Source organism: Orcinus orca, chromosome 1 (assembly GCF_937001465.1).
Source record: "Orcinus orca chromosome 1, mOrcOrc1.1, whole genome shotgun sequence".
Taxonomy (NCBI): Eukaryota; Metazoa; Chordata; class Mammalia; order Artiodactyla; family Delphinidae; genus Orcinus; species Orcinus orca.
This window is the reverse complement of record NC_064559.1, coordinates 194,473,639-194,761,019: the sequence shown is the minus strand read 5'-3', so window position 1 is coordinate 194,761,019 and position 287,381 is coordinate 194,473,639. Positions and strand designations below refer to the sequence as shown.

Here is a 287,381-nt window from a genome sequence, read left to right as displayed (position 1 = left end):
GATCCTTTTTGACCCACCTCCTAGAGAAATGGAAATAAAAACAAAAATAAACAAATGGGACCTAATGAAACTTAAAAGCTTTTGCACAGCAAAGGAAAACATAAACAAGACCAAAAGACAACCCTCAGAATGGGAGAAAATATTTTGCAAATGAAGCAACTGACAAAGGATTAATCTCCAAAATTTACAAGAAGCTCATGCAGCTCAATATCAAAAATCAAACAACCTAATCCAGAAATAGGCAGAAGACCTAAATAGACATTTCTCCAAAGAAGATATACAGATTGCCAACAAACACATGAAAGGATGCTCAACATCACTAATTATTAGAGAAATGCAAATCAAAACTACAATGAGGTATCACCTCACACCAGTCAGAATGGCCAGCATCAAAAAATCTACAAACAATAAATGCTGGAGAGGTTGTGGAGAAAAGGGAACCCTCTTGCACTGTTGGTGGGAATGTAAACTGATACAACCACTATGGAGAAGAGTATGGAGATTCCTTAAAAAACTACAAATAGAACTACCATATGACCCAGCAATCCCACTACTGGGCATATACCCTGAGAAAACCATAATTCAAAAAGAGTCATGTACCACAATGTTCATTGCAGCTCTATTTACGATAGCCAGGACATGGAAGCAACCTAAGTGTCCATCAACAGATGAATGGACAAAGAAGATGTGACATATATACAATGGAATATTACTCGGCCATAAAAGGAAATGGAATTGAGTTATTTGTAGTGAGGTGGATGGACTTAGAGTCTGTCATACAGAGTGAAGTAAGTCAGAAAGAGAAAAACAAATACTGTATGCTAACACATATATATGGAATCTAAAAAAAAAAAAAAATGGTTCTGAAGAACCTAGGGTCAGGACAGGAACAAAGATGCAGACATAGAGAATGGACCTGAGGACACAGGGAGGGGGAAGGGTAAGCTGGGACAAAGTGAGAGAGTGGCATGGACATATACACACTACCAAATGTAAATAGCTAGCTAGTGGGAAGCAGCCACATAGCACAGGGAGATCAGCTTGGTGCTTTGTGACCACCTAGAGGGGTGGGATAGGGAGGGTGGGAGGGAGATGCAAGAGGGAGGAGATATGGGGATACATATATATGTATAGTTGATTCACTTTGTTATAAAGCAGAAACTAACACACCACTGTAATACTCTAATAAAGATGTTAAAAAGAAATAGTCCTAAGAAGTAAATAGGAAGAAGACAAAGAACTCACTAGAAAAATGGGCTAAGGACATGGACAATCATAGAAATTGACTGCAAATAGCCAAAATGCTTATGAAAAGATGCTCATCCCCTCAGAGAAGTCAGGGAAATGTACATTATGAATCAGGAGATGCTATTTTCTCTCATCAGATTGGCAAAAATGTAAACAACTAATAAAATATGGAGAAATGTTTGTGAGCTCACAAATTGCTACAAACTTTGGGAAAATAATCTGGCACTATTTACTAAAATTTAAAGCCTGCATACTTTTTGACCCAGCAATTCCACTTCTAGGAATCTGTCAGGTAGAAATAAAAGCATGACCACATAGGGATAGGCATACAGGAGATTCACTGAAGCACTCTGCGTAATGGCAAAAAGCAAGAAACGGGAAGCAACCTAAAGGTCCATCAGTGGAATTAGTCTACCTACCTCCCATGGAATGTTATTAACTACCAAAAAGAATGAAATGTTGCATATGGATATGACCGACTTCTAGACATGGTATTAATTAAGAAAGGCAAGGTGCAGAACAGAATACATTATATGTACAATATATATTGATATGTAAACTGGGAGGCACAATGTACGTAAACATTTGCTTGTCCATGCTTAACAGATCTGGAAGGATACACAAGAAAGGTCATGCTCATTGCTTCTAGGGAGCTAGCCAGGCGCCTGAAGGGGAGGGGTGGGGGGAAGCTCATCTTTGAATACTGTTGTATACCTTTGGAATTTTGAACCACGTGAATGTATTACTTATTAAAATTTTAGATTAATTAAAAGAATACACAGATCTAAAAATATTGGAAAGATGTCCACAGTATATTGTTAAATGAAAAATGTATGTCCTAGGACAATAAAAAATGATTTTGTTGCTGGTAGAAAAGTAAAGCAAAAGAAATAAACAAGAAGCCCTAACACTATACACCCAGACACACACATATATTTGTTTAGGCATTAAAAAAAAGAAATTTTTTCTTTACACATGAGCATGCATAACATTTCTACTTAAAAAAAAAAACTGCCATTGCTTTGATTTGTTCTTCTTTTTTTTTTTTTTGTCACGATGCTTAATTAATTTTGAGCAGAGGACTCTGGTCTGGAAGATCTTCATGCAAACCTTTGGCACCTCAGAAGTGGTGCAAAGAGCTTCTCTTGGTTTCCTGAGCCTATTCTGGCAGGATGTTTGTTGCTTTCCTTGTCCTCAGAAGTTTCAGGTTCTGGGTTTTTAACCCAACAGCCTTGGCCCTCCAAGTACCTCCTTTGCTCCGCACAAGAGAAACATGCAGACTCTCCAGTATGTTAGTGGCATTTGAGGGGCACATTTCAGGAACAGAACAGGGAGACACAAGCAGAGTGAGGAGCAGAGGCTCCTGGGACCCAGTGCCAGCCTCTGCCCTCAAGGAGGCTGAATGGGCTGGTCTCTTCCAGCTGCCCAGGGCTGCCCGGGTGTATGGTCCCTAGAGAGCTGCTTGGACTTCTAAGAGTTGCACTTTTATTATTTTTGGAAGGAGATAGTTGGTTGCTTTGTTCCCCAGTGACACCCCTGAGATGCTTTGCTCAAATGGTCAGTCCCTGTGAGATTTCCATCCAGCCTGGTTTCCACTGACCTGCTGGCTCTCCCAGATTAATTTACTGGTTAAGAGCTCCAGGGTCCAACAGATCTGATCTTCCAATCCACCTCTGCCATATACTACCCATGGGATTCTGGGTGGGTGACTTACCCTCTCTAAGCCTCAGTTTCCCCAACTGGAAAATGGAGGTGGGGGTGATAATAAAACTCCTCTCCAGGAAGATGTCTTAAGAGGAAATGATGCTGCTAGTGAGCCTGGCACATGGGAGATGTGACATCTAAGCCACTGGCCTTTAGCACAGCAGGGTTACAGCATACCTCTGGCTCTCACTGTACTGTGACCCTCGGTGTGACCTCAGGGGTGTGGCTGGTGGGGACAGTGCACAAGTGCTTGTGTGTGGAGCTGCGTGGGCCTGAGTATGAGGAAGGCGTGTCTAGAGTTGTCTCCGGGTGGGGGGGGTTGGCCAGAACATCTGCCATCTTGAAGCAGCCGAACAGGGAGGGAGGGGCTGTCTCAGCAAAGGCTCTGAGGTCCAATTTATAAAAATAACCCTCCAAGTCCCTGGTGGGGCAGAAGCAGCAACCCCCCCCCTTTGCCTGCTCCTGACACCCGAAGTGAGATTAGACAAGCACATTCATTAATTATTTCAGAAATAACCGAGGCAGCACTTGCTACCCCAAAAGCTGAGGCTGCAAATGTCCAGTGGGTTTTAATTATTTATCAGGAAAATGGTTGTATCCATCAGTCACAGACCCATTCCACTGAGTGCTCAGTGGTGGGTTGGGCTGGGTGAAGGGCTCTACATCACTGGGCTCTCAGGGAGCTCTTGGCGTGGCCAGGAGGGGGAGGGAGAAGGTGGTGTGCGATGGGACTGATTTAGGGAAACCACCTGAAAGCAAACTTGTCCTCTGCTTCAGGGGGCTGACTCAGTGCGGCAACTGGGCCTTTGAGTGTGGGAAGGACTGTGACCGGTGGGGAGGAGAGCTGGGTCTGCATCCAGGCTCCCCACTTCTTAGCCTTCACCTTGAGTAAGGTCACACACCTTGCCTCTATTTCCTCACTCTAGGCTATCAGTCAGGAATTTGGAAACATTATACTGTGGAAGCAGTGGGAGTAGTGGGAAAAAGAAACCAAGGTGCAGGGAGGTATAATGGCTGCCCAAGGTCACCCAGCGGTCATTGGTGAGTGGGACCCTCCAGGTCCCGACCCAGGCTTGTCACCTCCATGCCTCCCAGGGCCTCCTGTGGTTCCCTCTTTTCCAGGCCCATTTCCGGGGGACACACGTGCTTGATGGCTGCTCTCTTCCGGCGATCCTAGGAACAGGCTTGGCGCATGCCCAGCTAACCCGGGTGTCCCGTGACCCTCTTTCCTCTCCAGCTTTTGTTAAATACTCTCTGCTTTTCAGCATTCTCAGAGCAGGACCAGGTGGTGCCTTGCCCGAAAAGTGAGGAGGAAGGAGCAGATGTGCTCCAACACTGGGGAACGGAAGGGAGTCTCTTTTTTACCCAGGAGCCCCTCTTAATCCTGGGGATTTCTGTCCTGACTTCTGGCTTTTCCCACCATTTCCACTGTATGACTTTTCCAAATTCCTGATTAATATCCTCTGTCCAAAATAGGTTCAAATAGCTGCTCACACAGTGTGATTAGCAGCAGACAGTGGCCAGGCAGCTAAGCCCTGGAAACCCAGTGCCTGGGTTCAAATTCCCACTCCACCACTTCCTAGTTGTGTGACCTTGAGCAAGTTGCTTCACCACCCTGTGACTCAGTTTCCCCACATGAAAAATAAGGATAATAATAGCACCGACATGATGACGTTGTTGTGAAGGCTAAATGAGATAACACACGTCAGCACTTAGCCTCATGCCAGGCCCATAACGAGGGCTCAAGGACTGTGTGCTAATAACAGAACTACAATAGGTCATTTCCACATATCTGTCTCCCCACATACAGTGCAAGCTCGTGGAGGGCAAGGATCACGTTTGTTTTATACCTTGTACATAATGGATACTAAAAAAAAAAAAAAAATTAAATTTGCTGAATTCAGAAAGCACATGAGTAGGATTCTAGTTCTTTTTTTACCTTTTTTTTTTTTTTTTTTTTTTTTTGCGGTACGCGGGCCTCTCACTGTTGTGGCCTCTCCCGTTGCAGAGCACAGGCTCCGGACGCGCAGGCTCAGCGGCCATGGCTCACGGGCCCAGCCGCTCCGCGGCATGTGGGATCCTCCTGGACCGGGGCATGAACCCGCGACCCCTGCATCGGCAGGTGGACTCCCAACCACTGCGCCACCAGGGAAGCCCAGGATTCTAGTTCTTGGCGTTCATGCTCGAGCGTTCTGGAGGTCACGTTCTGCGTGAGTGACGTTTTAGTACTTCATTTTAGGCTCACACTTCTCATATTCTGCTTGCACAAAACTGCACATCTTCAGACTTGCCCTGCAATTATAAGGCACTTCTGTAATTTTTCTTGAATTTTACCTCCCTTCCTAGGCTATAAAATCTACGAGGGAAGTGACCCTGCTTACTTTGATTACCTCCGAATGTACCCATAGGCCTAGCTCAGGGTCTGGCAAACATTAGACACTCGGTAAATATTTGTCAACTGGCCGATGACTCAGACGTTTAGCAGAAGGGGTGGTTAGTGAATAGAGAAAACTTGCTTTTTAAAAAGACCAATGAAACACTAGCAAACTGTTAATGTTCTATATAATAATATATTGTATTAAAATATATGCAATTAGAACAAGAATTAGATTGAAACAAGTAGCCAGGTATCACTGATTTTTTTTTTTTTCCCGCTAATTCTTAACTATTATTTATCACTGTTAGGTTTAACACGGACTTAGGGCTCTGGCTAGAACAGAAGTTATCTTTAATTTACTCTTCATCTCCTAACAGTCTAAAACTTCCTGTGATATATATCTAAATATCCCTGTGGGGCTTGAAAACACCTTAACTACAAAAGGCTGTACCTGTGGCTTTTCTTACTTGCCAGTGGTGTTCTCATAGCCGTAGAGACTACACACTTTTAGTTGGGAGTGCTATTTAACTTTACTGTTTTCCTTTCTTTCTCTATCCCTGTTTCTGCCCCTGTATCTCAATCCATAGACGGAAACACAAGAAAGCCAGCTCCATGCGGCCTCTGCCCTCATCAGAAGCATGAACCTTTTAACTACATTTTCCCTGAGCAGAAAAGGATTACTCTGTACCCATCAGCCTTTTCCTAGTTATTATTTCTCTTCTCTTTTGGAGGACATTGCTTCTAGCTCCTCCCCTCCTCTTCCATTCCCAACCAATGACTTAGATGGGCGTACTGTAAAATAAAGTTTACATTAAATCGTTTCCATGGCAACCTCACACATGGGCTCTCTGGTTCTAAAGCAATCATATCCCTTTTCTAGTTACAAATTCAAGCTTGCCAAAAAGTAACTTGTCTTTAAAATACACAGAACCTAACGAGGTTTGTAAAGAGATAAAATGGTTGCACAAGATAGGAGTCCCTTGATAGAAAGCATGAGATGAATTCCTGAAAAAATCCTCTGTAAATCATGGTTATTTACACTACGCTAAAGCCATTTTAAGTCTGCATAAGAAAGCTTGTTGAACTATAAATATTAGGAAGCGCTCTCATTTCTGGAGCACCACCCGCTACGTGCTAGACGTTGGACAAAGCACTCTGCATACATGAATTGTTTCGTTTAATTTTGAGGCTTGTTTAAATTTCAGGCTTCGTTTAATTTTTAGACTTTGCATCCTGCAGAATTTTTTTTTTTTCCCCTGCAGAGATTTTTGCCCATAGATTGTCATTAGAGCCAGTGGGCATCTGCTCCATGGAAAATGTTTCAGCCCCTGAAATTAACTAGTTGGAATTGAAGCAGTCATCCACATACCTCCTAATAAGAATAACAGCTGCTGTTTACTGTGCCAGGGTGGTGCCAGGAGGTTTGGCCACAGCCTCTTGGTTTTTCATTATTAGAACAGGCTGCAGGGTGTTAGCCCCTGTCATAGGTGGGGAAACAGAGGCTCAGGGAGGGAGAGCTACTTGCTCACACGGCTAGGAAGTTACCAAGTTGGGATTTGAACCAAGGTGGGTTTAGTCCCAAACATGTGCTCTTGTCACCCTACCTCCTAGAAATGTTTCCAGTCAGAGAGGTAAGGGAGAGACCAATATCGCTGCTCAGAAGACACAGGCTTCCAGGTGTGTATGAATATCCTGGGCAGATTCTGTACTGGGGTAGGTAGCTCTGGGGCATGGGAGGTGGAGAGGGAGGAAAAGGAAGCGTTCACCCTTCCCGTTCCTTGAAATTGCTGAGCTCTAGTTGGTTCCTACTAACTGAAATGCTGTCTTCCTCTCCCACCCCTCTCAACTTTTCCTCCTGGCCATCTCCTTCTCCCCCTCCAAGTCTCATTAAAAGCTGCCTCCTCTGGGGGCTTCCCTGGTGGCACAGTGGTTGAGAGTCCGCCTGCCGATGCAGGGGATACGGGTTCGTGCCCCGGTCCGGGAGGATCCCACATGCCGTGTGAGTGGCTGGGCCCAGCAAAAAAAAAAAAAAAAATGTTCCAGGGCACAGGGGCAGGTGTTATGGGCATGGGCAGGACCACTGCATTGGGGACCAACCCCTCCTCTCCAGGAAAGGTCCCTGCTCCTCCTCTTAGACTTTTCTGGTCAAGCACTGGTGATAATATTTATTGAAGCCTACCACGTGAGAGGCCTTGGACCAAGTGCAGTTTCTTTATGTAGTTCTCACAACAACTCTGTAAGTAATCTGTATTATGCCCACTTTATACAGAAGGAGTGGGATCAGAGAAGACAATGTCACTTGTCTAAGATCACATTATGGCAGAACTAGGACAGGAACGAGGTAGGCTGTCTGACTCCAAAGGCCATCTGCTCTGCTACCCTGCAAAATGCCTGCTTAGTCTCATCTTTTGTGCACTTGGATCCCCAGACTATTGCTATTCACCTCTGGACAGGTTCTAGTCTGTCCATGTTCCGCTGTGTGCCTCCCTTGTACAGGCCCTTGAGTCCTGGTGTTGGCTATATCACTAAATAGGCCCAATAGCAGAACGATTTCTGTGGTATCTCTGGAAGCTTTGGAAATTTTAGGGCCAAAGCAGGGGCCAGGCAGAGGCTGGATTTGGAGGGGCTGAGGCTGGGTCTCATGCATCTTTGCATCTCTCACTGAATAGCCCATGTTAAAGCACCATTTTCAAAAAAGGGTAAAATCATGATTTGCATTCAGGTATAAAATGAACACGTATTAAAGATTTCATTTAACACATCGTCAGTGAAGGAACTGGTAAGATGTTACAACCAGTTCAAAGGAGAATCCAAGGAACAGACACATTTATTGATCAGGAATATTGACATAAATGTCCAAATGGAAGAAAAACCAGCTTCTTCCACAGTGAAGGAGTAAAATCCATGGAACGTCTGCCAGACAGAATGTGCATGTGGATAGACGAGAATTATTTTACTTTGCTATCAGTTCTCTACAATTCACAGAGTTATAAAGTAGTTCAAAGGCAATGAAAAGCTAGAATCAGATAACCTGGAAAAGTGTGTGCCAGACCAGGGTCAGTTTTTACTGTTAAGAGCCAGGTAGTAAATATTTTAGGCTTTGTGGGCCATATGGTCTTGTTCAAATATTCAACTCTGTCCCTTAGGTATGAAGGTAGCCATAGATAACACACAAGTGCACCTGGCCGAGTTCCACTACAACTTTACTTAGGGCAGTAAAATTTGAATTTTATATAATTTTCACATGTCGCAAAATATTATTCTTTTTTTTTTTTTTTTTTGCGGTACGTGGGCCTCTCACCATTGTGGCCTCTCCTGTTGCGGAGCACAGGCTCCGGACGCGCAGGCTCAGCGGCCATGGCTCACGGGCCCAGTCGCTCCGTGGCATGTGGGATCTTCCCCGACCGGGGCACGATCCCGTGTCCCCCGCATCGGCAGGCGGACTCTCAACCACTGCGCCACCAGGGAAGCCCGCAAAATATTGTTAATTTTTTTTCAACACTTTAAAAGGGTAAAATCCACTCAAGGGATATAAAAACAAGTGGCTATTGGATTTGCTCCATATACAGTAGTTTGCCAACTCCTGCTCTAAACAATGCAGTTCTCTGCTGAAGCATAAAATTTTCTCTATAGTCTCTCAGTTTGGCAGGCAGAATAATGCCCCCCATATATGTCCATGTCCTAATCCCTGGAACCTGTGAATAGATATGTTATGTAACATAGCAGAGGGGAATTAAGGTTGCTAATCAGATGATCTTGAGATGGGAAGATTACCCTGGATTATGTGGGTGAGCCCAGTGTAATCCCAAGGGTTTTTTTTTAAAAAAATCTATTTATTTATTTCTTTTGCCTGCGCTGGGTCTTAGCTGCAGCATGTGGGATCTTTGTTTTTTTAGTTGCGGCATGCGGACTCTTAGTTGTGGTATGCAAACTCTTAGTTGCAGCATGCATGCGGGATCTAGTCCCCCGACCAGGGATCGGATCCGGGCCCCTGCGTTGGGAGTGTGGAGTCTCACCCACTGGACCACCAGGGAAGCCCCCCAAGGGTTCCTTGGGAAGAGGTAAGCAAAAGAGTCAGAACAGAGAGCTGGCATCATGAGAAAGACTTGACAACCATTGCTGGCTTTGAAGTTGGAAGGGGGCCATGAACCAAGGAACGCAGGTAGCCTCTAGAAGCTGGAAAAGGCAAGGAAATGGCTTTTCCCCTAACATTTCCAGAAGAAACACAGCTCTATCGACAACTTGATTTTAGCCTAGTGAGAGACCCATTTTGGACTTCTGACCTCCAGAGCTGTAGGGTAATACATTTATATTGTTTTAAGCTACCAAGTTTGTGATAATTTGTTACAGCAGCAATAGGAAACTAATATATCCCCTTTTACCAAAAAATAATCTCAAAGAAAGATTATTCTTGATCACAGAATGAGATTGGTCTCATTTGGTTTGGCCTGACTATGTACATAGGTGCGGTGAGAATGTTAATCTACCAGACAGACCTTATGAATTTGTTGCAAATTTTCATAAGGAATCTCAGATTGGACTTTACGTTTAGGTAAATTCCTCTCCTCTTGAGTCCTCCAACTATCTAAGATTTTGGGGCTTACCAGGAAGTGACCTTCCTTATTCACCTGTAAGGCTGGGAACTCTGTTCACTGGGTGCCAGGTCAGTTTTCCTGGGAGGGCTGTGAAAGCCATTGGCTTCTATTTCCTTAAAAGTGTCAGTCATATCGAAAGTGGTAATTAAATAAGCATCACTTTCAAATATGACAAGGCAAGCCTTTGACTGCAAAATGAAATTTTCAAATTATAGAATGGCAAAAAGAAGGATATAGGGGACTTCCCTGGCAGTCCAGTGGTTAGGACTCCTCGCTTCCACTGCAGGGGGCACGGGTTCGATCTCTGGTCGGGCAACTAAGATCCCGAATGCCATGTGGCACAGCCAAAAAAAAGAGGATATATTCTTAACAAACCCATGCAAATAACTATACTGCCATGAAAAGTAGAAAGACTCAGTAAGAGTTTCTGGGGGAGGGGGGAATAGGGAAGAGCCAATGAGAATAAGATCCTTTTCTGAAGTTTCACCTCAGCTTGCAAAGGCAGAGTCTACTAAATTGTCATGGGTTACACATAGCTTATGAAGAAAGTAAAAGGCTTCCTTATATACAGAAAATAGAACATTAAAAAACACCTGTAGGGCTTCTCTGGTAGCGCAGTGGTTGAGAGTCCGCCTGCCGATGCAGGGGACACGGGTTCGTGCCCCGATCCGGGAAGACCCCACATGCCGCGGAGTGGCTAGGCCCGTGAGCCATGGCCGCTGAGCCTGCGCGTCCGGAGCCTGTGCTCCACAACGGGAGAGGCCACAACAGTGAGAGGCCCACGTACTGCAAAAAAAAGAAAAAGAAACACACATTCAGGGAGAGGGAAAGATAAAGCAAATGGGGCAAAATGTAAACAATTGATGAATCTAGATAGAGGCTATAGGGAGTTCCTTGTACTAACTTGCAACTCTTCTGTAAGTTTGAATTATATGAAAATAAATTACAATAAAAATAGTTGACCAGAAACCTTTTATTTCACTGCACAGTGCTAAAAATATTCCTAGAATTTAAGTCCACTTTCTTGGTAAACACCTCTAAGGAACAGAACTGAACCTCCATGAAATAATTCAGAGGTTCTTCAGGATCCTAAATCTTCAATAACCATTTATTCATCATTGATGAGAAAAAAATTAATTCTCCATATAATCAAAATTTATTCCTTTAAGTCATTCTTTCAGCAAATACGTGGGAGCCTTCTATGTGCCAGACACGTTCTAGGTGTTTGGTGGGCTAAAGAGACCAAGATCCCTGCCTTTATGGAGCTTACAGTCTAGCAGAGGGAGACATACAATAAATAATGTTCATAATTAGTAAGTAAATGATATGGGTTAAACGGTTATAAGTGCTATAGAAAGAGTACAGCAGGGTAAGGAGGAATCAGAAGTGCAAAGGCAGGGCAAGCCAGGCCAGGCTGCCATTTTAAATAGGGTAGTCAGGAAAAGCCTCACTGTGGAGAAGCACAGGCTTGAAAGAGGGCAGAGAATGAGCTTTGCAGGTATCTGTGGACAGAGCAATCCAGAAAGGAACAGCCAGTGTAAAGGCCCTAAAATAGAAGCTGCTCATTTTTTTTTTTTTCTTTTTGATTTTTTTTTCGGCTGTGCCGAGGGGCTTGAGGGATCATAGTTCCCCGACCAGGAATTGAATCCGGGCCCTCTCAGCAGTGAAAGCAAGGAGTCCTAGCCATTGGACGCCAGCGAATTCCCTTTTTTGTTGTTTTTTGATTTTTGTGGAAGCTGCTCATTTTCAAGGAATGGAAACCCCTGTGGCTGCAGTTGAGTGAGAAAGTCATATTTCTGCTCAAAATCCTCCACTGGTTTCCCATTTCTCTCAAAAATCCTTGCAGCAGCCTTTAAGATCCTATAGACCTCACCCTTTTCACCTTTCTGATTTCATCTCCTACTCTACCTTTAAGTTCATAAACAGTTTTGTTTACACCAGAACAAAAATATCTTCTAAAAAATGCATCGTTATCTTTTGAAATGCAAGCATCACGTTTGTTTTTGACTGTAGGTTAATAACTATACTATACTATGGCACTAGTCACAGGCTATCCTGAGTACTGCATGTAGATTAAAATATTAAGGTCTGTCAAAGTGTACCGTGTGAACGTGTGAGTCATATAAAAGAAAGGCACAGGGAAGTCCAGGATTGTGTGTACAGACATTCCCGCTCACTGTTGATTTCCACAGGTAGAGGGTTTTTTCCTAAAATGTGCAGGCATCATCTGTTTCAGAGAATCAAACAACTTCAGATTATCTCCAAGCTTCCTCTTAGCTCTAGACTGACACCCCATTTTCCAGAAGAGAAAATTGTAGCTCAGAAAGAATCAACGGGACTTCCCTGGTGGTCCAGTGGGTAAGATTCCGCACTCCCAATGCAGGGGGCCTGGGTTTGATCCCTGGTCAGGGAACTAGATCCCGCATGCTGCAAATAAAGATCCCACATGCCACAACTAAAGATCCCACGTGCTGCAATGAACATCCAGTGCAGCCAAATAAATAAATTTTTTTTTTAAAAAAGGAAGTATAAACGACTTACTTAAGGGACACATACCAGGGAAAACTAGCAGTCTATTCAAGCCACCTGAAGCCACCTTCTCTCAGCCCGCTGCTTTCTCACTCAGCAGCTCAACACTGTTCCCAGAAGCTCCCCAGAGGACAAAAGCACAGAAGTTCCCTCATCTAAGAATAAAACATTTTACCCTATTATTCTCCAGGGACAATTATGGAGTGTTTCAGGTTGTGTCACTGATTACTTGCTACCGTTTTGCAACTCCAAATAACTTTAGGTTCTCATAGCAACACACTCTGCTCTGGAAACTTATATTGTTCCCTAATCCATGTGGGAAGGAACAAGAGCTTCTCCTAGAAAACACAGCAGGTGGGAGAAGACATGTCATGGAGTGTGGCGGGTGGGGAATGGTTACTAAGGACTTTGTCCAGCCAAAGACAATGAACTAACACGGTCACCACTATGAATGATTAACCAATCCTTGACCATTCTCGATGGGGCCCAAGAAGAGATGTCTGCCAAGAAAGTGTCTTCATATTGCAAGATGTGTTATGATGCTTGCCAGGACCAAGGCAAGAAATTAAGAACCTAAGCTCCATCAAGTGAAAGGAACTTCCACTAAACTTCATTAAATGTACACGGTAGTGGGACTTCCCTGGTGGCGCAGTGGTTGAGAGTCCGCCTGCCGATGCAGGGGACATGGGTTTGTGCCCCGGTCCGGGAGGATCCCACATGCCGCGGAGCGGCTGGGCCCGTGAGCCATGGCCGCTGAGTCTGCGCGTCCGGAGCCTGTGCTCCGCAACGGGAGAGGCCACAACAGTGAGGCCCGCATACTGAAAAAAAAAAAAAATACACGGTGTTTTTCATAGAAAAGATGTTGCAAACCCAAAAGATTCATGTTGGCAGATAAACTGAAAGGCCTATCACATGCAGAATTATTTGGGAGGTTGTGTACTGATGTCTGCAACTTACTTTGAAATGGATCACAGAAATAAGACGAATTGATTGATGGAGGGATGGATAGACATGTACGAAAGCAAGCATAGTAAAATAATTGTAGAATCCTGGTGGTTGGTATAGGGGTAGTCAATGTGAATTCTTTCAGCTTTTCCCTAAGTTTGAAATATTCATAATAAAATGTTGGAATAAACTTAAATGCGTATCACATTATGAGAACAGGGAAGAAAAAATGAAAGTATGAGAGAAAAGATGGTTAGGAAAGGAGAAAAAGAGATAAAAGGGGAAAAGAGAGACAGAAGAGATTATCTTCAGTGTCCTTCCTAAGCTGATTCCCTTTCTTACCTCTGCCCTTGAGAACTGATTGAAGCAGATTTTGATTGAATTGGGTTGAAATTATTGAAATATATCATGGTGTCAAAAGGAACCCAAAGGAATTTTTGAAAAACACTGAATCACTAATGTCTCTTGATGTTTTGAATTGGCTATTGTTATCCTGAGATGTTTATGTAAAATCAAATAAGCATCTATAAAGGGTGGGGTAGAATTAAACAAGTGTTTTTTAGTCAGGAAGTCCAATATCCCAAAAACAGAAGCTAAAGCTGACAGCTTTTGAATGTTAGGGCTTATCACTCAAGTCCTGGGGCTAGTGGAATACACAGTTGGAAAACTTCTTCAAGGCTGATGTTCATTCCTTTACACACAAAGTTCAAAACAGTGAGTGTCAAGGTAAAAACCAAACTTAAAATCTTTGATATTTGGGCTTTCCTGGTGGCGCAGTGGTTGAGAGTCCGCCTGCCGATGCAGGGGACACGGGTTCGTGCCCCGGTCCGGGAAGGTCCCACATGCCCCGGAGCGGCTGGGCCCATGAGCCATGGCCGCTGCGCCTGCGCGTCCGGAGCCTGTGCTCCGTGACGGGAGAGGCCCCAATAGTGAGAGACCCGTGTACCGCAAAAAAAACTTTGATATTTAAAGAAAAATGTCTGTGAGCTACTGACAGTTTCATAAACACTCTGTACATAAATGGGAACGTAGCTCTAGTCTACAAAGCCAGTAAGAGCTGTTACATGTGAAAATAGTACCACCTAGTGGACAGAGTGGGAAATAGTCTAACAATGTCTTGCCTACCTACTCGTTTTCTTCTCCTTTAGAGGAAGATTGTCTACTAGGCCTTTATTTTTTCCACTGTTCTTACTTATTCAACAAACGTACATAAGGAACCTCTGGAATACTAGAAAGAGCACAGGACCTGGAGCTAGAATAACTTGTCACCATATTTCTACTTCTTTATTTTTTTCTTTTCTCTACTTCTTTATGTATCCTTTGTGTTCCCAGTATTAGTTTTGAACGTAATTTCTCACAAGGACTTGCTCATTAATTATCAAAAGGCCCACGGAATGGCATTTATAGGTTGGGATTGAGGTGTTAGCTAATGCCGTGGTGGTAAACATTTTGCAATACATAAGTGTATCAAATCAAGACTGTACACCTTAAACTTACACAATCTTGTGTGTTAATTATGTCTCAAAACAGCTAGTGGCCAGAGGGTGTGGGAGTGGGGAGAGGCCCAGAGACCAAACTGCCTTCCATATACATCTTCATATATTTAAGATGCCTGTAGTCACCTTGGTCATGTCATGGGAAATCTCACCTTTAAACAATTCCTTTCTTAGGGTGTGGAAAATTCTCCAGTTTTCTAATTAAATTAAGAATGCCCACAGGGGAATTCCCTGGCAGTCCAGTGGTTGGGACTCCTTGCTCTCACTGCCAAGGGCCAGGGTTCAACCCCTGGTCGGGGAACTAAGATCCCACAAGCCACTCTGTGTGGCCAAATAAATAAATAATGTCTATTCTTGAAAGAAAGAAAGGAAGGGAGGGAGGGAGGACGGAAGAAAAAAAACACCCCTGGGAAGAGTAACACCTCAAATGAAAAGGCCTGGTTTCTGATATCTGCTGTCAGTTTACTAATTGTGTGATTTGGGGAAATAACTCCCTTTGAGTCTGCTTTATTTAGATGTCATCTGCCTACACTACTTCGTAGATTTGTTATTGGATCTTAACTCTCCTTATGTCTTCTAGTAACACCCATCTCTGGGATCAGCAGACCAGGCTTAGCTTGACTCTCCTCCCTGCTTCCTGGAGCAGAGAGGACTCTGCATCAACTCCCTTGCAGATATAGCAGCAGCTGTAACAGCAGGGAATTAGGGCAGAAACAATACTGCAAGGATGTTATTTTGCTCAAGATCACAAAGTTTATAAGTTTAGATATAGATTGGGCTCCAAAACCCATACATTAAGAAACCATTTTTTTGGATTGTGAAACATGACACCAATACAGACAAGTGCATTATAAACATAGAGCTTAATGAGTAATTATAAAAAACACCCATGAAGTCACCATGCAAAGCAGAAATAGAACTCTACAAGTCTTCTTTCTTCCACATTCTTTTTTTAAAATAAATTTATTAATTTTTTTATTTTTGGCTGCGTTGGGTCTTCATTGCTGGGCGTGGACCCTCTCCAGCTGCGCTGAGCGGGGGCTACTCTGCTGCAGTGGGCGGGCTTCTCACTACGGTGGCCTCCCCTGTTGTAGAGCACAGGCTCTAGACACATGGGCTCAGTAGTTGTGGCTCGCGGGCTCTAGAATGTAGCTGTGGCACATGGGCTTAGTTGCACAGCATGTGGGATCTTCCCGGACCAGGGCTCGAACCCGTGTCCCCTGCATTGGCAGGCGGATTCTTAACCACTGCGCCACCAGGGAAGCCCCCACAACATTCTTGTATACATATCCTGGTGCATGTGTACGAGTTTCTCTAGGGTATAACTTTGAGGAGTGTCAATACTGTATCATGGGGTATATGTGTATTTATCTTCAAATTTACTAAGACAAACTGTTTAAGTGGTTGTTCTACTCTACTCTGCCACCAGCAGCGAATTAGAGTTCTCATTGCTCCATGTCCTAACACTTACCCTTGTCAGCCATTTCCCTGATTACTAATAAGGGTGAGCACTTATTTATATGTTATCACTGGAATATTCTTTTTAAGGTGTGCTGATTCATGATTCAAGTCTCTTGCCCGGTTTTCTATTGAGTTATCCCATGCTCTTTTTTCTACTCAATGCCTCATGCAGGGTTCTAGATATGTCCAAACAGCAAAGAGCAAAGGGAGGACAGGCACTAGGGCTTACTTTTTGTTTGTACTACCCATAGTGCTATACAGAGCTGGCCACAAAGTAGGGCTTAAGAAATACATGCTGATTTTTTAAAAAAATATTTATTTACTTATTTATTTTGGCTGAACTGGGTCTTAGTTGTGGCACGCGGACTCTTAGTTGCGGCACGCGTGTGGGATCTGGTTCCCCAACCAGGGATTGAACCTGGGCTCCCTGCATTGGGAGCATGGAGTCTTACCCACTGGACCACCAAGGAAGTCTCAATACATGCTGCTTGGTTAGTACAGGACCATAATCCTTACCAGTAATCCCAAAACACAAAGAGTTATGAAAACCAAAATAATTTTTCTAAGTTTGGTACAATATTTATTTGGAGGCAAAACCTGAACTGACACAAGGCTAATTATAGTTTTTACTTATCATGTTTCCTGCAGAAGTATTAATGGTTAACTATGGATGCTGCCCCAGACCGTGCTGCGAAATAACATAACATACAAGTACCTATGCCTCAGAATAGCTTCCTAAATCGGAAAATTTCTGAATTCTTGAACACATCTGGCCACAAAGATGTTGAATACAGGATTCTGGACCTGCCATTTATTGAATCCTTGCAATATTTCTAGCACCATGGTTAAGTAGGTGTCTTACATATATAATAGACCTGTTGCAAAGATTAAATAAGGCAGGCATTAGCCTACCTTATTTTACATAGGAGACACCAGAGGCTCAGACAGGTTAAGTAATTTGCCTAGTCACACAGCAGAGCTGAGGTTCATGTTTATTGAAATTAATATATCCTACAAAATCCATACATGGCATATTAAAGCATAACTGATACTACAGAGTCATTTAAAGATATCAATGAAACATATTTAACAATAGTTAAATCAGTGAGCCAAATTGAACGCCTGCAGCATATTCATTGGGAAATGTGATTTAGATGGATTAGTCACAGTAACACAAAGTGCACTTTTTTCAGAGATGAACTCTGAGGTCCAGAGAGGTTAAAGGGCATGTCCAGGGCCTCACAGCTAGTCAGTCTGAAGAGCTGAAGGTATTAATTTTAGTTTGCTGAACTTCTAACAGGGCTTCCTGACACAGATACCAACAATCAAAACTGTATTCCTCTTTTCATGGACTTTTAAGACACAGTGAGACTGTTATTTCTGAAAAAATCAATATTTAAAGCAAACACGTTTTAATAAGGTAGACTCTCAAACCTCCCCTTCTCACCTTGCAAACTTACATATTCTTCCCTCCAGTCTCAGAGGATGAGATTGTCTTTTTGTCCAAGGTCCACTGCTTCATCAGGGCCTTCCATTCCACTCACTCCCATCTTTTCTGGGGCCTTGGTTTCACAGTCATCATCCCCGCTCATATTTTTAACCTTCCTGCTTTCAGTTGGCTTTTCCAACTTTTAAAAATATAGCGCAAAAAAAAAAAAAAAAAAAATATATATATATATATATATATATATATATATATATATATGGCGTAGGGGGCTCCTTCCTCCATTCCCTCTAAACATCAGTGTTTTCCCCTTTCCTTTTCAGCAAGCTTAAGAGTAGTCTACACTACCCCATTTTCGCACCTCCCACTTATTCCTCAAAGCACTAGCAATTTGCCTCCCTGCCCCCTGCCCCAGTGTTCCTCTGGCGACAGAGTGCCAATTTCTGTGGACACATCTCAGTCACCCTTCTCATTCTGCTGTATTTGGTGCTGTTGACCTTTCCCCTCCTTGAAGCTCCTCTCCCTTGGGCTCAGTGTTGCTCCTGTTTCCCAATTCTCCTGGAGGTTTACCTACGGCCTTGATCTCTCACTTGAGCTTCAGACTACATTCAGGCAGACAGATTCCAAATTCAAGTTTCTGGCTTCTCCAGACACATCAGTCTAATTGTCTTCAAATCCTTTGTTGCTCCTCTTGAGCCCAGGCCTGCTCCTGCATTCCTTATCTCAGGAAATAGCTACTACCTACCAGATAATCTAACTAGAAACCTAGTGGTCACACATCACCCTTCTCCTGCCTCCACATCAATCCCTAGTTCCTGCCTTTACCTTATCAAATAAGCTTGAAGGAGAGAATCCTCACTCTTCTTGTCGGTTCAGTTAAGCAAATATTTGTTGAGCACGTTATACACACCTAAAACATATTAGAACCCACCTCAGTGTAGAAATTCAGTAGCCCACAAATCTTAGAAAATGCTAAACACCTACCAATTTATTTATATTTAGGACAAAATACTTTTGAAGCAATCACTGTAGATAACTAAAATGTATCAAGAATCATAAATAGGCATTTCTAAGTGCACATGTCAAGGGCCAGCTTTTATAAACTTGGTTTAATAGGACAACAAATAGCTCAAATTCATCCCAAGTTGTGGCAGCCAGCCCCCAAGAAGGCCCCCAATGTCTCACCTCCTGGTAGCCTTGCTCTTGTGTAGTTGTCTCCTCCCACTGAATGGGGTTGACCTGTGTGATCAATGGCATATTGTGGAAATGATGGGAGCTTGCTACATTATTCCCTGGGTGAGGGGGGGTAGCTAGCTGCATGCCAGGAGAACACAGTCAGTCCAATGAAGATGTCCACTTGACTAGAAACGGACTTTTCCTGCCAACAACCAGTACTAATTGCCAGGCATGTGAGCGAGCCACATCAGAAGCAAATCCTCCAACCTCAGTCAAGCCTCTAGATGACCACAACCTCCTGAGAGACCTGAGCCAGATCACTGAACTAAGTCACTCTTGAATTCTTGACCCAGTTTAACTGTATGAAGATAATGTTTGTTTTAAACAGCTACATTTTGGCACTCATGGAAGAAATGTGGAAAGCTCCGCAGCACAAGCGTTCACATTACTGACCAAATGATGATGAGATGCTCCGAATATAATGACTATGGGGAAGCTCTGAATGTTCTCTCAATTTATACAGATATGAAAATTCATTCTGGAGAGAAAGTCCTATTGAATGTTATCAGTATTGGAAAGTCTTCCATTTTTCCACATGCCTTAGAAAACTTGAGAACTCACACTTCAAAGAAATTTGTGAATATAAAGAATGAGGGAAAGCCTTTAATGATGTCTCTTACATTAGGAAATATATGAAAATCCTCCCCGGTGCAAAATCTGTAAGTGTATTAACTTTGGAAAATTTTTCAGTGACTCCTGTCTTCACTGACATGTGAGAACTCATATTGGAGGGGACCCTAGGAATAAAATCAATGTGTGGATGTCTCAGCCTCAGCTCTGCACTGAGTGGCCACAAAATAATTTATACTGAGAACAAAAAGTATAAATGTTATGAGAATGGGATTACCTTTATCAATATCCCATGCTTAGTTTGGGCCACTAGCTCATTCCTCTTTAGTCTTTTTGGTTTTATATAAACATTGATGGCTACATCATCAATGCTATCCCCTAAATTAAACCTTAAATTACATTCTTAAAAAAACAAAACACTACTAAGTTTTGGAGGTAATTTGTTATGCCACAATATATAATACATAGACTTCCCAAGACATGTGAAAATCTGTTCAATGTAATGCATGAAAAGTTTTGTCCTGCAATTTTATCTATTGGAATGGGGAAAACAATTAAAGACTCTTGGTTGTAAACAGCCAAGAAGAGGCTGAAAATATCTGTCCTTAAGAAGTTATTTTGAAGATTACTCCATAAATCAATCTTTGTAGGACAGTTGATGATTTCCAACTATGGGGGTAGAAGTTAAGCCCTAGAGTATATTAGATAATTCATTTTGTAGAAACTGAGGACCAGACCAAGTACCCTTAAGGCGTCAATTTATGATGAGTCATACAAGCACTAAAGAACTCAAAACTCAGACTCCTGCTGTCTCCCTATCTTTAGTGCTAGCCATGTGTTTATGTTTTTAGACTACTTCTGTCAAAACAACAGCCAACAAGGACATCTCAATTTATCTTTACATTCACATTTCCTACTCCTTTCACCTCAGGTACCACCAAGTCAAGCTGAACAGAACTACTGGCCAGTCCAGAGAATTACACCTTCCTGACACTACTTCTACACCTCTACCACACTCCTGCTCTTCACACAGATCACACTGTATTGCACTTAAAATCTCTTATTTGATTCCTGTTTATAAAAGCAGAGATCTTGTTTTGCTCCTTTTTGCATACCCAAGGCTTAGCACAGCACTTGGGCACATGGTAGCTGTTCAGTAAAGAACAGCTGGCATTTATGCTACCATTTATGACCTCAATATTTTAATGCCTTCTGCTCTATCATTTTAGAATATACCCTTCTCGTACACCTCTACGTCTAAAATCCTGGCTTTACTTCAAGTATCATCTCCTAGAAATCTTTTCTGATTCTTACCACCTCCTACCCCCAACTGTCAGCCGACCTCATACAGAATGGAAGTAATTGCTGTTTCACTGGAAACCTCACAGACCTTTCAGCTATACTTCATGTTCTGGCATTATACTCCCTTTTTGCCCACATAATCTTCCCCATTTTTCCCCATCAAACTTCCCCTTTTTGCCCACATAATCTTCCCAAGCCCAGAATCCGAATCTCCAATTAAGTCAAATCTTAGTTGAATGGGTGAAAGAATTGAGTTTAGGAGTTCCCGTCTCCTGGGAGTCTTCTTTGAACCTACCCACCTTTGGTCTATCCCAATGTTCACCAAAATGTATTAAATTGTTTACGTGTATACTTCCACCACTATACCCTTCATTCCCTGAACGCATCTAGAAAGGATCAAAACGTTTAACTCAACTGGAAGGAAATGTACACATCCTCTCATTCTGACGTTCATTCATTCATCTATTTTTCCCCAAATATTATCACCAGCATATACAGAGCCACCCAGAACTTTTGTATAACACTACCAAAGACCTTTATTAATATTCTGCCAATTATATAAGCATTCCCAACTTAGAGCTGCCTCTTCCAACTAAAAATGAATATTCTCTTCCCCTTTAGATGTATCAATCTACATTTGAAGAGTTTAAAGGCTAAATAAGCCCACATGCAGTAAGACTAATGTTAAAAGAAATGAGGCACCAAGGCCTTGTGAAAGGAAAACACCTTCTTTGCTTCTAGTCAGACACTGCAAGTTGAATTAAGTGAAAGTTCATGTTCCTAATTGTTTACTTTGTAGGTGCCCAAATGTAATCTACAGCCTGCTACTCATCATCACCTGGGAGCTTATATCACAAATGCAGACTCTCAAATGGTACAGCCACTTTAAAAACAGTTTAGCAGTTCCTCAAAATGTTAAAGTTAACATATGACTAAGATCTACTGCACAATGTTGCGCCCACAGTTAACAGTACTGTATTGTGTACTTGAAAATTTAAGAGGGTAGATATTAAGTGTTACAATTTTTAAAAAAGTTACCAAATGACCCAACAATTCCACCCCTAGATATATTAATAGAAATGAAAACACATGACCACAAAATCTCGCACACAAATGTTCACAGCAGCATTATTCATGATAGCCAAAAGGTATAAACAACTCAAATGTCCATCAACTGATGAGTATAAACAAAATGTGGCATGTCCATACAATGGAATGTTATTTGGCCATAAAGTACCTGGTACATGTTACAACATGGATGAACCCTGAAAACATGCTAAATGAAAGAAGCCAGTTACAGAAATCCACATAATGTATGAATCCATTTATATGAAATGTCCGGAATAGGTACATCCATAGAGACAGAAAGCAGAGTAGTGGTTGCCAGAGACTTGGGGTGGTGATGAATGGGGTTAACTGCTAATGGACATAGGGTTTCTTTTTGGAATGATGAAAACTGTCCTGAATGAAATTAAGACTGGTGACAGGTGCACAACTCTGCATGCTAATAAAACCCATTGAACCGTACACTTCTAAGGAGTGAATTTTACATGAATTGTGTTTCAACATGGTTTTTTAAAAAGAAATGCAGATTCTCAGGCTTACCCCAGACCTACTGAATCAAAATCTGCATTTTAACAAGATCACCAGGTGATTCCTATATGAATTCAAGTTTGAGAAGCACTGATGCTTAAGAAATACAGTCAAAATTGCTTCTCCAGTTAATTTCATTATTAACCATTATGGAACAGTTAATTTGATTTCACTAGGGCAGATTTTTCTTGTCACAATTGCCTGAGTCATACAATAAGCTACCGTTCACAATGATTCTATAACACCAGGTTTTTCCTTTAAAAATTTGCAAAGTTTTAGTACTGGGTGGCACCTGCATTGAGTTAAAAGCAAAGCCTTGGCATATATTTTTTTAAACCCTCAACAATACTAGGTATATAGTAGGTACTCTTACTTTAAGTAAACCACCAGTTTTGAAACGGTGGCAATAATATCAAGTGACCAAAAGAGATACACATCCAAATGAGACCAAAAAACCACTCACTTCAGAAAACAGTTTATTAAAGGTCAAATCAGATTTACAGAAATATAAAACAGGGGCTAGAGGTGCAGAGGCTTCAGAAACTATACATACAACAGGAAGTAAATTACCTACCTGGAGTTCTCACAGCAGTTTTTCTTTATTTTGTACAGAGCCTAATCTATTTTTAAAGAATCCTAGGGAAAGTCTCAGCAGTCTTATTTTCTCATCATTTAGCAGCTAAAGAAAATGTCCACATTCCAGAAAGAAAGAGGGGTGGACTAAGTGACAACAGGTAGTGAAGAGAAAATGTAAGGGTGATAAGCTCTGCTTCTCTGTGCCAGCACTTTAAATTTTGTGTGTGTGCATGCACACTGTTGGGGGGAGTGAGGGGAGGGGGAAGAGGGGAGATCATCACGCAAAATGACTGTCTTGGAGCCAAGAGTTGAAAAAAGGGAAATTCTGGTTCTCTAAAAAGTTGGACAACTGTTATCTATAGTAGTTCTATATTACTGAAACTTTCCTTTTTAAAACTAGGCAAATTTTATTAAGAATCTGGAAAGTCTGGTGGGTACTCCTAGCCAGGTACTGCATATAAATATCACACCCAAATTGAAGAGTACAGGCTCTGCAATCAGCCTGCCTGGGTTCAAATACTGGTCCTACATGACAGTTGTGCAAACTTGGGTAAGTTAACTTTTCTGCCTTAATGACTTAGAAAATGGGCTTTAAAAATAGCACCTATTGGGCTTCCCTGGTGGCACAGTGGTTGAGAGTCCGCCTGCCGATGCAGGGGACACGGGCTCGTGACCTGGTCTGGGAAGATCCCACATGCCGTGGAGCGGCTGGGCCCGTGAGCCATGGCTGCTGAGCCTGTGCGTCCGGAGCGTGTGCTCCGCAACGGGACAGGCCACAACAGTGAGAGACCCGCGTACTGTAAAAAAAAAAAACCAATAGCACCTAACTCATAGGATAGTTATAGGGATAGGGATTTTATATTTTTATATATATATATATATATATATATATATATATGGCCTAGAACAGTACCTAGAACATAGGAAGTATTTAGTAAATGTCTCTCACACACATGCAGTGCTGGATCTTTCAAATACAATTTGTCATATATCAGATTAACATGCTAGCTACAGTGGATTGTTGACTGGGAAATGGAATTAGCCTCGTTTTATTTGATTCTGATTCCCTAAACTAGAATTCAATCTGTATTGTATCAATAAAAATGAATTTCTTGAGGCCATGAACTGTGTGCTAGTCCATCTTTTTATTCCAGGGCCTGGCACAATACCTATTATATAGGGATTTAATAAATTTGGAACAATTTAATCCTAGTAATTTAAAAATTATCTATAAACCCATACAGGTGGATGTTAACAGAGATCTATACAACTCCATAATTTTACTCTTATTTGACTACATATAATACAAATGTAGTTCTGGTAGGAACTCTGAAGCATTTAAAAAGTTTTTCTAAACGGTAAGGGGTAAAATTAAAACTCAACTACAAATAATTTTTTAAGAGAGAATTTGAGCACAAAACAACAAAAACTGGCACTCTGTACACTTCAATGCAAGATCCAGCTTAACTGCTGAGAAGTAGAGGAAAAGCTTCGTGTTGGTTGGAACAACTCCACCTTCTCCACAATTACTGAGAACCATACCAAATGGGGACAAGACTTTTGAAGCTCAGAATAAAGAAGCTGTCCAGTTTTACTAATACAGAACTGGTTTTAAAATACCTAATAAAGTCTTTCTTCAAAACAGACATCTCACTTACCTTTTCAGTATATTTCCTAAAAACATTAAAGACAGATGTAAGGCTTAGTTGGTAATTTTCATGAACTCAGTTCTTTTCCTCTGACTGTAGTGGAGCTGACGTGACAAAGCAGGTTTGGGAATGCTAGAAATGAATTCCTACTTCCCCTTGCATTCTTCAGGTTCATTTTCCCCCAAATTTCTGCAATGGTTGGCTTCCATTTCAGCATCAGTCACGAAATCTTGAAGGTTAGACACAGTAAACAGGGAAGGACATAAAATTAAGTGATACGGGCGTAGCTTTGAGTCTCACAACTTTAATAGGGATGAGTCATACCTTAAAGTATGTGAAAATGAATTACATACTCTGTTCCTTTATGAAATTCAGCTCTTAGTCAAGCTAAAGTTATTAGTTTGGTATAGCCTAAAATTTTTGTTTGTTCCTTTAATAAATGTTGAGTGAAAAAAGATGTAATTCCCATGAAGACCAAGACAAACGTTGATCAATTTAAGTATGAGTCTGCACCATTGGTTTATTTTGCACTATAAATGTGTAAAGGAAAAACATGTCTAAGAAAGGGAATGAAAAATACTGGCAAACTGTTCTGATTTTCTAATTTGCCAGTCAAATTCGAAATGAGTATTTTACTTACGTATCACTTAAGTCAGAAAAAAAAAAGTGAACCATACCTGATTATCATTAGTACAAGCTTTAAATTAAGACTTATTCCATTCAATTGCTTTCATAGGAAATTAGCACTGAAATTAACTTAGTAAGAGAGAAAAAATATTGAATAATTCATGTGGAATTAACAACCAAGAAATGTCTTTATGCTTTGCAAAATCATAAACTGAAAACCAAAACATTCTACACTTCAAGTAGTTAGCAAACAAAACTATTTTTCTTTCCTTCCTATAAATCATTAAATGTTTGCTGTACTCACACATTGAAACCTCAATTCCCTTTGACAGCCAAAAGTGACAGAATTAGGTCACTACTTTGGGAATATAAATGAGAGTAGCTAGATTAGGGGAACTCAGGCTCACAAACTTGCTTTTTAGGGTAATGGAAGAGAAAGCCATCGGTATGCCATTAGTTTGAGCATTCCGACCATGTATCAGGCAGTTATCCTCGTTGAATGGCTCTGGATTCCAAATGACACATTCTTCCTCAGCGTACTCACTCCATCACTGGCTGAGCAGTCCACACTGGAGACCATTTAAAAACATGCTGTTTGTAATAACCATTATCTATCTTAGCAGCTAGAAAGGTAAAACAAAAGTTAGCATATAAAACTATCTTTAGGGACTAGGGCAGAATACTAATTCATGAATGATAAATATAATGACCAGAGTAATTTCTCAAAAAGTATAATGAACACATCTGGTACTAAGGAGTTGGCTTTGTTTTTAAGAAACAAAAAAATTTCAAAATGTCTTTTATTCAAAGTATGGTCCAAGTACCCTCTTTCCTCCCCGCAACTTCTATTTTTGAAGTGGCATTCCAGAAGTGTAAGAAATATAAAATATCATGATTAGGTGTTCGCTGAACAGGAAGGCGAGCCAGTGAATTTATTTATACTGCCCAATTAAATAATAAACACTGGAATCAATATGCCTTCCATCCCAGAAAAGTTCATGGATGAAAATCAGACACAGCAACAACTGCTTCTGATGCCAGATTCTAATTGCAAAGGGCAAGAGGGACTCATGTTACCTACTCTTAACTTTACAAAGAAAAAGCAAAATTCAGTTTAAAAAAGAAAAGGCTTTGATATAAAGCAGAAACACACCATTGTAAAGCAATTATACGCCAATAAAGATGTTAATAAAAAAAAGAAATGACCATTTAGAATGATCTGAAAAAAGCTGAGAAATTTTCATAAAACAGTTTGAGAACAAGCTGTGTGAATGCTAGGCTCAATGCTTCTTAGTTTGCAGTTAAACAGTATTCAAAGGGAAGACAAAATGTACATATAAGTTTCTTTTCAAAGTAGGACACTGCTCAAAGCTAAGCAATGGGGCAGAGCACTTGTGTTAAAGTGGTATCTGGAAATTAGGCAAAAATAAAATACGGTTTGTTGCAGGGTTGAGATGCATCCTGGATCAGATTTGTTAAACTAAGAGCCAGGAGTTGTCAAGAGCAGACCTCTGCTCTTAAAGACATCCTAGTTTGTAGTATTTTGTTCTTGTTAACAGTCAACAATTAAGTTTCAGGGTTTGTATTTTGAAGCTGGTTATTCTGACATCTATACTACAAAACACTTCTGTTTATATTTCAAGTCCTCTAATATAACCTAATATACTTAACCACAGCTTCACTGACATCACAACTGCTCCTACAGACTTAAGAGGGGAGGGGTGGGGGGGAAACTGAGAAATGTAATAATTATACCTGTTTCATTATACCAGTTGAAGAAAATAAAGCTCAAGATATGGAGAATTAATTATTTTTTATTTCTCTTTATGCCTGGTTTATAAGAAGTTGACCACTGGACCTAAGAAAAAGCAGAGGTCCTAGCACCAAGTTTTCATCACTCATTTGAAGTAAACACCTTTCTTTCACATAGAAAGGTGCTTATAATCTCTCACTTCAAAGTTAAATTACCTGGAGCTATGCATATTTGTGTTCTTCTGTAATAGTGTAAATAATCAAGAACCACATGAGTCACACCCTAGTGATAACAGCCATATTTTTTTGGCCTACAACAAATGCAACTACACTTTTAAGTGTTTACATGCTTCTTTAAAATACTAATTTCGAACATATAAAATGAGTAACAGTCTTGTTTCATTTAAACCCAATATTCAGTATCCCTGACTGAGGGGGGCTCAATAACTGGTCTTTCAGAAACAGTACACTTGATTCATATATATTTTAAGTATAGTTGCTAGCTTGGTCCCAACACTTCCACTTGGTTCTCTCAACTTGGTTCTCAACTCAAGGACAAAGCCAAAAGCAAAACTGAACCTGTAGACTAGGCCTTGTTAACGCTGAGCCAAGATGGCCACCAACTTTAAAGAGGCAATCTCTCCCAATTTGGGGATGCTCTGTACATAACTATAAACAAAGGGTCAAGTGTCAATTATGCCCACGAAATGGAGATTTCTGTAGCCTCAGCTCCTGAAAATTCATTTTAAAAGATAAAAAGGCGTTACGATTATTTTAGTTGTGAAATGTGAAATATCAAGAGAATAAGAAACCAGAAAAAGAAGTCTTGAGCATAATTTCAACTTTTTGTCTACATAAAATTTCCTGATAATCAAAAGCCATCAAAGTGCCTTTCAAGAAGCCTTATCCTATCCTGGCTGATGACAGGATCAGTTGGCTGATGATGGTGAAGGTGATCCCATTCATGGATATTTACAGATTTTTCCTTTGGAGATGCTGTTGCTCTTGGACTGAATGCCATCAGAGCCATTGCTACCTGGATACAGAGCATCTGCTGTAGATCTGTGTCTCCAGCCTGGCTTCCCATTTTTCCCAAAGTGCATACTTAAGGAATGAAACACTCATTTCATGTTAGTTATAAGTAAACCACATAGGAAGCAAATCAAATTACTTAATATTTATGTCATCTCCTCCCTTCCTAATGCTGACCCCACTACTCCATTTCCTGCAACCTCTTCTCTATTTTCATTTTTTTTTTTAAGAAAAACATTTTCCCCGTGTAATTCTATTCTCCCAACATATGTGGGCTTTGCCCAGCCCCCTTTCTTTGAAAAAGACATTGAGCTAAGCTCTTGGAAATTTCACGAAAAAAATCAGTGTTAAAACTAGAGGCAGAGTAAAGAGTAAATACTACTTTTCATGTAAATTATTAACAAGGGTCAAATTTAAAAGGTGGCAGTTAATCTGATTAGCACCCTCTCCCCTTTCTTCTTGCCTCTGGTTCCAAGAGTGAGCCTTAGAAATCATGGTGACTGACAGACTGTCAAGGACAAAGTGAATCTAAGTATGGAGACTCTGACTCCACCTTCCTCTTAGGCAGAGATGTGGAGGAGTGACGGGAGCTGCTGCAAGGTTCATGAGGCAAAGGTTATAAACTTCTAACTCAAACTACAAAGAATAAGAAATCCTAAATGTGTCACTATCTTTTAATCATTGGCCAATCAGTTATTACACTGTCCCCCTTTCATGAAAATACTAACATGGGCACTCTATTACCATCATACACAACTCCATTAATCAAGCCCTCATTTTCCTATCTAAATTAAACTTTCAGGTCACTTTTTAAAAAATGCTAAAGCAAAGAAGAAAACTAGAAAATCTGTATTTGAATGAACTTTGCCAGTGACTGTGATGTAACCTGGAGTGTCACTTTTAAAAATAAATGGACATAATATTTCTAAGTGTCAACAGCCACACTTGTATTAAGTTTCTCCTTGCTTTATGAAATAGGTCAATTTCTAAAAAATCCCATGAATAAACATAATATTTTGGGGAATTCCCTGGCAGTCCAGTGGTTAGGACTCCCCGCTTTCACTGCCAAGGGCCTGGGTTCAATCCCTGTTCGGGCGAACTAGGATCCCACAAGCCACGTGGCATGGCCAAAAATAAACAAACATAAAATTTTTATATACCAGATAAATTTCCCACTTACAACGAATTCCAAAGATGCTTTACAACATTTATTTCTGATTGCTATCAACCAGCACCTTCTCCTTCCATCATTTTTTTTCCCCAAGTAAATTCTCCAACAAACTAATGGTTCTACCCGATACCTTGGGTGAAATTCCCAATTTGATCTTGCTAAATTAGGTTACTATAAATAAGATGGAAAATGTGGAATTTTAAAAAATGTATTATTGGGAGTTCCCTGGTAGCCTAGTGGTTAGGATTCCGGGCTTTCACTGCCGTGGCCCATGTTCAGTCTCTGGTCGGGGAACTGAGATCCCTCAAGCCGTGCAGCCAAAAAAAAAAAAAGTATTCTTTTTCTATAGCTTTTTAAAAGACTGCCATCAGAGCCTTTTTCTCAGAGATTTGATTATCAAGACAAAGAAGAAAAAGAGAGAATGTGTATTATCCATACGTAGAAACTCATGTTCTCACTGACTTTGCGGAAGAACCTAGTCCTGTTCATTCACTGTGAAGTTCTACTTCAAGTAAATGGAGTTTAAGCAAACTTCAAGTAATTCCAAGTAAAAAAATAACTGCAGACATTTAGTTTTCAAAGAACACTTGTTTGACAGAAAAATGTGTTAAAATTTTTGGTGTCACTAAATGAAAAATTTTAAATGTGTAGCATACCTTGTTTCTAAATTAAAATAAAGGATGTTTTAAAACAACTTTATGAGTAGATAAATGAATATGACACTTCCAAGGTTTTTTGCTCTTCTACAACTTCTAGTCATAGAAAAGAACTTGCAGGGTTCACTTTGGCACACCTGGCTCAGATATGTGAGAGATATGATATGGGGTTTATATCCACTGAGGCTTCTGGGGAAGAAAGCATTTCGGACAGAGCAGCAGTAAGGCCTGATTCCGATAAATCTAAAATGTTAGTTTTAGATTAGTATTTGCTATTCACTTTACAATTAAGTAACTCAAGTACTGCATAAAATTTCACACAGAGGGGAAATAAATTTCTAAGTACTTCCTAATATAACATTAGACCACCTGTTTTGACCTGAAGGATTGAGAACTGATATATGTTTATAAAAATAAAAGAGAATCAAAATACCCGTAATCGTTTTGTCAGACCCTATACCACTTAAATTGTTATGTAAATATTTTTCAGATTGAACACAAGTATGCAACTAAAGGAAAAAGACTTCATAACCCTAATGTAGAAAATGTTCCATATTATACTTTTTACCTATGTCCTTCTTCAAGTCTGAGGGCTCCAATACATGCTAGTGAAAAAAAAGATCAAAATTAGCATTAGTGTAAGGATTTTCAGTCAATACTACAAACAGAATCACCAGGAGAAAAAAGTCAGAATAAAGAAAACTCAATTATGTGACTTAATGAGAAACTCTTGAGACATACAAAATCAAACTGTATTACTTACCAAACCTCTACACCATCTCCTGATAAATATCCAGGGAAAAAATGTGGGAGATCTAAAATGTATCATAAACATGCAGAGAAAACACTTTAATAGCTCTCCCCCTAAACAACATAGTTCAAAATGAAAAATTTCAAGACAAGACATAGGTCAATGAAGTATAATTATTTTGAAGTCTTTTATAAAATTTCTAAACTTATGAATAAACTTCCAGTTTACTGCTCCTGATGATGCTGAAATAGGTTGAAAAGGGAGGGAAAAACAAGTAAAACTTAAATGTGGGGGGGGGGGAATTTACACAGAACATGGGGGTAGAGTTAAGTGCAGGGAGGAAAGGAAGAGAGAAAACACCAAAATTAAAAATAAAATAAAAACCTTTCTCTACAACATGATGGAGCTCTATTTTCTTTTTTTCTTCTAGTTTACTGAGACACAGGGCTCTATTTCTGATCAGATCAGTTATTTAGTATTTGAACCATGGCTCTACTACAAACATTCCTGCCTCTCAATGTCCTCGTCTGTAAAAGTGAAGCTGTGAAGAGAACACCTGAAAAGCACTTTGAACAGTACGTGACACATAGTAAGCACTTAACAAATGCTAGCCATCAGCATTAAACAGCACAGATTCACCTAAATTTTATTTCCTTATCAACTATTATTTTTATTTTTCCAAGGGCAAAAGCAGGGATCTCCCCGATGGGCTCCCTTAATGGCTGGAATTTGAGTCCAGGTCTTGCCAATGTATCTCATGATACTTAACTTTCAGAACAGCTTCAGGCAAATTCTTTCAAACGTTCTTTACATAGAAATAGCTGATCCAAATATGAGGTAACACTCTTCTTGCCTGGCATCAATTATTATTATTGATAGTAGGAGATGGAAGGCAGTATGCCCTTATATATATATAGTGTTATATGTATGTTAAATGTGGTGAATTAAATGTTCAAGTTTGCTGTGAGGATAATCAAAGTGGTCAGACTCTACTTGCAAGTATAAAACCAACTTAACCTCTTTTATCCCTTTCCCCTACAAAACTAAAGCTTTTGTGTATATATATATATAAAGAAGCAAACATGTATCAATCACAAAATGTAGAAAAGAAAATATTCTATGAGGCTAAGAGCAGGGCAATAGAAGCATACAATAGCAAATTAAATTTTACAAATTTAAACCTTATATTCTAGAATAAACCTTCTGTTTTTAGCTTGTAATTCAAAACTCGCCACAATAAATCTAACCTAAGAAACTGCTTTGTCTCTAGCTCTAAAAAGCAAAATATATTTCCAGAGAAAGATAAAAGTGAAAGTTTTTAGTTCTAATACTTGCTTTATTACAAATTAGCTGTACAACCCTGGCGATGTCATTCAATCCCTCTGGGCCTGTTTTCCCACTGGAAATAGGGATACTAGTGCCTAACACGGGAGTTACTGTGAATACTATAGATAATATAAAGCGCCTAGCTGCATGTGACTGGCACACATTAGGAACTCAATGAATGGGAGCTATTGCTTGACTACTGTGAGAAGGGTTGGATATCAAGTCAAAAATATCAAGAAGCCTTTCTTTTTGTACTTTAATTTCCCCAGGAAGAGACAGCTAGAGCATCGAACATAGGAAGCAGGTCTAACAGGCTTCGTCTAAGGGAGTCTATCACCATGATTAAAGTACAGATTTAAACAGTCTCACTCACAGTATGGATGACTACCGCAATATGGACGTGTACTGCAATAATATAACAGAACCTTTGCTTTCAGAAAATACAACAGCATGTGAAATTCTATGTACCCACCTATGTAATTTTTAGGCCAGGAATGGCCAACTAGGCCTTTTTTCTGTTTGGTCTGTGTACTTTTTTTTTTTTTTTTGCGGTACGTGGGCCTCTCACTGTTGTGGCCTCTCCCATTGCGGAGAGCAGGCTCCGGATGCGCAGGCTCTGCGGCCATGGCTCACGGGCCTAGCCGCTCCGCGGCATGTGGGATCTTCCTGGACCGGGGCACAAACCCGTGTCCCCTGCATCGGCAGGCGGACTCTCAACCACTGCGCCACCAGAGAAACCCTGGTCTGTGTACTTTTAAGAAGTGGAATTCTGAAAACTGTAAAGCAAAAGATTGCTCTTTAACTGTCAAGAGAATTCTAAGTTCTCTGTGAGTCACTAGGTTCATCCTCAAAACCTGATGCAAACTCTCATATCCATATTGACTAAATCTAACCCTTCTGCATTTTCTACTTAGATTTTGTTACCCACTGCATCTAGATAAGTTTCAGTACAATTTTGTTGTCAAATTGCCACTTAAGTGATTCCAAGAGCTCCCGGAAGTGGGCCACTGGTTGGAGTCTAGAAATCATTTTGTATATAGCAATTTTCATAGTACAACCATATATTCCTGTTATTTCATGAATGATATCACATTCCAATCCATGTCTCTTTAGAAAACGGAATAATCGCCAAAGTAATTGCTAGGAAGTAATGAGTTAAAGCAAGGTGGACAAGGGCAGTCTAACTTCCCTAAGGTTAACAGTAAAGGTTTAACTAGAATGTCAGAATGGGAAAGGAATAAAAGGTTGGAAAGGAAAGATACCTGGGAAGTACATAAAAGGTCTCAAATTTCAAGAATTCAGATCTGACACCATGGTGTGATGGGAATATTGGTATTTGTGTGACAATTATTATGGCAACTGTATAGAACAAACAGAATAGTGAGAGACATCAGGTAGGAAAATAAGGAGAAGAGTTGTAATAATTTAGAAATTGACTTGTAAGACACACAGCAATGCCTCCTAACCTGTAAGTCTTAGATTTGGGGGTACATCAAGCCAACTTAATGTGAATTTTCTCCCTTAATAGAACATTAGCTCCATAATGGGAGAAGACTGCCTTATACCCACAGTGTTATTTTCAGACCCTAGTACATTATTTAGCATAAAAGTGGCTCTCTAAAAGTATAGTCTAAATCTGAATGTAAATGTTGTTGTAATTAATAAAATAATTCACTTAAAAAGTATTGCTGAATTCCTAGAATCTTTTAATACAAAATTTCCAATCAACAGAAGTAGTGAAGTACAACTGTTAGTTCTTTTTTCAGCCGCATCGTGTGGAGTGCGGCATGTGAGATCTTAGTTTCCCAACCAGGGATCCAACCCGCGCCCCCTGCACTGGAAGCGTGGAGTCTTAACCACTGGACAGCCAGGGAAGTCCCACAACTGTCAGTTCTTATGGTTGGTCTGATATTTTTTCCTACACTGGTTCCAAGTCATTTTCCTGCAAGGTTAAGAACTCCCACCCTAGGATAGTAGATTAACTAGAGAAAGTAAGGAAAAGACGTAGAAGAATCAGTATGACTTAGCAGAAAATCCAACAGGAGAATTATTAAGATTGCAACCCACAGGATCAAAATGTGCTCCCAAAACACGTAATTCTTTCATGGCTATGTCTGTGAGGTTTTGTTCCCTTTGCCACATGCTGCTCCTTGTATCCCCAGTGCCAGGAACACATGTACTCACTAAACGTTTGTTAAATGACTGGTAACTATTTTTCCGCATTATCAAGTCTCATGTGATCTGGAGGTACATATGAGATTAGAGACTGAAAAATTCAGTAGCCTTAATAGTGGCTGAAGTCCCTAAAGAGGGACAAAAGACACAGGAAGAGGGCATTACAAGGGACAAGGAAATACACATATTGTGGACCACAGCCAGCAAAAGCCAGAAAAGCTTTGAAGGTTTACTCAATTGTGTCAAAAATAACAAGACGATCAAGGATAATGACTGGGAAAAAGGGCAACTGAAATGGCCTGAAGATCACTGCTGTCATTAGCAATGCTGGCTTTAACTGAGCAGCAATTAAAATGATCTGTAATTATGAATCTCCTAGACAGGACACAGCTGGATGGAACCTCAGAGCAACCCAGGGCACCTTGGTTTGTCAGATACCTATTTGGAATTCTGAACCTGGTCTTGGTGCTAAGTATAACTAGAGCCAGCCTGACTTTGATTAATACCTTCCAGGTCACAAGTCCCAACTCTGATATTGCAAAACTGTTTATTCACCAGCCACATATACATATATGTGTATACATATACATATCAGTTACTGAGAACTGATTTTCCTTAACTTCACAGGCAATCAGGATGCCATTCAACTTTGCTTATGCATACTACATATAGGCTTCTTTCTCCAGGAATCAAAGTGAGTGGAAAACAATAAGGCAGTAAGTTCTGGTTCTGCTCTATCTTTAGTCTGTGACCCTAGCCTAGGCAAACCATGAGTTAAACAATAATGCCCTACTTCTAAAACACACACAAACAAACAGAAAGATAACAATTGCAGGTAATCAGAAAGATGTTAAAAAAAAAAAAGATAATCAACACTACACAAAGCCGGGTTATATATGCACCCATACTTCATGACCTTCCAGCAGCCACTTCAAAGACAAGAAAGAAAGCCAGGGAACATACAAAACAGGGCAGCTAAGAAGTGTTTACAAAAATAAAGTAGCTTTTACCTTCAAAGAGTAAGAACTCCAATCTGGAAAGAAAATTAAGATGATAAAATTGAATTCCATGTAAAATCATAGTGGTTGCAGATAAGATACCACAGTCTGGCTCCATTTTATTCAAAGTAATTTAAAACAAATCCTGAAACACTAACTAGGAAATGTTTTAAAATTGGTAAAAAGAAATCTCAAATCACAAGATGATTAGTAAACTTGTGACAAAAGCCACAAATACAAAAAAATTTTTAAAAAGAGAGTAGTTAACCATAAATAGGTTTAAGAAGGTTCAATTAATGAAGGCTACACTGATAGCAATATTTATTTACAAAACGGAAGCTTCTCAGCTATTCAGAGACTACCATTAGTCTTACCATCACAACACAAAATAATTCTTATGCTGTCATTTCTATGAAACTAGTCTTTGGCCCCACCTATAGTTCTGAGCTGGGGAAACTAATAGTCTAACCAACTAGTTAGTAATACCCCAGTTATTCAATATTTCAAAGAAGCCTAATGACATTTACCAGATAAGACTGCACACAGCAAGTAAAACCCAGAAGGCAGTACAGAGTGGTGGTTAAAATGTGAGCTCTGGTATCAGACCAACCAGGGTCAATTCAGGATTGGCCACTTCTAGTCAGGAAGACCTTGGACCAAAATGTCTCTGTCTCAGTTTTCACATTTACACTTACTTAAGACAATGACAGCCCATTGGAAGCATTCAGTATTAGTTCTTCTGCCAAGTTTGTTTTTGACTGAAATTATAACCACTTCAACGTGTTAACCTCAGTTCTCTCTTACTGACTAAAAGTTCCGGCTAGCAATTATAGGTCTTAGAACTTCTTAAAAGAGAAAATGTTCATAGGTGAAAAACAGAAATAACAGTGTGTATTATTAGACACTAACCAGTTTTGTTACGACATCATGGAGTTTGAAACAGCTTGACCTCATGAGGGGCCTTATGAATTACAGGGAATGGAGAAAAAAAATATTTTTAGTAAATCTACTCCATTTGAACAAAGCAACATCTGTATGTCTGTTTATCTTCAGGGAGGTAAGAAATATTTCAAAGAACTGCCCATTATTTCAACCCTGACCAGGGATTTCTCACTTAAAGGCTCAGTTTTCAGTAAGGGAAAAATAGATACAAATATAAGGAAACCTACCTTCACATTTGTTCTTTCAAATTCATATGGTCACTCCATCTTTACATTTTAAAATTTGAACTGTACAGTGAAAATTCCTAAAATCAAGTTACTTTGATCATATCCAGTGGACACTAAACAATTTTAGTTAAAAAATTCATGATATATACATTTTACAAGCTCTTCTCTCTAGGAGTAATCCAAATCATACACATTATTCATGTATTCCAATTATAAGCTGAATATTTTATTATGAGCACAGAACCCCTTTCAAATTTCCAATGGTGTTTTTTCTGGAAGATTTGGTTTGATGATCCCTACTATTTATAAATCTATTACTGCCTCCTGGAATCTTTTCTAAATTCTTTGAGGATAATGATGACTTACTATTTGTATTTCTAACTCCTGAAATGTAAAACTCAATGATTGTAAAATGAAGGACAACATATCAATTATCAACGTTAGGTACAGACTAGACTTATTAACCTTTTCAATAAATAACTGACTTTTAGTTGATTATCTAGATTTGGTTGATAATGTACAAGATGAATCTATTTGATTGTATCCCTTCCTACACATTAACAGGTTGATCAAGATGTTACTGTACTTTCTGAAAAGAAAAAGAAAAGTTAATTACTGTTATAATACTTCTCAAGGACAAAATCCAGTATGGGGAACTTTTGGTAGTTCTTACTGTCATACTGAAAGCCCACACTATGGAGAAAGCAGCTGTATATTTTGCAATCTTGTTAAGGTGAAAAACATGTTACATTAATAAAAATAAGAGTAAAGTTAATAATTTTCAATACCACATGTCATGATGAAGCCTCAATTTGACTTTGCTATTTATTACAACTATTTAAACATTTTTCCCAAATATTTATTGGTAAGCAAGATCACATAAATTATATGCTGAGAATTCATGTCAGTGTTCAGCTGCTGGAATACAGTTAGTCAAACTTCTTTCTTCAAGACTACTATACTATACATCTATAGACTTAAATATTCTGCCCCAGACAGAATCTTTGGGTAAATTTTAAGAAGCACTCATCATTGCTTTGACCTACTTTGCAGATTTAAATATAAAGCAACACTAAAGCTGATATAAAAATGTTACTTTTAAAACAGCAATGATAGTGACTTTTCAGAAAATATTGGCCAGATCCTTTATTAATGTAATATTTCAAATCATTAATAATCTCCTTCTGGGAAACATTTAGTCTACACCAAACAAAACTAATCATGTAAAAATTCCGTTAAGGAGAGAGCTAGTTTTCTTAGAGCCAGATCAACTGATCAGTTATAAACTCAAAGAAATGACTTAAGTTCAGGTATCATAAATAAAAAGTCTTCAGCTAATCCCTTATAGCATCACGTTACCATCATGGTGACTTAAATTCAGGACTGCTGAGTACTGGGAATCCCTGAATCTATTCTGAAATACTCAATTATTTTAAGCAATGGACCAAATTACATAGAATTCTAGAAGCAAGACATTACAGTTCTTAAGAATTAATAGGCTTTTAACAAAAATATTGATATCTGGTTACCTATATACCATTTTTATATAGCTCAGATTTTCATGAAATAGAACAGTAGAGAAAACCCTGAATAATCTAAAGCCATAATTTTTTTTATTAAAAAAATTTTTTTTACAAACCACCTTTCTTTCTGCATCAGGGAAGGAAAATAGGTTCTCTACATGACCAATTTTACGGCTGACTATACTGGCTCCTTTTATGTGTTAATTCTGTATCTTGTGCACGCGTGCACACACACACTGAGGTTTCATTTAAGTGAAGGCCTTTAACAAACTTTTCTACCATGTCCTTGAAAAATGTAGAAGAACTGAAACCAAATGTTAGATAGATGGGGATGGCTTAATACAACAACATTTTAAAAAATACTCAGGACTTCCCTCCTGGAGCAGTGGTTAAGAATCCGCCTGCCAATGCAGGGGACATGGGTTCAAGCCCTGGTCCGGGAAGATCCCACATGCCGCCGGAGCAACTACGCCCGTGTGCCACAACTACTGAGCCTGCGCTCCAGAGCCCACGAGCCACAACTACTGAGCCCCTGAGCCACAACTACTGAAGCCTGCGCCTAGAGACCGTGCTCTGCAACAAGAGAGCCACCACAATGAGAAGCCCACGCACCACAACAGAGAGTAGCCCCCGCTCGCCGCAACTAGAGAAAAAAAGCCCACATGCACAGCAATGAAGACCCAACACAGCCAAAAAATTTTTTTAAATTAAAAGAATTCAATTAAAAAAAACCCAATACTTTAAACGCTAGTATAGACCAAACTCAGGGATGAAGATTAATTTGGATTTTGTGAATAAAATAAGTGAAATTTTTAAATTTTAAGTAAAAAAGTATTTTTTTTAAAGTCAATCAGAAAGTGGCATTCCCTTTCCAAATCAACTGTAAGTTTGCTTAGTTAAAAATGGCTTTTCTGGAGACCAAAATCCAATATATTTTGGCCTAAACTTTTATAAATGAATAACGGAAGAAAAACAAAACAAATGGCAACTGAACTATCATCACCACACACACACACACACACACACACACACACACACACACACACGTTCCCTTTAGCAATCCATTTTAATCTAGGACTTTACAGTTGACCCTTGAACGACACAGGTTTGAACTGTATTGGTCCACTTACATGTGAATTTTTTTCAATAGTAAATACTATATAGTACTATATGATCTGTGGTTGGTTGAATCCGAGAATGTGGAATGGCATACACAGAGGAACCGTGCATAAGGAGGGCCAACTGTAAGCTACATGTGAATTTCCCGCTACAAGGAGGGCTGGTCCCTGTAAACCCTGTATTGTTCAAGGATCAAAGCTACTCTAAATTCAAATTAGTTTTACTTTATTTTAGGCATAAGTTAAGGTAAACATAAAATTAAACATTTAAGTCTAACCTGACTTATTAGGCCTATTCCTAACCTAGTAGTTATGAGTGTATACTCAGGCAGAATAGGGTTTGAATCCTGGCTTCGCCACTTTACAGAACCACTAGCTATGCAAAAAATATTACTTAAATCTCAATCTCTGAGTTCCTCATATTTAAAGTAGGGACAATACCACCTACCTTAAAGGGTTGTTGATTACATGATACACAAAATATAAAGTGATTCCTTTAGCACAGTGCCTGGTAACACAATACTCACACAATAGTTAGTATTATTAACCTACCATTAAAAAAATGCTTGGCATAAGGAAACAGCAGAATATTTCTTTTCCATACTTCATCTATAATATTTTTTTATTTTTCAAAATAAAGTTTTAGAGTTGAAAGTAAGATATTTTATCAGTTCCCAGGGACTACATCCTAGTCCTTCTTTATATAAAAATGGATACCGTTTTTGGTATGGATACCTGCCATTTCTATTCTTTACATTTCCCATCTGTTGACCTTAATCCATATAAATTATTTTTAAAGTCATCTTTAATGATTTTCTTCCTTAATCTGCTTTAATTTTTCACCACCAAAGGCTTACTTTGACCTGATTAATGAATGTTAACTTTTTTTTTTTAAGTCAGAGATTTCAAGAAAAATAATACCACATGGCTATTTTTTGTTACCTATTAGCCTTCCCTTTCTGAGCTGTCAGAAGTTATTTTTATTTTATCTTCCATGACTTTTTGTATCTGTTTTCTGATGTAATTCCTAAATAAACATGCCATGACACTTCCTCAGCCACCTAGTCTTTTTTGCTTTTTCCTTCTTATTTTCCATCAGTTCCCTAAAACTATTAATGCCTAATTTTCAAAACTCATTTCATTTTCTTGCAGATTATGCTCTTAACCTTTCCTTGGGATCTAAACACAATAAACATTTGTAGTGGCCATTACTGAAGTTTTTAATCTCCAACTAGATCCACCTAGACCAACCATCCTACAAACCACTGTAAACATCTGTTGTTGGTATCTTTTCTACTAAGGTCTACTCTCTAAAAACCCCCCAAATGTGATATAATCTATGACCATGCTATTTATTCAAAGTGTAATTAGGGACATTGACATTAGAAGTGAAGATTCTTGCTCCATCTCAAATTATTGAATCAGAATCTGCATTTTTAAAAAATCCCCAGGGATTCCCATCCACATTAAAGTTTGAGAAACACTGTTGAATGGTGAACTGTGACCTAAAGAGTTTAACTAAAAAGTTAAAATAATCACCAGAAGTTCTTGCAAAATTATTTTGATAAATGCAACAAACGGTCTCATTTATCTTTTTCCCACCTTTGAAAAGTCAAATAAAAATGACATTACAACTAACAAGCATACTTACATTACTCTTCAGGATTTAAAAAGACATTTCAATAACAGTATTTATTGTTGGTTATATTTAAATAGATCAAATTGTTTTCCACACCAACTCTACATAGATGATACTTAAATATTATTAATCTGATAAGGTTATACTTCTTAACAGGAAGCGTGGAAAGAAAGTTTCAATATGATAAGCCAATGCTAAACATGTACCATCTAACCAAAATATTTAGTTATACCTAACTTGCCAGAAGTATGCCCAAGTCGTTCTGACCAAAGCAATTGAGGTACTTGAACAATAACAAAATATATAAACACATACCATTATAATCAATGGGTTCAAATAAAAACAAGGTTTGTCTTGATGATATTTTTCACTTTTTTTCCCACAAAATTTCAAAATAGTGATTTAGCTGATAAACAGTAATGGCCTTTTAGAATATATTAACCTCTGCTTAATCTACTTAAAAACCTAGGCAACTGAAATTTGCAGATTTAAAGGATTCCTGGCGGAAGCTTGAAATTAACACCCCGAGAACCACCTGTATAGATGTCTCTGTCTCCAGATTCTATTAAAAAGTGCTCAATATAGTACATGAGATCTCTAATTATGCAATATTTTCATATTTAAGGAAATATCTTCCCCTTTACATGTTTGAAAACTGAGGCTGAGCTCCTTTTTCACCGATGTTACTATACTTAACAATATTGGTCCTCACCTTTAACCCTGTGGGAAAAAACTTTTAAGTGACCAAACCTCACATTATTTTAAAAGGCATGACTAAGTTGTACAATTTTATGACTAATTTAACCTCCTGTCCTCTTAGTAAATGGACAGCTAGGCCTAAAGTCACCCTTAGGGAATTTTAAGTAAATAGGTGAATAAAACACTACTCTTGCTTATTAGTTTTTTGAGGAAATGTCTATACATGATTGTGATTTCAGTCACAGATTTCAAGTCTAAATAAACAGAAATGTGATTTCTTTCATAGCAATAGGAAGATATTCCCCTATGTGAATAAAATATACTCCGTAGGGAAAATACTTAATAAAATCTTATTTCTAAAAATAAATAAATTTAGGGCTTTAGGTAGAGCCAAAAGACACCAATAGAGCCTAAGCCTAAAATGATCATCAAAAATCAACCTCCTTCTATTTTTGGAAAACATACACCATAAAGCAGTGAGCTGCACCACCCCTGCCCCAATCCGCCCCGATCCCCAGCTCTGCCAACTCCTAAAGGTGTCCAAGTTTAGATATTTTTGCTGTCAGACATTCCTTACTGTCTCAGTGAGTGACCTCTTGATTTGGGAGAAAAGGAAAATAAAAACAGTAAACTCTTTCTGGAAAATATTGACCAAAGAATTTTGTCTACTCTTTCTTGAACAATAGGGTACACTTTTTCTTCCCCATAGCTCATATTTTCTTAACAGTCTTCATTTAAAAGAGACAAGACAGAATGTATTACTACTCCTTCTGAATGGTTTCTTACTCGATTTATTTATAAATCATTAGGTCACTTTCCTCCTAAATCCTTATTGTTATTAATGGTACAGTATTCAGAGGAATGAGCACAGTACTTCCAGTAAATTTCCATTCTGAGTTGCAGAGCTTCTACCTTTTTGACTGGTAAGGAACTAAGTACACCTTCAAGGAAAAGAAGTCACAAGAAATACTACTAGATTACGGCTATCTTTAAGACAATGGGATCAGTATGAAACAGAGAGCCTTCTATATGGTATTTCTTACACACTGGAGATATTTCCCAGTGATGCACCTAAATCCTCCAACATAGCCTTTCTCAAATATTCCCTCACTTCTCTTTCACTTGCTGAAATGTCATGTCAAGGGGTAAAGGACACTGGGAGAATAAAATGCCTACTAAAAGCACTGTACAAGTGTTTCCCTTTGCCCAACTCTATGTTTTCTAGGATCATTTCCAATGTGGATATGCCACAATTTCACCAGAGAAGCTTTATAAGTAGCCTATTATGCCAAAGACAACAATCCCATCTGACACCTGTAGACCCAGTTCTAACCCCAGTAAAGCTACTTCCTGATACTCTAATAAACCCACTAGAGTTCATTCGGTACTTTTATTTTCACTATCCCACTCCTTCACTACCTTCACTTGAACAGGTGCCCAATATCTAGTACTAAATTTGAGGAACAGAACTCCATTTGACTACAAAAGTCTCAATTATAGTACTATTGAATCTTTTTTGCACAGTTGAACCCATCACACCCCACCCAAAATCACCAACACAACACTTTGAACATGTTAGATTTTATTAAAAATATTTAACATTGTACAAATATTCCAACACAGTTATGGTACCTGAACACTGTACCAAAAGCATTAATTTTTATTAAACTGCTGATTAAATGGTCTTGCAAATGTTCCTATTTTAATATTCTCATGTTACTGTATGCGTATCAGCAATGTAATGTTTGCAGGCGCTTTCAGCTCAATTATAGAAATAGCCTTATAACAGTACTAGACATCATAATAAGACTCATTAAAGTACAATTCTATCTGTGTTACTCAACAGGCTAGAGAAGTCCCCTTTGTCCAACCGTCATAAATGAGACATCAAGATACGCAATGTTCATGGGATCCTGACAAAGTTACTACAGAAAATGAAAGCCCTTTTTTATATTTGAGGAATTCAAGTTTTCCCCCATAATGCTTCCTTCTTTTTTGGTCCCATGAAATGTATTTTATTGTTAGTGTATAAAAGCCAGTAAGTTTGCACTGCATTTCCTTAAGTTATATGAACCCCTCAGCACTACCTGAGTGATCCTATTGCTAATTATAAAACTTCCCTAGGATAACACGGTATTAAGTGCAATCTAAAAGTTCGACACCCCAATCATTTCTATCACTGATACATGCATAAAACGTGTCAGAAGAGAAACAAGTACTTTAACACAATGATACAATCACTGCAGTTCTTAAAGTATAATTTCATTGTAGTAATATACAGCTACTCTATAGCAAGCTTACAGATAAAGGTTTACATTCATGACACTGACTAGCCCATTAATACCTAGGAGATTCTCCCTAGACTGATACGTCCAACCAACAAAGAAGGCATAAGAATATTGAGGAGGTTCTAGGCATGAAAATTCATAATTACTTTTAACCAGTGCTTATGTTATACTACAATTACTTTTTATGTGGTAAATAGTCAGAAATGCCTAATTATTACATTTAATTTCCTCAATTTATACTTTATCATCATAGAATCCCCTGAGTATGAGATTTTGCTCTTCAGTAATGACCTAAAAATCTACTCTAATTCTATCAATATCTACTAATCCCATCAGCTGTCATGGGTTTCAGACGAAACACAAGTTGATAGATTTGTGTTACTGCTATATTCAAGGTCCTAATATTTCAGTTATGTAATTTCCTCTTGACCTAAAGTCATCATATCAAACGTACTTTTAAACTGAGCCCACTCTTGTTTGTCAAATTGCTAAAACTTTTAAGTTTCATTTTATAACGTTAGTATCTCTTTTGGAGGACTTTAAAAAATAATTTATCCTAGTGTTTAAACCTTCCATTCTATTAACACCTTCCTATTTTATTTTTTATTTTTTTTTGCGGTATGCGGGCCTCTCACTATCGTGGCCTCTCCCGTTGCGGAGCACAGGCTCCGGACGTGCAGGCCCAGCGGCCATGGCTCACGGGCCCAGCCGCTCCGCGGCACGTGGGATCCTCCCAGACCGGGGCACGAACCCGCGTCCCCTGCATCGGCAGGCGGACTCTCAACCACTGCACCACCAGGGAAGCCCCACCTTCCTTTTTTTTTTTTTTTACTAACATTCGTGTGCAATAAATATTTTTAAAGATGCATTATAAGCTCATCTACCCCATAAAAATGTAAATATAAGGAAAATATTAGAGGGATTGAAATCACATAAAATAAAGTAAATTTACTGTTTCTCCAAGAGATTTAGAGTCTATCTTGACCACTTAAAATATACCCTGAATATTTCATTACTTCATACTTGCAGGCCTTTCCTGCTTATATACGAATTTGAGAATAAAGAGTATGAAGTACTTATTATATGTTCCTATTAAGAACCGTATTACCTAATATTAAAGTCTTATTTTTCTACAAGGCTGACATAAATGCCCACTTACAGAATATGGGCATTCTCCCAAACTTAATGACCCACTACTGACAAAAAAAAAAAAATAGGAAAAAAAAAAGTTCTTACCAATAATTCCACTGGTTATCGTCCCCAGCGAACCCCACCTAGCAAGTCGACATCATGACATGTCAGGTCAGGGCAGCCTCAACCTCGCTTCCCTGATAGTCAGGTGATAAAAGGAAGGAGTTAAAACAGGAAAAGTACACTTGCAGATTTCTGGATAACATCTGAAAATGATTAAAAAACAGAAACAAAACAAAAAACCCAGAGCTTCTGGTAACCTCTAAATAAAAAGTATATATGTATATATATTTAAAAGGAAAAAAAACTTTCCTAGAAAGATTAATAATGATCACTTCCAATTAAATATTTATATTAAATTACTGACCAATACATTAAATATGCAATATTTTTAAAGTTTAGTGTTTGCATTTCAAAAATAAAAACTAATCAACAAACTTCTAATGCAAAAGTAAACATGCCTTGTCAATGGATTTGTCATTCTGGATTCTCTAGTCAGTCACCCAATCCACTGTCTTAGAACAACTAAGTTAACAGAAGCTCCCATTCTCAGAGAAACATAAACACACTTATAAATCCAGTGCACTCTTTCTATAAGGCTTTTTCTTAGCTGCTCACTTAAGTGGCTTCACATAATAAAGAACAACAATAACAATTCTTCTATATACTTTGGTTGGTTTTAAGAATACTGGATAGTTCAATATATTAAACTTCTCTTTGGAAAAATCAAAATGGTAAATTTTAACATCTTCAGAAGTCTTTTTAATTGACAAGTGATAGCCTTATAGCAAGTATTTACTGGAAGGGTTTGGTTTTACAAATAATACACAATTAATAAAACGTAGGTATGATTATCCAAATGGGCAGGAGGCAAATGATGCAATGAGTTTCAAGAATATTATATGGCTTTATGCTAGGAATGGAATTTTACGTCCCTTCTCTTCTGGAATTTAATATATATAATTTATTTCGATGCATGCTGACCTTTTTAAAAAGAGGGTTCAACTCCTAAATCACATTTCAAAGTCAAATGAGAGAAAAATTATCTACTAACAGAAAGCATTGGGCTTTCTTATGCAGAATAACCCCAGTAACTAGAATAACTGAAAAACAATTATGCTGAACTCTTTTGTTTAAAAAAACTACCTACAGAACCATAGTAACTCAATTTCCACATCAATTGATCAAATAAACTTGGAATTATTAAAAATCTGGCTACTTATTAGAACTTTTTTGCTTTAAAAAAATTAAAACACCATCATATAAATACATACATTTAAGCAACTGCTATAAATGAGTGATCAAATAAAAATTAGTATTTCATTATGGGGAGGGGGCACATATATGTCAATCTCAGGAGGGTACCTACAAAGAAGAGGTCATCCTCAATATAAAGTAAAAATCTTTCCCAACACAAACGTTACTGTAGCAGGCTCAGAAATAAAACCAAATGAATTAGGTTGGGGAACAAAAAAGATGGCAGGAGAGTCAGAAATCAGATTTCCCAGAACTCCTAATTTGTGCCTATTTAAGAAAAAATCTCATGCAAATCTAGAATAAAAATCTCCTCAACTGACATTTTTCAGGTTTGTATATTATTTAGATTGTTAAATTTATTACTTCTGTGAAAATTTAAGCTCTGAAGCTATTTTCTCGGAATAGCTTATAATAAGACATCAACAAGGGAAAAGCTCTAGAGTGAGATTTAATGCTTATAAAGTTTTGTCTGCCTGTTAAAAAACCTATAAGGCAATATTAGAGGGACACCTCTATAGATATATTTTTAATTGGTGAGAGCGAAATATAATTTGTAATTAAAGAAAAGGATTTTGACATGGAACCTAGGTTTGATTCTTATGTTCTTACTAGGGTTTATATTTTAGGATGGGCGGGGAAAGCACATAAATTACTTTTTCAGAATCACTTCTATTCCCATTCCTAATTTTGTTCCTAAGAACTTTGTAGCTGGTAACATCTAAGTTGTAAGAAATACAAACAATTCAAATTTTATTTCTAGATCTTCTCTTCTTTCCAAGAAAAATCAAGGTTTTACTTAAGTCTAATTTAGATTTACAGTTATAGCTTCAAATTGTATTTTCAAAGTTTAAAGGCAGAATTTAAAGAATGTTTGGTGTCTTTACTTGCATACATGGGCATGAGAAAAACCACCAGATCTAAGCTTCATCAAATAGATACCCATGTTAACTTGACCCTATTATACACAGCAATTATATATATATATAATTCCTTTATTAGCTTCCAACATAAAAGGAATATTAACAAGGTCTGTTAACTTACTGTACTATGTAATAAGTGTACTTTTAAAGAGAAATCAGATATATTGACTTTCATCAGCAAATATTCATTTTCCTCCTCAAAGTCAAAAAAGCAGCCATGAAACCCAAAATATCTACCTGAGCTCACAAGGAATTAAGTGGCTTATAATTTTGAAATCTAATACTCCACTCCTGTCATAAAAGACACCAAACAAGAACAAAACACAAAATAAAGGTGTGCCCATTTTAATTATTCTCCAATGGCTTATTTTTATAATTTAAAAACATTTTAGATTCACCTAAGAATAGAAGGGAAAATTTTATTGGTAATTTGAAAATGATAGAGTTTTCTGCACTGTTAGGGTCAGATTCTTTTGTTCCTTTTATTCTCAAGCAAAAAAAAGTAGTTACAATAAATCAGAATTTCTCAAGGAAATGGAAATAGATGCTATGACTTGGCCAACAAAACTTTAGCCATTCGAGTAGTAAAAAAAATTAAAATAAGAGGTATTAACAGAAAGTCAGAAGTAGGACTACTGGATATTTTTAAGCCTCTCTTAATAAGGCATGAGTGCTTCTCAGAGTAAATTTACATAGCAATAGGAAATTATATTCCTAAACCAGTAACTGAAGTGGTAGTCACAATCATGTATACTAAAAGTTTACATGAAGTTTAGTCCGCAGAGCAATTGACGCCACAGTACTAACATTTTTTCCTGTTATGTACATTCACTCCAGCAAATAAGGTCTTCAGACAACAAATTATCCTTTATAGAAAGAATGTGGGTCAAAATAAATTGCAGTCTGCTTCCCCAACCCCATTTTATTTAACGCAAATTATCCAATGCCTGCAAGAATGTTCAAAAGCCTTTGAACCTGTTTTTAATAAAAATAAAGGATAAAATTGCCAAATTAGGAAAGACTATGAGAGAACATCAATCAGTGCAGTGCTATTTGGAATAAATACTAGAATTTAGTCTAATTCTCAGTCTGATATCCACGATACATACTGGAATAGACAAATTTTGCATGAATTTGATCACTCACATAGGCAGTTATAGTTGGAAAACAATATTCCTTGCAAGGATTACGAATAAAATAATGTTTTAGGACACAATTGAATTTGAAATAGGTAATGTTTTGAATAGATTTTTGAGTTTTATTGAAATCTTACATGAACAAGAAATTGGAAATACAATCACATCAAAGAACAAATTGTCACGGCTTTGACGTTTAAGCCAAACAAATTTTGTAGGGCAGATTTCAAAAAGGTGTGAAGTTATAACAATTTAAAAACACAGTTGACCTACTTCTAGGAATGCAAAACATACAATCATAGGTTATTTTCAATACAAGAAAACTTAAATTTGTTTGCTTTAATTTCTTAAAACTACTAAGACAAAGCACTAGCTTGTATTTTTATTTACAGCATACTCCATACTGCTAGGTAATCTATCCCAAATCCAAAAAATGAAGCTGTCCAAAACCAAAGGTTCTGCAAAATCATGATTTAACAGTGTGCTCAGCTTGTTTTGAAGCTAAAATGAAGCCTGAAAGGATAAAAGCATTGTAACTCCCAGAATAAGGGAACTCTGCAAGCCCAATAATGTCCAAGAGCATTTATGAAAAGAGGAAAAAATAAAAAGACTTGAGTATATACACAATAGTGATTTCTTCAGCCCAATACAAATGGCAGCAAATTGCTACTTAAAGATGAAACAGATAAGCCAATTTTTTTTTTGAAGGATGTAGGTCTAGAGCCAATCGTATCTTGCCAGTATCATTTTCAAGCCCTCACTTGTCTATTTCCACTGTTGCCCATAAGTATCCTGATAAAATTCCTGGTTGTCATTATTGTAACCATAGTTACCAGAATAGTCACCACCTTGCTGAAGCGGCTGTTGAGCGATGGGCTGGGAACCCCAGTTCTGTTGGTTGTTGGTCTGACGGCGCTTGGAATCAGGTTGGTTGTACCCATCTGCCTTTCTCTTGCCTCCTACATTGCCCCCACGGTTGCCCCGAGATCCACGGGAACCACGGCCTCTCTGCTGTTGTGCAGGACCCCCTCTGCCACCCCTAGAGCCTCTTGGTGGTCCCAAAGGTGCCCCCCTTTGTGAATAGCCAGCTCTACCTCTTGGAGGTGGTGCTCCCCGCCCCCTTGGTGGTGGTGGAGCACCTCGCCCTCCCCTTCCTCCTCCTCTTCCTCTTACTGCATAGCCATCATCATAGCCGTAGTAGGGATCTTCATAGCCTCCACGATAGTCATGATAATCATAACCATAGTAATCATCATAGTAATCTTCATAGCCATAGTAATCTGGAGGGTAGCCATATCCACCTCTCCCCCCACCACGACCCCGACCTCTAATTGGAGGTGGCATACGAGGAGGAGGGTGATAGTAATAATCTTCATACCTAGCAATGGAGGGAAGGGAGAAAAGAAAAAACAAATTAGTTTGCTTCAAGACTCTTCCTGACTTTTTAAATTACCTGATCTCTGTTACCAAGTTATTCTCTGTTCAAAGATGTATTTACTAAAATGTAGACTCACGCAGTGCTTCTGGAGGCCTGTCTAGCAGCTTGGCGCTCTTTCCTTTTCTTGTCTGGTGGCTTGGCTAAGACTATTTCAATTTCTTCCCCTTCTATTTCTTTGCCATTCATTTCATCCATGGCCTATACAAAATTAGGAAATAAATTTACTTTACACATAACAGTACTTTAAACATAACAAACATATCTGTGCCATTAACACACTTGATAAGCAATTTACTTCACAACTATTTTAATTTGCAAAATGAATATACCCACCAAGTTAAAAAAAATACACAAAGAAAGTACTTGTTCCCCTCAATCTTACTTTCTTATGTGTAAATTATGTTGAGAACAAAACTGATGTCCTACCATTATATTTAAAAAGATAGGGCTTCCCTGGTGGCACAGTGGTTGAGAGTCCACCTGCCGATGCAGGGGACACGGGTTCGTGCTCCGGTCTGGGAAGATCCCACATGCCGTGGAGCGGCTGGGCCCGTAAGCCATGGCCGCTGAGCCTGTGCGTCCGGAGCCTGCGCTCCGCAACAGGAGAGGCCACAACAGTAAGAGGCCCACATACCGCAAAAAAAAACCGATAAAAGATTGGGGATTCCCTGGTGGCACAGTGGTTAATAATCCGCCTGCCAATGCAGGGGACACGGGTTCGAGCCCTGGTCAGGGAAGATCCCACATGCCGCGGAGCAACTAAGCCCGGGCGCCACAACTACTGAGCCTGCACTCTAGAGCCCGCGGGCCACAACTACTGAAGCCTGTGTGCCACAACTACTGAAGCCCACGCGCCTAGAGCCTGTGCTCCGCAACAAGAGAAGCCACTGCAATGAGAAGCCTGTGCACCACAACGAAGAGTAGCCCCCACTCTCAGCAACCAGAGAAAACCCGCATGCAGTGAAGACCCAATGCAGCCAAAAATTAAATAAACGAATAAATAAATAAAAATAAATAAAAATAAAAAAAGATAAAAGATTGCCAGAGAGCTGCCTGTTGCTGCTACTTAAATCCAAAAACTTAATTCTAAATAACTTCCAAGCTTAGCCAAACCAAAGCAGCAAATTCACAACTGGAAAAACTGCCAGTAGTAACAAACTTTTCAGAATTCAAATTTTTAAACATGTGGCATTCAACATGTAAGTCTTAAACTGTTGATCTATAAAAATTTTAAGGATTTGAAACATAAATGAGGTTATCAGTGAAATTCAATAAGATACTGACCAAAAAAAGCCTAGGTCCCCCCCACAATGCTTAACATGGAACACACTTTGCCTGAATAAAAAGCACAAGCCTAGCAAAGGCCTGAACTAATGAAGATTCAAGTACTCACCTGGAAAGCAGTAATCAAAAGTATTCTAGGCTCTAGTTTTTTATTTATGTAGTTCCACCTAATAGGCTCTGCCATAGGGTTCAGGGTTCAGGTAACTCAGTAACAAAGTATCACCTCCTCACCACAGCTTTTCTGTTCCCTATACAACCTTTTCCTCTCTGGATATACATAATAAAATGCTTTATCCATAAAGAATATTTAGTGCTTTACAAGTATCTAGACAAAGATTAAATCAGTATCTTCCTCTAACTAGTTTTTCCCCTTCACCACCTTAGCTTTTGGCTGCTTCAACTAAAGCAACTAAATGAGTCTATAAAAGCTTCCTGGTATAAACAAAAGAATGGAGCATCTGTCTACTCTCCCCTCTGGCCATCCTGATTTCCAGTTACTGAGCTAGAAATCTTGTAATTTCAGAGACTTCTTTGGCAAACCACCCTTGAAAATTATTTTAAATTACGAACAACCAGTTATTTAATACCAACTGATTCAAAAGGAGTATTTAGAAGGTATACATGTATTAGTTATCTGTCCTTCGTACCACTGGCAATTCAGAAGCCACACATTAAATTCTGTATTAAGCTGTGAATTTTATAAGCAATATTGTCTCACTAATTAGCTTCCATCAAAAAGCAAACCAATAAATTCTAACTAGTCAAAGATTCTACAAGGCACATTTTAAAGCAGTACCCTGAGCAGGAAACAAAAACTGCTCATATTAGAGGTGGCATCACTTTAACCGACAGAACATGTAGAAAAAGAACCAGGCCTGAGTCATCAAGGATTTCGGATCTATCTCCCCAATTACATAAAAAAGCTTTTATTTTGTCTTGTCACCCCCCCTCCCCTCCACCCCTCCCCCGCCTTCCACCAAAAAGGAGAGAGGAACAAGAGGAAGAAGAAACCTGAAATTTCACCCACTAAGGATGGTACTGATCCATTATCATCAGAAAGCAGCAGAGTATTCGGGTTATATGTTCTAGACACCTTATGAAAAGACTTGTTTCACACTTTCCAATACTATCATCAACAAATAAATTAACTATTCCATGCAAGAAATATTTCTAACAACTACTGAAACTGGCAAAACACAGTCAATACTATGAGGATTCTAAAATGACTAAAGAAAGGCAAAACTATGAAGAACTAACCATTCCCTCAGAGCACAGCTACTGAATTAAATGTGTTGTACTAGGTATAAAGCCATGTACACTGCTCAGTTCCATTCACAGGTCCACAAACCAAGGTAAACAAAGTAGTTACGATACACTCATTACCATTTTAGTATTTATACCGGCTAATTACTATTCCTTGTAACATTTTCAAGGTATCATGCTATCAAACCTTAGGCTTATAAAAATAACAGAGAGATTAAAAATAACTTGCCTGAGATCACAAACCCAGTTAGTAATAATTAGGCTTTGAAATATGGAGTCTTACCTGTTATACTACTACCACTTCACAGAGATTATTAAAAGAAAGTTCCAGAGTTCGGTAAAAGCTGAAAACAATTTTATTTGCTTTTAAAGTACTTTATGTGTTTAGCAAGTTTCAACAAAATTCAAGTATCAAAAAACAAAATTAAAAATTTTCTACCTTAACAGCTGCTCCTCTGTCTTCGAAATGAACAAATGCATAATCTTTCAACTTCTTCACTCTTTCAAGTTTTCCGAATTCAGAAAACGACTTTTCCAGTATTTCTTCTGTCACTGTAGTAGCCAAGTTTCTCACAAATAAAACTTTCACCTAATATAACAAATATACAAATTGGCATTGGCTACTTAATTTTAGCTGAAGTCCTATATTAAAGTATTTCTTCTTATCTTCATGGCATAGGCTTTTCTTCTCTAAAACATTAAGTATTAAAAGTGCTGTGATCTGGTAACTGACTATACTGCTGAACTGAATAAATAAGCATTTTCAGAACTCTAATGGAAAACTGATGAATTCATAAAAGTGCTAACAAAAGATCAAGATAAAAAAATTAATTACATGGGACTGAGCAAACTGATGAGCAATGATTATAATTTCTGTGACTTTCTGTTTGAATAAAAAAAAAAAATCCCACAAGGACTCAGAGGCAGAAAATATACAAATCAATTTTCACTGCAAAGTAAAGGAGCTGTTACAGTGGAGGATTCCTGGACTGAATGTCAATATTATGACATAGTATGAGTGTGTTTCGTGTTTGGTGATTGCAATCATTGCTGCCTTTGTTGTGGTCATCCATTTACAATGCTTGGTGTCAGTTTATTTATCTCTTGTAAAAATAAAATACAGTGTGTGTGTGTAAAAAAAAAAAAAGTATATTGTAACTTGGATGCTAATGATACTGTGCTACTGTATTTCTGTACACTATTTTTAGTAAGATAAATGGTATACAGATTAATGCTAAAAAAAGTATACAAAACTGTTCAAAAATATGGTATTGTAAATCTACTAAAATGTTAAGATTATAAAGAAAATAAATGGCAATTTATGGAAGTGTTAAAAAAAAAAGTGCTGTGATACAGACGTGAAGAACAGACTTGTGGTTGCCAAGGGCTGGGGACGGGGGGGCAGGGCGGGGGGAGGGATGGACTGGGAGTTTGGGGTCGGTGGATGCAAACTATTATATTTAGAATGGATAAACAAGGTCCTACTGTATAGCACAGGGAACTATATTCAATATCCTGTGATAAACCATAATACAAAAGAATATTCAAAAAATTGTATATATGTGTATAACCGAGTCACTCTGCTGTACAGCAGACTGGCAAAACATTGTAAATCAACTATACTTCAATTAAAGAAAAAAGTGCTATGATAGAAAGTATGAAAAGTACCAAGAAAATGATTCTGTTAGTTACCAATTTATATAAATTATCAGTTCCTTCTCCTGCCATGTCGTTAAAAGTAACTAATACTGTGAACAGGACCTTCAAGGAACCAAAATATATTTATTACTACGTTAATTTACAAATTTAATATGGTCCCTAAGACCCCCTAAAACAACAAATTTTTGTTTTTACCCCCCAGAACTGGATGTGTTGATTCTAAAGTTCATATGAAAAAATAAACAAGCAGGAAGAGCCAGGAAAAAAATAAGAACAAAATTTAGAGACTAGCCCTACTAGACATGACAAACTCTATCAATTCAATGCTTAAATCATTTAATCAGTGTAGTGTTAATCTGAATAAAGATGAAAATTGGATCCATACCTCACACTATACACCAGGATAAAGTCCAAATAGATAAAAAATTTTAAAGGGGGGGGATGTTGAAAGCATTAGAAGAAAATAAAGGCAATTCCTTTATGTAACACTGACCTTGGAGAAGGCTTTGTGACTTAAAATCTATAAACTACGAAGGACTGAAAAATTCCACTACTGAAAAGAAATGACTTCTACACAGTAGAAAAATACCATAAGCAAAGTCAAAAAACAACTTATATCACAGAGTTAATCTCTTTCATATCAGATCTCCAGAAAATAAGAAAAAGATCAACAGAAAAACAAAATGAATGGAAAGATAGGCAAAATTCATGAATACATGGTTCATACAAAGAAACACAAATGGTCCTTAAATGTATAAAAAATGTAAACTCACGCATGCATAGTAAAGAGAAGCAAATCATAACAGCTTTGAGGTACCATTTGTTATGAGATTTGGCAAAACCCAGAAGTTTGGTCCTATCCTCTTTTGACAAGGATGAGGAACATCAGCCTGTTGTATTCTGCTGGTGGGGAGCAGAATACAAGTACACCTCCTACAGAGAATATGGTCAGTATCTTAATAATTACAGATGCATTTACCCTTTGGCCCACAATTCTACCCTCAAGAATCTATCCTACAGACATATTTGCACTTGAATTAACTGAAACAATATAAGCTTACTCACTGGAGTACTATAATAACAAAAGATTAGAAACATCCAATGCCCAGCTGGTTGAATATACTATGGTATATGGTACATCTACAAAATGGAAAATTGTGTAGTCAAAAAATTAAGAAGAGCTCTAAGAGCTACTTTGAAAAAAATGCGAGGATACACTGTTGCTAAGATTTTTTTCCCCATTTTTATACCTCCAAATACGGATCCAATTTACAGTCAATGTGACAGATAAGCACTTGTCATAGTTTAATTGGCAGCATTTTATAATTTCTTAGTGGTACATAAAATAACGGTATATTTCCTTAGAGCTGAAATATATGAGATGAGATGAAATATGACAGTGAATAAAGCAAACACAGATCATTAATACAGCTACCAGTAACCATTTGTGTAAAAAGTAGGGAAGGAAAGAATATATACTAATATTTGCCTGTGTTTGTCCAAGGAAGCACTAAAAGGACAAACCAGAGACCATTAACACTGGATGTCTACAAGGGACAAGGAGGACATGGTAGATGGGGCTAGAGGTGGAAGTAGGACTTCCTACTTAGGATTTAGGATGAATTTCTATGTATAATTTTGATTTGTGAACTAAGGAAATACATTACTCATTCAAAAAAAAAAAAAAAATTAACACACCTACCGAACAAAGTCGCCTCAGATAAACGGCTATCTGAGTAAAAAGGATTTTGGGAGAAGACACTAATTCAAGGGAGGAAAGTTTTCCACCTCTATCATTACACCCTTTGTCTTTCTCAATGTTGTCATACTGAAGTCTGATTTCTACATTAGACAGGCCTCCAATTGGTTTATTTACCTTTTTTTTTAAAACTTAACATGGACCTTTTATTCTTTTCTGAGATGAAACCAAAGCATCCTATATAAAAATTACTAGTTGAAACTGTGTTTAAAACATTCAGTAGGAAAAAGGTCCCTTTAAGAAAGATATATTTATGTACACCTGAAACTAACATAACACTGTAAATCAAACTATAATCCAATATTAAAATTAAAAAAAAAGAAAGATACATTTAGGCTCTTTGGTTCTGGTTGATTATAAAAATGACCCAACTTGGCAAAAAAATCTTCAATGAATGATAACACTGATACAGTGAATCAACAGCAGAAGCTTTACACTATTGGGTATACTCCCCCTTGCCCAACCCTGGAACAGAAAACAATAAAGGAGCATTATTCAATCAAGTTTATTCAAATCGGTATTGTTCAAGTTTATAGAGGCTTCCTTTTCATTCTGAAACTTGTTTTTGATCCAGGAAGAATAGTTACTAGAATAAAATCATGAGGTTTTTCTAATCTTATAAAAAGATTTAAGATGAATTTCAATCTGAAAGGTTACCAGAGGTATGTGAAAAGGGGTCGAATAAGCAAATTACTAGCTACACTTTAGATATTCTGGGGGATGTTATTCCCCTCTCAATCTGTAAGTTATTTTTAAAATGTTTTTATACGAAATGCAATACAGGCTACAGTTTCCACAAGGTAGATTCAAAGTTGTAAGAGATCTTGTAAAGAGATTTATCCAACTCCAATAAAATAGATAACATCCAAATTCAGTAAGTTTGCTCAAAGTCACAATTGTGACTTTGTGAAGAAACAAGTGGAATTAAAATCAAGCTAGTAATAAATAAAAATAAAAAATCAGGGCTCTTTAGATTCCCAGTTCCTTTCCTTGACACCTATCTACTCACAGAATATGAGAAAAAGAGTGAGTGACACATCTGAGTCTCTCCAGTTCATTCTCAATGAATCTTCCTTGCTTAATCCAAAAATGCTTTTGCTTACAAAAACTTTTACCATGCTAGTATAAACCAGGGCTCTCCTCCAAACTAATCAAGAGTGAGGACTGTCTCCTCAGAATCTGGAATAAAAAGCTTGAGGAAAAGACTTCTCAGTCCAGAATAATCCAACCACTCATTTATCACCATCCATAGAGTTGCTGCCTCCGAAAAGGAAAGAGACATACACCAAAATACTCGAAAACTCACTAAAAGCAGCAGAGATGCAACTTCAGATGTGTCCCTTCAACCCCAGGAGTCTCCCAGAGGAAAGTCTAAGAACCAGAACCCTTGGAACCATCCTTTACCAGGCAGAGATCCTGGCAACGCAAGTACAGGACTTAGGAGGAAAGTGAGGGCCCGCTACAGGACTTGTCATCCATATTTTGCCACTACGGTATAACAGCAAACGTGATAACCCTTTGCCCGTCTTCATGGAGACAATACTCTAAGGGAGCTTGATCATTAAAAAAGAAAAGCTTTAAAAAAAGAAAAACGGGGCTTCCCTGGTGGCGCAGTGTTTGAGAGTCCGCCTGCCGATGCAGGGGACACGGGTTCGTGCCCCGGTCCGGGAAGATCCCACATGCTGCGGAGCGGCTGGGCCCGTGAGCCATGGCCGCTGAGCCTGCGCGTCCGGAGGCTGTGCTCCGCAACGGGAGAGGCCACAACAACACAACAATGAGAGGCCCGCGTACCGCAAAAAAAAAAAAAGAAGAAAAAAGAGAAGAAAAGCTTTAAAAAAAGAAACATGGGGCTTCCCTGGTAGCGCAGTGGTTGAGAATCTGCCTGCTAATGCGAGGGACACGGGTTCGAGCCCTGGTCTGGGAGGATCCCACGTGCCGCAGAGCAACTAGGCCCGTGAGCCACAACTACTGAGCCTGTGCGTCTGGAGTCTGTGCTCCACAACAAGAGAGGCTGCGATAGTGAGAGACCCGTGCACCGCGATGAAGAGTGGCCCCCGCTTGCCACAACTGGAGAAAGCCCTCGCACAGAAATGAACACCTAACACAGCCATAAATAAATAAATAATAAATTAAAAAAATTAAAAATGAAGGCAGTTTAAAAAGAAAAAGGAAAGTAAACTATAAATCTCAATAAAATATAATTCATGGCCATGTAATAAAAGTCACAGTATGGTCAATGAAGATTATAACTCATAATCACCAGAACATTACTTCTCTCTTTATTCAGTAAGACCTTGTCTTTTTTCTTTTCTTAACTTTTTTACCTTTGTATCTCTCATAGTGCCTAGCACTAAACACTTAATTGAAGGGATTTCATTTCAGTTCCTTTTACACATTTAATCTGCAGAAAAAGGAATGGTTAATGGAAATTGCTGGATACCAAGACAGACTGTTAAATTTGGTGTCTAAATAGTTAAGATCAAGGGCTACAATTTGTATTTACTGTAAAATTTGAAATATTCGAGCATTATTCTGAGTACAAAATTTAAATGACAACCGCACCCCCAACCCAAGCAATTGCATTTACCTTAGCCATGACTTCTGGATCTGGTTCTTCCACAGGGTCAGCCCATTCAACCGTAACTACATTTCCCCATACTTTTACTTTTCCACTCATCAGCCGGCGTCTGGCTTGTGCTGCTGACTTGTGATCCTCATACTCAAGGAAGCAGAACCCCCGATTCTTCTTTTTGTCATCGGGTTGATGATAGAGAATAACGTCCACCAAACCCTCTGTTAAACCAACAGCCAGATATATAAGCCAAAAGCATCCACCACACATTTAGCGATTAGGCAGACCTAAATCCACTTGCCGAAGAGCAAAACATAACTGAAGAAGCCTCAAAATGATTTGCTAATTACCTAGTAGACAATTAAATCAGCGTTATTAGATATGGAGCTAGGGATAGTATTTTATGTTCCCTTTTAATTTTAGGGATCCTGAAGGTACAGCCATAAACAAGTCCAACTACTGTATTCTGACATACAAGAATGTTTTAGAGTGTTTGACATAACGTGAGCTTAAAATTTATGAAAATACTACCAAGGAACTTAAAAACAAAATTATAATATAAATCCAAGAGAACATTCAACAACTAATCATGACCAAAAATCATCCTTGAATCTAACTTTTTAAAAGTTACTATTTTTACCAAGAATAAAAGTAATTGCTTAAAACCAGTGTACCTCTGGTCTTAGTCCTGTACCCTCATCTTTCCATATATGTTCTTTCTAGGTGGTCCCTACTTTTAAATACCATCCATATCCTTAAGAGTGCTTAGATTTTACTCCCAGCAGCAAGATCCAGAATGTGATTTGGATGTGGGAGAGCTGAAGTGAAGGACCAGAGATGAGGCAGTCATAAAACTAGGAGGTTACAGCACTGGATGGTTCATCCACATAGATGTTAAAAGTACTAACAGTAAGTCAATTTCGGGCAGAAGAGAAAGACTGTGAACCAGAAAAAATCTTCAATTAATGCAAGACTGAAACCAGAAGAGCAACAGGTGACAGTTTGAAGGAGGGAGAAAGGATTGTTTATCTGTAGTATATGTCTGGATGACAAAAATGTTAAAGAAATAATGGTTTTTATATGGGATGGAGAAGTAATCGTCTAAAAGTGTTTTTTTAAATGCAGCTAGCATTAGTGGATCTCCATTAGCATTTAAAACAATGAAATGGAATAGGAAATGTAAGACTAAATCATATGCAGTAAGCGAAAATATAATTTTGTTAAATTTTGTTTCAGTTATATATAAGTGTATATAAATCTGTGATATAAAATGTTCTTTTCAATCACTTCCATGAATTTAAAATTGGAAATTTGGAAAAATCTGATCTAGACAACGTAAGAGGAAGAAGGAGGATTAAGAACTCTCATCCCCTTAGCCCTAAAGCACATTGAATGTCAAGGGGGAAAAAAGCCTTCCTTCACTTGAGCTATAGGGCAAAGACTGTGTCAAAAGCTAGGGTTCAATTAAGGCAAAGTAAAGAGGACATTCCAAGAAATTGAGGCTACGAGGGAAGCTGCTTAGTCCAAACCACTAAAAAGAAGGAGGCAATTTAGACACTGAATAGACATGTGAATTCTTAGATTAAGATACACCTCGTTTTTTTGCACCTATAAATAGTACCACAGATTTCCCAAAACTAATTTCTAAATACATTTTTGTTTTACCTGTGACTTTACTGAATTCTTCCAGAATGTTTTCTTTAGTCTTATTCTTCGGAATTGATCCAACAAAAAGCCTGTTGTTTGCCACAGAAATGCACACTCCAAGGTGTTTACCAGGGCGAATTTCATAGCTGTCACACTGAAAGGAAGAAAAGAACCAGACACCCCACAACCACCCCAAACTCAGAACAACTGATCTCAAGCTAAAAGACTGAACAATTTAAGGTCAAATACTCCCTGCCTCATGAACTCACGGAGTTCCCTCATGCTTGCCGTAACATAAAATGTGTATTTTTAAACCTGTTACAGCCTCTCGTTTTAGTTTTAACCTTCACTGCTATTCATTTTATCTTTAAAAAGATCTGATCTCATATTTCAGTATTATCTATCTGAAGATTTTCTCCCAGAGAATTTCAGAAAAAATACCTGAGACTGATCATTCATCTGCCCTTGGAGATGAAATCAGATATAGATAAGCCACAGGCAAAATAACAATATATAAAGAATACCAGCTATGTTTAATCAATGTAAAGAAATTTAGAAGAATTTCACATTTTACATAAAACATAGAATTCCAACATCTGAAACTACATGTCGAACACAACACTTATAAAATTATATGAAATGACAGGAATAAAAAATGTTTCATTTAAATGGCTATGGTGATGATTTCCTTGATAAACTTTAGCTTTTTAATGGCTTAACATTACTTACCTATTAGTTTACTAAAAGATATGTAATTTTTTAAAAAAATCATCCATATGTTGTCAGAAACAAGGAAATAAAGCTTTGAAACTTCTCGGTACTGAATAAACAAACTGGAAGGAAAAGTCCGTAATAAAAACGAAAATCTGGGTCAAGCTACAAGTAAAACTAATTTTGAGGCAACTAATAAAACCAAAAGCCTTGGTGAAAGAGGTTACTATTCTAGAAGAACTAGAACTAGACTAAGTGAGGCCTTTAGCTGTCTGGCAAAAGAATATGCCAAGGAACAACGATATTGCTATTTTGGGTTACTGAGAGGGTTGTATCTTAACAGAATAGGAGTAAAGATATACTTAATTGGCCTAACTGTTAATACTACTACTACTACTCCTCTGGAATAAGTACAAAGGGTAAAAGGCCCTACACAAAGGAAATTACTAGATTGGTTATAAAACAGTAGAAAAAGAGAGAAAGATTAAAGACAGAGAGAACTGGAGGGCTTGGAAACAAAGAGATAGGAAAGAACAAGAATATACTTAGAAAATAAACTGTATGATTAGGCTATGACAAAAACAAAAGAGATTCATAGCCATTTCCTGAATTGTGTCCTAAAAGTCACTGTTGCCCAGTTATGTTCCCGAGAACCCATCCCAGACTTCATCACACTTTAAGAATCCTACCCTAAAGTTTAACAGCAAGAACTGACATTTTTGTCTAAGATCAAAAGAGAGACCTGCAGAAGCCAAATATTCAATGAAACTTTAGATACTAATCACTCTAATAAATAACTTCTTAGAATTACGGGAGACTTTCTCTAACACCTTATTTCTTGGGTACTTTCATTTCTTTTTTACTTTTATAATCAGAAAAAAATAGCCAACGGTCACATACCAACTCAGTCAATATAAAAACTTTCAAAGCAAAAACTAAAGAAAGTGAAACAATGTTAACTGCAAATGTTTTTAATTGAGGTATTTCTCTCAAATGACTTGCTAGACAGTGGGCATTTGCTTATCACATACCAGTTTAACAGCTTCCTGTGCAGCTTCCTTTCCACAGAAGGTGATAAATGCATACCCTCTGTTCTGACCAGACAGTGGATCCATCATAAGACGTAGATCCCAAATGGGACCAGCCTTTTCAAAAAGGGGCACCAACTCATCCTCATATAAATCTCTTGGTATTTTACCTACAAAGACCTGAAATAAAACCTCTGTGTTAGAATCCCAATGTAAGCATTTGATTTTAGAGCCACAAAGCCCAGTTGCCTTTTTTTTAAGGGGTGGGGACAGAAAGATGGTTAAGGAAAAATGGGGACAATTTGAATCTTGCAAAGCTAACCTTAGTTTTTATTATAATGACTTTCAAGGCATCAACAAAGAACAATATTCTATATTGAAAAATGGAAAATGATTAATAAAAGTGTGCAAAATTTGTAGTAACTCTAAATTCTGAATTTTTATAATTTGTTTTTTTCTCACAAAAAACAGAAAGGCATGTATAAATCTTCATGGAAATACCTCTGCATTTTTATAAAAACAATAATTGAACAAAAAGATTGATGAGGTCTTCCTCATATTTTCTCCTCAACTCCAAATTCTTTACTACTTAGAACTCCAGTGCTGGTACTTCCCTGTTGGTCCAGTGGTTAAGACTCGGCCCTTCCAATGCAGGGGGCGCGGGTTCAATCCCTGGTCAGGGAACTAAGATCCCACATGCTGTGTGGCTTAAAAAAAAAAAAACTCCAGTGCTTCAATCTATCCCTTTCTCTATCAGGATATTACATTTTAAGTAAGTATGAAAAAAATTTTCAACACTTGAAGATTTTGTGTGCTTAGTTAGAATTAAATAGTAAGTAGGATTAAGTTATATAAGAATGATAAATTAGAATCAAACAATCAGAAACCCTCTCAGTATTTAATATCAGACTACAATTTTCTTCAAATTTCCACCATGTCAGCAACATTGAAAATAATCTTTTATGTTAAAACATTTGCAATCCACACACAAAGTCTTAAAGAGTATATTAGTGTTTGCATGAGACGAATTTTTTAGTGAAACTCATCTACATCAGCATTTCATATTCTGAAATGACCTGATTAATGAAGTAATAATAACAGCAATCCAAAAGATGCCAATATTATTACTGGAGATTAAGTTTCTGGTATTAAGCTCTACTACAGTTGTGCTATCTTAAGACAATCCTTTTCAAAATAATCAGATTCACCTTCACTGCTATCTGGTAAAACTTGAGGTCTTCTTCTAAATCTCTAGCACAATTCTCACACGACAGCTATTCTCATTTGTCTACTTCCTTAAAGTCTCCAATCCCCGTTCACTAAACCTCATTCTAAGGAGATCACCTGAAAAGCCATTGGTTTCCTAACATTCTTTCCTCTCAGTCTTAAAAACCTTTCTCAACATCTATTTTCACTTCTTTCCTTTATACCTCAGAAATTTACCTCCTTTCCAAAAAAAGGTTAGCTCCTTAACCCTAATAAATAAGCCCATTTCTTCTCACTACCTTCTTCTGGAAATAATCGCAAATCTTCATCTCTTCAACTGTCCTATTTTGCTCAGTGCATTCTCTCCTTCCCAGTGGTTCCTCCGTCTTCAAACATGCCAAATCTCCCATAACAAAACAAAATACAAACAAAAAAACCCTTTTTTAGCCTGTATCTTTCCTTTCACTTTTAAATGCTTTGAACACATGGCCCATATCTGTTTTATTTCACTCATGCAGTTATTCTTTTCAACACATCTACTGTATGCTTAGTACTGTGCAGCTACGAGAAGTATAAATAAGACATCAGGCATCATCTGAGTGACATCCCTACAGAACCATCTTTCTAATAAAAGCTCACTCTGAAAAGTACTTGCATCTACGCTCTCTTTAACTCTCTAAAAATTGGCTGCTTCTTCTATCACTAAACTGTATGCCCTAACGTCACTAATGGACTTCTAAGGACCAAATTCAGAAGTCTTTCCTTCCTCAGTCTCATCATCCTTGCCTTCTCAACAAGCATTAACACTGGTGATGTTATCTTCTGAAAATTCTCTTCCCTTAAGCTTTCAGAATCCTCCACTAACCTGGTCTTAATCTTTAACTACTCCTCTATCCTTTCCATGGTGATATGTCTATCCATCTAATAATAATCTGCATGTTTCCCAAAGTTATGGCCCTATTTCCCATAATTCACTGTATTTTCTTCACTCATAAGGATCATATCCATTCCCAAAGGCTACAACTCTACAGTCATCTCCCAATACATCCCATACATCCTGAGACCTAATTCTATATCTCCAACTACCTATTAAACATTTCCTCTGATAGTCCTGATTTTACCCCAAATCATCAGTAAGTTCAGCAACGCCAATTTCTGGTTTTCGATTATAAATGTATGTATAGATAAGAATGACTATGTATCAGAATATTAAAAGTTGTTATCAATGCATGAAAAAAAACTACTCTAATTTTATTCTCCTTATTATATTTTCTAAATATTTTACAATAAAGGTATAATATATTTATAACAAACGTTTCCTTTATCCGAAAATCAAAATGACTAAAACCCACCCTTGTCAGTTGGCTCCTCTGATTTTCCCCACATTTCTCTTGGGAGAACGTAATTTCTGCTCTCCCCCTCCACCCCAAGATGACTGAGGAAATAATACTCTCATAAAAACCTCAGATATTTTTAATCCCTCCCATCCCCATCCATATCCAATTTATTTTTTAAATATAAGCTGAAGTTGCTCCAATGTATAATGCTACCCTATACAGATAACTGGCTCCCTTCCTATTCAGAGAACTTGTCCAGACCTTTCACGAGACATGGACTCATAAGCCATGCATTTTTCTACATTCTAGAGATAAGAGTGAACACCAGACAGGTCTAGGCATTAATGAAGCTTATATTCTACTGACAAGAAAAATTTTTAAAGATAAACAATATGATTCCAGGAGATGTTAAAGGCTAAGTAAAATAAAAGCAAAGGGACTTCCCTGGTGGTGCAGTGGTTAAGAATCTGCCTGCCAATGCAGGGGACATGGGCTCGAGCCCTGGTCCGGGAAGATCCCACATGCCACAGAGCAACTAAGCCCGTGCACCACAACTACTGAGCCCGCATGCCACAACTATTGAAGCCCACGCGCCTTGGGCCCACGCTCCACTACAAGAGAAGCCACCGCAATGAGAAGCCTGCACACCGCAATGAAGAATAGCCCCCACCCGCCAAAACTAGAGAAAGCCCACACACAGCAATGAAGACCCAACGCAGCCAAAAATAAATAAAATAAATTTATTTTTAAAAAATTAAAAAAATAAAAGCAAAGAAAAGGGGGACTTCCCTGATGGCCCAGTGGCTAAGACTCCATATTCCCAATGCAGGGGGCCCGGGTTCAATCCCTGGTCAGGGAACTAGATCTCACATGCATGTAGCAACTAAGAGTTTGCATGCCACAACTAAAAGATCCCACGTGCCGCAACTAAAAAAAAAAAAAAAGTCCTGCGAGCCCCAACTAAGACCTGGCGCAGCCAAATAAACAAATAAATATTTTTTTAAAAAAGCAAAGAAAAGGGATAAAGGAAGAAGAGGCTGTATTTTAATAGAAGGGCCTCCCTGAAAAGGTGAATTTGAACTGAGACCTAAGAGAGAAAATTAAGTAAAAATCTGAGGAAAGAGCACTCCAAGGTGGTGGAACAAGTACAAAAAGATGGGGAGTACAACTGACATTATCTGAAGAACAACAAATAGGTCAGTGATTAAAATAAAAGATCTGGGACTTCCCTGGTGGCGCACTGGGTAAGACTCTGCGCTCCCAATGCAGGGGGTCCAGGTTTGACCCCTGGTCAGGGAACTAGATCCCACATGCATGCCACAACTAAGAGTTTGCATGCCACACCTAAGGAGCCCACCAGCTGCAACTAAGACCTGGTGCAACCAAATAAATATTTATTTTTAAAAATTAAAATAAAATGTCCACACAGGAGACAGTGATGGGCAAGAGAGAACAGGAGCCAGATTAAGTTAAACCATGGTTAGACGTTTGAGTTTTATTTCTTACGAAGACAGAGGATTTGAGCAGACAAATAACTAGGTATTACTTATGTTCTAAAAGGAATATTCTGGGGCCTCCCTGGTGGCGCAGTGGTTAAGAACTCGCCTGCTAATGCAGGGGACATGGGTTCGAGCCCTGGTCAGGGAAGATCCCACATGCCGAGGAGCAACAAAGCCTGTGCACCACAACTACTGAGCCTGCGCTCTAGAGCCCACGAGCCACAACTACTGAAGCCCGCACACCTAGAGCCCGTGCTCCACAGCAAGAGAAGCCACCGCAATGAGAAGCCCACGCACTGCAACGAAGAGTAGCCCCCGTTCGCCACAACCAGAGAAAAGCCCACGCACAGCAACCAAGACCCAACGCAGCCAAAAATAAAATTAATTAATTTTAAAAAAAGAAAAAGAAAGAAAAGGAATATTCTGGCAGCTGGATAGAAAGTGGACTGTATGGAAAAACAGGCTGACCAGTCAGCTTAATACGGCAAGGGATGATGGTGGCTTGGTGTAGTAGGGTGATAGCTTAAAGGTAGGGAGAATTTGAGAAACAGTGAGTTTTTAGTTATGTGGGATTCAAATCTACATTTTATTTACCTTGAGCAAGTTTCTCAATCAGCGAGTCTCAAGATCCTTATCTGGGAATAACATCAGCAAGAGGGTTCAATTTCCATGTGAGCAGAGAGCCCACATCTTGATCCTCATTTTATTCCCAGCACTGAACACTGCCAGGGACACAACAGCTGCTCATCTTTGAATGAATATACAAATGAACATCTACCTCATACTATAACTTACGCACTAGATTCCATCCTTTCTTTCTTACTCAAGGACACTTGGTCCGGCAACAATTTTATCATCAATTTCTCCCTTTATACATGGATCATTCCTATCAGCACATAGTATGTTATAATTTCTCCCTTAAAATTTAAATTAAAATAAAAAATAGGGGCTTCCCTGGTGGCGCAGTGGTTGAGAGTCCGCCTGCCGATGCAGGGGACACGGGTTCGTGCCCCGGTCCGGGAAGTTCCCACATGCCGCGGAGTGGCTGGGCCTGTGAGCCATGGCCGCTGAGCCTATGCGTCCGGAGCCTGTGCTCCGCAACAGGAGAGGCCACAACAGTGAGAGGCCCGTGTACCGCAAAAAAAATAAATAAATAAAAAATAAAGAATATACCTTGATCATAACACCTTCTAGCTATTGCCCCGTTTCTCTGCTACCCTTTGTAGCAAAATTGCTCAAAAGAGCCATATATACTTGCTGCCTCAAATTTCTCATCTCCTTAGTCTCTTGAATCTTCTGCAAATCTGGCTTTTACCACCATTCCAGTCAAAGTCATTAATGCCATCAATGCTGTCACAATCAAATGTCAATTCTTAGTCTTCATCTTACTTGGGAAGTTTGATATAATTAACCATTCTTCCTTCTGTGAAAACTTTCTTCACTTGACTTCTGGGACACCCCACTCCTGGTTTTTCTTACCTCATTGGCTCTTTCTTCTCAGTCCCCTTTGCTAGTTCCTCCTTGTCTCCCCAAACTCTAAATGTTGAAGGACTGCAGGAATCAGATCTCAGACCTTTTCTCTAGCTACACACACTTCCTTGGTGACACACCCAAACTCACGGTTTTAAAATACCATCTAGAGACTTCCCTGGTGGTCCAGTGGTTAAGAATCCGCCTTCCAATGCAGGGGATGCAGGCTCGATCCCTGGTCAGGGAACTAAGATTCCACATGCCGCAGGGCAACTAAGCCCATGCTGCAACTACTGAGCCCGCACGCTCTAGAGCCTGTGTGCCACAACTAGAGAGCCTGCGTGCCAGAATTACAGAGCCCACACAGTCTGGCGCCTGCACGCCACAACTAGAGAGAAGCCTGCACGCCACAACTAAGACCCAAGGCAGCCAAAAATAAATAAATAAATAAATAAATAAATATATATATATATATTTAAAAACCCATCTAGTTGCTTATGCCTCCCACATTTATAATCTCCAGCCAGAATTCTCCTATGAACTCCATGATATAAGCAACTGCTCACTCAACAGCTCCATCTGGATGTCTAAGAGACATCTAACTCATAACATGTCCAGAACTGAACTACTATCTTTCAATCCCGCTAATTTGCTCTTCTCTATAGCCTTCCGCATTTCAACAAATGGCAATTCCATCCTTCCAGCCGCTCAGGTCATGAGTCTTAAAGTCATCTTTGGTTCCTTTCTCTCATATCTCCATATCCAACTCATCAATAAATCCTGTTAGATATGCTTTCAAATTATCCAGAATCTGACCACTTCTCACTAGCTTCAGCCATATCACCCTACAACATTATCAACTCTATAAATCAGCATTAACAGGGCACAGCACTTTAAAAAAAAAAAAAAAGCTACTGATAAAAGGTATCCTGAAACAAAAAATACACAAGAGTAATTGGTATTAATTCTGAAATGTATTTTTTGGTGTGGCTAGGTTCTCTGGCCACACTAGGCCTAGCCTGGTTTGAATATTTTTAAATTTGAGAATATCTGTATTTGAGTATTTTAAAACTGTTCTGGGAAGAAAATTTTGCTTTATATTGTTTCTATTAACATAACGCAGTTGTGCCTCATTATTACATCATCCACCATCCATATTTTCTCCCTACCCATTACAAATACAGGCAAAAGCAAAGAAAGTACATGCAGTGGCACTATGAAAATACAGTTGAGGGGCTTCCCTGGTGGCGCAGTGCTTAAGAATCCACCTCCTGATGCAGGAGACATGGGTTCGAGCCCTGGTCCAGGAAGATCCCACGTGCCGCGGAGCAACTAAGCCAGTGCGCCACAACTACTGAGCCTGCGCTCTAGATCCCGTGAGCCACAACTACTGAAGCCCGCGTGCCTAGAGCCCACGCTCCGCAACAAGAGAAGCCACCGCAATGAGAAGCCCACGCACCGCAACAAAGATTAGCCCCCGCTCACCCCAACTAGGGAAAGCCTGTGGGCAGCAACAAAGACCCAACGCAGCCAAAAATAAATTAAAAAAAAAAAATAGTTGAACACACCTAAGTGAGGAAGCTAAGTGTCAGATTATTATACTTCTTTCATAACACGTCTATATTTTTAGAACCATTCAGGTTTGCTTCATTAAGCATATCTAAAATGAAAAAAATCTGTATTTTCAGGAAAAGCAATTTAATGATTACCTTACAGAAAGAATTCGTAACAGCAAGCTCCTCATACTCTAAATTATCATTTGAATGTTAGAAGTCCAACTTATAGCTTTTCCATAAGAATACTGCTCTATTTTAAAAGAAACATCAGGGAATCCCCTGGTGGTCCAGTGGTTAGGACTCCATGCTTTTACTGCAGGGGGCATGGGTTTGATCCCTGGTTGGGGAACTAAGATCCCACATGCCCCGTGGCACGGCCAAGACAAAACAAAAAATTAAAATTAAAAATATAAATAAATAAAAGAAACATCCACAAACCTATGGTTAACTAAGTGCCCAATATTATAATCACTGAGGTCCATGAAGAAACATGCCAAAAATACTGATTTGTTTGAGAAATAGGAGATGGTCTCATTTCAAGATCAATTTAACTTAGGACATTAAAAGAACTTAAAAAGGCTGAAGATAAATAGTATTCAAAAACTAAGATCCCTCTTTTTAAAGTTTTTAAGCTCAAGTTTTAATTAACTAAAATGTAACATAAATGTTTTCCTTTTATTAACTTGTTGAGCCATTCTGGCTCCATATGAGCTGTTCAGAGTAACCACTCAATCATGTGCAGGTTAATCCTCCCCCTCCAGGACCAACAGAATCTAGTGAATACCCTAACAACAGTTCTTCCTTTACTCACTAGGCATTAAGGCTTTGAAAGTTTTGGCTGTCTATTATCTATCCACTCATTACTTCAACAGTAATAGAGGAAGCCCTCTGAGACTCTGGAAGGAATCAACAGAAGTAACCAGACAGCTAAACAGTGTCTTTTTTTTTTTTTTTGGGGGGGGGGGAGCTGCGTAGGGTCCTAGTTGTAGCACGCGGGGAGTCTCCGTTGAGGGGTATGGGATCTTTCGTTGCGGCGCGGGCTCTTTGTTGTGGCACACAGGCTCCAGGGTACGTGGACTCTGTAGTCTGCGGCACTCGTGCTCTGTAGCTGAGGGGTGCGGGCTTAGCTGTCCCACTGCATGTGGGATCTTAGTTCTCCAAAAAGGGATCGAACCCGCGTCCCCTGCATTGGAAGGCGGATTCTTTATAACTGGACCACAAGAGAAGTCCCTCAACAGTGTCTTTTGATTATCTACTAGGGTTGTTCCCTTATCCAGCTCCTATTCACTATTTTGCAAACACAGCAGCTTTTCTTTATATGTAATTCAAGTCAGATGCTACAAAGTCATATACTTACAGGTCTGTTAAATACACTGGTTCTTTAACACTTCAACTAGCTAATACACCAAAGAGTTAGATCCCAATCTACCATTTCCTTTGAATTCCTCCACAGATCATCAGTGCTATGCTCTTTAAACAAGAGTTTATTACATAGACATGATCTCCACAGAGATTACATTTGTCAATGGAAACAAATTAAAACAGTTTTACAATACCAGCTGAAGAATACAAAGATACTGTGACACATGGTAACTAGACTTATCATGGTAACCATTTTGAAACTACAGAAATATCAAATTACTGTGTTGTGCACCTGGAACTAACATAGTGTTGAAAGTCAACTGTACTTCAAAAACAAACTCATAGAAAAAGAGATTAATCTGTGGCTACCAGAGGCAGGGTTGAGGAGAGGATGAACTAGATGAAGGTAGTCAAAAGGTACAAAAGTACTAGGGGTACAATGTACAACATAATATAATTAGCACGGCTGTATGTTATATAAGAAAGTTGCTAAGAGAGTAAATCCTAAGACTTCTCATCACAAGGAAAAATCATTATTTTTTTCTATTTCTTTAATTTTATGAAATGATGGACACCCACTAAACTTAGTGTGGTCATCATTTCATGATGTATGTAAGTGAAACCATTATGCTGTACACCTTAAGTTTATATAGTGCTGTATGTCAAGTATTTCTCAATAAAACTGGAAGAAAAAGGAAAAAAAAGATACAAAGATACTATAACCAGACTAAGTCTGAGAGCCAAGGGGCACACACACAAAAAAACGCATTTCAAAACTGATACTTATCAAAAAAAAAAATTGATACTTAACATTCTTGTGTATTTCTCATCTCAAGGTCAATGCTTAGCAACTATGTCCATTAATGAGTACTCACTTATAGGGTTAATTTACAGTAGATTTTTATTTATTTATTTATGGCTGCATTGGGTCTTCGTTGCTGTGCTTGGGCTTTCTTTAGTTGTGGTGAGCAGGGGCTACTCTTCATTGCGGTGTGCGGGCTTATTGTGGTGGCTTCTCTTGTTGCGGAACACGGGCTCTAGGCACGCGGGCTTCCGTAGTTGTGGCTCTTGGGGTCTAGAGTTGCTCCACGGCATGTGGAATCTTCCCGGACCAGGGCTTGAACCTGTGTCCCCTGCACTAGCAGGCAGATTCTTAACCAATGAACCACCAGGGAAGCCCTTTACAGTAGATTTTATCCAAAGATAAAACCTCGTAGTCTTCTCATAGCTTAATTTTAATAATGTCAGTCTCATGTACTGACCCTAATTTCAACTTCCTCAGTCAAGAGCTAATAATAATTTGGGGAGACTTCCCTGGTGGTCCGGTAGTTAAGAATCCACCTTCCAATGCAGGGGACGTGGGTTAGATACCTGGTCGGGAAACTAAGATCTCACATGCTGTGGAGCAACTAAGCCCGCACGCCTCAACTAGAGAGCCCAAGTGCCGCAAACTACAGAGTCCACACACTCTGGAGCCCGCTCACCACAACTAGAGACAGAAAACCCACATGCCACAACTAGAGAGAAGCCCGCACACTGCAACGAAGAGCCCGAGTGCCACAACGAAGACCCGACGCAGCCAAAAATGAAAATAAATTAATAAAATAAAACATTAAAAGAGCTAATAATAATTTTTAGTAACTGTAATGAACCATAAAAGAACAAAAACCCAAACCTTAGAGCATCAATATGACACCAATTAAAACCAATTATGTACCAAACCTATCATCAACCCAGTATGTTAAAAAATTTAATTTTCAAAACATATAGGCCAAATCTCATGAAATCTAAACTTAAGGGAGAAATCCAAACTTTTACACTGCACTCTTATTGCAACAAACTGCTTGACAAGAGTGGCTTAGGCTGGTGATCTCATATAGGGATTTTTGCTGCAACCATATCTGCTGTAGGTAATGATATCTAACATAGAGAAAAACGCACCTTTCTGCTAAAGAGAGAGTGCAATATAAGAGAATGTATACATATTTTACAATTAGCATACTATTTGTTTCTAATTGGATACTCAAAAGTTTACTCTATTAAATTGTTCAAATACTTCCAGTGAAATCTTAAAGTACTAGCAAACTCTTTCTTTATCTACATAAAGCAAAGATAAAACAAGTTTCCATTAAAGAGCTCATTAATGAAACCAATCTAATAAAAAAAGTTTATTTCTATAATTATGAGATAGATACAACCAACTAATTTTACACCAGGCTATATTCGACATTGTGAAGAACAGAACCATATGATACAATTTTTACTCCTAAGGATTTTATAATTAGTCAAAGAAACAAAACTAAGAAAATGTAGCACTAATTGATAAGGATATCACATGGTATACTACAGATAACTTTTTCAAAATGTATTCTCCTCTTGGAAGTGTTTCAAGCTGCCTCAAGAACAAGAAAAAGGGCAAAGCATCAATTCCATTTTTATTCATTTTGTATGAGGGCTTAGGGTAAGGGAAAAAAAAAATCCTGATGCCAGGAACAAAATTTAAAACCATTAGAAAAAAATACATATGGTGTAGGAGTCCCTGTAAGAAAGCTGAACTATATTTCCATACTGCTTAAAAATAAAATATAAATGTAGATTTTAAAGGGTCACAACATAAATAGAACATTAAAGATAAAGGATGGTGGAGGGGAATTCATGAGGACAAAAGTGAGTGAAAGGCTAAAGATATCATTCACTTGTATATTGTTTCAATGACACTTTCTTCTGTAAGGAATGTAGATGGTTTAGAGTCCCAATCCCAACTCTATCAATAATTATATAGCATTAAGTAATTTTTTGAGACTCAAAACAAACATATGTAGCTGATACAGGTATCACAAAAAACAAAAATGCTTAGAGCCCTTTTAATAATGTTAAATATTAAGAAACAGAACATTAATTGTAATAACGTATAAAAGAAGTTCAGGGAACAAAGACCAATAACTGTAAACATTTACATACAGAGAACATCCTACATACAGAGAACATAATTAGAATTAGCTCTGATATACATCTAAAGTGTTATGTTAAATGGTGATGTCTTTATTTATCGATTCACAAACCAGAAATAATAATCTTTGCTTCTGTCTACCTGAAAAGTTAAGTTTCAGCTTTTAGAAGGGTGCCATTGACAACGTTTAAGTAAAGTTTTAAGATTTCTTAGAATTCTAATATAAGTAGGAGATACATAACAATACCACCTAAATATTTTAACTGACATCGTCACCTAAGGAAGCTACTGCCATCACTTTGTTTTAAAGAAAATCCTGTAAGATTATCATTTAACCTAGTTTAAATTTTAAGTTACGAAGTCTGGATTACAGTACTCAAAGAAAAAAAGCATAACCAATTATTTGTCAAATACTGTGTGCCTACTATACTCCTGGCACTACGCTAGGCACCAAACAGAAAAGGTCCGTGCAGTAACAGGGCTTACCTTCTGGCACACAGTTTTTTCCCTTTAAAGGATTAGAATAGGCTATAGCACAAAGGTATATGAAGAGACCTTCATGAAAACACAGATGGAGGACGGATTCCTTCTTTGTTCAAGTATAGACCAATGTGCTCAACCTTTTATCTGATTCTACATCCCTTCCCTTGTGCAACCCACTCCCTTCAATAAATCTCTCTGTGAACACTGAGTATCTTCTATGTGATGAAGGGGAGGGTCAAGGAGGGAGGACAAGCACCATTCAAAATTCCTGACATAAAACAGAATAAAGCAACTGTTTCTCCTTAATAACCTCACCCCAAGGACCTAAAATGGTGTGTTGTTAGTTGCATAGTTTTAGTAGCCAGTTCCAAAAACTCTACATTCCTTTACAAAGTGTTTGGGTATCTAACAGTCACATGATTATCCCTACTTATGATGGCAGCAAAATACAGATGGATATCCAAAAAAATAATAATAGCTCTTTGAAAAAAATCAATTTTTCCCCCATCATACAATAGGTAGAATTATTTACAAACTGGAAAGATTTCAGCGAACAGCTGAAGAACACTTACTTCTGTTCCAATTCCAGGTTGCATGCCAGAGTACACACTGTCTGGTGGAGGACCACCATACTTCCTCTGTCCTGTGGTTACATCCAGGGTATAACCAGTCCTCTCAAGCAAGGCCTAAAGATAATTATACATAATTATTTATAGTTGAATATTAAATATCATACACACACAAATCAAAATATAAATCTTTTCCAAAAGGTACCCTAACATCTTAGGTTATGTATTTCAGTTAGGGGAAAAAAATCACGAAGTTCACGCTGGTTCCTCTCACACGTGTTGACCTTTACTTCTCCTTTCCATACATTTAATGGAAAGAGTTGCAGGCAAGTTAAGTCTCCAAGCACACATCACTTTTTTGTTATGAGAACAGAAAAAAGGGGAAAGGATTACTAAAACTTCAACATAAGCTGACCCCAGGCTACCTATTCATACTTATGTACCACAGTATTCCTCATTTTGCACCCCCTCTATGTCAACCAGATTTTTTCCTTATTTGCTCCCTTTACGTAGCATACTTACATCCAGTGACTCTTTTCAAATGAAATGTTCTCTATCCCCTTTCAAGAACATTGTGGAAAGGTTGTATTAATTCCAGTGAGGATGCTGGCATTAAAGGATATCAAAGTGATTTGAGAGTCCGTATCATACTGACAATAATAAATTCATAATACAACTAACAAAGTTCTCTATCCTTAAAAAAAGCAGAAGTCCTAGCTCTTTTATGCAACTTCTCTAATTTACTATTTCTCACATCATCCTACTCTTTCTACTGTACTCAAATAATTTAACCTTTATTTTGTTTAATCCTGTTGTTTTGTACTCCTACTATACCATAAGCTCCATAAAAACCAGACCATTTCTCATACAGCACAGACTCAAAACATCTGGCAATTACCAAATGAATATACTCTCAGGTTTCAAAAAACAAACTATGTTTCCTGATTTCCAACCTTCCTCACAACATTATATTAGGTATTAAGAGGAATCATAGAAAAGAAGATAATGTCCTTGCCCTTAAGGGTTTGTGTTCATATGAAAGGCCTACAGAACAAAGACACATGGAAAAAAAGAAATGCAATCTACCTAGAAAGGAGAATTTTACACTTCAGGTTTTTAAAATCACAGCATGTCAGAGCAGCAAGAGACTTCAGACATCACCAAGTTCAATAGTTTTCAAAAATATCTCTGGAGGAAGCCCGGGATTCCAGTTACCTTAGACTCTCCATTCTTCTACCTTTGACTATTTTAACCACAGAAATACATGTAATATAGAATACACACAAAACATATTACATATTATACATTACTTGTATAATATGTAATATACACATATTACATATATAATATGCACCTTCTCAAGAGCAAATAGCCAGCTTTAGGGAAATCATACAGATCTATCCAGTGAACAGCAATAAGTTTTTAAAAAACAACCATTACAGCAAATAGAGTTTTCATCTATTAGTTAAAAGATATAAGAATGGGATTGTGGGGCTTCCCTGGTGGCGCAGTGATTGAGAGTCCGCCTGCCGATGCAGGGGACACGGGTTGGTGCCCCAGTCCGGGAAGACCCCACATGCCGCGGAGCGGCTGGGCCCGTGAGCCATGGCTGCTGGGCCTGCGCATCCGGAGCCTGTGCTCCGCAACGGGAGAGGCCACAGCAGGGAGAGGCCACAGCAGTGAGAGGCCCGCGTACCGGTAAAAAAAAAAACCAAAAAACCACCTCTTCAGCAAGAGAAAAGACACAAAATACTTGGAAAGAAACTGAAGAGACATGATTGAATCAATCTAAAAAACTATTATTGGAAGTATCAATAAATATGTCATTCATAGCCAAAAGAACAAGGAATAAGGGAGAGTATGTTTAGGAATTTTCACCAAACATACAATTAAATGTCTGCCCCTAAAATTCTTCTTATGTAATTTTCCCTAAATCATCTCATTTCCAAACACTAGTTTTTCTTTTTCTTTTTTTTTTTTTACGTGCAGTAAAAACTGTTTCTAGGGCTTCCCTGGTGGCGCAGTGGTTGAGAGTCCGCCTGCCGATCCAGGGGACACGGGTTCGTGTCCCGGTCCGGGAAGATCCCACATGCCACGGAGCGGCTAAGCCTGTGAGCCATGGCCACTGAGCCTGCGCGTCCGGAGCCTGTGCTCCGCAAGGGGAGAGGCCACAACAGTGAGAGGCTCGCGTACCACAAAAGAAAAAAAACTGCTTCTAGGAAACATGAAAAGAAGCATTTGATCTCATAATTAAATTTAATTTCATTGCAACTATCCAAGTCAAGTTTTACCTTGATCTTTGCTTCATCGGGTCCCTTTGTAGACTCTTGCACCTTGCTCCCCTGTTTCTCCCTTTGCCTGTAGGTCTTCATAACTCCACATAAAAATGCACTTTTGTTCTAGAACAGCCAAGTAATTCAATGAAAAAGAATCACCAGGAATTGATGAAGGGTCAAATACATATTTAAATTTCAGAAGACCAGAATTTTAACAAAATATTTACTCATTTATTCACTCAACAAATATTTGCAGAGTGGTTGTTACATGCCAGACTGGAACAGACAGCAGTTATGACACACAAGACCTCCGGGGAGCTTACCTGCTACACTGGCAAAAGTCTTCCATTGGTTGATATTTAAATGTATCTGGGCTATTTTGCCAGGTGTCCTGAATTTATTCCTCCCACCAACATTATTTCCCTCCAAGATAATAAAACAGGACCACATAATCCAAAAATATTACAAAGGAGTGGGAGACTTTTACTTTATGCTTGTGTTTCTGAAAACTCTCTGCCATGTAGATCATTTTTTCTTTAAGCTTATTTTTTAAAAGAAGCAGAGGTAGTCAGAAACAAAAATACCACTCCTCCACAGGAAAAAAAGTCACAGTAAAATAATTTCAGATCATTAGTTGTTCAAAGACATTTCTGAATAATGACCTTACCTGAACATGTGATAAGTCACTTTCCTTGAACTGCTGTAGTACAGACAGAGCTCCTTCTTCATTAAATTCCCTGAGAGCATCAATGGCTCTTTCATCAAGATCGACATAAGCTACCAAGCCTAAAAATTAAATTGAAAAGGGGTAACATTATTGCAACAAAGGGGATAATCTAAACTGTGCTACCAGTGTTTAATCAAGAATTGTTATATTTAATACTATCACTAACTACATTTTCATTTAACTATATGCATACAGGCAGCTATACAAATACTATACAGAAAGGTCAAGAGTACAAATATGAAAACAGAAGATAAAATGTCAACACCTATAAACATAAATTTCAATCCCCATATCCCCACAAAAACCAAAAAAATCCTAACCCCATTTCCCACTCCCCAAAACGTTTAAGTTCCGGAAGTTAAATCTGATGTACACATTGTACTACAGATTAAGCATTAATATAACATGTTAGGGTGATAAGAACACACTGTATTTCCCAAGGAGCAACCTTCAAATTACATGCACTGTTGGAGTTATTGCTAACCACACAAGAAGTGGGGAAAAAAATAAGAGAACCTTTTTTACTAAATAATTCTTTCCACTCTCCGAAAAGTGTCACAGGCTTTCCCTCCTTAACACCTAAGATAAAATGAAATTCATCTATTTATCTGAACATCTACTTTGCTGCAGTCAGAATGTGGAAAGGCATAATTTTAAACTTTTCTATAAATGCCAGTGCAGCTTGATTAATCAATTCTGAAAGTCATATTTTAAGGCATTTTTTTGTTCTTCATAAGTGTCACAATGAGATTTTAAAAGATGCTGGGGCATTCACAACACTGTCAATGACAATTTTTGCAAATGGCATTAAAAGGACTTTACTGTGGACTTAACGAGCAAACTATACAGAAAATATATGCACTGCATTCTATATATATACAGTATATTTAACTGCACACAGAACATTTACTAAGTTTAATTTCTTAAGTCTGTTAAATTTTATATTTCTCAATATATTTCAGAATTGATCCAAAGTAAAATGGAAATATTTGGCAGATTAAAACCCCCAAATCCATATGAACTAACATCAAAAGTGACTCCATTTTGGTAAAGCCAAAAAGAACTTTACTCCATAATAAATACTGTCACTTGCGAGGTTACTTTTAAAAAACTGTTGCCATGATTTGTTTTAAGAGCTCAAAATGAGCATGCCTAAATAACTGGAGTTTCCTTACTTGAATATTCCATATCACCACCCAAAGACACAACTCAGGATACCCATCAGTCCGTTCTGTCAATCCAACCCTACACCCAAACCATCAGCCTCTTATCAGTAACAGAACACTCTACAAGAGAGTATCTCGAAGCAGATCACTGCCAATTCTCTATGGCAGAATGTCACAGAAAGTTCCTGAGGACTGATTTTCAAATGGGACCATCACCCAGGAGTCATTTTGAGAAGTCATTTTAATGTCTAAAATTATCTTGAGCTTCTCAGATTAAAAAAAAAAAAAATGTTTTAAGGACAAAAAACCCCCAGATATTTGTTACTACAGTACTTAAGACATGTTTGTGAGACAGTTCAATTCTCTCTCCCAGAATCTGGATAGGCACACAAAACACAGAGGAAGAAAGTTTCCATCTATGGCTCCAAAGGGGGAGGACACATTTATTTATGAACAACACTTCCTAAGGGGATACATTTCTCTCCCTCTTTAGAACTTCAAACCACTTACAACCACCATATTAAAATGTTCAAATTTCCTTAAGCACTTAACCATGGGACTCCTAGATTTAAAAAAAAACAAAGAAAGGAAAAAAAAGCAGCTGTTACAAACCAAACACTTCCAAATTACTGAGAGTTGTGGATTTCTGTCTGTTAGAAACTAGACAGGCCACAAACTCTCAAGGAGTCTGACATTTATTATCATTTCAGACAATACAGTCTAACTAGTCCTCTTATTATGCCACCTAATCAGACCTAAGCTGTTTTAACAATCACTTTAAGAAGCTAAAGTAGAAAAGTAAAAGCAAAATGATGACTGATTTAGATTAAGAAAAAATGTAAAATTTGATATGCTGAAACATATATATTAATTGATGGTAAATCTAAGACAAATTGATGTACTGTTCTGAAACAACTAAGACTGCATATTCAACACTAAGAAGGCTTTGAAATAATGAAATAAGAATATCAAAGTCAAACCCAATATGCCCTCAATGAAGGGAAAGTAACATTCAGCTCTATACAGATCAGAAACAATAATATTTAACCTTAAAAAAAGTCTATAAAATTCAAAGTGGTTTGCCCTCACTTTCATAACCAGTCAGAAACAAGAAATGTATATTATACCTGTCTGAAATATTTCATCAAGTCTTTCTGCCACCTTCTGTGGGAGGCCTGCCTCTATCAGTGTCTTGTAGTGTTCTGTGTGAGTTACACTGGAAGTATCCATTGGTTCTTCCTCTTCTTTTAACTGTACCGCATTACCATTCACCTGATTAGCCATTTTATTATGCTGCTGGAAAAAATTCAGGAGCTATATTACATTAAGCCAGAAATAACTAGTTTGTAGGACAATGCATGATTTATCTAAACTAATTTGTATACATGCTGCTAATAACTTCTATCAAAATATTATTTTATGATGCCTTTTCTGATGTATCTGACCTAAATTTGCATAATAAGTCTGTAAAACCATGGAAAATGTACATGGAAGTGTTATTTAAGGAACTTCATGTACACTAGGTTAAATAAAGGCTTGAATTTACTTAAGGTAGAATCACTGATTAACAAAAGCAGCTGTTGTGTCCTGACGAGCTTATCAACAAATCACCACAAAATCCTAAAAAGCCCCTCAAGCTCTCAATTCTTACACAGTTTTAAAAAGTTTCGTTTAAAAACAGAATGAACACCCACAGACAACTTAAGGTTCAAGGACTTTCAAATTTTCCTAGCTCTGCTTCAAATCCAAGATAGGTGTGAAATAAATGCCCTGTTGTCTCTAGTTCAACATTCTGGTGATTTGGGTTTTCTCCGCCTCACTTAAAACAAAACAAAAAACACAACTTGACATTAATTTTTGTTCTAAAATTAATTTGCTATTCCCATTCACAGATTTAAAAGAAAAAATGACCAGGTTTAAAAGCTAAATGATTGTTTTAAGTCCACATAAAATAAAAAGTGAGCTATAGTTAAGGTTGCTTCTCAAAAAAAAAAAATCATGAGTGTATACTGAATTTTTCGTATCAGTAAAATAAACCTAAAAAACATATTTTAGAACGGATAACTAATTTCTTCCAAATAGTTTCAACAAACATTACCTAATTAGGATAAACTTAGGTCAGATGTCTCAGATTAACCTACCCAAATCATTTTGGGTGTTCGACCTGTACGTAATGCTGAAGTGGATCAACTACCTGAAGAAAGAGATTAAATAATAAAACCATACAAGGCCAGTCTCTATACTACCTCCTCAAAAGACGGAATTAAAGTTAAAGTGCATTTGTCTGTGGTGAAATTATAATGTGATGAAGGTAATAAGCACCAGAATAAAGACATTGCAACGAATACTGAAATAAAGGACATGAAGATGGATTTCAAGGAAAAGCCTACTTTTCTTGATGAAACTCAAGATACCTAGTCAGCTATAAAGAAAATACAAGTTTCCTAAAAAGCACTAAAACCCATACATAAGATAACCACACCTCCAGACTGCTTATCAAAACACTGTGCAAATGCACCAGGTGCAGTTTTCCGACTTAAAACAACTTCATTTCAAAGTCCACCGATACTAAGTTGAAGTTAATGAAAACGGGAGGAAGACTGAGAAGGAGGTAATACAGGGTAGGAAGAGAGGAAAATGCAGAAAGGGTTACTTTGAAAATGGGATAAACAATATCATGACTTCTTATGATTACAAAACATTATTAAGACTTAGTAACCCTCTAATGTCTACACAGACGCAGACTCCATGGTTAATCGCTGGGTGGATAAATGTTTCTCAAGGCAAGCCTCAAATTCTGATGAACTGGCAAAAACAAAAACATTCAAAACTGGCACTTTTGATCAAGAAACTACTTACAGTTTAAGATGAATAGTTTACTGATTAATACACCTACTTCTATAAAGATGCATCCTAAATTCCAAAACATCTTTGTGAACATTGAGTTTTCCATGCTCCCCCACCCCCAAATACGACCATAAGATCATCAGAACTCAGAAGTTCTCCGTATCACAAGACCCTTGCAGTATTGCACCTTGGAATACTATTAGTTACGGAAAGAAAGCAAATTTTAACAGAAAAGTTCAACGAACATCTGTTAAGGTGGTATTTTTTAAGTATGTGTAAAGCAAAAAGACAAGTTGCATATCAAGCACAAGACAGAAATATTTATGACTACCATCCATTGCAAAGGCTCTCTACAAGTTGATTCTGAAATTGTTTGAAATTTACAAAAAAAGTCTGTAAACTTTAACAACAACAAAAACGTACAACTATTAGAGTCCAGAAAATAAAACCTTTCGGATCAAGGAAAAAGCTCTCTTCAAGCCAAATACAATGCGCTCATTTTAAAAAAGACTTTCATGTCATATGAGACCATTTAAAACTCTTGTGTGTATTCAATACGATGCCACACAGCCAAACCATATTTCTGGATGCAGCAAATACACTAATGTGACTTAAGTCATTTGATCTAAACTTTTTTGCGAAAAGTAGAAATTTAAATAAGGACTCCCGGGAGATTTGGGAAGTCTGGCACTAGCCCCTCCCTGATTTTTTCTGAATATCTCGTGAAAATTCTTCACATTTAAGAGACCGGCTTTAAAAGAACCAACGAAATGAAGACTAACGGTTATCTCATGGCTTAGGAAGTGTCAAGCCCTTAACCTACGACTGACTCATGAGACATAAATTCAGCCTCCGGAGGACAGCAAAAATCTGAAACAGGTAGTGTGAAAGGACTGAACCCTTCAAGAGCCCCGTGGCTTCAAGTTTTAAATTTTGGCAATTACGGTTTTTACCGCAGAAGAAAAAGAATTGCCTTTCCAATTTAGTGCGCCTACGACAGTCGTAGAATTAGGTATCTCAGGCGCCGCTCGAAGGCTAAGTTTCATGGCCTCTAGTAGTCATTTTTTCCTTCAAATCTCGACTCGAAGCATGCAGAATGGAGGAGGGGAGGGAGGCTTCCTACACAAACCAGCCTTTTGGCCTCTGCTTCACACAAAAGTTTTCTCCCGGCTCAGGTCACCCGGGGTTTGCATCCCGCCCTCTGCCCACCCGCTCCCCATGCCGGTCCGGATCACCAACACATCCCACTCGTGGCTAGGCCGGAAGAGACGGGAGCGAGACGGCTCCGGCGGGGAGAAGCAATGGGGCCGCGGGCGCCCCAGGCCGCCGGCCCGCCCCGGCCGCGTGGAGCAGCGGGCGGAGGCGGGAAAAGCGCGCCCGGCCCGGCACCCTGCGCGGAGGGCGCCGGGCCGGCCGGACCGCGAGCCGGGAGTTGGAGGGGCGGGGGGAGGATGAGCGAGGGCGAGGAGACGCCTCGGCTGGGTCAGGCCCTCAACTGAGCGGCCGGACGAGGCTGAAACCGCCACCAGCCCATCCCCACCCCCACCCCGGGGCCTCGGAGCGAAAACGAAACTGGGGACAAGGCGCCGTGCCCCGGCCGGGCCCAGTAGGGTCAGATCGGGGCTCCCGGCCCCTCCCCCCGCGGGCCGGCGCGAGACTCACCGGGGCAGAGCTGGGGCCGACGGCCGGGCCCGTGAGAATCAGCGCGAGGCGCTTTGAAAACGACTAGAAATGGCGCGCGCGCCACCCCCTCCCCCCCTCATGGACAGAGACGCGATCCCGGCAGCACGCGGGGTTTCCCGGAACTGCTTCCAGGGACTCCGAGAGGCCGGGCAATCACCGCGCGCGGCGGCCTGAGGAGCAGCTCAGAAGACCAATAGTAGCGAGAAGAGGCGCACCACGCCGGACGACTTGGGAGCCAATCGATGAAGCCGTCGGCTGAGCCAATGAGGGAACTCAGCGCCGCCGGCTGGGGAGCCTCCGGGGCGGGGGCAGGAACACAAAGGGGTCTGTGGCGAAGCCCCGGGTGGAGGCGAAGCCGCGGTGCTCCCGGCCCAGGGTGCCGAGGCTCCTCCCTCTTCGTCTGCAGCCGGCGCGAGGCCGAAAAAGTAGGCCGCCTCCGGAGCCCCGCCCCCTACCGTCCGCACCGGCTTGTTCGGCCGCGGCCCTCCCGCCCCTTGGCTGGCGCCACAGCGCCTGTAATCCCCCCCGGAGCCGCCGCCCCCGGCGTTCGCCCCAGACACGCCCACCGCCACGCGGTCCGGCCTCCCTCTTGGTCGTCTTTTGGGCGCTAGTTAGAACACGGTGTAAGGATTTGGCTCGTCTGTTTTGTTGGAGAATTTCTTCGTGTAGAAAATCATCCCATGGAACGCTCGGAAAGCTGACTCCCGGGCTCCCTTCCACACATCGTTGGGAGCAGCTCAGAATGTGAGGGAAATCGCTAAAGTGGGCGTTTCTCAAGAGCAATGTTACCTACAAATGACAGAGCAGAGACCTTTCTTCACGGGGTTTGGAGCTAATGAATATTCACAAGGTAGATAGGGCAGATGTATGCATCTACGAAACCAAAGGAATCGTGCAAGGAAAAGGGCTCATTCCCAAAGGAGACTAATCCCGTTATTCCTAAACATTTCTCACCTTCCACCCGCTACTGGTTTGTTCCCTGTCTTGCCTTAGTCCAAACCTATCTCATCCCACGGCCCTTCCTTCCCGACCCCATCTCCACTGCCCCATCCCTCTCGGGAAGTGGAGGAAGCCAAGCGGTGGTCTGCAAGATTTCCAGATAACTTCGAGGATCGTTTAAATTTCCCAGAAGCTATCAACCAAAAATTAATTATGGAAAACCTATGTGCCCGGTACTGGGCTAAACGTCACGGTGAATCCAACTTTTGTATTATGGGGTGTGAAACTTATACAAATGCTGGGATCCTTTAGAAAAATAATATAAAATGATGAGTGCAAATTTAGGAAGAGTCTTGGAAGGGCATGGTAAAGGGACTTTGAAGCTTAACCCTTATTAGCTTCACATAAATCTGCGTCTAGCTCGAGGGTTCTTAACCTATTTTGTGCCATTCGACAGTCTGGTAAAAGCTATGGATCTTTTAGGTTTTTAAATGCGTAAAATAAAGTAAAATACATAGCATTACAAATGTTGAAATACAATCAGGAAATACTTTTTTTTTTTTTTTTTTTTTTTGGTGGTACGCGGGCTTCTCACTGTTGTGGCCTCTCCCGTTGCGGAGCACAGGCTCCGGACGCGCAGGCTCAGCGGCCATGGCTCACAGGCCCAGCCGCTCCGCGGCATGGAGGGATCTTCCTGGACTGGGGCACGAACCCGTGTCCCCTGCCTCGTTAGGCGGACTCTCAACCACTGCGCCACCAGGAAAGCCCGGTAATACATTTTTAAAACTCTTGTGACATAGTAATCTTTTTCTTTAAATATTAAATATCAAGATCGTGAAGCAGGTCAAACAACTACTGAAATGTAAGCAATGAGGAGGTATTTCAAGAAATCCCACAACTATAATGTGTATGAAAATATCTGTGATTCCTATTGGTGACAGAGTGAAAAGTACTGCTAATTCTCTGGTTTGTTGCCTACATTCACAATGGGGAAAAATGCTTAATTTTGGCAGTATATTAGTGAGAATAAAGTTGTTATTTCATTCCCTTCCAAGTTGAAGGGCCAGTGAATTCCATTCAGAGATTCTTTTAAGTCCATTTAACACAGGATAAGAACCCCTGGACTGGATACTGTAATTAAAGTGATTCTATCATCCAATATTTTCTGAGATAATATTTCAAATATTCACCCATATGGTCCTCCTAAGTATTGTAAGGAACGGCACCAAGAAATAAATGGAGGAGAGCTTAAACAAGCTTTATTTGGGAACGCTCCCGGGCGAGGTTCACTGGTCCGAGTGAAAGGGGCCAGAGCAGTCGCGCCCGGGCGAGGGTTTGGGCAGAATTTATAGGGGAAGAAGGGAAAGGGGTGTGGTGAATCTGGGAGGGCGCAGGGTATTCCTTATTTGGTGGTCTTTTCGGGTATCGTGGCAATATCTGGTGCCGGTCGCATCAGTCTTGGGCCCGTTAGTCCCGCCCCTCGAAAGGCGGGAAGGCTGGGCCGGGTGGAAAGCCCCCAGGTCAGTTCCTGGAACTGGGTGGTCCGGAAAGTCTCCAGGTCAGTTTCTGGAACTGGGTGGTCCGGAAAGTTTCGGTCTGATGCAACCTGTGAGTCTAATTGCGTTCCCCTGCCTCGGGCCAGTTGGCCTTACAAGTATACTCCACCTTTTCAGACCATATATCTTGATTTTTTTGAATTGGAAAGTATGGTCATCTGAGCTTTGCATTTCAAAAACAACTGTGTGTGTGTGTGCATTCGTGAATGCAGTATTATACAGATATTTGTTGTACGCCCTCTACATATAAATCACTGTGCTGAAAGTAGGAAATATAAAATGAATAAAACAATCTGTCCTCTGAGAGCTTACATTCTAGCTGACAAGTCAGGACAAGTATACAAATAGATATAATAAAAATGAGTTGCTAGGGAGAGCTCCAGCTAACCTTTTTTTAACCTTTTAACCTTTTTCTTTTTAAAACTAGCTGTATTTTTTTAGTAGATGTTCTTTTATTTTATTTTATTTGTCTGTGCTGGGTCTTAGTTGCGACATGTGGGATCTAGTTCCCTGACCAGGGATTGAACCCAGGCCCCCTGCATTGGGAGCGCAGTCCTAGCCACTGGACCACCAGGGAAGTCCCAGTAGATGTTCTTTATTACTTTGAAGAAGTTCCGTTTTATTCCTAATTTGTTGAGAGTTTTTTAGAATGGATGTTGGATTTTCCCAAATGTTTTTTGTCTATTGATCATGTGGTTTTTGTCCTTTATTAGTACAGTCAATGATTTTGGATTTTAAACAAATCTTGTATCCAATTTGTTTTTGAGCTTCTCAGATGTGTAGATTAGTGTTTTCTATTAATTTGGGGATTTTTTTGGCCATTCTTTCTTTCCTTATTTCTTCTTTTTTTTTATACAGCAGGTTCTTATTAGTCATCAATTTTATACACATAAGTGTATACATGTCAATCCCAATTGCCCAATTCATCACACCCCCACCCCCACCCCCCCGCAGCTTTCCCCCCTTGGTGTCCATACGTTTGTTCTCTACATCTGTGTCTCAATTTCTGCCCTGCAAACCGGTTCATCTGTACCATTTTTCTAGGTTCCACATATATGCATTAATATACGATATTTGTTTTTCTCCTTCTGACTTACTTCACTCTGTATGACAGTCTCTAGATCCATCCACGTCTCAACAAATGACCCAATTTCACTCCTTTTTATGGCTGAGTAATATTCCATTGTATATATGTACCACATCTTCTGTATCCATTCGTCTGTCAATGGGCATTTAGGTTGCTTCCATGACCTGGCTATTGTAAATAGTGCTGCAGTGAACATTAGGGTGCATGTGTCTTTTTGAATTGTGGTTTTCTCTGGGTATATGCCCAGTAGTGGGACTGATGGATCATCTGGTAATTCTATTCTTAGTTTTTTAAGGAACCTCCATACTGTTCTCCATGGTGGCTGTATCAGTTTACATTCCCACCAACAGTGCAAGAGGGTTCCCTTTTCTCCACACCCTCTCCAGCATTTGTTGTTTGTAGATTTTCTGATGAAGCCCATTCTAACTGGTGTGAGGTGATACCTCATTGTAGTTTTGATTTGCAGTTCTCTAATAATTAGTGATGTTGAGTAGACTTTCATGTGCTTCTTGGCCATCTGTATGTCTTCTTTGGAGAAATGTCTATTTAGGTCTTCTGCCCATTTTTGGATTGGGTTGTTTGTTCTTTTAATATTGAGCTGCATGAGCTGTTTATATATTTTGGAGATTAATCCTTTGTCCGTTGATTTGTTTGCAAATATTTTCTCCCGTTCTGAGGGTTGTCTTTTCGTCTTGTTTATGGTTTCCTTTGCTGTGCAAAAGGTTTTAAGTTTCATTAGGTCCCATTTGTTTATTTTTGTTTTTATTTCCACTACTGTAGGAGGTGGATCAAAAAAGATCTTGCTGTGATTTATGTCAAAGAGCATTCTTCCTATGTTTTCCTCTAAGAGTTTTATAGTGTCCAGTCTTACATTTAGGTCTCTAATCCATTTTGAGTTCATTTTTGTGTATGGTGTTAGGGAGTGTTCTAATTTCATTCTTTTACATGTAGCTGTCCAGTTTTCCCAGCACCACTTATTGAACAGACTGTCTTTTCTCCATTGTATATCCTTGCCTCCTTTGTCATAGATTAGTTGACAATAGGTACGTGGGTTTACTTCTGGGCTTTCTATCTTGTTCCATTGATCTATGTTTCTGTTTTTGTGCCAGTACCATATTGTCTTGATTACTGTAGCTTTGTAGTATAGTCTGAAGTCAGGGAGTCTGATTCCTCCAGCTCCGTTTTTTTTCCCTCAAGACTGCTTTGGCTATTCAGGGTCTTTTGTGTCTCCATACAAATTTTAAGATTTTTTGTTCTAGATCCGTAAAAAGTGCCATTGGTAATTTGATAGGGATTGCATTGAATCTGTAGATTGCTTTCGGTAGTATAGTCATTTTCACAATATTGATTCTTCCAATCCAAGAACATGGTATATCTCTCCATCTGTTGGTATCATCTTTAATTTCTTTCATCAGTGTCTTATAGTTGTCATTGTCATTTGTCTCTAGGTATTTTTTGATTTCCTCTTGATTTCTTCAGTGATCTCTTGGTTATTTAGCAACGTAGTGTTTAGCCTCCATGTGTTTGTGTTTTTTACGTTTTTTCCCCTGTAATTCATTTCTAATTTCATAGTGTTGTGGTCAGAAAAGATGCTTGATATGATTTCACTTTTCTTAAATTTACTGAGGCTTGATTTGTGACCCAAGATGTGATCTATCCTGGAGAATGTTCCATGTTCACGTGAGAAGAAAGTGTAATCTGCTGTTTTTGGATGGAATGTCCTATAAATATCAATTAAATCTATCTGGTCTATTGTGTCATTTAAAGCTTCTGTTTCCTTATTTATTTTCATTTTGGATGATCTGTCCATTGGTGTAAGTGAGGTGTTAAAGTCCCCCACTATTATTGTGTTACTGTCGATTTCCACTTTTACAGCTGTTAGCGGTTGCCTTACGTATTGAGGTGCTCCTATGTTGGGTGCATGTATATTTATAATTGTTATATCTTCTTCTTGGATTGATCCCTTGATCATTATGTACTGTCCTTCCTTGTCTCTTGTAACATTCTTTATTTTAAAGTCTATTTTATCTGATATGAGTATTGCTACTCCAGCTTTCTTTTGATTTCCATTTGCATGGAATATCTTTTTCCATCCCCTCACTTTCAGTCTCTATGTGTCCCTAGGTCTGAAGTGGGTCTCTTGTAGACAGTATATATATGGGTTTTGTTTTTGTATCCATTCAGCAAGCCTGTGTCTTTTTGTTCGAGCATTTAATCCATTCACGTTTAAGGTAATTATCGATGTGTATGTTCCTATGACTATTTTCTTAATTGTTTTGGGTTTGTTGTTGTAGGTCCTTTTCTTCTCTTGTGTTTCCACTTAGAGAAGTTCCTTTAGCATTTGTTGTAGAGCTGGTTTGGTGGTGCTGAATTCTCTTAGCTTTTGCTTGTCTGTAAAGCTTCTGATTTCTCCATCGAATCTGAATGAGATCCTTGCCGGGTAGAGTAATCTTGGTTGTAGGTTCTTCCCTTTCATCACTTTAAATATGTCATGCCACTCCCTTCTGGTTTGTAGAGTTTCTGCTGAGAAATCAGCTGTTAACCTTATGGGAGTTCCCTTGTATGTTATTTGTCATTTTTCCCTTGCTGCTTTCAATAATTTTTCTTTGTCTTTAATTTTTGCCAACTTGATTACTATGTGTCTTGGTGTGTTTCTCCTTGGGTTTATCCTGTATGGGACTTGCTGCACTTCCTGGACTTGGGTGGCTATTTCCTTTCCCATGTTAGGGAAGTTGTCAACTATAATCTCTTCAAATATTTTCTCGGGTCCTTTCTCTCTCTCTTCTCCTTCTGGGACCCCTATAATGTGAATGTTGTTCTGTTTAATGCTATCCCAGAGATCTCTTAGGCTGTCTTCATTTCTTTTCATTTTTTTTCTTTATTCTGTTCTGCAGCAGTGAATTCCACCATTCTGTCTTCCAGGTCACTTATCCGTTCTTCTGCCTCAGTTATTCTGCTATTGATTCCTTCTAGTGTCGTTTTCATTTCAGTTATTGTATTGTTCATCTCTGTTCGTTTGTTCTTTAATTCTTCTAGGTCTTTGTTAAACATTTCTTGCATCTTCTAGATCTTTGCCTCCATTCTTTTTCTGAGGTCCTGGATCATCTTCACTATCATTATTCTGAATTCCTTTTCTGGAAGGTTGCCCATCTCCACTTCATTTAGTTGTTTTTCTGGGGTTTTATCTTGTTCCTTCATCTGGTACATAGCTCTCTGCCTTTTCATCTTGTCTATCTTTCTTTGAATGTGGTTTTTGTTCCACAGCCAGCAGGATTGTAGTTCTTCTTGCTTCTGCTGTCTGCCCTCTGGTGGATGAGGCTATCTAAGAGACTTGTGCAGGTTTCCTGATGGGAGGGACTGTTGGTGGGTAGCTATCTCTAACCTTTTAAGATGAGGTAACACAGCACGGCCGAGACGAGTCCACAGCCCTGCCCCGTGACAGACCAAATCTGTGGTCTGACTGGTATGTCAATGAACAACATGCTTTTGCTTCTTAAAACAATTACAGGGCACCAGAATATTCAAACTGAAGCTTTGACTTTTACCACTTACAACCTGAAATAACAAAGAATGTTTAAAATTACCAAACCTTTTTATTGGATCCTTAGATTAATCTTCATCTTGCTTGTCCCTTTCATGATTCTAAAAGAAACAGTCTGTTCCTCAGACTCCAAACAAGATTACATCAATTCAGCCTCTTCAAAATGCCTTCACTTGCTACTAACAAGGTTAAGCCATCCAAGACACAGTTTGAAGTCACACACAGGGGAAAGGAAAAAAGAGATAATATAGAGGGACTTACCTGGTGGTACAGTGGTAAAGGATCCGCCTTACAATGCAGGGGACTAAGATTCCACATGCTGTGGGCCAATTAAGCCCACATGCGACAACTACTGAGCTCACACGCCTCAACTAGAGCCCGCGTGAGGTAAACTACAGAGCCCACGTGCTCTGGAACCCATGCACCACAACTAGAGAAGAGGAAACCTGCACGCCACAAGTAGAAGCCCACGCTGCAAGGAAAGATCCTGCATGCCTCAGCGAAGATCCCACATGCTGCACCTAAGACCCAACGCAGCCAAAAATAAAATAAATAATAAATGTCTTTATTTACCATTTTCCAAAATGATAGTGCTCCAACCAAGACTGGCCAGAGCTGAACACTGTCTCTCATTTTTACCTCCTAGGATTATGCTTCTTTTAAAAAATAAATTGCCGTATGGGTGGCTTGCAATAGCTTGTAGTCAACTTACCCCAAGGCCTGCTTTATCATCATTTTTGTGTGCCTGCTTTATCATCATTTTTGCATTTGTTCTTTTGAAGATTATCCTAGCTGGCCCAATGAGTTCCCTTCTAATTCTCAAATTCATCAAGCTGTTTTAAAGTGGAAAGAGTGTTTCTTCATCTTAGTGACACAACGTTTTAAACAATAATCACTACCATTTATGGAGCTCTTACCATGTTCCAGTGTTTTACAAATGCTGTTCCTGATCCTCTCATGAAATCTTAAAGGCTAGTAATATTACCCCATTTTATTGAAGAAACAAGGCTCAGGGAGGTTAAAACATTTGCTCAAAGCCACACAGCTGAACAAAGACTCAAACCGAGTTGTTTTTTTTTTGTTTTGCATTACTAGGGCCTCTCACTGTTGTGGCCTCTCCTGTCGCGGAGCCCAGGCTCCGGACGCGCAGGCTCAGCGGCCATGGCTCACGGGCCCAGACGCTCCGTGGCATGTGGGATCTTCCCGGACCGGGACACTAACCCCTGTCCCCTGCATCGGCAGGCTGACTCTCAACCACTGCGCCACCAGGGAAGCCCTCAAACCGAGTTTTGAGCTACTTCATCAAGCTCCTTTTCAATTAAAGTCTTATTGTTGGCAGATTCTTCATTTGTAGAGGTAGACATTTTTATCAGTCAAAAACCCATCATTGTCAATCTGATGAATAAGTTAGAAAATACTATTTAGAGCCCAAAGCAAACTGTGATATAAGATAATGAGAACATTTTCCTTATGTGCTTTGCAAATTGGCTCTGCAATGCAGTTTGAACATGTTCTGAGAAATGACAGTATCTAAGAACAAAACTGTGGACTCACAACGTCTCAATATTGAGGAGCAACAACCGTTTGGGTAGCTTTGCTAGAAAAGAAAACATCCCATGGAGATTATACCTACATAGACTTCATGATACTAGTTAGCGTTTTAAAGCATTTGCCATGCTATCTCATTTAATTCTCACAATATATGAGGCAAGTACCAAAAGGTATCATCTCCCTTTTGCCGATGAAGAAACTAATTCCCAGGTCAGAGTTGAGACTCAGACTCTGATGTAACTCCAAATTCCAGTCTCATAATCATTACGGTACACAGCCAGAAGAGATGAATGAAACCCAATAAAGTTAAACCTTTGTCTTTTTAAGCCTTCATATTTCCAAACCTGAAGTTGGTAGTCTCTGATTTTGAAATTATTTTTGTCCTTCTTTTTTAAATGAATTCTCTGCTCTCCTTGGGTTCTGTTGAGGGAATAGAAAAAGTGGGGGAAAAAAGTGAAAAAGAAAGTTAGCAAAATGAGCTCTCCTTTCCAACCTTCCATTTCCTCAATCAAACTCAGGAAAACAAGAATTGGACTTCCCTGGTGGTGCAGTGGTTAAGAATCCGCCTGCCAATACAGGGGATAGGGGTTCGAGCCCTGGTACGGGAAGATCCCACATGCTGAGGAGCAACTAAGCCCGTGAGCCACAACTACTGAGCCTGCACTCTAGAGCCCATGTGCCACAACGACTGAAGCCTGCAAGCCTAGAGCCTATGCTTCACAATGAAAAGCCACCGATATGAGAAGCCCGCTCACTGCAACTAGAGAAAGCCCACGTGCAGCAACGGAGACCCAATGCAGCCAAAAATAAATAAATTTATTTTTTTAAAAAAAAGAAGAAAACAAAAATCAGGAATTCCCTGGTGGTCCAGTGATTAGGACTCTGCGCTTCCACTGCAGGGGGCACGGGTTTGATCCCTGGTTGGGGAACTAAGATCCCGCATACCACGTGGTGTGGCAAAAAAAAAAAAAAAAAGAATCAACTTTCAAGTTCAATTAGGTTTGTTAAGTCCAATTTAAGAGTGATGAACACTTGGTCTTTGGAAGAATTTAACACCACATTTTCCCGCTTAGCAACAGCAGGATTCCCTGGAGACTCACCATCAGCACCTTGGTGCATCTACCCGCTAACACTGAACTCTGCAGCCATTAAAGAGACTGGCACAGGTGGTGGCAGCAGCTGCCACCTAAATTCCAGAAATCAAATTCTAGGATACTGTTGAACATAATATTTGGTCCATTGAGTTTTAATTATTTTAAGGCTTCCCTATAGGCAGACAGAAGAGTTATGTGTGACAAACCTTAGGAAGTGTTACTGCAAGCTTTTAACCAAAATCCAGTAGAATTCTACGATTATTACCCATATACCAATATACGTTATACTGTTACACAAATCAGATTTAACAGGGATTGTGAGTCCTGCTCCCTCAGTATAACTTACTTACGTTTGTTTTGTTTTGAAAGTGCAATAAAATAGTAAGGATTGATTATAAATAGACTACATGTGTATAACTAAACTTTCATTAAGTTAAAATAACCATTAGAGGAAGGGGGAAGTGCTCTCTAATTATCATTAATACTAACAGTAATATAATACCTATGCTTGCATGGAGTTTTTCCATTTACAAAGAGTTTCAAATACAGTATCTCACTAGACATCTGCTACATTTGGACATCTTGAAATGTGTCACGTCCTTTGCCCTCTGACCCTCCTCTCCGGATTTTTCTCTGGGTTCTGTAATACTCCTCTCCTCTGCCCATCATTACCTATTGGTGCTCCCAGGATTCCATCCTCGATGCTGTTCTCACACTCAATCAGGGCCACCCCATTCACTTGCATGGTTTTCACTGCTCATTTCCATACTCACTATTCCCATTTCTTTATCTACAAGCCCATTTGGGCTCCTGAGCTCTGGACTCATATTTTCAACTACCTGCTGGGCATATGAACATGTGTTTGGATGTAACAGGTGCTTCAAACTCCTCAACAAGTCTCTAAAGATGGTTTTTATCTCCCACCATTTGCCCCCTTCCTCCCTGACTTCCACCCACCCCAGTCTGGTTCCTCCAGTATGCCAACCGCTGCCTAGCACCTTACATTTGCTCTTTGGTAAACTAAGTACTTAGAACACTTTCCTCCAGATATCCTGACAGCTCCTTCAGAACTCTGCTCTAATGTCACCCCTTTAGAGAGTCTTGACCATCCTGTCTAAAATAGCAGTCCCCCTTCACTCCCCTTCCCTTACTCTATTTTTCTTTATTGTACTTGTTACCACCTGATGTTATATATAACTTTGTTGATTGTCCATCTCCCCCACAGAATACAAGTTCAACAAGGGCAGAGTCTTTGCCTCATTCATTCCTATGCCAGGTACATTGTTGGTGCTCAACAAATTTTTGTTAAATGACTTAATTTCTATTCTTTATACCCACCCCAGATTCCTCCTCTTTGTGTGTTCTGGTTCCATCCATAGCATACTCGTCCATCCAACAAATTACTCACCTCAGGAATCTGGATATCATAGGTTCTGACTCCTTATAAGTCACTGGTAAAAACAGTTGATAGTATGCCTGGAGGCTAGGACGAGGAGTTGAACAAGAGTACAAATAAGGGACATCCCTGGTGGTACAGTGTTGAAGACTCCACGCTTCCAATGCAGGGGTGTAGGTTTGATCCCTGGTCTGGAAACTAACATCCCACATGCAGCATGGCCAAAAACAAAAGCAGATGAAAGCTTGCCCCCCTTCTTTTCCTGTTCTGGCTTTGTCCTATTCCAGGAGGGCCCTCAGGTCCACGTGTGGCTGCAGGTCCAATCTCTGTCCATCCTCCCAAACCAAGGGCTATGGGTACACACATGGAGATTGGTTTGCCCTCAAGAGAACAAACTTGGGGAAGAGGCTTGAAGTGGGCTGTCCGGGCAGAGAATTCCAAGGTCCTAGATAGTTGAGGTTTGTAATCTAGAAGGGGAGGGGGGAGAATGAGCTCTAGGTGGGCACATCCCCTTGGCCTAGTGGGGAAAGGTGCAACGTTAAAGTGCAGGGCTCAGGGAGATGGCCTTGTTGCTCTGGTATAATGGCAGTACTACCTGGGCTAAAATCCAAACTCCAATAGAGTGGACATAACCAAATGAGGGTGAAGTCTAGAAAGCATTCTTCTTCCCTCCCTTGCCTAAAAACCAAAGATTGAAGTCTTGTAACTCAAGAACTATCAGTATGGAGATTTAGAAAAGGAAATCTTGGGTAAAAATCCTATTAGAAAACAGGACTTCATCAAAATTTAAAACTTTGGTTCTTTGGGTTTTTCTTTTTTAATATAACTGTACTTATTTATTTATCTTTGGCTGTGTTGGGTCTTTGTTGCTGCGCATGGGCTTCCTCTAGTTGCGGGGAGTGGGGGCTACTCTTCGTTGTGGTGCGCAGGCTTCTCATTGCGGTGGCTTCTCTTGTTGCAGAGCATAGGCTCTAGGTGCACGGGCTTCAGTAGTTGTGGCACGTGGGCTCGGTAGTTGTGGCTCACAGGCTCTAGAGCTCAGGCTCCATAGTTGTGGCACATGGGCTTAGTTGCTCCGCAGCATGTGGGATCCTCCTGGATCAGGGCTCAAACCTGTGTCCCCTGCATTGGCAGGCAGATTCTGAACCACTGCGCCAAGAGGGAAGTCCCAAAACGTTGGTTCTTTGAAAGGCACTGTTAAGGGAATGGAAAGCCAAAGACTAGGAAAAATATTTGCAAATCATATCTGATAAAGGACTTCTAAGCAAAATAAATAAAGAACTCTCAAACAAAAGATCCAAAACTTTCATTAGATTCTCAAAGGAATCTGAATCCTCCTGAAAATATTAACAACTATTGGCTTATGTGCTCAGCTTGGAGAATTTCAGAGGTTGACCAACAGCCAAACCTGCAGCTGGGAACTTAGAATCCTGCCCAAGCTTCCTGTATTGAGAGCTTGCCTTGTAACATGTCACCAAAGTTGCCATGATGTCTAATCCTAGATAACACTCCAAAGATGACAATGAGTCAAGTACTGGAGCGTGAGGGGCCGGTGACTTTATCCCAGCTTTACCTTGGGAGGGGGTGTCTTAGTTGGGCCACATTGCCTTTAGGTGCCTTTTTTCTCTTGCGTTAGGCCTCACCAGATATGCAATGAGAGAATATCTACTGTTTCTACAGAATTTCTTTGACAAATAGCTTGTGCAGTGACAAATCAGAAATAAAGTCACCAGTCCTAATGAAGGGAATGAAGTTTATATATATTCTCCTCTCATTTATCCAAGAAATATTTGTTGCCTGCCTACTCTAAGTCAAATATTTTGCTAGGGGCTGAAGATACAATGATTAGCAAGACAGTGATTTCTTCAAGGATATCAAAGTCTAATGGAGGAGTTGAAAAAGTGAACAGGCAATTACAAAATGAATAAAGTGCTTTCAGTGGGATAATCCCAGGGAACACTGAACAGGAACACCTGATCCAGTCTCATGGGATCGGGAAAGGTTCCCTAGAACAAGTTAAGTATGAGACCTGAAGGATGAAGAGGAGTTGACCAGAAGAGTGGAGAGAAAGAGATGCAGCTTGAAGAGCGTTGCAAGTACAGGGAAAGTGCAGAGAACTGAAGCTGATGAGGGCAGCAGAGGCCAGATCTTGATGACCTACATCACACTGTATGCTGCTGGCAATGGAAAGCATGAAAAAGTTTTGCACAGAAGAGTGGCATGAAGGGATTTGCCCTTCAGAAAGATCATTCTAGCTGCAGCAAGGGAGAATAGATGGAAGGGGGTTGAAAATAGATGAGACTCATTAAGAGGTTGTTTCAGTAAGCAGGATGTGGCTTGGTGATGGTCTGAATAACTGCAGCTAATATTTTGAGCCCCATTATTTAATTTAATCTTTGCAACTCTGTGAGATGGATATAATTACCCCCATTTTACAGATGGGCAATCCAAGTAACAGAGAAGCTAAGTAACTTGCCCAAGGTCACAGGATAAGTAGTGGCAGTACATAGAGCAGGTAGACAGATTTGAGAACTACTTAGGAGGTGGTATGTCATAAGACTAATTATTGAAGACTAATTATTCAACTAATTTTCATTATTGATTTTGGGAAGATGGCTAAAGGAGAAGTTTTCAAGTATGATATGCAAGTTTCTAGCTTGGATGACTATGCCATGACTGAGTTAGGAAATAACATGAGAAGCAGATGAGGGGGGATGGTGATAGAACAAAGTGGTAAATTCAGTTTGGGGTCTGCCTGGGTAATTTCCAAGTGGAGACCTCTACAGGGCAGCCGCAGGGGCTGGTGTGAAATTCAAAGTGAGATTTTGATGTTATCAGCCTCAGTCTCTGCCAGAGGGAAAAAAAGCACCTTTGAAGAAGCTGAAAATGATACAAACTTCGAATGTGAAGCATTTAGGAAAACAGATAATACAATGGGATTCACCATGAAACCGTTTTAGGTCATTACAGGGTAATTTTCTTCTATTCATTTTACTCAACTGTTTTTTACTTTTTATTTTCTCCAGTCCTTTTCTCTCCACTAATTTTCTCCCCTTTGCCTATTCACATATCACAGTGTTCTCTGTCCTTAAATGAAAACCTTTTCCATTGCTTTATTTCCAGGACTTATTCCTTACTTCTTTTCATAAGTCTTATCTCTCATCTTCACAAAAAGTTTGAAATAATTTCAACTGGCTGCTTCTGATTCCTTATCTTCCATCTATTTCTTTTTACATCTTTATTGGAGTATAACTGCTTTACAATGTTTTATTTAAGATTTTTTTTTTGATGTGGACCATTTTTTAAAATCTTTATTGAATTTGTTACAATATTGCTCCTGTTTTATGTTTTGGTGTTTTGGCCGCGAGGCATGTAGGATCTTAGTTCCCCGACCAGGGCTCGGGCCCACACTCCCTGCATTGGAAGGCAAAGTCTTAACCACCTGACCACCAGGGAAGTCCCACACTAACAACTTTTTACCTTGAAGTCTCCTATAGATAAGCAGGTCCCAGTTGGCTACTCCATCACAGAGTTAGGTATCTAACCAATGCTTCAAAGAGGTGCATTTCTCCCAGGGCGTAGGAACTCCTTTTTCAGCATGAACACTAACCTTTGAAACACTAGGGAACCATTTAACAAATTATCATTTCAGTAGACTCAGCGGGGTCCTAATGGGCTGGAAGCACAGCCATAACAAAGGGCTAGCCTCCTAGAGAAAATTCAAAGAGGGAAATCTGCCCCTAGTATAATAATGGCGAAACATTAACAAGTTAAATGCCCTGATGGAGAGGTTCCAGGTGAATTTCTCCAGCATTTTCCTTAAACTTTCCTACCCAGAAATAAAAAATGCTGAACATGTTGAAAGGAGAAAAGGAGTTTTAAAAAATGTTTACAGGAGCTCCCTGGAGGTCCAGTGGTTAGGACTCCGCGCTTTCACTGCCAAGGGCACGGGCTCGATCCCTGGTCGGGGAACTAAGATCCCGCAAGCCATGCGGTGCAGCCAAAAAAAAAAAAAAAAAAAAAAAAAGGTTTGATAAAATCTCTTTCTTTTTCCAGTCTTGGCGATAGGGTTAATTAAAACTTTTCTTTCATATTTGTATTTTTCCCCGATTTAAAGCACTTCCACTCCCTACCTCTGCCTAGACTGGCCTTCCATTTAAAAAAATGTTTCGTAAGATAAAATTATGTGTAAGTAATTTGAAAATCGTAGCCACACCCTAGTAGAACATAACCACAACCTTAGGCAGACTGCACAATCATGTCATGAATATAGAGCCTTTGTTTCTAAGACGTATCTCTGTTCTAGGATCCTAATACTAATTTAACAGAAATTGTTTTACTATCCTTAACAGATACTCAAAAATATCTCCTTAAAGCAATATGGCCTCCTCTCATTTTTCCATTAGGATTTTTGTTTGTTTGTTTCTGTTTCCCTTCTCCAAAGCTAATGAGTTACCCATAACAAATATTTCCATGTTGCTTTGCCACCAGCCTAATCTTCATAGGGAACTGTCCAGGTTTTTGCACTTGCCAAATTTTGGCAATATCCAGAGGGCTCACCAATATGTGAAGACACGGTATTCCCAAATTCCCACAAGAACATCTGTACAAATGCATCAATATAGAAACAATTGTGCCCAGTTTTAATAAATCTGATGAAAAGCCGTTTTATGAATTGGTGCTGGATTACTAAAATAATTCTCAGCTTTTTGATTTTAAAAATTATACTTTTAATTACAGGATATTGTTAGAATAATACAGATATAGATAGACACAAGATAACTGTGACCAATACCATAAGGAAAACTGCTGTACATACTTACTTGTTCACTCACTCTCCACAACCATAGAAAACAGGCACAATGTGTTCAGGGTGTGTGCAGAAGCAGCCAGAGACTTGGGAGCAGAAGGCATGCAAAAAGCTTTAGCAAAGAGAGACTGAGGCATAACTTTACACAGGGTTCAACACAGCAAATGGGCAACAATTGGCAGGAAGAGAGGAGACAGAGCTGGTCCGGCCCTTGCCCTTTTAACTTCCCAACTGAAGTGTACATGTCTGGAGAGATGGCTGGGGCACTCAGAAGCCAAAAGCAGCAGAAAGAACAGCTTGGGGGTGGGGCAGGGGAGTAGGGAAGGAAAAGGGGGTGAAATAGGTCATGGAGATGCTGTCTTCTTCTGCAGCCACTCCGAAGCTGATGCCCCTAGTGGCTCACAGAAACAACAGGAGAACTTTGATATTCATTAAAACCACCAGCAACACTGATACGGGAAAAAGACATTTGAGTTTAGTCATCAAGAACATGTAAGTCATTCAACAATTAAAATATGAATATCCAAAGTCAGCTAAATTTTGTATAGAACAAAAAACATGCTCCCTGCCCAAGTTTGTATTCAAATAAGAGTGACAACATAAAGACACCTACTTGGTGGAGTGGTTTTTCATTGTTACTTTTGAGGTTGTGTCATTTGCAAGGGATGCAGACCCACGTGGTTGTGGGTCATAATAAATACATAATACACTACCCAAGGGAGACCACTGGCTCCTTTAACGCCAAGTCCCAAAGAGCTATGGCAAAAGATTTTCAAATGTTACAACACTCACAATACAGTAGAAAAAACGTGGGGCAGGCTCAAAAAATATATATTCCTCACTCTAGTCCCATCTCCTGGGCATCAGTTCCCTCCCACTCCCACCCCCAAATGCTTGGATAAGCATCAACATTTGGGATATTTCTTAGTTCCTATTTGGGCTGAGATAAGAACTGACAGTACTGGGCTTAAATTGGGTCAACTCTTACATTAACCACTTAAATCTGTAGGCTGGGAGAATGGAAATACATTCCTATCTAGTTTTATTAATTCCCTGTGACTAGGCCAAAGAGAAGATAATTCAGTCTGAGAACAGGACAATCAACCTATTTGTCTGGTAATAATCTCCAACTGACCGATACATATAAACAAGTGCTTCGTTCTGTACAAAGACAGATCTTACAGGAGAGTACACATTACAGCACTAGTGTTTCAATTTTCTTTCATAAAGAATGAAAAAAAGGACATTTCTCACATTGGAGTTATGTCTGTAGTTCTGTCACATGATCAATATCACCCAAGAACATGCTAATTCAGTGTGAATTCAGTTTCTATTGGAAAAACAATAAGAATACACATTTTACATGTACATACACATGCCCTTATGCAAGCTACGATAAACACTGGGATGTGGCCCTTATCAAATCCTAGAGTTAGCAGTACAGGGAGAATTGATTTTAAAGGGTAGAGGGGAAAGAACAGAGAAATGACCTGCATTCCTTGGGAAGGGACTCTGTGTTTCCTTCCCTGAAGTGATCAATTCCACTTGCTCCTTACACTTCACCATCACTTATGGTCCTATCTTTCCTTGAAGATATTTTCCCTACAATATTCCCTACAGTGATCCCCAAAGAAAATTAATAAATTCTGATTAATAGCAATAACAGTGGGCATCTCTTGCTAAAGTCACCACTGTTGATGAGTCCTTGGTCCCCAAACCTGCATCTCATTTTTCCTTTTAATCTGTATCTTCATGAAAGCTTTAAAAAAGTTAATTAGAAACAATGAGGCAAAAAGTTATGATCATTGCCTTCATCATGCAGAATCCTGCTCTTAGGAAGACAGAAAGATACAAATGCATGAGCAACTCAAGGAGAAAGCCCTTTGAAGGGAAGATGTGTGTGCCCAGCTACCATGGTGAGTGAATAGGTGTGGCAATTCAAGCAAAGTCTCTGGTTGTCTTTTACCAAAGTAGCTGTGACCACCCTATCACAGGTCAATATTTCCCCTAGCATAGTTCTTTGGGCCAAGGATGGGAGAAATTACTTTTAAAGATTTACTCCATTCCAGGCCTGAGCATTTATCAGCATTTAGCACCTGGTCTTCAGATTTCCAGTTACTTGTGGGGCTGATTTTGATGAAGTAATTCATTAATATTGGGTGAATAAAAATCACTATTTTGGAGGAAGGAATACCATTCCCAAAGCCATTGATCAGAATTTCAAGTGGCTTGTCTTCTTCGATGTTCTAAACTGTGGTCCACAACAAGGAAATTCAGTACAGTAAAAGCAGCTCAGTCTTGAGAGAGCTCTTTGATATCAAATAAAATTGTACCTTCAAATGAATCATTTCTCAGTCGTAATTACAGGACTTAGTCAGTGTGAACTCTCTTATGTTTAATGAGAGCTGAGCTCCGGCTGAAACTCTTCTCACATTCGGTACATTCATAAGGCTTCTCTCCCGTATGAACTCTTTGATGTGTGATGAGGTTGGAGCTCTGGGTGAAACCTTTTCCACACTGCACACACTCATAGGGTTTCTCTCCTGTGTGGGTTCTCTGGTGTTTAATTAGGTCTGACCTTTCACCAAAGCTTCTCCAACACTCGTTGCACTCATAGGGCTTCTCTCCAGTGTGAATTTTCTGGTGTGTGATAAGATGAGAGCTCCGGCTGAAGCTTTTCCCACAGGCATTACATTCATATGGCTTTTCCCCAGTATGGGTTCTCTGGTGCTGAACCAAGTGTGAGATGCGGCTGAAATTCTCCCCACATTCATTACAGTGGTACGGCTTTTCCCCTGTGTGGGCTCTGCGATGGCGCACAAGGTCGGAGTTCTGACTGAAATTCTTCCCACACTCATCACACTTGTAGGGCCTTTCCCCCGTGTGGACACGATAGTGTTTGATCAGATCAGATCTCTCACTGAAGCCTCTCCCACATTCGTTACATTCGTAAGGCTTCTCACCTGTGTGGGTCCTCTGGTGCTGAGCTAGGTGAGAGCTCCGGCTGAAGCTTTTCCCACACTCCTCACACTCATAGGGTTTTTCCCCACTGTGGGTCCTTTGGTGCTGGATTAGGTGAGAGAGCCGGCAGAAACTTTTTCCACACTCGTTACATTTGTGGGGCTTTTCTCCAGTGTGGATTGTCTGATGCTGAATGAGGTGAGAGCTTCTTCCAAAACTTTTCCCGCACTCATTACAGTCATAGGGCCTCTCTCCAGTGTGTGTTCTTTGATGCTGAATAAGGTGGGAACTCCGACTGAAGCCCTTTCCACATTCATAACACTTATAGGGTCTGTCACCGGTGTGGGTTTTCTGATGTCGATTAAGGTCTGAGATCTGACCAAAGGCCTTTCCACAATGAGAACATATATGATATCGGATGCTTGTATGGACTTCTTTGTGGACAAGCAGATCGGTGACTTGTTGGAGAGGATAGCTTACCCACTCTTCTGCTGTTAGATCTCCCCATTGTCTTTCTGATCTATCCCTGTTTTCAAAGGCCTCTTCACTTTCAGGACTGTCCTCAGTATTACCAACAGGTCTTTCAGATGCAGTCCCAAATTCCACATCTTCACTAATCTCTTGCTTTGGATTCACCTCGTTTTCACTTCTGATTTCAAAATCTGTAATAAAAGGTGAAGAATAATACTGGTAAACACACACAAAAATTATCTACTGTGTGCTGGGCACTGTGCTAAGTTCTTTTTTTTTTTTCTTTTTTATTAATTAGTTAATTTATTTTGGGCTGTGTTGGGTCTTCGTTTCTGTGCGAGGGCTTTCTCTAGTTGTGGCAAGCGGGGGCCACTCTTCATCGCGATGTGCGGGCCTCACTATCGCAGCCTCTCTTGTTGCAGAGCACAGGCTCCACACGCGCAGGCTCAGTAGTTGTGGCTCATGGGCCTAGTTGCTCCGCAGCATGTGGGATCTTCCCAGACCAGGGCACGAACCCGTGTCCCCTGCATTAGCAGGCAGATTCTCAACCACTGTGCCACCAGGGAAGCCCCATGTTTTAAGTTCTTTATGTGAATTACTTCAGCTGCCCTGAGAGCCAGGCATTATGATGATTTCTACTTTATGAATGAGAGATTCAAGGCCCACAGAAGTGACTCGCAAAAGGTCATACAGTAGTAAATGGTGAAACTAAGATTCAAATCCAGTTCTGTCTGATAAAAGTTCATGCTCTGTATCACTACAGTTAATAGTTCCTTATGAATATTGTATATGTTCCTGGTGTTTCAAAAGAAGAAAACCATAAACAGAAAATATAAAAGACTCTAAATTAGAATTTCTAAAAGCCAAGAGCCTAGATATTTTATATGTGAATGAATGTGTGTGTATGTGTATGTTCTTGTCAAGCCTTCTTCATTACCATTATATAATATTTACTAAGAACCTACTGGGTTAGCATGGAGAAAAACAAATTTTTATCAATCTATATCAAGTCTCGGTTGACAAGAAAAATGACTGCCAAATGTTACTTGCTACTTTTCAGTGGCTGTTTTTTTTTTTTGGCCGCGCTATGTGGCTTGCGGGGAACTCCACCAGGGATAAAACCCAGGCCCAGCGCAGTGAAAGTGCAGAGTCCTAACCACGGGACCGCCAGGGAATTCCCTCAGTGGCCTTTTAATGAAAATAGAGGTGGGAAGGTTGGAGAAGGCAAAAGAGATGCCTGGCTCAGAATATTCTTGGCATTGAGTAGGTAAAGACTTTAAATGAAAATCAAAATATACAAAGTCACTGTCTACAAGAAACTTTCTACCAGACACTGCTTTTTCGAAGTTGTGTTTCTTGGTACACTCTTCAGAAAGAGATTACTAGGTATGCTGGGAGAAAAGGGTCCAGGGATAAATTAGTTTGGTAAATGGTGCATACAACATCATCTTCTTAGAAATTAAAAATGCCTGATATCACATTAAAGGTTCTGAAGAGTCTTGAGGTAAAGAAGCCTTGTAAACATTATCTAACCCACTCCCAAACTTATATGGGCAAGAAATATATATATATATATATATTTTTGTGCTTCCATGCTTCCATCCTTCCAAAATGTGCTCCTTGGGCTGGACCACTGACACATAAATTCACATTTCTTTAAGATTCTCATTTCTTGCTTTTGTTGGATTGAGTGGAATATCTGGGTTACTGACTACAATAGATCTGGGTAGATAACTTCACTTCTGGCTGCATTTTGAAAGGAAGGATCCAAGAAAGTTGGGACATCAGAGAGAGCCCAATTTAAAAAGGAAACCCTCCACAGTTTGCCTTTTGTTTGTTAAAAGCTATAGGAATAAAGATTTCATAAAAAGGAATAATCCTAATGAATGGCAGATGACCTAGTCAACCATACATGATTGCTAACTTCTGTCAAGTCCTAACAGGAGACAAAGTGAGTCAAAAGACTTTCAGCTCAAGAATACACTGTTTATTCTAGTTACACCCAGACCAAAGGATATCTAAGAGAAAAGACAGGTTTGCAGACCACCAAAAAAATTAGCTTCCCTCTCTAATAGAATTTGTGATCTCATTTAGTTCAGGATTCTTCTGGAACAGCATCATCTGACACACTCAAAATCTATGATCAACTCTGAAATGTCTCTAGACAAGTACCTGCTCTGGATAAATAAAGGACCTGAGTCAAAGCTACAGCTCTGAAGCCAAAGCAAACACAAAAAGGTGGCTTTTGCCTTCCCATGAACCTGGGTCAGAACCCCTTTATCTTCTAGTAAAAGCACCATTTACAGGGGCATTTATATCCTGGCAAGCACCATTATGTCAGACCTGTTTGGTCAGTGATCTGTACAGACAGGCTGGAGAATGGCAAATGACTCAGGGCGCAAGAAATCTGAGTGTTTCTAAAATGTGCAGGAACGATCTTTCATTTTAGACCATATGACCTTGATATTCCCGCATTCAAAGATCTGCCTGAGGACTCAACTCAAGCCAAAATCCAATTAAGAGCTTTAAGAATCAACTAACTAGGTTGTGTTGACAGAGCTAAGGCATTTTTGACAGTCTCAAAAACGTGGGGTGGAGAAAGATAGAGAATACTTACCTAATGAGACAACATTTCCATAATTCTCCTGCATAACATCCCTGTAAAGGTCCCTTTGTGTAGGGTCCAGAGGTCTCCATTCTTCCCGGGTGAGATACATGGCCATATCTTCAAATGTCACAGGTGCCTGAAATCACATATCGCTTCCTCAATACTTGGTATCTAGGAGGTTAGTACCAGTTTTTCTTCTCGAAATTAGAGACATGGCTAGAATTGTTGAGGAGGCAAAAGGTATTAGGTCTGATATGTAGAGTCCAAAGGAGAAATAAACAAGCAACAAAGAGATGTGGTAAAGGAGAGAGCAATTTATGAGCTGATTGCTTTGGTCCCACGGCCAGATATCCCTGCCCCACTCCGAACCTTACCCTCTAGCAGTACTTTTCTCAGAATACAACTAGCACTTACATCATTCCATACCTTTACCCACAATGTTCCTATTTTCTTGGAATATCTTTCTCAGGGTAGTGAAATCCTACTGTTCCTTAAGGCCCTGTTCCAGCACCGACTGTTCTTCAATGCGCCCCATCTCGCTGCTCTGCTCCACTCCTCCCTCCCTCCCACACCTCAGACAGAATTAATACTCCCACTTCTTGGTCCCCACAGCATGTTGCTCCTACAGAAAATAGTGCTCTTATCATGTAGTTTCACGGTTAACCGGATGCATCTGTCTTCCTACTGATTGTGAGCAGGCAGGGAGGGCATGCCTCATGCATCTTTTGTCTCCCCAGTATTTAAAGGCAAACAGCAGGTGTTCACTAAATGCTTGTTTGTGGCTATACTGTTCTGATACTGGGTCTCTGGAGGCAGAATACCGAAGCAAGCGAATTACTAATCTCAGGGAATTTCCCACAGAGATTCGCGGAGCAAAGAAACGCAGGAACGAGGTGGGTAAGCACAGGTAGGGTCCGAGAAGCCACCCCCGGCTTACCTGGGACCCAGCCATGAGCAGGGTGGCTGCCATCTCGGGCTCAAGGATTCGCCTCCCAGGAGAGAGAGAGCAGGAAAAGCAGCTAGCAGACAGCGCTAAAGGAGGCGAAAAGCAGGGCGTGAGGCACAGAAACAGGCCCTGCCCACTCCCCGGGTCTGGAGTCCTGGCCGCCAGGCGACTGGGGAGGGCCCTGAATCCGGGCCGGGTCACTCTCCTCCCTGACCCTCGAGCGCGACCCGCCCTCCGTGTCTCCGCCACCAAGGGGTGGAGGCTCCCGGAATTACTAAGACAGCCCCCTGACTCGGTCCCTCCCGGGCCGGGGGTCAAGCCGAGGCTGTCTCAAGGAGGAGGCTCTCAGCCCAGCCCACAGAACGCCTCTGCTCTTCCATGTCGAGGCTGGGCCCTTTCCGGCAGCTGCCTCAGCCAATCAGCGAGCGAAGCGAATACGAGGCCCGCCTCTTGTAGCACGGCCGAGCACCTTTATCACGCCTGAGCCCGCCCCCGTGGCCTGTCGGGAGTTGGAGTTCCATTCGGGCGTACAAAGGCCAGTCAGAGGCCAAAAGCCACGGAGGGAAAAGAACAAAAGGGTGAAGAAAAAAGCGCGTCCTCCTAGCCAGGGCGGAGTATCTTCCGCTCTCCTCTCTTGGAGACCACAGCCGGCTTAAGCCAGGGAGGTTGCCTTGCTTCTCTTCACGTCCCTACAAGCTTATCTTGAGTCGGATCTTAACTGCGACGTCGAGCCTAATTTAGGCGCTGGCCTGTGTTGAGTTCAGCTGGGATTAGCTCTCACTTGACATCCTAGGCCTGAGAGGAAAGCAGCAGCCGCCCACTCCCCAGGGGAGACTCAGCGGCCGCGCTGGAACTTTGAGCTCCACCCACGCACTACATCACCCAGCAGCGACTGCGGCATTCTCACACTGCTACGCAGACTACAACTCCTAGGGGACAACGCGCCGCCCGTCTGCCAGCAAGTGTGGTCCGCGGCTGGGCCAGGCTTGTGTCCCGGCTCCATCGCTGTTAACCCTGTGGGGGCGTCCTTCTAAAGAGGGCGCTCCTTGAGGGGCAGGCTGAGTTGCGCCTAGCGGAGGGGACGCAAAAGCCGGAGGGAAATCAGAAGCGAGGGTGGGGTATAGGGGCGCGTAAGGTGGAGCGAGCCAGACCCCAGGGTTGGGAAGGACCGTCCTTATCATCCCTAAGGGCTTGCCTGCTATAAGGGTTCCTGGCGGCTTCCCGCATCGATGGGATCGTGGGCCTCTAATGGCCCACGCCCGGCGGACCCTTAGGTTGTTAGCAGTCCCTGACCAACTGAAGGTGGGAAGCCGAAAACCCGAACTGGGAACGAACAGACCTACCTCCTGGCCCGCAAAAGATCCGCTAGGTCGCCGGCTCCAAGATCCAAGAGGCCTCAAACAGATTTCAAATCCTCAGGCAGAGTTCTCTGAGACTACAGACGTTCGGAAAGATTCTGGGGGTCACTGGCAGATCCTGTCTATCTTCAGATCTGGAGGTAGATCTCGAATCCGTAGACGTGCAGGCAAAGCCCAGAGATCGTAGGCGGATCCCAAAGACTCACAGATTCCCGAGACCTCAGACTCTCAGACAGCTCAGAGAAACCACAGGCTCATAGGCAGATTCCTGAGACCACAGCAGCTAGCCAAGAAACACCACCAGCAGCTAAGCTACATTCAACTGGAGTTCTTCCGAACGGAAGGACTTGCAGCCTTCCCTTTCCCCAGCCAGGATGAGAAAATTAGACAATGGAAGCCGAGCACTAGGGAAAGCAGGCATTCTGCGTGGGGAAGAGCTCTGAGCTCGCTGTAGCCTTGGAGAGGGAAGTGATGGAAAAAGAATATAGCAGCTTATTAGGGACTCCCACCCTCTTCGAGTTATAAATATCCCCAGAACCTTGGCTACGTGCCCAGAAGCCTGTTGTCTCTAACTGTACAGGAGACTTCTCTGCCTGGGCTGGGAAAGGGGCTTTTCTTTTGTTTTGCAGATATGTCCACCCACTAAGTGACTTGAATTTTTTTCTTCAAACGTGACTCTAGGCTATGCTTTTATTAGTGAGTGTCCTGTTCCCAGTGCCCAGTTATTTATGGTTAAATTACTCAAGTGTCTAAAAAGAACTAAGACCCTACCCAGCCATGAGGCAGACTCTCCCACGCCCGCTCCTCTTCTCACTCCCAACTGTGAGGCAAGGGATTTTTTTAGATACCACAGAATTGTACCATCCTACCCCATCTAAAATTAATATGGGAACCACAAGAAGTAGAATCGCAGAGGGTCCCCAAGAGGCAGTGTCCTGAGTGGGAAGTGTGTGGGCACCAAGGTCAGACAGACCTGGGTTGGAATCCAGGCTGTGTATCCCTTGGAAAGACATTTAATCTCTCCAGGCCTATTTCCCTTTCTGTGAAATTGGGTAATCATACCTAAGGTGGTGGTGAGCAGTAAGTGAGATGACTTAAAGCATTCGACACAGAGTGAGCACTCAGATGATAGTTGGTATTATTATTAATCCTGCCTTTGGTAGCAGGAGAGACTTTCAGAAAGGCCTGTGGATATTTTCACCGGCTCAGAACATCTGGGCAGTCAGAGTTGCTGGATAGCTTTGAGGATCTGCTGATGACTGTATTATCCATAGTGTTTCTGCTGAAAATCCAGAGGGAACTGGAAGTTGAGCCAGTTAGTTGGGTTCAAGAGAACTGGCGTATTGAGCCGAGTAGAGCAGAGGTATTTGGGGCTGCCAAGAACCCAGCAAGGTGAGGCCTTGCACTCCCAGGGAAACCTCTGGGACAAGGAAGAGGGAGATCGGTTCAGACTTTGGCCAAGTAATTGCAGGTTTCTAACTGGGCCGAAGGTGAGGTGAGTGCCTGAGCCCCTCAGCTCAGTGGGGCTCCCTTTTCATCCCTTCTCTGACAGATTGCTTTGTAAACTTTCTTAGGCCTTTTCTTTCCCCTTGTTCCAGAGCTTTAAGTCCTTCTTTGTCCTCTCGCCGTTCCTTTTATTCCTCAGGCCTGCCTGGGGGCAGGACGACTCTCCAAACCCAGCTTGGCTGCTTGCCTCCTTCTGTGAGTAAGTGCTTTTCTCTTTCTTCACCTGGGACCCTCCAGAGGCTAGAGGAGAAGAGGGGCGGAGAGCGGATGGAAAGCATGAGTGCATTTGGTGCCCCTGGGTGGGGGTGGCCCCTGAGTGGGGAAGAGAGGGAGGAAAGACAGTGGGTGAGGGGTTTCCTGTTGCAGCCTTCAGCTGGACTCTGAGAGTTGGGGGTCACTGGAGGAGGAGGTGGCTTCCTGCCCCATTGTTCACGACTTCATTGTTTCCCAGGAATACTTATTGTGTGTGGGTTTTCAATAACCAACTTGGAAAGCTGTGTTTGTTACCATTATTCAGCAAACAATGCGCACCTACTGTGTGTAGAGGCAGCAGCACAGCCTACCACTGGGGAAAGGGGCCAGGAGTACCGTTTCATCAGGGTCTCCAATTTAGGCTTTTGACATTATCTCCGAATGGGGTTTTACGTTATGTCAGATCCACTGACCAATTTGATCAAAGAGCCTCCTTGTATATCCTGAAGCTTTTTTCTTATTAACAGACCACTGTGCCTGGGGAGCACTATAAATTATTATATTTTAATAAATCCTATAATTATCTTGTGAGCAGCACAGTTATAACTTTTTGTATTGGAAGCATTCATTTGCTAGACATTGAAAAATATGCCTCAATATTTGAGATCTTGTTTTGTTATCTCTTCATTTTCAAATATACCAGGAACACTGAAAAAGAAAAATCAGGGCTTCTCTTTACCCCTGCTCAGAGCAGAGATGAAGCCTCATCTCAGCACAAGGAGCTGGGGACGTGGGGGACACCCTGACTTAAAAACAGTTATTGCAGTCCTACTTCTAGAGCATTTGGAGGAGCTAGCTAGTGGGCTTCGAGGAGGGGCAGGCTCACAGCTGCGGGGGCGGGTAGGGGAGGAGTCTTCACAGAGGAGGTAACTTCGGAGCTCGCTTGCAAAGACTGTAGGAGTCTTGGAGGTGGAGAACGAGGCGAGGGAAAGCATTCCAGGCTTCGAGAACAGCATGTGCAAAGTCACGGAGGCGTGAAAGGACAGAGCGTGTTCCAGAATGGTCAGGATTGGGTATGGTTAGAGGGAAGAGTATGGGGGTGGAGAGGCAGGGGGAGGAAGCAGAGCAGGGACAGTCTCTTATGTCCCTTTGCCTGCCTGCCTGTTTGTCTCTGGCTGTGGATCAGCAATGCTGGTGATGAAGTGCAGATTGGGGGGTGGCCTGGGGTGAGAAGAGCAGATTGACTCTGCAGGAGGAGAGGGGAGTGGCCAGGATTGGGAAGCTCTTTATGACCTCATGCATTTCAGCTGGTTTTCTCCTTAGAGAGTCAACATTTTCAAATAATGTAAACAATTGCATTAAAAATGCAAAACAAACTTATTTAGTATTGTTTAACCTATTTAAAGGCATCAAATAGGCCTATATTCACTGAACATATTTACTGTCTCTGTCCTGTACCGGCACTGTGCTGGGAGTTAGGATACTGCCCCCTCACAGTGACTACAGGGCTGCTGTGAGGATTAAATGTGAGAATGGCTGCAAAACGTAAAATGCACGGGCACAGAGGAGGGCCTTGTCACACAGTGGCCATCATGGTTGTAGGAGAGGTAAAACGCATCACAGATGATTTTTCACCTCCCATCTGTAAGGTGAAATCATGTTTCAAAGTGCATGAACGGAGGCCCAGGTTCAAGTCCAGATTCTGTCTCATAGAAGCAAATTACTCTCTGAGCCTCCGTTGTTTTGGTTTGTAAAAAGAATATAATAATACAGTTCATAGAGACAGAAAGTAAAATAGTGCTTGCCAGGGGCGGGGGAAGGGGGAAATGGGGAATTGTTTAATAGGAATAGAAGTTCAGGGTTTTTTAAAAAATATTTATTTTATTTACTTATTTATTTGGTTACATTTTGTTTATTTATTTGGTTGTGCTGGGTCTTAGTTGCAGCAGGTGGGCTCCTTAGTTCTGGCTCGCCGGCTCCTTAGTTGTGGCATGGGAACTGTTAGTTGCGGCATGCACGTGGGACCTAGTTCCCTGACCAGGGATCGAACCTGGGCCCCCTGCATTGGGAACGTGGAGTGTTAACCATTGCTCCACCAGGGAAGCCCCAGAAGTTCAGTTTTGCGAAATGAAAAGAGCTCCTGGAGATTGGTTGCACAACAATGTGAATGTACTTAACACTACTGGACTTTATGTACACTTAAAAATGGTTAAGATGGTAAATTTTTTGTTATGTATATTTTCTCACAATTTAAAATTTTTATTTTATTTTTTTAAATAAATTTATTTTATTTATTTTTGGCTGTATTGGGTCTTCGTTGCTGCGTGCAGACTTTCTCTAGCTGCGGTGAGCGGGAGCTACTCTTCGTTGCAGTGCGTGGGCTTCTCATTGCGGTGGCTTTTCTTGTTGTGGAGCACGGGCTCTAGGCACATGGGCTTCAGTAGTTGCATCACATGGGCTCAGTAGTTGTGGCTCACGGGCTCTAGAGTGCAGGCTCAGTAGTTGTGGCGCACGGGCTTAGTTGCTCCGTGGCGTGTGGGATCTTCCCGGACCAGGGCTTGAACCCGTGTCCCCTGCATTGGCAGGCGGATTCTTAACCACTGCACCACCAGGGAAGCCCTCCCACAATTTTTTTTTGCACACAAGTTCATTTAATCTAAAACTCACCAGTTCTCAACCCACAAATTTTTTTAAAAAGAACCTAGTTCAGGGGGTCTGAGGATTAGTTGAGACAATATAAAGTACCCCTATACTCATAACAATAGCTAATGTTCACTAGTCAGGTACTTTGTGTCAGGTATGATTCTAATGAATCCTCACAACAGCCCTATGAGCTATGTGCTATTATTACCATCATTTTACAGATGAAAGACGAAGGCATGAATTTACATAATGTGCCCAAGATACCCAGCTAGTAAATGCTCAAAAATTAATAGATATTATTTTTTTAATTAATATTTTGGCTGTGCTGCGCCAGGTCTTCGTTGCAGCACGTGGGATCTTCACTGCAGCTTATGGGATCTTTAGTTGCGGCATGCGGACTCTTAGTTGCAACATCCATGTGGGATCTAGCTCCCCGACCAGGGATCGAACCCAGGCCCCCTGCATTGGGAGTGTGGAGTCTTACCCACTGGACCACCAGGGAAGTCCCCTTAATAGATATTATTGACACTGTCATAGAAAGGAATTATTATCATTATCATGGTAGAATGCACTGTAATTATTGGCGTTTCACAGTGCTGTGGGAGTTCTGAGGAACCATCTCTTGTGGCCAGGGTTATCAGAGAAGACTTCGTAGAAGACGTGTATCTGAGGTGAGCCTTGAAGAATGGGTAAGATTTGGACTTGGGTGGAGGAGGGGGAATCGGAATAGGCAGTCACAGTTGGTAAGGTCCATCAGGTTTTCAAGAACAGGACAAATACCTCCCTTAGGCTGGAGCATGAGGGGCAGCAGGGGTGGAAGATAAATCACTAAAGACAGGCAGATGGAAGGGAACTTTGAAAGTCAGACCAGGTATAGCTGGTGAAAATCCACTGAAAATGATTGGGGGAATGATGCTCAGAGCCGTGCATGGCTCATGCAGGTAAGGTAGGGACTGTTTTCTGTTTGCTTGTTTATTTGTTTTTGTTTTTTTGGCTGCACCACGTGGCATGTGGTTTCTTAGTTCCGAGACCAGGGATGGAACCTGCGCCCCCTGCATTGGAAGCGTGGAGTCTTAACCACTGGACTGCCAGGGAAGTCCCGGTAGGGAGTGTTTTGAGTTGGGAGACCAGTAGAAGGCCTTGGCATCAGTTGGAGAAAAAAGAAGACCTGAGAGAAAATGTTGATGGTGATGGCAATGGAGAGAAGGATTGGGTAAGGGAGAGACTATAAAATGATAAAATGAAGAGGGCAAGGGAAAAGGCTCAAAGATGGTTCTAAGTAATGAACTAGTTGACAAATAGAAAAGACAGAAGAGGGGATTTAAGAAAGAGAAGACGTGAATTCAGTTTGTGATTAATTGTATTGAGAGGGCCAGTGGGGTACTTGGAGTAGATATCCAGATAGGCACTTGGTGACTGAAGTCTCAAGCTCAAAAAAATAAAAAACCTCAGAGCTAAAGACAGAAATTTGGTAGTCTGGATGAGACTACTAAGAAAGACTTCTCTGTAGTATTTCAGGTTTCTGTAACATTTGAAATCCTCTTTTAAACTGGTCATAGGATCTTTTTTTTTTCTTTACATCTTTATTGGAGTATAATTGCTTTACAATGGTGTGTTAGTTTCTGCTTTATAACAAAGTGAATCAGTTATACATATACATGGTCATAGGATCTTGACTCTGGTTTTCAAGGTCATTTGGCCCTAACATTCCTGGTGAGACCTTCTTTCCTCCATCCCAACCACGTTGCTTCTCTGTTTCACCTAATGTCGTCTTTTTCCTCCTGTAAGGTAGCAGCAATCTCCCTCCCCCTAGGAAGCCTTTCAGGGAGGTAGAGTTAACACTAACTCCCTTGAAGCTCGCACCCTCTTCATCTTTTTTTTTTTTTTTCCTCTTCATCTTTGATATTAGGGAGGCGATGGGGTTAAACCATGTATTCTGGCCAACAGCATATGCAAAGCCTGTGTGACGAGGAGGAACACAGCACGGCCAGTGTGGCTGGAGCACAAAGTGTCGGGGAGAGGCAGAGGCCAGCCCTGCAGGGCCTTATAGGCCCTGCCAAGAGCAGCGGGAAAAAATGGAAGGTTGCAAATGGGGGTGGTGGAGTGGTGGGGCAGGGGCTGTAACATGGTCAGACTTGCAATTTTGAAAAGCCTATTCTGGTCAGCGCAGTGGAGAGCATGAACTGGAGGGGGTCCTGGGTGGACACAGGAAGACCAGTGGGGAGGGTATTGACGCCTGCTGATGAACACAGTCTGAGGCCTATTCATGCTTTTCTGTGTCCTTTTGCGAATGTAGATGTGTACTGTATAGATGTGCGAACTGGAGCCGACTTGTTCTTCTGCTGTTTAATCTGACTCATCTCCTTTGTAAACAGTAAGGTTATTGAGTTTTGTATTTTTTCCTATGCTGTAAATCCTTGTGACACCGGGAGCACAATGGACATTTAGACTGTGACTACTGAAGATCGCCCCAGGGTGGCATATTTAAAAAGCCCAAAAGTAACATTTATTGATATTATTATATTAATAGTGGTTGCTATTTTGTTCTGCTTTTGATTTCTAGACGTTTGGATGGAGGATTAGATAATGCAGAGAAAAATCTGGATGTCTCAGCCAGTACTCCTCAAGTGTGGTCTGTGGACCAGCCGCATTGGCATCACCTGGGAGCTCGTTAGAAAAGAAGAAAATCTCAGGCCCCACCCCAGACCCACTGAATCAGAATCTGCGTTTTAACATGATCCCCAGGGGATTCCCACCTATATTACAGTTTAAAAAGCACCTGGGTATCTAAGCAACACCCTTCTACACTTCTGTGGGTAATATTCATACCTCAGGCTTTATCACACCCCATCTGGTGTGGAAGTCTCTACCTGTGGCTTCTTCCCCTGCCAGGCTGGGAGCTCCTGGAAGGTAGGGGCCGAGCACTGTGTATGGCCCTGGATTTCTCATAGCATAAAGCACAATGACAGGAAGCAGGAGACCTGGGTTTCCATCCTGGATCTGCCATTTATGAGCTGTGTGTATTGTATCTTCTGTGAGAGGATTTTCAGTCCTTCCAAAGGACCCACCCCAAATCTGACCGCTGAAAACCTGGAGATGGTGGCAGGTTTCTGTACACAGTTTTATTTACAGGCTTCATCTACAGGAGGAGGCACTTGGGTAGAAGGAGGAAGGTGATAACCAATTCCGCCAGGGCACGTAAGAAACTTGGGCTGAAGTTACCCCAACAGCTACCCTAAGTGTGAACCAAGGCAGATGGAAACTCTATGAAGCAGGCACTAGTACCACTCCCATTTTTGATGGGTAAGGAAATGGCTCAGAGAGGTTAAGTGACTTGCCCAAGCTCCCAGGAGTTCACAAGCTCTTACGCGTTAGTTATTTTAGAAAACACGGTCCAGGAGCCTCAGCCTGGGGCTGCTGGAAGGCCAGGGACAGTCAGCGACTAAGACCCAGGACAGACCCACCAGACCTGCCCCCAAGGCTTTTCCAGAAGGTTCCAGATTTGCCTAAAATTCCTATCAGCTTAAAGCAAGCCAATTTCATCACGGGAGAAACACAACAAGGGCCCTTGTGCACTGCAGACTTCCTCTGTAGCTCGGGCCACAATAGAGCTGTGAGGAACGCATTGCCTGGGCCTGGATGGGTTCCAAGGCTCAGGACCTCCCAGGGGCCACCAAACTTGGGCACCACTGTACACTTCACTCAGAAACCCTCAGCTCAAGATGATGTGTCCCCTGCCTAGAGGGACCAGGTCTGGAGTCCTCAAAGGCCCCCAAACAAGCTAGGAACAGGGAATAGCAGAGAGTCTGGGAAGAGATGAGGAGTGGGGAAGAAATCTTTCTACACGATGTGGAAGTCATATCTGCCAAACCATGTGCCAACTGTTCTGCACGTGTGATTCATGGTGGGGTGGGTAAGATTTGAGTCGGTCTGGTAGTTTTCAACTCAGAAAAGGCCAAGAGGTTCAGATGTGAAGGAAGGGACTCAAAGCAAAGGTCTACCAGTCACTGTCAAAGATATGGCACCTCAGCTCTGAGGCTCTGAGTTTCTACAAGAGGTCTGTCAACACGGACTAAGCATTGTACCCCAATTAGCCTCCCCCTATTAGTCAATCACTATTAATAATTGATTATTAATTTGTAAAAGAATTCTCCCTCTGATCCCTAATGCCCCATTCAGAGTTAAGTACTTTTCTTCGTTTTAATTTTTATTTTTCTCCAGTTACGATGGCTTAGTGCTTTCTCTTTGTTCTTCCTCACCTTGTTCACTGAAATTCTGGCTGGTGGTTCTGTCAGCAGAACTACAAAACCAAAAAGGCAACAGTGTTTTAGAACTTTCTTTGCCGTGACTCAGGGAGGCTAGAGGCAGGTGGAGGGACATGAAAAGGAAGGTGGGGTCTGGAGCCACACAGACCAGAGTCCAGATCCCAGCTCTGCCATTATTAGCGGTGTGACCCCGAGCAAATCACTCATCTGCATAATGGGATCATAACGCCGATCAATGCAGAAAAGCATATCAAGTAATGAATGGAAATTCGATGGCGGACATGCAGTAGGCTCTCAGTTTATGGTCAGAAATAACACCGTGATTATTACTAATAGCTTGGTTAGACTTTAGGTCTCCCACATGGCAATGGACACTACCTGAAAATTTTGTCAGAAGCCATGTAGCTGCCACCTCTAGTGGGACCTGCCTCTCCAACTTCCAAATTCCAGTTTCTCTCCAGGAATCAGGAAGGAGGAGCTGGGTTTGGAGCTCTGCCCAATAGTAACACAATAGCTACAACTGATTGAGCACTTACTCTGGGCTAGGCGGCATTAACGTATATTAACTCATTTCATCCTCACAGCCACCCTGTGAGATAGGCACTGTCATAACTCTTCCATTTTCCCAGGTAAAGAAGCAATTCAGACAGGTTAAATGACTTGCTGAAGCTCCCATAATACTAATAGGTAAGAAACTCACAATAATAAGAATGGTGGTTTCTATGTACCAGGCACGTATGTGCTCAGGGCTTTTTTGTATGGCTGTACTGCTTGTTCACTGCACAAGAGAGCTTGGCCAAAGGGGCAGGTTGGGGCTGAAACTCAGCCCCTGCTCATTGCCAAGCTCTGTACCCTGGTGCAAGGCTGTGTCTACATGGAGGCAAGGACACTTCTTTCTAATTTGACAAAGATACCACATGAGCTATCAGAGGCCCTGTTAATTCTTTATGTGTATTACCTTCTCAATCCTCAAAACAGCTCTGTGGGCTAAGTATTCCTACCCTTATTTTATAGATGAGGAAATCCAAACCTAGAGAGTTCAGGTCACTTAGCAAAGTCACCTTGTAAGTCATAAAGCTAGGATTTGAGCATGATACCAAAGCCCATGCTCTAAACCAGCGGGCCATTATACTGGCCCCATCCCTAAGTGCACAATAAGTGAATAAAAGAAAAATACATAATTGTCTGACTTTTACCCTAAAATACATGGCAGTTCTTATGAGGCCCCATGGCTGTTGAGGCCCTACATAAAGTTGTAGAAAACTCAATCGACCAGGAATGTGGAGTACTGTCTTTCAGTGCTCAAAACTCTGTGACTTTATGCTTGTTAACCATGTCAGTAGCTCAATTTCCTCATCTGAAAATGAGAATAATACTATAAAGGAACATTTAGTTGTTGCAAAGGGTGTGTGCATATGTAATAATCGTCACATCAACCATGGGAGGAGAGTGACACGCTCAGGGTCACCCAGCAAGTAGGGCAGAGCAGAGACCTGAAACTAGGGCTCCTGACTCCCAGTCTCGTGCTCAGTCCTTGCTAAGTACCTTAGAATTTTAGGAGCACCTGCAGCCTGCCCAGTGGCCCAGACATTACACAGCACACATGCAAGTCAGATGGTACTGTAACCGTACATTAACCATGTGACCACACTCAGTTGTTTCAGAAGACGAGGCAGGAAGGAGCACTGTGAAGGGAGTCTTTGCTTGGCTCCCATGCCTGAAAACAAAACCGCTGCCTTTGCAGGGGCTGGGGCCCACCTGGGTTACAGCCTTGGGTAATGTAAGGCTTTTCCAGAGCTGCTTTAGGAGGGGAGGATGACCTGGGAGCATCTGGGGGCAACGCTGTCTCCTCATCCCTGGCTGTGACCAGGTTCAAAGGAAAGACCATCTGTGGAACCACTTTGCAGAGAGGCGTGGTCCAAACGCAGAGTGCTATTGTTTTTCCTCCCCTCTGTGGATCCCAGGAGGCTGATTCCATCTGTGTTCGAATGACAGACTTGCCCTTCCTGTGATAAAATGCGGGCTGCTGTCCCCACCCCAACTGGGTGCTTTCCAAAAAAAAACATGCACATACACATGTACAGTGTCCCCACCTCCCCAAAACAACCCACCACTATCTCCAGCTCTGCAGGCCTGCTCTGTGGAGGCTGGCAGGTTCCCCATGTATAAGGCCCCTTTTGGGCTGTGGGCATCCTACTCCTTATGTGGGCAGCATCTGTGGATGACAGGGAAGGAAGAAAGATACAGATACAGATAATACAGACCTTCCAGCGATTGCCACATTCATTGCATAAGACAAAGGTAGTCATGGGCTCATCAGCACTGCGTGTCTGCACCTGAGAGAAAAAGAGAACAGGGATCACTCATGAAGTCACTTTCCTGCTCTAGGACCTGCTATGGCTCCCACTGTCTGTAGAAGTAGATCCAAATCCCAGAGGCTGGCACCATTACTCCCACTCCACTTTGGCAATTCCCTTATCACTAAGAATTCCATTGTGTATTCATATGTTTTCCATCAGCGCACTTCCAGTATCTCCCTGGCTCAACCTGACGTTTGCACTCTCACTCTTTGTTGTTGATTCTTCCGAACTGATGTGTCTTCTCTTGCTTCAAGACTCATCTCCTACTGGAAAAATGAACACATCCTATTGGATGTACCTCTCTGATCAGAACTGAGTGAGCTGGAAGCAACCTTAGGGATCATCCAGTTTGTTGTTTATTTTACAGGTGGAAGAACTGAGACCCAGAGAGGAAAAGGGATTTGAAGATCATTGGGGATATTTAATATTGTTTTCTAGTTTCTCATCCCCTTAACCAGACCATTCAGGTGCAGAAACCAGGTTTCCCACAGCAAATCCCTGGTATTTCCAGATTTAACAATTGCTATTCTGATTTTCTGCAGCCAACCCTGGATGGCCATGACATGTAGCAAGTTGTTGCTTTGTGGACACTCAGCTATGAACATGTCAGCTGGAGTCTATGGAGTTGGGGGAAGTCCCCCTGCTAATGGGTGAGTCCAGCAGTGGGCCAGGAGGACACAGCCTAACACAGCCTTGTCACTGCAGAGCAATGACACCTGAGGAAGGATACCACTGGGGTCTCTCTGTGGAGAGAGAACTTTGCGAATGGGCATTTGACTTCTGGTGGGAGGCGATGCACAGGAGGCATGTCACTCCACAGGGAAACGTGCTTGGAAGGGAGCAGGAACTTGCACACACAGCTCTAGATTCCTGAACTAGAATTCTCCAAGAGACTCCTGAAGGGCAAAGCTCACTATTTCTGCTGTAGCCACAGATCCCCAAGGGCAAGGTGCTCTGATAAATCTTGCTTGAGAGCAGATGGGGGAATGAACAGAGTTCTAGAGTGACAAAGCACCCGTTAGAATCCAGGAATATTGGTGCCCCAAGGGCATAACACACACAACCCGGAAACAGCTTTTAAGTCTCGGAGAAGAGGCCTCCACAGCCTCCCACGGCTCCCCAGGCCAGGGCAGTGGTCTTCACCCTTACCTTACGACTCGGGGCTAGATCCCTTAGGCTTTACTACCAAGTTGGCTGTATTGCAGGCAGAAAGGTCTGGATCTGGGTTTATTAACATCTCTGCCACTGTCTTTGCCACTTTAGACAAAGCCGCAAAACTTGTCCCCGTCTGGACCTCGGCTTCCTTGTGTGTAAAGTGAGCGAGCAGAGTTTTATTGCTAAGTTCCCTTCCAACCAGTTGTGACTGTACAGTTGTTCTGTGCCCTGTGAGTCTGGTCCCTCTTATTCTTGCTTCAGGGCAGGCCAGAACACGCCGGCCAAGCGTCACAGACTCAGATCTGGGTGCTTCTGCATGCATCTTTTCTAGAAGCCACAGATGTATCATGTTGGTGTACCAAGACTTGCCCTTCTCTCTGCAGCCCAGGGTTTTAGCCCTTTCTCCCCGCTGGCTTGTCCCTAAGCTCCTCCTGGCCCCTGTCGCCTCCTCCCCCACTGGCCCCTGCCCCACCCCATACCTGGTTATAGGTGCAGTTTTTCTTCTTGCATTTGCTGCACTGGAAGAGGTCAGTGGTGGTGCCGCCTGTCTTGGCCATCTGGTGCTCACGGATGGCCTCTTGGGTCATGGCGTTCCTCAACTCCCTCAGCTCATCACTGGCCATTTCCTGGAGAGAAATGAGTCTGCCCTTCAGGGCCAGGGAGCCCCAGGAGCCCTGGCCCTGTCCCAGCTGGGAAAAGCCTTTATCAGAAGAGTCCCCATTCTGCCTTTGGGTGGAAGGTCAAACTCGGGTGCTCCAACTGGGCCAAGTACAGTAGGGCACATATAGGAGGGTACAAGGCAAACAGCTTCCCCCAGGATCAACACTCTTGTGTACATCTCCTCAGGTACTCTTGTGTACCTTCCTGCTTAATCTGACTTGATTACTGGCCACCTGATCTATGACGTTCCCCTTGTCCTTCCAGTCTGGACTTGACCCACTGCCTGTCTGAGCTGGGATCCCTGCCCGGCCAGGCCATTCTGCCTGGTGGGAACCTTGGTCTCGACTATTCATGACTTACTGCTGTTAACCCCACCCAAGCAGGACCTGAAGCTCCTGGGTTCACACAACTAACTGCTCACCTGTGATTGCATCATGGAATATCTTTTTCTATAAGTTCCTACAGAACAGAGCCTCCTGTCTCTCATCAGCTCACTGTAGGCACTTAGTGTCTGCATTATCCAGGTCCTCCCCTGGCCATTTGACTTGCCTTGAACGTCTTCCAGAAGAGAGCAGAGAGGGAGACACTCAAACTGGAGAGAGCTCTAGTTAGTGTTGGTTTGGGGGGAGGAAGATGGCTGAAGCTAATTTTTTTCCTTTTTAAGATTTTTTTGATGTGGACCATTTCTAAAGTCTTTAATGAATCTGTCACAACACTGCCTCCGCTTCTATGCTTTGGTTTTTCGGCCGAGAGGCATGGGGGATCCCAGCTCCCCAGCCAGGGATGGAACACACACCCCTTGCACTGGAAGGCAAAGTCCCAGCCACCGGACCGCTGGGGAAGTCCCGAAGCTAATGTTAAAAGAAGATTTGGGGAGTTCCCTGGTGGGCTACTGGTTAGGATTCAGTGCTTTCACTGCTGTGGCCTGGGTTCAATCCCCGGTCAGGGAACTAAGATCCCGCAAGCCATGAGGCACGGCCAAAAAAAAAAAAAAACAACGAAACTTTTTTTTTTTTTAAAGAGGATTTGGCACTGGCTAAACATTTTAATTATTGCCATCTAGCATGACCCCTTAAACTGTGGAGAACAGAGTTGGTACAAAGGTCAAACGCATTTAGTATGCTGACTGCTACATTATAACCACTTGGGTTTCTTGACAAAATGCAGATTCCTATGAATCCAAAACTCTAAGGGCAGGTCCAGGAATATGCATTTTCATTAGTGCCCCCAAGTTATCCTAGTACACACACGAATGTCCTACTGTGTCAAATTCAAGGACTAGGTCCTAACCAATGGCAGAGGTATATACAAAAACAAGTCAACCCCAGGCCATATAAGCAAAAAGTAGCTGACTTTAATGTTGGGGGACTTTCCAGAGCATAATACATTTATTCATTCAAAATGTATTGGATGTCAATTTCTTGAATGCCTTTCACTGCACTGGTGTGCTGGTAAACTGGCTTTGGCTGCAGTGGTGGCTAATTTGTAGCATTTACCGATTTCCATGGTGTAAACACTCCCACCATGGCCATTTTCAAGCTACTAATGTGATATAACTGAATGCAGAGTTGGGAAGAGCTACACATAATCATCTCTCTTGAGTTGGTAGGAGCTGGCTCCAGCCTACCACTGCCTCTAAGCCCTAAGGATTCAGACCTGATTTGGTTCCTGTCCCCAGGTAATGCTAATCTAGTAGAACAGCCAAACATTTAAGCAAGATTGCAAGATAGTGTAGGAGGTACTAAAGCAAAGGTATACAAAGTGTAGGGAAAGCCCATATGGGGGCAGGTAGGCTCATTAAAGAAGCTGACACCTTCACCAGTCTTGAAGATAAGCAGGACTTCCTGAGGGGGATGGCACAAGAGAATAATAGATGCCAGAGATCAGAGGACAAGAATAACATGTTTGGGGAAGGGTACTCAGTGTGGGTCAAGGTGAGGAGTGTGGGAGACATGGCTGTGGGTCAGACTGTGCCAGCTAAGAAATAAACAGGAAATCAACTATGCTTCAATTAAAAAAAAAAGAAAAGAAAAGAAATAGAGATCAGGAGAACTCTATCCACTTACCAATCCATTTACCTATCTCTTCCTGCCTCATTTAGGAGGCAGCATCAAAGACACACGGGGTCAGTACAGTAATATAGAAAATAAGATCGAAAATGAGGAAAATAAGTGTAGAGATGACACTGGATCTTCACGTCATGTACAATGTGAATTTGCTAAATGTTTGTTGAGTACTTATGACACACCAGGCACTGGCTTTGACTCTGGGAACAAAACCCCTCTCCTTGTGGGCTGCCAGTATGTCCACTCAACAGCTCTAACGGGTATCTCAGAATCTGCCCCATTCTTTGAATCATCTGGGTTTGAGAGAAAAAGAGAGGAGGAAGAATGAGGGAATCAGGTGGACCAGGAAAGAGACATAAAAAGGGAGTTAGGGAGACACAGGAGGCAGAGAGGGATGTCCACTCACTCACACAGGCATCAGCTGCCCCAGGCTTTGCCTGACAGGAGCCTCTGGCCTCTGAGCCACAGCACAGCAGGCAGCCCAACCCCAAGCTATTATTTTTCTTCTTTTTTTTTTTTTTTTTTGCGGTACGCGGGCCTTTCACTGTTGTGGCCTCTCCCGCTGCGGAGCACAGGCTCCGGACACGCAGGCTCAGTGGCCATGGCTCACGGGCCCAGCCGCTCCGCGGCACGTGGGATCCCCCCCAGACCGGGGCACGAACCCGTGCCCCCCGCATCGGCAGGCGGACTCCCAACCACTGTGCCACCAGGGAAGCCCCATCTTTTTAAAAATATTTATTTATTTGGCTGTGTCGGGTCTTTGTTGTGGTACACGGGATCTTCATTGCGGCACGTGAGATCATGCACTCGTTGTAGTGCATGGGCTTCTCTCTAGTTGTGGCGCATGGGCTTAGCTGCTCTGCAGCATGTGGAATCTTAGTTCCCTGACCAGGGATCGCACCTGCACCCCCTGCATTGGAAGGCGGATTCTTTACCACTGGACCACCAGGGAAGTCCCTGTTATTTTTCTTCCTGGAGCAAAAATGGTCCTATATTTCTTTCTTTCTTTTTTTTTTTTAAGAAATTTATTTATTTGGCTGCACCAAGTCTTAGCTGCGGCATGTGGGATCTTTTAGTTGCAGCACGCGGGATCTAGTTCCCTGACCAGGGATCGAACCTGGGCCCCCTGCATTGGGAGCACAGAGTCTTAACCACTGGACCACCAGGGAAGTCCGATCCTCTATTTCTTATAAAAGCTTCCTGCCTAGAGCAAAAGTTGACCCCAGGAAGGAGGGCTCCTGGGCCTCCGTTGCCTGGGTTGCGGGCAGGGGGCTCCTCAGCGGCTGGCATTGGCAGTCCCTGTGGAGGGCGTGATGCAGTCCTGGCTTGCTGCCTTTGGCCTGGTCAGCCTCTTCTTGGGCCTGTGTTGATCACCTGATTCTCTTGCCCTGTTCTAGTGAATAGTCCTTGGATGGGGCCAGACTTGGCCGGTTCCTTTGCTGAGACTTCTGGGGCCTGTCTTTGTCCTAATTCAGTCACCCAGCTCTGTTCTGGCCTCCAGCTTCTGGGAACTTGCTGGGTTTGGCTCACACCTGTGCCTACACCTTGCTCTTGGCTCTCCGGGGCCTGGTTTCCCAATGTTTCTCGAACTGCCTGTAAGACAGTCTCTTGATAGCATTCCCACGACACACACACAAAGAGAAGCAGAGGGACCCCAGAGCCACAGGGTGAGGGCCAGAGGGAAGGAAATGCAGGCTGGATTCCCATCAAAGTCACAGCTTCACCTCACAAGGAAGGATAATACTCTGTAAGCCAAGTTGCAATGTGTAACTCTGGGTATATGTTGTTATTTGCCTAAAAAGAGCATATATTTTCGATTAAGCCAGAAGATATCCCTGTCCACCTGTGCCAAGTTCCCCATTTTATCCTAAAGCCAGGGCTCTTTGTAAAATTTTGGGTATTTGAGGAAAGCAGCAAACCCTCTTCTCAGAAAAATGTACACGTACATATTACATAACACAGACACCACACACCTGCATACACCACACACTAACCACAGACACCACACACACATACGCTACATCACACAAACCACACATACACACACATCACGCACACCATAAACACACAGAGGCACACTCTTGACAATAGTTTCAGAGGGTTCCCAGACACCCCAAGGCACACCCGGACTCCAGGACGTCGGTGCATTTCCCCTCCCCTTCTCTGGGCCGCTTGGATTTAGTAGCGCTTTAGCAGTGCCATTGCCACGTGCTTGCGGGGAATCCCCTGAGTTAGCTCTGGCAGCGAAGAGCCACTCATACCTGAGGGTGTACAAAGGTCTTTCCAAGACAGAGACTCTGAAATAAACAGATCTGGGATCAAATCCTCATCATCACTTATGAGCTGAGGGTGGCCTCAGTTTTCTCATCCACAAAATGGGGATAATATTTCCTCTTTGATAGCACTGTGATGAAATGGCCAGTGAATGGGCCTAACATATACTAATTCCTGGGAGGGCTTTACTTGCCTTAACCTTCTAAACACTTCACATGTGTTAACTCATTCAATCCTTCATGGGATAGCTGTTATTACTTCCACTTTATGGATGAGAAAACTGAGACACAAAGGGGTTAACTGGCTGGTCTAAGATCACACAGCTAAGTGGCACAGGCAGAAGTCAAACCCGGGCAGTTCGGCCCAGGCCCCGAGCTTCTAACCACTGCACATACTTCCTCAAACAGGCTTGTTCCCTTTACCTTCCCTTACTGACCTCTTCAAACTGGGTCAATCCTTCCCTCCTGTAAGTTCCCGTGGTGGCTCTGTCATGGCAGCCACCACCTCTGTATCATATGTATTTGTATACATGTCTGTCCCTGCACCTTGGGCTGTGCTCCATGGAGTCAGGGACTCCGATTCTGGCTTTGGCCCAGAGCTGAGTAATGGGATATAGGACTGAACGAGGCAGAAGAGGGAGGCAGATCACAAGGCAGGGAGGAGAGGGTGCTCCGGGGCCAGACAGCTTGACTCCTGGCATCGACCTTTTCTAGCTGTGTGCACGGGCAGGTCACTTAAGTCCTCTGAGCCTCAGTATCCTCACCTATAAGATGGAGATGATAAACATTTCTGTCTCGGTTGGTGCGAAGCTAGAACTGGCCAACACACCGAAGCGATTAGCACAGCGCTGAAGACATGGTAGCTGTGTTCACTGTCCTGATGGTCCAGGGGCCCTGAGGGATGGGGAGTCTTAGATGGTCCGGCTAGGGAAGCCCCTGGTTCATCACTGAGTTACAAGCCACTGCCTCTCAGACTTGGGCAAGGCTGGAGGGGCCCGGCCCCTTGTCCCACCACACAGAGGTCCCGGCCCCGACTCACCTCTGCCGTCATCTTGGCAATGAGCCCAGAGGAGATGGCCCCGCTGAGCACGTTCCGCCTCAGGCCGGGGTTCCTGGGATCCTTGAGGTTGCTGATGCGGCTGCGCACGCGGTTCCGGTACTTCATATCTGTGCTCTTGAGCTCCTGGTAGATATGTGACACAGTCAAGGGCCGGCCAGCCACTTGCAGAGGAGCACAGAAGGACGGGGAGCCTGCCCTGAAGGCCGAGGAGCTGCAAGGCCACCTCTTCCTTTCCTTGGACTTTTACAAGTGGTCAGGCACCTTTGTGGCCTCTGACTCCCCAAGTAGGGGATCTCACTTGGGCATTTGGGGTCAGCTGCATATCAAGGAAAGGAAATAGCCTCCAAGGTGCTACATATTAGAGCATAGACCAACATATTAGAGCATAGACCCACCTGCCTGCCCCTCCTCCCTTTTCTCTGGGAATACCTATCGTGGAACCCACTTTGGGAATTGCTGGTCAGAGTTACTTTGCTCATTAATAGATGAAGAAGATGAGGCTTAGAAAGGGTGCAGGCCCTTGCTCAAGGTCACAGGGCACATTCCCAGCAGAGCCAAGGCTGGAAGCCAGACCCCCTCCTAACCGTAATGCTCTCTCCACTCACCCCGCAGGAAGTTGCCCCTGGCCACTGACCACAGTGAGTTATCTGTCCAGACACTGCATCCCAGACAGGCCTCCCCACCCCCTTCTCCATCCTCTGGAGGACCTCAGGGAACAAAGCCACATTTTCTTGGTCTCCTAAGCTAAGAAGAATCAGGAAGATGAAGACTTTGCTGGGAAAAACCATATACAAGAAAGAGAACGTGGGGAATGTGGGAAAATGGACACAGTTGGCTTTTTCGAAGTGGCGGGCGGGAAGGTGGTATTATTTATGTTTTCCTTGATTGTTGTTTGCACAATACAACTATGAAAAGCAAGAATATGCCCTAATGCATTTGAAAGCCAAAATATTTGTTTAAAAATCTGTGTTTGAGATTCTTGGAGGTGGGGATTTGCTTGATATGTGGGGACAGCAGGGCTGGCAATCCTTTCATCAGCCTCTTCCTGAGTCTGCCTCCATTTCCTGAGGTCACAGAGGGGGATGAGGTAGAGTGCAGACCTAGGGATCATAGGCCCCTACCCCCAAGACGAGCATATGTGAGCCCCACGGCTGCCATGTTAGTCCTGGGTCGCTCCAAAGGGGTCAGATCTTTTTTAGGACATAGAGCTTTCAAGCCCCCAAATTTATCCTTCCCCTGACTTCCCACCACTTAAGAACAAAGAGCTAAAGCGTTGGTGCAGCTTTGATTTCCTGTCCTTCAGAAGAGGGTCGTTCAGAGGAGGGAAGGCCAGCAGTGGAACTATGGACTGGATCATCCACCTTTGTCTCAACTGGGCTTGAAGGTGGAGGGACCTGCTTGGAGGGACAACTGTTTGGGAGAAAACAAAGATGAAGCTCCTGAGAGTTCTGACACCTCATGTTCTGTGTTACTGAATTAATTGGAAATTATGAAAATGTACTTGGAGAGGTGTTAGATTAGCTCAAGAAGTGCTGGTTAATAACTACATGATGGTGAAGGGAAACTCCCTGATATGTTGAAAGATAATAGGGTGGTTCTCAGGCAGGAGATGGAAGCAGGAAGTTTGTTTTCTGAGATGGCCCCTGTACCTTCCCAACCCCAGCTGAGCCCCTAGGTAGAGCCCAGAAGGCCAGAAAAGGGCCTTAATGGGACACTCAGACCCCTGTTCCCTGGGGATTCTGTTCCCACCCTCCATACCTTTTTGATATGCAAAGCTTTGTCTCCAGTAAAAGGAATTCCATGCATTCATTCAGTGGGGCACAGTGTGGAGGGATTCCCCCTCCAAGACAGAAATCTTGGGAATTCCCCGGTGGTCCAGTGGTTAGGACTCCACGCTACCACTGCAGGGGGCCCGGGTTTGATACCTGGTCAGGGGACTAAGATCCCTGAATCCTGTGTGGTGCGACCAAAAAAAAAAAAATCTTCCGGTGTAATCGGCCATATCACATGGTAGTCACCTCCTCTGTCTAGACAAGGCTGCTTTCAGATAGTGGAAGTATGGTGCATAAGGGAAGAACTCAGGACATGGAATCCAAAGACCAAGGTTTTCAGTTCAGCTTTGATACTCAGTAGCTCCTGAGCCTCAGTTTCCTCATCTGTAAAATGGGAACAACAGCCCCTGCCTCACAGAGATTATTGCAAGTATTAACAGAGGTAGGAAGTGTCAATTGCCCAGGACACAGTGGCTGGTACATATTAGGGGGTCAAACATGGGAGCTGTTATCTTCAGAGGAGGAAGAGAGGGAAGGGCTGAGCACAAGGAATGCTGTCCTCTCTCTCTGTCTCGACTCATTGACAATGTCACAACCCAGGCACGTCAAGACACAGCCTGAGGACTTCCCTGGAGGTCCAGTTGTTAAGATTTCGCCTTCCAATGTAGGGGATGCAGGATCGATCCCTGGTTGGGGAGTTAAGATCCCACATGTCTCGTGGCCAAAAACCAAAACATAAAACAGAAGTAATATTGTAACAAATTCAACAAAGACTTCAAAAAATGGTCCACATCAAAAAAAAAAAAAAAAAAATCTTAAAAAAAAAGACACAGCCTGTCTGAGCCCTCAGGTTCTACAGTCACATTTTCTGGGTTCAAATCATCCCAACTCTGCCACTACTATTAACTGTATGAGCTTGGGCATGTAACTTAGCTGCTCTTAGCCTCAGTTACCTCATCTGTAAAATGGGATTAATCCCACAGGGAACCTACCTTGTGGGATTGTTCTCAACGTGAAATGATGTACTGCTCGTAAACAGCTTATCAAAAGGCCAGCAGGTGCCAAACTTAATAGCTGTTAGCTAGAATTAAGAACTCAGGTTCAGGGGCAGAGCAGGGGCCTATGCCTGAGTCCTTCCATAGCCCACTCACTGTCCTGGATCCCTTGTACTTGGGAGACCTGCCGCTGGACAGTTCAGGCACCCACAGCCCTGGCACAGCTCAAGGATATGGTCTTCGATTTCTGATGCCATCTTGTCACAGTTGACCCCATAGTCCTTGTAATCGTCTAAAAGAGATTCGGGAAACACAGACATCAGCTGGAGATGACCTTGGCAGTGAGGCCTGCTTGGACAGGGGACTCTAACATCCTGTACCACTTTCAGGGTGCTGAGAAAGACCACCTCTCCCTGCCCTTGGGAAGCCCTCCCTCCCCCGTCCCTGGCCCAGGCCCTCTCACCGTCCGCCTTCAGGGCTGCAGAGAGCATCTCCACACACTTGTCCCGGACAGAGTCCCCCGTGAGATAGCAGGGCGCCAAGACGCAGACAGAGGGGGCAAAGGTGGGGCTCGAGGGGCTGCTGGGTGTTCTGGGAGTCTCTGCTTTCGATTTGCCACTGTTTGATCTGAGGATGAAAATCAGTAATAGACATTTTGACATTAAGTGAATAAAGCATTTACTGAGCACCATGCTAGATGTTTTTATGGGCGATCTCCTTTAATCCTCATAAAAACCATATGAGGAAAGTACTATTTTTTTTTTTTTTTTGGCTGCACAGCATGTGGGACCTTATTTCCCCGACCAGGGATCGAACCCGAGTCCCCTGAATTGGAAGCGTGCAGTCTTAACCACTGGATGGCCAGGGAAGTCCGGAAGGTACTGTTTTAGGCACTTGACAAGGACCATCTCATTTAATCCTCCTAACAACCCCATGAGGTCTGTACTATACGTAGCCCCATTTTAGAGTTATATTTTAAAGTGCATTTTAGAGAGGTGCATTTAAAGATGCATTTAAAATAATATGACAGGTGACATATCTGGAAACCAGTAGAACCAGAATTGAAACCCAAGAGGGTGAACTCTGGTACCCAGGCACTTAGCCAACCACTGTGCTCTACTGAGAGGTTACAGAAAGTGTAACGAAGCCAATAACTCTATCGGCCACCAGGCACCATGCTAGCTGCTCTATCTGCTCTCACAGAACCATCTACTCACTCATTCAATAAATATTAGGCACCTGTTTTCCAGGTACTGTGCTAAGAACAAGGGCTAAAGCAGACAAACCAGAGAAGTTCCCTCACTACAGTCCAGTGAATAATGAATTTGCCACCACTTAAGAGAATTGTCTTTAACCACGTGCCAGGAACTGTGCCAGGCACTTTAGAAGCATTTCCTAATTTGATCCTCACAGCAGTCCTTGGAAGTAGATACTGTAAATCATCCCCATTTGCAGACGAGGAAACAGAGTTACACTACTGAGATCTGCCTAAAGTTACAACGCTAAGATTTGAACCTAGATCTACCTGATGCCAATGTCTATGCTCTTGACTCCTATAATACACTGCCTAAGAATGATCCCATTTTGGTTTTGGCTTAAAAGACCACAAATATATATGAACTGGAAGGATAACCATGTGTCTTAGCTCGGGCTGCCATAACAAAATACTATAGACTGCATGACCTAACAGAAATTCATTTCTCACAATTCTGGAGACCGGGAAGTCCAAGATCAAGGTGTTGGTTTATTTGGTTTCTGGTGAGAGCTCTCTTCCTGGCTTGTAGACAGCCTCTTTCTTGCTAAGCCCTCATGTGGTGGAGAGAGAGCAAGTGAGCTCTCAAGGTGTCTCTTATAAAGATGCGAATCCCATTGGATCAGGGTTCCACCCTCATGACCTCATTTCACCTTAATTACCTCCATAAAGGCCCTATCTCCAAATACAGTCAGATTGGGGGTCGGGGCTTTAACATGAATTTTGAGGGATCACACATACTCAGACCATAACACCATGTCAATAGCAATTGTCTCTCTGAGATGGGATCATAGGAGATTTTCATTTTCTTCTTTTACTTACACATATTTTCTAAGTCTTCTATAAAGAATATGTCTATTGATACTTTTGTCATGAGAAACACTTTTTTTGTTTGTTAACATCTGACAATCGTGAATGGTCCCTCTGTGCTGACGGCTCAGACCAGAAGCTTCCTGTCTTCCTGTTCTCAAGAAGCCGCCAGCAAAAGGTGGAAGCAACCCAAGTGTCCATCAGTAGATGAATGTACGAATAAAATGTGGTATATAACACAATGGAATATTATTCAGCTATAAAAGGAATGGATTTCTGAAACATGCTACAGCTTTGAAGACATTATGATAAGTGAAGTAAGCCAGATACAAAAGGACAAATATTGTAAGCGGCCACTAATATGAAGTACCTAGAGGAGTCAGATTCATAGAGTAGAATGGGGCTGGGGGAGGGGAGAATGGGGAGTTATTATTTAAAGAGTATAGAGTTTCAGTTTCAGATGATGAAAAAGTTCTGGAGATGGATGGTGGTGACGGTTGTACAGCAATATGAGCGTACTTAATACTAGTGAAGATGATGCTGGGCTTCTGAAAAGTCAAGCCCAAGAAATTGTGTCTGGGAGTGAGGCTGGCTGAGTAGCTCAAGCTTCCCAGTGTTAAAAACCTGGGGTTGCAAGAGAATCCCATCTGACAACTTGCTGAACACTGATCAGTGTGAATTCTGCCGTCTGCCTCCTCGTCCCCCAACTTGTGCTGTTTGTCCTAACCTTGGATCCCCTCTGTCACCATAGATACCCTTGGACCACTGAGAGTTTTGTGTTCTCTGGAGCCTTGAGGCTCCTCAAAGGTGTCTCAGTGCTGCCACAGAAGTGGGGTGGTCTGAGGAGGGAAGGCTCTCCCCTTTTAAGGTTTATGGGTTTTTTTTCATAGTTCCCCAACCTGAGATTGAACCCAGACCCAGGGCAGTGAAAGCACCAAGTCCTAACCACTGGACCACCAGGGAACTCCCAAGGTTTACATTTTGAATTCCCAAAAATTTTGTCCAGAGGGATTCCCTAGCTTTTATTTTTTTTAATGCAGTTTGAACTTTACTCTTCTAGATTAATTTACCCTGGATTCTACCCAGCTCTGTCTGACAAGTGGGTTGCCTGGCAGCAGAGCACAGGGAGGGACAGGGAAGCTGAGATCCAACCAGCTCTCTCCTGTAGTCAGATTTCAGCGGGAGTAAAGGTGTGGGTGCGGGAAGGCTGGGAAGGGTATAAACTCTTAAGTCTAAGGGCTGCCTGCGACCAAAATGAATCCCCCTGCACCCAACCCTGGTCTCAGCCCCTGGGCTCTCACCTGCACAGCCACAATAGCCCCAAAGCTGGTCTCCTCTTGCCCTCCTTACAATCTATTTGCCACACAGCAGCCTGGAGGGTTGCTGATCCCATCGCTCCCCTGCTTCTGACCCTCTAAGCTTCCAATCATTTTCAGCATAAAGTCAAACTCCTCACCATGGCCTCCTACCCTCCCCTCTACATCTGGCCCCTGTCTCCCCTTCTGACCTAATCTCATGCCCCACTCCCCTCACAGTTCACTGAAGTCCCCCACTGCACTGCTGCTTTCTGTTTCTTAAATACACCTATCACCCCCACCACAGTGCCTCTGCACTGGCTGGTCCCTCCTCCTGGAAGTCTCTTCCTCCTCCAGCTTTTCCTACAACTGATGACTGGAGCTTTCCCACCAGGCAGGTCTCAGCTCAAATGTCACATCCTCAGGGAGGCCTTCCCTGACCACCTCAGCCAAGCCGACTGTCCTGCCCCGTAACTCTTTAGCACATGACCTGATTTCTTTCATTCACAGCACTTATCCAAGTCTAAAATTAGCTTGTTTATGTGTTTATAAACACTGTCTGCCTGCATCTCCCGATTACAGGCCCCAGAGTATGAGGACCCCATCAGCTGGTTCACCACTGTCTCCCAGCACCTGTGACAAGGCTCTAGGTAGACACATGATAAATCTCTGTCAAATGAATGAATAGATGAGGAATTGAGGGAGTTGGCCACAAAGAGATGAAAGGCACATCCAGGGCTCTAGACAGAGCTGAAATGGGCAGGGGCAGGTCCTGTTTGGAAAACCAGCTGCCCCACTTCTCTAGGCTTAAGAGACGGATCTCCCTCTGAGCCAGCATCTGTCAACTCCCACAACCTGGGCCAACCCATCTCCTACAGCTGGGATGGAGCCCCAGATTCTTCCTGGTGCTGCCCTTCACTGACCTGTGTGCCCATCACCACATCCTCAATGTCTAGCACTCACCAACGGGGAGCCACCAGGAGTCAGTAGCACACTGTTTGGAAGGAGGCATAATAGTAAGAAACATTAACAGCAGTTGTCATTTTGGGGACAGCCACACTGGGGTGGTATATTTATTAAGAACCCAGGCCCCAGAGTCAAACTCCCAGGTTCAGTGTCCGACAGCACCACCTAGTAGCTATTTGACCTTGGGTCAGTTCCTTAACCTCTAGGTGCCTCAGTCTTCTCACATGTAAATGGAGAAAACAATAGTACCCACATTCCAGAGTTGCTTAGAAGAATAAAGCACCTAAGGGAGTTCCAGACACAGACTGCTTACAGAGATTGCCACATGAAGTGTGAGTATTATCACTAAGCATTATGCATCTATTGAGTACTCATTTGGGTTAGGGATGGTGCTAAGCATTTCGTTATCTCATTTGATCCTCACAGTGACCTTGAGAGGTGGGGTCATAGTTATCCCCATCTTACAGTTCAATAGACTGAGGCTCAGAGAGTTGAACTGACTCTCTCAAGGTTACCCAACTTGCAAATGGCAGAGTCAGACCACACATCTAGCTCTGTCTGCCTTCCAAATTCTTTTCAACACATCTCACTGTGTCTCTAAAAAGCGCAGAGTTTTCCTGAGTCCCCTTACCTGGACTAGGCTGGGCTGCCTGCTGTATTTCCCCCCCCCCCCCGCCCCGCACCTTCCTGGCAAGGCACTCCCAGCCTTAGTCCCTCCTCTTGGCTAGGAGCTGGCTGGCTGGCTGGGATTCGTGTCTGGACGGCATATCAGGCAGCCACGCTCACTTTGCTTTCAATGCACATGATTAGGAACTGCGCCAAGTTGCAGAGAGGGCATCATCGGCGGGGGCGGGGGTGGGGGTGCTGGCTTTGTCAGCAGCTTCCTTCTGCTCCCCGGATGTGGCAGTGCCAGCACCAGCCTGTGGTCTGACATCACCAATTCCTTAAAAAATCCTCCTGCCCCAGGACTGAGCAGAGGCCCCCGGAGGCCCGTCTTGCTGCTCCTATGCGCCACCTCGAGGGCATTTTGGTTACTGCACCACCACCTTGCCGAAACCGCTCGGTGGGGGGAAAACAAAAGTCAACCGATTAAGACAAATGGTCCTAAGGGCAGCTGGCAAAGCGCAACCTTATTCTCTGTCACAGTGGTGGCCTTTGTGGTCTGTCCCCTGGTACTCCAGCTACAGTTCCCCGAGCACCATGCTCACTCATACCGCCACACCTCTGCATGTGCCATTCCCTCTGCCTGGGATGCCCTCCGTTGGCTTGTCTACCAGGCAATTCGTCTTTCACTTCTCAGCACAAATGCTCTCTCTTCCCTGAAGTCTCCTTTGACTTCTCCAGTCATGTTGAGATACTGTGTTCCCAGTATGCGTGATATCTTCGAAAAACAAGCATTTTGGTGTCTGCCTCCACACTAGTGATGAGCTGTGTGAAGGCAGAGATCATGAGTTTATACCTTTGCCTGGCCTTAGGGGCTACAAACTGGTGGGCTACAGATGTGTTTTGTTTGCCCTACTGTGTCTTAGAAAAATCTGAATATGCTGCCAATATATAAAATTGGGCGTTTCTTATGAAAATCGCATTGGCCAGCTTTCCTTAAAAAATTGGAAGGCATGGCACTCTGGGCCTGCATTTCCATAAAAGCATCAACCAGCTGGGGTTGGGTAGTGGGTATCCCCTTCAGACGGGCAGGTACTCTCCACTAGTCACCCCGTGTGTAAACATGCCCTTGACCCCTGCAGGATGTTGAGTTTGCAAGAAGGTGCTCAACAAATATGCTTGCTGAATGAATGAGAAAGATAAAATAGAGAGGTAGACAGTGCAGGAAACAGTCTGGGGAGTGGATAAAGTGAATTCACAAGACTTGCTTCTCTTCCTTTGGGTTGCCCACCCCCAATACTGAACCAGCAAGAAATGGCACAACTACTGGAAGGCCAAACATACTCTGCTTGACTGACCTTCAGAGAAAGAATGCATTATGGGAAGGGTGCCAAGAGACTTCCAGGCCACAAGGCAAAGTAAGGAGAGGAGCCTGAAGGTATAAATCCTTACACAAATGCCAAATGTGTTTATTATAACATCGAACCCAGAAATGGGTTAGTGCTCACTGCTTCATTTTCGGATAGGACAGTCCTTCTTTATGCAGGGCTGTCCTTCACATCCGGGACATTTAGCATCTCTGGCCCCTGCCTACTCAATTCTAGTAGTGCTCTTCTCCTCCCTCCCATTATTACATTATAGTATAGACCAGATGTTTGTGTCTCCCTCAAATTCATATGTTGAAGCCCTAACTGCCAGAGTGATAGTATAAGGAGGTGGGGCCTCTGAGAGATAATTAGGTTTAGATGAGGTCACGAGGGTGGGGCCCCATGATGCGATTAATGCCCTTATAAGAAGAAGAGAGGGCTTCCCTGGTGGCGCAGTGGTTGAGAGTCCGCCTGCCGATGCAGGGGACACGGGTTCGTGCCCCGGTCCGGGAGGATCCCACATGCCGCAGAGCGGCTGGGCCCCTGAGCCATGGCCGCTAAGCCTGCGCGTCCGGAGCCTGTGCTCCACAACGGGAGAGGCCACAACAGTGAGAGGCCCACGTACCGCAAAAAAAAAAAAAAAAAGAAGAGAGAACACAGACTGAAAGCTCCCTCTCTCCGTCATGTGCAGTCACAGCGAGAAGGTGGCTGTCTGCAAGCCAGGAAGAGGCTGCTTTAGACCAGGATGATGCTGGAGCCTCAATTCCTAGGCCTCGCCCATGGCAGACGTTGCTAACTGACTACAAAACTTCTTTCTTCTGATGTAGGATGCAGCCTCAGATTCGCTCTCCAAGCACTCCAGAGAGCCTCCACACAATGGCTGGAGCTGGCACTCGGCTGCCAGGGTGGGGTGATGCAACACAGCAGCCCCATCAACATCCCGGGCCTGTTTTATCTTCATGAAACCTTAAACGACCTAATATTTGCGCCTCTTCTTTTCTTTCCAATGTCAGTCTTACTGGTGCATTAGGCCTGACATACCTGGGCAGCTCCCACACACGCTCCACTAGAAGCCAACACCCTTACCACTCCCTCTGGTCATCCCAGCATCCAGTTCGGCCCCTGGACCTTAATCATTTGCCTTGATAGACCTCTAAGCCACTTCCTGGCCTGCCTTGCTCTCCCCTCGCCCTGCTTCTCCTGCTCTGACCTCTGACCTCCCTCCTGGATGACAGTTCATACTCCTCTCTCCATCCACAATCTCTCCTTGGTGATCTCATCCAGGTTTGTGGCTTCAAATGCTATCTACACATTAATGACTGAAATTTATATTTCCAGCCCAGGATTTCTTCCTGAATTCCAGCCTCGTTTAAACTATTGCCTATTCAACTTCTTCACCTGAATGATTTATACACCCCTAAATCCAACATATCCAAACCTGAACCCTTGATCTCCCACCTCAAGCCTGATGTACACACAGTCCTCCCCATACCAATCCATGGCGATGCCATCCTTGCAGACGCTCAAGTGAACAGTCCTGGAGTCATCCTGACACGTATTCTTCTCTCGTACCCCACATCCAGTCCCTCAGAAAATCCTGACCGCTCTCCCTTCAGAATATACCCGGGGTCCCCCACTTCTCCCCACTTCCACTGCTGCCACTCTGATCCAAGCCACCATCATATCTTGCCTGAATTATGGAAACAGTCTCCTGGCTGGTCTGTCTGCTTCTGCCCCTGGCCCTAACAATCTAGCACAGCAGCTAGAGGGATCCTGATAAATTCGGTCATAGAATTTCCACGCTCAGCAGCCTCCAGTGGCTCCTGTTTCACTCCATCTTCCAACTCCCCGCCTCGCTTATTCACTGCAGACCCACTGGCCACCTCACTGCTCCCTGACCCTGCCAGGCACACTCCCACTTCCGAGCACTTGGTTTGGAATGACCCCGATGTCTGCCAGGCTAATTCCTTTAATTTCTTTCACCTCCTCAACGAGGGCTCTCCTGACCACTGCAGTGACCATCCTTCCCCAATCCCCCTCACTCTGCCCTATTGTTTTCCATAGCATTTATCACCTTTTGAACCATCGTGTGCTTTACTTATCATATGTATTACCTGTCTCCCCCAGGAGAAAAATAGGCCTCATGCCTGTGGGGATTTTTGTTTCTTTTGTTCACTGCTATATCCTTGGCACCTAGAACAGTTCTTGGCACATAGCAGGCCCTCAATAAATATTTGATGAATGAGTGACTTGATGATTTAGGGTAGATACCCTAACCAGTTCTGCCCAAGCCCAGAGATCCCAGTCCAGGTACAGTCTCTCAAGACCCGTTCTCATTGGGTTCGACTTGACCTTGAGAATGTTCCCCAAACAGTGAAGGGGCAATAGTGATTGGTCAACCACCCCAGTGAAGGAGCCACACCTCTGATTCAGAGGCCCACCGAGTCTTACTGTGTGGTCTTAGAAATCAGAGGCAACATAAGATATGACGTTTCCTCCTCTCCCCTGCCTCGGGCTTCCTTCAGTAAAACAGAGAGAGACAAGCATGCTGAACAGGACTGCTGGGGTGGAGAAGTCCACGGTTTCCTTTACCTTTCCATCGATGGTCTTTTTGGAGAGGAGATGGCCGAAGACTTGGAGTCCACAGAGTCTCTCCTGAAAGAAAAGAAACTGGAGATGAGATACTCTCGTAGGCTAGCATGAGTACTGGTCTAGAGAGCTCAGAGGCCGGAGAGAAGGCATCCTGGAGCCAGGCCTGCTGCGCTGAGGATGACGAAGCCCACCTGGGCCACAGCTGCCTGGGAGTGAGAGCTCCAGGAGGTGCTGGCTGGTCACCCTCCCCTACCCTCCATCAAACGAAGTAATACGAGGGAAGGAAACCAAGATCTGCCAAGCACCTAATACGTGTCAGATATGTTACATGTGTTATGTCATGTGTTACTAATTATTAATAACTAATTCTCAGCAGGCCCTTCCTCCTTGCTGACAGGCAGGCCTTGGCTAGCTGGAATCGATGGATTGGAATTCCTGGGATTGTCAATTCTCATGAGGAGCTGGAGAAGATCAGCTTCAGACTCTCCTGTGGGCACCTTAAGAGGAGGAGAGAAGCACGTGGGCCTTGGAGCTAGAAGAGCTGGGTTTAAAACGGCAAGTGAAAAAGCAGGATACAGGACTTTGCTGGTGGTCTAGTGGTTAAGACTCTGTGCTTCCGCGGCAGCGGGGCACGGGTTTGATCCCAGGTTGGGGAAGTTTCGCATGCCACACCAGTGCGGCCAAAAAGAAAAAGAAAAAAGCAGGGCACAAATTTAGATGCATACTGTGTCTTAAGTCAGGCAAGAAAAGTAATGCTTAGGAGGGGAAAAGATGAAAAGAAAATACATCCAAATGCTAACCATGGTTATACCAGGGTGATGGGATTAGAAGGGAAAAGTTTCCCCCCATTTTCCAAAATACATGTAGCCAGTCTTTATACGGTAGAATGCATTTTCCCCTTTTTTTGGTTTTATCATTTTAATCTGCTTGTAAATTGTAACTCCCCATGTCACTTACCCAGCTCTCCTTTTTATTTATTTTTAAATATTTATTTATTTATTTATTTATGGCTGCATTGGGTCTTTGTTGCTGCACGTGGGCTTTCTCCAGTTGCAGTGAGCAGGGGCTACACTTCATTAGAGTGTGCAGGCTCCTCATTGCGGTGGCTTCTCTTGTTGCGGAGCACGGGCTCTAGGCACGCGAGCATCAGTAGCTGCGGCTCAGTAGTTGTGGCTCGCAGGCTCCAGAGCGCAGGCTCAGCAGTTGTGGCACATGGGCTCAGCTGCTCCACGGCATGTGGGATCTTCCCAGACCAGGGCTCGAACCCGTGTCCCCTGCATTGGCAGGCGGATTCCCAACCACTGCGCCACCAGGGAAGTCCCCCAGCTCTCCTTTTAATTCCAGCACAAAGTATCACTTTCTAACAGACTATTTGTTTACTTATTTTATGCATTGTCCGAGCACCTCTCATGTAAATTTCGAAAGAGCAGAATTTGGTGGGTTTTGTTCACTGTGGTGGACGCTGTCTCTGCTGAGCCCACATCATTCCTTGGGCACTCCTTCTCCCAAGTCCACTGGGGCCCAAGGTCTTCCTCCTGCAAAATCCCCTAGGCCTCTGCCCCAGGGAGTTCTCCATGCCAGCCAGCGCCAGCAGACCGGTAGGCAGGAAGTGCTGGGGAGTTAGCCCCAGGAGCAGCCCTCAACCAGACACATGGAAATAGGTGGGCAAATACCCCAGCTTCCTCGGCCCTCCAGAGGGTGAGTTGAGGTGTGTTCTCCACTGCTCTCCAGCGGGATGTAAGCCCTGGTGACCCAGGGCAGTTACCTGCCCACGAACGCACCCTGTGCCAGTTCCCTTCCCTTCCCTGTCTTACTTCCTCACTCCTCTGTCTGCATTTTCTGAAATCACTTCCCAAATAAGCCTCTTGCACTTGAATCCGTATCTCAGGGTCTGCTTCTGGGAGGCCCAATCTAATATATTCAACTGACTTCTCCCAAGTGAATAGAACAGTGCCTGGCACAGAGTAGGTGCTCTATAAATGTTTGTTGCTGAATGCTATGAAGTCGAACAGTAAAGAAATATTTTAAAAAGTGGAAAAAGAAACCTGCCCAGAGGTAACAACTGTTAGGTTTAATGTCCTTCCTTCCAAATCTTTTTCTACACGCATACAAACATATATGACATTTATCATTCTAAAAAGGGAGGCAACGACGACTTGACTTGTAATCCCAGCCCTGCCCCTGGGCAGGTCATGTTCTCTGAGCATCGGTTCCCTCATCTGTCAAATGGAGAGTAAAGGACCTATGTTTGGGGCTGGCTGGGAAGAAGAATTTAGATCATTAACATCCCTACAGCAGTTCCCACCACAAAGCTGTCCTCCATACTCCATAATCCTAGGTATCTGATTTCTGGTCTTCCAGATTATGCAAGGTTCCTGCATGGATTTCCAGCTCCCATCTCATCCTCCAGGTGGTCCGGGAGACAGTGGGTGAGGAAGGTTCAGGGGCCAGCTCTAATTATCCTGTGGACCAGACTCATCCAGCTCTGGACCTTTGCCCCAGCTTAAACACAGGGAGAGGCAGCAGAAAGGGAGAGGGGCAGAGACCCTCCTTCACACGCCCCTCCAGTCCCACACGGGGCCCTGGGAGTTCCTCTGCGGGGTTCCTCCCCGAGTGCCCCATGGGGATGGACAGGTGCAGGCAGAGCCGGAAGCTGAAATTCTTGCAGCGGGAGAAAGGAGGGAAGATGTGAGCCTCTCTCCACAACTCCCGAGACTCCCCATTTTCTGGCCCTTCCTCATTGCTTTTCCTTTCAGAACAAACCAGAAATATTCCGCAGTTTTTGCAAATGATTATGAAAACTATTCAGGAACATGAGAAAATGCCTAGAATACACTAGGAAGATAACTGAACAGGGATGTAATAGTTTGTAGACTCTGCCTACAGGAATTGGGAAATTATGTATGTAAGTAGATCAGGACAGGGAGGGAAGAGAAGAAAATGAAAGCTGTTTCATTTGTCAGAAGTGGCAAACTGTGAAGAAATATTTTAAGTTCTTACTTTACATTTTACTAATGTGGTTATACTGTTTATATAATAAATAATGATAATGAATTGTCATTAAGAAAACTAAAAAGAAAGGAAGTTCATCAACTGAGCTGAAATAGGAACCCTGCCCACTAGATTCTCCCAGCAAGGTGGGGGGACCACTGTCTGCTCAGCCGTGGTGACAGCTTCATCTCATAGCTCCAGCTGTGAAAAGTGAGCTGGCATTAACAATTCAATGCCCCAGGATGTTGTTATCTGTAAAATGCTGGTTACAACACAGTACATACAGTGAGGTCCCAATTTTATTAAGAAAATACAACTCTCTCTATGTTCTTAAAAAAGATGAGAAAGATATACATCAAAATGTTAACAGTGTTATTTTCTTCTTGTGTTTGACTTTCTAAACTTTTTATAAAAATGTGACTCACCGTTGAAATAAATAAATATATTATGTGAAAATGCTACAAAATAGAACGCAGAGTTTAATTCCATTTTATGAATACAATAAGTATTTCATGGGTAAATGCATAGGAAAAATTCTAGAAGGATATATATATATGTGTATGTATACACACACACACACACACACACGCACATACATTTTATATATAGTGAGATAATGACGCTTAGGCCATAATACTGAGTCTCAGAGTCTAAGGGTGTGTGTAAGTGATTAAGTTCAGCCCAGAATTTGGCTTTCTGCTTTCCAACCGTCTTCTTGCCATTACCTATTGTCCTTGTAGGCCTTTAAAAGAAATCCCTTTGCTGATCATTCAGTGGGATTTGGGGACAGAGCAAAAGGAAACACCTGTGTTCAGGCTGCCATCTGTTCCCAGACGTCTGCACTTGCTATTCCACAGGTTAGTCCCGTAGCCCATTTGGTCTCCTCAGCCTCTGTCTTTCAACTACATCTCACAAGATCCTGAGGCTTCATTTGCTAAGGTGCTCAGAACCAAACAGTGGCTCCAGACATGGCCAGACCAGCCAGAGCATGAATTTTCCACAGGGGACTGCAATGGTACAGCCGGGCCTAGCAGTATTCAATAAATGCTCACTCCATGCTGGGCACGGTGGCTCACAGGATCCCTGGCAGCCAACCTTCTAACCCGTTTGGGAAAACCAAACACACCATGTGAAAAGTTAAATGCCAATCAGTATTTCTCCAAGTGGGATATAATTGCAAAATTAGCAAAATGAAAGGAATAGAACATACAAAAGATTACACAATCATTTGACAAGTACTGCATTTTAAAAAGCAGACTATAAAATTGATGATGACTATAGAAAACAAAGAGAAAATAGAAAGAAAAAACATATACCAAAATATTAATAGTGATTGTTTTGGGGTGGTGGGGATGTGAGTGATTTTTTTTCCTACTTTTTATTATTTATTTATTAAAATTTATTTTATTTATTTATTTTTGGCTGCATTGGGTCTTCACTGCTGCATGTGGGCTTTCTCTAGCTGCTGCGAGCAGGGGTTATTCTTTGTTGTGGTGCGTGGGCTTCTCATTGCGGTGGCTTCTCTTGTTGCAGAGCATGGGGTCTAGGCACAGGGGCTTCAGTAGTTGTGGTGCGCGGGTTCAGTAGTTGTGGCTCGCAGGCTCAGTAGTTGTGGTGCACGGGCTTAGTTGCTCCGCAGCGTGTGGGATCTTCCCGGACCAGGGCTCAAACCTGTGTCCCCTGCATTGGCAGGTGGATTCTTAACCACTGCGCCACCAGGAAGGCCCTAAAAGTACTGTTGTTCTGATTTCAAAAGCAATACAGAATCATTGTGAAAAAAACAATACAGATGAAAAAATTTTATTGTAAAAACAGATGAAAAAATTTTATTGTAAAACATAGAATATGAAGCTCTTCTTAATTACAATCACACAGATACAATTTTGTTTTTTTAAAGATGGTTTCATTATTTTTTCTCATTTCAAAATTGGTACATATTTATTGGGAAAACATTAGGAATACAGAAATTTGCAAAAAAAAGAAGAGGGACTTCCCTGGTGGTCCAGTGGTAAAGAATCTGCCTTACAATGCAGGGGGCACGGGTTCAATCCCTGGTCAGGGAACTAAGATCCCACATGCCGCGGGGCAACTATGCCCGCGTGCCACAACTACTGAGCTCGCGCACCTCAACTAGAGCCCTCGTGCCGCAAACTACAGAGCCCACACACCCTGGAGCCTGAGCGCCACAACTAGAGAGAGAAAACCCGCACGTCATAACTAGAGAGAAGCCCGCGCACCGCAACGAAAGATCGTGCATGCCTCAACGAAGATCCCGCATACCGCAGCTAAGACCCGATGCAGCCAAAAATAAATAATAAATAAATAAAAATAAATCTTAAAAAAATTACATCTTAAAAAAAAAAAAGGAAGATGAAGAAAAAAACCTCTCAATCTTACCACCCAGAAATAATCACTATTACCATCCTGGTGTATATCCTTCATGTCTTTTTTCCTATGCATGTACATAAAATTCACTTAATTAATTTTTATAAAAATGGAATCAAACTATATAGTACACTATATAGTACACAGCTTCACTTAATACTTAGTGAATATTTTTCCACGTCATTAAATATTCTTCCATTCTCTCCATGGGGGCCCTATTGGCATTTTGAACATAATAAATGGTTCTTTGGTGTGTAGGACTATTCTGTGCATTGTGGGAAGAGTAGCACAGAGCATCTCCTCTGCCCCACAGTTATTTTTACAACTAAAAATAGGAGTAGTGTGGTGGAGGTATATCTTCCTCCTGGTCAAGAAACACTCCTCTTATAGCATCATTTCCTAAAAACACTTATTTCATAGAATTATAATAAACATTCATTTAAAAAGCATTCAGAGGAAAAAATGTTTCAGAAATGTCAGCTGAAAAATGTTACACACAGAACATAACATCTGTATGTTTAATCTGATTAATTCCTTAAAATGAATACCTTGTAGTGGATATACTTGGCAAAAAATGTATGTACATTAAAAATGTTGGTATATCACGATACTATCTGTATTATCTAGTACCATCAGGTACCATTCAGTGTTATCTAGTCTCACCCCCTTATCTATTAGATGACCCCCTCCCTAAGGAATTAAGTGATCTTTCTAGTCACACAGGGAATAGGTAGGACTTACTAATCCATCCGTGAAGGCTTTTATCTACTGTCATGGATAAGGCATTTGGGTCTATCAGAAAGTCATGCATTTTGGGGGACCCTGGCTGGGGTGGGCAAAGGGGAACGGGCACGGTGTTGAGACCTCAGCAGAGGTCTGGGGGCCTGACAGACAAAGATGGGAATCCCACTCTGTCACATAATGGCTGAGTGATATTGAGAAAGGCCCTGCTCCCCAACCTTCAGCTTCTGCGTTGCAAATTGGCAATTTGAATAAAGAGCCAACAAAACACTTTTCCTTCTCTGTGGACAAGTTCCTAGCCCCATTTACCTGGAACCCTGCCAAAGGTGGAACGTCAGCTGTACTACTAGGCAGTGTTGCTTCTAGTGCAAATGAGTACTGATTGGTAAACTGTGTCTAGACAGGAAGGGCTATGAAAGAACTATAAATGATTAGTGGAAAACCACGGCCTTTGGGCTACCTTGAGTGCAGTGGTCATTGCTCTTGTAACTGGTCATTGCCCTTGCTGGGATCCTGGAAACTTTGTCTATGGGACTGTTATAAGATTTAGGACGTGGGGCTTCTAAGTCAGGGGGTTCCTACCCATTGTGGTCTCATTCTCTGCACCTGAGAATGTCACCTGGGTGGGCCAGAGAATAGCTCTGGACGCTGCGTGGTCCCCTGTGAGAACTCTTGGTGATGAGAAACACCTGAGGCTACCCTGCTGGCACAGTGCATCTCCTGTCCCTGAATCCTTCTAGGCAAAGCCTATGTCAGGGATGGCCTGTTTGGGTCTTGTGAGTCTGTCTGGTTGAGCCAAGAAGACCCCCAGAGGGGCCACTGTAGGAGATAATAACAATAACCACCTCCTGGTGTGTGAGGATTCAATGAAGTTATATAAACAGAGGTGTTGCTATAGGATGTGACAAGTGTCAGCTCCCTTCTCTCCATCCCAGAAAAAATACCTGTCTTTGGGCTCTTCCACTCGTTTTTTCCTTGGTGGAGAAAGGCTTGTCTCTGGCTTCCAATCTGAACAGTCAAGCCCTTTTTCCTTCTTCTTTGCTTTTACTCTTTCCTCTCCTTTTTCTCCTTTAGGGGGTGCTGGGGAGTGTAAAAACAAAATGGTAACGTTGTTCCTTAACTCTCTGTCTCAGCCCAACCCAGGACCTGGGGAAGAAGGGGCAAAGGTCAGGGACTGAGATAGCCTCCACCTCCCCCAACAAATACCTGTTTAGAAACAAGCGCATATCCAATATGCACATGTGTGTGCAAACCGAAGCTCACACATGGGGACAGAAAGACCTTTGCACACACCTATGCACATATTCATATCAATGTGTATATACAGATATGTACAAACACACAAGAACACAGATGTATATACATAAGAACATGTACAGGAAAACCCACCCATCTACAAATCTCCCACTTGTTTAGACAAGCACTGGCAGTCCCACTAGAGGCCATCTGTCACTTATTAAGTCATTCAACAACCATACACTGAGTGCCTGTTATAAGCCGGGCACCGTCCATCCAGGTGCTGGGAGGAAAACTTGGCCCAAGCGACCCTGCCCCTCTCACCCAGCAGCTGCTTCCAGTTTCTGATGAGGACTTTGGCCAAGGACACCACCTCCTTGTCAGAGCAGTGCTTGCGGACCCCATTCACGGCAACTCCGATCCTGGTGGTCTGCAAAGCGACAGGGCTAGTGGCTGGCCTGGGAATTAGGACCCACTAGACTGGCTGCCCTAACCGGCAAGACCTGCCCCAGCTCAATCACCCCCTTCCCCTGGCGCAGCCTCTCCCGAGTCCCAGCCTGGACCTGTGGCTGAGGTAATAACCCTGACCTTATAACTGAGGCCCTGACCTGCTGTCCTGAGTGAGGTCAGTGCCCAAGGCCCAGCGCCCTGCAGGGATGGGTAACTGCGGCTCTGGTGAAAAGCTGGAGCAGTGGTAGTGGGTCTGGCTGATGACCAGGACTCCTCCCTATTCTCTGCCCCCTGGTGTCTTTGAGTTCAAATTTCAGCTTAAGACACAGCTCTGGCTACTACAGCTTGGGTATTGCTGATTTTTCAGGGCCAAGAGCTTCTGGTAAAGTTTGGGGGCTACATGGGTAACACATGGAGGATCTAAAAATGGGGGGCTTTTCCCTCTCCCTGAGTCACTGGCCTCTTGGATCCCACAGGCCCAGGGCCTTCGGAATTGGGGTACACAAGGAAAGCAAGTCAGTCTTTCCCCCAGACCCAGAGGGCCCCGAGGGCTTAGAAGCTACCCTGCCATCATCTAAAGGCCTGGGTTCCCACCCCCAGAGTACCTCAAGATCCCATCCTGCCGCCTTCCCTTCAGAAATTCCTCCCAGACCCCATCCTTGGAGGGTTCCCCCTAAAGGGTCTTTCCCTACCCCACAAAGTCACCCTCCACTCCAGGCACTGCCCATCCCCACCCACCTGGAGTAGCTGGATGGACATCTGCCAGCTGTTCAGCTTCTTCAGAAGGTCGAGGGCCCCTTCCTGTGGGAGGCCACAAGGTGAGGGCTGAGGCCCGTGGGGTCTGCCCCAGGCCCCTCTCTGACCGTTGTGTGGTCTCAGTGGGAAGGAGGGTGGCAGGAGGTAGGGAGGAGACTCTTCCAGTGACAGGATACAGGCAGCCAAGTGGTCGAAGAACAGAAGGAGAGAAGGAAAATCTTCTGCCCCAAACCAGCTCTCTAACTTCACCTCCCACCACCCAGCTGGGTTCAAGCCCCTCTGAGCAAGGGTCCAGCCCTACCCGCTCACCCTGACCCCCAGCCATTGGTTCTGCTGTTCCTTCCACTGGGCATTCTCTTCCCTTCCCCATCTCTTCCTCTAAAATTAATTGCTTCATGGCTTATTGCTTCTGCTTTTATGTCTGTATATGCCTCCCCTCACTTCCCAACTGGGAACGTCTGTAGGTTGAGGACTGTGGCTTTTTCTAAACAGCTTTATAGAGGTATAACTGACATACAATAAAATGCACATGTTGTAGGCTACAATGTGATGAGTTTTGACATACATATACTCCCCTGAAACCATCACCACAGTCAAGATAAGGACATAGTCAGCATCCCCGACATATCCCTTGTGCCCCTTTGTCACACATCCCTCGCTGCACCGCCAACCCCTCTAGACGAGCCTGCATTTTGAAGGATTTTATAGAAAGTGACTGTAATGGAATTTCGTATCTGGCTTCTTTCGCTCTGTAATCATTTTGAGATTCACGCACATTGTAGCACAGATCCACAGCTCCTTTTTTTTCTGAGTTGTTTGCCATGGCCTGTATATACCACAATTTGTTTATCCATTCACCTGTTAATAGCACTGTTAGGTAGTTTCCAGTTTGCAGCAATTACAAATAAAGCTGCTGGGAACGTTCATGTACAAGCGTTTGTGTGGACATGTACTTTCTTTTCTCTCCGGTGAAGAGGACTGTTTAATCTCTGAGACCTCCGGGTTCAGCATGCTGAACTCATCACTCAGGGAGCATCTCCCTGAGTGAGTGAATAAAGCAGAAAGCAGAAGGCAGGGGGGCAGAGTGGGAGGGGAAGAAAGGAGACTCGGATGTGAAAAGCTGTTGGCTGCCAGGCCCTGAACAACCCCTGACCCATTTCAGCCTTCTCTTTCTTTCCACCCACTTCCTAGAAGCCAGCCCCGGTCTCCGGTGCTGAGATGGGTTCCCTGGGGAGCAGCAGCTGACTGTGTTCTGTATGCCCGAGTCCTGGTCCCACTGTGCACTGCCAGCCACCAAGCCCCTCCCTATTAGTCTTCCTGGGCCACATCCCAAGAGCTGCCCTCTGTCAGTCCTCAGCCTCCCTTAGAACTTGGGTTCGTAGTCTGTTTTCCAAGGTGTGACCTGCGGATGTGTGTGCACGTGAACTTGTGGGCATATAAGCCTGCATGTATCACTAGTTAAAGGCTTATTATCTGCTGGACACGGTTCTAAGTATTTTACATGCATTATCTCTTCTAACTCTCTCAATGACCCCATGAGGTAGGTCCTATTACTATTCCCATTTTTACAGAATCATTATCCCATTTTCAGAGAAGAGAAATAGGAACTGAGCTGGGATTCAAACTTAGGCCCTTTGGGTTCGACCCAATATACAACCATGTAGGTAGGTATGGACGTAGGTCTGGCTAGACGTGTGCAATCATGAAATATCAACATGGGTAAGTGCAGTGGTATGTTGGTCAATGTTTAACAACAAGTTCTCAAAGAAAAAAAATTGATTTGTAGTGTTTGCCCATTTCTGTGGTGTCAATACTCCTCCCATGGCCAATGTCAAGATACCAATATGCTGTGACTGACCTGAAGGAGGTATTGGGAAGAGATGTGTGATGTGAAACCATATTGATATAACAGAAGCAAATAACCTCCAGACCATAGATGACAGTAAAATGCAATAAAATAATAAAGAAGTGATGATTTTGGAGTATTTATGACCTTTGTTTTTTGTTTTTTTTTTTTGTTTTTTTTGCGGTACGCGGACCTCTCACTGCTGTGGCCTCTCCCGTTGTGGAGCACAGGCTCCGGACGCGCAGGCTCAGCGTCCATGGCTCACGGGGCCCAGCCGCTCCGCGGCATGTGGGATCCTCCCGGACCGGGGCACAAACCCGCGTCCCCTGCATCGGCAGGCGGACTCTCAACCACTGCGCCACCAGGGAAGCCCTATGACCTTTGTTTTTAATATAATTTATTTAATTGTAAACGTATAATTTAATGTTAAAAATAATGGCTGTATTTAACAACTGGCTTGCAAAATTCCTGAAAGTTCAACAGTGTTAAGCCAGTTCCAGCTCACCACTGGGCGTGTGCCTCTGCATGTCACACTGTATAACTGGGTCATGTTGGAGAACAGCCGTGAGCCTGGGTTGTAGCTGGATTCACAAAGCCTTGTGCAAATGTTGCCAGCTGTGTCTCTCTGCATGCACGAATGGGATGTTCAGCCGGCAGTATCTCTGGTCCAGGTGGGGAGCTGCTGTGTGTACGCTGCTCGAAGCATAATGTGTTTATTTGTCTTTGAGGGATGATGGCCGTGTCATAACATGTCTGAACATGTAAGTGTGGCTGTCTGCTAAGTTTGTAGATTTGCATGTCGGGGTGTAGCTTATTGTATGTATGCACACGTGTAGGCATGTGTGTAGTTGTTTTTGTGTATCCTTCTGCAAATATAATGGTCAGTGTGTCAGTCATGCCAGGGTCAGTAACCACGTCTTTTATGTAGTTATGTTCATAGTTGTGTGTGATATATGTTCATATATTGTGTGTGGCTGCATGTACGTAGTTATGTTTGTTGTGTGTGATCATGAGGATGTTTGGCTGTAAGTCTGAAGCTGTTACAGTTGCTGTGCGCTCCCAGCATCTGACAAAAGCTCTAAGTTGCTGGGACTTCAGTAATTGGCAGTAAACCCCGGGCCTGAGCTGCAACGTGGAAGATCCGTCTTATTACAGGAAGTGTGTCCTCCTCTCCCTAACCACCACTGGGCGGGCCCACTTTCACTCCCAGAGCAGGCCCCACCTTTCTAGGTCACATGCCCAGAGCTCTGTGCCCACCCAGATGCTGCCAAGAACCCAGGCGCAGACGTGGCTGCAGACTGGCTCTGTGCTACAGGGACCCTGAGGCCAGACTTGCATCTTTCCTGGAGAAAGCTCTGGGTACTTCCACAGGAATCCTCACCAAGGGACACCATTTCCTCTTCCCATTTCGCAGAAGAGGAAATCGAGGCCAGAGAGGGAAAATAGAGCGGTGGGTCTAGGTCCATAAAAGGAGTGAGGGGAGGCCGGGGTAGGTCCCTTCCTCCTCAGCCAAGCTGCCTTTCTCAGGTCTCCTAAGCGGCCCCCACACCCCTCACGCAGAGGTCCAGAATCTCCTGGCCCAAACCTGGGGTCAGCAAGGGGCAGGGCTGGGATAACCCGTCTACTTGAGTTTGAATTTGGTTCAGGAGCCCCGGCTTGGGCTTGCCGCCCCCAGTTGAGCCTGATGACTTGAGGCTCAGTTTCACTGACTTTGGAGCATCCTGGAATGGGGGCTCCCAACACTCTGCAGTCTTGTGTGTTTCCTCTGGCTGTGCAAAAGCAGGAGTCACTCTCGAAGCCTTCCCAAGCACCAGTCCAGGTCTTCCTAAGGGTTTCACATCTCTTCCACCCTCACCACCACCAGCAGAGACAAAAATCCAGTGACATTCCTTCCCAGGAGGTAGGTAATCTCATCTTCTTACAGATGAAGAAACTGAGGCTCTGGTCTTTATATGGACACCAACTCATTACTGCCCATGTCTACGGGAGAGCTCCCTGACACTCCATGGATCCAGTGACCTCTCCCTCTTCCCTGCTCTAAAACCACCCTTAGGGTCCATCCCTCTCTCAAGCTCCTAGGATTACAGAATGTGCTGGAAACGCAGGTCCTGCTCCAGCATATGCCTACAGATGGTGGGAGGAGGAGGGCTCTGGGACAGGGCAAAGTGAGGGACTTGCCTGCTGGCCTACCCTCCTCTCTCTTCCCTCTCCTGGTGAGCTCCAGCCCTCTCCGTCCCAAGGCCAAGTTTGCTTGTCTAGGCAACAGGGCGGCAGCCAACTTGAGGCAAAGATCACAGGGAGGATCAAATATTAACTTCAAGTCGGCCCGCGTTGAGGGCTCCTGGCACTGAGCGCTCAGGGATCCGCAGGTAAGGCCTCCATCTCTGATTCCCCGCAACCTCCGGGCCCCTCTCTCCCCCCCACCCCGGCCTCCTCCGCCCCGCAGCCCAGGCCTGCAGCCGGTCCCCCTTCCCCCGCCCCGCGGGCCCCATGGGCGCAGCGGCTGCCCGACACCTGTTCGGCCCCCGCCCGCCTGGGCCCCAACCCTCGGCCAAGGAAAGGGAGAGTTGCAAACAGAGCAGCTCCTGGAGCCTCAAGCTGTGGGGTTGCGGGATCCGAGGCCCTTCGCTTTTCTCCGCCAGATCCACTCCCGGGGTGCGGCGTAGACGCGGCTCAGCACCCCTCATCAGTTCGAGTTTCTTTGCCCCTTCTCGGGTCACCCAGGATTTTGTTTTCCCCAGTCTCCGGCTCCCCCGTCCCGCAGTCACCGCCGCTCCCTGGGCTTTGCACACGCCGAGTCCCGGGGCTTCGAAAGTCCTTTTCCAGCTGCCGGTCTCTTCACTCTCTTTCCCGGGCCCTGCACAAGCTACCCAGGGGCCCCAACCCTGCAGGTCCAGGCGTACGTGCTCAAGCCCAGTCTTTGGGACCGGCACGGTCCACCCCGGAGCCCCGGGCCATGCACACGCCCACCCCGAGGTGCCAACAGTCCCCAAGGGGCGCTGAGCCCTGCCCCGGCCGTGCCTCCCTCCGGTCCCCGAGTCCCGCACGCGCCTCCCGGGCGTCCAGCCAGCACGGGCCCCCGGGACTCCCGGGCTCGCACGCGCCGCGCCTCCCGGGGGCTGGGGCTGTGGCCCGAACTCTGCAGCCTCACCGTGTTCTTCCTGGCCACCATCTTCTCCAGCTTCTTGGCGATCCTCAGCAGCTCCTCTTCCTGGCCCATGTTGGCCCGCGACGCCCGGCGGGACGAGGGGCGCAGGGGCGGCAGCCGGGTTTCGGGTGCAGGAGGCGCAAAGGCTGACGGCGCGCAAGCCGCGCGGGCCCCAGACGCACCCGACACACACGCCCGGCGGGGGCGGGGCCCTCCCCCCACACCCCCTCGGCCGCCTGCCTCCCGGCAGTGGGGGAGGGGTGGCATGCGCTAAATATAGACTTCAAGGACTCGCCGGGGCAAAGATTGTCCGCGCCCGCCAGTCGGGCTACCCGAGAGAGGGACGTGGCTGCGAAAGCGGGCGCTCTACCTCGGGGCGGTCCTGGGGCGCCGGGAGCTGAAGGGAGATTTGGGAAGGAGGGCTCTCTGGCGAATGGGGAGGCCGTCGTCCCTGGCCACAAGAGGCTGTTGCGGCGAGGAGGGCACCCGAGGGTGCCCTGGGAGCTTCCAGAAGAGTTCTGGGCTCCCGTGTCTCTGCACCGTTGCAGCTCAAAGCCAGCCGACCTAGTTCATGCCTATGCCCAAGTGGAGGCAGTTTGGTATGCTTGAATCACATTATTTTGCATGATCATTAAATCCAATTTTGTCCTACCCTGTGCTCACTATTCGTGCACACGCGTGTATCCAGGCCCACTGTTGCCCTCAATTTTGTTTGTTACAGTGAGGTTTTGCGTTTCTAACAAGCTCTCCGAGTGCTGCTGGTCCCACGGACTACACTTTGAGTAGTGAGGGCTTGGGAAATTCTTAAGCGCACCAAACTTTGAGAAATCCGTGTCCAGGTGCATGTGCCCCTTATTTAGTCGGGGTCAGGACACTGCCTCCCCAGTGGGATTGGATCTGGAAGGGAGGAAACAGAATCATGCCTCCACAGCTGTGCACACATCTGTGTTCCTGTGGAAGGACCTTCCAAGTGTCCCCAGCAGACCCAGATCCCTTCCTAAACGTGAGTTTAATTGATAGAAAATGACCTATGTGTGTGTGGAGTGTGTGTGTGGGTGCTTATGGGCCTGGAAGGGAGGCATGAAAAATGGTCCGCTGTGTGTGGGGATGGGAAGTTGTGGCTTGGAGTGTTCAGTGAAATCTCCACTTTCCTGAGAGAAACTTAGAGAACCTCATCCTCCATCACAGGGTGGACTCACCTGGCTTCTGATGACAAATTGAAATTAACACAGAGTGATCACAATTCAGGCATACAAAAATGGAGTCCGACTAAAAAAAAAAAAATGGAGTCCGGTAGCAGTTGAGGATCTGGTTTCAGACACATCTCTGCATCACTGAAAACCTGAACGTTCTTTGAGCTCTACCAGATCCATGGACATCACCAGAGTACTCAGAACAACACTTGCCAGCTGCAAACCTTATGGTCTCAAGGTCTCCCCTTGAAATTATTTAACCATTTCGGACCCCAACCAATCCTTATTAAATAAGCACCTTTACTTCTGGCCAGCTCCAATTGTAATTCTTGACAAACAACTCCTGTAACTAACTGTAACCTTGCGGTTTCTGCCTTCATAAGCCTCCCCATTTTGTAGTCCTGCAGAACACAATTGAAGAGCTTCTATATATATATTTTTTTTTTCGTTATTTTATTTATTTATTTATTTTTGGCCCCCTTGGGTCTTTGTTGCTGCGGGAGGGCTTTCTCTAGACCCAGCGAGCGGAGGCTACTCTTCCTTGCGGTGGCTTCTCCTGTTGCGGAGCGCAGATTCTTAACCTCTGCGCCACCAGGGAAGCCCTGAAGCGCTTCTTGAATCTGTGTCTCCAGGAGTGCAGTGCTAGCAAACCCCAAATAAGCACCTTGTTTTTCAATCAGGTCTCCATTTCTAAAATTTTGGTTAAATCTTCTAACTGTGCTGGGACCAAGGTAGGAAGGGGTGGGTTTCTCATTCATTCAGCAGATACGTATTGAATGTCCAAGCAATGAATAAGACAGCCCCAGCCCCAGCAAGCTTGAGACTCAGTCTATGGGTAAGAAAAACCTTAAACAAATACGTACACCATCAATTCTGTGTTATCACAATTGGGGTGAGGGTCAGGAAGAAGTAGAGGATAACTTGCAGACATCTGAGGGGACTTGCACCATTTGGGGTGTCATGTTCTCTGAAGAAATGAAGTTTAAACTTTGGGTGGAAGTGCTCAGTGGGAGTTGGCGGGAGGAGGAGGAGAGTGTTAAAGAGAGGAAGAAACATTTATACATATATTTATTGAGCACCTACTAGGTGCCAGAACTTTTAGCCCTGGGCATCCTGAGAGGTACAAATCAGTCCTCCTGGAGTTCCGAATGTGCAAAGCTTGGGGAAGGGAGGGTGCTTCACGTGTCGGGGGTTGAAGGAAAAACTGGTGTGGCTACAGCACAGCGATGAGAGGGGTGTTCGGAGGGGAGGGGCAGAGAGTCGGAGGTGGGTGGGGCCTGACCATGAAAAGCACTCTAGGCCGCTTTTAGGAGGTTAGACTAAAACTTCTTGGCCAACCCCCAAGCAAGCCCCTCTGGGTTGAAGAGACAGCTGTCTGCAATTACTTAGGATTGGCTTTTAGAAGCAGATTTTAGTTTCCTCAAACTTCTACCCAGCTCCCACTGTGAGTTGACTGACATCAAAAGAAGCTAAGACTTCAGGGCTTGAAGGACCCTAAGAAAACATCAACTCCAACCCTTTCTTTGTACAGATTGGAAGACTGAGGCCCAGTGAGGCCCAGGATTGCCCTGCTCAACCGTATCAGACACGTCAGTACTCTCTACATCCCCTCTGCCTACCCATCCACCTTGGAGTTCACCAGCAGGCAATTCCTGGACACACCTCTGACAGCTTCCTGCATCTCTCTGACTGACGGCTTCAGGGCAGCCTGGAAGTAGAGAATTAGGAATTGACACCCCCAGAAAGGACCCTTGAACCAGCGAGAGACCAGAGTTGGTAGTAAATACACCAATTTCTTCACTCCTGATGGGATAACTTGAAGGCACGTTCCTTTTTTTTCACATCCCTACTAACCATTGTGCTTCCTGGGATCACCTCACAAATAAGCAGGGACTGTGGCAGAGTTAAACTGCAAGTCTCCAGACTCCTAGTCCAGTGCTCTTTCCTCACACCAGTGTTTCTCAACCTCGGCACTATTACCATTTTGGACTGGATAATTCCTTGTTCACGGGGGCTGGCCTGTGTATTGAAGAATGTTTAGCAGCATCCCTGAACTCTAGCCACTAGATGCCAGCAGCACCCTCCAGTTGGGAATAAAAAATGTGTCTTCCTTGTCAAATGTCCCCTGGGGGAAAATCACCCCTGGTTGCAAACCACTGCTGTACACCAGGCTGTCCCTCTTAGCAGGTCTAGAGAAAGAATTCCAAGCCCTAAGAATCCCTCCCCTTCCCGACGGCTCTTCAGAGAACATAAATGAAACCACTGAAATTTACTCTGAAAAATCTTTTATTAGAGATGAGTGAAATAACAAGACACTGGGGGCTCTGAAGACAACCTTGCTCCTGTGGGATCACAGACCTGTCAGGTCTCCAGGGTAAACAGCGCAGCCTCCCGGACCAGGCTGCTGCATTGGCCATTGGCATCCTCTGGCCTCCCCTGTTTGTCCTGGTCCATCCCAGGGCCCAGGGCCTATAAAGCTGACCTGTTAGAGACTGATGGTGGCTTAGGTGTATCTGTTTTCCAATATGGGCCTGAAAGCGACGGTGGAATTTCTGGCGCTGGGAAGTAGAACCTTTAAGTCTCCACCCTCCATTTCTATCACTCTCCTTTCTCCTTTCTTGGCCCTTTCCTGCCCCGAGACTGGAAGGTTCCTGAGTTGACTGAGAAAGAGGAGAGAAGTGAGGATAATCATTCCAGACTATTCCTTTCATTCTTGCTAAATCAAGGAGAGTAAGCAAATGGGGGTGAACCCTCCTCTACTTCCTGGCTGGGAATCTATTATAACAGCGGTCCCCAGCAAGGCTGTGCTGTCCCTCAAAAGGAGTGATATTCAGAATATTTATTTAACAGCCAGTACAGCATGGGCACTGAGAAACCAGAATGGATACAGGCTGTAGACAACTGCAGTGCTATTCAGGTGCAAGCCAGCTGATTGTCAGTCTGCCCCTAGGCCCAGGACCATCCTCTGGAATCTAGCCCTGTCCATTTCCAAGCCTAATTCGTGGGACCGGCTGCCCAGAAAGGGACCACATCTTTAGGACCTTTGTCTTATTCCTGTGACATCTGCAGTGCCTAGCACAGGAATGGACAGAGCCAGAACTCAGTCAAAGAATACTAGGCTAGTGAATGGCTGAGAAGACAGTCCCTAGTCTGGCAGAATCCCTGGCCTGCAGAATAATGAAGGCAGGTTAGAGCCCCCCAGACTGATGGAAGAAACACAGTCCTGGTCTGATGAGGGACTGGAGGTTCTGCAGTTGGAGCTGGGTCAGGAGCACTTGGGTCCAGCCATAGGGCTCCCTGGTCCCTGGCAGGTATGAGATGGAGACAAACCACCATCAGCCCTAACATGGAGGGGCCCAGTGTCCTTGGCAGGGGCGTGGGCCCATGTCAGGGAGGAAGGCCAGCCACAGAGGCACAAGGGACAGAGACAGCAAGACCCCAGGGCATAAACACCTCAGCTCCCCAGTCTTGTAGGCTCAAGTCCTAGCTCTGAATGCTGGCATCCAGCATGGGGGTGGTTCAGGAGTGCAAGGGCTAGTAAGGAGCTAGTCTTGCAAAAGCTGCACAGAACTTGCTGGGAGAACCCCAGTCCTTGAACCGTCTCCTTCAGTGAAGCCAACCTGGGAAGAGAAGGATGAAAATTGACATTTCTTAAGCACCTGTTATACACCAGCCGTTTATCTCACTCAGTTTCAAAAGGTCCTATTGTGGGAACATGAAATTATCCCTATTTTACAGATGAAGCTGAAGCTTGAAGAAGCCACTTTTCCAAGACCTCCACACTTCAAAGCCCAGGCTCTTATTATCACACACGTCTCAACAACAGGCATCAACTAAATGCTGGGTGATGGACACCTGGTTGTAGACACACATTTGTGTCTGGTACCTGACTCTGATAGACTTGAGGATGATGATTCCCTAGAGAGACCCAGCTCCTTCCATCCCCTACTCTCAACACAGACAACCAACGCCAACCCCGACAAATCCCCAGGGGAACCAGGAGCAGAGATGGCTTCCTTCTCGGCACAACTGCCTCTGTCCTATGCCCACTCCCAGGCTCCTCATCTAAATATGTATGATTGTGCGAGACTGATTCAGCAGGGAGAAGCTGGATTAAGGATGACAGCTCTTGCCTTGTCCCTGTCACATCCCTCTATGCCTGGAAGTTTCAGTGGATTCCAGGAGACTCCTGTATAAGAGGAGAGTTGTGCAAACCAATGGCTGGTACACGGCCACCCTAATCCTTCCTTGTCTGCAGGGAGTGCTTCCTTCTCTGAGCGACCAGCCTGGCTGGCACAGCTTTGCTCACCCTCCTTTGGGGAACAGTCAGAGCTTGGGCCTTGTCATCTCTGCCGCCTCTCAAGGCCTGGGCTCTCCCCAGCTGCACCCATCCTGGACTGGGGAAGGAGGAGCAACAGGACAGGGACTGGGCAAATGATGGCTGCCCCCCAGTCCTGGACAGAGGTCTGCTGCCCTAATACACTTACTCTTGACCAGCTCTGCCTCCCACGTACCCTTTCACCACCCTTCAAACCACAGTCCCGGAGTCTTACCGGCATGTTCCTTCTGGGTAGAGGCTGCCGGGCTGAAGGACAGTCCTCCAGGCTCCGGCCCCCCCGCCGATAGGAGCGAGTGCTCTCAGAGCTGGAAGACACGGAAAGGCCAAGGTGACCCCTGCACCCAGAGAGCCCCTTAGAGTAGGGGGAAGGGCTCAGGGATAGAGCAAGGCTGGGGGCTTGGACTGGGTGGGTAGAGAGTCCACGAGGCCCCCAGGCTGGGTGCATCACAGGCCCCAGAGGCCCAGAACTGACCTCCACACTGAAAATTTCACCATATCTATTCCCCAAACTCCAAACTGAAAGGGTTTGCAAGGAAGAGAGGACTGGATCCTGGGCTGGAGGTGGGGACAGAGTGAAAACCCCACTGTGAACCTCTAGAACAAGCCACAGTTGGCACTAGGCCTTCGCTCTTCCAGCTTCAGCAGCCTGAGCCCCAGACTCCTCCCCAGCTCTCCAGGCCAGAGGCAGGAGCAGGTGTGTGAAGGGGGAAGGGGTCCAATCACCCTCCACTTATGGTCTAGCATTTCTGCATTGTTCATGGGCCTCAGCGCTGGAAGGTATCCCAGGCTACAGGCAGGCACCGTTTACAGGTGGCGAAGTAAACGGATGCTCAGAGAGGTCAGGAGACTTGCTGAGACTGCACAGTTGGGCTTTCACCAACCTGAACCTGACAGGGGGATACATCTCTGAAGGGGTGGTTCCAGATGTCAGGCTGGGTCGGGAGGGGCCTGGGGGCTCCCAGAGGCCCTCTTCAGAGCTGGGTAGGGTTTGGTTGGGACCCCCAGGTTCCACGGGGCTTGTGAGGCTGCAGGAGGAGGAGGCTGGACTGCTCAGGTTCTCAGGGACCCCAGCAGACTCCAAGCTCAGGCTGGGAACTTCGGAACGATCTGAAATCAGAAGTGATAAAGCCTGTCTTTATCACTTACTCTGTGCTCAACTTCAAAGCAGCTTTTGGCCTCTGGGATCTATCATGGTTCTCTCCCAATTCCCCAGCTCTCATCTACCTGTCCAGCACTCTCCTTCACCTCGTCACCATCATGCTTCAGTCTCATGGTTCATGATGTTCATTCCTGATGGCCAGGGCCACACTGACTAGCACTGTTCACTTCTGCTCACACCCTCTCCTCAATCTGGACTCTCCTGCTTGTCCCTCAGGCTCAGCTCTGATGCTGCCTCCACCAGGAAGCCTTCCTAACCCCCCTACCAATCCCAGCAGGAGACGCTCCCTCCCTCTCCCGAGTTCCCAGAACAAGCCTGTTCATTCATTCAACAAATAGTTCTTGACAACAGCCAAGCACTGTGCTAGGTGCTGGAGAAATAGTAGTCAACAAAACTTGCTTCTGTCCTTTTGGAATTTATCTTCTATGTCGCACTGTGCCTTATATTATAATGAATTACATTCCAGTTTTTCTCTCTCCCACTAAACTGTGTCTCAGTAGCCCCCAAGGGACTCAAGACAGTGCACGCTTAAAAAATGCTTCTCTCTCTTTTTATTTCAGTGAAGCATTGAGGAATTTGGAATAAGACGGACCTGGGTTGGAAGCCCACATCAGGGACTTAGCTATGGGATTTTGGACATGTTACTTAACATCTCTCTTCCTTTACCTGTGATGGGGAGATGATAACCCCTACCTGACAGGTGACAGTGAGGACAGTATGGACTAACACAGCACTCTGAGCTCAGTGCTCCAGCTCATAGCAGGCCCTCAATGAATGGCACAAGAGCATTTTTCTGGGCAGGCAACCATACCTCCACTGGCATGACCCGCACGCCCTTGGGCCATGGTCCGAGAAGGGTTTTTGACCGGCAAAGGTGGGGGGCAATCCTCACTCTGGATCTTAGGGGCAGCTGGTCCCAGGCTGGCGATGGTCTCGTAGGTCTTGTTGCTGATGTCCAGCCTCCCACTGGCCCAGCGGACCTGGGCTGGCGGCTTCAGCGGGCAGCGCTGCTGGGGCAGAAGTGTGGGAGGGAGGATGCCCTTGGTTCCTCCAGCTCAGCCTCGCCCCTCCCCACATCAGGTCCCATGTGGACCTGGAAGACCATCAGGTCTTCCCTTCGGCTGTCTGGAGGCCTGAGAGGCGAGGGCTGGGACGCACCTTCTCTTCCTCATCCTCCTCACTGTCAGAGCCAGGCTCTGTGGAGATCCCCCAGGGGTAGTCCAGGTGCAGGGGGAAGGCGAGGGTCCCGGCATGGGCCTGCTCCAGCTGCCAAAAACAAAGCCTTGGCAGTTCAGAAGGTCAGGGGCTCAGCAGAGAGATAGAAAGGGTCAGGGGCTCCCTCTCCTTCCCTAGACCTCACCAGGTCCTCACACTCTTTGTGCTGCTTCTTCCTGGCTATGTCCAGAGCTGTCTCTCCTGCCTCGTTCACTGTGAGGGATAAAGTCAGGGGTCGTGGTCAGGGTCAAAGAGGCATTATAACTTAGAGGTTAGGATGAGCCTTTGGGATCAAGATCGTCTGGGTTTGAATCCTGGCTCTGCTACTTCCTCGCTGTGTGACTTTGGACAAGTGACTTAACCTCTCTGGGCCTTAATTTTCTCATCTATAAAATGAGTATGATACTTGGAACTACTGACGAGGTTGTTATGAGGACTAAATGAGTTAATATACATAGAGCACTTGGCACATTACCAGGTACACATTAAACAGTAAATCATAGCTATTACAAGCACTATTATTCAGATTCAGTTAATGTTTATTTGTCTAGGTACTTTAAGAAACGTCGTTTTATTTTATCCTTTCAGCAGGTCTGCTAGGTCAGTGGTATTATTCCCATTTTACAGATGAAGAAGCTTAGGTTCAAGAGATGAATGGACAAACCCCAAAGTCACAAAGGTGGTCAGAAGCAAGCCAGGATTAGAACCCAAGTCTGTGTGCAAAGTCCATGCTTGTTACCAGTGCTCTCTGTCTGGAAATAAGGCAGGAAGTCCCCCAGGAGGGGTAGTCAGGAATGGGAGTCTGATGGAGGAGTTGTCGGAGCCCCACCTGTGCCAAGTGAGGCTCTCCCTTTCAGCAGCAGCTTGAGGCAGTCGGGTTGGTTGTAGAGAGCAGCGCAGTGCAGGGCGCTGTTCCCGTCAGCAGCCTTGGCATCCAGGTGACCACTGTGGCGGGGTGTGGGGGGGTAGGTCAGGGAGGAAGGAAGGGAACAGACAGGTGAAGGGGTCAAAGTCAGGGGGAAAAGAGAGAGAGGAAAGGAGGGAGGAGAGGGGGAGAAGAGGAAGGCAAGGGGAGCGTGAGGAGGTGGGCAGGGAGGTTCTCACCCGTTTTGGATGATGAAATCCACCAGGGGCAGGGAGGCCTGGTTGGTGACTCTGACAGCCAAGTGCAGGGCGAGCTCTCCAGGTGCCTGAATACATGTCCACACCTCTGAGTTTACCCCAGTTCACCTGCCCCCCAATATTACCCTCTTAAACTCTTGCTGCCCCCTGACACCTCCAGATATGAAGCTGCCAGAACCCCTGAGAGAGGAAACTGAATGGTGACACCTCACGTTTGGGAGGAGGATGAAAGGCCATTCCTTCACTGCTTCCTTCAGTGGTTCTACCTCCTCCTCCCCAGTAGAAGGTGTTTCCCAAACTTGGTTCTTGGCCTTGGACTCTTCTCTCTGCTCCTCTCTCACTGCCCCCAGAGACATCGAATAACCTCAAGCTTTCAGTTAACACTCACGTGTAGGCTGTTCCAAATTCTTACCCCGTCTAAGTGCTACACCCACCCTGCCCACTGGATAGCCCACAAGATATCAGGCAGAGAGCTCAAAGACATGGCATCCAATTTTTGATGTCCAATCAGTGTCAATTTATTCCTTCAAATGTCTCTGATATCCTTTCCCCCTTGGCTCACGTGATGTTTGTTACTAGAATCACCAGTGCACTAGCCTTCCTTGCTCTGATCTGACCCACCTCTCCCCATTTCTAAGGCTATTCAAGGGAAAAAAAGATTCTAACGTTTATCGCACATATATTATGCACCAGGCCCTTTCATACGGGACTTAATTCTCACTTCAACCCCATGGGTGCTATCATTAACCCGTTTTACAGATGAGAAAATGAGACTCAGAGTTCAGTAAACTGCTCAGGATCACACAGCTAGGAAAAGACAGAGACAGGATTTTGGCTCAGGACTGCCTGACTTAAGTTGTGCTCTCTCCCATTTACCCCTCTGATGGGTGGGGTTTGAGCAGATGTCAGAGGTGGGGCAGGGGGTAGTAACAGCCAGCCCTGGAGGAGGACTGGGGCGTGCTAAGTGTGGCTGGGTTATAAGTGGCCCTTGGAGAGGGTTCTCACCTGCCCCTCAGGCCCCGGCAGTGGCTGTCCAAAGTCCTGCCCATTAGCGAAGGCCTCCAGTACTGACAGGAGGTCCCGGTTGCAAATGGCCGTCCAGAGTCTCTGAGGCTCGGGGGTGGACCGCCGGGCAAACCTGTGTTCCACATACTTGGCCACGATATAGTCCCTGCGGGTGCTCCTGTCAAAAATAACCGCGGGATGTCAGAGCAAGGACCGTTTCTACTCAGCTGACCCTTGAAACCACCCCACATGTCCTGGACTCTTCCAGATCTGAGGCTCCCCTCTCCCCAGACTTCTCCCTGGGAGCCGGGAAAGCAGAATCCCCCGGCCAAAATCTGCCCCCAGCTGAGAATCGCCTTACATGTCACTCTCAGTTGAGGGTTTAGGGCCGCCGTGCGAGGGCAGCTGGGCCTCCATGACCTCATTGAAGCGAGTGTTTCCGATGTTCAAGGCCAGCTGGGTTCGCGGGAAAGTAGTGGGGGTAAGACGCGGTGGTTAGGACAGCGCTCCCTGGAGGATTGAGCTTCCAGAGGCCCCGCCCCTCAGCCTCCCTCCTGGTCCAGGCTCGGCTCCGCCCCGCCCATCCTCTTTGGCTCGTCTGGGTCCTGCCCCAACTTGGCCCTGCCTCACCTTGGCCCCGCCCCATCCGACCCCATAGACTCCATCTGAGTCCTTCGGGTCCAAGCCCCGCCCCCATCAGACCACGCCCCCGATCGCCCTCCGGCCCCGCCCCGCCCTCACCAACAGCTCGGAGGGGCCCAGCAGGTCCAAGGTGAGGGACTGCATGCGTGAGAAGCGCACGCCCAGCTCGCGGTGAACGCCGGAGCACTGGATGCAGGTGAGCACGCCCAGGTTGGTGCTGAGCCAAGTGGGGTCTGCAAAGTAGCGCAGCTCGTGCCTCGAGGCGCGGGCCCCTCCCCTCCGTTTCCACCTCCCTCCTCGTCCGGCCCCACCTGCAGCCCCGCAGTCGCAGCACTGGCCATTCCCGGGCCTGCTCTTGACCTCGGCGATGAGCAGCTTGGTGAGGTCCTGGGGCTCCCCGTCCAGCCCGGCGCCCCCCCAGGGCCCCGGGCCGCCGCTGGGCTCCCCCAGAAAGGCACTACTCAAGGCTTCGTCCTTGCTGTTCTGCAGCACTGACACCCACCTGCGGAGAGTGCGGCGTGGCGTGGGCATGACGCCCGCGGTGGTGCGGTCCTGTAGCGGGCCGGAGGCTGCTCCCCTGCCCCCACCCCCAGGCTAGCCGTGGGGGGCACTCACGCCTCACACTCATGTTCGTCCTCCGCCTGGAAGTGGTATGTCCTGTTGTCTGTGGGGAGAGGGGCGTTGTCTGGCTCACAGAAATCCTGCTGTCCTTGCTGCCCTGGGCCTGGGAAGCCCTCACCCCCACCGCCGGCTCCAGACGGAGGTTTTGTTCCTTGGGGCCAGGCTCTGCTAAGCTACCGTGGGCGGGTAATGACAGTGGCCAGCAGAGGGGGCAGTTTCTCAGAAGAAACCTCCAGAGTAGGACCCCAAGAAGGCCCTGTGTGTGGAGCCCAGCTTCCAGGGTCAGGCGAGGTTTCCCAGGGCACAGGACCCCCCCTCAGCTCACGGGCAGAGGAGCCTCTGAACCTACAGCCACCTCCCCTCCCAGCCCCACAGCCTCCCTTCGGGTCTTCCTGCTCCCCACCTCTCCCCCTCGTCCCCCAGCCTGCACCAGCTGCCAGATTGCTGGGCCAAAGGTTCCGCTCAAATCACGCCACTTCCCTGCTCCAAGGCCTCCCATGGCTCCCTCCTGCCAGGAAATAAGGTCCAAACCTTTAAGAGGCGGTCCCAGGCTTCATCTCCCACTACTGCTATGGGAACCCTGCACCCTGTCTAAACTGGAGGACCCACTCTCCTGGTTCCATGCCTTTCATCTCCTGAAACATCCTCCCCCAGACTCTATGTTCTGTGTCCTTCAAGGCTAAACTCCGAGAAGGCTTTCCTGATTCCTCACAGCAGGGCAGGCCTTCCCTCACTCTAATATATCTTTTTAAATTTTATTTATTTATTTATTTATTTATGGCCACGCCGCATGGCTTGCGGGATCTTAGTTCCCTGACCAGGGATTGAACCCAGGCCCTCGGTAGTAAGACCGCTGAGTCCTAAACACTGGACCCGACAGGGAATTCCCCGCCCACTCTAATCTCTGATGGTGCTATATCTGCACCTCTCTTCTGGACATTCCCCATCATCTTGCAGTTCCGGGTCCCCACCTCACAACCCTGCCAGCCAGAGCTCCCTGAAGACCAGATCTAGGTCCTTCTCAGCCTGCGCTGGCGGTCATGAAAATCCTGTCACTAAGACCCCAAAAGATGAAAACTGAACATTTTAAAGTAATAATTTTGAAAGCCAAATTACCCAAATCCATTTAAATATGCTTTACAGAAATACTCATATTTAATGTGGGGTGTGGGTGCATTTTAATGTTTAATGTGACATGGGGTGAAGCCTCTGAAAAGTGTCCAGACCTTAAGGAGTCTTATGCCTGCTGTAGCAACTATTTGATAAACACATGTGGAATTGGACACAGGCCCCTAATTGGAGCCTCCCAGGAGCTGACAGGTCTCTCAGAGAAGCCCTGGGCAGTTGCTGGGTAGGGAGGGGGCAGGGACTACTCACGGGTGACCAGGTCAAAGCACTTTTTCTCCTCAGGGTTTGGCCTCACTTGGCACGTCAGCAAGGTCAGCTTCACTGGTGGCCGGTTTATCTGTGCGAAGTTGGGGATGGAGGATGTACATGTTACCCTCTGGGCCTCCCAAACTCTTAGGCTTGTTTCCCAATCTGTTAAATGGGCATAATAATCATGTTCCAGTTTATGTCTCCCCTCTCCTAGCACCTCAAGGATGTGGAGTGTGAGGCTTTGGATCCCTTTCTTCCTCCCACAGGGGGTCTCCAGTTCCCTGGATCCAGGTTTGCAACCAGTCTTAGAGGGAGGGTTTGACATCTGTCTGCTCTGAACACCAGGAGGAGAGGATCTATCATGTCCTGAGACCACCCACCCCTCCAGGCCTCACCGTGCTGTGTGAGATGGTCAGGCAGCCATACTTGACTCCACACTTCCTTTTCTGCCAGACTCTTCGAATTCTAGGGCCCAGAGGGATAGAAAGACAGTCACTCAAGGCTCACACCTAATTCCCCTGTATCAGTGAACAGAGTCCTGGACCAGGACTCACTTCTTCACCTCTTCTGTCCCGTGACCCCTATGCCCCTCACTCCCTGGGCTCCCTTCTGCTGGAGGGGACACAGCCCTGCCATTAGGAAGCTCTCAGTCAGACAGCCCCACTCTCTAGGAATCTTTACTCTAAAGGGGCATGTGACCTTGGCCCTCTGAGACCTTCCAGTCTGATGGACGAGACAGTTCCCAACCTTAGGGACCTCCTAGTCTGAGAGGAGGAACAGGTTCTTGACCACAACAGATGAATTATGGTTAAAGACAAAGCAAGATAAATATCGAGCCCTCAAAAATAAAATTAGCAAATCCATGATCAAAGCTACTTGACACTTTTCCCGTAAGAGGTAAATATTAATCGGTTTAACAAAGGTATTCTTCTCTGATAAAAACCGATTAGTAAGTAAAAAAATTAACGGATTCCCATAAAGGCCTTTGCATTTCAGACTGATTTTTTTTTACACCAGGGAGCAGGGCACAGTCAACAGTTTCATTTCCAGGCAGTCAATATATTATAGAGATTACGGGTGAGGCCATGGAGACTGTCTAGTGCATGATAAGTGCTCAGAAATTGTTCGCTGCTGCTATTCTTCTTCTTTACGTTAAGAACAACCACCAACTTTAGCAGAAATTCACGAGCCCAGGATTCTGATGATTTTGCACTGCCAGAGTGGAGGGTCCTGGAACCCTCAGGGTCTACACAAATGATAGGAACAGTCCCTTCAGGCAGCTCACCCAACCCTATCATTTACTGGCTGGGTGGCTTTGGGCAAGTTACTTGAGCTCTCTGAGTCACTTACCCATCACTTTTCTTGTACAGAAAGCCCACCTTCTCTGTCCCAAACTGCTTGTTGCCTTGGTGCTGGTGGATGCTGTAGCCACCTCCTGAGTTCTTCCGGCTCAGAGTCTCCTGTTCCTCGGACATGCAAAGGAGACCTCAGGGCATGTGGGTGGGAAGAGCCCCAATCTGCAGGGGTCTCACTCAGGGAGACTTCTCAAGGGGACGCTATGGGGTCTTCCTTCTCTCCCTCCCTCCAGGGTAGGCCTTGGGAGTGGGCACTTGGTTGGGTATGATTCAGGAGCTGACTTCTCTGCTCTCAAGCTGCAGCGTCCCTCGAAGGGAGTCCCGGAGCTGGGTCAGCTTCTGTAGCTCCTCCTCCTGGGCTTGATGCAGCTATGGGACAAAGGGCAGCACCCCATCATCAGCCAGCGGATGTGCCAGGTACAGAGCCCAGACCCAGAGCAGCAGGGCAGTAGCCTCCTTGCTCTCTGGACAGAAACCAGCAATTCCACGGCCACAGATTCTCCCGGAAGGACAGGGGACTTGACCACAAGCTCAAGGGTGAGGCCCAACTTACTGCGTGTACTGAGGCTGCCAGCTTCTCAATGAAGGGGGACAGGCTCTGAGCAGCCTTCCAGCCATCTTGGAAAAAGCTAAGGGTGTGAGGCCAAACAAGGGACCAGAGAGAGAGATGAAATGAGAGGGGAAGTGTGGGAGAAGGTGCTCTAAAGGTCACAGGGCACCTGGGGGCAATAGAGTGTGACGGCCACGAGCAGGCACCCCGGAGTCAGAGTGTCTGGGTCCAGATCCCACTTCCTAGCTGTGTGACCTTAGTAAACCTGAGCCTAAATTTTCTCATCTATAAAATGGGGACACTAGCAGTCGCTGCTCACAGGGGTGTGTGTAGGGTACGTAGTGCTTGATACGTGGTGAGCATTCAATGAAGAGCAGCCGTGAAAAGCATTACCAATGAGGTACAGACACACACGGAAGCCTCAAGCGTCTGCCAGAGCCTGGGGATGGCCCTGTCCTCGGTTGCCTGAAGGGTTAAGGGGCAAGCGACCGTGGGGATGGGGGTGGCACACGGGGAGAAACCTACTTGTGCTGGGCGTGGAAGAACTTGATGAGGCTCTGCAGGAAATCAGGACCTTGCTTCATCTGGCTCTCCCCGGCTTTCAGCAGATACTGGGGAGAGGGCAGGGAAAGGTGTGTGATGCGAGCAAAGCTGAATCCTGGGCACAAGGGGCTGCCGTCCCCATCCCAGGCGAATCCTTTTGGCCATGGCTGGACCTTGGTGACCCCTCAAGGGCCATCTGGCAAGGACCTGGGCTGAGACTGGGACTGGGACCCCGGGGACGTTCAGGGATGCAGACAGGAAGACGCATCCCACCCCTCCCTCGGCCTGGGGCACCCCTTACCTCACACATGTGCAGCTGGAAGACGCGTCGCTCTCTCTGGGTGTCCTGCGCCACCTCCCCGGCACTCCCTCCTGTCACCCTGGCCCGGTCCCTCTCCTTCTCCATCCTGGCCCTAGGCCCCCAGGAAAGAGAGGCCTGAACAACTCTCACTATCCCCTTGCATGTCCCACCATCCCTACATGCTCCTGTCTGTACAGGCACACGAGAGTGAGGGGACCCTCCTCTGCGCAGCTTTGTGGTGGGGCTGGGGTACAATGGTCAACAGTGTGGATTCAGGGAATGTACAGGCTGGTGAGGGGGGAAGTCAGCCCCGTGAATCAAATCACAGCCTTGAAGAGAGCAATGGGAGAGTAAAATGGGGGATCCGACCTCATCCAGCTACTCAGGAAGTGATGCTGGAGCTGGGATCTGAAGTCAGAGGAAGCTAGGGCTGGGTGGGAGGATCAGACCACAGGACAGCCCGGAGGCAGGAGAGATCAGGGCTCACAGCGGAGACAGAGAGGGAGGTGGTTCCACGTGAGGTAAAGAGAGGCCAGACCACGCAGGGCCTGAGTCAGACCGTGTTGACGTTCTTGGTCTTTATCCCAAGAGCAATGGGAAGGAGTTGATGGTTTCTAGGCAGGGAGGGGATGGGCTCAGATAGGGCCAGGTGGGATTGGGGGTAACCAGTTCTGATTTTTCTGGAAGGGATTTAGGACCATGTGGGTTAAAAGACCACAAGGTGCCTTCATTCTTCTGAGCCATGGAGCTTCCCATTTAAAGCTTAAAAAACCTTGATTCTTTTCTTTGTAGGTGAAGACAGAAAGTGCTTCCCATCCTGTAGCTAAGAGTAACCTGGGCTTTCTCCCCTAAGGATCTCAGAGTTGGTGGTTTCTGTTCGTGGATGGGTGGAACTGTGTATAAATGGTTTCCTGGAAATCCCACACCCATCAGACCACCCACTCCCAGCCAGGAGAGTATTTCCAAATCTTGGGCTGGACGCATGAGACCGTGAATCCCGTGTAAAGGAGACAGCTTGTGTATAGTTTTGCTCCCAGTGGGTGGCAGCCCTGAGCGAAGAAAAGAGACGCGGGATAACCTTACATCTGCATTACTTCCCCTCTCCAAGCCCCAGTCTCCTCATCTGGAAAATGGGGACCTCTATCTGTACCCAGATGAGATGAAGTATGCAAAAGACTTAGCAGACAGAAGACACTACAGTATAATATTATAGGCCCCTTTAAGCTTCAGTTTTCCCATCTGTGAACTGAGGAAGCAATGACCCAGACTGAGTTCTCAGGCCCCTTCTGGTTCTAAAGTTCTAGACCTTACTGACGTCAGACCTCTGGAATGGTGTTTATTTGCAGAATCTGTCCCTGAGACCCAGAGGGCAGTTTCTCAACCTTGGAACTAAAGACATTTTGACTAGATAATCCTTTGCTGTGGGGGCCCTCCTGTGCATTGTAAGATGTTTAGCAGCATCCCTGGCCTCTGCCCACTAGATACCAGTAGCATCTGCCCTGTTGTGACAACCACAAATGTCTCCTGGGGGTGCAAAATCACCCCTGGGTGAAAACCACTGCTCTAGAGCAGAGTTCTGCAGGGTTTTTGTGTGTGTGTGTGTGTGTGTGTGTGTGTGTGTGGTTTTGTTTGTTTTTAATGGTTTAGGTTTTCCTTTAGGTTTTCCCTAAAGCTTTGTGATACCTCAAGAGGGAATCTGTGGCAGGGGAGTGGAGTTAGGTGAGGACTGACCCTGTGAACGGGCCTGGGGGTCAGGGCAGATGCTTTTTTGGGATCTGAAGATGAGCAGCAGAGAGAGAAGTGGTGGCCAGGCCTGAGCAACAATAAGCCTGGCAGCTTGCTAAGGAGGGCGGGAGACTGAGGGGGCAGAGCAGCTGGGAGAGGGCAAGGGCAGCTCCTGTCTACATTGTTACCATATCTGCAAAAAGTGAGAGGGACTTCCCTGGTGCTCCAGATTTAACAGACTCTGCGCTTCCACTGCAGGGGGCATGGGTTTGATCCCTGGTGGGGGAACTAAGATCCCGCATGATGCATGGCATGCACCCCCCCAATAAGTAAATAAATAGGTAGAAGTGAAAAAATAAGCTAAATATTTATCAACAGGAAGTAGTTAAATAAATGATGCTATGTGCACATATAGGAATACTATGCAGCTGTTAAAAAGGATGGGGGAAATCTATATATACTGGCGTGGAAAGAAGTCTGCTCCAGAGTATATGGACAAAAAGGAAGCCACAATATAGTACAGTGGCTAGAAATGTGGATTCTGGATTTGAATGGCAGCTCCCTCGATTACTTAATCTTATAAATCTTTCTAAGCTTCAGTTTCCCCATTTCAAATATGAGACTAATACTGCCTAGTTCTCAGATGATTTAATGCACTGGAAACATTTAGTACAGTCCCTGGTGTATGGTAAGCCCTCAATAAATGACAGGATTATGATGATGCTAATGATACTGATGATATAGTAATAACTTGATGATTCCCTTAGATAATTTATTTTTATTTATTTATGCATTTATTTATCTATCTATCTATGGCTGCTCCATGTGGCTTGTGGGATCTTAGTTCCCCGACCAGGGATTGAACCTGGCCCCCAGCAGTGAAAGCGCTGAGTCCTAACCACTGCACCGTCAGGGAATTCCCTAGATAATTTTTTTAGTGTAGCATACTTCCTATTTATTTATTTAACATTTTTTATGCAAGGTCTAGTGGAGGTTAAAGGACAGAAGCTACTTAGCTCAGGATGAAGATAAGCTGTGAAGTATGATACATGGCCTTGTGAATTACCATAGCTCTGTCCCTCAGCCTCAGCTATGGTAATTTACAAAGATTTCCCTACAAAGTCTGAAATAGTCACCTGAAATGACCTGATACACCTCAGACTAACAGCTGGGAGTGCTTTCATTCCACCGCACACAACCCCACACAGAAAATAGCAAATCCCATTCCCTCCCTGTCCTCAAAGTGTGACCAATGTTTCATAAACATTTCAAATGTTAGGAATATTTTTATTTTCTTTGAATGGAGTTGCAGCAGGAATGAAAAGTGCTGAAAGGCTAGTTACTAAGAAGACAGAGATAACTGGAGGAGGGGATCACAGCCACAGTCTAACACTATTCAGGGGATGAGGAACAGTTACCAGTGGAGTGAGGAGGTCAGTGGGGAGGGAGATGGGAGAGGAAAGGAATCAAAACGAATTATGCATCTGCCAACCTGGTACCTTGAACCACCTCTCCTGTGATGCCTTTTCCAACCACCCTTCCCTCCACCCCAAAACTGCCTGCCTGTTCTGCCACCTCTGTGCTGATGCCTTCATTATAGCACTGTCACTTTGTATTTTCATTATTTTGGGACCCACCTCCCTTCTTGCTTACAAACCAGTGGGATCCACTAAGGCAGGGATTGCGGTGATATTTTTTCCCTCACTACTTACCTATAAATTGGGGATAATAGCACCTTTCCCTTCCAAGATGAATAACTGATGACAGATGTAAAGAGCTTATCACAGCAGTTGGCACAAAGGAAGCTCTTAAGTAAGTATAAGTATTAGCTGCTATTATTAATAATTATTTTTAAGTGCTAATTTTGTGCTGAGTGCTCTGCTAGGCCCTTCACACACTAAAGCAATAATCTCATAAGGCAGGAATCATTACTCCATTTTACAGATAAGTCACTTGTCCAAGGCACACAGCTGCTAAGTACTAGAGGATATGAAGCCAAGTCAGCCTGATGCTAGAGCCTCAGGGACAGCAGTGGTAACAAACACTGTGGCTCAGCTTTGTTCCATCCCTTCTTCCCTGCCTGGTTCCCCCAGCCGGTGACAGTCACAGTGTCTTTTCTGATAGATCACGGTCAGGGACTATTTTCCAAAAGATGAAGCTGAGATCCAGAGAAGGGAGGTAATTGCCCAAGATCCCAGGCTGGTCGGGGAAATGCTAGGAGCAGAGGTCTGGGCTCTTGCCTCTGAACCCCTTGCTGTGTTATTCTGGCCCCAGTTCTGGCTCAGAAAGATGGCCAATAAGTACGTGTTGAACTGCAGTGCCAGGTGCTGTATATGCACTGCACTTATTTCATCTCCACATCAACCCTGCAAGGTATCGTTGGCCCCATTTTTCAGGTGAGGAAACAGCCCTGAAAATGGAACAGCCTAGATAACTGTGTCCCCTGCACAGGGCCTGGGATGCCTTCCTTAGCAGCCCCAGGTGGAGAGGGAGACCCCCTATATGAACAACCAGGGGGTGAGAATCCCGGTGGTATTCAACAGATACTATCAGGGCCCTTGGGCCCTTGCAGTTGCTGCCCAGACTGGTTTGGTTAAGAATGAGTTTGGAATTACACAGTAACGCATGGCTCGCTAATATCTAGCTATACCTGGAGCCCTCATAAAACGAATGTACACAGACACCTGTGCCAGGACATGTAGCTCGATCTATGTTATAGAAGCAGGAGCCAGGAGACCACTGGAAGAAGAAGGCCAGACTCAGAAGTCCTGGGTTCTAGCCCAGGTCCTATCGATAACTCACTGCGTAACCTCCGACAAGCCCCTTTCCCCATTATTACACACAGTCTTTTCTTTAAACGAAACCTTACAGGCAAGATCAATATATCAATCTGGCAAAAGCAGAGCTACTTGGGGAAGGTCAGCAAGGTAGGGCTTATTCTTTCTATTTAGTAGATGGTGCCCTGAAAGGCTAAAAGGCTAAGGGCTTAGTCAAGGTCACTCAGGAAGATGAAGACCATGTGATCACACATCAAATCAGAAAGAGAAAGATCACCTGCCTGCCTGTCCACACCCCTCCCTAGGCCTCTGATGAGAACAGATGGCCACGCTCATCACAGCTCCCACACCCTTCACCACAAGATCTACACCCACGGCGGGAGTGTAGATGGAGATCCTCATTGCGGGGGAGGAGTTTCGGCCTCCTTCAGACTCAGGGAGTTCCCCGTGGTGCTGGGAGCTTGAGGAACAATAAAGCTCAGGATCTACTTCTTGGAAGGATTTTACAGAAATAATTATGGGCGGGAGCAAGGATTTAGTTCCAAGGATGCTTCCCCAACAACAAGGGTAGATTAAATACATTGTGGATTATGCATATGTTGACACAGTGCACCCATTTAAGTGACGTTGTATAAAAATATGTAATGATGTAGAAAGATGGTCACAGTGTATTTTTAAGCAAAAAAACCCCAGTATGATTATTATGATCTTGGTTTTGTAAAAATATTTCTTTATATATAGAAAAATGACTAGAAAGATGTTAATACTTTAGGCTTGGAAATGAAGGATCTTCTTCCTGGTTTTTGGTAGTTTCCCCTCCCCCCGCTTCCCCCTTCCAACCCCCGGCCTCAACATGCCACTTGTGGGATCTTAGTTCTCCGATCAGGGATTGAACCTGGGCCACAGCAGGGAAAGCACCGAGTCCTAACCACTGGATCACCAGGGAACTCTCCCCCACCCTCCACTTTTTTAAAATGATGAAATTACAGTGCTACACACACTATGTAAAAAAATTCTAACAATAGAGAAGTACTAGATATTCCCCCACATGACCCTCATCTTCTCCTAGAGATAATTAAAAATGTTTCCTCTTCTACTTCTCCATATTTTCTAAGTTATTCATAATGAACACATATTGCTTTTGCAAAATGCAACAGAAGCCAAAATTTTACAAAGAAGAGCAAACGGTGCCCTGAGGTACAGTGGGCCCAGCTGGGTCCTGGCAGAGGGCTGGGGCCAGGACCTGAACAGAGTTTGGCAGGCAGAGCCCGAGGAGTTCCTGCTCAGGGGCAGTTGGTTACTGGGTACCTGGGACTCCTTCTGTCTCCCTAATGTCCCAGTAGCTAGGGAGAAATCTGGAGTATTGTGTGTTGCACACAAGAGGCCCGGGTATGGCCTTTCATCCTCTGTGTCCAGCTAAATGTTTATAGATACTGCCTGGTGCTGCAGAAACAGGATCAACGAACGTGAATCCCAGCTCTGCCTCTGCCTAGCTGTGTGGCCTCGGGCAAGTAACTTAACCACTCTGAACCTCTAATTCCTCCTCTGATAATTGGGATACTCATATCTCCCTCACAGGGCTGGGTGAGTGTGAGGATGGATGTCTGGCACATGGAGGTGTTGAGTAAATGGATGCTCCTTTCCATCTCTCTGCCCATGTCTGGCACCACTGAGTCTCTGAGAGCAGCAGCTTGGGGTCCCTTCACAATAGCTCCCCTTTAGTCATCTCGTGGTCCAGCCCCCAGACTCCCGTCAGGCCTGGGCATAAACCAGCCCCCATAAACATTTCTAGAGAGCGAGGTGCCATGTGCTTCTGGGTGACGTGCCCTGGCAGCACTTAGGTTCTTCCCCATATCCAGCCTCCCACTGCAACAGAAACACTGCTCTCCTGGACAAACCAATCTGGCTGCAGCCACTTACATTTTGGCTTCGTAGTCCTTCCATGCCTTCTCCAGTTGCTTTTTGGAATCCTGTAGTTCAGAAAGAACAATTTGCCCGAAGGGGCTCTTGGGGTCTGGAATCTACAGTACACTTTGCTACCATTAGGGGGACCCTGCACTTGCATGCTCCCCTGTGCTGCTCAGAGCCACAATCCAACCCCCCCGCTGCCCACATAGCCCTGACTGCAAACCTGACCCCCCAAAATAGACCCAACCAACCCCATTTCTCAGAGCTGAGCCGCTTCTTCCAACTGACCTCTTCCCACAGTTGCCAGTAATCCGTTTGAATTGGTAGGCTCAGGCCTAGGGTACTGGGGAGATTTTGGGGGGTCTGCCCTGAGTCCCCTCCCTTAGAAGATGGAGATCACCATGAGGAAAAGGATGGAGGATAAAGATCAGAATCCTCCCCTAACTTTACCCCACTGTTTTCTCCTGCCTGGTACTTGCTCACCCTTTCAACAGGAAGGTACAGGTGGAGGGACATATGCACAGAGAGGCTAAGAAGTCTGCCTGAGGCCACACAGCAAGCCGGAGAGACCTGGCTTATCCCTGGCCTAGTTTGCCTGGGCCTCATCCAGCAGGCTGCTCACACGCTTCAGAACAGCCCCCCTGCCCCCACCCCTAAACTTCCAAGGTGCCCCAGTCTACCAGGCGAAAAAGCTGCTGGTCTGGTTTGGGTGGTTCCCGGGGCGAGGAGGAAAGCCTCTGTGGGGAGAACCTCTCAGGGGCCTTCTGGGGCAGACTTCCCAGGGAGATTATTCTGTTACTCTCTTTGAGTTCTACTTTGCCTCTAGCCAGGAGCTGCCTGCTGCAGAGAGAGCAGCCAAGCATGGGAGTCAGGAGGCCTGACTCTCACACTGGCTCCTCCACTGACCAGCTGTGTAAACTGGAAGCAGGTACCAAACTCCCTCAGCCTCAGTTTCCTCAACTGCAAAATGGGGATAACAGCACCTACAGGACCCCCGCCTCATTGGGTTGTTGTAAAGGGCCCAGGCAGACAGTAAGTCAGCCATCCTAGGCTCACCCCAGGGCCAGGTCCTCCTGTCATCCTGAGGGTCAGTAATGTGGGGTCAGCACACCCACTGTGACAGCCTCGCTTGGCTTCCGTCCTCAGCCCAGCCTTGCCTCCCCTGTCCTCTCCTGCCCACCCCTGTCTTGCTCCATCCCACCACCTCTGCACTCCCCCTGCTGCCCATGTGGAAACTCACCTGTCGCCCGTCCCTCAGCTGCCCCTTCAACAGACTGTCCAGGGGGAAAGAGACAATGTTGTTCAGGTTCTGAACCTGGAAAAAGCAGAGACCCCCATACCCCCCTTTGGGTGACTGTCCGTTCAGCCCCAAGGGGCTCAGGGTACGGTGAAGCATCACAAGGCCAAGGACAGCACTGGGGTAAAGGAGGCAGGGAGAGAAAGACAAGAAGGTGAAGGAGTACAAGGGGTGGCAGGGCCGGCCTCCTGTGGAAGCTCTTCCCCTTCCCTGGCTAATCCACCTTATCACCTCACTGCTCAATCCACGGCATCCATGGTCTGCCTGTCTTTGTCCCTTTGCCAGAGGGACACCCTCACCTCTCCTCTCTGACCCTCTGAGGTCCACCTGTAGCGCCATCTGTTGTTTCTGTCTGGCTAGTTCCTCGACTCCCCTTATAATGTGGGGAACCCATTCCCTATGGTCACATGGGGTGAACACAGGAGTCAGAGCTGACCAGAGTGCCCCACCCTCCGGCTACTGTGATTGGATCAGAAACAGGCACATGACCCAAACCAGCCAATCAGGATACTTCCTGGGACTTCTCTGCCAAAGTCACGGGAGTAAGATTGTCTTTCTTCTGTAAGGTGTGAATCTGGGCCTGCCCACTGAGCAGAGACAGAGAGAAACTCTTTAAGAGAAAGAAAAGGAGCCTAAGACCAGCTGCATACCTGGACTTCCCATTACAGGGGCCAGTGAATTCTCTTTTTAAAAATTAACCTAGGGAATTCCCTGGTGGTCCAATGGTTAGGACTCAGCGCTTTCACTGCCGGGACTGGGTGGGCCCAGGTTCAATCCCTAGTCAGGGAACTAAGATCCCACAAGTTATGTGGCGTGGCCAAGAAAAAAAAAAGATTGAAAGAGAGAAAAAGACATATAAAAAGAAAAAAATTAACCTATTTTGAGTTGAATTTCTGTCATTTGGCAACTCAAAACAGCCTAATATTTCAGCCCACCTTTCAAGGTATAGCTCAGGCCTCCCCTCCTCCAGGAAGCCTTCCTGACTACTTCCTCCTGTGGCCTATCCTGACCTCCCCTTTTCTGAGCCATGGCAGCCCTAGGCCTCTGACCCAAGCCACTGGGTCCTTGAGTTTGTGCCACACTGCTGGTCTTGCTTGCTGTCATTTCACATCTCAGTTCCTCGACTAGGCTGTGACTCTCCGAGGCAGTCTGACTCTTCCCTGTGTCACCAGCCCCTGGTACACCACCCACCACCGAGGAGATGCTCAGCAAACACTAGTTTGACTGAAACAAGGGGAGGAGAGGTAAAGACAAAAGATGTCACTGATTCAGTTGAACCCAAACACTATTAAAGGCCTTTACATGCAGGACAGGGTGCGAGGCAGTGCTACGCAAAAAGACAAAATGATGACAGATGGCAATATTAGCTAATGTTAACTGAGCGCTACCCCGGAGCAGGCACTTAACTTGCGAAATCCTCATCACCACTCTGTGAGGTGGGGACCACTGTTATCCCCATTTTACAGATGAGGCTTGGGCAGACTGAGGCACTTGCCCAGGGTCATACACCTAGTGAGCAGCAAAGCAGGGATTCAAGGCCTGAGTCTAAGCCTGAGGTGTGGGTGCTTGATCACTAAGCAAACTGCCTCGTAGAGATGATGTGGTCCCTGCCAGCCAGGAAGGGCCCTGGGTAGAACTTGAGCCACGAAAGCTGGGCCAAGAGCTATGAAGCCTAGAGGGAGACAGGCTTTCCTGGGAGGTGGTACAGCCAGGCTTGTGCTCGGATGCTGGGTTCAAATCAGCTGTGTGACCTCGGACAAGGTGCTTAACCTCGTGTCTTAGTTTCCTAGCCTGTACAGGGGTGGACAATAGTAAAAACAACCCCACAGAGCTGTGCTCCAGGATGAAATGTTAACACATGTGAAGTACTGAGAACATGCCTGCACCAGGAAAGAGCTCATGTCTTGGGGTAGCCTTGAGGCGGGGACTTGGCGGAGGAGGCCATCTCAGGAAGGAACCTGAGGCCACTGGGCCACGTGCAGGAGCTGAGAGGCTTGCTGAGGCGAGGCACGTTCTTGCCTTTGAGGACAAAGCAGGTATGGCTGGGAAAGCAGAGGACAAAGAGGGTGAAGGAGAGGCAGTGGTGCAAAGACAGGAACCCGAGCCTGCCCTCCCTTGAGTGGGGCTCCTCCCCACTGTGAGACCCCCTCTGCTCCTGGGTGCTCACCACAGAGGAGAAAGAGGAGGGCAGGGAGGGAGGGAGACAGGGGAGAGGAGACGCTGGCCGGAAAGAAGTCAGAGAGGAAGCAGAATGCAAATAGGAGGTCAGAACTGGGAAGGGGGACTTCCCTGGTGGTCCAGTGGGTAAGACTCTGCGCTCCCAATTCAGGGGGCCCGGGTTCCGTCCCTGGTCAGGGAACTAGATCCCACACGCACGCCGCAACTAAGAAGTCCGCACGCCACAACTAAAGATCCTGCGTGCTGCAACTAAGACCCGCGCAGCCAAAATAAATAAATAAATATTAAAAAAAAAATAAAAGAACTGGAAAGGAACCTCAGGTCATGGGTCAGAGGTCAAGGGAGACTAGAGGTCATGGGAAACCTGAAAGAAGGGTGGAAACCAACCCTTTCCCAGTCGGGTTTTTTTTTTTTTTTGCGGTACGCGGGCCTCTCACTGTTGTGGCCTCTCCCGTTGCGGAGCACAGGCTCCGGACGCGCAGGCTCAGCGGCCATGGCTCACGGGCCCAGCCGCTCCGCGGCATGTGGGATCTTCCCGAACCGGGGCACGAACCTGCGTCCCCTGCATCGGCAGGCGGACTCTCAACCACTGCACCACCAGGGAAGCCCTCCCAGTCGGGTTTTTAAGTCACTGATTAGATTTGCCCTGAGCCTGGGCTGAGGCTGAGTGAAAGAGGAGCAGGGCCTCACCAGGTTCTTGAAGAGCGCGGCCACCTCACGGGTGAACACGGCCAAGTTCAGGAAGCCGGTGGACAGCTCGTGACTGTTTTGAGACAGGTGGCTGTTGCCCAAGGACTCCACGGCCTCTCGGTACTGCTCCTCGTTCTCCACGTGCCCTGTGGAGCAGGCAGGCGCAGCGTTAGTTCCAGGCTGGAGCTGGGGAAAGGGCTGCCTCGCCAGGCTGGCACCAAGCAGGCTCACTCACCGAGGCCGGAGCTATGGATCACCCGCACAGCCTTCTTTATTCTCTGTAGGATGGCCTGGTCTCCTTCCAGCATCTGGAAACAAATGTGGACAGAGGGTCAGGGATGCTCAGCCGGGAGGGGTGCCTGACTCTGCAATCCCACCCTCCAAACACACACATAGTTCCCTCCCTAGGGTCCCCCTGCACCCCGACGAAACATGAACAGGCCACCCTCCCCCACACAGACCACATGGGAAGCCACAGACCAGTCACACCACACCAGGAAGGCCAGGCTTTCCTCCTCATGCGGGACAAGGAAACATAGCAATTCCAAGGCACGTGGCATGGTGGGGTATACCAGGCCAGGGTCTGAATCTCGGCTCTGGCACTAAGTAGTGTGTCAACCTAGATAAATCTGTTCGCCTCTCTGAGCCTAGGGTGCCTCATCTGCAAAATGAGGATGACACTACAGAGTTGCTGAGAGAGTGATTTGACGAACACATACATGACGCTTAGCAAAATGCTAGAGGAAAACATGGACATCTCTATATTCTCGAAAGACTCAGATGGGGAAAGACTTGTTCCCCAAACCCCAGGCTCAGTAAGCAGCCACGTGAGGATAAGGAGGAAGAGGCTGGGACACCATTGGTGAGAAGTGAGATGAGGAGGGTAGAGGTGGACACTCAGCCCCCCCTGGAGAGAATTGCTGGGACATCAGGCAACCCCAAATTCCAGGGGTTGCAGAACAAACAGCAGACTGTGGGGAAGCCAGAAGATGTGACAGCATCACGTGCAGGAGTCACGTGCCCCGGGCGGCTCAGCCCGGATGGAAACCTCCCAGACACACCCCTCTTTCAGTGGGGTATAGAAGCTGCCAACCTCATGAAATCCTCATGAAATGCATAGTTAAGTGGGAAATTATAGAATTAGAGCTGCAAAGGGCCCACAGAGCCACAGATGAGGAAACTGAGGCCAAGAGAGGGGTGGGTCTTGCCTAGAGTCAAATAGTGGGGAAGCGGCAGAGCTGGGCTTCCAGGAGGTGCCCTAGTACAGCGCTCCATCCACACACGATGGCTGCACCCTGACCCCAGCCCCCGCTATTTTGTCCAGTGACGATAATGGGATCAAAGTTTGATCGCCAAAGAGTTACTTCAATGTGGCAAGAGTTAGCAAACATTTGGAATGGTATCTGCAAAGATTCTAAACCTAACTCACAGGAGGACAAGCACGAGGCAGTCCTTGGAGGCAATGCAGAGTGTTTTCAGTCGCCTTGGGCACACGGGAAGCCTCTGGAGGGAGAGGGGTCTGGTTTTGAAGCCCAGCTCCACTGCCCAGATGCTGTGTGACTTTGGGCAAGTTGCCTATTCTTTCTGAGCTCCCTGATTAGCTATCTGTAAAATGAGGGAAATAATGCCTACCTCTCAGGGTTATTATGAGGACTGTATGTATGAGATGATTCACATAAAGGGTTTAGTTTGGTGCTGAGCACAGAGTGTGTCCTAAATGAACAGTACCTCTGATTGTCAGCAGTTGCTCCTGATGCTAAAAAGTACCCATCAAATTCTGGGTCCTTTTCCTCCAGGGAATAGAAACCTAACAGTCTCTCCCCTGAGTATGACCTTGAGATACTTTCATGTTTGGGACCAGTAGAGGCCCATCCCAGAGCTGAAGAAAGAAAGTTGAGGACTTGGGGAGATTGGGGAGAGGGGGCCATAACTGACTCAGCTAAAGAACTAAGACGTTTCTATCTGAGAGACAGACAAGAGGGGAGAACACGGACATGTCTGTAGCTCCCAAAGAGCTAGACGGGGAAACACGTGTTTGCCAAAGCCCTTGACTCCCACCTTGAAAACTGAAAGGGAAAGATAAGAGTTGATTAATTTAAGGAGCTAGGACTCCAAAAGACAGTGCAGGTTAAAGATATGAACAAATTCCAAAGAGGTTTAGAAAACTCCCTAGAAGACAGATCCATGTGCCTAGCATACAAAAGGTGCTCAATAATTGTTTATCTAAATGAATGATGGTTTGCAAAGCCCTGGGACACAGACCTGAGAGGTCTATGTCCATGCTCTAGATACCCTTTGGGGAGTCTTCCTATCCCATGACACCCGTTCTCTGAAAACCCCTCTACAGTTGGGCCCTTGCTGCCTTGTTTGTCCTAGCCAGAGTTGACTGGGCCAGGGTTGACACCTGACCTAAGCTGGGCCAATCAGATTCTCTTTCCAAGGAATTTGGAATCAGGCTCTGGAAAGCTAGCTAATTGATTGGAAGTGTTTAAGCAAAGGGAAAAGAACAAAGTAGATGTGTAGAAAGAAGCAAATGAGACCCATGCTGCCACAGAGAAGCAGAAGAGAAGAGCTGCCCTGGTTTCTGGCAACTTTCCAGATCCTTCACCCTCAGAGGCCCTTCCATACTTCCTGTCCTTGGGCCTCCATGAAATACCCCTGAACCTAGCAAACAAATTCCTTTACTGCTTAAGCTAGTTTGAGAGGATCTCTCTTCCCTGCAGTGTAACAGAGGCTGCAGGTTGGCTCCTAATCCATTCTCTCTTCCTCCTTAGCAATTAGGACTCTGACTTTTCAGATGGCCACTTGGCCACTCAGCCAATCACAATAAAGACTACATTTCTGGGGCTTCCCTGGTGGCGCAGTGGTTAAGAATCCACCTGCCAATGCCGGAGACACAGGTTCGAGCCCTGGTCCGGGAAGATCCCACATGCTGCGGAGCAACTAAGCCCGTGCGCCACAGCTACTGAGCCTGCGCTCTAGAGCCTACAAGCCACAGCTACTGAGTCCATGTGCCACAACTACTGAAGCCCGTGCACCTAGAGCCCATGCTCCGCGGAAAGAGAAGCAGCCGCAATGAGAAGACCGCGCACCACAACAAAGAGTAGCCCCGTCTCGCCGCAACTAGAGAAAGCCCGCGTGCAGCAATTAAGACCCAACACAGCCCCCCAAAAAAGAGACTACATTTCCCAGCCTAACTTGCAGCTAAATGTGGTCATGTGACAGTTCTAACCAATGGTATGTAATGGATATATCATTTGTTAGCTTCCAGAAAGTAGTTTTGAAAGGAAGGGAGGGGACTTTCCTCGTGGTGCAGTGGTTGAGAGTCCGCCTGCCAGTGCAGGGGACGCGGGCTCGAGCCCTGGTCCAGGAGGATCCCGTGTGCAGCGGAACAACTGAGCCCGTGCACCACAGCTGCTGAGTTTGCCTCTGGAGCCCGCGACCCACAACTACTGAAGCCCGTACTCTGCAGTGAGAGGCCACCGCAATGAGAGGCCCGCACGCAGCAACGAGGACCCAATGCAGCCAAAGATAAATAAATAAAATAAATGGATTTATAAAAAAAAAGGAAGGGAGGGATTACATACCTATTAGGATGACCAAAACCCAAAACACTGACAACACCAAATGCTGGTGAAGATGTGGAACAACAGGAACTCTCATACATTGCTGGTGGGAATGCAAAAGGGCACAGCCACTTTGGAATCCAGTTTTGCAGTTTCCTACAAAACTAAACATACATTTACCATATGATCCAGCAACTGCTCTCCTTGGTATTTACCAAATGAGTTGAAACTTATTTCCACATAAAGACTTGCACCTGGATTGTTTGTAGCAACTTTATTCATAACTGCCAAAACTTGGAAGACAATGTACTATTATTTAGTGCTAAAATGAAGTGAGCTATCAAGCCACAAAAGACATGAAGGAAACTGAAATGCATATTACTAAGTGAAGCCAATCTGAAAAGGCTACAGACTGTAGGATTCCAACTATATGACATTCTGGAAAAGGCAAAACTATGGAAACTAAAAAATCAGTGGTTGCCAGGAGTTGGGGGAAGGGAGGGATGAATAGGTGGAGCACAAAGGAGTTTCAGGCAGTGAAACTATTCTGTATGATACCAGGATAGTGGATACACGTCACTATACAGTTGTCAAAACTCATAGAATGTATAACACCAAGAGTGAACCTTAAGGGACTTCCCTGGTGGAGCAGTGGTTAAGAATCTGCCTGCCAATGCAGGGGACACGGGTTCAATCCCTGGTCCAGGAAGATCCCACATGCCGTGGAGCCACTAAGTCCATGTGCCACAGCTACTGAGCCTGAGAGCCACATCTACTGAGCCCATGTGCCACAACTACTGAAGCCCATGTGCCTAGAGCCTGTGCTCTGCAACAAGAGAAGCCACCACAATGAAGCCATTGCACACTGCAATGAACAGTAGCCCCTGCTTGCCGCAAATAGAGAAAGCAACGAAGACCCAATGCAGCCAAAAATAAATAAATAAATAAATTAAAAAAAAAAAAAAGAGTGAACCTTAATGTAAACTATGGACTTTGGGTGATAATGATGTGTCAGTGTAGGTTCACTGATTATAACAAATGTACCATGCTGGTGTGGGATGGTAATTGTAGGGGAGGCTGTGCCTGTGTAGGGCCAGGGGTGTTTGGGAACTCTCTATACTTTCCACTCAATTTTGCTGTGAACCTAAAACTGCTCCAAAAATAAAGAAAAAAAATTAATAAAGAGAAGAAAAGAAAAAAAAGGAAGGGAGGGGTATCCTGTCATACTTTTCTCCTATCTAGAATGCATTTGTGAGGTCTAGAGCTCGGGCAGCCATCTTGGACCATGAGGTAGAAGCCACATGTTATGGATGGTGGAGCAACAAAGTAGTAGCCTTGTCCCTGGTGACTGTGGAGCCACCCTATCAACTCTGGACTACTTATCTGTAGAGTCTTTTACATGAAAGAAAAGTAAATGTCTATCTTATTTGAGCCACTGTTATGCTAGGTATTCTGTCACTTGTAGCTGAACCTAGCTCTTACTGGTACAAGCAGGCAAGTCATCCTAATCACCCACAAACTGTCCCTTGATGCCCTTGTCAGAAATGTATCAGGAAATGGCTTCCTGGCTAGATACCATTCCTGCCCCTACTGCTCTTAGCAACCAAGGTTCACACAGCTATTCATTCATTCATTCAACTAGTTATTGAGTGCCTGCTATGTGTTCACATCCTGCATAAGAGACACAATCTCAGCTCTTAGGGACACCACCATCTAAGGGAAGAGCAAGACAAGTAAATAGATATTTATAATGCAATGTGATTAGGGTTATAATGGAAGAAGGACAAGGTACCTCAGAGCCCAGGGAAAGCAGAGCTGTGTCTGCTTAGGAGGAACAGGGAAAGCTTTAAGCTGTGGTGCTTGGCTGTGAGCACTGGACTAAGAGGCTGTGCTGTGACGTGGTGTGGGGGAGTACTAGGTATAAATGGTAGAAATGCTAGAGGAGGGAGGCTCGCTCTGGGAAGGATGGGCAAGGAGAGGATCATTCATTCATTCATTCATTCATTTCAACAAGCATCTCCTGGTGCCTATTTTATGGCCCCTTCCTTCAAAAGGCTCACAGACATATAAACACAAAGTGTCCGAAGGGGAAACAAAGAGGGGGGAATTCTAATCACCCTTTTCTCAAGAAAATATTTGAAAATCATTCAAACTGGGGTATAAATGACTGATAACACCTATGATACAATGGGGCAAAAATTTAAGCTAAAGAAGTACCGTTTTAAGGAGAAAATTCAGACCAAAGCCTGGGGATGGGAAGGGATTTGGAGAAAGGCACAGAGGTTTTTAGAACTCCAGTAATGAGGCAACCATAGCACGATGAGTCCCAAGCTACGATTCTAGCCCGTCTCCCGAAAACTATCTCCCTGGGTGATAGTAATCCAGCCAGATCTCTAAACCTCCCCTTCTTTAAAATGGGAGAAAGATAATATCACATGGGGAAAAAAAATCCATTCTCCACTTAACTCATAGAGTTACTGTGAGGCTTAGGTGAGATCACAGACATAACAGCATGGTGCCAAGGCTTGGGGCATTTGGAAAGCATGAGTATGATTTTTACCGTGATTTGTTTTCTGCCTCTGTATGAGATCAGCCCTCATTCCTCGTGCCTGTGACTGGATAGGTTAACAAAACCCCAAAATCAGCCTCTGGACTCAGGGAGTCCTTTTAATCCCCAGTAGTCAGTGATTCTCAAAGTAGGGTCAGCAGCAACAGCCTCACCCGGGAACATGTTAGAAATGCAGATTCTTCAGCTGAATCGGAAAATCTGGAGGTGGGGCCCAGCGATTTGTGTTTCAACGAGCCCTCCGGGTGATTGCGACGCATGCTCCAGTTTGGGGATCACTGGTCTAATTCCACCTTTCAGAGATGCAGTAACTCATCATTGCTAAAAGTATGAGGCTGGCCCCAAACTACCTGGTTTTGAATTCTAGCTCCATTTTGGTATTTGCTATGTGACCTCTCTGTGCCTCAATTTCCATTCACGAAATGAGGATGATAATAGTTTCTACTATATAGGGTTGTTGGGGAGACTAAATGAACTCACATAGGTAAAGTGCTTAGAACATTATTATTTGATTGCTAATGATGTTATCCACTGCAAAATTAAATGGAATTTGATTTAGGAATTTCTCAACTTTCCTTGAGCTAATTAAAGATACCTCCACCCACCCCCATGACCCTGCTCAGCAAGACGTGGGAACCACAGGTACAGAGGGACTGCAGTGAAACCTCTGTCACTGGGCAGACACAGAATGCAAGATGTTACATGTCCTGAGTGCCTGAGTAAGGGCTCTGGGCCAGACTCTTACCTGTCACCCTCCCAGCCACCATTTGAGACAGGCATCACCATCTGCATTTTTATAGATGAAGCTGTCAGGGGAAGGAACACGTCCAAGTATGTCCAGGTCACATAATGCTGAACAGTGGCAGAGTCATAATTTAGACCCAGGTCTGGTCAAATCCAGGGCCAATGTTCTTTCCATAACACCAGGCTGCCCCACAGAGGTTAAGGGACACACAGACCCTGGGACTGGCTCTGCCTCTGAGCCTGAATTTCAGCTCCACCATCTCTACCATATCCCCTCAACATCCCCTCACACAGGAAGGGAGGAGGGAGGGACAGAGGGAGACCTGTCCAAAGAAAAGGAAGTTGACAGCAGTGTCAGGGCCCCAACTGCAAATACTCCAAGGGCTGTCCTACTAGAGAGAAAACAGATTTATTGAAGTTGGCCCTGAAGAGGATTTCCAGGACTGAGAGGTAGAATTAGAGACACAGAAACAGATTTCAGCTCAAACACAGGAAGAAGTTCCTAAGCAAGAATAAGTGACCCTGGAAGGAGTGACCTTGAAGTATTTAGGGACTTCAGGTGGTAGAGCATGATTCAGGCACCAGATTTTGGATTAGTAGTGATGGCCATTTAGATTTCTCTCAAAGCTAAGAGTCCATGCAAGAGCCTGGGCAGGTACTGGGCAAAGGCAGGTGAAACTCAGAGTACCAGGGACATGTCTGAACTTGGAAAACCAACTGGAGTCCTTCGGGCAGCCTTGCCTGTCTAGGCCTCGACAAAGTCTGAATTCCAGTTGGTGATACTGCCCTTTGTGCCCCACCACCCCCTACACACACACACACACACACACACACACACACACACACACACACACACTGTGCTCTTGCTCTCTGCAGGCAAAAGATCATAGATGGCAGCACTAGGGCCATGCCCAGCTGCCTTGCTTGGAAGGGCCTTCTGCATGCCCCCTTCCTGGATTCATCAATAAGAGCCATTCTTCATTCCTGTGATTTCTCAGAGCCAGCTGTGGTAACCATGGTGACCCAGCCCAGGGGGCAGAGCTGCTAAAGCTAAGGCCTTGAGAGCTGCAGGTTAAATTTCACCATTAGACATTCACTCCTTTGGACAATTATAATACGGGGCATGGGCACCCCTTTTGTGGCATCCCATGACCATTGGAGCCATCATTAATCAGTCACAGTATTTTTCCCACTGACTCTGGTTTTGTTCTATCATTTTGTTGAGGCAGCCTCTACCAATTAAAGTATAGTTCACACAGGAGAAGAAAACCAGTTTCTAGCTTTGTTTTGGACCATGATGTTGTGCCTTGAGAGACTAAATCACAGAATATTGGAGATAATCTAACATTACCTCCTCGTTTTACAGACTGCAAAACAAAAGCTCAGATGAGTTTCTTGCCCCAGGTCTCATAGGAAATGCAAACAAACTAAGGAAAGAATACAATCTAAAACTTGCACAGGGCTTTACAGTTTGTGAAGTAATTTGACATCCACCCTTTAAGACTCGTAGCATCCTGATATGACAGTCATTGCTTTTATTCCCATCTAGCTGATGAGTTAGTGAGGCTCAGAGAAGTAAAGAAAGTTGCCTGAGCTCACACAGCCTGGAAGTGGTCAAGATAGACCTGGGACAGTTGTACTCTAACTGTTGGACTCTAACTCCCTTGTTTATTCCCAGTCTGTGGGCCCCAGGCCCTGGAAATCCAAGGAGTTACTACCATGGCCCTGTGAAGGCACACTTATATAGAAAGCACTACAGACCAATAAAAAAGTCTCACGAATTAGTATGACCACATTCCAAATGTGAATGCAGCTGTTACGATCAATAAGACACAAATCTTTAAATGTATTTTTGAATTCATGGTAGCTTTTTGTCCTTTTCCATATTTCTTAATCAATTAATCAATCAATCAATCAAAACTAAAAGTACAAGTGTAAAGGAAAGGTCAGTGAAACCTTGACATTAAAAAGGATTCCTTCTGTCATAAAGAACAGACTTGTGTTTGCCAAGGGGAGAGGTGAAGGAGGGATGGGCTGGGAGTTTGGGGTTAGCAGATGCAAACAGTTATATATACAATGGATAAACAACAAGGTCCTACTGTATAGCACAGGGAACTATTCAGTATCTTGTGATAAACCATAATGGAAAAGAATATGAAAAAGAATATGTGTGTGTATCTCTCTCTCTCTCTCTCTCTCTCTCTATATATATAGATAGATAGATAGATAGATACGTATAACTGAATCACTTTGCTATACAGCAGAAATTGACACAACACCGTAAATCCACTATACTCGAATAAGATAAATTTTTAAGAAAGGGGGTCCTTCTGTGAGGTCGCAGAATCCTGGCTCCTTTGATCTTTGATGTCTGAGAGAAGATGAAATTCTATGTACTACATGTTAACTGTGAAAAATAAAATACAATATTTTAATGAGCAAACCAAGTTACACTTCAAATATTTAACGAAATGACAAAAAATGCACAGAAAACCCTGGGGCTTTTCATTTCTAACTGCTGATTTATTTACAGAAAGTGCAGAAGATGGAGAAACTCGTTAAACCGCACCTGGGGAATGCAACAGTGAACACAATCAGATGATGTGAAACTACAGAATAAGCCACTGGTTTGTTTTCCTGTGGACTACAAAAAACGAAACCAAAAATGATGGAGGGGGAATCTTAGGAGCCTGAAAACACCCATCAACAAATGGACTTCACTTGAATCCTGCTTTTTAAAAAATAAACTGTAAAAGAAGTTAGGATAATTATGAGGCAACTGGAAATTTGAAAACTGGATAGTTGATGATTTAGGGATTATTATTAATGTTTCGGGGTACGAGAATGGCATCCCATTTTAGTTATGGAAGAAAAAAAAGAAGTCCTTACTGTTTAGAGCTATGTATTGAAATGTTTAAGGCTGAAACAATATGACCTTTGGGATTTGCTTCAAAACAAGATGAGAGCTGGGGAAGCAGGTTGGGGATGGGCACGGGGCAGGGCTGGGTTACGAGCAACTGGAGGTTCATCATTTTGTTCTGTTTTCTGTGAATATACCAAATTCTCCACAAGAAAAAATGAGGGCTAGTAGATGAAAACATAAAATTGGCAAAATAACAGCTGTTGAATCTGGGTGAGTCTACTTTTGTGTTTGAGAATTTCTACAACGTGAAGTTAATGAAAGAAGACAGGGGGTTCCTATGTTCAGAAAAGTTGAAGACCACTGCACTGTTACCTGAAACCCCTTGACACCTCAGTATATGAGCGGGCTCCTTTCAATGGACAGCTGTCTGGGCACAGCTTTTGATAAGAGGAATGGGATGGGAGAGAGTGGGGTTTGGAGAAGTCGGCCTGAGAGAGGCAAAGGAGGGCAAGGGCCAGGCGGGAGGGTCCTTGAGGGGCAGACAGGAAGGGCTTAAGGCTGACATGCTGGCTAAAGGAAGGAGCACAAGCTCTGTTGCTTAATTCCAAAGAGGGCACGTAGCAGAAAGAGCACAGGATGTAGAGAGGGGAGACTGGGGTTCTATTCTGGACCCAATACCAAGACCCTGAGCAAGTCTGCAATCTCTCCAGTCTCTGGGCCCCAGGGTCCGCATCTGCAAAATGGGAACAATAGTCAGTGCCGTTCCAGCCACCTCTCACTGGGAATCGAATCAATAAGGACTGGCTAAGTTTGTAGCCCTTGCAAACGTGAGCTGTCCTGTTCACATCATGCTCAAAGTTTGCTTTTGCTCACCCACCTGCCCAATCAGCAGATCAAAAGAAAGCAGGGAGCCCCACAGGGCCCTTCGTGGGTGGCAAGGAGGGGCAAGGGTGGGACTGGGAAGTATTCGCTAGCATCCCTCCTCCAGGCAATCCCAGCTCAGCTCTACTCCCTGAACAAGCATCTCCCCTGGAACCTCAAATCTGCAAGCCTGCCCCCCTCCACCCAGCGGGGTAGAGGGAGGGGCTGGGGCAGGGTCTCCAACAGAGTCACTGGCACACAGTAGGGGCGCGTCCACACATACTGAGTGTCCGGCTGTACCTTGCCTGGCCGTGAAGGTGCTGGGAAGAGAGGGAGGTCAGGCTGGGCCCTGCCCTCAAGGTGCTCACAGCCCAGTGGGGAAGACAGAACACAGACAAGGATGTGCTTGCCAAGGGCTGAGGAGGCCTGGGTGAGGCTGCAGCAGAAGAGAAGCCTGTGGGGGGCACAGACCAGGAGCGCCCACCCCACCCTGGGATGAAGCGATGCTTCACCAGAGCCTTGAAAAATGAGGAGACACTGGTGGAGCAAAGTAGGACAGGGGAGGTGACTCTAAGAGGAGAGAGGCGCCTCGGTAAAGTCCCCGGGTAGGAGTGTCAGCACATTAGGGGAGCAGCCGGGAGCTTATGGGGCAGGCACCTACCAGCGCTGGTGAGGAAGTGGTGAGCAGTGAGGCCTCAGGCTAAGCAGGGCCCCAAATGACCCTCTGGGAGTCCATGCTCCTAGTGAGAGGCGAGGGGATGCTTTTATATCACGGCCACATGCCAGGCTTCTTCTAAGCACGTGACAGACTTTGCATTATTTCACCAAATCCTGTCAACAACCCCAGGAGGTTTTACAGATGAGGAACCTGAGGCCCAGGGTATGGCATCTGTCCAGCTCACATAGCCGATAAGTGGTAGCACGTAGGCTCCAGCCCAGGGTGTCAGGCTCCAGAATCCACGCTTTTAACCCCAAACTCTAGGTTTTATCCCACAGGTGATGAGCTCCTGCAGGGTTCTGAACAAGAGAGGAGTGATTCGATAAATTCTCATGGTAGATGGGACTTCCCCAGCGGTCCAGTGGTCAGGACTCCATGCTTCCGCTGCAGGGGGCACAAGTTTGATCCCTGGTCAGGGAGCTAAGATCCTGCCAGCTGTGTGGTGTGGCCAAAAAAATTCTTGTGGTAGAAAGACTGACTCTGGGGCTCATCTGCAGACCCAGGCCAAATGGGAGAAAGGGGGTGCAGCCCTGAACCCCAGGCTCATCTGCAGACCCAGGCCAAGTGGGAGAAAGGGGGTACAGCCCTGAACCCCAGGCTCGACTGGGTGACGGAGAGCACAGCCCAGCCCAGCTCAAAGCAGATGGCCAACAGGAGACACTCGGATTCCAAGCTCCCAGGCTGATCTGATTACATGAATCCAATCGCCACCCCACTTGCTAAGTGCTCGTTTTATTTTTGTTACCTTGTTTATTCCTGTGAGGTAGTTAATATCTTCCCCATTTTACAGATGAGAAAACCGAGGCTGGGGGAGGCGAGGCAACTGGCTCAGGGGCATGTCAGTAGCTCTAGGAAGTGTAGAGCCCTCTGCCTCCAGAGCCTTCTCTCACTATCACACCTCTCTGAGCCCCACTTATCTCTGTAAGGATCACTGTGAAGATTAAATTAGGTCATATTTTTTCTGATGGTGGAAGTCAGGCATCTTCAGAAGCAATGCAGAAACACTTTGGGGGAAGGGAGGGGAGGCACTGAATTTTAGGCTTGCCTCTGCCATTAGGCCCTCTGTATCCCTCTGAGCAAGTTCCTTCCTCCGTCTGTGCCTCCGTTTCCCCACCTATACAATTCAGAGCTGACAGACATGACCCTTCCAGGTCAAAGCTCTGGGACTCAGAGGCGGGGTTAATCATATCCTGCAAGACTGCCCCAACCTCAGACACCAGCAGGAGCAAAAGTCTCCAAAGGGTTTTCATCTGGATAAGCCCCCAGCCCCAGCCCCCAAGAGTCCAGGCTGGGACAGTCAGGAGGAGCTACACTGCAAGGCCTGCAGCAGGACCTGGGGCCACCCCGGGTTGGCCCTGGCCCCTGGTGTGACCTTGAGCAGTCTCCTTCCCTCCCTGAGCCGACTCCCTGTCTGGAACGAGGGGTTGGGCGGTGACGTGGAAGGCTCCTGCCAGCTCTGACATTTATTATTTCAGGATCCCTCAGTCTCTCGCTGTTTTCCTTCCTGCGCTGCTGGAGCCTGTGGCGGGCTGTGCGCCCCTTCAGTTGGGCCCCTGAAGCCGTCTCCCCAGCCCGGGAACCCGGCCAGCCCTGCCAGCTCAGCCTCAGCAGCTGCCCCTCGCAGCATGGTAGGAAGCGGGGAGGAAGAGGGGTTGCAGGAAGGGAGCCGCACCCTCTGCGTGTGCTGAGGCTCCACAAACCCCAAGTTTCCTGGCTGGGATTTTCCTCGGGAGACTGCTCGGCGGTGATGAGCTAAGAGACCAAGAACTCTGCAGGAGGATCGGGGAAGATTCCCATCTGACCCCTGGCCCCAAGCCCTGAATTCCACCCAACCCTGGGGAGAACCAGCCTGCCCTCCTGGACACAGCAGCAGAGGGCCCCACGCCACCCATCCTCTGGGTTTCCTTGTTGGCCTGGATGAATCCCTCCCTGCCCCAACTCGATAGTCACCATGAATCCCTTAAACCAGGGGTCCCCAACTCCCTGGGCCGCAGACCAGTACCGGTCCTCGGCCTGTTAGGAACCGGGCCGCACAGCAGGAGGTGGGCGGCGGGAGAGCTCCCCGTCGCGTCGCTCGCATTACTGCCTGAACCATCCCCCCATCCATGGAAAAACTGTCTTCCACAAAACCGGTCTCTGGTGCCAAACAGGTTGGGGACCGCTGCCTTAAACCCCAGTCCTCCCCAACTCTGCAGCTTCCTCAATGTGCCACGCTGTTTCCAGCTGCTAGACCTCTGCCCCGAAAGCCTTTTTCCCATTCTGCCTAGTAAACACTCCACCTTTCCCTTCTCAGCTTACAGGGCACCCCCTCCCCATCACAACAAAACTGACTTTATGCCACCCTGTGCCCACTACAGCCTTCTATCAGAGCATTCGTGGCCCTTATTTACCACGTCTGACTCTCTATGGCGCTGAAAATGCTAAAAGGGCAAGGATTGGCTCATTTGCCTTTATAGCCACAGCACCCAGCACAGGGCCTGGCACATGAGTAGCAGTAAATGTTTGTGGAATGAATGAGTGAGTAAATGAATGAATAGATACTAGCAAGGCCCTGTGGGAACACAGAAAAGGCAGCAGGGGTTAAGAATTCAGGACATCACACTGTTCTGTGGTCCAAATTCTACTTCTAATACTCTTAGTTGTGTGACCTGAGGCAAGTGACTTAGTTTCTCTGAGCCTCCATTTTCGCATCTGTCAAATGGGATAATAATAGCACTTATCTCATGAGACTGAATGTGATCGGGCATTTAAGTACCTAGCCCAGTGCCAGGTATACAGGGAGGGCTGCATGATAGCCATCCTGCCCAGCAGACATCTCTGTATTCCCAGGCCCTGCGACACATCCCCAGGCAGCCAGGGGAATCACCTGGGGTGCTTAAAAAAGTAAGGGTTCCAGAGCCTCACTTCAGACCTGTTAAGTCAGAGTCCCTGGGGAGGAAGAAGAGGAGTGAGGGTAAGGCACTCAAGCGTGCTTTGAACTGCCCAGGTCCAAATCCTGGCTCTGCCACTTACTGCTAGCAGAGTTGCCCAATTTATCAAAAATAAATACAGGACATGCAGTTATATTTGAATTTCAGATAATCAATGAATAATTTTTAGTATAAGCATGTCCCATACCTTGCATGCACATCCTGTATGTTCTTTGGCAATCCTGTTTACTGGGTTATTTCATCTCTCTGTGCCTTTGATGGGGATTACATGAGTTAAAATGTATATGGGAAATGCCTACAACACTGCCTAGTGTGTTTGCTATTCCTATTTTTATTGCTTTAAAAGCAATCCAGACGATATGGAAGAAACTTGAAAACATTATGCTAACTGAAAGAAGCCAGACACAAAAGTCCACATATTGTAGGATTCCACTGACATGAAATGTCCAGTATAGGCAAATCCATAGAGACTGAAAGTTGCCAGAGGCTGGGGGAGTGACAGTGGGGAGTGACTTCTTTTTTTTTTTCTTTCTTTTTTTTTTTTTTGCAGTATGCGGGCCTCTTACTGTTGTGGCCTCTCCCGTTGCGGAGCACAGGCTCCGGACGCGCAGGCTCAGCGGCCATGGCTCACGGGCCCAGACGCTCCGCGGCATGTGGGATCCTCCCGGACCGGGGCACGAACCCGTGTCCCCTGCATCGGCAGGCGGACTCTCAACCACTGCGCCACCAGGGAAGCCCGGGAGTGACTTCTAATGAGCACAGTATTTCTTTTTGGGCCGATGGAAATGTTCTAGTATTAGTGGTAATCATTGCACAATACTGTGAATAAAGACTGCCGAACTGTACACTTTAAAATGGTTAAAATGGTACATTTTATGTAATATGAATTTTATCTCTATTTAAAAAAAAATCTACCTAAAAGCAACCCAGGGGATTGTAATGTGTAGCCAAGACTGAGAATGGGGTAGGCTCTCAACGAATGTTTGATGAAGAAATGAATGGATGGGAGAGAGGAGAGAGCAAAGGGCAGAGCAGAGGGGAGAACCTGCCTTGTCCAGACCTAGGCTCAGCTATTCATTCCCGGACACCCACAAGGTACACAGATTTCTCTTTTTGCTCTGGTGCCAGGACTGCACAATTTTAGTGTTTACTCACAGTTAATTACCTCATCCCTGTTGCAATTATCTTCCCCTTTTCTCTGTGGTTCCTAATCTATTTAACCATCCTATATGCAGGTGTACTTGTGTTTTTAGTAAAAGGGAATTAAAAAAAATGAAGTATCTGTTATGCGCCAGGTAGATGCTAGATGCTTTACATGTAATCCCCTCAAACAACCTCATAAGATAGTGATTATCGCCCTGATTTGCAGATGGGGAAACCGAGGTTCAGAAAATTCAAGTCATGTGCCCGAGGTCACACAACCAATAGGAATTCAAACCCAGGTCTGCCTGACTTCACTTACGGGACAGTCTCCACAGATCTCAGCCACCCCCCTCTATGCTGTGGGCTGTCAATCATCTTTTCATGGGCACGAGTCTTTCTTCCCAGATGGGGACCTTGCCCTGTCATCTCCATCCCCTCAGAACCCACCATCTCGCCTTCATACACAGCAGGTGTTCAATAAATAGCGTTTAATGAATAACTAACCTTAAGGGGGCATGCAATAGCTCACCACAATAGTTTTCCCTCTGAATACTCATCAGAGTTGCCTGGGAACCTTCTAACTGTTCCCTTGCCCAGGCCTCACCCCTGGGAGATTCTGATTTGTAGGTCTGCATGGAGCCAACAGCACCTGAAGTTCTTAAAAGCTCGGTCAAGGTCAAAACCCAGCCCAGTTAGAAAACCTTTAGCAGCTGTTCCCAGCTCAGCCTCCTGTACCCTGCACAGTGAGGCCCACTCTCTGACCCCAGTGATGCCCACTCACAAAGTTCCCAGGACAAAGGGGGCCCAGGGCCCTGCCCCAGACTCTGGAGATCTCATTGTGCCTCCGTGGGCTTCACTGCCTTCATGTACTCTGGGCCCATCAAAGGGACTTTCTAGCAAAGATGTCTGAGGACTATACTACCGAATTGCTTTTGAGGAAAGCATTTTCCTTCTGCTCTGGCCTAAAGCTCCAGTTTCTGTCCACAAATATGCCACCTCGGTGGCCAGAAACAGCTGAATGCCAGGCAAGGAAGTCGGGCTCAAAGACGGCCATTTGGGGAGGTGAGGAACATTTGTGAGACTGGGCTTGAGGCTGACACTCCAGGAGGACCCTGTGTCCTTGTACAGAGGCAGCCTGGAGTGGGAAGAGGCTGGGCTCAGATGGAGCTGGGTTCTAAGTCTGGCCTGGAAAACCCTCTTGGCCCAGGTCCCTGGCCACCATCCCATGTCTCTACTTCCCTTCTCAGGAATAATTCTTACCTGCCTCCTCCTCAAATCTAGTCCAGGCCAGTGTGGAAGGGAAAATAGCACTAAATCTGGTTTGTTTGTTTTTTTCCCTAAATCAGTTCTCAAGGTCATCAAGGACCTCGGTGTTGCCGACGTCAGGGGTCGTGTCTCTGTCATTTTCTTATGTGACCGCTGGACATCTAGGCAGCATCCAACAAAGCTGAGCGTGGGGCTTCCCTGGTGGCACAGTGGTTGAGAGTCCGCCTGCCGATGCAGGGGACACGGGTTCGTGCCCCGATCCGGGGAGATCCCACGTGCCGCGGAGCGGCTGGGCCCGTGAGCCATGGCCGCTGAGCCTGAGCGTCCGGAGCCTGTGCTCCGCAACGGGAGGGGCCACAACCGTGAGAGGCCCGTGTACTGCAAAAAAAAAAAAAAAGCTGAGCATGGCTCCCTCATCGAAACATTCCTCCCCTGGCTTCTGAGGCATGGTCCTCTCTTGATTTCCTTCCTTCCTCATTGGCAGCTCCTTCTCAGTCTCCTTCATTAACCACTCTTCCCATCCTAATCTCTCGATCCTGAGCTCCCCAGAGCTTGGGCCCAGGGCCTCTTCATTCCTTTCCTTGGGTGATTTTATCCACTCCCACTTCTTTAAAACCAGCTAATGCACTATACGCATTATGTGGTTCATGGACCACCTGCATGAGCAACTCTTGGGGGTGCTGGTTAAGATGCAGACTCCCGGACACCCTCCTGCAGGCTGGTGAACCTGCCAAGGACATTTGTTGTTTTTAAAAATTAATTAATTATTATTAATTAAATAACAATTAATTTATAATTAATTATAAATTAATTATTTATCTTTGGCTGCATTGGGCCTTCGTTGTTGAACGTGGGCTTTTCTCTAGTTGCGGTGAGTAGGGGCTACTCTTCGTTGCGGTGCGTGGGCTTCTCACTGTGGTGGCTTTTCTTGTTGCGGAGCACGGCCTCTAGGCGCACAGGCTTCAGTAGTTGTGGCTTGCAGGCTCTAGAGCACAGGCTCAGTAGTTGTGGCGCATGGGCTTAGCTGCTCCGCAGCATGTGGGATCTTCCCGGACCGGGGCTTGAACCCGTGTCCCCTGCATTGACAGGCAGGTTCTTAACCACTGTGCCACCATGGAAGTCCCAGACATTTGTCATTTTTGCCAGACTGGTATCTGAACCTCTCTCCTACATCTGGGAAACTACTTGCTGCACGAGTCTCAGCAGAGCTTGCCTCCTACAAAAGCTGACGAGATCAAATTCATGCTTTTCCAGACTCCTTTGCAGCTAGGGTACAGGTAAGTATGAGCTAGCCTTGGCCAATCAGAGGCACTCACTACAGACTTTGAATCAGGAGCAGAGAGAGTGGAAGATCACTCTTATACTGATGGCAACAGCTGTGAAGGTGCCCAGTCCCCAGGGGACAGCGGTGGTATATGCTGTGGCGTTTAGTGCGAGGCAGCAGTGTCCTCGCCAGACTGGCTCAGTGGAGCGATTTTGGCTGAGATCCCCCCTGCTGCCTCGCCCCAGTTCTCTAGCTTCCCAGAAATCCTGTGAACTACTGAATATTCCCTTTCAGTGAACTCCTCTTCTGTCTAAATCGGCTCAGGTTGGTTTCTGTTACTTGCAATAAGAAGCCTAAGTAAGAAACAGCTACTGAGTTGGACTCTCTGGGAATGATGCCAGGTGATTCTTACACAGATCCGAGTTTGAAACCCACTATCTCAATGCTGACAACTCTCAAATGTGTATCTCCAGTCCACCCACTCCTTTGACCTCCAAACTCATATATCTAAATGTCTTCTTGACTTCTCCACTTGTATGTCTCAAAGACCTGTAAGATGTGAAAACAGAATTCTTGACTCTCCTCCAAACCTGTTCCTCTCCCAGATTTCCCCTTCCTAGGAAGGGGCAACGGCATTCTTCCATTAGGAATTTGGGAACCATTCTCGACCACTCCCCACATGCACTCCATCAACAAATCTTGATGCTACTACTTATAAAATACTTCTAGAATCTGTCCACTTCTCCACCAACCACGGCCCTACCCACAGCACCATCGTCTCTTCCATGGACAACTGCCAACAGCCTCCTTGGGTCCTCTCCTGCTCCCTCCAATCTCGTCTCCACACAGCAGTTGATATGACTGTCCTAAAATATAAATTGGATCATGTTGCTTGCCTGCAAAATAAATAAAATCCAAACTTGCCACCAGGGCCTACAAACTTGAATATGATCTGGCTGCAGCCTACCTTCCCAAACTCATCTGTTGTCACTCTTCCATTTGCCGTCGCTATGCTTCTGCTCCTCTGGCCTCCTTTCAGTGTCACAAATACCTTAGGTTCTTTACTGACTCAGGGCCTTTGCCTAAGATGTGCCCTCCAACTGGAGCACCCTCACACCATTATTCTCTATTAATGCTCCTTTTCAGGTTTCTTCTTTTCTTTATTTGTTACTCCCATTGATATTTTCCGAGCTCCTACTATGGTGCTGTGGTAAATACTAGGGATATAACAGTGAGATAGGTTATTTTCTCATGGAAGTCAAAATCTAGTGAGAAATCAGATTTTAATGAAGTAATTATGCAAATAAATGTAAAATTTATCTAGGATGTGTGCTGCAAAGGAGAGAGACACACGGTGCTATTAGGGAGAACTGAGCTATAGAGTAAATGTGGAAAGACAAGTTAGGAGGCCAGTGCAGTGTTCCAGGGGAGAGGTGACGGTGATGTGGACTAGGGTAGCGATGAAGAGAAGTAGATGGACGGCAGAGATGTTTAGAAGGTAAAATTGATGAGCCTCGGTGAGGAAGGGTGCATGTGGAGCTTCTGGCTTGCTTACCAGAAGAGAGGGAGGGACCACTCTCTGAGAAGGGAACACCAGAATGGCCAGCCTGGGGGGGAAGTCATGAATGTGGCTTTGGACACATTGAGATGTCCAAATGAAACAGCTGAGTGAGCAGTTGGACATGAGGGTCTGGGCTAAAGGTACAAATGTGTGAGTCACCTGAAGATGGAAGAGGACTGAACCCATGGGTGTGGATGAGACTGCCTGGGGAGAGAGGCTAGCATGCCAAGAGATGAGGACCCAGGACCAAACCTCAAGACAGGCCTGGACAGGGAGAATGAGCCTTCATGACATTTATTACACGTGCAATTGCTAACTTGTTTGTTTACCTGTTTACTGCCTGTCTTCCCCAGAAGACTGTAAGCTCAGTAGAGCAGGGACTGCGTCTCTTTAACAAGCAATGTGTCTACCCAGTGCCTAATACAGGGCCTGGCACGGAGCAGTTCCCATGCATGATGCTGGCCACTGTGTCCCTCGGCAGGGCCGGCCTCATCCATTCCTTAGATAACATGGTTTACACTGGTTTCCACTGTCCAGCAAAAAGCCCAAATGCCTAAATGACATTCAAGGCCCTCCAAGTCATGCTGTACCCCCTGAGCTCTCCAATCCATCTTTTTAATTCCACTACATCTGAGCTTTCCAAACTGGGGTTCCTTTACACCTGAATAACCAGAGGCACAAAACAGGATGAACACAGTGCCTCTCCCTGGAGCCTAGATTGTGCCAAATGAAGAGAAATGGCCATGGACACATGGGGGTGCGGGTGGGGACTTTCCAGGCCCTGCTCCTTTTCTCCAAGACGTGTCCCCTCCCACAATGTAGGTCTCTGTGGCCATGTTTCCCTGCCTGAGTCGATCCCTCCATGACCTCTGCTGATGAAACCAGGGGTGGGGACCCAGCTTCTGGAACCAATCCAGAAGCTGGGCTGGGCCATCAACCTCTCTGCCAGGAACTTGGACGCGAGACTGGCTTGGTTGCCTTTAGATGCTGGACCAGTGAGGTCACGTGAATGTGGGGGCTGAAGATGCCTGTCTTCCCCAGAAGACTGTGTGATACCCTTTGGGGCCTGTGTGATGACAAGTGAGCAAAAGCACTGTTTAGCTGTGCAGAAAGAAAGAAGAGGCAAGAGACAGCGGGAATGAGGAAGCAGCTGCCTTTGTTCCTGATGATTTCCCAGATTCAAATGAGGCCCTGGTGAGGCCCGGGTGAGGTCTACTTTGAACTACTGTTCTTCAGTCCCATGAGGCACCTCTAGATCCTTAAAACAAATTTCCCTTCAACATAAGCTTTAGAGGGTTTCTGTTTCTTGCAGACAAAAAAATCTCTAAGATTACATAATTTTTATTATTTTTTGCAAAATAAAAATGTTATTATTTTGGTAAAACAAACATCAGCACATGATGAAGCAGAATGGAAAATTCACAAGAATATTAAGAATTAAGAATGAAATTCTTTCTAAAATAAGATTCAAAAACACTAAAGTCACAAAGGAAAAGATAAATTTGACTCCAATGAAACTTAAAACTATGCATTATAAGACATGATACCAACTTAGGCAAACATTCCTCATAACCACCACCCCTTTATTGATAATACATTTTCTCTGAGGACAGATATTGGGAAGCATGCACATTTCCATAGCAGTTACCTCTGGGGAGAGTACAGGAATCGTGAGACATGGTCAGAGGTGACTTTAGTCTTTTCTGTTATGTATTTTAAAATTTTAATTAAAAATCAGTATGTCTTTTGTTCAATTAAAACTTCATTAAATTTCAAAAAATATATATAAAACACAAGCCTTTGAAGATCCCCTGTTTGTGGTGGACTGCTTCATCCAAGACCCACTGGGAGATTTAAGTTCACTAGTAGTTTGAGACACATGATATAGCATGAATTCTCAGCACTGTCACAGTGGCTTACTTGGTTCCTGAATATGCTTTCTTCCCATCTGTCTCCAAATTCACTCACTTGTCCTCACCACTTAATGGAGTTCTTGCATCCTTCAAGACCTATCTGGAAGTGTCACCTCCTCCAGGAAGCTCTCCCTGACTGCACCAGTCCTCACTGCTCTCTCTCTCCCTCGCTCCACTGGCCTCTTATAGCACTAATCATACCTTCTCTGTATACCCTGGACAGACTCCTGGGGTTCCACTTATCTCGCTAAGACAGGCTACATCTCCCCAACCAGCCAGCAAAGCTGAGCAGCATCTTTATGTCCTTGGTGCCTAGCAGAGAAATGGCATGGAGAACTGACATAGCACAGGCCTTAAAGTCAGACAAAGACACTATGTGGCACAATGCAACTGCCTTAACTTCCCTGGGCTCATTTTCACCTGTGTTATTGTGAATATCAATGAGATGATGGATGTAAAGGGGCCCAGGACAGGAAGATGACGGTTGACAGAATGATCATCTGTCTTAATACTCCCTCACATTTGAGCAGCTTTTAATTAAAAACAAAAAACATTTAACAACCCAGAGAGGTAAGCAAGGAAGGTAAAATAGGGTGAAATTTTAAGGGTGAAATAACTAAGGTTCAGAGAAATTACATTGGGACTTTAGAAGGAAAGAGAATAGGACCAGGGGTTAGAACATTTGGGTAGAAATGCCAGTTCTTCCACTACCCAGCTGTGGGAGCTTAGATAAGTCTGTAGTACTCTCTGGACATCAGTTTTCCCATCTTAAATGAGAGAGTTCCTAGGTGATCTCTATCTTAAAGGGTCCCTCAGCACTGACATTCTAGCTTCCTGTAACCTGCCCAGGGTCCTTCCTAGCAGGACTGCAAAAAAAGACTTCAAGTCCCAGGACAGAGTCCCTAGTTACTCCCAGGAAACCAGCTGGGACTGGAACACTTGCTTTGAGAATCAGTCAAATTTTGATTCTGCCAAATGGAGCTTCAAGCCTGGGGGTTAGTCATGCCCAGAACTGAGATCGGGGTAATGACAGCATCACACTACATGTAAATATAAACACAAATGCAAAGCCAAACAGGAAACCTCAGGAAAGTCCAATCCAAAGGTCAGATTCTAACTTTTGAGGCACTGAAATGCTGAAGAGAAAAACTGTATTTGGGTGTCAGAAACCTTTCTATTGCAAAAATGAACCTTTGCGCGCACCAAACTAAAGTCCCAAAGGCAAAGGAGACTGGGTTTTGTCTGGCCTCACCTGGGGTAAAGCTGAGCCCTGACGGGAGTCTGCTGTGGCCTCCAGATCCATCCTAAGGGCTCTCTCCCCCAGGCACGCACAAGTGCTTACACACACAAAGCCAGGCAAGGCCAGATGCATGGGCATAAATGGGCATTTCTGTCCCTGGAGAAGGGTTCATAGTACAGCCCTTTCTCCTGATCCTGCTCTAACATTTTAATGAACAACCCAGAGAAGAGTGTGAACTGTGAAAGCCCTAAGGATGCTGATCGTACTGACCTCTTCCAGGTCACAAGATGAAGACAAACCTTAGGAAGCTCTTTCTCCTCAGGATGAGGCTCTGAGGCAGTTTCCCCGTGAGCCTCCAGTAAAATACCATCTACATTCATAGGCGGTGGACTGTAAGCTACTGGCTCTGCCCAAGGAAGGAAGCCAAAGCTTCTTATTTCAATTAAAACATGTAACCCCACTATATGCAAAGCACTAGGCTAGGCTCTGTGAGAGAAATGAGGACAAAAGAGACCCAGTCCCTATCTAAAGAGGTCTGTCAATTAACCCCATAATCATTCCACTAATCAAAATGCATGCCTTACATACATGGCCTCACGTAATACCACAGTCCTGTGAGGTAAACATTATCCCCATTTTATAGATGCCAAAAGTGGGGCACAAACAGATCAGGTCACGTGCACAAGCTCACACGGCTGGCAAACTGCAGAGCCAAAATTTGAACACAGGTCTGCCTTCCCCAAAGTGGGTGATCTTTCCACAGTCCTCTATCACCCTTACCAAGTGATACACACAGACTGTGGGATGGGGGGTTCAGACTGCTGCGGAGAGGAGGAGAAGAAGAGATTTCCCAAGACATTGGCCCAGGGTATTATGAACTATAAATCTTTGTATCTACCACACAGTAGGTGCTCAATATTCTTATGGTGAAGGATGGAAGGTGAGAGCTGCTGTTGAGGTCCAAAATGCCACCCCAATTCAGGGCATCTTCTGAAAGGGAGCTGCAAAAACACATTATTCTCCTTTGGCCCAAAGCCTCAGGGTGTCTGCCCTAGAATATTCCTGCAGAGGAGGCCGGGGAAAGTGCAGCGGGTGTGAAGAAAAGGAACTAACTCCAATGAGCAGGGGAACGGGGTGGGGCAGCCTGCAAGGGCCAGAGAAAAGGCCTGGGATGCATTTCTGGAAAAGACAAAGAGAAGAGGGGAGGGGAAGGAGAGTGTAAACTTGTGAACAGCCTGGCCAAGGTGAACCCCGGCTCCTGGCGCCTTCTCATTCGCATTCATTCCACAAACACCGGCCAAATCTCAGAACCAGCAGTCTGGGGGAGGGCGCCTCACTGCTCACAGGGAGAAGTTAAGTTCAGGACTGAGGCTGGAAGGTCTGCTTCGCATAAGGGGAGTGACTTGGGGGACGAACTTGTGGGGCTCCAAAGATGAAAACCCAAACAGATTCAGTGAGGCGCTGAGCAAACCCACAAGCGACGGCGCGGCAGGTCACGAAGAGCACTGGGGGTATGTCGCTCGACCTGTGAAGTCTGTCGTCGAGGTGACCTCGAGGACCCCCAAATGGTCCCTCGGGCCCTCCCCCAAACACTCGACGGTGAGGACGCAGATGTTTGAGATGCACTCTGTTCTCACAGCTCTAGGGAGGGGGAAGGTTTCTGGGGCGCGGTAAGGAGGGCCATCGCAGTTCCGGTCACGCCTGTGAAGGTCAAGGCGAAGCCCTGCCGAGACCCCAGACCCCTCCCGCCTCGGCCCCCTCACCTCCTCCCGCGCCAGTGCTGCCCCGCGGCACCGGGGCATCTTGGCGGCGAAGGCGGCAGCCCCGGCCGGGGAGCTGAGGTCCTCTGCAGTGATGGCCAGGAACTCTGCGACGCTGAGCTGCTCGGGCATGGCGGGCGCGTGGTCGGGGCGCCGGGGCTGCCGGAGTGGGGCCCGGGGGTCGCTCGCCGCAGTGCTCTGGGCCGGCCTCCCAGCCCGCCGCGGGCGCCGTCCTGGCCTCCGCGCCGCCCCGCCCCCGACCGCCTTTCCTCCGCACAGCCGCGTCCCCTCTCGTCCTGGGAGCCCAGACCTTTCCCACTCCACCCGCTTCTCGGCCCCGCCCACGGCCTTCCAGTCTCGCTCCCCACCTTAGCCTGGACCGCCCGTCCCCCGGCCCTCGCGGGCCTCCCAGTCCTGAGAGTCCCGCCCCTGGCCCCTCGCCCAGCTCCTCGGCCCAGCCCTCTGGCCTCCCATCCCCAGAGAGCTCCGCCCCTGGCTCACTGCCCCGCCCCCGGCCCATCGACCCATCCCTCTGGCCTCCCATCTCCAGAGAGCTCCGCCCCTGGCTCACTTCCCCGCCCTCGGCCCCTCACCCGGTTCCGCGGCCCCGCCCCATGCCTCTCTGCAGGGTCCTTTGGCCTCCCTTTCTTAAAGCTGCCTCTCTCTCGGCGCGTCCACGGCTCTGCCCCTTTGTCCCGCTCCCACGCCTCCGAAGTCACCCTGCCTCCCAAAGCCTCGGTGCCCTATCTCCGCATCCCTCCTTAATGCGCCTTACGTTTCCCTCTCCTACCCATTAGTTCCGAGTCCTCATGACCACACCCCTTGAGCTTCACCCTCACACAGCCCCTCGTCTCTCTCCCAAGCCCGGGGTGGTGGCGGGGAGGATCTCGGTGCCCCGCTCCGCCCCGAGTCGCCCCACCCCTCCCTTGCTCCGCATACCCCGCTCTCGGCCTCTGCTCTGCTTGCAGCCAGGGCCGCCCAACCGCCCCTTCGCTCCTCCCCTAAATAGTGTGACCCGCCTCCAGGGTCTTTGTGGCTCGGCGCCTCGGATAGCTGTGTGATTTGGAGAAAATTACATCCCTTCTTGGAACCTCAGTTTTCTTCTCTGAAAAATGGCAAGTCTAATGCTCACTTGGTTGTGATGTTACGAGGAGGGAACCTTACACGTGCGTGTGCCCAGTAGGCGCTCAGGAACTGGCTCCCTCTTATCCGGCCTTCTCACCCACACCTTCATTCTTCCTGGGCTCAGTCTCCTGCATTTCACTCCTCAACCTGGCTCACCAACCCCACCGGGCTAAAGATTGCCACTCCTCCCCACCCACTATCTTCTGCCTCTTGGGAACCACCTATATATTTGGGTGGATGAGGGATGGTGTTCAGGGTAAAAATCCACTTAGATTTAGTTCAGGAGCCTGAAGTCCTCTGGAAAATATCAGGGAAGCACTGCGGTGAAGAACATTGGCTTTGGAGTCAGGTAGGTCTAAGTCCCCATCCCGGTGCTGCTGTTGACCAGCTGTGTACAAGCTGAGTAAATTGCTTGCTTCTCTAAGCCTGAATTTTCCACCTCTTGAAATGGCCTAATGGTATTTCACCCCACTAAGTGACTGAGAGGATTATGTAGTTTGCGTGAAAAAAAAAAAACAAAAACTGAAAAGATATACACTAAAATATTTCCAGCTGAGGATGTTATGAGTAATTTCTTCTTTTAGCTAATCTGTCTATCCTAACATTTTGGTAATGAATTTATACTATTTGTGGAATAGAATTCAAAGTTGGAAAAAATGTGTACAGTCTGGTGGAGGAGACAAGACCAATAGGCTGTGAAATACAACTCTGGTTCACCCCTCAGTCACTCTGCAACCCACTCTAGCCTGTTTTCAGCCCGAACTACTGCAAACAGTAATTTCATTTTTTGAAAAAGGACCATTTTCCTCGGTGGTCCTCCTCCTCTCTGACTGCTCCTTCTTAGGGCCCTTTCTGAGGTGCACTTCCTCTGCGTGTATCTTAAATGCTGGACCCTCTGCTCTTCTCACTCTACTCAGGCTTCCTGAACACCTTCATCCAACTCTACCAGCTCTCTTTACACCATTGGTGTTGATGTCTCCTGTATTCAACTCCTCTGTAACAAATTAATGCAAACTTGGTGGCTTAAAACGACACATATTATTCTCTTACAATCCTGGAGGTCAGAAGTCTGAAGTGAGTTTCACTGGACTGAAGTCAAGGTATCAGCAGGGCCACGCTCCCTCCATATTCTCTAGGGGAGCATCTGTTTCCTCACCTTTTCCAGCTTCTAGAACTGCATTCCTTGCATTCTTTGGCCTGTGGCCAAGTTCCTCCATCTTAAAGGGCATCTTGCTTCTGTGTCGTATTACCTTCTTTTCTGTGGTCAAATCTCCCTTGATCTCCAATTTATAAGCACATTTATGGTTACATTTTTGGCCCACCCAGATGATCCAGGATAATCTCCCCGTCTCAGGAACCTTAAATTAATCACATCTGCAAAATTCCTTTTGCCATATAAGATAACATTTACAGGTTCCAGGGATTAGGACCTGGGTATCTTTGCGGGCCATTACTGAGCCTACCACATTTTCCAAGGCTGAAGATCTATGTATCCAACCATTTATAGGATGGTTTCATGTGACTATCTCACAGACAGTCTATATGTCCAAAACCGAACTGGGCATCTTGTACCTCCCTTCTGGTCCCAGCTCCTTCTCTCTGTCCCTGTCTTGGTGGAAGGCACCACTGTGCACTCCCTGAGGATCATCCTCCCCAACTCCTTCCACCAACTTACACTCAATCATTATCACTACCTCCTGAATGTCTCACAGATATAGCCACCTTCTCCAGCTCCTGGCCAACCCCAGTCCAGGCCACACTATCTCTTACCTCCTCACCAGTCTCTCTGTGCCCAGTCTTGCATATCTGATCTGTTGCTCCCCTGGTTAGAACTCTTCGATGGCCCCCATTGCTCTCTGGATGAAAGACAAACTTTTTTCATGGCTACCTGGTCCTGCATGATCTTTTGCTCCTGCCGTTTTCATTTTCTTCCTTACCTCTCACCCCTCCTTTCCTGCCATGAGCCAAGCTCTCTCATTATTCTTCCTTCTGCCCATAACACTCCCTGACCTCCTTTCAACTGCTCAGATTAGATGTCAATTCCTCCAGGAAGCCTTCCCCAATGTCCTTCTTGGAACTCCCACAGGACCCGGTATCCCCTGCCCCAGCACTTCTCACTGAGAACTGTAATCACCTGTTTGCTGGTCTGGGTCTCTGGCCCACTTATTTATTTATTGAGCACTTACTATGTACTAGTCACAGTGCCAAGGGCTATACAAGCAATAGCTCACTCAATATCCACAACAACCCAAGGAGTCGGGGAACATTATTCTTCCCACCTCTGTGTTATAGGTGGGAAAACCAAGGCTTAGAGGGGTTAATTTGTATAAAGTCAGAATGCAAATATAACCAAGATTTCAACCAAAGTCTGCATGACTCCAAATCTTTTGTTTTATTATTAAGCACCAAACTATGCTACCTAACTAGAAAATATTGCCTCTTATAAGTAGATATACATGTTCCATATATTCTCTCCTAGAATTAAAACATGCCACCAACCAGAGGCAGAATACTATCATAATATCTTGCAGGCTAACAAATTATTACTGTTTTGTAAAGCAACTTCTTCAATGTCAAATCCTTTATCAGATACTCAAACCAAGAGACACATACTGCTGAGAGTGGGCCAATTTCTGAAGCATAATTTTTATTTCAAGACTTCTGGGAGAAACTGAATAATAAATGGTAAGTAAATTACACTATTATTTGGAAATAAGATAAACCCAGAGCTATATCAGGGTAGGTTGCAAAATTTTTAGGAATTTTTAGAGAAAACATGTGCCTTCAAGGAAATTTCAGTTGCTTCTAGGTATTTCCCCAGACCATCCTACATAAACACTCACTTTACTAAGGCTATTTCAAGGAAAGAATTTGAGACACACTACTTATAAAATTGCTGTTTCTAGGTCCCTGGACCAGCCAGTGCAAATCCAGCTCCCTGGAATTCACTTGTTCACTCAATAAACATTTATCAAGCAGTTCTAGGTATATTCCTGAGTGGAAAATGACAAGTGGGGAGGCTTTGGATACAAAGGTGGGCAAGGTATGGAGCAGTTCTCAGGGAACTTGTACCCAAATAATCATACAATGCGAATTATAAATGCCCTTAACAAGGTATTAGGGAATTAGGGGTGGGGAGGGGAAAAGAGTCCTTTCCCTGTCTGGCTCAGGGAAGATGGGGCAGCTTCAGAGAAGAACGGCACCTGAGCTGAGCCCTGAAGGATCTGAGGGAGTTGGGACAGAATGAGCAAAGAATAAAACAGTACAGAAAAGTCCGTTCCCATCAGTGTGGGAGCGGCTGGGCCCGTGAGGAATGACCGCTGAGCCTGCGCGTCCGGAGCCTGTGCTCCGCAACGGCAGAGGCCACAACAGTGAGAGGCCCGCGTACCGCAAAAAAAAAAAAAAAAAAAAAAAAAAAAAGTAAGAATCCCAGTGTTTGATGTACCTAATGCAAATACTCTCTTTTAGCTTCATAACATTTATTTATTTTTATTATTATTTTTTAAAATTTATTTATTTAATTAATTTATTTTTGGCCGTGTTGGGTCTTCATTGCTGTTCGCGGGCTTTCTCTACTTGTGGCGAGCGGGGGCTACTTTTCGTTGCGGTGCGTGGCTTCTCATTGCAGTGGCTTCTCTTGTTGCGGAGCACGGGCTCTAGGCACGCGGGCTTCAGTAGTTGTGGCACGCGGGCTCAGTAGTTGTGGCTCACGGGCTCTAGAGCGCAGGTTCAGTAGTTGTGGTGCACGGGCTTAGTTGCTCCAGGGCATGTGGGATCTTCCCGGACCCGGGCTTGAATCTGTGTCCCCTGCCTTGGCAGATGGATTCTTAACCACTGCGCCTCCAGGGAAGCCCTGCTTCATAACTTTTAAAATAGAACCTCTTAAGATAGCTTCTCTTTATTTCCGCCTGCAACCAGTAGTATAGAGTCTGGAGCAGCTGCTTGGACAACTGTTCACCAGCATCATTGGATTATTGTGCTTGATTTTGGGTCATGGGCAAACTGCCATCTGTCAAGAGGAGAATCCAGGATGTTGCTGGGACTGAGCAGCAGGGAGGGTGAGAAATGAACTCAGAGTGGCCCTGGAGGCAGCTCCAAGGAGCCAGTGGGCAGAGCAGTAGGAGTTTAGGAAGGAGGCCATGCCCGTACTCTGATATTCTCTTAAACTACCACTGATCAGGCTTTTGCTCCCACTAACCACTGAAACTGCTTTCATCAAGGTCACCAGAGACCACCATGGTCCTGGACCCAATATCACTGCTCAGTTCTCACCACGCATGGCCTCCCAGCAGCTTCCTCCATGCTACACTTTCTTCACTTGGCCCCCAGGACACCACACTATTTTGATTTTCTTCCTCCCTCACTGATGCCTCCTTCTTGATCTCCCTTTCTGGTTCTTCCTGTACTTTGTGATTTCTTAACACTGAGGACCCAGTCCTTGGTCTTCTACCCCCCTACCTCCATGCTCACTCCCTTGATGATCTCATCCAGTCCCATGACTTTAAATACCATTTAGATCCTGATGATTCCCAAACTTATAACTCCAGCCTGGACCTCTCCCCTGAACTCCAGATTCCCATATCCCACCACCTCCTTGACACTCCCACCGGGAAATCTAATAGTGCATCTTGAACTTAATATGTTCAAAGCTGAGCTCCTGATTTCCCTTCCCAAACCTCTTTCCCCACATCAGGAGATCTGTTGGCTCTTCCCCCCAAATAGATTCAGAATCCACCACCCCACATCACTGATCCAAGCCACATCGTCTCTTGCCTGCATTCCTTTGGGTGCCTTCTGATTGGTCTCTCTGCTTCTACCCTTTGCTCCTCTACAGGCTATTCTCAACAGAGCAGCAAGTGAGCCTTTGAAATGTCATGTCAGGGGCTTCCCTGGTGGCGCTGTGGTTAAGACTCCACCTGCCAATGCAGGGGACATGGGTTTGAGCCATGGTTGGGGAAGATCCCACATGCCGTGGAGCAACTAAGCCCGTGTGCCACAACTACTGAGCCTGCGCTCTAGACCCCATGCGCCACAACTACTGAAGCCTGTGCACCTAGAACCCATGCTCCGCAACAAGAGAAGCCACCACAATGAGAAGCCCGTGCACCGCAAAGAAGAGTAGCCTCTGCTCGCTGCAACTAGAGAAACTCCGCGCACAGCAACGAAGACCCAATGCAGCCAAAAATAAAATAAATAAATAAAAATTAGAAATATGTCATGTCAGATTATGTAGTTTTACACCTCAAAACCCTCTAATGGCTCCTCATTTCACCCAGACTAAAAGCCAAGTCCTTGCATGGCCTGCAAGCCCTATATAATCTGTCACTCTTTGACCTCATCCACTCTTCCCCATGTTCTCCACCTCTGTTCCAGTCACACTGACGTCCTTGTTCCTTGAATGCACTAGGCACACTCCTGCCTCAGGACCTTTGCACTGGCTGCTCCTCCTGCCTAGAATGCTCTTCCCCTGGATATCCACATGGCCAACTCCCTCTCTTTTTTTCAAGTCTTAGCTCAACTGTCACCACCTGACCATCCTATTTAAAACTGCAATCTGCTGCCTCTTCTGCACACTCTCGATCACACCCTGCTCTATTTTTCCCTATTGAGCACCTTTTAATACTTGTACCTTTTCACATGCTGCTTTTCTTATTGGTTTATTGTTTGCTCCCTCCATTAGAATGTAAGTTCTGTGAGAGTAGGAGCTTCTTTGTCCTGATTAGGGCTTTGTGGGGAACCAGGTTATGTGCCTAGGCTTTGGAGCCAGACTGCCTGGGTTTGAATCCTGGCTTTGCCATCAACCTTGGGTAAATAACTTAATCTCTGTGAGCCTCAGTTTCCTCATCTGCAAAATGGGGGAATAATGGTGCCTCCCTCACAGGGTTATAGAAATGATTAAGTGAGATAATGGATGTTCAGGATTTAACAGTAGTGCCTGGCATACAGTATGTGTCTTAGCTCAATATGTGTTAGTTATTGTCCACTGCATGTCTGGTCCATAGGAGGCATGCAATAAATATTTGATCAATCGAGTAGGTGTTATTAACCCCCATTTTACTGATGCCCAAAGTTACATGCCCAGTGAGTGGCAGGGGCAGGTTTAGAATCCAGGCTTATTTGCGGTCAAAATCCCTGCTTCAGGGACTTCCCTGGTGGCACAGTGGTTAAGAATCCGCCTGCCAATGCAGGGGACACGGGTTCGAGCCCTCATCTGGGAAGATCCCACACGCCGTGGAGCAACTAAGCACATGCACCACAACTACTGAGCCTGCACTCTAGAGCTCACATGCCACAACTACTGAGCCCATGTGCCACAACTACTGAAGCCCGCGCTCCTAGAACCTGTGCTCCGCAACAAGAGAAGACACCGCAATGAGAAGCCTGCACACTGCAACGAAGCGTGGCCCCCGCTCGCCGCAACTAGAGAAAGCCTGCATGCAGCAACAAAGACCCAATGCAGCCAAATAAATAAAATAAAATATATAAATAAATTTATTTTTTAAAAATTCCCTGCTTCATCCACTGATCCATAATCTACCTTCTGGTGGTGGGTTCTAGGCTCACCTCCAGGGAGTTTCATGTCATGGACGAGATGAGCAGAGACCAGAAGAAGTGAAAATGAGGACTGCCAAGGGAAGTGGATACAAAGAGGGGCTCTACCTCCCCCTTAGGATCGAGCCCATCCTCCTTTGTGTGGCCACAAGCCCCTTCCCCACCTAGCCCCATCTGCCTCTCCAATCCTCTCTCAGGAGAAGAAAACCAACCTCAGTCCAGTTCCTGAGGCTACCTCTCTTCTCATGCACAGCCTGTTCCTTCTGCCTGCATTACTTTCCCAGCTTCTTTGCCTGCTGACCTCCTATTCATTCTCATAACTCAGATGTCACAGATGTCACTGCCTCAGAAAGCCTCCCCTGATGCCCTGAGATGGTTTGGTGCCCTTCCCTTTGGTACCCCTGTGCCTCCTCATCATGTCTCACTTTGTTTCCTTGCTTCCCCCTCACTCCCTGTGTATGAAGACCCACCCCTATCTACCCTTCGCTAGAATGAGAGCTATATGACCCTGTGGCCTCAAGTTGCACAAGATGTTTTCTACCCAAAGATCCCCCAGGAACTGGAAAGTACCCAAGAGCCAAAGGAAGCTACTCTTCAGGGCCAAATGGTCTTTGTTTGCATATCCTCAGTTCAAGCCACCAGCAGAGACTAATCTCAGAATCTCAACTCTTACATTCCCTTGAGAGAGAGTTGGATGGCCCCAGCCTGCCTCAGAAGAAGCTCCCAAGCCTCCCCGCTGCACACTTGACTGTGAATTGCAGTCTACATCATGGCGCCCCCTAGAGGGGAGCAGTGCACAGCCTGCCCAGCTGGAAGGCTGGGCACAGTAACACTGAGTGTCCACTAGGGTGGGCCAGGCTCCCTGGGAGCTGTGGGAGCTGCCTACACCATACAGACTACAGGGCACCTATAGGGGCAATTTGCAGAGAAAGGTGTGGACTGATCAGATATACAAGGATCTGTAGTTGTCATCAGAGTCCCAAAGGGTTCACAAACCCATAAGAGTTTTAAAATTCCTAAGGAGATATTTGGTGAACACATAAAAATATTCATATTAAAAGGGTGTGTACGTGGGCTTCCCTGGTGGCGCAGTGGTCAAGAATCCGCCTGCCAATGCAGGGGACGCGGGTTCGAGCCCTGGTCTGGGAAGATCCCACATGCTGCGGAGGAACTAAGCCTGTGTGCCACAACTACTGAGACCACGTGCCACAACTACTGAAGCCCACACGCCTAGAGCCCGTGCTCCACAACAAGAGAAGCTACTGCAATGAGAAGCCTGTACACCACAACGAAGAGTAGCCCCTGCTCGCTGCAACTAGAGAAAGCCCGTGCGCAGCAACGAAGACCCAATGCAGCCAAAAATAAATAAGTAAAATAAATAAATTTATATATTTAAAAAAAGGGTATGTATGTGAATCCATCTGCACAGCCCGCCACCACCATTGTTTCTGAGAAGGGTGCTTGAGATGGGGTGGGTTTCCCAGGATATGAAATAAAAATGAAAATAATGGGACTTCCCTGGTGGCGCAGTGGTTGGGGGTCCGCCTGCCGATGCAGGGGACACAGGTTCGTGCCCCGGTCCTGGAGGATCCTACATGCCGCGGAGTGGCTGGGCCCGTGAGCCATGGCCGCTGAGCCGGCGCGTCCGGAGCCTGTGCTCCGCAACGGGAGAGGCCACGACGGTGAGAGGCCCGCGTACCGCAAATAAATAAATAAATAAATAAATAAAATAATAATAATGATAATGATATCAGTTACCAGATTTACTCAGTGTAGGTACTTTTCTAAGCCCATTACATACAATAACTCATAGAATGCTCTCATAGGTAGGTACTGTTATTATCCCCATTTTGTAGAATAGGAAACTAAGATAGGAGCAGTAAGGAACTTACCCAAGGTGATCAGTACTCAAGTGATGGAACCAGGGGACAAACACAGGGAATGTGGCTATAAACCGGTGTCCAGTGCCTGCGCGTCTATCTCCCGGCCTAGATGAAAGCAGATTCAAGCCGGGGTGGATAACTAAGTCCAAGTTGTCTTCACCAACTTCCTCACTGGAGGGGGAGGTTAGCCAGTCTTCCAACCCTCTGCCCCTGCTCCAGTCCGAAGGGCCCCCAGCACTTTTGGCTGAAGCCCATCCAGGCAACTTGGAGTAGAGACTATCATGTAAAGTCTTTTCTAAGCCTAGTGGGGACAACCTTTGGAGACAGGCCTGCGTTTCCATCCTGGCTGTGCTCCTTATTAACGTGGGCAAGGCTCCATTTCTCCAATGGAAAATGGAGAGAATAGTGCCTGTCTCATGGGGTTGTTGTGAGGATTAAAGGAGAACATATGCTCATAAAGTACACAACGCTGTAAGCACTCAGAAAGCAGCGCTGCTCTCTTCATTCACCTCCGGTTGAAGAAAAGAAAACGCCTTACAATTTTTTGGAGGTCTATCTTATAGCTCTGGAGGTTGGAAGTCTGAAATGGATTACTGGGCTACAATCAAGATGTTGAATGGACTGTGTTCCTTCTGGAAGCTCTAGGGAAAAATCCATTTCCTTGCTTTTCCAGCTTCTAGAGGCTGTCTACATTCCTGGTCGTGGCCCCTTCCTCCATCTTCAAAGCCAGCAGTTTAGCACTTTGAAGTCTCTCACTGACTCTGACACTGACTCTCCTTCCTTTTTCACATATAACGAATCTTGTGATTCCATTGGGCCCACCTAGATTATCCAGGATACTCTCTCCATCCCAAGGTCAGCTGATTAGCAACCTTAATTCCATCTGCGATTATAAATTCCCCTTGCTATGTAATATAACATATTCATAGGCTCTGGGGATTAGGGCATGGACCTTTGGAAGGCCATTACTCTGTCTACCACAGTGGTAAGTAAGAAAACAGTGTTGTTGGGCAATGACATACTGGGACTTTGAGCCATGAGCACACCTGTGCTCAAAAACCGATATGGCTCCCACTGCCTCCAGGAAAAGGGCCAGACTTCTCAGCCTGGCAGGCAAGGCCTTTCATGAACTGGCCTCCATCCCATTTATGAACGGGCACTTTCTGGTCTCCTTGCCTCTGCTCTACCTGAAAGGCCTTTTCTTCCAGTTATGATCATTCAAGTCCTTCCATTCATCATCGCCAAGTTCAAATCTCATCTTTTCCGTGAAACCTTTTCAGAACCCCCAGAACGACTCTCCCTCCTCTGACACTATTACAGAATGTCTGGACTGGAGTTATTTGTGTTTGTCCCGGTTTGGGTTGGTCCCCATCTGACTATGGGCAGCTGAAGTACAGAGACTACTGTAGCAACCGTCTGTGGTTCTCACACTTGAGTGTGCATCAGAATCACCTGGAGGGCTTGTTAAAATACAGGCTTCAGGGCCCAACATCCAGAATTTCAGATTCAGCAGATCTTCAGTGGGACCTGGAACTCTGAATTTCTAACAAGTGCCCAGGTGACCCTGATGCTGTTGGTCTGGGGAACACGCTTCAAGAGCCACAAGCATGGAAGTTGAGGTGATGGCATGAGGCTAGAATTGGATCTCAGCTCTGCCTTTCATTGCACGACTTTGGATACATCCCTTGCTCTCTCCAAGCTGCTCGCTCATCTCTAAAAGGATTCCCTGCATTTGGATTCCCTCCCTACCCCGTTGGGTTGATGTAAGGAGTAACAGGCTTAGGACAGTGCTATGCACCTTTCTGGTACTGAGTAAATGGCATAGAGCTCTATGTCTATAATTGCCCTCTCCCTGTATTTTGGCTTCCTAGTGGGTGTTCAATAAAAACTTGTGAGTTGGTTTTAGGGAAGACTACTGACTTGGACACTGATGAAAAATGTTGGCAAAATGAGAAGAGCTAAAATAGCCAAGTTGCCTATGTCTGAGTCAAAGGAATCCTAATTACCTTCACACTGGGGAGCATTTTCCTTCCATGACTGGTGACCACACAGTACAATAACAATCATGTGTATCGTCACAACAGACTGCAGATAAACTGTGTTCTAAGTTCATGGGCATTTATCCAACAAATGCTTCCCCAGCACCTCCAAGGAGCCAGCCTGGTGCCCACTGGCTTGGCTCAGGGGATGATCTGCCTGGAGAAGAAGACTCCTTGTGGCTGGGACATTGCCTTCAAGCTTCCCTGAGGACCTGTTCCCTTAGGATGCCAAACACACACACACACACACACACACACACACACACACACACACACACACACCCATGCTTCTTTTGCGGCTCCTGGAGCAGAGCATCTTCTCCCGACTTACATTTGTCGGACACAAGTCTTGATCTTCATGGGCAAAGGGCTGTGTCTGTTTCCCCAGCATCTAGCATGGTACACACAAAGGAAACGTCCAAGGTCAGAATGCAACCCCCACAATGCCAGTCAGGAGACTGGGCCCATGATGGTTAAGACCATGAGTCTTGGAGTTCAGTTGACCAGATTCCAGTCCCATCCCATTTTCTCCCTTGCCTCACCCTAGTCACAATCCTGTCTACTACATCTAGCTGTGTGACCTCAGGCAAGTAACTTCATCTCTCTGAGCCTCACTGGGGTTAATAATACCTATTCTTTAAGGTTTTGGGGAGATAAAACAAAACCGGTCCTGAAGGGTCTCTATGGGGAGAGTTGTTTTCCCAATTTCGGCTTTTGGCAGAGTGGCCACCAGAGGGCAGTCGTCCCCATGCTGGGAAAATAACCTGCCTGGTGATCTGTGATTCCTTTGAAGGAACACACACACACACACACACACACACACACACACACACACACACACACACATCTGCACACGCGTACACAAGGATGGTATGTGGCCTTGATTGGGTCAACACAGCCACTGGCCAACAGATGAGCATCCTGCTGGTCACTCTCCTCTGTGGTCACTTGAGGACTGGCATGAGCCTGAGACCAGTGAATTGGCATTTACTGGGACATTCTATTCTTTATACCCTAACCATGGGGACACCTGGCCTTTTCCAAAGTGGTTCCTTCTGCTTGCTGTGCAGCCTTTTCCCCCTCTTTGCTTTAGCAAATGTCCTATTCAGGTCCCTCCCACCATGCCCTCTCTGAGTTCATTCTTCCATAGATGGAGTCCATCTAGGTTCCCAAAACACTCTATTGCCTCCTTAATGGTAGCATTTAGAACACCCATTAAATTACTTATGTGCAGTTTAACTGGAGGTTAAGAGTAAGGATTCTTGGGGACCTGCAGCCTGGGTTCTGTCACTTACTGTGTAACTGTGTGCACATTACCTAACCTCTCCTAGTCTCAGTTTCCTCATTTGTAAAATGGGGCTAATAACAATATTCAGCACATAGGGTTTTCCTGAAAACGACACAATATTATGAATGCAAAGCCCTGGTTTGATGAACAAATGAATGAGTGAGTGAGTGAATGCCTATTAAAACCCATGGAGTTGTGAAAACTATAAAACATTGCTAAGGGATATTGAAGATGATTCAAAGAAGTGGAAAGATATCCCATGCTCTTGTGTTGGAAGAATTAATATTGATAAATATTAATACTACCCAGAGCAATCTACAGATTTAATGCAATCTCTATCAAAATACCTATGACATTTTTCACAGAACTAGAACAAATAATCCTAAAATTTATATGGAACCACAAAGGACCCAGAATTGCCAAAGCAATCCTGAGGAAAAAGAACAAAACTGGAGGCATAACCCTTCTAGACTTCAGACTGTACTACAAAGCTACAGTAATCAAAACAGCTTGGTAAAAAAAAAAAAAAAAACAGCTTGGTATTATGGCCAAAAGCTACATGAAAAGATGCTCAATATACACACATAACTGAATCACTTTTTTGTACACCTGAAACTAACACAACACTGTAAATCAGCTATACTTAAAAACAAACAAACAAACAAAATAAACCAGCATGGTATTGGCACAAAAACAGACATATAGATCATTGGAACAGAATAGAGAGGCCAGAAATAAACCCATACACCTATGATCAATTAATCTACAACAAAGGAAGCAAAAATATACAATGGAGAAAAGACAGTCTCTTCAGCAAGTGGTGTTGGGAAAGCTGGACAGCTACATGTAAATCAATGAAATTAGAATACTCCCTCACACGATACACAAAAATAAACTCAAAATTGTTTAAAGATGAATATGGGACTTCCTTGGTGGTCCAGTGGTAAAGAATCCACCTTCCAATTCAGGGGACGCGGGTTCAATCCCTGGTCAGGGAACAAAGATCCCACATGCCGTGGGGCAAATAAGCCCGCACGTCACAACTACTGAGCTCACGTGCCTCAACAAGAGAGCCCGCGTGTTGCACCCTACAGAGCCCATACGCTCTGGACCCACACACCACAACTAGAGAGAGAAAAAACCCCTCACGCCACAACTAGAGAGAAGCCCACATGCTGCAACGAAGAGCACACGCTCTGCAACAACAGATCCTGCATGCCTCAGTGAAGATCCCGCATGCTGCAACTAAGACCCGACTCAGCCAAAAAAAAAAAAAAAAGTGTATATATATATACATGTATATATATATATATATATATATAGAGAGAGAGAGAGAGAGGGAGACAATGATACCATAAAACTCCTAGAAGAGAACATAGGCAAACATTCTCGGACATAAGTCATAGCGATATTTTCTTACATCAGTCTCCCAAGGCAAAATAAATAAAAGCAAAAACAAACAAATGGAACCTGATCAAACTTTAAAACTTTTGCACAGCAAAGGAAACTATCAACAAAACAAAAAGACAACCTATGCAATGGGAGAAAATATTTGCAAAAGATGTGACTGACAAGGGGTTAATATCCAAAATATACAAACAGCTCATACAACTCAATATAAAAAAACTCCAAAACAACCCAATTTTAAAAACGGGCAGAAGACCTAAATAGACTTTTCTCCAAAGAAGACATACAGATGGCCATCAGGCGCATGAAAAGATGCTCAACATCACTAATTGGAGAAATGCAAATCAAAACCACAATGAGATATCACCTCACACTGGTCAGAATGGTCATCATCAAAAAGTCTACAAATAATAAATGCTGGAGAGGGTGTGGAGAAAACGAAACCCTCCTACACTGTTGGTGGGAATGTAACTTGGTAAAGCCACAATGTGGAACAGTGTGGAGGTTCCTTAAAAAACTAAAAATAGAGCTACCATATGATCCAGCAATCCCATTCCTGGGTATATATCTGGAAAAGATGAAAACTCTAATTCAAAAAGATACATGCACCCCAATGTTCATAGCAGCACTATTCACAATAGCCAAGACATGGAAACAACCCAAGTGCCCATCAACAGATGATTGGTTTAAGAAGATGTGGTATATACGCACAATGGAATATTACTCGGCCATAAGAAAGAATGAAATATTGCCATTTGCAGCAACATGGATGGACCTAGAGAATATAATACTTCGTGAAGTGTCAGACAAAGACAAATATTATATGATATCACTTATATGTGGAATCTAAAAAATAGTACAAATGAATCTATATACAAAACAGAAACAGACTCACAGATATAGAAAACAAACTTATGGTTACCAAAGGGGAAAGGGAGGTGGGGAGGGATAAATTAGGAGTAAACAAACAAACAAACCCCATGGAACTGTAAGCTTCTCAGGGGTAGGAAGTTTTCTTTCTTTTTTATATTGTGTAATGCCTGAAACCCAGTGTGGGCACGTTACTAGTGCAATGGTTCTCAAAGTAGGGTCCCCCCTGACCAGCAGCCTCAGCATTACCTTGGAGCTTGTCAGAAATGCACGTTTTTAGGTCCCACCCCTGACCTACCGACTCAGAAACTCTGGAGACGGGGCCCAGTAATTTGTGCTTTAATTAGCCCTCCAGGTGATTATGATGTGTGCTAAAGTTTGTGATCCACTGGCCTAGAACATAGAGGCTCAGAAGTGTTTCTTTAAATGGATGTACCAACCTGTAAAATATGTGATTTGAATTAGAATAGGCTGTAAGCTCCATGAAGGCAGCAGGGGCCATGGTTTCCCTAGCACCTAGCAGATGCAGGTACATAGTAGATGCTCAAAAAATGTTTGTAAAACAAATAAGTGAAAATCCCTTCCAGTTCTTTTTGTGGTTCTTAGTATCTTAAACTTTCCAAATTTCAGTTTTATTACCTGTCCTCTCTCCCAGGATTGATGAAAGGATCAAGAGGCAAATGAAATATATGAATATACATAACAAAATAGTATTGTCATACCGCTAAGCCCCATCAGAAATTCTCCTTTACAACCCCCTGAGAGGTCTGGGCTTCTATCCCTGCTCTAATCTAGAACTTCAGGCACCTTAAGAGTTCTGTGTGCAGACGCACACCTGCCAGGCCTTGTCCATTCATGGAAAGAGGAAGCCAGCTCCTAAAGCAGGTCAACACTCTTGACAAAGAAGTAGCAGTAGTTATGACCCTACCCTGGCACCCTGGCAGAGTACACTGTAGTTAATTGCATGGGTTTTGAGCCATCAGATCTGGGCTTTTTTCTTCCTCTTGTCCTATTGCTTTGTCCAGGATCACCAGGATGATGTTGAGTTGTAGGTGTCCTGGTCTTGTTTCTAAGGTTTTACTCTTAAGTATGATATTTGCTGTGGAATAGTAATTACTGTGTATTCTGATTTACCTATCGGGTTTCTAAAAACCATAAATGAGTGTTGAATTTTTCCAGTGTTTTTCCTGTGTCTATGGAGATGATTACATGGGTTTTTCCTTTAGTTTGTTAACATGGGGATTGCATAGATTGCTTTCTTTCCATTTTTGAGGGCAGGAGTTTGTGTTATGCGTGGTGTCAGAACAGCACCCAGCACTTAATAGGCACCTAAATATGTTTGCTGAATGAATAAACGAGGAACAGATTCCTAGGAAAACTTCCCAAAAAAGTAGCATTTCTAGCTCATATTCTACACATAAGAAAACTTGGAGTTTTGCAGCAAATGTGCTGACAACATGTTTGCATGCCTAGGGTCAATCCAAGTTGGCTGTGATTTATTTTTATTTTACAAGGCTATATTTAACAGGTTAATATGTATTTAGGATTTGTGTCTCTACGTTTGAGAGAATTCCTCTGGCATTTTCTTTTCTTGCATTGTCCTTGTCTGGCTTGGGGATCACGGTTATCCTAGCCTCATGAAACACATTAAATGACTTTGGTTTCTCATTCTCTGAAAAATGTGTAAATTCAAGATTAAGGTTTAATAAAACTTGTAAACTCCATCTGGCTCTGGTATCATTTGGAGTCAGAAACTCCTGAATGCCCATTCAAGCTAGTTAACGATTTGTATTTCTTCTTGAGCCAGTTTGGGTAACTTTATTATTTTCTAGAAAATTTTCCCTTTCACATACATTTTCAGCTCTGCCTCTCATTGGCTGTGTTATCTGGGAACTCCTTTTTTTAAAAAACAACTTTATTGAGGTATATATATATATATATATATATATATATTTTTTTTTTTTTTTTTTTTTTTTTTTTTTTTTTTGCGGTACGCGGGCCTCTCACCGCTGTGGCCTCTCCCGTTGCGGAGCACCGGCTCCGGACGCGCAGGCTCAGCGGCCGTGGCTCACGGGCCCAGCCGCTCTGCGGCATGCGGGATCCTCCCGGACCGGGGCACGAACCCGCGTCCCCTGCATCGGCAGGCGGACTCTCAACCACTGCGCCACCAGGAAAGCCCTATTGAGGTATATTTTACATAATCTAAATTTCACCTATTTCGGGTGTACAGTGCATTGATATCTAGAAATTGTATCAAGTAACTACAACTATTACCATAAATTTTCATGTCCCTATGTCCACTTGTAAAACAAAAGCTTTGTTGAGATATAATTCATATACCATACAATTCAACTACTTAAAGTATACAATTCAGCGGGTTTTAGGGCATTCATGGAGTTGTGCAATCGTCACCACACCGATTTTCGAATATTTCCATTGCCCCCTCTCAATAAATCCCTGTACATTAGCAGTCATTCCTCTTCCTCCTTCCTCCAAAGCCTTAAGCAACCACGCATCTACTTTCAGTCTCTAGATAGGCCTACTCTGGATATTTCATATAAATGAAATAATATCCTATGCTGTCATTTGTGTCTGGCTTCTTTCATTTAGCATGTTTTCAAGGTTCATTCATGTTGTAGCATATATCAGTAGTTCATGTCTTTTTGTTTGCTAAATAATGTTCCATTACTATATGAATATACAATATTTTATTTATCCATTCATCAATTGATAGACATTTGAGTTGTTCCACTCTTGGATTATTATGAATAATGCTGCAATGAACATGTGTGCACAAGTTTTTGTGTGAATATGTTTTCAGTTCTCTTGGGTATATATGGGGTGGAATTACTTCGGTTGCATCGTGGTTTTATGTTTAAACTTTTGAGGAACTGCCAAACTTTTTCCCAAAGTGGTTGTCGTATTTTACGTTCCCACTAGCGGTGTATAAGAGCTCCAGTTTCTCCACATCCTCACTGGAGCTTTGTTATTATCTGTCTTTTAGATTATTGCCATCCTAGTAGGCATGAGGTATCTCTTAGTTTTGATGTGCATCTCCCTGATGGGTGGCTAATGATGTTGTGAAGCTTTTCATGCACTTAATGGCCATTTGTATATCTTCTTGGGAGAATAGTCTATTCATATCCTTTGTACATTTTTTTTTTAGTTTGGTGATATATATATTTATTATTAAGTTGTAAGAGTTCATTCTATATTCTGGATACAAGTCCCTAATTAGATATATGATTTACAAATATTTTCTCCCATCCTGTAGGTTGTCTTTTCACTTTCTTGATGATGTCCTTTTCAACAAAAAAAACTTCTAAGTTTGATAAAGTCACATTTGTCTATTTTTTTTATTTTGTTGCTTGTGCTTCTGGTGTCATATCTAAGAAATTATTGCCTAATCCAAGGCCATGAAGATTTATGCCTTTTTTCTAGGCATTTTATAGTTTTAGCCCTTATATTGAGGTCTTTGAGTTAAATTTTGTAGATGGTGTGTGTTAGGGGTTCGACTTCATTCTTTTGCATATGGATATCCAGTTGTCCCAGAACCATTTGTTGAAAAAATTATTCTTTCCCCAATGAGTTGTCTTGGCATCCTTGGCAAAAACAATCGACTGTGAATGTGAGGGCTTATTTCTGGACACTAAATTCTATTCCATTCATCTATCTATCCTCGTGCTTGTATTGACTACTGTAGCTTTGTAATAAGCCTTGAAATGGGGAAGTGTGAGTCCTCCAACGCTGTGTTTTTTCTTTTTTGAGATTGTTTTGGCTGTTCTGGGTCCCTTGGATTTCCATGTTCATTTTAGGATCAGCTTATTGATTTCTGCCAAGAAACCAGCTAGAATTTTGATGGAGCCTGGGTTGAATTTACAAACCAATTTAGGGAATATTGCCATCTTAACAATATTAAGTCTTCCAATCCATTAACATGAGATGTCTTTTTACTTATTTAGATATTCTTTAATTTCTGTCAACAATGCTTTGTAATTTTCAGAACATAAGTTTTGTACTGCTTTTGTTACATTTATTCCCAAGTATTTCATTATTCTTGATGCTATTCTAAATGAAATTGTTTTCTTAATTTTGTTTTTTGCATTGTACACTACTAGTGTATAGAAATATAACATTTTTGTATGCTGATTTTGTATCCTACAACCTTACTGAACTCATTTATTAGTTTTATATTTTTTAATGGAGTCCTTAGGATTTTCTATACACAAGATCATGTTATCTGCAAATAAAGCTAGTTTTTCTTCTTTCCAATCTGGGTGCCTTTTATTTTCTTGCCTAATTGTCCTGGCTAGAACTTCCAGTACGATGTTGAATAGAAATGGAGGGAGTAGACATCCTTGCCTTGTTTCTGGTCTATGGGAAAATGCATTCAGTATTTCACAATGAAGTCTGGTGCTAGCTGTGAGTTTTTCATAGATGCTTTTTATCAGACTGAGAAAGTTTCCTTCTATTCCTAGTGTGCTGAGTTTTGTGTTGTTTTTTAAATCATGAAGGGGTGTGGAGTTTAGTGAAATGTTTTTTTCTGCATCTATGGAGATGATCATTTTCGACCCTTATTCTATTGATATGGTGTATTCCATTACTGATTTTCAGATTTTTAACCAACCTTGCCTTCCTGGGATAAATCCCATGGTATATAATCCTTATTTATATGTTGATAAATTTGGTTTGCTAGTATTTTGTTGAGGATTTTTACATTTCTATTCAGAAGAGCCCTCGTGCCCACTTACAGTTCATCTCATTCCCACCTCCAGTCTCAGGCAACCGCCAGTTTACTTTCTGTCTCTATAGATTTGCCTGTTCTGGACAGTTCATACAAACGGAATTAACAACACGTGCTCTCTTGTGACCAGCTTCTTTCACTTAGCGCATTGTTTTTGAGGACACTCTCATCCATATTGCGTCAGTACTTCATTCCTTTTCCTGGCTGAATACTATTCCTTTGTCTAGATCAAACAGTTTCTCTCTTCACCGGTTGATAGATATTTAGATATTTCCCATTTGGGCTATTATGAATTATGCTGCTATGAACATCCATGTGCAAGTCTTGTCTTTGCATGGACACGTTTTCATTTCTCTTGAGCAGACACCTAGGAGTGGAATTACTGGGTCCTACGGTAGTTTTCTATTTTTGAGAAACTGCCAAATTTCAAAACTAGCTTCTACCATGTTACATCCCTAGGAGCAAAGTACAAGGGTGACCTGGGAACTTATTCAAACGGAGTGTTTCCTCATCTATAAAGTGGTGATAATAATAACACTGACTTCATAAAGTGAACATTAAATGAAATTATCATATGTGAAGGACTGAGCACACTGCTGTGTCCAGACACATGTGAAGGCTTAAAAAATGGTGTCTTTTTTGTTCCTTTGTCTATGCTAATGTCTCAAACCTCAGCCCTTGCTTTGCTTACATGGATGGGATTGTCTTCATGCCCTCCATGTAAACTGACATCTTGGTGTCATGTTCAAGACCCTCCTCATTAATCAGTCCCCTGTGGTCTAACAGGACCCCCAGACCTAGTTTCCCGATCCCACTGCCCTTAAGGTCTGTGTCAACCACTTTGGCTCAGCAGGTTTCCCCAGGGCAAGAGCTCCAAATTGGCAGAGTTGGGGCAGCAGGCAGTGCTCTGTGATGCCACCCTTGTCTGCTGGATGGCAGGACAGAAGGTATTGATTGCTCTGCTTGGAAGGAAGTCTCCCATCCCTCATTTACCGTTACTCCAGGCTAGTCTTATTTATCTGTTAAGACATAATTTGGGCATCACCTCCTCCAGGAAGCCTTCCCTAATGACTGCCCCTCCCAACTCTTATAATGTACATTATTGCAACTGACACATCATTTGTAATTTTTTTTGGCCATGCTGCACGGCATGCAGGATCTTTAGTTCTCCAACCAGGGACTGAACCCGAGCCCCCTGCAGTAGAAGTATGGAGTCTTAACCACTGGACCGCCAGGGAAGCCCTGTAATTATATTTTTACGTGTCTGTGTCTTGTGAGCATCCTGAGGATGGGGACTATTCTTATTTATCTCTATCTCCCCAGTTCCTAGCACACAGTAGGTATTCAATAACCCATAAATGGCCATATCCGTGTACAAAGTATTAACGGCTACATATTAGTGTCAAGGAAAAACTCTACAAAAAAACTGAACTGGGCCTTGAGGAATAAGCAGGAGGGCTTCCCTGGTGGCGCAGTGGTTAAGAATCTACCTGCCAATGCAGGGGAGATGGGTTTGAACCCTGGTCCAGGAAGATCCCACATGCCGCGGAGCAACTAAGCCTATGCGCCACAACTACTGAGCCTGTGCTCTAGAGCCCGCGAGCCACAACTACTGAGCCCACGTGTCAAAACTACTGAAGCCCGCATGCCTAGAGCCCGTGTTCGGCAACAAGAGAAGCCACTGCAATGAGAAGCCCGCGCACCGCAACGAAGAGCAGCCCCTGCTCGCTGCCGCAACTAGAGAAAGCCCGTGTGCAGCAACAAAGACCCAACTCAGCCAAATAAATAAATAAATAAATTTATATTAAAAAAAGAGTAAGCAGGAGCCCGCCCAGGTGAATTGCAGAGAAGGGGGAAAACATGTTGTTTTCAGGAACTGACAAAGAAGTCCAGTGTGGCTATGGGTGGTGGGAAGGAGTGGCCAATGAGGCTGGAAAGGTAGGGTAAGCCAGTTGCAAGGTTAGAAATGGACGTTCACACCAAGTGAAAGGGCACTTTATCCTGAGGGCAGAGAGAAGCCATCCATTAAGAAGGGGAGTGACATGATGAGAGCTGTGTTTTAGAAGGATCTCTCTGGATTCGTGGGGTCATGGTTCTCAAACTTCACCTGCACTAGAATCACCTGGAGGGCTCATTAAGACACAGATTCTGGGTCCCACCCCCTGAGTTTCTTATTCAGAAGGTCTGGTGTGGGGCCTGAGAATATGCATGTCTCACAAGTTCCCAGGGAATGCCGGTTTGAGGGCCACACTTTGAGAACCACTGATACAGAGGATGGGGTGGAGAAGAATGGGTAGCGGTGAGAATATTAAGGAAGCTACTGAAATTGCTCAGGTGAGAGGTGATGGAGGCAGACGCAGGGCAGGGGCTCCCAGTTTAGACCTGGGTGCTGCTAACATCAGGGTCTTATTGGTGAGATTTCAGGCATGGTACTAAGCCAACGTGGGGAAGGGAGGCTGTTTCTGGGCATAGATCAGCCAGTTGGTCAGAACAGGCTCCACCCCCGGCCTGGGAGGACCAGACCCACACTTGGTAATGACCTTCAGAAAGCACAACAGAGACAAGGGGCCCAAGTTTGTCATTTAATGCCCAATCATCACAACACGTGGAGGCTTACACGGTGCTCGTCAAGGCAGGACACACGGCAAAACCAGAAACCCGGCCAGAGGTGAGTGACCCGCATGGAATCCCAGCACAGAAACCAGGGACCCTCTAGACACATGTGCCACACGCAAGGCTTCAGCACTTACCCAGGAGCTAGCAGGCTGGCTGGGCTTCTGCTCACCGAGGGTCCCCATGGTAGGCTAGGGTCCTAGGATGAGGTGGGGACCTCAGGACACAGTGATGAGAACCAGAAAGCTGCTTGCAAACAACCCCAAAAGCCTTTCACTTCACATGCTTTAAGCCACGCAATGCTTGGACGCAGGAGCACCCAAACTCTTTCACTAAAAACTAAACACGGCGCAGAACTGAGGCTGAACACCTGGAAAGAGGAAATAAAGTCAAAACCACGCTCCAGCCAGTTTTAACACCCTCTGCCCTCCCCCTCTTCTTCCCTGTAGCCGCACTGCTCAGACCATAGCGTGGCTGTGGAGGAGAGATGCTACTCTGGTTTTAAGAAATCTCTCTGAATCTCCAACTCTACTGCACAATTTTTTCTTTTTTTTTTTGCAGTACGTGGGCCTCTCACTGTTGTGGCCTCTCCCGTTGTGGAGCACAGGCTCCAGATGCGCAGGCTCAGCGGCCATGGCTCACGGGCCTAGCCGCTCCGTGGCATGTGGGATCTTCCTGGACCAGGCCACGAACCCATGTCCCCTGCATCGGCAGGCGGACTCTCAACCACTGCGCCACCAGGGAAGCCCGTCTACTGCACAATTTAATGCTACTGGGTTCCTGGGAGTCCCTGAGCCTTTGATGCCCCTGGGGACACGAGTGACAGGGGGGTGGAGTGGGGGCTGCCAGAGCGGCTGGGAAATTTCCTGGCAGGAATAGTTTACCTCAGAAAGAAACTGGCTTTTCTTCTATCCTGGTTTTAAAGTTTACCTGGGCCCTGAAGGGAATTCCACTCAAAATGCTTCTTAAAGTACTTGACGGAACTTGGGAGGTTTCAGGCATCATCGGGAAGAAAGAGGCACAAGCTCGTTTCCTACACCAAGCCTGAGGCTTGGCCTGGTGATCCCGCCACTGGGCCAGGACAGGTGTGGAGGGGACAGGATGGCGGGGTCTCCAGCTGCTCTGGGTATAGGCCATGGGCCCGAGGGACAGCCTCTCTGTCCAGACCTTTGGCTGGGCTTTGGGGAATGAGCTTCAATTCTGGCTGGACTTCACCATTAAATTCATTTCCCTTTTCTATGATTTAATTCTAGGAGAAAGCTCTAGACAGAGCCCAAGGCATGGAAGTCAGACAGCTCTGTCCTCAGATATGATGGCGCATGGCTAGATGGCAGCCCAGCAGAGACCTCACAACAGCCATGCCATCTCCAGCCCCACCCGCCCCAAACCACATCCCAGGCAGCACCCCTTCCCCCCACCCAAGGGCCAAGGTGGTCCCTCGGCCCTAGGCATGCTGGGCTTCAAAACTGCCTTCTGCTGAGACCCCTGTGAGTGTTTATAGAGACCAAAGTCACTTCTGTAAAACATAAAAAACTAGCCCTGTTTATAGAGCAGGGTATCTGTGACCGTTCCTGAGAGGGCACTAACTTGGGGACCCAGGAAGTTGAGCCAATGACAAGGCCTGACTGTCCCCGGCTGGGCATTAGCTCACATTGGACCCCACCCCCAAAGAAGCCCACCTTCCAAGCTTCGGAAGCCAGTAGGTCAGCTCAGGAGCAATCCCATGGAGCCAACTTCATATTTGAGACCAACTTAATGCTACAAACTTAAAAAAATAAAAGTGCTGCCCAACTGAGCCCCTGAGGAAACCTAGCTCCCTGAGGGTGGGTGGTGGGTCTCTCAGACCACCACCCCTGGCTGCCTCTCTCAGGAAGATACAGCCTTGGTTCAGCCCAGAGCCCCCCACCCACCCCAAGCTGGGCGGGGGAGGAGAGCTGACTGCCCCATACCCAGCTGGGCTACGGGGACAATGTGGGATGGTCAAGTCTCTGGGGGATGGGGTGAGGCCAAAAGACCTTCTTAGGACCCTAAGCCGGAAGAGGTAACATGAGCCCGTCCCCCCATTAGCTGCCAATGTCTGGTCTGCCACGAAGACGCTTCCCTGTCACCCCTTCAGCATCCTGTAATGCCACCAAGCCGTGGTCACTTCTGTCCCTGGGGGTCTGTGTGAGAGCTGGGGGGAAGGGGAGGTCCTTAAAGAATCACCCCCTTCAACAGATGCGGCAAAAAACAATCCTTCCAGGGCAGGGGAGGACGATACCAGCAGCTCCCAGCAGAGGTGCTTCCTGGCAGTTTCTTATTTTCTGCTCACCCTTGTCCTTAGCGGGCCTGTCTCTACCGCCCAGGTCCTCAGTGTAAAACAGCCCCTGTCCCAGCAAGAGGCAACAACGGAGGAAAGGTGCCCACAGCAGCGGACAGCTGCTTCCATGTTCGTGCCCGTTTCCCCGGGAGCTCTTCTGGGCTGACTCCCTGGAACCAGCTCTGGGACAGAGGAGACCAGGAATCCTGCAGCCCCCGCTCGAGAGAATTAGGAGGCTGAAGTGCAACTGGCATTCCAGCAGACTGGACGGCCCCTGAGGCCCAGTCCCCCACTGCTGGGGCGAGTCAGGGAGTTGGCCTGGGCCCCTGCAAGCCCCGGCCTGCCCTCGGACCTGTCTGAGGAGACGTCTTCCTAGGAACTAGAACAACCTCCCTGCTAAAACTCAGGGAAGGCAAACAAACAATACTCAACCTGAAATAAATACAAAGGCATTAAGTGCTTCTTGATAAACTGAGGGTCCTAACTGCCCCTCTAAAGGCAATTGCGGGAACTCTCCTTGGACCTGGTCACCTCCCCTGTGGCCCTTCACATGAGAGATCAGAGGTCAGAAGACTGGCTGGGTCTTCCCAGGCCCAGTTTCCATGAAGAAGGACAGGACCCAACCCCTGACAGGCTCCTTCCCCGTATCCTCCACATTCCCCCGACAGCACTGGCCGGCAGGTGGTAGGTAGGAAAGGAAAAGGGGGGACCCCCATACCCTGAGGGCAGCACCTCGTGTCACATCCTGTGCAGGCAGAGGGCCTGTCAGTCTGCCTGTGAGGAGGTAGAGACTGGAGGGGTTGCCGGGGCGCAGGCAGGGGCCATTCAGTTAATCAGCAGGTCCCCAAGGTCATAGGTGTCGAAGAGGTCACTGATGCCCTCCCCGCCGTCCAGGCCCCACAGGTAGTCGTCCTGGTCCAAGGGCGGGGAGAAGCTGATCAGAGGGGAGCTGCACGGCAGTGTCGGGGACAGGAACTGGTCCTCTGTCTGCTGCAGGAGTGGGTGTGGCAGCTCCAGCATGCTGTCGGTGGCCTCCAGGGGGACAAGGGACGGCGAGAGTGGTGGCAGGACCTGCTGGGACGTCAGCGCTGGTGCTGGAGACAAATCGACAAGGGTTATGTCTGATGCTGGTGCCCGAAAGCCTCTGGTCAGACCTCCGAGAACAAAAACAGCCTCTGGTCTCTCCTACCCTGGCTCACGCCTGACAGCACAGGACACCCTGCCCTTTCCCGCCCCAGCTCCAGCAGCCCCCTTCCTTCACCCACACTCTCTCCCCTCCCCTCTCCTGTCTCCACACCCACCCCCAGCTTCTGCAGTCACCCTACCCGCTTTCACCATCAAGGTCCTGGCCCCTGAAGTCACTATGTCTTTTTCCTGCATCATCAATTCCTCTCACTCTCCTAGATCATTCCTGTCAATACACAGACATCCTCTAATAACTCTTATCTTTATTATGTTTTTTTGGACTCACCATGCAGCATGGGGAATCTTAGTTCCCCGACCAGGGATCGAACTCATGTCCCTTGCATTGGAAGCACGGAGTCTTAACCACTGGACTGCCAGGGAAGTCCCTAATAACTCTGATCTTTAAAGAGCATTCTCCCCTGACCTCATGACTCTCTCCAATTACCAGCCCATTGTACTGCTCCCTTTCACAGTGAAGTTTCTTAAGAGTTACCCGTGCTCACTCCCTACTTCCCCACCACTATTCACGCTTCAACCCACTCCAACCTGGGGTCTGTCTGAACCAGTGCCCTCCATGTTGCTAAATCCAGGGGTCAGTTCTCTGGCCTCATCCCATGTGACATTCCAGCAGAATCTGATGCAGTCGTTCACACCCTTCTTCTTGAAACATCTTCACTTGGCTTCGTAGGTACTAGATTCTCCTGGTTTTCTTCCTACTTCTTTGGCTGCTTCCTCCTGGTCTCCTTTCCTGGATCCTCCTCGTCTTCTCAACTTCTAAACCCTGAAGCCCAGGGGCTCCATCCTCCGATTCTTCTCTCCTCTGGCTGCACTCCTCGCCAGGTGATCTCAGCGGGCCCCATGGCTTGAAATCCGTCTCCAGATCTACTGCCCCCAAGTGGATGCCTCTGGCACAGACCCCACCCCCCGGCTCTGGGCTCCTGCTACATCTCTACTTGATGGCTATGCTAGGTCAGAACTCAGCACGTCAAAACCAAACTCCCGGGCTTCCCCCAAACCTGAGTCTTCCCCCATTGTATTTAATGAATCCCCGCCCACTCAGTTGCTTAGGCCAGAAGGCCCAAGAATCACCTGTAATCCTGCCATTTCCCCGCATCTGACCCAGCAGCAGGTTCGGTCACCTCCACAACCAAATCAACCCTCTAAGCTGCCCATCTCTCTTCAGTCCCGCTGCTGTGATCTGTGGCTCGCCCCTTCCTCTCACCCAGGCCCCTGCAGAAGCCTTCTCACCAGTCACCTTGCTTCGACTCTTGGCCCTTGCAGTCTGTGCTGTGACTTAAAAATGGCTTAGAGGGACTTCCCTGGCGGTCCAGTGGTTAAGACCCAGCGCTTCCAATGCAGGGGGTGCGGGTTCGATCCCTAGTCGGGGAACTTAGATCCCAAATGCCAAGTGGCGCGGCCAAAAAAAAAAAGTGGCTTAGAATAAAATCCAAGTTCCCACCAGGACTGAGCAGGCCCGGCGCGACTTGGTCCCGGCCTTCCTTCCTGGTCTCTCTCCCGCCTCCCTCCCATAGCTCACGCTCACCTCTCCAGACCCACTGGCCATCACCTACTCTTCAGTACACCAGCTCATTTCCATTTAGAGGTAAGGACATGATTCCCTACACAGGCATGGAGCAGAGCGCCGGAAATCCCCTGCCAAATACACCCTGACGCCCAGAATCTCACCATCTGGGTCGTTCCTTACCAGCCAAGCATTGCTTTGAAAATACAACCATGTCAGTGTGCCAGACGGCCTGATCAACCTCGAGCTGGCTGAGTAACTGTGGGCAAGCTACAACGTTCATAGGTCTCCGTTTCCTCACCCCTAAAATGGGGATGATGATTATACCTGCCTCCGGTTGTTGAGAGGCTTAAATGGTAAGTGCAGATAAAGAACAGCTGGCCTGCAGGCTGTCCTTAAAAACAAAAATAGTTCCCATTTCCCAAGGGCTTACTCCGTCAGCTCTGATCTCAAGGAGAGGCCTGTTTCACCTCCTTGGACACTCCAGAAGCCCCAGGGGGAGGCACTGTTGTTATGTCTATTTACAGACGAGGAAACGGAAGCTCAAAGAAGCCAATTAAATGTAGTATTTAAATGAAAAAAAATCAAATGTTTGTTTAGCACCTCGCAGAGGCCTGCGTGTGTTAGAGTATGAGGCCTGGCTTGGGAGTGAGGAAGAGGCTGGGGGCTCAGTCCCCAGTCCCTCACCAGCTACAGGACCCGGCACCTCAGTTTTCCCAGTAGGAAAAATAAGGACCCACCACCCTGAGTTGTGGAAGCAGTAACTGAGCTATCACATGTGAGAGCCTTTACCTCAGGTCCGACCCCTCCCATCCATCCCTCCATCCATCCCTCCATCCTCTCTCTCTCCCTCTTTCTCTGTCTCACTGTTTATCACATCCAGAAGAGAACTGCTCTTTGTAACATCTGTGCCTCCACTGCAGCCTGAATGGCTCATGTTCACTTAAATATCTCCAAACCCACACATAATAGGTGTCCAGTTCACACAAGCTTTTAAAAAGTCACATTCACACTGTATCATCACCTGAAACGCACCCAATAATCACGAGGGAGTTTTATTTAGTGTCCCCCTTTTTGCAGACGTGGGAACAGAGGCTCGGAGGGGTTAAAGTGACTCCCCCACAGTCACCCCATCAAAGGAGGTGAGATGCAGACTCACACCCGAGCGTCCCAGCTTCAGCTCCTGTGCCCTCAGCCACATGTAGTTTTAAGTCAGAAAGTCACAGCCCGGAGAGATGTTCAATGACTCAGGTTCAGATTCGTCCCATTACAGATGAGGGAAACGAGGTCCCCAAACAAGAATGATTCCCCTGGTGGCGCCAGAACTAGGATGGGAACCTGGGTCCTAAGACTGTAGTGGCCTCCTCTTTGGACCAGGCCCTTGGTGCTTGTATCTCAGAATGACCCTGCTTAGGCCAGAACATGGAGCACGTGCGAGTGCATGTGTGTGTGTGTACACCTTCTGGAAAACTTCCTCCTGCTCCTTTCAGCAGGGACATCACTAAGAGACCACGTGGCCAGGGTGAAGAGGGGCAGCAAGAGCATGGGCCCTGGCACAGAGCTGACTTCTGGGCTGGCCCCTCCGCCTACTGTTCCGTAAGCCTCTATCTAGGCTTTTCGGGCCTCAGCCTCTTGACTTGTACAACTGAGGTAAAATCCTTGTCCTTGCTTATGAGGTAGGGTCCTCCACCTCTGCCCAAGGTCTCAGATGACAACTGAAGGTTCTAACTCTGGAGAGCCGTGCACATGTTGACAGTGGAGCAGCGAGAAAGCAGAGCGTGGGAGGAGGAGAGAGAACAGGGTGGGGCACAGGTCTGGACTGGGAGATAGGCACTGGGAGGTTCCCGGAGGGACAGATGGTCGGTTCAGGGACAGCCCTGGTCCTGGGACTGGGCTGGAACACAGGAGAGATGGCTAGAGAAGAACTAGGAGTCTGGGCTCTTGTCTGAGCTCTGCCACTAACTTGCTGTGTGACCTTAGGAAAGTCACTTGCCCTCTCTGGGCCTCAGTTTATTCATGTGTAAAATGAAGTGTTGAGTTAAATCAGGGGTCAACAAACTTCTGTAAAGGGCTAGATAGTATTTTAGGCTTTGCAGGACACATATGGTCTCTGTCACACCGTCACTTGCCCTACGCCGAACCCCCAACTCTTTAAAAATGTGAAAACCATTCTTAGGTCATGGGTCATATAAAAACAGGCCAGATTTGGCCTGCAGCAATAGTTTTATTAACCCTTGAGTTAAAGAAATGGAATGCAATCTGGGTTCTGTCGACACCTGCCTCCACCACCACACACACAAAAAGCTTCTTCCACCAGACCAGTTCTAGCTCTGCATTTGTTTAAAACACTAGGGCTCTATTTAGGGGAATTCTGCTGCTAAGAAAACAAAAGCGGAACACTGGCCTACATGGCCTCGAAGGATCCTGCCGATCTAACCTGATCTCAGTAAAGGGCAAAAACCATTCTGGGGGAGGGGCCTTCATAGGCTCCCATTTCTACTCCTGTCCAACTCCCAGTCTCCCTGGGGAGACCTCGGGGACTCTCCCACCTCTTTACTCCTTGGCAACGGCCTCATACTACTTCCTGCCCGGCATAGACAGCTTTTAGCTCTACCACCCACCTCCCAGCCACCGTCCTTCCTTGATCTGTTCTGTGCCTTGTGGAGAGAGCCCTGGGCTAGAGTGTGGAGACCAAGGTTCAAGACACAGCTCTGCTGCCTCCCAGCTAGGAGGCCTTGGGCAGGTCACATCACCTCTGTTTCAGTTTATCTATCTCTAAACTGGGAACAATAAAACCTACCTCAAGAACCGCTGTGAGGAGTAATGTGATAATGGATGTACCTGGTACACAGTCGTGGTTAAAACACCTTAGTTATTATCTCCTAAGAAAGTGCTGAGCCTTCCTCAGAAAATCTATAATTTCCATTTACTATGGGCTTATTGAGTGTTAGGAGCTCTGCCGCTAGGAGCTGTTACAGAAGTAGCAGTACTAGTGGCGGTGGCCGTAATAATGATAATAATAGCTAACAGTTATTGCCAGGCACCGTTCTAAATGCTTTACCTATATTATTAACTCATTTAATGTTCACAAACTATGAAGTAGATACTATTAATTACTATGCCCAAATTACAGATGCGTAAATTAAGGCAAAGAAAGGTAAAGTAATTTGTCCAAGATCATATAGCTGGTAAGTGGAAGAGGTGGGATTCAAACCTAGGCGCTCCTCTGCCCAGAGCAGCAACAGTCTCCCCACTGAGACAAGGAACGTGCATGCGCTTTATAAAGTGTAAAGGGCAATGCACACGTGTGTGGGAGAAGGACTGTATCCCCTGCTGCTGGGTAGAAGGTAGGTACCCAACAAATGCTGACAAGGAAGAGGGAAACTCTAAGGCTGGTCCCTCTCGGCATCCCTTGTCCCTCTGGACAGAGGGTCTCACCTGAGGATGCCGTGGGTTCCGTGATTCCAGGGTTGATGCTGCTGCTGGGCTGGGTGGGGTCAGGGCTGGGACTGAGGGCGGAGGTGGAGGGGAGGGGCTCCTTGGCAGGACTGTTGGGCTCCTGCACCTCTTCTGGGCAAAGGTAGACTTCGATGGGCCCCTGCGTGCTCTTCAGATATATCTGCAGGTTCTCCTGGAGAAGGAAGAGAAGCCAGGTCATGGCTCTGGGCAGCTGGACTTACTCATGGCTCAGTGGGTATGGACGGACACATGAGGCTCCCACCGTCCATATGAGCACGCTTGGCTCCTGAGCTGGGTGCTGGGCCTGCCCCATGTGGTAGACATCTGTCTGGCCCCAAGACCCCCTTCTTTTAGGGAGAGTGCCTTGATTTTCCTTTGGGCAATCACTCCTCCCCCACTCTCAGGCCTGAGCTGGTATCATAAAAGCTATCTTTGCCACGGTAAGGGGAGAGCCCACCTGGGAACGGAGTTGGCCAGAAAATGGCAGAGTGAGATGGAGTGTGAGGCCACCTTTACGACACGGTTTGAGCCTCTGCATCCAGCCTTGCCTGCAATCCCCAAATCTCCCCCTGGACCTGTCACTTGGTTCCCCCCGGGTCCCCCTCACTTAAGCCAGTCGGACTTGGCTTTCTGTTATTTATAACCAAGAGACTGACACTTGGCTTTCCTGCCCTTGCCTCCTGCCCACCTCGTACCCGCAGCTTGAGCCACAACCGGCAACGCACATGCTGCTGCCGATCGCATTCAGGTGTCCACGCCTGCGCCCAGGCAGTCCCTTTGCCTGCCCCTACGGGCCTTATATAGCTTAATGCTTTTCCACTAAACAGATTATTTCTGGAGCTCTTATCAGACTCTGGGCTGGGGGTACCACATGGGTGGAACACGGCTTTGTGGAGGTTACACTGTAACAGATGAAGCAGAACATAATTACGTAATCACCAATATATCCCGGCAAATGGAGGTTAAGTGCGATGGAAAAGAACACGTGGTTATGAAGTCTGGAGGTAATCAGGGAAGGCTTCTTGAGGAGGTGATGTTCAAGTTGCGACCTGTAGGATGAATAGCCGTAAACCAGGTAGAGAGAGGGAAGAGTACTTCGGCTGGAGAGAATAGCGTGTGAGAAGGTCTTGTACTGAGGTCAAGCTTAGTGTGGTGGGGAAACGGCAGGCAGTTCAGTGTGGCTGAAGTAGAGACAGAAGGGGGTCAGCATGCGAGAGGAGGTGGGTGAGGTCAGAGCACAGACATAGAGAGTGTAAGAATTTTGGTCTTTAAACTAGGTTAACATGGAAGGATTACTGTGAGTACTGACATTGCTGTGCGTGAGTGCACGTGTGCTTGCACATGGGAACGCAGGGGCTGGTGGGATGCGGAGAGGAACCAGGAACAGAGATTTTCTCCGGCTGGTACCTAATGCCTGATGCCCTTTCCAGCCACTTCTGCCCCAGCTTGGAGACCATCAGTCTTGCCATGGCCACCAGCATGGACCAGGGAATCTTCGGACTAGGCAGTGCCAGGAACGGAACCTGCAGAGCTGTCTGGAATGTTCCTAACCCTGCTCTCCACTAAATGCTTCCCCTCTCACCTCGCTCCTGTCAGGCACTTCCAGTCTCGTCTGCGGAGGGGCCTTGACAGCGATCACCGTCTGCTCCTTAAAGCTGCCCACAGCACGGATGTCCTGGTAAGTCACGTAGGCCAGTGTAGGGGCAGGAGAGTCAAGAGAAGTGACTGTCTGGTCAAAATTAAAACTCCCGGCCTACCCGGATGGGATCTAACCCACCTCTCAAAGACTCTGAACACCCCAAAACTGTAACCTGTTCTTTTAATCTCATAAACTACCTTGGACCCCTTTAGAAATGGGGGTATGAATCATTAAAAAAAATGCTGCCTTATATCAGCTTTTTACATAAAGGTTTCATCTACCAAGCTAGATTTTTAGCTCTGAGAGGGCAGGAAGACATGTCTTATTTCTTTATATCTCTCACAATGCCTACTATCCTTCCAGAAATACAAGGTCAGATCCAAATACCAATTAGATGGTCCAACCATTTGCAAAAAGTATATGTAAAGCCATTGCAAAGTCTATGCTCTTTGACCTCATTGTTTCAATCCTAGGAATCTAACCTAGGGAAATAAGTAAAAAACTTGAGAAAAGTTTCTATCTATAAAGATATTTGGGACTTCCCTGTTGGCACAGTGGTTAAGAATCCTTCTGCCAATGCAGGGGACACGGGTTCGAGCCCTGGTCTGGGAAGATCCCACATGCTGCAGAGCAACTAAGCCCGTGTGCCACAAATACTGGAGCCCACACACCCTAGAGCCCGAGTGCCGCAACTACTGAGCCCGCACACTCTAGGGCCCACGTGCCTCAACTACTGAGCCCATGTGCTGCAACTACTGAAGCCCGCGTGCTTAGAGCCCATGCTCCGCAACAAGAGAAGCCACTGCAATGAGAAGCCAGGGCACAGCAACAAAGACCCAGCGCAGCCAAAAAATAAAAAAATAAAAATAAATAAAGATATTCATCACAATGTCGCTTTATAAAACAGAAATCTAGCATTGATCTAAATGCCCATTCTAGGCCTTATCAACAAACCATAGTGGTCTGAGTAGGACATTCTCAAACCATTTAAATATTCCCTGGCAGTCCAGTGGTTAGGACTCTGCACTTCCACTGCAGGAGGCACGGGTTCGATCCCTGGTCAGGGAAGTAAGATCCTGCAAGCCGTGCGGTGTGGCAAAACAAAAACAAACAAACAAACAAAAATATATATGATGTTAAACCATACAAAACTGCAATATCAGCAATTTCATGTGGACCAACCAAATAGTTAGGAAGGACATGTAACAACATAAAAACCACCTATGGTAGTACACTAAGTGGAGAAAAGCAGAATATAAAACATTGTATACAGCAGGTACACACAGTATTTAAATAACACACACCCTGTGTGTAGCTAAGGAATGATGGCTGTGTTCGGGTGGCAGCTCTTTTTTCTTTTCTCCATTTTCCAGATTTACAGAAATGTACTTGTCTTATTTTTATAATGAGAAAGTAACTTCAAAAGACCCAAGAGGAAAAGCCACTGAGGAAGGAAGAAACAGATATGTGAGACCCCTAGGGTGGATCAGTCCCTGCAGGGAGGTACTGCATCAACTCTGGGTAGTTATGAGCATGCAACAGGCCCCCTGCTCCCGGACCCCTTCCTCCCAACCAAAGAGGATATCTCTTGTTGGCCTTGTCCTCCGTCAGGTGCTTGAAGTGCAGAGAGCAGCTCTGGATGAGCTGGTCCAAGGCCTGCTCCATGCTCATTAGCTCCTTCAGCTCCTGCCCCAGCTGCTGCTGCTTCCCAGGCCGGGTGGGGTCTTCAAACAGTCCTCTGCCTCTGGGGACAGAGCAGTCCCCCAGTGTCAGTCTCAGTCTACATCCAGGGACCCCAACCCCAGGGCTGCTGTGCAAAGCTGCACAGACAATGTGGGCAAAACTCCAGGAAGAGGCCATTCACATGGTCTATGATGGTGCCTCCTGGCTTGTACAAATCAGTGGTCCTGCCTAGCTCCCAGGGAGCTGCCAGGGATTGGAACTTGATGTTTGGGGGTTGGGCTAGGGAAAAGAAACAAGTCAGGGCCTGACACCACTTTTGGGGGGCTTTCAACTCTACCCACCCTATGCCCCAGGCTCCCCCAAATGGCAGGGAGCTGGAGTGACCTCACTCCGGATTTCTCTGCCTGCGTTCTCTTAGAGTTCACGCCAGGGGTTGCAGGTCTGTTCTTTAAGACCTTATAGAAGTGAGGAACGGAGTCTGTAGTACTTATATCTCAGCTGGAAGGAGTCTGGGTTACTACTGCGCAGATCCCAGAGGACTTCCCTAAGTTAGAAGAGGGCAATATTGGGACCCCTGACTGAAGAGGATCTGGGGTCCTCTTAGCCTTTACACGTCCTATAAATCATTCTCTGACCTTGCCATGCTCTCCTAATACTACTTCAGCATATACACCTGCTCTTCCGTCCCCCTCGTAAATACATTGGCTCCACCCGCAGCGTGTAAGCTTATTGGATGTTGCCCTTCATTTCCCCCGCCAGCACTTGTGCCCATTGGATGTTGCTCTCAGGCCCGCCCCCTACATTCACAACCTCAGGATATTGCCCCTGGCTCCACCCACAGCACGCGCACTCACTGGTGCCATCGGCCCCAGCCCAGGCACTCACACCCACTGGATGTTGTTCTTGGCCTTCTTGCGGATGAGCTGGATGCCCTCCAGCACATTGGTTATGTCGTAGATGCGCCGTTTCTGCACGTCCAGCACCTCAGCAGCCCAGTTAAGGTCCAGGACCCCATCCTCAGACTCGCTCAGGAGGTAAATGAATTTCTTGGTGAGCAGCCCCAGCGACGTGTCATAGCGAGTCTTCTCCCCAGGCGACTTGGGGGCTGACGAGGAAAGGCGCTCAGCCATTGCTCAGAGAGGGCCCCCTGGGGGACTTCCTCCATTGACCTGGACCCACTTTCCAGTTTACACCCTCCATGTAAGCACCCACTTTCCAGTTTACAGAGCACTGGGAGGGAGGGGGTCATTCACCACCATTGTTCAAACAGGGAATCTGATAACTAGAGAGGCAAAGTGACTTGCTTAAGGTTTCACAATCGGGGGCAGCGTCGAGGCTGGAAACCAAATATTCTAACTCTTTGTTCGCACCTTTCCACCAAAGCTCAGGGCAGCCATACCGCCACCACCACTAACAACAACAAATGCTTACTGTGTGTAGCTCACTGTTCTAAGCACTTTCCATAGACAACAAATTTAATCCTTACAGCACCCTATAAGTTTGGTGTGTAACCATCCCCATTTTACAGGTGAGAATACTGAGGCACAGACAGATTAAGTAACTTGCTCAACTCACTCAGCTAGAAAGTGGCAAAGCTGGGACTTAAATCCAGGCAGTCTGGCTCCAGAGTCTCCCTTCCTAACCATTACCCTATCCTGCCAGTTATGTGAGGAATTTGGAATTAGGGTAGGGAGGGAATGACAAGAACATGTTTATAGACATGTTTTTTTCTTCCCTTCCAGTTTTATTGAGATATAATTGACATACAGCACTGACATACAGACTTGCTCTTTCTATGTGTCATGCAATGATTATCTGAGAGGAATCAGTCCTATTATGTCACATGTGGCAGGTTCATGAAAAAGGTCCCTTTCTTAATGAGGTCGATGTCACAAGACCACATCTCAGCTGCAGCATCTGAAACCACAAGAAGACTTCTGCAATCTAGTGACTTGCAAGTCATATAGCAAGTTAATGGCTAAACTAGTTGTGGAAACTGAATTTTAGAGAGTCTCAGATTCCTCTAGAAGGGGACTTTAGAATCACTTAATAGATAGACAGCAAGTATTTGGCACACAGACAGTGTTGTCAATTTTTGCATTCATGGCAGACATTACTAACTGATTAGTGCACTTGGGGTCCTTCAATAAAGAGCTCTGGGCAGCCCCTACTAATCAGTTGGAGAGGAAACTTTCTTGCTATTCCCGATCTAGCTGCGCCTTGCTTTGCAGATGAGACAGCTAAGATTCACAGAAGAGGAGTGACCAGTCAGGTGAGAACAGAGTCCTGACCAGACCCTCAAGCTTACCACCCAATAACATACCTTCTTTATTAGGTCTCTGTCCCCCCGAATTAGAATTCCTCCCTAACGCAGTTGCTGAAACTCCCTCCCAAACCAGAATATTGACCGAAAATATCAAGAGGCAGAAACTGGGCTCTGGTCCTGACTCCACTGACTAGCAGTGTGACCTTGGGTAAGTCACTGAAACTCTGAGTCTCCAGTTGCCTCATCAGTAAAAGGGGGATAATCCACCTGCCTGGCAGGATCCAGTGAGAAGGCACAGGAAACTGCTGTGTAAACCAGAAAGTGTGCTACAGATATTAGCCCTTGTGATCTGGGCAGGGCTGCTGCCCTCTGCCCCTCCCCACCCCACCTCCAGTCTCCTGAGCCTGCCCTTAGATAACCCATTGGCGTGGCTTACTTTTGGGGCTGGGGAGGCCATCCACTCTAATGCATTTCCGCTTGGGAGTCCGGAATTCAGGGACCACAGGCTTCCCGATCCCCTCCAGGTCCAGCTTCCTTTTGGCCTTGGGGAGAGAGAGGGGAGAGAGGCAGAGTTTGAGAATCATTCGTCCTTTAGCTTCTCCCCGACTTGGGGCCAAAGCACTGAGGCCACCAGCAGCCACCGCCTGCCTCAATTTGCCACCAGTCCTGGGTGAAAAAAGTCACTGTACCTGGTAAGGAAATATCAGTGACCTGAAAAATGAGCTTTCAGGGGAAGTAAGTCCTATTTCTGAGGGGCACACAACACTCCCATCTTCCGAGGCCCAGGCACTTGAGGCTACCAAAGCCAGTCTGGGTTTTAATACAGGCTTCCTTAATAACTGGACCCGACACCCGCCTCTCTACCCCCCTCCCCCAGGATGATACAGGGAGGAAGGAGAGGGGAGGGCCTAAAGCACATCAGGCTGGGGAGAGCGTCCGCACCTCCACTGCAGAAGCAGCTGGCTCAGCCAGACTGGGTGCCCATCACAGGCTCACAGCTGGCCCTTATCAGGGTGGGGCTGGGCATCCACCCAGGCCCAGGGGACTTCCTGGCTCAGTGCCACACCCCAGGGAGGTGTCCACATCGGGAAGCAGTGCAAACATCCCCCACCCCCCTGTTTGGGCTCCAGCTCAAGGGCCCCAGGGCCTCCTGAATAGACTCTATTTGCCATTCTTTCTTTGCTGAGAGGGGCAGACAATGAATCCTTCCCCTGTGTCTTAAGGACAAGCAGCTGAGGTCCCCCTGCTCCCCCCTCCCTGTTCCCGCCAAGCTTGGGAAACACCTGCTGGGGAAATCAAACCACAGACCCATCTGCTCCTCTCCACCCCACTGCCACCCGGCCTCAATTACGCCCAGAAGCTGGGCTGGCCCGGAAGGGGCCTCTCTCCTTGTTAGGGCTGGGCAGAGGCAGGGCTGGGGCACTGGGGCACAGGTCAGGGACCCAGGCATGAATCTCCCTGCTCCTTCACGGGCTCGCTGTGTGACTTGAGGAAATGCTCCACATCTAGGAGCCTCAGTTTCCTCCTCTGTAAAATGGGGTGGAAAATACCCACCGCCAGGGGCTGTTGTAAGGATTCAAGGAGATAACGTTTGTAAAGCACTCAACCGGTGACTCAGCATTCAGTAGGTGTTCAGGAAATGCAGAGTCCCTTCCCTAAAATCCAAACTCGGCCTCTTCCTAGACAAACTATTCTGGGGGTCACTGAGCTCATTTCCTTCTTCCCTTCCCCCAGTCACCCAGACACCCCTACCTTAGTTGGGACAGAGAGGTCTATTTTAACTTTTGATGGTGAGGTCATGCTCAACAGGGCTGAGACTTCTAACCGCTGCTGAGCACAGGTGGGCTGACACGTGTGGGAGGTAGTGATGGCTCTTCCTGCTGTCAGCTCCCTTCCCCCTTCTCATGCCTCCTTCAGGAAGTCTTCCTGGACTGATTTGAGGAGCCCTGCTCCTGGGTTGGAGGAGCCTGGATAAGAGGATCCTCCCCTCCACCTCCACCCAGACCTGGACATGATCCAAACACCACATCTCCCTGCTCATTCCTCTTTAAGTCCTTCTGGAAAATATTCCTTTTCTAACCTCCCAGCCTGTGAGATGCTAGATTCTAGGGAAAGTGACCTGCTCTAGTCCCATCTTGTTTAGAGGAAAAGTCCTAATCATTCACTGAGACCTTCCACCTGCCCTAGACCAAGCTCCAATGTTCATCACCTCACTGAATCTTCCCAACGCCATGAATCCCAATTTTACAGCTGAAGCAACTGAGACCTGGTGAGCCCAGGACAAGGAGAGGAAGGGAAGTCAGGCTGAGTTCTACCGGAGGCAGAGGTGGCAGCCCAGAGTCTCCCCAGCCCCACTCACATTCACCTGACGGAAGCCAGCCCCTACTGAGTTCACAGAACACACCAGGAAGAACCTCACTACCTGCAGAGCAGGGAGGAGGGGAGGGCCTTGAACGGAGTACCTGCGCAGGGCCTATCACGTGCTCATCAGTCCTAACTCAGCACTGCACTCTCTCTTGGTGGACGAGAAATGGAGACTCACAGAGGTTAAGCCACGTGCCCAAGGCCACACAGACAAAGAGCAGAGCCAGAGTTTGAACCCAGATCTGTCTGACTCCAAAACCAGGTATTAGGCTGTTCAGCTCCATCCCATACACGTTGCCCCAGAACTTGCTGAAATTTGAGCCGAGGCCTGGTTATGTCCACCGGCCCCCATCACTTTACTTCACACAGACACACACCCTGGCCCCCTCCCTTTTCTTCCTCTCCTTCACCCTTATCCTGCACTGTCAGGGTCCCTAAGCAGCAAACTGTCCCCCAGCTGAGGACATCTCTCTGACACCTCTGAGCACTGCCCAGAGAAAAGTCAGCTCATCATGGATGGGCCTGAGCCTGCAGAACGGAAGTGGCAGAGGACAAGCCCAGGAGGACAAGGACCAAGGAGAGGCTGAGCACAGGCCTTGGTGTCAGAGCTGCCTGGGTTCCCATCCAGGCTGGGTGAGCTGGGCAAGTCCGCTGACCTCTTGAGCTGCACCTGTAAAAGGGGGTGCTCTGCTCCTCCCTCCTGGAGGATTCAGTGAGGAGGCAGCAAAGCGCTTTCTCACGCGGGGGAGCTGCGATCACTAATGCACCAGGGCCACCAGCGAGGGGGAGGTTCAGGGCTGAGCTGAAAAGCGTCAGGGACGTGCTGAGGGCAAAGGCCAGCTCGGCTCCAACCTGGCCCTCTTAGGCAGACCCTTTGGCTGTTTCTTAAAGGCCTGGTTAAGATTCAAGCCCACGGTGCCAACCCCGAGGGAGAAGAACGGAGCTCCTTCCTCAGGCAGCCCTAGAAGTGAGAGGGCCAGAGGCCCCAGACACCACCCCCTTGCAGGCAGCCAGGTGAGGTAACCGGGGCTCAGAGGGGAAGTGACTTGCCGGAAATCACACAGGGAGTGGAGCCAGGTCTCTCCTAAGCCCTAAGTTAGACGGTGGGGGTAGGAGCCAGTGGAAGGAGTTGAGAGCCTTGCTTCCAGATCCCCGCTCTGCCTCGTGGTGGCCTGGGAGGGACTCTCTGCCTTGCCTCCCTAAGCCTACATTTCCTCATCTGACCCACCTTGTATGGTTGTTCATTAAAATGTTCATTTTCTTCCCTGGTTCTCAGAGGAAATTTGGAAAAGACAGACAAATGAAAAGAAAAGGAGAACTCTGCAGAATCCCACCCTCTTCACAGGTTCCTGCAGGAATGACACAGAGTGAGGCCATGTGCCCGGCTGGGGCAGGAACATCCCACGCCTCCTCCAGAGGTGCCGGAAAGAGCTCTAGTCAGGGAGTGAGGAGACCTGGGTTCCCGCCTTCATTCTGCCGTTGATCTTGGTCACCGTCCCTGGGCAGTGCCTAAGGTCCCTTTAAACAGCAGTTCCCCAACAAATCCTGCTCACCCTGCACTTTGCAGCCTGGGCACAAAACAAGTGGCCACACCCAGGGTTGGGTTTGGAGCTGCTCCAGGTCACACCCTGTTAAAATGAGTAAGCAGGGGGCCAAGGCCTGCCCACCGGGTTTTGGGGCACAGGGAAGCCGGGGACTGACAGGAAAGGGGGCTCTGGGCCCCAGAGGCCTGTAGGGTGGTCTGATGCAAAGAGATGCTCTCGCGTCTTGGCGTAGGACTTGGACAAATGACTTCATGTCTCCGCTCAGGTTCCTCATCTGTAAGATACCTCATCCCGGGCATCTTGGCATCTTGACCAAGATAAGGAATGTGAAGAGTGCCAAGCAGTGCCTGGCACACGAGAGGCATTCAGTAAAAGAACCATTCTTGCTGTGATCACTGAGCCCCTCCGGGAGGGAGGTACAGACAGATGCACCCAGCTCCTCTGGGAGGGAAGCAGTTCAAAACCACAGCTGTTACTGAAACTCTGCCGGGTCTCCTGAAAGCAGCTGGCCAGAGGAGAGACTGGGCCCACCACTGAGCGCCCTCCCTGGGGGCACCCAGCTCCTAAATCAGGTGGTACTGGGGAAAGTCAAGGCTGCAGAGAAGAGACTAATGATAACCTGCCTTGTGGGTCATATATTTCCCTATATGATCTTGGACAGGTCACATCCCCTCTCTGAGCCTCAGTTTCCCCCTGCAACATGGAGCTACTAAAACCACCTACTTCATAGGGTAGAAAACTATTTTAGACTGTAAAATGCTGAACTAAAGATAAGTAAAAACTCCCGGTTATCCTTGGCTGCTTGACTTGTAAAATAGGAATAGCACTCCTGCCGCCTTCCTCCTGGTTGGAAATAATGTACAGGAAGGGGTTCTGAAAGTTTAAAGCCTTGAGCATTGGCAAAGCAGGATTCCAGTAGCAGGGAGTGGGGCTCTCTGCCTGCAGCCAGCGGTGGCTGGAGGCCAAGCCTGCTGATTGACACAGGTCAGATCAGTGCCTCTAGGGCAGAGGGGGTGGTCTTCTCCCTGTACTTGAACTTAACTCACCACTCACAACAAAGCCAACCTACAACATCCCCATCTCCCCTTCCTGGATCCTGCTTCCAAAACCCAGGACCTGGAAGAGACTTGAGATGAGTTAGTCCCACAGCTACTCCGTGCACGCACACATTTTCAAGACAAGGAAACTGACGCCCAGACCAGGGCCAAGACTTGTCCAAGGACACACAGTGAATTAGCGGCAATCAGGACCAGAAATCAGGCTCCCTAACTATCACCCCCACCTCCCAGGGCTCTTCCAACTCCACCCCACCCTATGGTTGTTTCGATTCTCACGGGCTCCAGGAATTCCACTCCCAAAAAACACACCCTGTGCCTGGTGCCACCACACTTTGGGCCCTCCCTGGCAACGGTCCTGCCGCTTTGAGAAAAGAACAGTCAATCTGAACAGGAACCTCAGAGGGCTGCCCCCACCTTGCACCTGCTACTGGCTGTCTGGGACAGAAGACTGGGTCTGGGGGAGGACCTAGGGCAGATAATTGGGAAAGAGTTGGCCGGATGGAAAATTAGGCGTCTCAGCCAAACTGGACCTGAGAGACCTCCCCCTATTTTAAAGCCCCAATGGTATCCCCAGGCTCAGTTCTGTGCTTGGACAATAGCAGGTGCCCAGTACTGGTTTCTGGGCCAAACAATGAATGAAAGAATGAATGAATGACAGCAAATTGACTCCGTAGACTTCCCCAAGGTCACAGGGTGCACTGGGCATAGGGCGTTGGGTCTCCACACTCCTGATCCATTCCACCCCAATGGATGAGGTTATTTCATCCCAAGTCTGAAAATGAAAGGCTCTTCTACTTAGATATTGGGGCAATGGGTTGTTCTGGAAGCTGAAAGCTCCCCTTCTCCCTCCCCAGACTCGACCTGCCTCACTCAGACAGCTCCCAGGCGTCCCTCCCGCCCGTCCCACCCCCGTAAAAGCAGAGAGGGAAGCGGGGCGGGGGCGGGGGCGGGGTGGTCCCCAGCATTACCGGCAGCCGGCCAGCAGGCACGCATCGCACAGCTTGGCCCTCCGGTCCGTGGGGGGTGGCGTCGAGGCAGGTGCCCGGCGCCGCAGCAGGAGGCACAGTCTGCGGGTACAGCTGGGTGTAGTAGGTGGTGGTGGCCGGGCAGAGCTGAGGGCTGCTGAGGCCGGGCGGCCACAGCTCCGTGGGGCTCATCGCGTGCAGCCCCTTGGGGGGTGGCCCCGCGGCCGGAGCCAGGGCCCGCGGCCCTCGCAGCATGGCGAGCGCAGCGCCCCCCTCCCCAGCCGGGCCTGGCGCGCCCGCCGGCACCTGCGGGCTTCGGAGCCCGCGGCGGCTCACACGGCCCGCGGCATGGCGCGGAGGCCGGGCAAGGCCGGACCCTCCCCTCCTGGCCCGCCGCCGAGCCGGGCAGTGCTTGGAGATCGCCGCTTGGAGATCGCCCCGCGCCGGCGGCGGCGGCGGCGGCGGCGGCGGCACGGCCAGGGGATGCCCCGCCGCGAGGGCTGCTGCGACCAGCAAGGGCCCCGCGCCCCCTAAGGCTTCGGCACCTGGGGTCTGGCCCGCTTCGGGAGTGGTCTCTGGGATGCCCACGGGCTCAGCAGAAACGCGTTGCGCTCGGACGGGGGAGGGGGACCGATTGCACCGACTCCCTCTCGCCTCGCTCTCGAGTCCTTGAGCTTTTCTCTGCTTTTTTTTTTTTTTTTTTTTAGCGCGAAACTGCGTGCCGCGAAATTCGGATCTCCCGCGGAAAATGCCGCGCTTCGGTTGGTCGCTGCAACAGGCACAGGCTCCACCCCCCGGAAGGACCCGTCCCCGAGGCGGTGATTGCAACACGAGCTGGATGCTTAAAGGGGACGCCACAGCTGCTGTCGCCCGGCGCCCGCCCGCGCTGACAGCCAGAGAAACAGACTGGGAGGGTGGTTCCCTCACAGAGCTGAGGACTGGGCCCGAATTCCCTGGGGGTGGGGGCAACATTTTGGCGCGGAGTCTTGACCTGAGCCCAGACCCAGCACTACATTGCCCAGGCCACAGACCTTTTGCTAGTTTGCATTATAGCTCAGCCAACGATAACATATAGGTATTTATATCGTTTTTCCCCCCGCTAAAATGAAAGCCAGGAAACTGTTCTCTTTCTTGGCAAGGGGGCTGAGGACGGAGCCTAACGTTTATACCTCTTCATAGGGGGATACTAACGTCAACTGAGTGCCCACAGTATGCCTAGCACTCTGGAGATGATTACATCTTATTTAATTTGAGCCAACAGTCGTCAGAAGAGGAATGATGATCTTCGTGGTAAAGATGGACAGTCTGAGAGGCTAGGTAACTTGCCCAGGGTCACACAGAGAGATTCGCTGATTTGAGTTCAGTCTGGGACAGGCCCGGTCCTGAGCCCTTGCTTGTTCCAATAAGAGGCTCCTCCCCTGCTCTCCCAAGCTGTGCCCCTTGCAGGCTTGGGTGGGGGTCCAGGGTGCACAGTTCTGATTTGTTCACAGTTGTATTCCCAGAGCCCAACACTCAGTAAATATTTGAACATCTCCAGGCTTCTCCTCAACAATCCTTTTGTCACAGGTCTTCCCTCCCTCATTGCCGATAATCCACTTACATTCCTCATCTCTCCAGTTTAGAGACGTCAAGGCTCAGAGAAGGGACCTTGGCTGGTGAGTGGCAGAGCTGCTAAAAGCTGCCTCTTAATTCCAGGTCTGCTGATTCCTGCCTGTTGCTGTGTGATTTTTATGCAAGGCTGAGCCTGGCATTCAGAGCACTTCCAGAGTCAGTCCCCAGCTTAATACCTGATCCTCAGATCTGGAGGATGAGGTAGCAATAATGCATAGTGGTGAAGAGCCCAGACCTTGAAGTAGACAGCCCTGGGTTCAAATCCAGGCCTGGCCACTTTGCTAACTGTGTGACCCCAGGGAAGTTTTGTAAACTCTCTGAGCTTGGTTTTCTTATCCCTTACCACTCACTTCATGAGGTTGTGGGGAAATCTCATGAGATAATGCATGTAAAGCACCCAGCACAGAGTGTGGTTCATAAGGAACCCCAAGAAATGGCAGCTGTGGTTACATCTCTGGCCTTATCTCCAGTACACAGACCTCTTTACTCCTGTCTACACATTTCACTGGTCTTTCATAGCCTAGTTTATTTATTATTATTATTTTATTTGAAAGAAAATAGACTTTATTGCCCAACAATTAAAACCATTTGAACATGTATTTTTCTACATAACTTATTGAGGTGATCAGTGTTCACTAAAATATTAATTTTCATCATTTGCTTCAATTCATGTCTTCTTGACCAATTCTTCATTTTTCTTTCCAAAATACTGTATGCCACACCTTTCAGGCAATGAATTTTTAAACACCACAGCCAAGGACTTAAACATTCATCTGCAAGTCCCTATACGCTTATTACATGCAGTTGTGCTCCCAGTGGTTTTCTCACAGCCATCCTCTACAACAAGTTTTTGGAAAACACTTATCATGACAACCTTCATTCACCTTCAACTCATAGGCTCTGTTGCACCTTGAAGAGCCTGGTGACAGGCCTCCAGGCGCTGCTGCCCTGCCCACACAGCTGATGGTGTCTCTGATGCCTTCTCTCCTCAGTGGCCACACGGGAAAAAGCTTCATAGCCTAGCTTAAACATCACCTCCTCCAGGAAGCCTTCCCTGCCTGCCTCCCCTCTCCCAGTCAGAGTGCCTCTCACCCTCTTAGGACCCTTCGTGTGTTCTGCCTCAAAAAACAAGGCTTTGTTTTCATGCCTGGTTTATCTGTTGGGTTCTAAGCTCTCTCAAGGGACCAGGTGGTATCTCTCTCTGAATGCCCCTCAGCATCTACGGCCTGGCGTGGCATGCAGAAGATGGGAAATAAATATTGATTAAATGATTCATTCATCTTCCCAGCAAAGAGTGGCAGAAGTTAATGAGATCTGAAGTCAGAGGCTCAGCAGGTCCAGATTCAAGTCCCACTCCCCACCTGCCATCTGAGCGCCGCTGGACAGGCTGCTGGTCTACCTCTCAACATCAATTTCCTCAACCATCAAATACCGATAATGCTTCCACTTAGCCGATGTCACAGGACATCAGGGATATCATTAAGAGGATGATGGTGATGATGATCGTTAATATTTACAGAACCTACTGTGTGCTGGGCTCCAAGCACTTGGGCATCTCCTCTGATCCTCACGTCACCCCTCTGGGACAGGCACTATTATTAACCCCATTTTACAGATGAGGGAACCTGGAAGGAATTGTGGCAGAATAGGTTTGGGGAAGGAGCAGGGCCCCAGGGCCAGGAAGGGAAATGGGGGTAGCAGGGTGGGGCTGGGACGAAAGAAGGGAGCCAGCAAGGGGGCCGGGAGCCAGCTTTCTATGGTTGAGAACCGGGCAGCTGGGGCTGGCTTTAGAGTTTCACTGCCTGGGAACTAATTCCTGCCAGAGGTGTGAGATGCAGATCTGCACTAGGTCACCCTGAACGTGAATTCCTGCCACATCCATTCCTAGTGTAGGGCTCTTAGTCAGGTTGCTGGATCTCTCTGAGCCTCAAATTACTTATCTTTGAAATGGGAATGGCAAAGTGACCTTTCCATTTACCATGAAGGTTCAATAAGGGATTGGATATAAAGTCCTCAGAGGGGTGCATAGCAGGTATTTAATATCTTTTCACTGAGATTTGTGTGAGATGGACTGGAGAGGCCCTCACATGGAACTGAATTAAAATACTTGCAGTTTTCCCTTCACGCCCTACACTCTCCCATTTCCCAGGCTTGGCATCCATGGCTCCACATCCACAAGGCCTCTTCTCCCTCCCAACCCCAAGTGACAAATCTGACCTGCCCTTCAAGGCCCAACTCAAATGGTGGAGTGACAGGAACAAAGAGTCTGAAGTCAGACATCTTCAAAGTCCTTGGGAACACGACCCATGCTGTGTTTTCACCTTCATGTCTTCCTCCCTGAGAGTGCCGGGCACACAGTAGGTCTGCAGTAAGTGATGATGGTGTTAAGAGCTCACGTTTCCTGAACACTTCCTCAGTGTAAAGCACCAGACAGGCACTCTACATGCGTTACTATATTGAAACCTCCCAACTATCCTATAACGTAGGTACAAGAAGGAAACTGAGGCTCAAACATGTAGGGGATTTGAGCAAGGGTTGGTTAAAGAGGAAACCAGGATCTGACCAGGATCTGAACTCAGATCTCTATCTCCCAAGGCACTGAGCCACTCTTTTTTTTTTTTTTTTGCGGTACGCAGGCCTCTCACTGTTGAGGCCTCTCCCATTGCGGAGCACAGGCTCCGGACGCACAGGCTCAGCGGCCATGGCTCACGGGCCCAGCCGCTCCGCGGCACGTGGGATCCTCCCAGACCGGGGCACAAACCCGTATCCCCTGCATCGGCAGGCGGACTCTCAACCACTGCGCCACCAGGGAAGCCCACTGAGCCATTCTGAAGAAAGAACTCAGCCCCAGAACCAACCCCATTGAAGGAGGGTATGTTCTGCCAGTGAACCCAGAGTTCCAGTGCTGCAGGCATCGTTGGGGGTGGGAGGAGTGTGCCCACAACTAGATAAGTTAGGGATGCTTAGTCCCATTTTCCAGATGAGGAAGCTGAGGCACGGGGGACATTAAATGAGACGGTACAGCTGGTAAGGGAGAAAGCCCTGTTCCAGCCAGACCCAAAAGCCCTAGAAAAGCCCCCAAACCAAAGCAAGCTTCCATCGCAGCTGGTGTACCTCATCCCTGGTGTATCTTCTGAAAAATGCCTCTGATACCTTCTACTCAAAGCCCTACTTTTCAAAATACAAATTGCTTGATAGAAACTTCCTGAAGGCACAGACCTCCTGTTCTGGGGCTCCCCACTGTGTTACCTGTTCACATAAATCCAAAATCAGACAGAAGCCAAATCAGAGCTGTGGGAAGGAAGAAGGAAAAAAATCTCTGCTCCATCATATTTGTGCTTCTCTGTAAAGTCTTTTCCAGCTATTCTAAAATGTGTTACTTTGGTAATTGGAGAGAAAAAGTTTTTTGTTTTTTTTTTTAAAAAAAGAAAGAAGTTGCTGCTTCAGAGAAGTTCTGCTATTGATAATGATCCTTTCACTGGAAAACTGTTGGAATGTGAGGTTCACAGGTGCTCTCGACTGGCACATAGTAAATACTATATGAATGTTTGTTAAGTAAGTAAAACTCTGGGCCCTGACACTCCGTAAGCTGTGGGCTTTTGGGCATATCATTGCACTACTCTGAGCCTCAGTTTCTTCACCTGAAAAGTGGCGCAAATCATGGCTTCCTCATAGAGCTGTTGTGATAGTTGAAGTAAATCTGGGATGGTACGAGAATGTGCTCTGTGTGTCTGTGTGTGTGTGTGTGAACACGTTTGGCATATTACCAAAATGTATTGAGAAGATAAAGTATTTGAATGGACAATTCTCCAAAGAAGACATACAGAGGCCAATAAGCACATAAAAAGGTGCCCAATATCATTAGACATTAAGAAGTGAAAATCAAAGCCACAACAAGAGGGACTTCCCTGGTGGTCCAGTGGTTAGGACTCCGCACTTCCACGGCCGGAGGCATGGGTTTGATCTCTGATCAGGGAACTAAGATTCTGCATGCCGCGCGGAGAGGCCAAAAAAAAACCCCACAAGATTCACACACACTAGAATGGCTATAATCAAAAAGAATGACAGGGCTTCCCTGGTGGCGCAGTGGTTGAGAGTCCGCCTGCCCATGCAGGGGACGCGGGTTCGTGCCCTGGTCCGGGAAGATCCCGCATGCCGCGGAACGGCTGGGCCCGTGAGCCATGGCCACTGAGCCTGCGCGTCCAGAGCCTGTGCTCCGCAATGGGAGAGGCCACAACAGTGAGAGGCCCGAGTGCCGCAAAAAAAAAAAAAAAAAAAAAAAAAAAAGAATGACAATAACAAGTATTGGCCAGGACATGTAGAAATTGGAGCCCTCATATATTGCTGGTGGGAATGTAAATTGGTGCAGCAACGTTGGAAAACAGTTTGGCAGTTCCTCAAAAAGTTATACACAGAGTTACCATATGACCTAGGAATTCCACTCCTAGATATATTCCCAAGAGAACTGATGTTTTCATAGCAGCATTATTCATAATAAGCAAAACTTGGAAACAACCCAAATGTCCATCAGCTGATGACTGCTTAAATAAATGTGGTATATCCATACAGAGGGATATTATTCAGTCATAAAAAGAAATGAAGGGGACTTCCCTGGTGGTCCAGTGGTTAAGAATCTGCCTTCCAATGCTGGGGATGTGGGTTTGATCCCTGCTTGGGGAAATAAGACTCCTACAAGCCGTTGGGCAACTAAGCCCACACGCACAACTAAAGATCCTGCATGCCGCAACAAAGATTCTGCATGCTGTGACTAAGACCCGAGGCAGCCAAATAAATAAATAAATTAATTAATTAAAACAAAACAAAGCAAAAAAGAAATGAAGTACTGATACCTGCTACAATGTTGTTGAGTCTTGAAAACATTATGCTAAGTGAAAGAAACCAGATACAAAAGGCTACATATTATATTCTTACATTTATGTGAGGTGTCTAGAATAGGCAAACCTATAGAGACAGAAAGTTGATTAGTGTTGCCCTTGTGGGTCTGTTTCATTTTACAGATGAGGAAACTGAAGCTTAGAGAGGCTGAGTTCCACTATGCCCACCTATCTGTGTGACTTTGGACCGGTGGCTTCACCTCCTAGAGGCTTAGTTTTCTCATCTATAAAATGGAGGTGATGACGAGCACCTGAAAGGGTGGTTGCACATCCTTCATATTTCTTAGTTCATTTTCCCTTCTCTCTGGCCTTTGGGTGGAAGCTGATGGGGTTGAAGGGTTAAGGCTGCCATCTAGCGGTGAACTCCAGTACCTGCCCAAAGCCTGCGAGGCTCTCTCTTAACAAGTTAACCCCCTATGGACTTAGGGAGGAGAAAAAGAATGTGAAAGATGCAGCCCCGCTGGGAAGGCCAGGGCTACCAGATTGGCCAAATTCTTTCCAGATGTTTCCAGACCCTGTAGATGTTTTTCACAGATGTTGAGTCTTGTGGGTCTCATTGGAGGAGGACAATCGGATTTAGGTCCCTGTAGAGGTGCCCAGAGGAGCTTGGGGAAGCACAACCTACAATTCATGGGATTATCAATTTATTCCCTCCTTTTCCCGAAGGAACTCTTTAGGGTTTTTTTAAAAGATTTATTTATTATTTATTTATTTTTGGCTGCGTCGGGTCTTAGTTGCTTGCAGCACGCAGGATCTCCGTTGATGCATGCGGGATATTTCGATGCTGCACGTGGGCTTCTCTCTAGTTGTGGCGGCGGGTTTTCTCTTCTCCAGTTGTGGTGCGCAGGTTCCAGAGCGTGTGGGCTCTGTAGTTTGAGGCATGGGGGCTCTCTAGCTGAGGTGAGTGAGCTCAGTAGTTGTGGCACGCGGACTTAGTTGCCCCGTTGCAAGTGGGATCTTAGTTCCCTGACCAGGGATCGAACCCACGTCCCCTGCATTGTAAGGTGGATTCTTTACCACTGGACCACCAGGGAAGTCCCCCCCCCCCAAGGAACTCTTTAAAACACACATTTGCTTATGGTCTTGCAAATAGCTCCCAGCATGGCCTGACCACCCCACCCCCTGCCAGTCCCTCTGATCTTCAGCATCCTTCACACAGGGACTTTAGGCTCTCATAAAACACACTTTTTCCGACAACCCCTCTGACCTCCCTGCTCTCCCTGTAAGCTCACGGTATTCTCTCTGCTTGGGATGCTTCTCTCCACCTCTTCCACCAGGAAAAAAAAGGTCTGCTCTCAGACACAAGTTTCTCAGATACACAGCTCATTGAGAATGCTGTATACCCCATATGCACATGTGATCTCAAACAATGCTTAGTAAAAATGGGTGTATTTTCCATTGACAGATGAATGGATAAAGAGGATGTGGTACATATATACAACTGAATATTACTCTTCCATTAAAAAGAATGAAATAATGCCATTTGCAGCAACATGGGTGGACCTGGAGATTATCATACTAAGTGAAGTAAGTCAGACAAAGACAAATATAATATGATATTGCTTACATGTGGAATCTAAAAAAAAGATACACATGAACTTATTTACAAGACAGAAACAGACTCACAGACTTATAGAATGAACTTATGGTTACCAGGAAGGAAGGTGGTAACCAGGGGGTGGGATAGATTGGGAGTCTGGGACTGACATGTACACAGTGATATATTTAAAACAGATAACCAACAAGGACCTACTGTATAGCACAGGGAACGCTGCTCAATATTCTGTAATAACCTAAATGGGAAAAGAACCTGAAAAAGAATAGATACACGTATATGTAAAACTGAACCACTTTGCTATACACCTGAAACTAACACAACATTGTTAATTAACTATGCTCCAATATAAAATAAAAATTTTTTTTAAATGGGTGTATTTTAACTCTTTAGTTGAACAGAATTGAAGCCTGGGACAGCAACATCAAGAATCCAGATCAATTATTAACATAAAAAAATAAGACTCAGAAGTATTTTGAAATAAGCAAGACATTCAGTCTTTGGAGTCCAAGTGGTATTGGCCACAGTATGAGTATGGGTGGTGATAGCTTACAGCACCCATTTCTCAGAAGCTGACTCTGATCCCTGCTCCCCACCTCCTGTTAGGAACCTCAATCTGTCATCATTTCATATTGTAATTGTTTTTCTGTTCTGTCTTTCCCTACCAGATTTAAGTCACTCCTCGTCTTCTTTATCTTCACACCCCAGTATCCAGCCCAGTGCCCATTGTGGAATAGAAGCCCAAGAATTGCTTATTGAACTGAACTCAGTGAAAGATTTTTGGAATAGTTGAGAGGCCACTTGGCCACTGTCAGAGGCTCTGTGACTCTGCAAGCCAAAGAGGTCGCCAGGGTCAGAATTCTCAGGTATCTCCTACTCCTGGTTTATGGAGAGAGGAGAAGTATCCCTCTGCCCATCCCTCTGCCCCCATGATCATTCCTCCCCCAAAATGCAGATAAAAATGATGCGAATAGTGGTAAAGCAAGTATGTTCATACCCCAAATCCACTTCAGTTACAATGAAGTGGTACCACAGCCCTAAGAAGAAGCCACAATTAGCCCCATTTTACAGGTGAAAGAACTGAGGCCAGGAGTAGTTCAAGATATGCCTGAAGGCACACAGCTTAAGAAGCATCAGGGCACAGAATTTTATTTACTATGTGCCAGTCACTGTTCTTAAGGCTTATAAATAATCCTCATAACACCCTTATGAAGTGTGTATTGTTATCACTCCCACTTTACATATGAAGAAACTGAGACTCAGAGAGTTTAGGTACTTTTCCCAAGATCATAGGGCTGGTGACGGTGGAGCAGGTTTTGAGCCAGGCCAGTCTGGGTTCACCCTCTCAACCACTCTGCTACCTTTCCTTCCTTCTGGATATCGTCTGAAAGCCTTGGCTTCAGCATGTATAAGTAAGATAAGAACACCCACATCTCAGAGTGGCTGTGAGGATTAGATCTGCGTGTGGGCGTCTGGAACACACTAGAGACCAAGGAAAAAGAGGTAATAATTTTTGTTCCTCTTGAGAGCCGAAGCTGACAATTGCAGCAACTGGCCACCAGGGGGAAATCATGCGCTGAAGACCTAATACCTTCCCAGGCCCTGGTTCCATGGTTAAGAATTCCGCTGAGACCTTACTTTCCCTGTGCCCAACCCTGTAATCAATGACATCTCACCAGTGCAGAACCTCACAGAACTAACCTTCTTGCAAAAGAAATAAGGTTTAGGCCTTAAACGCATCCAAGGCCCCTTTGCCAACACCAGTTCTGGGAGAATGTATGTTGCGGGGAGCCCAGCTGTGTCCCATTTTGTGGTGGCAGTGGTGGGGGGTGGTGATTATCAGTAGTGCCCCTTCTGCTGGAGGCCGGGCTCCTGGAGCCACAGCTGCAGGGTGAAGGGTGGCAGGGAGGGCTTTGAAATTGTCTCCCTAGGGATTTCCATGGTTACAGATTGATGCCGGCAGACCACTAGGCTGGGTCCTTTATCTGTATTGTCTCGTGGGGAGACAATGGGTTTTAGGGATGGGGGGGCCCTCCATGCAGATCACTGCTGCAGCAGGGCCCTTGTGTGCCCTGCTCTGTGAATCTCCTGACCCCGGCTGCTGGGGCTGAGAGACTGGGGCATGGGGGTCAGCCTTGGCAATCACTCCTTGCTGTAGGGCACAACACTACTGCTGCAGAGACTTGGGAGAGGCCATCTTTCAGGCTCCAAGACAGCAAAGCTGCAGAGGCCACAGGGTGTTCAATAAAAAGCACACACTTTGGTGTCAGCCCTGATTATATCATGATTCTGACTTGGACAAGGTATTTTACCTGCCTGAGTCTCAGTTTCCTCATCTGGAAAGTGGGGGCAGCACCTGCTTTATAAAATTACTGTGAGGAAGCATTAAGCACAAAGCCTGGTGTCAAGATGCTCAGAGAGGACCTGAGCTCAGACGGGCTCATAGCATATCCGGGTCATAGGACCAGCTCTGTCACTCACTCTGTGGCCTTAACCAAGGCCCTTCTCCTCTCTGGGCCCTAGCTGCCCCATGTGTGACTTGGGGACTTTGAAAGGTTTATCAAGGATGAGATGAAATGATGATAAGAAAATGCTTGGAAAGATAGAAATCAAACCCTGAACACACAACTCTGCCTCCCAGGACTTAAAGGAACTTGTAATGTACAGCACATGATCATAGGGGGCATGTGGCACTTGGGTGAGTTGAATCTTTGGAGCTACGGCAGAAAAGGGAGATTATTTAGGAGGCGGGACATGCAGGGTCTCAGAATCAGGGAGTTATTCCAGAAAGATCTGCCACCCTGATTAACAAAAGAAACAAAAGCACAGAGAGGGAATTCCCTGGCGGTCCAGTGGTTAGGACTCCCTGCTTTTCACTACTGAGGACGCGGGTTTGATCCCCAGTGGGGGAACTAAGATCCCACAAGCCTCAGGGAACAGCCAAAAGAAAAAAAGAAAAAAAGCACAGAGAACTGAAGGGACTCAGCTCTCTGCCACCCAGTTTAATCACCTTGTCCTGTCACCAGCTTCTTCTCCAAGGAAAGGGTGTGTCTAGGTGGAGAGGAAAGGAAGGAGTAAGGGAAAGTTATTGTCACTTATGGGACACGTTTAAATGAGGTTAAGTTGATCGTTAGCCCCATTTTATAGATAAGGAAACTAAAGATTGCTATTATGGTTATTCAACTGGATTGGCCAGCCAATGTATAAGACCCCAAAATAAAAATAATTTGCCTGCAGAATGGAAGACAGAACTTGCTGAAGGGAGAAGTAAAACAATCCCTTCACCTTTAAATAATCAGCAGAGGGACTTCCCTGGTGGCACAGTGGATGGGACTCTGCGCTCCCAATGCAAGGAGCCCGAATTCGATCCCTGGTCAGGGAACTAGATCCTACCTGCATGATGCAACTAAGAGTTCACGTGCTGCAACTAAGGAGCCCACGTGCTGCAACTAAAGAGCCCACCTGCCACAACTAAGACCCGGTGCAACCAAATAAATAAATAAATACATATTTTTAAAATAAATAAATAATCAGCAGAAGGAATCAAAAACTTTTAAATGTCTATCACTCATCCTTCCATTAAGATGCACTTAGCCCAGAGTCTTGCACACAGTGAGTATTCAGGAAATGAAAGTTCTTATCACCACTACTGTTTTTATTAAATTTACTGCTACACATTCAATGCAGGGGATACAAAGGTAAATAAAACTCCCTCCTGACTTTGAGGAATTCAGCCTAGTGAGAGGGAAAGGGGGGGGTGCAAAAAATAATCTCTTACACCTGCTGGACTTTACAATGTACAAACCACTTTTACATGCACCATCTCACTGAATTCTCAAAACAATCTCATGAGGAAGGCATTTTTCCCATTTTAGAGATAAGGAAACTGAGGCTCAGTGGGCTCCAATGACTTGCCCAGACATTGTAAAATATGAATAAAAGAGGAAAGAAGATAGTTTTAGGAGGAAAACCACCTTTATTGGATTAACAGATGTGTTTAAAAAGCAATAAAGAAAAACAAAGCAATAAAGTGTATTAATTATATGAGGTACAAAGACCATAATCCTGTTTTATTAAAGAATATAAAAAAGATACCTCTTACTGAGTTAAAAAACCAGCCAGGCTTTGAAGAACTCTCACTTATGGAGCAATGACTACGTGCCAGGCACTTTTTGTGCATTTCTCTAATCCTCACAGCAGCCCTGAAAGGTAGAAACGGTTAGCCTCCCTTCACAGATGAGAAGCCAAAGCTCAGAGAGGTGAAGCTAGTGCACAGCAAGGAGGGGAGAGAACGAGGACTGAGACCTGGGCTCTGATACTCAGGTTACCAGCTAGAGCCAGAGCTTCCTCCCAGGTCAGTTTTGCCAAGGAGATCTCCTGCTGAGGGGTGAGCACAGCTTCTTGTCTCCCTCCACAGAGCACAGTGAGTGGGAGGGAGGTGCAGGCAGCTCTCCAAGGTAAGAGGAAGCAGCACAGCACAGCATGGCCTTCTTCACAGTGTGTGTGCGTGTGTCTTCATGTATGTGTGTGTGTACACGCACACGTGTGGCTGTGTGTGAAATTGGCTGGGCTCTGGGTCTCACAAAACCATATTACTTATCTGTACTTCTTCCTGAAATGTCAATTTTATTTTTTAAAAATTGAGACATTACGATTCTATATAAAAGCACAGAAGGCTATAGAATGTATGAGAACACACTGCACATGGTATGCTAAGATAAGGAATGACAGCTAGCACTTGGGGGGGGTCCTATTACATGTCAAGCATTAGACTGAGAGTGCTGTGTGTTAACTAATTTAATCCTCACAAAGTAGGGACTTTTATTATCCCCATTTTATAGGTGCAGACACTGAGGATGAAGGAAGCTAAGGAATTTGTCCAAGTTCACACTGCTAGTGGGGGACTGCAGGCACTCATAGGCATTTCAGTAGCCAAATATTGTATGTTCAATTGAAAGTTTACTAAAAGATTCACAGGGACTTCCCTGGCGGTCCGGTGGTTAAAACTCCATGCTTCCAAGGCAGGGGGGTGCGGGTTAGATCCCTGGTCAGGGAACTAAGATCCCACATGCTGTGTGGCAGGGCCAAAAAAAAAAAAAATCCAAAAAGATTCAAAGATGAGGATGATGACAAAGAAGCAGGTGGGTCCTGCCCCACTAGATCTCAATAAAATTATAAGGGCTGCCAAGTTCAAGCATCTCATCTGTGCCAGGTACTCTATCTCTGCTGTCTTATTTAATTCCTACAACAACCCTAGGAAAGAGGTACTATTGGGAGTTTCAGATGAAAAACTGAGGCTCAGAGAGGTGGTCACACAGCTAAGACGTGGCAGAGACAGGTCTGTCTGATCACAGATCTCCTGCCACGTTCGGCCTCCAGGTCCTCTGACCTCTGGGTCATGTCCTTCCTACCCCAAACCCCACCCCCCATTCTCTTCTAAAAAGGGGTGCTTTCATGAGTAAGCTGGGCCTGGGTCTAAAGCTCTGTCCTTCCACCAGCTGAAAACACATTTGTCATGAAATAATTACAAATCCCAATAATGAGAAAGTAGTAGCTGGGCATGGACTGGGAGTGTGAAGATCTGGTTTTTAATCTCTAGGTCTGTGAGGGGGTCTTTCCCTATGACATTGGATGAGTTGCTTACCCCCTCTGGGACTCCAGTTTCTCCATCTGTGAAACGGGACTATTCCTAACTCCATCTGTGACTTACTGAGTGCCTCCATGTGCTGGCAGGCTTCTCAGTGCTTTACCTTTAGTTCCTCACTAAATACTCAGCAGGACTCTGTGGTGGCTCTGTGCTGGTTCTCTGAGGTTCAGAGAAGTAAAGGAGCTTGTCCAAGCTGGCAGAGCCTGGGAGTGGAGATGCTGGACTGCAGCCCTGCTTTTTAAGCCCCTGCACTATTCCTCAAGGCACCAAGCTGTCCTGCTGATCAGATACTCCTGTGGATGTGTGAAAGGCCTCTGAAGAACACACATGCTAGACAAGCAGTGCTGAGATGCTGGGATTGGATTATGCCAACAATACTGCCACCCGGAAAGATGAGGAATCTGACAACCATACCCAGCAAGCTCTGCGGATGGCATCACCCAGGGCCTACCAAGTGCCAGGCGCTTTACATATGTTGTCTGCTTTAAACATCACAGCAGCCATCTAAGGCTCTGAGAGGATAAATAACTTACCTGTGATGGCATAGCTAATACGTGACAAAGCTAGGATTTCAGCCAGCATCTGTCTGATTCCCAAACTCACAGAAAGTACGGGAGGGCTGTGGGGTCTGGCTGAGGCCAATTCTGTGTGACCATTGGTTTGTACAAAGTTAAAAGAACTGCAGGGAATTCCCTGGCGGTCCAGTGGCTAGGACTCGGCGCTTTCACTGCTGTGGCTCGGGTTCAGTCCCTGGCTAGGGAACTAAGATCCTGCAAGCCGTGCGGCACGACCAAAAATATATAAAATTAAATAAAATGAAAAACTGCAGACATCAACAGGACTGGATGTGGAAGCTATGTTGGAGACCTGGGCTCTGACACTTACTCCAGGGACCTTTGGCAGATCCCTTAATATCTGTGAGCCTCACAGGGGTGAAATGGAGGCAGTGCCCCGGTCTCACATTACCACATAGACTAAAATGCTGTGTACTAGTGAATGGCCTCTTTTGAACACTTTCTTGCTGCTGTCTTTGAATGTGGAGTCAAACTTTTCGAGGGAAATGTGATGGACAGGAGTCAGGACCAACATTTAGGTCCCTCAGGGCCCACCTGGATGAACCCTGGATGGAAGCTGGGATCAACCCTTCATGCATCTGGACCCAATGCAAGAACTGCCAGGGGCCCTGGTGGGGAAGAGACGTGTGTGAGCGGTGGTGGAGGGGACTGTCTTGATGGTCCCTAAGTACTTGTCTCCTCCCCCCAGAACCTATAGTGGCCGAGTACCCAGTGTCTTGAAATCTTCTCTTTTTGTTTTTTAAATGCTAAAAATGGCATAGGCTGGAAACAAAAAAGGTTCAGGAAGAACCTGGATCGGTGAGCGGGCAGGTTATTCTGGGGAGTCTGCCTTGGGTACCCCCATTGCCACACAACACACACTTTCAGCCCCAAACTGACCAACGGCCAGCTGGCCAGCGACCACCTCGACTTAGGGTAATGAGTTCCATATGCTTCCATAAGAACCCAGCTGAGCTCTTCCCCAGCAGTTCTTAAAAAGTGTTCTCTCTCCTCCCTGGCTTCACTTGGCCACCCTTGTTTCATTTGCTCCTAACGAGGGCGCGAGGGAGGGGGCTGGGTGGCAATGACAAGGAGACAATGCTTTAGGGAGTCACCATTCCCTGGCTTCACATTTCCACATCCTCATGTGGGGGTCTGCACAGTCCACCAGCCCCCGGCAGTCCCTCTGTGAGAGCTGTGTGATCCCTGAAGCCTCTCAGGGCCTCAGCTGCCCCACCTCTAAAGTGGGAGTAACAATCCTTGCTCTGGGGAGGCAGAGTATCACACGAAGTTTCCTAGATACAAAGTTAGGAGGCATGCGTTCGAGTCCTGTCTTTTTTTTTGGCCAAGCTTGCGGGATATTAGTTCCCCCACCAGGGATTGAACCTGGGTCATGGTAGTGAAAGTGCTGAGTCCTAACCACTGGACCGCCAGGGAATTCCCTCAAGTTCTGTCTTGACCACGAATTTGCTGTGTGTCCCTGAGCAGGCTCCTTCCCCTCTTGGGCCACATGTGTGACCTCTAAGGGTCCTTCCATCCCTGACAGCCTTTAGGTTTATGAACAAATGACAGAAAGGTACAGGGAAGAGCATCAACTTACCTGTTAAACATGGATGCCTCCAAGGCCGGATCCCTTGGAAGCCCAAGGCCTCCCTGCCACGGCCAGTGTTACTGCCAGTCTGACCACGGTCTGGCCCAAGGAGGGTTTTGCCTCCAGGCTCTGGGACAAGGTAGGAGCAGGGTGGCATTGAGGACAGGGAGTGTCCCAGTTGGAAGGGCAGCTCCACAGCCTGGGTGATGCAGGGACAGGCTATGGTCAGCCCCCAGCCATAGAGGGATATGAATCCGAGTTCAGAGAGCTACAGCGCCCCCTTCCCCTTATCTGGCTTACCAAAGGCAACCCCTAAATCCTGGTCTCTGGGTGACCTACTACCCTGATCCAAACTGTCCACTGACTCTACCCAAAGACTGACTCACTAGCCTTGGCCGATGATGCTATTCAGACTAACCCTCACACCCTGTCTATTAAGCCCAGCCACAGACTGACGGCTGCCAACTTCTACCCACACTATCTCCAAACCTTGCCAGTCTGGCTGAACCCCAATTCTGGCCACACTCTGACCCCTCACTCTACTTTCAGACTGACCCCTGATTTCGGTCACAAAGTGACCCCCTGACCTTGCCACTGACTGACCCTTAACAGCAGAAATAATCAGAGAACAATTAAATGCTAAACTCCAAGTGAAATAGGACAGGGAGGAGAGTCGGGCGGGGTGGGGAGGGAGACTGGGCGGAGGGCAGAGGCTTGGCGGAGGGCACAGGCTTCCCGGAGGACCCCGGTGGGCCTGGGGCCACACTCGGAAGGTCGGAGAGGCCTTGTGCGGGGCACGTCGCAGGCGCTCGAGGAATGCGAGTTGCCTGAAAGAATGAAGGAAGGAAGGAACGGGGTGCGATCCAGGGCGGCAGCCCGGCCCGGGCAAAGCTGCCGAGGCAGGAAGCGGGGTGGGGGCGCGCCGAGGCTGCAGCGGCCCGAGCGCAGCTGGGGGGCAGCGGGAGAGCAGTCGGGTCAGCAACTCCGCTGGGTGGGGGGCCCCCCAGGCCGGGAGGCTGGGAACCGGGAGGCCGCGCTGCTGGCAGAGTGGCTGGGGCGCCGCGAGGCTCCGGATGGGCTGGGAGCCCCGCCCGCAGGCTGCGGAGGGAGCCGGAGCCAGAGCGGAGCCAGCGCTCAGACATCCGGGCGCCAGCGAACACCTGCGAGCGGCCCCCAGGGCCCGCGGGGGGAGCGCGGGTCGTCGGGCTGGGGGCGGGGCCAGCTAGGCTCCGCCCAGCCGGGCTCTGGGCCACGTGGGCCGAGGCTCCGCCCCTGCCCCGGCGCAGAGAAGAGGCTTCGGGGAACGCCTCTCCCAGTGGAGCAGGGAGCGGGCAGAGCGGACCCGGAGGCGCAGTTCTGCGAGAAAGAGAGAGCGAAAGGAGGATTTAGGATGTAGCCTGGGGAATGGAGAAGAGTGGTAGCCGTGAGAGGTGATGAGACCGGGAAGACAGATAATTAACGGTTGTCCGGCACATCCACAGCTAAGGAGAGCTGTAACTGGCCTTCTCGGAAAGGGCACCATCTCCGGTGTCACAGGCATGAATTTGAATCCCTGCTTTGTTACTTAGGAGCCGTGTGGCCACGGGCAAGTTACTTCGCCTGTTCTGAACCTGTTTTTTTATTTACACAGTAAGAATCTCTTCCAAAAGTCCGTTTGTCAGAGCTGATGCAATAGTGAACTGTAAGACTCAGTTAATAGTGAATCTTGTATTTTCAGGGAGCCTGGTAGACGCTTTACACATGTTATTTTTAATCCGAACCACACACCTGCAAAGGGAGTACCATCATCCCATTTCACAAATAAGAGGGAGACCTGGGGCGGGCTATGTCTTTCATTCAGCAAGCACTTACTGGGGACCAAATATGTGCCAGGTAAAGGGAATGGTGAGGGGAAAAAATTGGCCTGAAGTAGAAGTAAGAACATGGACTTCGAAGCTAGATGGTGCTGGATGGTGGCTTGCTGTGGCACTTCCTTGCTTTGTGACCTGGATCAAGTTAATCAGCCTCTCTGAATCTGTTTCCTCTGTAAAATGGGAATAATGATACCCACTTTGCTAGGTTGTGGTGAGGATTAGAAAAAATTAAGATAAAATAGAGCCTGGCACCTGGTAGGCATTTGATAGGTGTTTATGACAGAAGACAACTATCCTCTCTGAGTTTTCTCACCTAGGGCCAAATTGCTTTCACTCCCTAATGACTAATGAATTGGTGTGCTGGTTTCGGCTTTTGTCCCAGCCACCTGACCAGCTCAGTCTTGGAGGACCTTACAGGCAATTTCCTTGGAATTAGCTTAATAATACCTTGTAGGTGTGTGATGCATTTCAAAGAACTTTCCCACCATTATCTCTGTCCAGGGAGGCAGCAGTACAAGAACCACCAGCTGCTGAGCAAGGGAGGAGAGAGGCTTTGAGAGGTGAGGTGTCTTGCTCAAGCTCACATGGCAGATGAGCGATTCAGCTCTTCCTAGCCTTCCACAGTCCCACAACTTCCAAGCAGGAAGCAGCATACTGTGGCAGAAAGGGCACAGGACGATGAGTTCAGTGCCTGGCTTTACTGCAATTAATGGTGTAATGTGGGGCCGGGTGCCTCAGAACTGTTTTCTCAATATCAGCAGTCTCATACAGATGTGGAAACTGAGGCTGAAGAGACGCAGTTGCTAGCTTGCAGTCCAACTGCTAGTATGTGGCAGACAAGGATTTGCACCCTTGTGTGGCTGACTCCAGAGCCAGCAGAGGACACCGAACAAATGATCCAAGGTAGACCCAGCCTGGGTCTTGTACTTACTTGGTTTGAAGCAAGAGTTCCTCACATGGGGTGTGAGGGCTTCCCAGGGCATTGGAGGTATGCTATTGCTCGGCAAAGTTTGTGTGTGTATCTTCTGAAGAGAGCATTCATACCTTACATCAGATCATCGGAGAAGACCAGGAAACAGGTTAAGAACATTGGTCAGCTAGGAGGGTGGTTTGCAGAGACAAAGGTTGCCTCCTCTCCACATGCCCCTGTTCGCCCCTGAAAGCTCACCAGGGTTAAGGCATGAAGGTGGGTGATGACGTGACCTGTTTGTTATGAAATATTGAAGTAACTCATGCCAGTGGCCAACACACATGTGAGATCATATCATAAACAGGAGTCTAGAGAGGCCAGGTGCCTGGTGGAACTCACCTGGGGAAGTGCCAGGTGGGGGCAAAGGTGGCATGGTTTGGGAGTCTTGCCCTCTGCCTGACTCTCAGGCCTGGCTCCATGGAATAGCCAGTCTCAGACCCTGCTCCCGTCCACTACTGTCATAGTCACTGTAGTTAAGGTTAAAATCCCATCTCTGCCTCTCAAGGGGTTGTGTGAACCTGGCTCCAACCCATTATCCATGAGTCTCAATTTTCCATTTCTGAAATAGGGCTAAAGATGCTTACAGAATAGGCTCCCAATGGAGATGTTATGAGAAGGATATACCAGAAATAAGGGCTGTAGGGCCTCTTCCTCAAATTCCCAGTCTAGGCTCAGAGTCTTCAACTACCTGCTGATAGAGGGATTTGTTCCCATATTTCCCAACCAACACCAAAATCCTTCTGATCAGAGTGGCTGAGGATTTGAGGGAAGAGATCCCTCTCCTATTTTCTCCAACTTTGAAAGCCCAAGAGAAAATTAAAACAGAGAACATGAAGAGGGAAATGAAACCAAGCCCAATGATCCATTTATTCAATTCTGAAATGGGTCTATCAACCACCAACCCTTCCTGGGCACCAGGTGAGGCTTCTCTTCCACATCCCCTGCTAGAAAGACATCATGAATAATTAATGGCATTGAAGAAGACAGCCATCTGCTAGTTAGCAAAACAGCTCTCAAAGTACCTAACAACTGAGACTCAGGAGACCCGATTTCTATCCTGAGCCCCCAACTTGCTGGGTGAGCTTGTGCCAGTCACTTCCCTTCTCCAGTCTTCCCTCACTTGTTAAATGAGACAGGACAAGGCTCTTCTTTGCACCCAATGGATGTGGGGCTCCCCCCCTTCCCCAGCCTTAGCTGGGTATTCTCCCATCTCCCTTTTAAGGGAATAAGCAAGTTTGCTTTCCCCAAGCTCCAAGACATTAATTTAGTCCCCCTAAATTCAGTCTTGTGCGAAAGTGTTAGCATTAAGGAATCAAATTACATACACAAATGTTTAAAAACCGTTTATTATGCAAAATGTTAACTTTTATAAAAAGTTTAATATACATCGCATGGTTACAGAAAGTCACCTTCCTGCAAAAAAGGTACAAAAGCTAAATACTCTATTATAGAGTTCATAATCAGGGCAACAGAGCCTTTCTCCAAGGAGACCAGAAGACCAGCTCTACCGCTGCCTTGCCAGAGTTTGGAGAGCAGCCAGCCCCGCCCCCCATACACCTCCACACACTGAAAGACAGTCTTTAAACTTGGGGGTGGGGTGAGGGCTGGGGGAGGTTGCCCAGCTGGTGCCCAGAGCTAGCTCTGGCTCTTTAGGCCACCCAAGTTCACAGTCCTTCGCTCCCGGGCGCAGGTCCAGCCTCGAGGCAGGGGTTTGGGGAAGTCAAGTGGGCAGGGCGAGGTTGGGGCCCATCCATGCCCTCGGGCTTCCGGCCGTAGAGGGTCCCGGGTCCCAGGCGGAACGGGCGCCAGCACCTGCGTTCTGGGCGGGGGAGGAAAGAAGACCAGGGAGCCGTCAGTTTCCGCCGAGCGCGCCGAGGCGGGGGCCGGCCGCAGACTGGCCGGCGCCAAGGAGGAAACTTGGTCTCTACCTCCAGCTGATAACTCCGCGCCCCACGGTGCCCCCACCCAGTTGGCGCCAAAGGACCACAGGCGGAGCTTGCACCATCCCTCCCTCTTGGAATTAACACTAGCTGGGAGGGGGCTGAAGAAAACACGGATCCTTTAAGGACTCCAAGCTACAAACAGACTGGCTATTTTATTTAGTCGGACCCGCGCCTACTTTCTCGCGTCTTTGGCCACTAGGGAAGGCAGGGACACCGTGTGTTTAAGGTTGAAACGAACACTGGATGGGAACTGGTTCCGTCATTCATTTGATGTGACCACGGGCAAGTCACTTGCACCTCTCTGGACTCGGTTTCCCTAAACCGAGGGGGCGCGGTAATCCCTTAAAAGGCCTACCAACTCTAGGATTTGCCATTTAAGCACCAGCTGCCCTCCCTTCCCCGCCCCCGGGAGAAGGCGTGGATACTCACCTGGAGGCGCCAGGACGTCCAGGTCAGTGGCAGAAGCTCCTTTGGTCGTTGGAGATCACAAGTTCCGGAGCAAGCTCGGCTGTCTGAGAGAAGGAAAACGAGAGAGTTATGCACGGCGCTAGGAAGTTCTAAGGGTCCCGCAGCATCCCTGCCCTGGAGCTCAGCCCCGCCCCTGCTCCAAGCACGCCCACGCGCACCTGGATGGGAAGATGCGGGCCGTCTGGGGGTCCAGGAGCGGGCTCGGCCAGGACCACCTGAAGGTCGAGGATGTAGTCGATGACGCGCTGCAGGATTTCCACCTGGCTAAGCTGAGTGCCTCGCGGGACTCCGGGTACCAGTTCCCGCAGACGCGAGTAGCAGTGGTTCATGTCGTCAAGCAGGCTCAGCGGCTCCTCAGCTGCCGGGCTCTTGCCGCGGCCCCGCGCGATGGCCAGGCTGCGTTCCGACAGGCAGCACACCGCCTCGTAGCAGCCGCGCACCGGGCTCAGCGCCTTCATATTGAGGAATGAGGTTGGAAGTGCCGAAAGAAGAAAAAAAGCCAAAGAACCCCTTGAGCAGCTAGCAACGCGCGCACTCTCACGGAGGACCGCAGTTATAGAGCCCGCCTGGAAGGCACGCCCCTTTATGCAAAACAGCCCGCCTTGGCCCCGCCTCCGTCGACCCTGGGCGTTCACAGCCCGGGTAAATTGCAAACAGGCTTCCTCTGGCGGGTCTGACGCCGAATACCGCGGAGCCGCGGATTCAAAGAATGAGGAAGCGCTGATACAGAGGAGAGGCGGGCCTCTTTGCCAGAAAGGATTTAAAAAATCACTTAAAACCATTAACTTTAAGAATTTGCCTTTTCCTGGCAGCGCCCCAGATCTTAGAGCTCCCCTGCCCCCTGCCAGTCCACCCACAGCCCAACACTGGTTCGAACTCACAGTCCTCCGAGGTCGTAAATCCCCGAACAGCAAAGAAGCTTTTTTTTTTTTTTTTTTGGTAAGCAAAAGATTTTTCAAGGGAAACTTGTAAGGAATTAGTGCCGCCTTGTTCCCCAATTTGCTGTTCGTCTGACCTCCAGACTCACTGGCGTCAGGAATTATCTTGTGACCAGAGGGGAAAAAAATTAATTGCGGTGAAGCTGAGGTTACAATGAAGAAAACAGATTTGGGCTAGGCGCTGAGATTGCAGAAGGAGGAGGGGAAGGGGGTTTGAGCAAAGAACACTATTTATTTGAGCAACAGGGGGAAAGAAAAAAAAAAGAAGACAGCAGCCTGAATCGTGCTTTTTGCATGGGGAAGGAAGAGAGCTCCCATTCTCTGGCCCCATGCACTCCATAAGGAGCCAAATATATGCCCAGTTATATTTTGGAAGTGAGTTTGATTAGAAGTTTGGACAGGGTTTTGAATGGGGGTGCAGAAGGGATGATTTCTAAATAACCTTTTTAGGAGCTCCCGTTAGGTCAGCAAATCTCTTTTTAACTCTCACTTCTCCCTTCCCCCATTCTCCACACACCTCTATGCGGAAAACAATAGTTTGGTAATTTCATCACTCTATTGTCTATCCCTCTCTGCTATGGAAGGGCAGGCCACCTGGACTGGATTATTCTTACCCTTGCTGAAATGGCTCCAGCTCTATCTGAGAGTCCAGGAAAGGGACCACGGGACAGGCAAGTAAGCCCCGTATCGCAACGGGACATTGCATTCAGTATTCTTTGCTTGTCATCTTGTCATTTCCAAGGACTTTTGGGAATCTGCAGCCTCAGAATGCTGGTTTCCATCATGGAACTGGCCAGGTGGGATCCCCCAATGGTTGCTTCCTTAATCAGTCAGTTGGTAAATATTTATGGAGTCGCTTCACATAAAACAGTGGCTCCTGCTCTCAAGAATCTCACAATTTGGGGAGACAAGATTAACACAGGAAACAATTAAGAGTTCTATAGTATGTGGCACTGATTAACAGGACAATGGGAGCTCAGAGTTAGGAGAGTCTCAAAATAGTCATAGTAAAAAGGACACTGGACTGGGAATTAGGAGTCCTAGATTCAACATACCAGCCTTGCCAATAATTTGTCATGTGATCTTGAACAAGCCCAGGTACCCTGGCCTTAGTCACCTTGTGAACAAAATGGGGAAATGGTGCTAAGTGATTATTTAAAATCCTTTCCAGCTCTAGAAGTCTAATGCTTTATGAAATTTGGACAGGCAGGTGTGGGATGGTAAAGGGTACAGAAAGGAGTTATAAAATATTTCCAAGGTCACACCACAAGTAATGGTAGAGCCAGCCCTGAATCCTTGTTCTTTGCTGTCATACCACAGGACTCTGTGTCCCAAGAAAGAGTTGAAAGACTTCTTCCTGAAATATAAATGTTTTCCAGGACAGGCTCTTTGGTATAAGAAAATATCCCATGAATGGACAGATCAGTCTATATAGGCTACAGATGTCAAGTGAAGAGCATGCCAGCTATTTGGTCTTGGGAAGGGAATATGGTGGCTATGCGGACTCCTGAATGACCAAATAAAAAACACTTTTCTGTCACGCAGACTTCCATGGTTTGTGCAAAATAGTCAAGCCCATGTTCTGGAAAATATCATGGCCTTCAGAGCTAGGCAGATTTATGTTCAAATTCCCATTCTTTTTTACTAATAATGTGAACTTTGGGTAAGTCACCTCTGTGCCTCAATTTTCCAATTTATAAAATGGAGCTAACTAGACCTACCTCATTCCTTCCACAAATAATTACTAAACGCCTCTTCTCTGCAAGGCACTTGACATACTCTCTCCCTCACATCCATTAGTCTCCTTGGTGCCCGAGGACCCAGCAAGTGGCCGGTTGAGTGGTCTGTGCTCAGTCCATAGGACCACACAGATTCCCCTCTCTCCTTTTCCCTCCCATTACTACCCACTGCTGCCTCAGGCTTGTGCAGCCATTTGCAAAGCACCTTCACATTATCTCCCAAGATGCTTTCAGGGTGAAATGCCCATGAGCTGGGTGACATAGGCAGGAGAGGGATGCCGGGATCAGCAAGCAGAATTCTGTCCTGGTCATGTCAGTAACTTGCAATGTGGCCTTGGAAGAATTTCTTTCCTTCCTGGGCTTCATTTTCTGTAAAATTGAGGGAGGGGGAAACAAATGACCTCTAAGGGTACTCTCCAATGTAAGATTCTAATTCTGAAAGAAATGGGTTACGGTTGAGAACACTGAATAAAGTTTGAGCCCAAAAGACTTCTTTTTCCCAACAGCGGACTGGAGGGCTAGCTCAGGCCTTCTGCAACTTGTTTAGCGGTGGTGGGGCCTCAGTCTCTTATTCCAAATGCCTCTGAACTTTCTGTTCCCAGTTCTGCTCCTTTTACCAGCTTTTTCCCCCCTCTTGCATTTTTTATTTTTATGAAAGGATGTCATTAAGGCTTTTGTCTGCGCTGTTTTTGTTTCAGAACTTTTCTCACAATCCTATTTTTTGTTGAGGAATCCGCTCCTTTGCCCAGCTGTGGGTCCCGGTCCCACAGCTGTGTTGATCTAAGACTCAGCCCCAGACAGCCTGGCGCCAGGGTGGGACGTCATGCGTTCACACAGGGATGCGTGTCCCAGGCAACCTTTCCTCGGGCAGTCACCGGCCGGCGACTGCCGTCCCCACCAATGAGCGTCCGACACCCGAGAAAGGGGAGGGGTCTGCGCCGCCCCGACCCGCAAGCGGCTTGTGAATTGCAGATGCTGAGAACTTGATAACGTTCTTGAATTGGGGCCCTTTAAAGTCTTTTTTCCTTCTATCTCTTTTAGTTCTTTCTTTTCTTTCTTTTGTTTATTCTCTTTCTTGCCACCTTCTGCCTTTATCTATATATGTTTATAAGTTTTCGTCTTCTTCCTTTTTTAACTATCTCCTCCCAGTGTCAGGAATCATTTTGTAAGCATTTCCAGGAACTGAATCTTTCTTTGCCAAAATTTAAAAAAAAAAAAAAAGAAGAAGAAGAAGAAAAGGAAAAAAAAGTCAGTGTTGTGCTCTCTGATTTTTTTAAGAGTTGGCAGAACTATTAAGTTATACTGCTTTGTCTTTAAAAATTTGAAAAGTGGTCGGGGGTCTCTGAGCTGTCGATTTCAAAGCCAAAATAATGATGATGAGAATTGCAGATGTCTTTTTGCCTAAACTGAGCTTCTATCTACTTGTCTACCTTTCTATTTTTTGCCATTAATGTTGAAAGTAGGGATCAAGGGAACTTCCAAATCTTGCCCAAGGTTACTCTGGATGTCAGTTGCTGACATGTAGCCAGGACCCAGACCTCCCCCTCATTTGGCTTCCTGTCCATTCTGCCCTCTAACTCTCCTTAGCATTAGGGTGGTCTGCTGTAGTCTCAGGACATCCCCAGATGCTGCAATTTTTTAATATGTAACTGTTGGCTCACAAAGTACATGTAAAGGTGTGCGGAGGACTTCCCAGCCATACACTTAGAACATACCCCTTCTCCTCCCCCAAGAAAGGCTAGACCTCAAACTACTGCTTGAGACTCATGTGATACAAGAAGAGCACGGGGAATTCAGAATCAAGGCTCAAACCCTTGGATGGACTACTTATTCTTCCCTCTGCCTCAGTTGTCTCCTTGTAAAGTGGGGTGAAAAATAATGTCCACCGACCTTATTTACAGCTGGGAGGATCAAGAGGACAAGGGATGGAAAGTGTCATAGGAACCAATTAGTTATTTTCATGTGCTATGATGTGATGTAGCCCCTGGTGAGTGAGATAGGTGGTACCAAGTGAGCTTAATGGTTCCTGCTGAGTCTGGTCTCAGGAACATGTGAAATACTGCAAAGGGGACTATGGTGAGCATCTGGATCTAAGGCATGAGTCCTTATAGGAATGGGGATTTCAGGGGCCTCCAAGATGGGCTACTCTACAGTTCAAAGGTCTTGGTGCCGCCACTGCCGCTGCCACCACCACCATCATCATCATCATCCTTCATTGAATCTTAACTATTTGCCAAGTCCCACTTGCCTTCTCATACATTATCTCATTGACCCATTTTACGCACCAGGAGACTGAGGCTCAGAGAGGTTAATGTGCTTGCCCACAGTCACATGCTAATAAGTTGCAGATCTAAGATTTGCGCCCAGGTCTGCCTGTCTCAAAACTTTTATCCTTCCGTGTTTATGCTTTTCCTTCTGCCCTTTCAAGGGACCTCCTAGGAAGGTAGTTTGGACCTGAGAGGGTTTTATTCCACCGGATAGAGAAAAGCAAGGGGGGGCATGCATTAGGTTGGAAGACAGACACCAAGGTATTAGGAAATGTCTTCTAAGTAGGGAGACTCAGAGAGCATTGGAAATTTCTTGGAAATTCCCCCCCCCGAAAAACCTTCCTGTCCATGCTTTCAGGGATGTTTATTCTTAAACAAAGTGCAGGCTGACTACTCCTGTTTTTAGGAGTCAACATGGGAGTTGAGTTTCCTCCCTCTCTCCTTCTTTCAACCCAAAGCCAGACTAGCTTGGTCCAGCCATACCACCCTGAAGTTAACTAACCCCTTATGTCAGCAGGTAGGCAGTGACCATGGGATGTCCAGGGGCTGGCTTGGCATCTGGGGTGTGTGTGGGTGGACAACCACAGGAAAGTAGGAAGAGAGTTTGTTTTCTGAGAACCTATCTTGTGCTGCTGCTTTATAAATTCTATCTCATATAATCTTCTCTATAGTCTTTTGGGGCAGATATCGTGACAAAGGTATTGAGGTCAAAGAGATTTGTCCACAGAGCTAGCAGGCACAAAGCTCCAATAATCAAAATTTGAACTCAAGCCTGTGGCTCAAACACTGATGCATACAAGGATGGAGACAAACGTCCAAACTGCACACAGCGTCCAGACACACAAGGGCTAGTTTCCTCATCCTAGCATTTCTAGGCTAATGAGGACAGACAGGGACAACCTCATTTCCCTGTTAAGAAAAGTTTGGAACTTCTAGACTTTGGAGAGCATCAGTAAGTTATGTAGGAGTTTAACTCTGATTTAACAAATAGCAAAAGGCAACGAATATGTTGCAGAGATTTTGCTGTTTCCAAAGCACTTTCATTCATGGTTTCTTTGAACACTTCCAACCACCATATGGGGCTTATAGCTCACCTGCTTTGTAATCATGTCATATCTGTCTTCCTGGTCTCAGTATCCCTCACAGTGCCTGGCACAGAGTGGGCAATTAGTAAAGATGTACTGAATTAAGTTCCACCCCAGTAATCACTTTTGGGAGACCACTTAGGGGATGTTCTTTGTCGCAGGCAGAGGCTGACAGTTGGATTTGGGCTCCCACTAATGGGGTTCAGGAAAGGCTTTAGAAAGATGATGGAATCCAAGGCAAGAAAAGATGAAGGCAAAAAAAAAAAAGGCCTTGAAAAGCAACATTCACCCTGCTCAGATATTGTCTTGTGTTGGCCTAGATCCCAGCAGCAGTTCAAAAGCTGCGAGGGTAGGTATGGGAGGGATCCGGCCTGGGGACAGAGCTGACCCTGTCAGAGAGGAAAAGTCTCCCCCACGCCCAATGGGGCACTGAGGTGGAAATGCAGGGGTGCCAGAAAGCAGAGGCAGAGGCTGCAGCTCAGAGAGAGCCTCCTGCCAGCCAAAGCCGCCCTTGACTGTCATCATTACAGCAGCCCACGCGTCAGCAGGCTCATAAGGGATAACTTTTGTCAAGTGCCAACAACGAGTCAGGCATCTTATTTATATTATCTCTCTCAACCCTCGTATCCATTGAAGCTCAGAGTGGTGAGGTGACTTGCCCAAGGTCACACAGCTGTCGGGAGGCAGAGTAGGGCTGCCTGAGTCCAGAGCTTGTGCTTTGAAGCATGAGCCAGGCTACCAACTGGAGGGAGAAAGGAAGCAAATGCTGGAGAATGGGGGCCTGTCTTAAGGAGAAATTGGGGCTGGAAGGAGAAGGAAATTCATAACGGAAATCCATTTTGTTCAACAGAGCTTTATGGCGTTAGGCTGTGTGTGTGTGTGTGTGTGTGTGTGTGTGTGTGTGTGTGTGTGTGTCTGAGTAAGTGGGTTGTTCTCTGAATGTGTGTTACTCCCTGAGTGTGTGTTGTTGGCCTCTCTCTGGCTGTGGGACCCTTCCTCAGGGTTGTGTGTCTGTGTCCCTGATGAGAGTGAGAGAGAGAGAGAGAGAGAGAGAGAGAGAGAGAGAGAGAGAGAGAGAGTGTGTGTGTGTGTGTGTGTGTGTGTGTGTGTGTGTGTGTTTGTCTCCCTGATTGTTGCTTAAATGTGTGGTGTGTCTCCCAGAGTTCTCATGGCCCCCTGCCTGAGTATACGACCTCCTCCGGGTGTGCAGCCTTCTCCCCATCTGCCCTTTCAACGAGTGTCCATCTTCCCCCAATCTCCGGCCCTGGTGCAGAACAGGGCCAAGAGGACAATGGGCTTGCGCGCCCGGGTGGCCTTTTTCTCCACCCCCTCAGCCCCTGCGACCCTCCCGCCCGCACCCCGCGCCCCGGCAGCCCCCACTCCGGCCCGTCGACCTGCCCAGGCCGCCCGCCCCGCGCCCCTGCGCCCCACCCCTGCCCGGCTCGACCTCCGGGCCCTCCGCGCCCGCGCTCCGGCCCCGCGCCCCGGCGGCCCCACCCCGGCGGCCCCAGGCGCGCAGCTGCGGGACACACAATCGCCGGGGCCCCCGCCCCGCCCTCCGCGCAGCCCCTTGCCCAACAAAAGCCGCTTTCTTTCCCCACAGCAGATTAAAGACCAGGAGGGGGTGAAAAATAGTTTCTCCGGCCCTGGCGGGGGAGGGGCGCGGGAAAAGCCGGGGCTTTGGGGACTCTTTGATGGCAAGTGTGTGGGAAACCCGGAGGAATGTGGCTACTCGGACCGCCGCGGCGGGGAGAGGCGCCGGGAGGAGGGCCCGCCCCCCGGGACCCCAGCGGCCAGGGCACCTCAGATCGCTGCGCGTCTCCCCTCGCGCTCTCCTTGTCCCCCCTCCTACTCTTCCCCATCGCGCCCCTGCTCCTTCGATCTCTCCCTCAAATTCTAATTTCTCTATCTTCTCTCTACTTTCCCTTCTAATTTTCCTTTTCAGGCATCCCTTTTTCATCTCCGCCGCCTTTTCCACTTTTTCTTATTTCTCGTCTCTTCGTCTCTCGCTCCGTGCCTTTCTCTTGATCTAAACATCCATCCTTTTTCTTCTCTTTGTCTTGGACACACTCTCTGCCCCTTTGTGTCCGTGTCTCTCTGTTTCTTGGCGGCTCCTTCTCTGTGCCTCTGGCTAGGGCCCTCTTGGGTTGGCTCATGGGGATGGTGCTGGGTTTAATACGTCTCTGGTCGCCCTTTCTCCTGCCTGTTTGGAGAGGCTGGGAAGAGGGAACAGGGATGTGGGCAGTCTGTTTAAACATCCCTCTCCCTACACACGTGTGAGTGGAGATGGGAGCTGGCAGGGGAAGTCTGGGGGAGCCCAGAAGATGGCAGAGAGGAGATTTGGGGAGGCCTGGCCTGCTGGGCCCGGGTGGAGTAGGAATAGGAGCTCTTGGAGGCTTCCAAGGGTTCAGAATTATTTTCGGCTCAGTTTAATTCAGTCTGTGAAAGGAATTCCTGGCCCAGGACCGGATGGTGGCCTTGGGACCTTGATGGGAAATGGGTTGGGTCTCCTGGCCCCCTCCTCTCTAGTCTTTGGGACAGGCTTGGGAGAGGAAGGGGGCTGCTTCAAGACAAAAGGCTTCCAGGTGGCTGGGGGCAGGGCCTTCCATGTACAGACAGTGAGGTACATGCAAGACACTCAGCCTGGGAGCCTAGAAACCGGGCTTTTGCATTTGGCTCTCCCACTCTCTGACAGCCCTGGACAAATCTTCTCCTTTTTGGGCATCAGGTTCCCCACCTGCCCAATGAGGTGTTTAGATCAGTGGCCTTCCACCTTTTACTACACCCACAGATCCCAAGATCTGATTTATTCCAAATTATATTAATTAATCTGCTTTCTCATTTTGTATTTATGAAAGGCAAGCATTCAGTCAGAGTTTCTGATTAGCATGATTCATTGCCATACAGAGCTGTTCTAATTCCAGCCAAAGGCACCCCAGGAGACCCCCAAAGCCCTTGGTGCTTTAGTAGTCTGTGCAGCAAATCCCATGGAAGACTGTGGGCTTTGGAGGCAGACAACTTGGATTCGAATCCTGAGTCTGCTAGTGTCCAGCTGTGTGACTTAAGGGGAGGTCACACCCTCCCTCTGTATCCTTATCTGTAAAAAGGGAGATATTCATAATACCAACCCCACAGGATTGCACTGAGCATCATGTCAGATAACAGGTACAACAGTGTAAGAAATTAGGTGCTCAATAAAGAGCAACTGTTAGGATGTTGGTGCTCTTTACCAATGCTGTCCAGTAGAACTAAAATTTAGCCACAGACCTGAGCCACATGTGTAATTTAAGGTTTTCTAGCAGCCACATTTTTAAAAAGAACAAGTGAAATTAATTTCAATAATGTATTTTACCTAACCCATATACCCCCAATACTATTTGAACATGTAATTAATACAAAAAAACTATTAATTCTATACTATTTTCATACTAAGTCCTCAAAATCTGGTGTATATTTTATAATTCAGCACACCTTAATTCAGACTAGCCACATTTCAGGTGTTCAACAGCCCATAGACAGCACTGGTCTAGTTAGTTAGAAAGTCAAGATAGACCTTGGAGAGGAAAGGACACCTGAGTTGAGTCTTGAAAGGCAAGTGGGATTTTAATACTCAAAGAGAAGGCAGGAGGGAGAGGGCAGAGAATGGTATGAGCAGAGGAGCTGATCAGCTTGGGGGGGCAGAAGCTAGAGGGTAAAGTGAATGCTGGCCAAGATTGGACAGGTAGATGGAGGTGGGGGTGTGGAGAGCCTTGAACGCCAGGCTAAGCGCGTATAGGATGTGGGCATTAATACTGCAGAGTGACTGCCTCTTGGAGATCCACTTTCTTTTCAGGGAAGGAGGCAGCAGTACTGTGGTTTCTAGCACTACAGCTGATTCTATTAAGACCTCTATTAATTCTAGCTATCATTTATTGAAGATTCAGGCACAATGCTAAGCATTTCATGTTAATTATCTCATTTAATTCTCTCAACAAATCCTCATACAGTACTGGTGGGAATGGAAAACTTTGAAACTATAAATTGACCATATGACTTAGCAATTCTTCTGGGTATTTACCCAAGAGAAATGAAAATATATGTCTACTCAAGACCTTGTAGGGGGATAGTCATAGCAGCATTGTTCATTGTAGCCCCAAACTGGAAACAACCCAAATGTCTATCTGATGAATGCATAAATAAAATGTAGTATAATCATACGATGGAATATTATTCAACAATAAAAAGGAACAAACTAGGGAATTCCCTGGCGGTTCAGTGGTTAGGACTCAGTGCTTTCACTGTCTTGGGTCTGGGTTCAATTTCTGGTCTGGGAACTAAGATCCCACAAGCGATGTGGCGTGGCCAAAAAAAGAAAAAAAAAAGGAGCAAACTACTGATGTATACAATTCATAGATGGACCTCAAAAATATTAGACTAAGTGGAAGGAGCAAGGCACAAAGGACCACATATTGTATAATTCCATTTACATGAAATTTCCAGAAAAGGTAAATTTATAGAGATAGAATGTAGATTAGTGGTTGCCTAAGGCTGAAAAGAAAAAGGGGAGTGGCTGTTAATGGGTATAGGGGTTTTTACGGAGGGGTGATGAAAATATTCTAAGACTGATGTGGTGATGATTGTGCAATTCTTCAAATATGCTAATAATCACTTCATTGTATACTTAAAGCAGGTAAATATGATGGTATATAAATTATACCTCAATAAAGCGCTTTTAAAAAAGACAAGCATCCCCAAAACATTTGCGATAGATACTATGGCTATCCCATTTCACATATGTGGAAACCTCAGAAAGGTGAATCCCACGGCTACTCAGCTAGGAAGTGGAGAAGCCAGGTTTGAAACCTACAAGGCTGTGCTCTTGATCGGTGGGCGCTCCCACTTCCTGAAGTTGGCTTGGGCAGTGCCCTCCAACTTTCCAGGGCATTGAACTCCCATGTTTGGTGCCAGACATGTTTTCAAGCTGCAACAACTGCTCCTTAGATGACGAGGGTCAGGGGGGAGGCAGCAGAGGGCCTGGGGTGGATTTGGGACACTGGGAGAGCCTCCTTCGTGAGAAATCTCAGGCAGCAGCTGGGCTGGGGTCATCCACGGCAACCCCCATGCTCTGACACCCCTTCCCCAACCCTGTATCCCTCCCAGGGGAGAGAGGAACTTGGCTCCAAAGCTGAGGCCAGAATGTGAGCCAGAGACCCGACCTGACCCCCACCTTAGAATCTACTGGATCTGGGACTATGACAGGGGAGGGACTGTCCCCAAACCAAACTAACAAACTGAAATCCAACTGCCCCACTCAGCCCTGTTATTTTATGATCACACCATATAATCACACCATAGGACAGGCTTGAATTGAAAGTCGTGGGAACTGGAATCTTGATATCCTGGTTCAAGCCTCTATCTTCTCTGTGTCCAAACTCAACGTCCTTGAGCAACTTGCTTACGTTCTCCAGGCCTCAGTTTCCTTATCTATGAAATGGAGACAATGATATTCCCTTCAGAGTGTGGTTGTAAGAATTTGGGGGACCAGAGGTTAAATTCACTTCATTTTAGATCACCTACATTACATGTCTTAAGTTGTTATGGTTTTAATAATTGCCCCACTCAAAAGAAACAAGGTTAAAAATAGTAAAATAGTAAAAATAGTTAATAAAAAGAGTCAGTATTTTTGGACACTGATTTTGTGCTGTTTCAAGTGCTTTACAGGCATTAACTCATTACTCTTCATAACAACCCATGAAATTGGTATCATTATTACCCCCATTTTACAAATGTGGAAACTGAGGCTCAGACAGGTTAAGCACATTGACTCAAGGTCACCAGTGTGGAAGGGGCAAGCTGACTGACTCTAGAGTCTTAGCTTTTTGCCATTCAGAATGGAATAGAATAGAACTTAAGACACCAATCTGGTTTACTGGGTCCCGGTGTGTGAGGATAAGGAAAGCAGCAGTTAAGATGATGGATACTGGGGACTTACCTGGTGGCGCAGTGGTTAGGAATCGGCCTGCCAATGCAGGGGACACGGGTTAGATCCCTTGGGTCTGGGAATATCCCACATGCAGCGGAGCAACTAATCCCGTGTGCCCCAACTACTGAGCCTGCTCTCTAGAGCCCGTGAGCCACAAATGCTGAGCCTGCATGCCACAACTACTGAAGCCCAGGCGCCTAGAGCCCATGCTCCGCATCAAGAGAAGCCACCGCAATGAGAATCCCGCACAACGCAGTGAAGAGTAGCCCCCGCTTGCCGCAACTAGAGAAAGCCTGCGCTCAACAACGAAGACCCAACACAACCAAAAATAAATAGATTAATTAAATATTTAAAAAGACCATGGATCCAAAGTAGTTGGCCAAATTTATTAACATTTATTCACATTTCCATTTTTTCTTGCAGTGAGGTCACACATCCCATCTTCACGAAAGTGCAGTCGAGTCTCCATGACAACTGCATTCATGTTTTTACCTTTAACGTAAACTATTGTAGTTTAAAATATTTTTTAATGAATAAAAGGATTTCACTTCAATGTTTTAAATAGGTAGTACTTTCACCTGGTTCAAAATTCAAAAATCTTTCATGAAAAGCCTCCTCCTCACTCCACCCCTGCCATGCCCCAGCCCACCAGTCTCCACACAGCCAGCCAGTATCACTAGTGCTTTCAGGGGGAAGGGAAGAACTGATACCTTTTGAAATTAGAAAGGGTCTGCTTGATTTGTTCTGAAGCCACAAGGCATAAAGCCTACCTCAGTCTGGTTGATTTCTTCAGGTCTGCCTCTGTCTGATTTCCTGTACCCTTTGATGCACCACTGCTTCCTGCAGGTGATGGTTGGTCTCTTAGGGAAATGGTTGGTCCCTTCTCCCTCTAAACTTTCCCCCGAGGCACCCCCTGCAGTATCTGCTATGCTCCTGACCACGTTCCCTCCCACCTCCAGACCCAGCTGGTTCCTCATGCCCCAGAGCCTGCAGAGCCTGTAAATGCCAGAGAACATCTCATCATCTCACCACGGTTGACCGGGTGGAGCTGAATTCAGAGGTCACACCTGGGTGGCCTCAGGCCAAATCTAGCACACACAAAAAAATTTTTTTGGCCTGTCCAGTGATTTCAAAATTGGAAAACTTCACCTGAAAAATCTAATTTTCCAGCTTGAAATATTGGCAGATCCAGCCACACTTAACCTCTATTCATGCATGAATGATGAGATCGTCTGGGGCTGAGTAGGTGCCCCCTTTAGAAGGGATGTGTACTCTCTGGATTGTCATGGTCTCCACTACTCCCTGTTGGTTCATGTGGTAGGCAGACTAATGGCTGCTTCGAAGGTATCCACATCCTAGAAAAGGGAACCCTCCTACACTGTCGGTGGGAATGTAAGTTAGTGCAGCCACTATGGAACAGTATTGAGGTTCCTCAGAAAACTAAAAATTGAGTTACTATATGATCCAGCAATCCCACTCCTGGGCATATATCCAGACAAAACTCTAATCCAAAAAGGTACACGCACCCCTATGTTCACAGCAGCACTATTCACAATAGCCAAGACATGGAAACAACCTAAATGTCCATCGACAGATGAATGGATCAAGAAGATGTGGTACATATATATACAATGGAATACTACTCAGCCATAAAAAAGAACAAAATAATGACATTTGCAGCAATGTGGGTGCGACTAGAGATTATCATACTAAGTGAAGTAAGTCAGAACAAGAAAGACAAATACCATATGATATCACTTATATGTGGAATCTATAATATGACACAAATGAACTTATCTACGAAATAGAAACAGACACAGATATAGAGAACAGACTTGGGGTTGCCAAGGGGGCGGGGGTTGGAGGAGGGGTGGATTGGGAGGCTGGGGTTAGCAGTTGTGAGCTATTACATATAGAATGGATAAACAACAAGGTCCTACTGTATAGCACAGAAAACTATATTGATAAACCATAATGGAAAAGAATATAAAAAAAAGAATGTGTATATATGTATAACTGAATCACTTTGCTGTATAGCAGAAATTAACACAACATTGTAAATCAACTATACTTCAATAAAAAAGAAGGCATCCACCTCCTAATCCCTGGAACATGAATATGTTATGTGAATACGTTACATTACATGGCAAGTGGGAATCAAGTTTGCAGATAGAGTTAAGGTTGTTAATCAGCTGATCTTAAAGTACGGAGGTTGTCCTGGATTTTTTATTGGGTTCAATGTAATCACAAGGGTCCTTAAAAAGTGGAAGAGGGAGGGCTTCCCTGGTGGCGCAGTGGTTGAGAGTCCGCCTGCCGATGCAGGGGACATGGGTTCGTGTCCCGGTCCGGGAAGATCCCACGTGCCGTGGAGCAGCTGGGCCCGTGAGCCATGGCCGCTGAGCCTGCGCGTCTGGAGCCTGTGCTCCGCAACGGGAGAGGCCACAACAGTGAGAGGCCCGCGTACCGCAAAAAAAAAAAAAAAAAAAAAGTGGAAGAGGGAGACAGAAGGAGAGTCAGAGATGTAACAGTGGAAGTAGGGTGTCAGAGAGGTGTCATGTTGCTTGCTTTGAAAACGGAGGAAGAGGTCACAGAACAAGGAATGTCAGCAGCCTCTAGAAGCTGGAAAAAGCAAAGAAATGGATGCTCCTCTAGAGCCTCCAGAAAGAAACACAGCCCTGTAGACACCTTGATTTTGTCCCAGTGAGATCTTTGTCGAACTTCTAATCTACAGAACTGTAAGATAATAACTTTGTGTCATTTTAAGCCGCTAAATTGTAGTAATTTGTTACAGCAATAAGAGAAAACTAATACAGTTTATATGGGGGGGGGGTTCTCTTAGGTCTCTGGGGATGGGGGAGTGGGGCACAGCAGGCAAGGGCTGTTTTAAGTATGTAAAACACTTAGCTTAAGATGCTCAAAAAATGGCACCTAACAACTCCTGAACCCGCGAGCCACAACTACTGAAGCCCGCGCACCTAGAGCCCGTGCTCCACAACAAGAGAAGCCACCGCGAGAAGCCCGCACACCGCAACGCAGAGTAGCCCCCGCTCGCTGCAACTAGAGAAAAGCCCACACGCAGCGACGAAGACCCAACGCAGCCAAAAAATAAATATATAAAATTGATTTAAAAAAAAAAAAAAGAAACGCCATTGATTGTTATAAGGAATAGGCTTGTCAGGTGGGCTCAGGCAGAGGGGAGACATGGGGGGTTCTTGCTTTGGCTTTTCCTCTGTCTGCTCTTATAACACTCCTCTGCCTGGTTTCCTTCCCAGAGCCCAGTGCTCGCTGAGAGAGCAGCTAGGTCTTGGAGGATGTACATGGTGAACACTCAGAGAGTTAGCAGATGTCAGCAGCCAGTGGAGCCATCTGATTCCTGATTGAGGACAGGGTTAGAGGGTCAAAGCAGAAAAGCAAGGACTAGGCCCCTGGCTGGCTAAAACGGCCATCAGAGCTGCAGGTGGGAGGATCAATAGCGGGCCCTGAAGCGGGGTGCAAGGTGGGACAGGGCACAGAGTTGATCCAGGCTGGAGGCCTGTTCGAGGTGGTGCTGGCTGCTGTGGGCATGACCGATGGTTAGGAGTCCCGAGGGTGGGCAATAGACTGACTTGCTGGGAGGGAGCTAAACTAATGTATCCTGAACAATTACTGATGACAGCTTTGGCTTACCGTGTCAGACTTGCCAAAACTATTCATGTTTAATAGTGCATATCACTTCTACATAAAACGATGAAGTTGCATTTCAGGTAGCAGTGTCTGAGAAGGAAAACCTCGTGGTCAGGGAGATGTAGGATGCCACGTGGATGGCCACATGACTCACCTGCTCTCAGGGCCCTACACCCCGAGAAGGTCTCCCATCTTCTAGTTTTCATACCCTTAAATGTCTTTAGGATTTCACCACAATCCTTTCACTTATTTTCTGTGTATTTTGGACAAGTTTGTTTATTTATTTTTATTATTTTTAGCAAATACTCATATAATACTTAATAGGTGTTAAGGCACTGTTCTAAGTACTTTACAAATATTAATTTGTTTAATCATCATAACAACCATTGACAGAAGTACTGTTATCTCTATTTTATATTACAGATGAGGAAACTGAAGCACAGAGAGGTTAAGTAATTTTCCCAGGACCACACACTTAGTGAATGGCTGTACCTTCTGAGCCTCAGCTTTCTTGTCTGTTAAATTGGGTTGTATTGTAGAAGAGTGCCCTCCAAATAACAGAGTTTCTCAGCTCTGGCACTACTGACATTTGGGGCCAGATAATTCTTTGTTGTGAGGCTGTCTTGTCCATTGTAGGATGTTAAGCCGTATCCCTGGCCTCTACCCATGAGATGCTGGTTACAACCTCCCCTCCTAATGACAAGGTCTCCAGACCTTGCTCAGTGTCTCCTGGGGGCACAGTCGACCCTGATTGAGAACTCTTGCTCTAATGGGATCTGGGGAGGATTAAATGAGGTAATGCATCTAAGATACTTCCATAGACTCCTTTCCCCATCCTTCTATGCCTATACTGGGTGAATTCTGCCTCCTCAGAACCCTCTTTACCTTTCTGTTCCTTTACAGATCTTGAAAACGTGCCCACCTAAATGTAGACTGGGTGCTTGAGAGCCTCTTGCAAAGCCGAAGCTGGCTTCAGGAGTCAGACCTGTGTTCTGGTCCCATCACTTTCGCTGACTCTGTGTGTGGCCTTAGCTGAACCCCTTTCCCTCCCCCAGCCTCAGTTTCCCCATGTGTCCAATGAGGGGGTTGACCTAAAAGCTTTCCAAAAGATCTTCTAGCTGCAGAGATCAGTGACTGGGTTATTCTTACCAGATACAAATGCCCCTTACAAAGTCCAAATTCTTCCAGAGACTTAGTCATTCCAGGGTTTGAACTTTCTCGCAAAAGCCATTTGAAAAATTCCTCCAGCTTAAAAAAAAAAAAAAGCTATTAAAAGAAAGTAAAAGTTTCAAAACCAAATCCTAAGCAAACACCCCTGAAAACAATACACACACACGCACACACATGCACGCACACAACACCCAAGGTAACTCCGAGAACAGGATATGAAACCTCGCAGGCTGGCGCTAAGAAATGATTCACAGGCCTTTCGAGATGCTTCTATTTCAAGGCATGATCCGCCCACTGGATCTGGTGGCTCCAAAAACAAAATAACCCTTAAAGGAGCTGCTGTTTCTTATCTCAACAGAGTTAGCCCAGCCAGCATCCTCAGGTCTCAAGGGCTCCAGCCAGAAGACAAAGTTGAGTCCTGTGAATTCCCTTTCTGTTCTATTTCAAGTCTCAAGCTGCAGGCTTGTTTAAAGTCTTTTGCATCCACCTTTGGTTGGCTGACCCCGAGTTTAAAGCAACACAGCCTAATGGGTTTACAGCACAGCCTGGGAGTTCATAAGTTTAGTTTAGCAATGTCTCTGTATGGCTCTGTCCTACTACATTTTGGGCCGATCATTCCAATAACTGTCTCCAACTAAACAATCTTACCTGGCTTGGGGATTGTGCTAACAATATTATACTTGTCCAGGAAGCATGAATTATAGCACACCATTCAAAATATCATGCTCTTATGAAAAACAAAAATATAAAAGTAATTTATTCGTTCAATGAAATGCTTATTGAACACTTACTATATACCAAGCCCTGGGATGTACTGGTAAGATCCAGTCCCTGCCTTCAACAAGCTTTGTGAATAGGAAAATCTGACAAGTTAAATGTAATAGAAACATATGGAACTATTTCTTATAGGAAAAGCCCTGCATAAAAAGTGATACCAAAGTTGGAGCAAAATTTAAAGAAATGCAAATGCTTGTGGTATGGTTAAGTACATTCTCATCTGTGCTTACCCTTGATTTTTTTTGTTTGAAATACAGAAAAGTTCTACCCTTCATGATGCTTCAGTTGCTCCCTAGAATCCTGCAGAAAAGGTCACCATCTGGGCCAAACCTACTCTTCTTGCCAATAAATTTCCTCACCCCAATCATATGTTCATACCACCATTGCTACATGGTGTCATCCCTCCTCTTCTTCTTGTCTCTGAGGTCTGACTCAAAAGCCCACTTCCCCCAGGAGGTATTTGCAGACCTATCTGGCCACGTTGTCACTATTCCTAAACACACAGATCTCATGCTCTTTACTTGGCTTTTAGCCTGTCCTGCTTTTGACCTCTCTTGTATTTCTGTCCTGAACTTTTACCTAACTTGTGAATCAGGGGAAAGAGGACGAGAACTGGCATTTATTAAATGCTTTCTTGGTGCCAGGCTAGCCCCTTCCTGCACATTTTGTGCCTGGCACAGAGAAAATATTCAATAAATATTTGCTGACTGAATGCTTGGGTGGTTTCACTTCAACCTAATAATAACTCTTTGAGGCAAATGCTATTAGTATTCCCATTTTAGAAATGAGGAAATTGAGGCACAGATGGGTTAAAGCCTGCATTTGAGGTCTTTCTGCCTCCAAAGCTAAGGTTCAGGTTCATTCTCCTACTCTGTATTCTTTTTCTTTCACATACATATTTTTTTCCCTAAAGTATCTTGCACATAGCAAGTGCTTAATAAATAGCTACTGATTGATAGGACACACACCGTGCTCTCTACTTTACCCCATCCCAGACGCTACTACTTGCTCTCTTTTATGGGTCCATATGCTTTATTTCTACACATAGCTTAAAAACCATCCTGCTGTTATCTGTGACCGTCTGCCTCTCCCACTAGACTGTTGGCAGCATTAATGCAGTATGCCTTCTGTGTGCCTGGCTGGCACATGGTTCATGCTCCATGAAGGTCTGCTGAACTGGGGTGGTGGTGGCGACAGGGTGGGTTGAATTATGCCTTTAAAAAGATAGGGGCTTCCCTGGTGGCGCAGTGGTTAAGAATCTGCCTGCCAACGCAGGGGACACAGGTTCGAGCCCTGGTTGGGGAAGATCCCACATGCCACGGAGCAACTAAGCCCATGTGCCACAACTACACAGCCTGCGCTCTAGAGCCTGCAAGCCACAACTACTGAGCCCGCGTGCCACAGCTACTGAAGCCCGAGCTCTACAGCCCATGTTCCGTAACAAGAGAAGCCACCGCAACGAGAAGCCCATGCACCATAGGTGAGAGTAGCCCCCAGTTGCCGCAACTAGAGAAACCTCGCACACAGAAACAAGGACCCAACGCAGCCAAAAGTAAATAAATAAATAAATTTATAAAAAATAAAAAAAATTTTAAAAGGTATGTCTAAGTTCTAACCCCAAGTATCTGTGAATGTGACTTATTTGGAAATAGAGTATTTACAGATGTAATTAAGGTAAGGATGTCAAAATGATCTCCTCTTGCATTCAGGGTGGGCCCTAAATCCAAGGACTGGTACCCTTATAAGAGAAAGGAAAGCAAGGTTTGAGGCAGAGAGAACAAGGCCGAGTGAAGACAGAGGCAGAGATTGGAGTCGTGAAGCGCAAAGCCAAGGGACACTAAGGACTGTGGTCAGCCATCCCAAGCCAGAAGAGAGGCATATGGAATGGATTCTCCCTCTGAGCCTCCAGAGGGAACTAGCCCTGCTGACACCTTGATTTGGGGCTGCTAGTCTCCAGAACTGTGAGAGAATACATTTCTGCTGTCTTAAGCTACAAAGTTTGTTCCAGCAGCCCTAGTAGAATAATAGGGGTGGAGCAAGAGAATAATCCTGGCTAAGAAATTCAGGGCTTGAGAGAAACAGCTTTGACTTTGGGGTCTTGTATACCTGGCTTTGGCACCTACCTGTTCTATGGTCTTAATTAATGGACTCTGCTCCTCTGAGCCTCAGTTTCCTTCTTTGTAAAATGTGGACAGTCATAGTGATAGCTAACATCTATAGGGTGCCAGGGAGTGTGCTAAGCCCTTTCCATGCATCCTAAGACTCGGCCTGAATAACAGTCCAGGAAAAACCATTAATAAAATAAACTGGGTTTGAAATGTACAGTCTCACCTTGCCATGCCTGAAGATTCTGCACCTGGCATTGTTTGGCTCTGAACCTGACATTGTGATAATGCATGACAAGGGCACAGATGGAGTCAGACAGAACCAGGTTCAAATCCTGGCTCTGGCATTTACTAGCTGGGTAAACTTGTGCCATCTGTTTTGCCCCTCTGAGCCTCAGTTTCATCATCTGTAAAATGACCATGGTACTGGTCTCTACTTCATAATGTCGATGTGATGACTGGATTAAATGCTATAAGGGAATGTATGCAATTATGAGCTGTTCCGTGAAGTTTCCAAAAGTGCAGTTCTGGCACATAGTAGGTCGTCAATGCGAGGAAGTGGCTGCTGTGCTGAAAATGATGGTTCAGAAGGGGACAACCCAGAAGAGCAAGGGAGTGAGAAGAGGACTACAACAGCTGGTGGTTGATTTTCCCAGCGGAGGACTGAGGGACAGCGAGGGCCTCTCGGGCAGCTGCTTCCTGGGGTTGTGATGTCACCAGCCCATCCAGGAGGCCATGGTACCCGCGTCTGTCACTGCCTCCCAGCTGGCCGGCTCCACTTCCTGCGCCCTGAGCCTGCCCTTGCCTTCTTTCTCATGACCCTGGGGAGGCAGCTGGACTGCAGCTCAAGGAACAACTCCCATCTGCAAGTTGGGAGAGCATGAGCCCCTCCTCCTTCCCCAGGGCTCCTGCATCTTGGGAGGGACCCTAAAGAGTGACTCTTGTCCAGTGGTTTTCAAACTGGGTTCCTCCAAGCCCTGGGATTCTGCAGAAGTGCCTCAGGGACCACTGAGGGTAGGGAGGGGGAGTGTGGTGGGAGCAAGGGGTACACTAAGCAGGGTACCTTCTCAGGCCACCCCCTCCACTGCTCAGAACAGCCCTACCTCTTGTCTTCTTTACATATTAGGACTTCATATAAAATTTAAGTTTGGAAAAAAAGATTCTGCGAGAAAAGAAAGTTGAAAAACCTTTGATCTTTTGTGGTATGTGAGTTATATCTCAGTTTTTAAAAAACCCTCTGATCTATTCTACCACTTTCATTTTCTAGATGGGAGGCTGAGGCCAAGCGAGGAGAAAGAGCCCATGCATGGTCACCCAACAGGTCGGCGATAGAATTGGGAACCGGGCCACCTGTTACAAGCCAGATGCTGTTTCTACACCACGTGGTACCAGGAGTGCGATGGAGGGCAGACAACTCTGGTTGCCACATCTGACCATCACCACCTCATCCTGTCGCTCTCTGGGACACAGCTCAGATGCAAAGTGGGGCTGCTCAGTGACTAAGACAGGCAAGCTTGAGGCTGAACCACCAATCATCTTGTCTCCCTGAGCCTCCATTACCTTCCTCTGTAAAAAGGAGATACATGGTGCCTAAAGAGGTGTAAAGGGAAGAGCAAATTTATTAGTTGTTCTTTGAACAATTTTTTCTTTTTTTTGGCAGCACGTCTTGCAAGATCTTAGTTCCCCAACCAGGGATCAAACCCAGCCCTGGCAGTGAAAGCACCAAGTCCTAACCACTGGACCACCAGGGAATTCCCTGAACAAATGTTTTTTCAGTGCCTACTATGTGCCAGGCATTGTACTTGGCTTTGAAAAATTGAGAAGGGACCAGGATGTCAGGCTCCCACCCTCATGGAAACTTACATTTTTATGGGAGAGGCATGAGCATAAGTAAATAAACAAATGACAATAGGAATGTGTCAGAGAATGGTAAGTTCTATGAGGAGAATAAAAAGGATGACAAGGTAGAGACAGAACACCTTTCTGAGTAGATTGGGCAGTTGGAGAGGATCCTCTAAAGAGGCGATATTTGAACTGAGACCTCGAAGAGACCTAGCGAATTCATGCTAAGCAAGGGTGCGGTGTCAGTGCTGAAAAGCGCACGTGAGGGATGAAACTGCCCACCATGAGTATCCATCTGTATCACAATTGCATTATTATTATACATATGCAAATGTGATGTGAACATGTCACATGTGTGTTTCTCTACTTGTCTTTGATGATGGTAATGACTGTTAACCATTTTCGCACACTCACAGTGTGCTGTGTCCTCTTCTAAGCATTTAGATCTGTTGCTTCATTCTCATAGCAACCCTGTCAGGGAGGCACTATTATTTCTAACATTTCACCCATAAGGAAACTGAGGCTCAGAGAGGTAAAATGACTTGCCTGAAGTCACACAGCCAGAAAGTGGTAGAGCTGGAACTTGAATCCAGTCAATCCAGGGTCTGGTTTTAACCACTGCCCAACTTTGCTTAATCCACTGTCTGCCCATAGTAGGTGCTCAACGAAATGGATGTCTGCTTGAGTTTGGGGAGAGGGAACTCTGACCAGACCTTTGGCACGACTGCCCCCTGAGTGGCCCATAACGTCCTGTGCTTACCTTTCCCTGCCTTGCTCCCACCAACCTTCCAAAATAAATCCCTAATGTCCCAAATTGTGGGGGAGAGGGGGGAGAAATGACTGTCGAAAATGTGCTGGCAGGAGACACGATAGTGTCTGCAATCATCTGTGTGGATTGTGAAACCTAGACAGGTTCTGAGACCGTGACTCACAAATTTTACATCAAGAAGGAAATTACCAAGAAGTAATAACTATGAACATCGTTTCACAGAGCATCCTTCCCAGGCTGTGTCACCCTGGGCCCCGGATCCTATATTTTAGTCACAGCAGGCATCTGGAATACAGATGGGAGCCTCGCAGCCCCTCCCCCAAGCTCAAGACATCCTCCTCCCAGGTCCTCTCACTCCAGAGAGTTGGGTTTGGCTCTTCCCAAGCTGCCCCCCATCCTCCTGTAGTTTTCTAAGATGATGATTCCTGCTGGGAAGCCTGGGTTCAGATCTTGGCTCAGCCATTTACCTGCTGAGTGCCTTTGGCAAGTTTCTGGACCTCAATAGCCTTATTCAAGGACAAACTAGGATCACAGATGCTCTTCTCCTAGGGCTCCAAGAGGGCAGCGTTCTTTTTTTTTTTTTTAATAAATTTATTTATTTTACTTTATTTATTTTTGGCTGCGTTGGGTCTTCATTGCTGCACGCAGGCTTTTCTCTGGTTGCGGTGAGCAGGGGCTACTCTTCGTTGCAGTGCGCGGGCTTCTCACTGTGGTGGCCTCTCTTGTTGGGAG

General features: G+C 45.5%; 6 protein-coding genes, 3 long non-coding RNA genes and 1 other non-coding gene across 24 annotated transcripts; 3 read left to right on the top strand and 7 right to left on the bottom strand.

Moving 5' to 3' along the window:
- Positions 1-48,252: 48,252 nt before the first annotated feature.
- On the bottom strand, positions 48,253-82,779 carry HNRNPR (heterogeneous nuclear ribonucleoprotein R). Of its 5 annotated transcripts, none has more exons than XM_004285643.4 (11): positions 82,625-82,777; positions 79,243-79,408; positions 76,890-77,008; positions 76,238-76,345; positions 73,950-74,063; positions 61,518-61,694; positions 59,794-59,929; positions 58,144-58,349; positions 52,578-52,727; positions 49,668-49,789; positions 48,253-49,531 (listed from the first exon to the last, which is right to left on the bottom strand). In XM_004285643.4, exons 2-11 carry the CDS (start codon positions 79,397-79,399, stop codon positions 48,919-48,921), a joined length of 1,902 nt encoding a protein of 633 aa, XP_004285691.1. In that variant the 5' UTR covers positions 79,400-79,408; positions 82,625-82,777; the 3' UTR covers positions 48,253-48,918. The 5 variants fall into 5 exon arrangements, with proteins under 5 accessions (XP_004285691.1, XP_033272221.1, XP_049552739.1 ...); XM_033416330.2 differs by having other exon boundaries at positions 79,243-79,411; positions 82,625-82,774; XM_049696782.1 differs by lacking the exon at positions 61,518-61,694 and having other exon boundaries at positions 82,625-82,778.
- A 15,736-nt stretch (positions 82,780-98,515) lies between these two features.
- On the bottom strand, positions 98,516-107,089 carry ZNF436 (zinc finger protein 436). Of its 4 annotated transcripts, none has more exons than XM_033416301.2 (4): positions 106,949-107,089; positions 105,597-105,691; positions 104,669-104,795; positions 98,516-102,242 (listed from the first exon to the last, which is right to left on the bottom strand). In XM_033416301.2, exons 2-4 carry the CDS (start codon positions 105,627-105,629, stop codon positions 100,990-100,992), a joined length of 1,413 nt encoding a protein of 470 aa, XP_033272192.1. In that variant the 5' UTR covers positions 105,630-105,691; positions 106,949-107,089; the 3' UTR covers positions 98,516-100,989. The 4 variants fall into 4 exon arrangements, with proteins under 4 accessions (XP_033272192.1, XP_049552760.1, XP_033272194.1 ...); XM_049696803.1 differs by lacking the exon at positions 106,949-107,089 and adding an exon at positions 106,075-106,435; XM_033416303.2 differs by lacking the exon at positions 105,597-105,691 and having other exon boundaries at positions 106,949-107,085.
- Positions 106,983-113,332, top strand: LOC125960988 (uncharacterized). Its single transcript, XR_007471256.1, has 3 exons — positions 106,983-107,103; positions 108,562-108,668; positions 111,899-113,332. It is a non-coding gene; the product is annotated as an uncharacterized LOC125960988 (long non-coding RNA).
- A 1,075-nt stretch (positions 113,333-114,407) lies between these two features.
- TCEA3 (transcription elongation factor A3) lies at positions 114,408-150,762 on the bottom strand. Its single transcript, XM_049696819.1, has 11 exons — positions 150,352-150,762; positions 145,337-145,399; positions 144,473-144,578; positions 143,857-143,992; positions 136,796-136,858; positions 128,374-128,537; positions 128,147-128,202; positions 125,123-125,278; positions 119,564-119,710; positions 117,834-117,905; positions 114,408-115,604 (listed from the first exon to the last, which is right to left on the bottom strand). The coding sequence occupies exons 1-11, from the start codon at positions 150,613-150,615 to the stop codon at positions 115,596-115,598; spliced, it is 1,236 nt and encodes a 411-aa protein (XP_049552776.1). The 5' UTR covers positions 150,616-150,762; the 3' UTR covers positions 114,408-115,595.
- LOC125960989 (uncharacterized) lies at positions 117,393-125,828 on the top strand. The gene is made up of 2 exons (XR_007471257.1): positions 117,393-118,579; positions 125,756-125,828. It is a non-coding gene; the product is annotated as an uncharacterized LOC125960989 (long non-coding RNA).
- Positions 122,907-122,979, bottom strand: TRNAG-CCC (transfer RNA glycine (anticodon CCC)). Its single transcript has one exon. It is a non-coding gene; the product is annotated as a tRNA-Gly (tRNA).
- A 120-nt stretch (positions 150,763-150,882) lies between the features above and the next one.
- On the top strand, positions 150,883-154,008 carry LOC125960992 (uncharacterized). Its single transcript, XR_007471258.1, has 2 exons — positions 150,883-151,351; positions 151,537-154,008. It is a non-coding gene; the product is annotated as an uncharacterized LOC125960992 (long non-coding RNA).
- On the bottom strand, positions 153,810-201,208 carry ASAP3 (ArfGAP with SH3 domain, ankyrin repeat and PH domain 3). 5 transcript variants are annotated; one of them, XM_049696762.1, is made up of 25 exons: positions 200,744-201,208; positions 176,581-176,653; positions 176,346-176,491; positions 173,421-173,495; positions 172,193-172,242; positions 165,771-165,882; positions 165,452-165,537; positions 164,930-165,005; positions 164,659-164,745; positions 164,372-164,481; positions 163,417-163,486; positions 163,022-163,109; positions 161,639-161,687; positions 161,335-161,525; positions 161,123-161,256; positions 160,743-160,837; positions 160,382-160,559; positions 159,359-159,444; positions 159,084-159,199; positions 158,400-158,467; positions 158,198-158,305; positions 157,932-158,049; positions 156,762-156,987; positions 156,095-156,185; positions 153,810-155,161 (listed from the first exon to the last, which is right to left on the bottom strand). In XM_049696762.1, exons 1-25 carry the CDS (start codon positions 200,870-200,872, stop codon positions 155,087-155,089), a joined length of 2,637 nt encoding a protein of 878 aa, XP_049552719.1. In that variant the 5' UTR covers positions 200,873-201,208; the 3' UTR covers positions 153,810-155,086. The 5 variants fall into 5 exon arrangements, with proteins under 5 accessions (XP_049552719.1, XP_049552726.1, XP_049552708.1 ...); XM_049696769.1 differs by having other exon boundaries at positions 157,932-158,046; positions 200,744-201,206; XM_049696751.1 differs by having other exon boundaries at positions 157,851-158,049; positions 200,744-201,205.
- Positions 201,209-223,216: 22,008 nt separating this feature from the next.
- E2F2 (E2F transcription factor 2) lies at positions 223,217-243,924 on the bottom strand. 4 transcript variants are annotated; one of them, XM_033416338.2, is made up of 8 exons: positions 243,249-243,379; positions 241,013-243,052; positions 237,751-237,856; positions 235,934-236,153; positions 234,951-235,109; positions 233,309-233,423; positions 231,706-231,898; positions 223,217-226,654 (listed from the first exon to the last, which is right to left on the bottom strand). In XM_033416338.2, the coding sequence occupies exons 2-8, from the start codon at positions 241,076-241,078 to the stop codon at positions 226,386-226,388; spliced, it is 1,128 nt and encodes a 375-aa protein (XP_033272229.1). In that variant the 5' UTR covers positions 241,079-243,052; positions 243,249-243,379; the 3' UTR covers positions 223,217-226,385. The 4 variants fall into 4 exon arrangements, with proteins under 4 accessions (XP_033272229.1, XP_033272228.1, XP_033272227.1 ...); XM_033416337.2 differs by lacking the exon at positions 241,013-243,052 and having other exon boundaries at positions 235,940-236,153; positions 243,249-243,924; XM_033416336.2 differs by lacking the exon at positions 241,013-243,052 and having other exon boundaries at positions 243,249-243,923.
- Positions 243,925-263,251: 19,327 nt separating this feature from the next.
- ID3 (inhibitor of DNA binding 3) lies at positions 263,252-265,150 on the bottom strand. The gene is made up of 3 exons (XM_004285650.2): positions 264,491-265,150; positions 264,294-264,376; positions 263,252-263,740 (listed from the first exon to the last, which is right to left on the bottom strand). The coding sequence occupies exons 1-2, from the start codon at positions 265,112-265,114 to the stop codon at positions 264,317-264,319; spliced, it is 684 nt and encodes a 227-aa protein (XP_004285698.1). The 5' UTR covers positions 265,115-265,150; the 3' UTR covers positions 263,252-263,740; positions 264,294-264,316.
- Positions 265,151-287,381: the final 22,231 nt, after the last annotated feature.

Excerpts from the sequence above, each read along its gene's own strand:
- ZNF436 (XM_049696803.1), bottom strand. The coding sequence starts at position 106,126 with ATGGAACTCCAACTCCCGACAGGCCACGGGGGCGGGCTCAGGCGTGAT. Across the intron at positions 105,692-106,074 it reads CGGGCTCAGGCGTGATAAAG|CGCTGTCTGCTAGCTGCTTT; the intron begins GTGCTCGGCCGT and ends CGCCTCCTTTAG. Across the intron at positions 102,243-104,668 it reads TGGAAATGTTGTCTCATTAG|ATTTTGAAATCAGAAGTGAA; the intron begins GTAAGTATTCTC and ends CTTTTATTACAG.
- ID3 (XM_004285650.2), bottom strand. The coding sequence starts at position 265,114 with ATGGTTTTAAGTGATTTTTTAAATCCTTTCTGGCAAAGAGGCCCGCCT. Across the intron at positions 264,377-264,490 it reads GCCCGCATCTTCCCATCCAG|ACAGCCGAGCTTGCTCCGGA; the intron begins GTGCGCGTGGGC and ends TCCTTCTCTCAG.
- TCEA3 (XM_049696819.1), bottom strand. The coding sequence starts at position 150,615 with ATGCCACCCCTCCCCCACTGCCGGGAGGCAGGCGGCCGAGGGGGTGTG. Across the intron at positions 136,859-143,856 it reads GTGGAAGAGCCCAAAGACAG|GAGAGACTCTGTGGACTCCA; the intron begins GTATTTTTTCTG and ends CTTTTCTTTCAG. Across the intron at positions 117,906-119,563 it reads AAAACTGCACCTATAACCAG|GTGCAGACACGCAGTGCTGA; the intron begins GTATGGGGTGGG and ends TTTTTCTCTCAG.
- E2F2 (XM_033416336.2), bottom strand. The coding sequence starts at position 243,500 with ATGCTGCGAGGGCCGCGGGCCCTGGCTCCGGCCGCGGGGCCACCCCCC. Across the intron at positions 237,857-243,248 it reads TGCCTGCTGGCCGGCTGCCG|GCCAAAAGGAAGCTGGACCT; the intron begins GTAATGCTGGGG and ends TCTCTCCCCAAG. Across the intron at positions 236,154-237,750 it reads TGGCCTCCCCAGCCCCAAAA|CCCCCAAGTCGCCTGGGGAG; the intron begins GTAAGCCACGCC and ends TTTCCTCGTCAG.
- ASAP3 (XM_049696751.1), bottom strand. The coding sequence starts at position 200,872 with ATGCCCGAGCAGCTCAGCGTCGCAGAGTTCCTGGCCATCACTGCAGAG. Across the intron at positions 161,526-161,638 it reads GACGAACATGAGTGTGAGGC|GTGGGTGTCAGTGCTGCAGA; the intron begins GTGAGTGCCCCC and ends CACTCTCCGCAG. Across the intron at positions 156,186-156,761 it reads TATCCCCCTGTCAGGTTCAG|CTCTGAGAGCACTCGCTCCT; the intron begins GTTGGTGAAAGC and ends CGTGTCTTCCAG.
- HNRNPR (XM_004285643.4), bottom strand. The coding sequence starts at position 79,399 with ATGGCTAATCAGGTGAATGGTAATGCGGTACAGTTAAAAGAAGAGGAA. Across the intron at positions 76,346-76,889 it reads GTGACTTATCACATGTTCAG|AACAAAAGTGCATTTTTATG; the intron begins GTAAGGTCATTA and ends TGGCTGTTCTAG. Across the intron at positions 74,064-76,237 it reads CCGATGAAGCAAAGATCAAG|GCCTTGCTTGAGAGGACTGG; the intron begins GTAAAACTTGAC and ends AATTATCTTTAG.